Below are 288358 nucleotides of genomic sequence, written 5' to 3' on the forward strand. Positions count from 1 at the left end.
GGCGCATGTGCTGTGTCCATGTGTAGGTTGATGATCTCCCCTTGTTGTATCTGTGTGTGCAGTATATCATAGGAAGCATAGGACAGACTGATTGATTACAGGCCATCAAGTTGTTCTCGAGTCTTCACAACCACACGGGTAGATTTCCTGCATGACGATCTGTCCCTAAACTGGTCTTTCAGGTCTTCTCATGGTATACCCATCGCCAGTGTAACTGAGTCTATCCACCTAGCTGCTGGTCATCCTCTTCTCTTTCCTTCCACCTTTCCCAGCTTTAGAGCCTTCTCCAGAGACCCGAGACTTTGCATGTGTCTGAAGTAGGATAATTTGAGCCTGGTCACTTGTGCCTTGTGTGAGAACTCTGGCTTGAATAGGAGAGACTGCACTCCCTCCATTTTGGGTCACTTGATTAGAGGGAAAAGGAAGGGACTTAAAATAGAGCAGTCGGCTGCACGTGGAGCCTGCCCGACTGCCTCTCGCATAGGAATGCATTGGAGGATTTCATTTTGAGTTGTCTTTCTCTGCAACTCCGAATCTCATCCAGTTCATTTTCGACCTTTCTTGTGCTAGATTTTCTTCCATACCAATTTGGTGCTGTTCTGTTTTCAGAGAAATTATCCTGCTGATAACAGAAACACAAAGTTCCAAGTCCTTTTATGCAGTTCCAATCCAACTTTTCATTGGTTTGAAAATAATAAAAAAGAGGAGAGAGACTACTATTCCAACCGACTCGAGTTTTATTGTTCTCCGACCCGCATCCGCAGACTGGCCATTCAACGATGACGGGGGGGATGGGGGAGGAACCCCCTAACTAAGCCGTCTCTGAATCCGGGTCCTGGCTAGCATTAACAGCAGTTTTACAGAATTCTTTCACAAATTAAAATGTGTTAATACACCGGAAAAAGAAGCAAAACCCACTTCTGAAGTTTTATAGCGCTAGCCTATTTTAATACAGGAACTAACCAAACAACAAATACATTCACTAATATTAAGCTTTTCCCTCAACGCAAAGCCCCCGTATTGCCATTTCCTAGTTAACTAGCATGATGCCTATATTTTATCTCTTTTTCTCCCCCCTTAAAGCGCTGTTAAACTCACTTTGCATTTTGCATCCGCGTTCATGATCCAAGGATCTCGACGAAAAAGCCTTCGGCAGAAAGCATGTAGCTGGTGCCGCGCTAGCTTTTTAGTCAGGCTGTCGTTTGTTGTTCAGGCACTTTCGGAGACAGACCCCAGAAGGTGGGACTTTCTGGGAAAGGAAGGAACCTCAAACAGCATCAGCCGGGAAGGCACGTGGGTTGGAGGTGAGTGTGGCTGGAGGTTCTGGCTCAGCTTGGTATCTTTTCCTGGCTGTTTCTCTCCACCTATCCGGGATGAAAGTAGTGGCTTTAATCAGGTAAAATAATTGCTTGGCGCTGGGAAGCTGTCGTGAGCGGAATAATATTTGCAGTTAACGATTTCTATGAAGTTTTGGACTCCCTTATGATTGGAGCAAATGATGCAACTGGCAGACAGCCCACAATCATTCCTTTATTTCGCGTGCAGTCAGCATTGTGATACATTTTATGAAATACAGGCTTAGATTTGCTTGCCCTTTAATCTAGGATAAGGTACACTTCAGAAGTTACGGATATCCAGTCCCTTCACACTTGGGAAGCATTGCAAAGTACGAGTTCCACTACAACCAAACATTTAAAGGGCACTATTTGTCCTACTCCTGGACTAGGAGATCAGGGTGTATGGGGACTGCCTGCATGGTGACATTTTGGAGGTCTTAAGATTCTTCTTTTTATGAGTATCTGTTCATAACAGTTCTCTGTTTATCCCTCTGTTAATAGCTATCTTGTATACTAGAATAGTACTATTAAGTCTAAACTGAAATAGACTCCAGAATAATATCTGGGATGGCACTCAAGAATCTTATACTCAGGTTACCATGTCAGTGTATGTTTGTTAAACTGGCATATTCTATAGACTTTAGTGGGACAAAAATAATTTATAATTATAATTGTATAGTTTCTTCATTTTACTTTTCAACTTTAGGTATGCGTATTCTTTTTTAAAGGGCAGTCATATTATCCTCTGAGAAGTACTAGCAATTTAAGCATTTTTCAAAATGAGGAAAATTGTGAAGAATCAAACATTTGCGCATCACAAATGCTGAGGAATAGAGTGCCTTTCATTCTGTCTGATATCCTTGGTAGCTGAACTGCTTCTGATGGCTGTCTTGCACCCACACAACATTGATTTGCATTTAAGTTTGAGCCTGTGAAAAGTCACTGACATTGAAGGTTTAACAATAACTCTTTTAAAGCTTGATGCTTTAGTTGTGAATTTTTTTTTCTTGCTGTCTGTCTGTTTTTAATATTTGCATTCCAACAGAATTGTACTGCATTTTTTAATATAGATCAAGTTGATAAAATGAATTTCATTCTTTACCACACCTAATCTTACACACTGTGGTATATCATTTGTTACACTAACAATTGCCAGTCTCATATCACACACTGTACTAGGTAGATGTAAAATCTGTTTTCCAGGCTGAGATACTTATGAAAGCATCCTGATTTGGCCTAGACAGGAGTATTAGAAAATCAGAAGTTTTTTTTTTTAACATTGTCCCATGGTACTCTTGTGTGCAAATAGTACTTTCATTGCCCACTTAAATGCAAAAAATAATGATGTTGATAAGAAAGCTTTGGTGAGATTAAAGAGAATTAAGCTTTTGTTCAAGTGTCAGTTACCTAATTGATTTGAATTTAAGGTATAGGTGACTCAACTAAAAAAATATACGTAAACGTTAGTGACTCAACTGAAAAACCCAACTAAAAAACATACTGACACTTAAGATATTTACTTACTTATTTATTTATTTATTATATTTTTATGACTGCCCATCTCCCCCACATGGGGGACCCTGGGTGGTTCACAATAAAACAATATTTGAAAAACACTGATTTTTTTTTTTAAGTGTAAACAATTTCATTGCCATTTTGAGGTAAATACAAACATTTCAAGAGCATTCTTATTGAAAAGTTTAATTATCAACACAGCTTTTTTTTTCTTCTAGTGGTGGAAAAGACAGCTCTTACAATATGATGCATTGTGTTGCTGCTGGCCATCAGATTGTTGCCTTAGCCAATTTAAGGCCTGCTGAAAACAAAGGTAATGATTCCACATTTCTTATACAGGAGCCGTTGAACTCTCCATCACCGCCAATATTTTATCATTTTATTTATCAGATAAAAGGGGACAATGTATGGACTTGCTAGGATGTTTCATAGGAACATAGAAAGTTACTTTATACTTAGTCAGATTATACAGTACCTCATAATTACCTACTCTGAAGAGTATTTCAAATTCTACATTTGCTTGGGAGTATGTGTACACAGAACTTACTTTGAGGGAAAAGGTGAGGTTTTTGTGGAAAGAGTTGCTCTGGGAAACACTCATATTCCCAACCAAGTTGTTTACAGGAGATAATAAGCTGGGATAATGTATTGCAGTCCTGTGTGTTACATTTGTTTTAAACATTAATCTTCACCAGAAACATTCAGTGTTGCCATTTAGAGCTACGTGATTATTTTAAGGGTTATTGTGCATGAGATGTCATAAACTTTGATTTATTACTACATTGAAAGTTGCAGTAAATTACATAAATACTAAATTAGGAGTTCCCTTAGAGGGTATTTTTGTGATCTTTTGAAATAAAACTTAGCATACATTGCAAATGTTTAAGATTATTTTGTGTTTCCACTTCAGACAACTTGATAAAGTTTGTAAGACCTGAATGTATTGCTTCAAATTGATAATGAATTTATAACAATTCAGAACCAGTTTTGTGTAATGGTTAAGGTGCTGGATTAGAAACTGGGAGACTGTGAATTCTAGTTCTCCCTTGGACAAGAAAGCTGGCTAGGTGGCTTTGGGCCAGCTTCTTGAGATGGACTATAGATCTAGTAATAATATTTAGATCAGAACCAGATATCTATACTTGTTTACTCAGAGAAACCCATTTATCTCTTATCAAGATGTATGCAGATGCTGAGATTTACACATAGAGAACAGATGAAAAATTTGGTTAATCAAATGGAAATATTAATATTTATGTTTAGTGGCTTGGATCCATGGTAATTCTACTATGGATGCAAGGGGTCCTTCCCTCTGTTGAAAACTTGTGATATTGTTACTGGTGTATCATTGAAAGAGGGTTCTTTATTGATTAAACTTTTTCTCCTTAATCTTCTACCCTCTATCACAAAAAGTCTGAAGCGGGCTGAATAAAATTGTTGCACTAGTGGTAGTGCAAAGGAAACTCACTCCAACCCATAGTTTATAAAGTTCCACAAGGTGGTCTTCCCCCAGTTTAGGATGTGCCTCATGATGACTTGTTATAACAGTTTGTTTATTTAGTATTACTTGAATCTTAAAAGCATTTACATCTTTCAGCTGGAACAATTCAGAAAAGGCTTGCAGAATAATAGAAATGATAGCTACTGCCTTTTAGCTTACAACCAAGAAGGCAGGGCAAAGAGCAATAAAACTTCAAGGGCAGTTCTTAATGTTTCATGATTCTTATTATGGCCAGCTGTGGTGCAAGTGATGAATTTGCTGGTCTTTATCACAGGGTTTTGGTTCTGAAGGCCTTTGTGGCAGGGAGTCTTGCTCAGTGGGTGAGGGCAGCAGCTGGTAGAGACTGCTAACCTCTAGGATTTTTATTACAGTATTTTTTTAAATCATATGATTGTTTCTGCACTTACAACATTATGACTTTTTAAAAGGCCAGTGATTTTATAGAAGGAAGGAAGAAATGAATGAATGATGATATCCTGGGCTGTCTCCTTATATGAGACTGAATTTTTCTTTGATGCTTGTTAAAAGAGATAATCTCCATGCACAGGGAAGCAGTGAGTGTAGTTGATAAAGTTTGTTCATTTTTAAGATGCTTGGGATGTTTTCAATGTTATTCTTTATTTTGCATTTGGGAATATTTGAAATGTAATTGGTAGAAGAGATGTTATTCTTTGCTCTCTTTATTTTTATTGTTTTGAAGTGCTTTAAATGTATTGGAGTAATGTTCTTGATTGCATTTGATAATATAGTAATGCTTTGTTTGCCTTTCAGAAGGAATTGATGAACTGGACAGTTACATGTATCAAACAGTGGGCCATCATGCTATAGAATTATATGCTGAAGCAATGGGCTTGCCTCTTTACCGACACACGATTAAGGGTACCAGCGTTAACACAGGCAGCATCTACACAAAATGTGAGGGTGATGAGGTTGAAGATCTTTATCAGCTTCTGAAATTTGTCAAGGTATTTTGTATGGCAACTTCATCTCTTAAATGTAAGGATTAAAGCTGTAGACCTCAAGCCTGTAGTTGCCTATTCTCTTGTACTCATCCATATTATTGCTGTATATCTTGTTTCCCATAGAGAATAAACTTGGAAGAAGTGGCCTTAATTTAGAGTTTATTCTGCACTTTACTGTTGCTTCCTGCTTCAGGTTAAAGATCCTATTATAGCTGTAAAAACTGATTTATGCCAAGAAATACATCAGAATGGGATAGTGATTCAATACCTCCCAAGTTTTACGTTGCTGATTATTTTTTCTTGTTCCGAATTTATGTTTCGTATCTTTTGTTTGTGTATTTAACTGTAGGCAGCACAGTATTTGCCATGTTAAAAGCCTGTGAATTTTAAAGGAAAATCAAAGAGGACAGAATTCATTATTGATATTGTATTATTTACTTGGAGCATCATCACAGATTGGAGTTTTGTTATTGATGATACATTGAATTACCAGGATAGCATTTTTAGAAAGCAGGAAAATATCACTGATTTTGGTTGATATAGTGTAAACTATGGTTTATTGGTATGAGAATGAGCAGTAGTGAGTCACTTGGTATCATGTTCCCCTTTGGTAGTATGGTTGGGAGAATAAGTCAAGAAGCTTTAAATTGCTGTTTAGTATTGCATGCAAAGTGAGCTATTGTAATTGAAAGATCTAGTGTCTTCTAAGAATTCTGAAAAGAATGATATTTCCTGTTACTTAATTAGAAAGAATGTCTTTCTGCACATCCATAGTCTTTTCCATTTGGCTCCTTTTTAAATTGATTTACTGATTCAATATAAGTAGAATACTCTATTTAAGCATCCAAGCTTCCCTCTGTATTGTTGGACTGATGCAGTTGACTGGACATAACTATTTATTCTGTACCAGCTACATAGATTTTTAACAACATGAAAATTTTGATAAAAATGTGACAAAATTTATAATATTATGTCTCTTTACCATCTTAAAGAGGTAGTTCATAATCGTTTGAACTCTGATATTCAGATCAGGAAGCTTGATAACTGTCACTGTAGTCTATATAAAACAGATTGTTTTATATTTATATTACATAGATTTTGAGGTTCTGTATTTATGGCTGATTTATCATAAAAATATACCTCCTGGAATAGTTGAGACAATAGTGACTATTGGCCTGAAGGTTGGCTGATGAATTTCAAATAGGATGCTTACTGTTGTTCTATTAGATAAAATATACTTAAAAGATTTTCAACAATCACTCGGAATATAATAATACTTATGTTGTTTCTAAACTTGGATTTCCTTTTTAGAACAATGGTGTGTTTAACCTGCACCCAACTACAGAGAGATCATTTACGGGTCTCAGCGGAATATTTTTAGCATGCAAACTGATTGAAGGAAATGGACCATAGCTTTGAACAGAAATCTAGGTGGAAAAATAAGGCTGACAAAAGGTTGTTCAAATTTAAATGTTTCTGACCTGGATACCTGTGGCTATAGCTTATGCTCATGGACAATTTTTTCCTTCTGGTTTGGTGCAGAAATGTGAGCTCTATCACCACAAGTAATTACTGTAGGGGAATGACTGAGATAGAGTGCTGGAAGTTGTGAGCATCTTGTGAACTCAGTGCAGGGATTTAACCTTCTGCTGTAATGAACAGGTTGAAGCAGCGGCAGCTAAACATTACACATAAAACAAAAGGGTTATGCTAGGTAGTATCTTATATGTATAGTGGAAGCAAACTCGTTGATGAAACAAGCTTGGGCATCTGTATTTTCCCCCTATTTATTCTGAATGACTTTCAGAATAAATTAAGTGTACAATTTCTCACTGCAGAACAGAAATAGCAACAAAATGCATAATTTCATTATGCAGAACTATAGATGTACTGCTCTTAATGGTATTGGTTCCATGGAAGTTCTGAAAAAGATTTCAGTTAGTATTACATTAAGAACAAGTTTACTCTGCTCTAAGGCAATGGTTTCAAAATTGTTCCAGGTATTAGCTTATCTTGGAATTTACCGGGGGTCCTTAATAAGCAGATAAGTAATGGAGAAACTGCATGGGAAAAAAGTTAATACATTTTCATGCAATATGCAAAAAGTGTGTGTGTTCATATCAGCTCACTTAGAGCAATAGTGAAACATTTGTGGAAGACAGTTTCTGTGCATAAGAGGAAAAAAAAAACCTCTGTTTCTGTCATGAACAGGGAGATGTTGGTGTAGAAAGAATTGTTGCTGTTTATTCGTTTAGTCGCTTCCGACTCTTCGTGACTTCATGGACCAGCCCATGCCAGAGCTTCCTGTTGGTTGTCACCACACTCAGCTCCCCCAGGGACGAGTCCGTCACCTCTAGAATATCATCCATCCATCTTGCCCTTGGTCGGCCCCTCTTCCTTTTGCCTTCCACTCTCCCGAGCATCAGCATCTTCTCCAGGGTGTCCTGTCTTCTCATTATGTGGCCAAAGTATTTCAGTTTTGCCTTTAATGTCATTCCCTCAAGTGAGCAGTCTGGCTTTATTTCCTAGAGGATGGACTGGTTTGATCTTCTTGCAGTCCAAGGCACTCTCAGAATTTTCCTCCAACAATAGGAAAGAATTACCTGAATGTAAAAGCTTTGGAAACTGGCTAGAAGGATGCAAATCTTAATCGTCTTTGAAAACACTGTATTTTAAGTTTCTTAATGGAGAATAGCTCAAACTTTCCATTACCGAAGGGATGAGGAAGTTGCAATAATATGAGCAATGATGACCTGCATGATTTTAGCTTTTAAGAAATATTTTATTTGAAATTGGCCCCAGTGCCATTATACAGTGTCAGCCCTCTCCTGAAAAGTTTTCTTGTTATTGACTGAAGACTTAATGCAGTGATGTTTGTTTATTGCTTAAGGATAGGGTTTGAAAATTTGCAATACCATTGGACTTGGCTATAATACACAATGTGGTTCTTAGTGAATTATTCTAACTTTTTCCATGCCAAAAGATGTTTTTAGGATGAAGTAATAAGGGGAGGAAAGGAAATGTATTATTGATCAATTAAACTAAATGATTAATAGTAGGACAAACTTTCTTTTCATTTTCTTTCAGACAGCAAGGACTGAATATGTTGCTATTATCTGGAGAATAACAGTCAGTTATGACATAAATTAATGCTAATGTTAAATCTTGACAACTTCTGCTTTGGAAGTTTGTGCATGATATTTATAACTATAGTTGAAAGATGTTATCAAGTTGTCTTGGACTAAATAAGTGAGGTGTTTTTTTCTAAGTAGATATTAATTTCACTGGAAAAAAATTCAAAGATATAAATATATGGAATCAATTGCATTTATGAAAGACATTCAATAACCATGCTTTTACAGCTGAATTCATTTAAAGCACTTCTAAAATTGCACTCGAAACCTTGCATGCCTCAGTACATTATTGGGTACTTTATAAGAACAAGAATAAAAGTTTGGGGTTTTTAATTTTTTAGGGGGGAAAAGAAAGAAAGGCCTTGATCCTGTTTTATGTCATGGGCAGCTACTTGCACTTAAGAATTGATGACCTAGATGTGAGTACAGTATATTCAAATGGCCCTCTAGACTGTTCTCTGAGAAATAGCCATCCAACATTTGGTTAGAAACCTTTAACAAAGCTAAGCCATCTAACACAATTGCTGGTTTCACACATTGTGCAAAACTATTTTTTTTTAACCACAGTTTGTTAAACAATACACAGTTGGCTGGGTTCACACATACTAACCCATACATTCACACTACATCATTGCCAAACAAACCAAACCATATTATTGATATACAGTGATGGACAGACTTTTTCGGTTAGTTTCACTGTCAATCATTAGGCTTTTCCACCAAATGTTTAGTCACACAGGTGTCCTCCATGTGTTTTCCCTCTGTTGGAATGAGGCATACGCATCTTTATTAATAGCATTACAACATTAAGCTACTAACAGAGGTTACTTCAGAGGTTTAATTTTAAAAAAAGGTATTGTTTTAAAATAGCAGCACTTTGATAATTTTTATAAAAACCTCTTGCTGAGGGTTTTTTTTTGGCTTGCTAACAAGGTAGAAACGAGCGCTAAACTTGCTCCAATTTTCCTCGGTGCACGGATCTGAGTTAGGTTGGGTTCTGCTGGCTAGGAATTATGAGAACTGACGTTTTACACATCTGGAAGATACCAACAAATTGCAGAAATCAGGCTGAAGCAATAATTTCTTGGTGTATTAAAATCTGGGAAATAATTATTGCAATGTGTCATAATTTTGCAATTATTGTAGCTTGAAATGGCTAATTCTTTCAGACATTTAGCAGGAGCTGAAACAAAATTGTTTCTGTCTTTGAATTCTTATAAAATACCAAGAGTAGTCCTTTTGACTTACACTATTCTTATATCCTGCAGATAATAATCAGATATGAGAAGTTACTAAAGAAAATCTGGCTATAATTCATAAGAATAAGGCATCTTGCGGGTTGACTTTTTTTTCCCCTTTGTTAAAAGAACATGTCAAAGTTTAAAACATTAATTTATTTAAATAAAGTCCAAATCAGTGTTCATTAAAAGTTCCAGAGTGGAGTAGAACTATTCTAGGCACAATAGCATTCATAAAAGCCAGAAACAGCATCTGTAAAGTCAGTAAATTCCCCAGAGCCATAAAATACTAAACTCTGTTGTAAAACATACTGAAATGTCTAGGATTTTTCTTGATGTTGAAAAATACAGTAAAGGTGGTGGTGGATGAGATTCTTTGGGAAAGGTTTCCAGATGTTGAGTAGTGCAACTGCAAAAACACTCACCTACTTTCATTTGCTTGGGGATGGGGCTGGAGGAAGAATGGGAGCTTTAGACAAAGGCTTATGGACATTCTTAGGAGGTATGGGACATCTAGCTAATGGCAAAGAAATAAAATACTAATGTCCTCACACTAGGTTCCTGATTTACAGTAGTTCGTTTCTGTCATGCCTCCTTCCTTCCTTCCGTATTTAAGAACAGAGCCAGTGTGGTGTCATGGTTAGGGCAGTGGACTTCAAATCCCAGAATCCCCCATCCAGCATGCTTAGTAGGTCATTTCAATATGCCCCTGTGTCTGTCTTTGACTAGAACAGCGTTCTGCAACTTTGGCAACATGCTGGCTGGGGAATTCTGGGAGTTGAAGTCCACAGATCTTCAAGCTGCCAAGGTTAAGAAACACTGGGTTAGGGTGTTGGACTGGGAGTAGGGAAACTTTAAGCATAGAAGACAGCTGGGTGACCTTGGGCCAGTCACTCCCTCTCAGCCCTAATCAGTATTAGGCTCTGTGACAATCCAGATGAAAAACTAATCACATCTTGCATTGATAATTTTACTCTGTGAACTGAAGCACAGTGCAAAACAAGGTGACCTGCAACCAAGTAGGACAAATGCTAGGGATAATACTCAAAAGCATTTTGGTTCTCAGTCACATAGCACCGAGGTAGTGTGCTGAGGCAGTGCACATGCTCCCAATTTGCATACATTATAGACCCTGAGCATATAGTTAGAAGAAACTACATGCCTAAGTTTTGTGCATTTTAATCTTCCTCCCCCTTTCCCCAAAACATAGCATATCCTTTACTGTGATCATCAATAACAATTGCCTTGTTATGCATCCCAAAACTCAGTGTGTGTATTATGATTGTTAGTGTTGTTTTAATAGGTGATTTACTCCATTCTATTAGATTAAATAATGCTAGATAGTACAGTAGGTACTATTCTAGTGGCATACACATCCAAGGTAATATGCTGGAACCATGCTTACCTAATGGATAAGCTGTTAATATGATCTCCCGATTTGTTTTAGATATAATGCGTAAGGCAATTTGGTATTGTAATATTAAGAATGACATCTTCAGTTCCGTAGTAGACGAGGAACAACTGTTTTAAATTAGTGATTTTGCCACTGATTCTGCAATTCCTAAAATAGGTCCAAGTTTGTTGATAAGATCTGTAAGTGTGGAAGTCTTATGAAACATGTTGCTCAAGTATATAGTAATTGTTAAGTGATGATATATTTTGAAAAGGAACATAGTTTTGTAACTTACATTTTTAACTATAGTAGAAACCGAAGGGAGATGATACTTGTATTAATGTAAAACAAGGTTTATTCCTTTGGTCATTACAGGGAGCAATAGTGATACATAGAGAATGCTTGTGATATTATCCTACATGGTTACCCATTGTCTACTTGCTTATATATTATTATAAACATATTATCTCTTAAAATATAGATAGAACATAACATTTCAAAAGTGTTTTCTCAACTATAGATCCATTCACAGCGTTTTCTACTTGTCATATTTACATTGCCGGTAGAATTATTTTTCTCCTTAGTCTCTCATTATTATAATGAACTTCTACTGAATGGTAATAATTTATTTGAATCCTTTTATGTCTCTGTTCATTCTTTATGTTCAGAGTGACTAATTTGTGGAGATATTTACAGATTTTTAGCAAGTAGATCGATCCTTTGAATAAAGGCTTTGCTTGCAGTAGCCATTCCCAGCTGGTCCTGACTAGAAGTTATGGGGATTGAAGTCCAACCCATTGGATGGAGTTGGATTGGGGAATTTATTTTAAGCTATCTACTCAACATTGTTTTAGTGGGAAGGTGGACATATGTACTGTAAATGTTGGATCACTGGATGAGTTTGTTATAACTCAGCTGAGACTGATAAAAAATAATCAAGACATTTTGCAGACTAAATAACAGCCCGATCTTTGGATTCAGGAATGGTCTGCATGGTGAGGGTATCCTATAAATTAAATTGCTGTGTATATCAATTACATTGTATAATAACCCTCCCGGGCAACTTAATAAATAAACCACATTGTTTGTTTGTTTGTTTATTTGTTCGATTTCTATTTTTTCTCTTGCAAGCAGAACTTGAAACTCATTCATTCCACCGTTTTCTATCTTATATGAATAAGAGCACCGGAACTAATCTTTGCATATTATTTCAGTGATCTGTAACAACAGCTTTGTAGTACTAGAGCAGGGATGGGGAACCTGGTGGTGCCCTTCAGATGTGAGATTACTGCACCCGTAGGTCTTTGTAGTGTACCATATTTTTTAGGGTTGATGACAGTGTAGACTAGAACCTTGTTGCCTATTCTGTAGTGCATGATATTAACAGTGGTGGTGATGAGGATGATAACGATAATGTGTACAGAGGGGAAGACTGAAACTAGCCACCGCGCTGAATTTAGTTTCAGCTAATACAATCTGGTATATTAGTTGCTTTTTTATCATCTTATATGCCAGTGCAGTGCGATGTAAAATTCATTTAGTGATGGATCTGGGATTTGGGGGGCCGTTCAGAAAAACAATCCTCAGAAATAGGTGCCTTCTTAAGAAGGAAGAAAGCTTGAAAACACCTTTCTCCAGCTGCCTTTGATAAAGTTGCTATGCAAGCACATGAGTTAGAAGACAGCCAGAAACAGTTTTGAAGCAGCTGGGCAAACCTGTAAAGAGATGTTGTTGTTTTAATGATTTGAAGAGAGGTACTTGGCTCTTACATGTTGCAAAGCACCTTGTTTGAATGCTTTGGGCAGACCCAACAGACTCATCTAAAGTTAGTTACATCTGGGACTAAAACCAGAAGGAGTAATAAAAATTGGGGCAGGAGAAAGGGAGAGTGAGTCTGGGAGGGAATTGAAGGAAGCTGAAGAGATGGTTGCTGTATTGTTGGCTAAATGCTGTTTTTAGGTTAAACGGCTTTGCATCATTTTCCAAAAGTGTTATAAGGATGCAGTTAATCTTACTTGAAAATAAATTGAATTTATTTTCAGGGGAAGACTTTTCCAAGTGTTGTGTTTGTCTTTCTAATGTCATTAATAAATATTGCATTATGTACATTATGTACTGCCCCTGCAGTTCACCTGAAAATTGTATGACTGGCTCCCTCCTTCCTCTCTGCACAAAAGGTAACTGCTTACTGTGAGAAATATAAAATTTTATATAAATACTTTCTGTGGATTTGTCCCTGGGTATGTCGGACTGCAACCTGTTGTGTTACTTCTGAATAAGCAGAGAAAGCAAAGCTAGTGGTGAAAGATGGCTAGGAAACCTTGGTTTCTTTTCCTAATCAGTCCTAAGTCTCTGATTGCCGGGTTTTCTTAATTTCCCACTGCCAGGATATTTTAATGTGGCGTTGCTTGATGAATGTGGTGTTCTGGATCTGTAAGATTCTCACATGTATTCGGAAACGGGTAACTAGGCATTGTTTACAGGACGTCAAATGAACTATGCTTTTGCTGCACATTGATAAACACACGTTTCCTCCTTTTATCAGGGATATTGCACAATGTGAACTATGGGTTTCCAACTGTACTCATTCTTTTCAAACTTCTTCCTGTTTAAAAGTTAAGCTTCACTAATTGGAAGCTGATCAGTCCCTGGATTTCTTTTTATTTTGCCTTTAAAGTCTGTTTATTAGTCATTAAATCTAACCTTTACCTAGTTCAGGTTTGGCAAGACTTCAGAAAGAAACAATATATTTATTCTTAAGAAGATCATGTCATCCTTCTAAATGCAAAGTGAACATTAATTAACTGTAATATTTGCTAATCATTTTGCTTTAATATTCCTTTAAGAGTACTACCATTTTAAATGAAATACTTGTATATGGATAAACAGTGGTCCATATTTCTCTAGCAGCAGCTAGATTTCTAATTATCACTTAAAATCTTATATTGCTACATAAATACTAATGGATCATGTTAAAGATCTTTGGGAAAAATGAAATCTGTAATTTGTTTTAATAATCTTTATAGCGTTCACATTTGCAATTAATGGGAACTTATGTTAAAGAGATCAGTGCAATTTAAAGTCACTTATCAAAATGTTTTGCTTGGATTTACTGTGACGCATGGATTTGATTTCAGTAAAATATGTATTTAAGAAGTAATTGTAATTAAGTCATAAGGGCAGCATATATATTAAAAACACCTTTGGAACCCTTTACGTTTGATCAAGAAATATAGTTTGCATTTTGGGACTGAACCGTGTATAGGTCCACTGAACAGACTGATGCTGAATTGTGTGAATTAGTTTTGGAATTAGCAAGTCTTGAAAACAATAGTGTCAACAAAGGAACTGAAAACAGTCATCCTTTTATGGAGAGGGAGTAGCTAAGGGAATTTTCAGATTGTGTGTGTATGTGTGAGAAAAAAAAAAATCCCTTCTCACCCCTGTGGTTGGTATGTGTCTTCCTCAACCTCAGGTCCTCGACCAGAGGCCTGGGTGTTTGAGGGTTCTGCGCAGTATCTTGGCTGTTCCTAGCACTGCACTCTTCTGGACAGAGAGCTCTGATGTTGTTCCTGGGATCTGTTGGAGCCACTCTCTCAGCTTGGGGTCACAGCCCCAAGTGCCCCTACCACCACTGGAAGCACTTTGACCTTCACTTTCCACATCCTCTCTAGTTCCTCCTTCAGGCCCTGGTACTTCTCCAGCTTCTCATACTCCTTCTTCCTGATGTTGCTGTCACTTGGCACTGCTATATCTATGACCACTGCTGTCTTTTGGTCCTTGTCTATTACCACAATGTCCGGATGATTGGCCGGTATCTGTCTGTCTGTCTGGATCTGGAAGTCCCACAGGATCTTAGCCCTGTCATTCTCCACAACCTTCTGTGGAATCTGCCATCTGGACTTGGGAGGATCTAGCCCATACACTGTGCAGATGTTCCTGTACGCAATGCCAGCTACTTGGTTGTGTCATTCAGTGTATACTATTCCTGCCTGCATCTTACACCCTGCCACTATGTGATGGACTGTCTCTGAGACCTTTCTGCACAGTCTGCACCTTGGGTCCTGTCTAGTGTGGTAGACCCCTGCTTCTGTGGATCTGGTGCTTAGTGCCTGTTCTTGTGCTTCTATGATCAGTGCCTCAGTGCTGTCTTTTAGTCCAGCCCTTTCCAGCCACTGGTAGGATTTCCCAATGTCAGCCACCTCAACTATCTGTCAATTGTACATCCCATGCAGGGTCTTGTCTTGCCATGGCACTTCTGCTTGATCTTCCCTCCATAGTTTTGGAATTAGCAAGTCTTGAAAACAATAGTGTCAACAAAGGAACTGAAAACAGTCATCCTTTTATGGAGAAGGAGTGGCTAAGGGGATTTTCAGACTCTGTGTGTGTGTGTAGTGTTCTCATTAAACAACAGAAAAATGTGAATGAAAAAATACTGTTTTTTTTTAATTTAGTCCTGAATCAGCTTGTAGTACTACATGGCCGAGCAGTATTACACATGCTTAAACCCTGTTGAAATAAATGGAACTTAAGCATTAATTTAAGCATGCTACAGATAAAAGGTTCATATGGAGAAAAAGAACAGTCCCTGAATATTGTGGCTATTTTGATAACACATCAAAGAAAAATAAAAGATTTTGCATGGATATCACGTATGTTTAATTTGATGGAGATAATTTCCATTTCCTGTTTTTGAAATAAAAAATATGGTATTTTGTAATCAAAAACATGGTATCTTGGTACTAAATTTACTAGCACATAAAATAAGCCATATATTAACTCTTCATTTTAATGTTCTATGTATGTTTTAATAAAGAAAATCCATAGCATCTGTTTTTTTAACACAGAGATGGACAATGATATTTATGGCACAACTTCTTTTTTGAAAACTTAAGTTTGGCTATATTATATCTATAATTCTAGTAACAATGTCTTATTGTTATATAATACCTACAAAGGTAGAAGGACAGAATTAGCCTTTTAAATAAAAACTATATAATATTAACATCCTGCTCCTAGTAATAGAATTGAATCTGCTCATGCATGTTATTTCTGCTGATCACAATGTGGGATTGTAGTGAAACTGATTTGTGAAGAGTGGGGTGCTCTGATTAAATTATCTTTTTTCAATGGAGCAACTATCAGGGATAATTCTACTTATATATACTACTTATATATACCATAGTGGTATATTCAGTCCAACAGGCTGTTGCAAACTTCGTATTTTTCGCGCAAGTTCAGTTATCTTTAGAAAATCTTAGCTTTTTGGGGGGGGGGGTGCTACAAATCAGGTAGGCTTACTACATTTGCATCCTTCATATACAGTGAATTGGATATTTTTGACAGCTCCTTTTTACAGACCAGTGCAGCCCCCAAAAATGTTCTAAAACTGATACAACAGTGCCCTCTGTAGGTTGTGTGTATGCAGTTTCTTGTGGCAGGAGGATTTAAATATTCTTAGGATGGGAGGTTGAAAGCAGGATGTTAGATCATTCTTAAAATATTTTGAAGCTTTTTTCCTTAAATACATTTTGATTTATATGCATTCCAGAAAGTAACAATACTCTAATACTGTATTAAAATAAAATGTTTGAATTATTTTACATTTGTTGTATGCTTCTTAATATATCAGAGTAAATTACTTATTTTGTGAGATATATTTTCTACCCATTTGAGGCTAATAGAGTCTTTAAACAATGGTATTTTTCTAGGAATTTTCTTTGTACTTTTTAATTTTGGCATTGAACATGTAATTTAAGACATTAATTATGTGTACATTTGTGTAAAGAGTCAGTGTAGTATAGTAATTGAAGATGGTGGACATAGGTCTGGGAAGACACACATTCATGTTCACCCTTTGCCAACAAAAATCACTGCATAGTTTTGAGCCAGTCATAATCTCTTAGCTCAACATATCCCATAGAACTCTTATGGGGAGAAATGGAGAAATTCGTGAAGGAAAGTTGAGATATAAATCCAAAAATAACTTAATAACTTGTTAACTGTGCAACTCATAACTCATGCAATGTTTTTGATAGACTGTGCAGGTTTATTGTGTCCTGTTAGACTTTCAAAGAATTCTCCAGAATTGATACATAGGCTGTCAGAATAGCTTTCCTCAATGAAAGTCTGTGTTACATGGACATTTTGTGTGATTACATTGCACACAAATATATATTTCAGTGCCATTTTATGGTACTTAATAAAAATTATTCTGATTGCTTAATGATTGATATGGCCTTCTGAAGGCATTGTTTGACAACTGTTCCCATTCACAAAAGGCCCAAAATAACCCTAATTAAGTGTGTAAACCATGCTGTGCCAACTGTTTGTCAGAATTGCTAGAAGTGGATGTGCTTCTTTAGGGATTCTGAGTCTTAACTTGTTATTGATATATTTTCCCTTAATTTTTTATTTAAAAATTAAATTAAATTAAAATTAAAATTAAAAAATTATTTTGTAATGGAAAATATAAGTAAATGCTTTAAATTTCTTTTTGTCAATTCAAAATTCTATATCATTGAAGTTTTCAGAGATAAAAAGTGAGCCAGTAGAAATTGCTAGATGGTATTATGGATATAAAAAGTCACAAATCACAATGTAATGTCAATTCCTGATGACTTCGTGGATGTGTCCTTGACCTAGACTTGGCCACAGTGTGAAAGTTCTTTGACTTTGCCTTCTTTGTGCATGTGTATGTGTGTGTTTTCCAACTTCTGAAATCAAGTCCAACTCTGCTTAGCTTTCTATGGTTCTTCACAAGCTATTTGGACTGCATTGTGATTACAGAGATTCCAATTGATAAAAACAATAATTAATAAGCTTTAATTAAAATTTCATATCTATTGTGTTCTTTATGCACAGAATTCAGTATAACATGCACAGTATACATGCACAGAATTCAGTTTAACAGTGTTGGAAAAAAATGGGGGTTGATAAGTTGCATATAATTTCCACATTTAGAAAGTCATTAAGCAGATATTCTGCAAACTGGATGGTTATTTGGCATTAAAAACCCCCTCAAAAGTTTAATTCTAATATTTATTATTTATGGAAGACAACATGGGTCACTTGCAGTAAATAAAAGGATACTAATATTTCTAGAAGAAAACTATACCAGAGGCAAAATATCTGAGAGTAATATTCTCTCCTAAGCACATGGCAAGAGTTTTCCTTGGAAAATAGAGTGGTACACACAAACAAATTCAGATATCAGGTATGGGATACGTATGGTTTTGATTAAATGCTATAGAAGTAATACGAACTTGCCAAAGAGGGAAAAAGAATTACAAAATCAGGATAAGTATCCTGTAAGGCACAACTCTCCCCATCTTCAGGGCAAGGATATTGGTTTTGCAGTAGTGTGGGGTTAGGACAAAAATTAAAATTTCATTTCAATGAAATTTCATTTCATTGAAAATTTAAGTAAAAGTAAATATAGTTGATGTGATCAGTGTAAAGTCATGTATTTAGTTATCAATGTTTTCTGTCATATTAAAAAGTAGAGTTCGCTAACAACTTTTGGAGGTCTCTGGAGCCATACCCAAGGGTTTCAGGATGGGGTGCATTGGCACTAAGACCTCTGAACATGTATCTCTGCATTAAATAATAAGAGACATGCATAATTTAGGTTTTAAGATTGCAAATAATGTAACTTATTAGGAAAGTGTGTGCTATTACAGTTCTTGTTTCCAAGGAAAAGTGTTTAAACAAATTATAGCTGAATTTTTCATAAACAATTCAAGTATTGATGACCTATTTTACAGAAAAAACTCTTTTTTAAAGCTGTGATAGCTAAGATAATATGCTATCATGGTGATAAAAATAACAAGGTATATTGAAATGAAGATAATGAATTAAGATTCAGTTTAATTAAAATAATGATAGATATAGGCTACATTACAGGGAACAGTGAATTATAGCTGTTCTGCCCAGTGAGTGCTTGGGTAATTTAGTAAGATTTTTCAAAGAATGACAGAGCACCCACCGCAGAATGTTACGGGAAGTGCCCTGTTTATCTTCCATACATTTCTTTCTTTTAATTAAAATGTCAATGATAATTTTATAGCACCTCACCCCCCCAAAAAAAACCCTCCACTAAACAACCTTTGATTTTCATCTTAAGTTATGAAAAGAAGTTCTTGTTATTTATAACTGAAAGAAATATGCCATGAAGAAACCAGTTTATTCAATCTACATTTTAATATTGTAGACTGGTATGCACTTCTCTTCAACGAAGTGATCAAATCCTTATCATTAAATTGTGTTTATGTAGTCTTTAAAAAGTCTCAGAATGGTTCATATAAAGAGATTATCTATTTTTATTCTTTATGCTTTAGGACAGTATTTCCCAAATTGTATTTTCATGTGTGTTGGACTACAATTCCCATCATTTTCCAGTAACAGAGATATTTCATAGGAAATCCTATCTATTGGAGTTTTCAAACACTGTGTCCAGCTGTCCCTGACTATTTTATGGGTTGCCAAATTTGAAAGATACAAATAGATTCTCTTTCCTGTGAGTCATTAAAAATGGAAAATAAAAATGCTGGGAAGCTTCCATCTTCTTGATTGTAGGCTTTTTCCACCTTGAACAGTCAGCATGCTTTGTATGTGCCTGCAGAATGGAATTATTGACTATTTAATATAAGTAGCTCAAATTTTCTTTTTGCACAGATTGGCTCTTCTAGACTGTTTTGCAAAAGGAAATATAAGGGGATGTTAAAGATGCAAAGGGGCTTGGACTGCTAGGTCTTTCAGTAGTTCAGAGGCAGGATGGGTCAGTCTGGTCAGAACTGTCCTGCTTTGGCCTTTAGAAGGAAATGCTTGTTTGTTCCTCCCTTCTTTGGAACATACACGGCATTTCCAGCTTTGTGCTGGTTAAGAGGTGAACATTCTGTTTGCCAAATTACTCATCTTCCCCACCCTTAACAGTGGCTGAATAATTTCTGCTTTTGACTGGAGTTTTGATTGGAGCGAGCTTTCCCATAAGCCACTAAATCCAGAGAAATCATGTGAAACGGGCAAAGTAAAATTTGAAGATTCATTATTTTTTTTTAGAAGGCTTCACTTTGGGTTCTGGGAGTTAACTAAAGCTGAATATAGTGCTGTCTTTTGAGAGATACTTATTTGGTTCATATTGTGATGTTTGATGTTGTTTTCAGTGTGTTTTGTGACCTGAGTTGTTATGGCTTGTAACCCCTGGTTTATGGTTCAAAAATAAGTTCAGCATATTATATAGGCAGGCTGTACATATTTACTGATGCAGATTGCTGACATCCCAGATTTGGTTGGTCATGGAGATTCCCAACTCTCCTTGCGTAGTGTCAAGCCCTATTAGGTAGACCAAATAGGAACTCAACTCCACAGGAAGACTAAAACTACTTTTTGAGACTGGCTATAATAGAATTTTGCCATTTTGGTTGTACTGTACCTCCTCCTCCTTATTCTTCAATGAATTGGGGAGGTCTTTGCCTGAGCTGCTTCCGAATATTATCTTGTTTTTTTAAAAAAATGCCCAGGTAATGCTTCTGGCATATCTGTTAAGCTTATCTTCCTTACTCCCTAAGTGTATTCATTGTATCATAAATAATGGAAGTTACTTTGAGATTCAACAAGTCAAGTGCTTGAATCTGGCACTGCCCCCCACTTCCTGAGGTATTGATGCTCTAATCTTTTATTTAATCTTAAACGGATTACCCTGGTCTATTTGTTTGGGTCCCTCTTCTTGTGATGTTTTTCAAGGTCATAGCCCTTTGCCTTGCATTTTTTTGTGGTCAAGGGTATGTGATTAACTCTTCCTTCACACTTATTTCTTCAAGTTTTTCTTTAATGAAGAAGAATTACAGGTAGAGGCAGAATTGGTTAGTCCTGTGTAACTTGAAACTATGTAATGTTTTGGTGTAGCTTAAAATCTGTAACTATTGTTTAATTGATAGATGTACCTTCTTTGATAACTGTTTCTGTGAAAACTGTTTAATTTCCTCTGTGGACAGCTTCTTTAATTTTATATTCTATAGAAAATGGAATTTAACTGTTTTTTAAACAGCAGAAACAAATGAAGTGGAAACAAAAGATGGATTGTCCTAGGTAAGAAAAAAATATTCTTAAGTATTTCATTATCTTCCTAATACACAAGTTCCCAAACTATCAGTGATTGCAGATCACAAGCAGAGGGGAAAAGTTCCAGTTTGTCTTAATGAAATATTCAGTATCCACCCCCCTCTCTTAGTTGCTGTCAACCTTATTTCAACTTGCTCCTAATTTTACTCTGTTAAATATATTCTGATTCTGAGAGTATCTTGTTTGTCAGTTCTTCATGTTACACTGATGGGGATGAGAGAGGTATTGTAGGGAAAATGGGTCAGTTGTTATTTATTACCCAATTGCCAGGGTGACTTATTCATTGCCTGCATCATCATTCCCCAAAGTACTCCTTTACAGAATGGTGAATTATGTTTCAGGGAAAGAATCAGTAAATGCTTTCAGAGCAACATTTGCCATGAGACTCATCTTCTTTTATACATATTTTTGTTGCACTAAAAGGTGGGTGTGGTATAATTAACACCGAGAAAAATATGGTATAGGAAGTTATTTACATAAGGCATTTGTTTAGATCTGCAATGCAAACCCTAAGAAAACTGGTTTCTATCCAAATGTATTTACAGTTGATTAACTACTCTTTGAGGGAAAAATTAAGGGGAGATGTTGCCTAAGTTTGAGCCAAGTGCATTTCCAGTGAATTAACTGCATTGTGAAAAAATATGGCAAGGAGTTCATGCATTTAAAAAAAAATGTATCATGCCATTTTACAGTGGGATGGGCAGCTTGAGGATCCAGGCTTCCATGTGATCCTTGAATTTCGCAACCACAAAGCTCCATAATGATAACTGCCAAAACTCCTTCCCACCAATTTGAGTTTGGTGGGGGGTGAATAGAAAAAAATGCATTGTAAGCCTTAGACTACCCTTAATGCAATTTTTAAAGTAAATTTAAAAAAAAAAAACTCAACGAAAACAAAATTGTAGCTCTTCTCACATGTGGGACATGGAGTACCTACTTTAAATTATTACTCACCCATTCTGGCCCTTGATCTCCCCGAAAAATATAAATATACCTGCTGGCTGCAAGACAGGTTGATTCTGTTTTGCTTGTTTGCACGGTGTCTGTCTGGATGCATGCTTTCCTAGATGTAAGGCTGTAAAATCACTGCTGCTGTTTAGAAAGATGAGTGAGAAAAGATAATGTAGACCAGGGATTGCCAACGTCAGAGAGATCAGGGACTGCAGTGGTCACAACAATGTGTTTTTTTTAAATAATTTGATCGCAGGCAAGATACAGACCAAAGTTAAGTAACTATCTCAAACTGAATTTTCAGGCAAATACTTGTCATCTACTGAATCTTGCTCCTTTGGTGCTGCAGCAAAGCAGAGTGTTAATTTTGAGATCAGTTTGTTGAAAAAGAAAAGTAATTGCGCTTCTGAAAGTAATCATTATATTTCTGAAGGAGTGTGTCTGTTGTGATGCTTTTAAATGATTTAGTACAAGTTCTTGGGGTTATAGCCCATGCGTGTACCTCTGTGCAAATGTGCTTATGCAGTGCATAGCAAAGTTCAGCCATAATGCCAGGCTCTTATGTGACCTTACATTAATGCATTAATGGAATTAACTTCTTTGTGGTGTGCACTGTCCCTTCTGCACTATTTTAAGTGACAAATGAAATGGCAGAAAGCCAAATGAGGAGATGCACAGCCTGGTTTCCTCATTTTTTATTCTATATTTGCCAAACCATGTCTGAGGCTCCATGGAAGTATGGAATACAAATGGAACAAGGAGTTTTGCTATCTCTTCAACCTGTCTTCCATTTTGGAGATTTCTGCTCAACAGCAGTGGTATATTAAGTAGTCTATGACTTTCTAGGTAGGATTCATCACATTGGACTAAGCTGTGATTTTGCTAATACTTCTGTTAGCCGCAGTTGCCTAGGGTTCACATCACATTAAGTCATAAAACATGGGTTATTAACCATAGTGTCTAAGTTTATTGGACTAGGTAAGAATCACACTCATTATTGCTTAGTGCAATAATAGACCAGTTTGGTCTAGTGGTTAAGGCAACGGGCTAGAAACCAGGAGACAGAGTTCTAGTTCCACCTTAGGCATGAAAGCCAGTGGGGTGACCTTGGGCCAGTCACTTTCTCTCAGCCCAACTCACCTCACAGGGTTGTTGTTGTAAGGAAAATAGGAGGAGGAGAGAGTATTAGGTATGTTCCCTGCCTTGAGTTATTTATAAAAATAAGAAAGGTGGGATAGAAAATAAAAGAAAGAAAATAAACTCAGCTAGATATGGTGACCCCTGATATATATGGAGGAAGCAATTTCTGATAATATATGATGAGCCATTAAAAAGAGAGCCTTGTAGCTAATGCTGATGTACATATACATTTAGCAAATTAATTGACACCTATTAGCACATTCTCTTCCCCTCCCCTGTTGTTGTTTGTATTAAGTGGGAAAGAGTACAGAAAATTGTCCTTTTTTGTTGTTTTTTTGTAATAACACAATTTTAGGATTCTGCAAGATAACATTTGCAGAAGCAGCTACTCAATCTGGATTTTGGTTCTTGATCAGAAAGTGTATGTGGAATTTGGATAAAAATGTGCTTCTGGCTACCCATTTGCATATGGGACATGTGTGGACCCCAGTGCTTCAGTATGGTGGAATGAGGACAGAAGGGATGGTTATTTTTGATCTGGCCATTCTCTAAGCCTAATAAAATTTAGTTGCAGTGAGAATGTATGTTCAAAACCATTGTTTCAGTCTGTATTATGTCACCTGATTGTGGTTGTTTTGGTTACAGTCGTTTATTATATTTCTAATCTATACTATGAATTACTAGTAAATAAATTAAAATGTTAATACAATATGGAGTGTGTGTATCTGTATGCCCTCCAAAATATGAAAAGCTGTAAAAGTCACTATCCCTCTAAATGTAAGCACTTAACTAACTATAAAGGATGCATTTTTGTGGGACTGAATTTTTAAAAAAATATGATGGAAAACATAGAAGCACTGAAAATAAACATCATGTTATTCAACATGCACATGGTAGACACCAGATAACATCTTTCTTAGCCTTGAACAATCTGTGTTTGGTTTAAAATAATTCTTTTTCATCATCATCTTAACTTATACTCATGTTTTACAAGATATTTTGGGATTTATGAGGGAGGAAAAAGGAAGAAAGAATTTGAGCACTGCAGTGGGAAAAAAAGTCTTGGTAAGCCAAAGATAGAATTTCAGAAAGTACTGCCGTGTAATGGAAATGGTGACATAGGTTCAATTACATTATTTTATGGCAGTACAGCATGGTGTGTTATTGATGATATACTATATAATATAAGCCATGAACGTTTGGTCCCTGTTCAGTGAATTTTAAGACATCCAAACCTGGGAAGGCTTTTGAAAATTGTCAATAAAAGAAACTATTCATGCACAAATTCGATTGTCACACTGAGTCACCCTGCTTCCAGTGGCTCAGACAGGGACTTCCATGTATTTATAGGGGGTAGCAGCCGGGTGAAGAGATCATGTGAACTAGAGAAAGGCTGAAGGAATTGCTGATGCTGATTACTATAGGACATGTGGATGGGTTAATAACGAATAGAGTGAATGCTTGTGGTTTTGCTTTTTATCTTTTATTAGGAGGTAACAAAATGCATTTTTAACTTTCTCCATTCCATAGGTATGCAGTCTTTATTTTATTTCAACCAATTGAAAATGGTTTTTGTCTGGGTCTTGTCTAAAGTGCAACTGAAACTTTAAAAAGATGTTTGCCATATTGCCTCCGGGATGTTTGTCGCTACTGATATCATTTTGGGTAAAATCTGAATCAGTGAAATAATTTTATGGCCTCCATGATTTTCAAATGGGGAAAATAGGATAACATATCAATTTACAATTTCTTAAATTCCTTATTAATCCCAATCCCCCCAATAATTTTTTCAAGCTCTTCCCAATAAAAATTAATGCAGACAAAAATGAATATTAAAAAAAGCTTTCCCTCTCTAAGGTAATAGTGTCATTGTTGCCAATGATCATTATACAATGAATCAATCCTTTAACACACTCTCTTTGATGTCAGCTCATGGGGTGCCTATCTGCAGTTTGATGTGTTATTGTCAGTATCACACAACAAAGAAACCTGACATACAGTATTCTGATTGAATTCTCTGGGTAATGCTTCATTAAATTTAGTCTGCATTATTCTTTGGTAGATGCAGTCATCAAGCTTGAAATTAAGATTCCCTTCAATATTATCTCCTATCTTTCGCAATATCCTTTTCTTGGTGTTCTAAAGATTTGTGGAATAGAAATAAAATTGCATTTATTATTTAACTAGGTGATGAAACCACGTGTGTTACGTTAGTGTGTTTTGTCTAGCGGAAGCTAGACAGCCATGTGTCTGGAATACTTTCAGTTGGATTCCTTCATTGAGCAAGGGGGCTGGACTCAGTGGCCTACATGGCTCCTTACAACTCCATGATTCTAAATTCACCTGTTAGATTTGTATCCTGGTTGTAACAGCTAAAAGCAGTTGCATGGACCTTGCTTAAAATGAGAATGAAGTCCCTTCTTAACCCTTTGTTATATAAATCTGATGCTTCTTTTCCCCACCTTTCCCATGGCTTAATGGACACCTTGCTTTGCATGTCGCTCTTACATGGGAATTTCTAGGTCCCAACATCATCCCTGTACACAGGAATGAGAAAGAAAGGACAGGAAAGACCCAGAATTTTAATTCTGCTTTGGATCAAGACCTAATTATATATTTATGTTATTCATCAACTATGCTATGATTATATTATTAGCAATAGAATAGCAAATATTTGATTAATAACATTAACATAGCAAAAGGCTTAGATCTGCGGTATGTTGAAAAAGATGAAAAAATATAGATCTAAGCATTTTATTAACTCTGTAAGTATTGCTATCTGTTTGTAACCTGCCTTGAATTCAAATTTTGAATTCAAAGCAGCACTAGCCATGATCTTCAAGTCACTTCTTTTTTTAAATGGAATATATTAAAGTGTATGTCACTATTTGCAAATAAGCTGTTTCACAGTTGTGGCCAATAGCTCACTTTTACCAAAAATTCCCTTTTGTATTTTTGTGAAATCTCCCTGTGCATTTATTTTGTTATGGTAAATAAATGACAAGTCATTGTTAAACTAATTTCTTTTGATTTATCACAGTTAATTTCATTTTTTTATTTCATTTTCTCTTCAGAGATTTTTACTCAAATACTATTAAAATTGCAATTTGCAAAATCCTTTGTTAATGATCATTTGAGTGACTCATTAGTAATTGGTTCCTTTCAGCTGAAAGTAATTGCTTTATAACCCTTAATCATACAAAAACTGAAATACATGTTTTGTAAGATTCTTGTATTATGGAATATGGAACTTGGGATCCAAGGAGCCTCATATACAACCAAGCATTTTTGAGTGTCACCAGAGTGCTTCCTCCCATGGAGGAATGATTGAAGCTCTTCATGTTTGAAATGATGGGAACAGGAAAGACCTGAAATTCATAAGAAGCTTACATGCTTTGTTACTGCAGGGGCCTCAACTTAATTTTGAAATATGAAATGTTCCAGTTCCTAAATGGGTATTTTTCTACTATTGAAGTGTGTCTGAAGCTTCGTAAAGATTTGATAAAGTAAGGTTTTTAATAATGACCTTGATGATGTCATGTTATTTTCTTTAAAGGATCGGGTTTAAATATACAGACAACTATGTTCTGGACATAGCCATTAAAACTCTAGTTCATAACTGCACTCTGAATGCAAAAACTTTTACTATTATGGGATATTTAATGGGCCCCTTTAATGAACTCTATATATTTAAAAGGCCTATTTCCTGTCTGAAGCTAGAAAAACAGTAAAAAAGGCTACGGACTGAAAACTTCTGCTTTTGTTTAGTCTATGGTAGAATTATTGATGTACTTTCATGCTCGGTGAATGATTTAGGACTATTTTTTTTCCCTTTATATTGTATTCATCATTGACTCTTGTAGCTGTGGTACAGTTACTTAAGCACTGACTGAGCTTGTGTTTGCCCTATATAAAATCTACTGTGTAATCACATTTTTAGGCTTATATATTTAATTTAACTTCTCACTAAGATCAGGATCCAAAATCCCATGGGGAGAGTATCCTTTTATAATTCCTCCCTCTTTTTCACCTAGAAACTTGCTGCTTCAAATTGAGGAATGCTATAGAATTTTACAGAAGGAAATTGCAGAAGCTTTGCTATCAATACAGAAGACTTCTGGTCATGGCAGATTCTACCCATAAGGTGGTTGATGGGCAAATGGTTGATTTGGATCTACCCATTGTATCTGACTTAGAGTTGTTTAACAAAAAAGAACATGATTCCCCCATCACTTCATTAATTTGCTGAAATGATAAATGAGTGAAAGTGCTTTGCACAACTGTGAGTTCCACTTATTCCAAACAAATATTTGGGAAGTAAAAAACAAATGCAAACAAAAGTTTGATGTTTATTTTTGCAGTTACCCCAGGAGCATAGCACTTGCTATAAGTTCAGAATCTTTTGATGGGCTTTTTTTTGCTAGGAGCCAAACAAGATAGATGTATGCCAAATAAATAGATATCATACACTCTTTTTATAATAGCCTTCCCAGCTTGGTGCCCACCAGAGCTCAAGGACAATAGATCTTAGAAGGTGACCCTCCCTCTTAGCCCTCTGGGTAGGGGGAAGCTGTTCTATACTCTCCTAAAGGCTAATCATTTACTCCACAGCAGCAAAGTCAGCAAAGAGTCTTTTGGTGCCTTAATTGACTGGGGTCCCAGTTAATGCCACACCAAATTCAAGCAACGGGAGACATTCTTAGATGGCTCCACTATGACTGACACTCTCGCTTTCTCTGTGGGGTTGGTACACTTTAAAATATTGTGATAATATTCTTTTTAATAATCTATCTTTTTATAATGATTGTTTTTATTTATTCACTGCTTTTATCTCATTGTACACTGCCCAGAGTTGTCTTGTGAGAGATGGGCAGCCACATAAATGTGAGAAATAAATAAATAAAATTGTGGATTAGTGCGGTGTTTGAACCCAGCAATGACCTACTTGCAATTTTTGAAGACTTGAGGCACTGAGGAGAGCCATGGGGGTAGACTGCCTTTGGGACATTGTGGTTAAGCTTCTGGCCTGGGACTGTCACTTAGTGTTACTGTTTTTATCCTATTCCCTGCTGCCCCAATTCCACAATTTCCAGTTATTACAAGATACTTTTTGGTTGGGGTTGTGAAAAGCACCATTCCTCCTACAGAGTGGGAGACGTCCTGAAATATCTTCCAAGGCTGTAGTAATATTAGTTGATGAGAAAAATAATGGAGGAGGATAACCTGATTAAATAGCAGTCACTTTTACCTAGGTTGATTGTGAAATTTTACAAGTAAATATCTGAATGAGGGTTGGTTTTATTTATTTATTTTTGTCACAATGATACTTGCTAAATTGAAAACTTGTTTCAAATGTGAACTCATATTATTATTTCATGTTATTTATCTGTAAAATTTAATTTTTGTTGGTCTTTCTTACAGAAGCAAGGATGTTTGCAAGTATAATCATAGGCTCTTCCTAATGCATGTTCAGTTTAATGGTGTATTGGCATAGTAACCCATTTTTCTAATTGCTTTTTTAAAAGTGATAATTTGATTTTTGTACGTAACGGTTCTCCAAAGATAGATATTATTAAGGTGATGAGCAGCTCTGTTTGGCTTTATGCTTATCAGTAACCTTTACTCATAATGTGATATTGTCTGAATATCTTATTTGGTTCAGCTTTCCTTAGCTCTGATGAAGCCTTAGGCTGCTGTTTCTTTGAGTTACTGATAATTTTTTTATCTGATTAACTGACACATTTAGTTGAAATCAACACAGCCCTTAGGCTGGCCATGGATTTAATTTAAAAAGTATCAAAGGTTTGCACTGTGTGCTGTTTAATCATCATGCTTATCAGCAAAGGAAAAAAAAAAAAAACCAGAAGGACTATAGGGAAAGGGGTTATCTTAAGGAGCAGTAGCTTGAAAAATTGACAAAAACTACAAGGTAATTTACTGCTAACTTTCACTTTCATTAATATAACATTTCCTACTAATAATTACAGTGCATGTAATATACTAATTAAATGAAAAGCATTGTCACTAATTTTCTTCTTGCTGAACCCGAAGAATTGTGTAACAAGAGGATTAAAAACCACATGTAGTTACACTGTTTTTAATTCACAAGTCAATTGGGTAGCACATAGTATTTTGATAATACATTGTTACTTTAAAAAAAAAGTTAAAGTGTCTATAGAGTTTTTGTTCTCCTCTTTAGTATATTTTAAGTAAAACTGTTTCTGATTAACAGGACATTTAAACTTCCATTTAAATTGAAGTCATGAGCAGAGTTCATGCAAGTAAATATATATATTATTTTGAACAGATACTAATTTTAGAATACATTTCTGTGGTCCTGGAGATCATATTTTGGCAAAAAGCCAATGTTAAAATGTATTGGGTAGACTTGATTGACAGAAAAGTTGTTTGTTTTCTGTTGGAAGTAAGCACAACATTAGAACTGATTGAGGTAGAGAGATGCAAAAAGGTATAAAGCTGCCCTTATTTTCTTCTCTAAGTAGAATTAATCTAACCACAATTTTAGTGGTGGCAATTCTTTTGCCGCAAATTTACCTGCCTGATAGCATTAATTTGGTGGTGGAATTAGCTCTATTGAAGCATATTTCTCAGTAACATTCTTAACTATAGTTAAAACGAATTAGGTTGCCTCTTAATGAGAGGTTGAACCTAGTTTCAAATTCCTGCTTAAGAACAGGAAGGTGGTCTGTTGTTATCCACTGTCATGCCATAAAAGGCTTTATGGGTCGTGTCCAACCCTTTGATCTCAGAAGCCTACTGGTAAAGATCTGCAAAGATCCACATTAATATATGCAGAAACCTTCATGTGTAAAACTGAAGGATCATGATATAAGGAAATGTCTCCTACAGACATCTGTCCTTGGAAGAAAGTTGATATCTTACCAGCAAAGTTGGGGAGGAGAGGCTTATCAGGGTTGGAGAATAAAAATATAAACTCTTTCAAGCCACATTTGATTCCAGTGACTTCATGGACGTATAAAGATTTCTTGGCAACAAAAGGAAGTAATTTACACTTGCTGCCGCCGCCTTCTTTTTTTTAACTTTCCAGTGCAGTATACCTTGTTGAACTCCCATCCATATTGGACTAACCAATTTGTCCAAATTAGTTTTTTGACATCAGCGAAGATCAAGTGCCATATATTTTTGGAATTTATTTTGGAAGCCACAGCCTGGTGCAAAATGAAGCAGCCAGACTGCCAGTTGGGGAAACCCATTATATGCAGTTATCCCCATCTTGTGGTTGCTGCACTGGCTACCAGGAGGCTTGTAGGCTCAGTTCAATGTGCTGGTTGGTACTTACAAAGCTATATATGATGTGGCACTGTGATATCTCAAGGACTGCTTACCAAGCATAATTCTGCCCATCTGTTTCAAATCTTCAGGGGGCCTGCTAAAGGCCCCACCCTTGTGCGATATCAGGAGGTTTGGACCAAAGGCAAGTCCACATTGCCCCCAAAAGTATAGTATGTTTGACCATTACCCAAAAGTATAGTATGTTTAGCCATTGCAGTCCTGTCATTTAGGAAGGCCCTGAAATCATTTTGTTTTAATGGCCCTTTAGATCCTAGCACAATTGATCAGCAGCCATGTTTATAATTATACTTTCCTCTGTAGTGTTTTTAAACTGTGGAAATGTTCTGTTTTGGTTTGTTCTTTGTCTCCTGCCCAGAGTAGATTTAATTGGGGTAGTATAAAAAAAGTGTTAAAACAAAACAAAACAAAATAAAAATGAAGAACTCTGGATCCTTTTGGAAGAAGCAAAATTCAAGAAATACCACAGATTTTGTCACATATTTTTCAAAACTCAGTTTCAAAGGAGATGGTTGTCCTAGTGCTTAAATATTAATATGATTTGTGATGTCAAATGTGCATTATAATAGTATAGATGTTGCATATTACATCTTTCTATAGAACAGGAAGTATGATTTATTTCTTGTTTATTTCAATGACAGCTAAAGAAAGATGCTTTGGAAGATTCCTATTAGTGAATTCTCCATCAAAACACTGTTTTCTGCACTACACAAATAACATGAGAACTTTGTGGCTCATTATGTTGCATTTGTCAAAGCCCATTTGATTGTGCTGCCGTTCTTAATCTCCATTTCTGCCTCTTCAAAAGCCAAGTCTCCCTATAGCAAAATGCTCTTTTGCTTTCTTGTGGGTCCTTCCTACATTTCTTCTTGCTTTTTCTTCCCCTCTAGGGACAGGCTTCCTGATACCTGAGTCTTCCAGTGACTTGAGGATTGTCCTGCACTCTAAGCATTTTCTTTCTTACTAAGGCTAGAAGGCAAGGGCACTTGTTAAGTAAAGTTCTAGGGCACCTGGAGCAGTCCCTCTCATTGTTGCACACAACGCAGACTTTCTCTGAAGTCGATATCGCTGGAGGCTTTTTGTTCTTGGTTAATGAGAATTTCATCTTTCATTAATGTACATTTGAAGAGACAGAGTTCTCCCTTGCCCTTCCTGTTTATCCTGTCGTAAGAAAGTGGGGTATAAGGAAAGTTCAGAACTTGTGAATTTATTCCTACATGGTACTTACCAAAATAATGTGCAAGATAATAACATCAGATTAAAATAATTTAAGCAGCTTCATTTGATCGCATACTAAAGTGAATACCTCCTTGCTTCCGTTGTGGATAGAAGAGTAAGAATAGGTTTATTACTGAACGTTACTCCTGTGCTTTTGAAATCTACACTAATCAAGAGATTATTGTGCTCAGATCCTGCTTAGCTGTCGTTCCTTTTTTTGGCACTTCTTTTATTCCAAGTGCTGCAGGTTTCAGTGCCTTAACTCACCCTCCAATTTTTAATACAACATCAAATGTACTATTCTGTATTTGTTGGGTTTGATGTGATTAATGACTTTCATCAATAGTTCTTGTCAATCTAAGTACCTGTATGAAGTTCGGCCTCCATACCATGAAATAAAACATTCTTATGTCAGCTATATTAATGGAATGCTTTCTATTTTTTTGAAAATAAAATGAATAGCATATCTCATGGTGGATGTCATAGATTTATATGGACTGTGGCATCCATTACAGTCCATCACAATATAGGACACATCATGTAATACGTACAGTATCTTAACAGCGAGAAAAGCTAGCATTGATTAGAGTGGTGTGAACCATATAGAAGGGTGCTTCATGATGGACCAAAATCCCCCTTCAAATTTCTTGAATTGCTAAGATAGAGTGGCCTCTCAGAGGATTTGCATTACTGCTTCAAGGGCCATCTCGCAGCTGAGCATGTGAGAGCATGTACCAAAGACATTTCTACTGGGATAGCCAGAGGAGCTCATCCCTAATATTTATATTCTCAGAGACGCTCTTCCCTTAAATTTGCTTTTAATTAGAAAACTGTTTGACTGTAGCAAGTGGCTCTGGTTCTCTAAGGAAATCACTCATAATTATGTATGCTCCCTTGTGCTGGCCTTGCACCACATCCCCTAATATTTCAGTTCTTTCATAGCCTAACAAAGGACGGTGTGAATTGCATTTTCATAGCTCCATGACAGCTGCATTTGTTGCTTTTTTCCACAAGATTCCTTATCTGTCTCAGGTGTGAGTCCTATTTTCCTCCAATGTGAGACTTTTTATCTCAGGACCAAGATGTGTCTCTGCTATGGAATGCTGTCCATGTCTTGTAATATAGCAGCTGCAAAGACAAAATAATCATTCTGTTGAAACTGTTGTCTGCAGCAGTACTTGTGCAAGACTAGGTCATCATTCTACACTTAGTTAGTACACATGATTTCACTCTTGCAACAGTGCTTTTTACTATAAGTTGAGGAATACGTGCCGTATCTTTGTCCAGAGGTGTCTATACTGAAAAATCAAAACAGCAACAGTATCAACATTTCTCTTTTAAGGGACTTAATGAAGGGTCACCCATGCATTGAAGTAAATGACTATATGTGAACATAACACAGGTCATTTACATGCAGCGGTGGTTGACAATGGAACATTTTCATTCTCTTCTGCCACAGACTTTTTAGGAGGTGGAGTGATGTGTGAAAAATCAAACACTGATTGATTTTCAAAGTGATCCATGGATTTGATCTTATAGTCTTGCAAGTAGAAAACAGGAAGGCAAACCTTCATTGTGCCCCAGTTCCCCTGCCTGAAATCTGCTCTGGAACTGTGTGAAAAGTAGGACTGGAATTACAGAGGAAACAAGGGATTGGTGAAAATTGCCTGCTTCCTCAGTGGAGAGCACCAGTCTGTTTTGTTGATGGGAGAACAAACCAATTTATTTGTGGAATAGTAAATGCAGGTCCAACCCACCATGTCTGAATAACTTACTCAAAAAAATATGTAGTTACTGCTTACAGAATGTCTTTGATACTTCGTTTTAAAATGAAGGTTTCTAATTACTTAATGAAAAGCATACTCATCTCCAGTAATATCCATTCTAATGAGTTTTTATGCAATTGAAATTTAATAACATGAAATAATTATTCATTAATATGAATAATATGAAAATCCTGCTGAATCAGTTAATATACCCATGCATTCTGCCCTTGCTGTAATAGATACTTATGGGAAGCTCATAGGTAAGATAGAGCAGTTCCCCAGGTGCCAGTATGATTAATAGCCGTTAACAGCGTAATCTGTCTGAATGTGTATAATCTTCTTTTAAACCTGCTGATAATTATCACTATTTTTGTGGTTGCAAGTTCCATAGGTTGACTATATACTGAGTGATTACATCTGTTGGTCCCTCCTAAATCCCCTGTTACTGTTTTATCAATGACTGCGTGTACTGATTGCTCAACACTATGTATACTTATTCATCTCTGTATGGTTTCCATATCTTACTGATGTTATTTTCCAAGCGCTGAGTACCAATGTTGCTACCTTTCTGAATGGGAAGTTAACCTCATACCTTGATGATACTAGTCCTCGTGCTGATAGAAGGTATATGAAGGATTAATTGTAGAAATTTAAAATATATTTTGCATTAAAGATGTAACTCTAGTACATCATTTTTGCACACTTTTGTAAACTCACATGAGTTCACATTTAACAGTAATAATGGGAATGAAGATATTTTTCGAAAACATATGGTCATAGCCATCATACACTTGTTCCTATAGCTCAAGAAAGAAAGAATTAGCTGCAAGTAGCTTTTTTAGAAATAAGCAGTGGAAGATATTATGCATCCATTTGAGATTCACTTCTCATCACGGGTAGTCCTTGATTAACAATGCTAATTGGGACTGGAAACTCTGTCATTAAGTGATACGGTTGTAAGTCGAAAAGTCACAGGACCACACCGCTTATTGATGGCTGTTCCAGCAATCCCAGTTGCTTTTGTTAAGCAAGGACTGTGCGGGTCGTTTAGCACAGAACTCACATGCCCATGACTTCTGACTTCCTGCTGGCTTCCCCATTGACTTTGCTTGCTGGAAGCCCGCAGGGAAGGTTGCAAATCACAATCGTGTGACTGCAGGATGCTCTAACAGCCATAAGTATGAGGACTGGTCGTAACTACCACTTTTTCAGTGCTTTTGAAAGTTTGAACAGTCGCTGAATGAGTGGCCGTTAAAGGAGGACCACCTGTACTAAAAACTTTTGCTTGAGGTTCCTTACGGGAACAAAATAAAGTCTTTAATCAAGATGCAAACTACAATTATACAGTGCCATTTGCTGAACCCCTTTGTAACAGCTATATAAATTTTAAGTAAAATAATATCAATTCAAGTATTTTACATGTCAGGTTATATATAGCAAAAGTTTTAAATTAAATTTACATTAGCTTATTGAAAGATGTTTTTAAAATGATCTCAATTTGCAATATGTTGCTTATATAAAATGGAATTTCCGGTGGGTGTACTGTAATACTCAAATTCCCTATGGTGTGTAACATGATAAAACTGCAACTATAAAATAGTATCCAATTCCTAAGAAATTAAAATATGTTTGTATAAATCTAAACACACTATAAACCACCTGAGTGAAATTAAATTCAGTTCCTGTTAATGGACTACTAATTTATGTAGTGAAGAAATTACTATTACTGCTTTGCAGATTTATTTTGAATTGTCTATACACATACATATTTTGCAGGATAAAGAAGATGTGGAAGCTGTTTCAGTAGGGGCCATTCTTTCGGATTACCAACGAGTCCGTGTGGAAAATGTGTAAGTAAAATGAGACGTTGCTTGCAGTGTAAGGTGAACATGTCATACATGGCAACAGAGCTATTGATTTCAGTGGTGTGGGCTAGATCAGAAATGTAATTGCTTTTAATTGGAAAGCATGCATGTCAACTAAGGGAGCATAGTATAAAGTTTCATTGTATATTCCATTAAATATTTGTATGGTGCTAAATATATAATTGTAGGGGTGGAACTACAAATGTACAATGGATGAAATAAAGACCAAACTCTTAGAAATAGGAATCCTATCAAGAAAGGGAAGATAAGGCGTTATGTTCCCTGACTTATATGGAGTTTTGTCTTCTGACAATACAGATTTCATGAACTGAAGCCCATCCTTTCCTGTTCAGCCTTGCCGTGAATTGTCTAAACATATAAGGGTTGAATGAAATCTAGTGCCCCCACCTACATAACTTTAGTTTAAATAGGGGTATTTTAATAAAAGAAACAGGAAAATAATCCTTGAAATGAGATCTATTGTTACCTGTATTTACTTCACATAATCACCACCATTTGCTACACACTTCTTTGCAATTGCCACTTAGGTGTGAAGCCTAGTATTGTCAAGTTGCAGCAAAATTTCCTTCTTGTTCCAAACTCTGCTTAATCATTGTTTCAAAGTTTTGAGTGTTGTAATGTAACACTCTGAGTTGATAGTGGTACCTGGTTTAAGAGCATCCATGTGAATAATGTACTCTGTACCATGAGTTTTCTTGCCAAGACCCAGATTTTTAATTTTTTGTTTTGCAGTTTTGTGATTATATTACATGGGCTGATACTACATTTCTCTGTCACAATGATGAGCCCATGTTTCATCAGCTATCATGATGCTGTGAAAAAATTCATTCTGGTAGTTTGGCAACAATTGCTGCAAATTTCAACTCTTGAAGCCTTTATTCATCTTGTCAGCTTTTGTGGAACCCATCTTACATAAAACTTCCAATACTGAAGAACAGTTCCAGCAATTTTCCTTTGAGTGGTCTGTTAGTTGTCCTTAACCAGTTCATCAAACTTTCTCATGTGAAACTGGTCTGTTGCTGTCACAGGTTATCGTCATCATATGGTTCACCATTTTCACATTTTTTGGCACAGCAGTGCACAGTACTCACAACAACATAGTCATCACCATAAACAACTTGCATTCAGTGATACATTTCAATTGGAGATGCTCCTTAGGTAGTCAAAACTTCAATCATAGTACGTTGCTTAAAGCACACTGATGGGTATTCACTGCAGGCTTCCATTTCACAAACAACAGCAGTATAACCTTTTCTCACAGCAACTTCCCACCAATAGATATGAAAGAACAAATGCTAAAGAAAACATCAGAGCTTCTACTGCCATTGTTGGCAACTTAAAACATTGGAAGCATTACTTTTAATTCTTTCAACCCTCAGATGTTCAAGTGAAACCTGTGGAAATGTTGTGACAGTGATCCCAAATTATTTCAGTGATACTTTGAATACATATGAACTACTTGGTAAATATTTATTTGGAGAAACTTTTTATTATTTGAAAAGAACATATGAAACTTATCTTCTTACTCCATTATTTTAAAATATAATTAGTAACTTTTTGACATAGTACTGAAATGCTACAATGTTTTTTATCTTTTTTTCTTTTGCTTTAGAAAGTTGGGAACTAACTGCATTACATTCTTTTTTTAACAAAAAAATATTAAGTTTCAAGCAAAGAGAAAAGCTACAGAAAAACAAAACTACAAAAAAAAAGCTAAACACAAGAGAAAAAAAAAATAAATTACAAAAAGAGGTGACTTCTGACTTTTAACAGCAAGGATATACAACAATTTTCCAAAATCAATCCCTTACTCCATTTGAAACCAAAATCACATTACTTCTATAAATCATTCCATTGGCACATTATAAAAATCACTAAATACAGTTGTTCCCTCCCCTTATATTACAAGAAATACACACACACACACAAATACATACATACATACATACACCTCCTAATCAACTTCCCTCCAAAGATAACATTTATTTAATTATTTCCTTCCTACTACTATTCTATACATTCCTGTCTACTATACTATTGTCTGCCATTATACTTGATAATACAACAGTTTTAATAATCTTAATCATATTAAACCCCAAACCAATCATTTATTATTTTTTATCACACCTTAACAATCTTGGTCCAAATTGTTAAAGATAAATGAAGTCAGCCAACCCCTAAAAGCAATCCAGATAAATATTCTTAAACCCATATCCCACTTCAAAGTAAACCAGAACATTTACATATCCCCACAATGCACACAGAGCTTTTTTCTTAAAAAAAAAAATCGAACAGCCCAACTGCCCCCTCAAAAACTCCAACTTCTCTTCAGGAGAACTCCCATACATAATAACCCCTTCGTTTCCATGGCGTTCCATCAGAAGGTCTTCAGCCAGCATTTCAACAGAAATCCTGATCTCACTTTTTTAGAAGAGACATTTCTGTCGCTGTTAAATTCCTCAATTTCATCCATGACATCCCCAACCAGATGGCACATTTTAGACCTCATATTTCCACAATGTCCTGAATGCCTTGCATAAAAACTTGTTAGGAATCAGAAAGAATCTGTTTAAAATCTTGTTGGAAGTCAGAGAAAGTCTGTTTAAAATCCTCCATGCCTCACACAGTAGATTATGGTGCCCCCTAGGAGCTTAACCAGAAAAAGTTGAAGATATGAAAGGATTCTGGAGTGTGTTTACACAAGTGAAAGTGAGATAGCAGACAGTTCCCAAGGGAAAGTAGAAGCAGAAAACTGAAAGTTCAAAACAGCCAATTCAATGTGTAGGAAAATGCTAATATCCTCAAATTTAGTACAAAAATAATAATAACAGGGAGACAATTATTTATTCTTGATCCTCCTTAATATTTGGATGGAAAACAAACCAAAACTTAAAAAGATTTTTTTTAAAAAAAATAATCCCCAAAATAACAATAAGCACCAAGAGAACCTGCTTCTCCTTGCTGTAGAAAGCCTCTCTTAGGGTATGCGTACATAAAAGAAATATAAATTGGGTGATTTAGAAATGGGGTGGCCGGTCTTAGTGTCCCTTTAAGGCTACAGCGTGGCTTGGAAATGGTGACGTCCCAGACTCCCGGCTGCTCTTACCAGTACAGTGTGAATGCTGTTTGCGATCTTCTGGCTGCAAGCAGCTGTCCGGAGACAGATGGGGTGATTCCACGTGTTTTCCTTTTTCCGGAAGAATATTCCTGGGCTTCAAGAAAAACCTGCCTGAGCCTGAAAAGACTGCCACGTTGTCAGTTCTGCCCGCTGACCCCGCAGGCACGGCTGTTCTGTCTGCCATGTCCCCACCGGAAGTCTAATTGCATGACATTCTGATAGTTCTCTGGTATTCTGGTTTGGCCATGTATTATGCTGGCTTTACAAAGAGAGTCTACCAATAGAACCTGTACAGAGGAAATAATATCACTCTTTCATCTGGTGCATTGTGTGGATGTGTGTATGCAAAAAACCCATATCATCTTCAGAGACTTAAAGGTTGTGAAATATGAAGGTGGTAGAGTAGTATAATTGAAGATAAAATGTATCATTCTATTGCTCAAGTGAACTACAGAGGCTGTACTTCATCATGAAAACATACCTGAGCTTGTAGCTAACCAATGTTTTCGAATGGTGCAAACTGATCTTTCTGCTTGCCTTAGAATACTATGTATGCCTGCTTTTTCAGGATAACACACAACATAGCAAATAAAGTTGATTTTAAAAAAAATCAATCAATGGATAGCCATTGACACTCCAAATTCCAGGTGATTACCTTCTTACTTATTACTGAGTGTAACGGTTGCCTCGTTTCCCAATAAGGCACGGACTCACTTAGATGGGGCTAAGGATTTCCGTTTATTGAGTACAGAGTGCACGCACGCAAAAAGACAGGAATGCGGGCGTGGTTGCGGGGTACCCCGTATATACCCACGTGGTGGACCTTGTCCTCCTCCACCCCCTATTGTCCCACAAGCTGGATCCGGATCCTTGATGGGCGATCTGGAAGCGATACGGGTCTGTTGATGGGCGATTAGGGTGATCACCGCTGGTTTCCTCTGTCTCCTTTCCTTGTCCGGTGCAGGTGCGTCCCCCGGGGTAATGTGTGTAAGTTCCGGCGATATGTTGATGGCTCCTCTGGTCCGGGCAAAGGTGTGCCTCCTTTGTCCTTGTGATTGCTTTTAGTGTTTAAGTGTTTAAAGGATTAGGATTATCCCTTCCTCCTTCCTGAAAGGCATGTTCCCCGTTGTGATGCATGGATGCCTTGCAATGGGGAACATGACACTGAGGCAGCATATCTTGAATTAATCAAATGTGTAATGAGCACTCCTAGCCAAGTAAGCCTCTAGAGGTTCATGTCAGTCAGAATTCACATACATCTGCCTAGTATCTTTACCTCTAGAAAAGAAATCCCAGAGGGACATTTGGCTAAATTCCCAAATAAATACATTTCCCCTCACCCCACCAAGGTTAGCTAGCAAGGAAGGAGCTTCTAGAGGCTTTTTTTTTTTTTGTCAGTCTGGTGAAATATGGGGCTACAGGGAAGAGAAAGGATAAAGTCTATCTTTTAAGAAGGAAAGAATTACAACCAGATTTTAGGTGCAGAGGTATCAGATTGAATGTGTCATTTCATTTTAAAGTGCTTGTGTTCAAAGCTTTGCCTGATTCCTTTCACAGTTATTTTCCACTGAAACCCAGTCTTTGTTTTGTCTGAGTTTACCTTTGCTTCTGCTTATTCTTTCAATTAGCGCTCCTACTCTCACAATCCATTTGTGTTGCTGCTGCTGCTTCACCACCACCACCACCACCACCACCACTTCCTCCTCCTCCTCCTCTTCCTCTTCTTATTTTTCTCTCTGTCTCTCTTTTTTTTCTATTTTGCTGTTTTCAGTTTTAATAAGCTAATATTTTAAACAGGTTTTCTTGGTGCCAGTTTACATCTGTTAACATATCTCAGATAGTCTTGGCCTCTCCAAATTGATGACCAGTTGCTGGGTTTTAGCTTGTGTTTTTCACCAGGAAGGGAAGGCATTGTCTTTCTATTAATCTTGTTCTGATGCCCCTGACGAAGAAGGAAAAAAAAAACATGAAAAAAGCCAGTGAAAATTGATTTAGGTGAAGAGCTATAATGACCTTTAAAGGATTGGTGATGTGTGCTGTCACTGGATAGTTACTGTTTAAATGGGATCCCATAATGTCATTCCATTTGTTGATGCAAGAAGAGATTTTTAATATCTGTATGGTTGTCCTCTACATCTGCTATGCAAGTTGGGAGATACTCCAGAACAGACTGTGACTTGAGTAATAGATTGGGTAGGAGGTGTGGAGCGGGACATTTCACTGCAAGTGGAAGTGTGTGTGTCCTAACAGCCAGGAACCACGCTGAGACAAGAATAGGTCTCTAGTGTTTTATTACTGCTACATGACAGAAAATCCTAACAAACTGAAGAAGCGTGGGAAAAACCCAGACATATAAACCCCAAAGGCTAAGGCGGGCCCGATCTGTGTCTCTTTGAATGGCTACCTAGTACTACGCATGTGCTTTACAGCCTGGATGGGAGCCCCCTGCTCGCCATCCTTACTCATGACAGTGTGGATTTAATGTTACATTTAGCCCAGTTTGTCTTTATTCTTACTAATGTACACCTATTGTAATTTTCTAAATTAAACAAAGTTGCTTAGAAAGTTAAATGATCTGTGTTTAGTTGTAATAACACATCCATCTTTTCTTTCTGGAAACAGTTGTAAAAGGCTTGCTCTGCAGCCTTTAGCATACCTGTGGCGTCAGAATCAAGACACATTGCTGAAAGAAATTATATCCTTGAAAGTTCAAGCTATAATAATAAAAGTAGCAGCTTTAGGTAAGAATTCAAACTATCTCTAGTAACTGTGATGTATCTACTTTGTCAATAAGCAGTCAATACTGTAAAATAGCCACAGGAATGTATTAATCTGTTTTGTAATTAAAATGTATTCAAGGGCAGAAAACCGCATCAGGAGAAAGTGAGGTGTGGAATATAAATATGAGGAATGGAATTTCAGTTACCCAATGTTATGTCTAAATTATTAATGGATCTAGTCAATAAATATTTTTAGTACCAGATAGTGAAAAAAGTGAATAATCATTTTGACTTTCTTCATTACATTTGCACAGGGAGTATGTTTTTCAAGAGAAGTTCATTTATAAAGTAACCATTTTCAGTTTGCTCGTAAGAGTTATACACATACTAGAAATTGGAGCATTATTATTATAAATTATAGGCACTTCTCAAGAAAAGAGTTAAGTAAAAACTTTACTAACAGCAATCAATAATAGACTTTGCAGGACAAAAGAGGTAGTTTCCTGTTCTATCTTAAGATAGTCTGTTCCTAAATTAGAAAGAAAAGATACTCATTACTATCTTGGTTTATCCTTTGTGTATTCAGGATACTCTGTTCTATCTAGATTTAGTTGTACATGTTGCTCTGTTACTTAGCTTATGTACGTGGCTCCATTGTAGCATTCAGCAAAATTAGTTTACCACTTGAGAAATTGTTTAAGGACAATTGGATTCTCCTCAAGAAAATTGAGCAAAACTCTTGCAGTGTAAAATGTAATTGGATGTGTGTAGAAGAAGAGAATTTCAGTGGAGTTCAGAATCAACACGTTGACTTTCATTGGGAAAATTGTGATTTTCTCATTGAACTGACCTACTGTAGAAAATACTTTGGCCGCTAAGATCTGTCCAAGCAGAGTATTATAAATTCAGGCTTACTGAATGGTATGTGGTTCTCTAACTACACAAACTGATGAGAAATATATTAATAGGCCAATACATCATTTCAGAATTACAGTCCTCTCTGTAGTATTTCACATAAAAGTGTTAGATGAGAACTTGGGTGTAAAATTTGATAAAAAGATGATTTTCCTTTTGGGGTCAGTAGGGGTTTGTGGCCCATTAGACCAAAGAATGGCCAGTATAATAGGAAAGAAGCTGTTCTACATGAGTGGCTAAAAATAAATTTCTGATAAAGTGCACAGTATAATCTTGGTGTGAATTAAATCATATAGTCAACTATGAGGTGAACTGTTTTGATAAGAATTTGCCTTGTTTAAAATGGGAATTCATTTATTGGGAGTAACACTGGTAGGAGAAATATTAGTTCTTCAGGTGTGATGTTTGACTGGAATCATTTTATTTTATATCATTTCTGATAAGAAGAGAAATAAGACCATCCCAACTTTGTTTAGTGCATTGGTAACATTTATACAAAGGAGGAGAAATAATTTTTAAGATCTTTGATCACGAATTACAAGATAATTCATTTAGTTGGCAGGATTTGGCATCCTGCTGAAAAATGATCTGTGTCAGTTTCTGCAGCAAATTTCCAGCTTTTTATTTAAGAATAAATCTACTATCTTTGAAAAGGACAAGAGAATAACAGTAGCTTGGGGTCCAGAAACAAAGTATTTTATTTTAAAGTATCTTGGAATAGAGTCATTATACAACTAGGTATATGGTTACAAAGCATAACCAGGTTATGGTTGGTTAGTTAACCTGAGTCCCAAGACAGTGGTCACCTAGTGGACAGATGTTTCTTATGTTCCAGAAATGGTTGTGGAAGGGTTGCAGCTTCTGCGGGAGATCAGGTGCATATTTTATGATGCTCCTGAACCTCATATTGAGACTTGCAGCCTGCCTTCATACATTTATAAAGCTTTTGCTGTTTAAACAGCTACAGCTGTTCTATGCTCAGGTGTAATCCGGCCCTTGAGGATGAGCTGAAAGCCTCAAGTAAAAGACATAGCTGGTAGAATGTTAATATGCATGACTAGGTGGGATCCCATTGCATCAAGTACAAGGGAATAACCCTTTTTGCCTCTTGGCTTCCATGCCCAACTTCTACATACTTTTTCTCAAAATTAGGAATATAACCATGTCTATTTTGGTGCTCTTTTTGGAAACATTCTATGAAAGTGCATCTAGTTCTGAATCAGCAGTTGTTTGGTACGAAGAGAAAACATTTCTGTTTACCCGGGCAATTTAACCAAGTTAGATTATGCTGTTGCATTCTTACTACCTTCTAAAACTTGCTTCATTATTTTATCGTTTCTATTGTATTTAGTACTGTATAATATTTCTAATTGTACACACTGGTCCACCCAGGGAAGAGTGTCTTAAAAATACTTTAAAAGACATTATTGTAAAATTAATTAATTTTTCTCCTCCAAATTGTGCGCCATGATGATCAGTTGGGTTTTTAGTGTTGGCTTGGCTATTAATGTCTCTAGAATTATGATTGAGCCCAAATTCTATAAAAGCAAGTTATCTCTCCATATACAATCAAAAACCCTTAAAAAAAGGCGGCGGGGGGGAATGGGTAAATTCTGAGTGACAGAGGAAATGACTGCAGGGGTGATATTGCCAGTGACCTGTGTCATCCCTTAAGTAAGATAAACTTGTCTTTGTATCTCAGCAGCTTGGGACAAGTTAGAATGTGCTTACTGACACACAAAAAACGCTCTGTGGCATTTTTCGTCAGAGCACAAATACCATAAATAGTTGTAGATCGTAATTAGATCGAAAACGGCTGCCTCTTTTTTGGCTACAGGTAGAAAGAAAGATCTTATCAAACTAAATTTCACCTGCCTAGGGCAGGAATAATTAGATGTAAGCAAATTTAATGGAGCTTCTCTGCTCCGGCGGGCATACCACAGTGCTTTAATAACAGTGTGCTTTATTAAAGGAGGTTTAAGGAATGATGGCTGTTTAACGTATCGAATGGCAGAGAAGTTAAGGTATGGGTTACCGTTTTACTTTTAGATGAATAATCAAAGCTGCTTTTAAGCTAAATTGCAGTAAATGTGTTTGGAATAACACATTTAAAAGGCTGAGTAGTAATGCACATTAGATGGTGTGTTGCGCTGATGTGAAAGGAATCAGTGAATATGTAACTTGAGCTTGACATTTATCAACCCTGGCATGCTCCTATAAGCTCTGTTTTCCATTAGTTTAATGACATTGGTAGAATGTGTACGATTATGGGCAACATATAATTATACAAGTAAATACACATTAATTTCAGAACACTCTTTTCAGTCGGCACTTACAAATTAATATCTGCCAATGATGACTTTCTGAGGAGGGCAGTGGTTTTCTCTATACTTTTCCTTAATCAGAAATCCTGCTGCAACCTCTTTTTCCTCTGTATAGTACAGAAGTCTGCTTCGCTGAAGGATTCAGGGAACTGCTGCTTCTATAAGGAGACTGATTTTCAATGAATAGGTTTGGCCTCTCTTATCATTTATTAAAAAAATAAGTAATGAAACAATGATAGTGCTTGGCCTACCAAGGGTTCAACCAGCTTTGCACGTATTGTAATTTTTACAACTGCCCGATAAGTTAAGCCATTATTTGGAGGCCTTATATTTGAGGCTAAGAGAGGGTGGGAGAGACAAAATTCACACCAAGGGGTTTAACCAATATGTTCTGTCAGTAGTTTCCCAAAATTAAGATGAACTGGCAGGATGTTAGCAATATAAGAAAAAAAAATCTATTAGAAGAGGCAGTACTTAATGCTAAGGCAAGAATAGGTTAGAATTCAGAAAATATAACTTCCTGTAAGGCATCTCACAGGTCTCTGTTCTAGGTCCTGTGCTATTCAACGTATTTGTAAGTGAGTTGGATGAGGGGTTAGAAAATAAGATCATTTGCAGATTTGCAGACCATAGAAAAATAAGGAATAGCAAACACTTTACAGGAGAGTATCAAGATCTGGCAGGACCTTGACAAGCTGAGACATTGGGCAAAGACCAGCAAAAGGTATGTCGGCAGAGACAAATGCAGAGTCCTGCATTTGCATAGGATTTTTTTTCCTCCCCATGATAAGAAAGTTGTGTAGGAAAAAATGAAGTCATGAGTATAGCATAAGGAGAACTATACTGGCAGCAATACATGTGAAAATTTTCTTGGATCCCAAATTGAATATTAGCCAAAATTATGATATAAGTTCAAGAACCAACAAAGGAAGAACAACCCAAGTGTAGTCCTAGGCTGTCTCAACAGAAGTACAATATCAACTTTGAATTAATGCATTGTTCCTCTCTATTCTGTATTAGTTGGACTGTACCTAGAATACTGCATCCAGTTCTGGACATCACATTTTAGGAAAGACATTGACAGACTCCACTGGATAATGATATTTGTCTTTATGTATCTGAAGGTCTGTCATGTAGTGTAGAAAACAGGCAGAATTTTTCAGAGTTGTTTCAAAAGATAGGGTTAGAACAGATAGGTTTAAACTATAAGGAAAAAAATCTTTACAGTAAAAGCTATTCAACAATAGGACAGACTGCCTCAGGAGGATAGGTTCTCTTGTGCTGAAGATGTTTAAACAGAGCCTGGATGGCCATCTGTGAGGTATGCTGTCGTAGGGGATTCCTGCACAAAAGGGAGTCCTAAAGAATTTTCCATTTAAGCAGACAGTAAGATCTCAGCTAACCTCTGAGCCTCAAAAAGGAGCAAGAATAAAAACCTATTATTTGTGGTGCCTTGAGAAACAGAAGTGAAGATAAAAGAGCATGACTGTTATTGTTACGTGTAATGCTTGTGTGTTCGTGCCTGAAAACTACCTGACATATATTAGTAGCAAGTCAGTGCTTTGAAGTGATGCATAAAGAAAAAGTACAAGTATTGGAGGAGAGAGTAGAGACACCTTAGCTCATAAAAGAGGAGGGAATGAATTAGTTCAGCTAAAGGATTGACAGAGGAAGCAAATCAGAAAAAGCAGTCAAAGGAAGAGAATTAGCGAAAGAGCTAGACCAGTGGGTGAGAGTGACAAGAAGAATACGAATCGTGATAGGTGTTCTACAGTGCTGGAACTCAGAACGAGCTTGGACATCCTCATGGAAGAAAGAGACTCGGGACCTTCAAGGGAAGAAAAGGTGATACTGCTAATCAGGAGGCAGGAACATAGATCTCTGAGGAACAGAAGGAATGCAGCTGTTCCTTGCAAGAAGAAGAAAAAAGATTTGTGGTAATTAGCAATTCATTGTTATGAGGAACAGAAACAAACATGCTGGCTGGACCCATTGACTCATGAAGTGTGCTGCCTCCCTGAAGTGTGGATTAGGATGTGAAAGAACAACTTCCAAGATATAGCAAGTCCACTGACAATTATCTCTTTGTGCTCATCCATGTGGGGACAAATAATACTGCCAAGAACAATTACAGCCATATCAGCATGGAGACGTAGGAAGGATGCTCCACAACCTGAACGTCTGGTGGTCTCATCCATCTCTTGAGTCCATGGGACACAGTGTTATCTGGATGATGTATTACTGGCATGATATGGATTGCTTTTCACAAGGACTGGTAAAATGTGCTTGGCCAAAATATGGTGAGCCTGATTTGGAGGGTGTTTAAAATGAATCCTGTGAAGCATTGGATATGAAAACACTGAACCAAGAGTTTTGGAGAAAGACTAGTGTCCCATAGAAGGAAAAGGAAATGAGGCCTATGTTTTAATGAAAAATCAGAAAGAACATTAACTCATAAAGTTTATAGCCTTTGCTTATACAGTAATAGTCAAGTGTGGAAAATAAATAAAAATAAAGTGGCTATTAGTACAGGATAGGATAACTCCCATGTTTGGAAAACAGCAATCAAATGATATAATTTTTCAAAAGCAATAGAAAGGGAGGAAGTGTTGTATTATGTTACAACAAGTCATACCTATTCTGAAATCCAAGTGAAGGGACTTAGTGATGTTATAGAAAACTTAGGGATTGAAAAAATAATAATAATATTAATACTGTTGTTGGTGTGTATTATCACTTGCCCAGTCCATAAGATGTGGTTGAAGTTTTCCAAAAGGAACTTGCAGATCTCTCAAAGAAGCATGAAGTTGTACTGATGGGGGGCTTCCGTAACACCAACATTATTGGGGAGACAGACGTCCTTGAAACAAAATTCTGTCTTGATGGTAACTTTCTGCTTCATATAGTAGCACAATTCCAGATAATTTCAATAAGGAAAAAGAAATGGAGAACAGCAGAAGAAGCAAGTGTGTCTTTACAAAAAGTTTGGAAAGATTTGAAAATGGCAACAAAAAGAATATAAGGGATGGAATGAGGGCAAGTCACCAAGGAAGAATACCCAGAAATAAGCTGGAGTTGTAGAAAGGCTAAAGTGCAGAATGTGTTAAGCTTAGTGAAGTATGCTAAGGTAAGAAAAACAAAAAGTCTTGAGAAAATTTTTTTAAGAAGCAAAGAGGGAAAAATCAGTATATTGATTTTTTGATAAAGTTGGTTAAAAGGCAATAAAGAAAAACCTTAGCGACTTCTATATTGGTATAGTCTTTTACAATTAAGTACAGGTAGTCCTCCCTTAACAACCATTTGTTAGTGATGGTTCGGACCTACAACAGTGCTGAAAAACTGACTTGCGACCAGTCCTCACACGTACGACTGTCACAGCTTCCTGTGGACACGTGATCATCATTTTCGACCTTCCCCAGCTGGCTTCTGGCAAGCAAAATCAACAGGGAAGCACGTGATTTGCTTAATGACCACATGGTTTGCTTAATACCCATGGTTATTCGTTTAATGACCACTACAAAACAGGTCATAAAAATGGGTCAGATTCGCTTAATGAGCACTTTGCTTAGCAACTGAAATTGTGGCTGTTAAGTGAGGACTACCCGTATTCTACGAATTTATTTATTTATATATTTACTTACTTCCATTGGTTTAAAGAAAGCCTGACTTTAGAGAATAAAATATTGTGAAGATCATGATAAAGAGACAAAATTGAAGCTTGAGAGTGATAGAAATATACATAGTCTGCAGATAACTGTGCAATGAGTTTAAAAATTCAGAACTTGCTGATGGTCTATCCCAATTTATCAATTGATTGGACAATCAAACACGTCTTATTATTGCCTACCCATATATTCAGCTACTGAAATATAATTACCTCAAAGCTGCCTCCACATATTTTTTTTTCTGAAAAGTAATCAAAAGCAACAGTCTTAATAATATTAGTATTAGTAACATGGTCCATGCAATTTTAGGATCCATCCTACTCAATTTTGATGAAAATACTTGGCCTTGTAAAATCCTGATAATCTACCAAATTGTCTTACTGTTTTAAATGGCAAGTATCTTCAACTTAAGTAATTTTCAAATGTTTCTTTCCTCTTGCATCCTCTAAGGATATTCTCTGCAGCCTGAAATATCACGACTTTTTGATGCCTTCTGTCACAATCCTCCTATCTGTCATACCAGCTTATCATCCACCCACACAATTCTCCATGGTGTTTTCGCAACCTATCATTAGATAATTTTTTAAAAATCTCTTACTTTTTTTGTTGCTCACCACCTACGCAGGACCCAGATCTCCTAATGAAACTGATTTTTGCCCTTTATACTGTAGAAACAATCATGATGGTTCTTTTTCTACTTGCAGTTCCCCTTCAGAGTTACTTTGTGGTTCAACTTAAGGCAATAATTCATTTTTATACCAGTCCTAAATAGAAAAATGAAACCAGACCTACAACGTATGCATTCATTACGAATATCTACCATATAGGGAACTTGGTCAGAGAACAGTATTTGCCACTTAAAAGAAGATTATCAAGTAGCCAGCAGCAATTTCAAGATGCTTCTTGGTGGCTAATGCAAAATTCTGGGAAATTTCTTTTTAATCCTCAGAATTATACATTTTTCTTAATCACAGAAGCTGAAACAAGCATTGTATAGTTTACAAGTACCACAAAAATTGCTTGAGTGTGAAACAATTCAGTCAGTTCTAGAATAGATTTTCCTTTACATTACTCAGGTGAGATGTTGCTTGTCATCCTCAGTTACTGCAGTTGGACTTGGAACTCAGAGAGCAAATTCATATTTGCATAGCTCTTGTTGCCTCCCTCCCTGAACATAAACATATTATCACAAGGCTGGAAAAATGTCCCGTGTCATTGGCTTTTGCTGAGATTATTCAGCCCCAAGAGAACTGTGGGAGAATATCGACACTTCGTTGTCTCTGTGCCTGTCCCTGCACATGAGAATATTTTGCAGCTCCCATTGGAATAAAATAATAATGAAGAGGGAATATCTGATATGAATTATTCCAGAGGAATCATAATTGTGATTTTCTTTCGTAAGCTTTTGGTTCTTCAGATCTCCAAATAATGTATGTAGGATTGGAACCACTGCTATAGCTTTATTTTGCTATAATGAGTCCAATTTACCTTTGATTCTAGCCATGGAATAAAGCACATTTGTCAACTTTTCAAGACTTGCTTTCATGAAGCAGCCAAATTCTTAGGACTGAGATTTCTAAAATACAAAATTCTCTTGATGGTTCCATTACAGAGCTGAAGCTTGTGTTAAATGATTGGTATGGCTCCACTTTGATTTGATCAATTCAATCTAAATTAGGGTTTGGGGGGTTGCCTTTATTTAAAGAGGAAAAAAAAGATAAAAGGAAATCTGTGTGTTTGTTTATATCAAATCTTGAATGAATACACACAGCTTTATACAAAAGTTTTAGTAAAAGATGACCATACCTTATAATCTCATAATTTCATATCTCATAATCATAATATACATGGGCTATACATGAAAGTAGCTTGTTCATAAGTCACAAGTAATACCAGGTCTTCAGTCCATTGAATAACTGGAACTACATCTTTATCTTAAAATATTGATGAACAAATCTATTAGCAATAAGAGACGCACAGAGAAGACATTTCTATTGTTCAGCCATCAATTTCTATGCAGTAGGTAGAATGTGAACATCTGAAAATATTAAAATCTGTCTCAAAGTCAAGCTAGTAAATGCAATGACTTCTTGCAAGAATGCAGCAGTTTTAGGACATCACAAAAAATGTGTAAAGCATACTTCTCATTGTATCTCAAACAAAACTGTTCTGTCATCCCTTTTCTCATTCTATTCATACACAACGTGGACCAATAATTCCAAAATACTACTTTTTGTTGAATTAACTATAGTCTAAGATCTATGTAAATTTTTGATGCAGAATATGAGAGAGTCTCCTGCTGTTAGACAAGCTAGGGGTCTCCAGTTTCTTACTCCACTCACTCCACCTTATTTATGCTGGAATGTTGTTATACATAGTTAGATGTAGGGTATATTGTTCTATCTGGTTCCATATGGACATATGGGTATCTTATTTCTGGTTTTCATCTCAAGATAATGTTTAAAACAATTGGAAAAAAAATCAGTTATTTCTTGGTGCATGCTGTACTAGAGGACGCAAGCTCCTTGAAAAAAGTACAAAAACATAACATGAATGATTTTGTTTACTATAAAATATTTTTAACATGCCTAATCTTATTATTGTGCAATGGTATACTTGTAGATTATTGTGTAATTATTTCTCTATTTCTCATGGGTTTGTACATACATCTAAAATATCTAGACACATATACAATTTCAACAGTATTACTAAAGTATGTATGAACCTACTGATACGTTTTGTCACGGAGAACAGTGAAATATTCTTTAACAGTGATGATGTTAGCAGGTAGCAATACAGTTCCAATTAAAACATTGATCAGAGTCTGGATTCTTTAGACTGTACTATATAAATATAAAAATGATTTTAGACCATTATGCAACTTGTACCTGCACACACTGACTTTGCAGTCAAACTCCAGAGTGTGGAAGTTGTGAAGTTAGTCCAGTTAGTTTTACTTGACATTATTAAATGGTATTTCCAAGCCTCTCAAGATGCTTTTCCTATCATTTGCTACAGTACTCTCCAAGAAATAAAGCGTTGGTTGCTTTCTTGACAGTGGATATTAATTGACTGATATAATTCAGTCAGAGAGTTGAAAAATGCACTAAAAATAATGGGGCATAACATGCTAGGGTTAACATTTATTCATAGATGATGCAATTAAATAAAATAGGCATTAACTTCAAGGTCAGCCACTAAAGTAATAAAACTGAATATTTTAATTGAATCATAATTGCTTCCTCTGGATACATGCAAGTCAAGTAAAATAGATGTCAGCATAGCAAATTATGATTCTTCCTCCTAATTAATTTCTTAATTCTGCATGGAGTTTTCTACAGCCTGGGCTTGTTGTAGGTTTATCCACCCATCCAGGTTGTCTTTTCCCCATCCCCAGTGATTTCACATTTGGAAAATGCAATGTGATCTTGGTTTAGTATTATATTATGACCTTTTGCTCTTTTTTTCTTTTGTGGTATAAATATATGTATTAAGATCCTGATTAAGAGAACAGTCAGCATTTAATCAATAGTCAATAATTGTTCACAGTCCTTTTTGGAAACACTTGTTTCCAAACAGTTGGGCAGAGTGAACAAAATTAAAATTTATGCTTGAATAATTATCATTTAAAGGACACAATCAATATCCAATAGCAGAGTTATGTGTAGACTTTACTCTGCAAATAATATCATCTCCCAACAAACTTGTTTTAGAAGCGGGAGGTAAAAATACATCATGCTTTTTAATCTAAAATTAATCCCACTGAGGGAAAAAAAAATTGAAAGGATATCCTTGAAGTATATCAAAGAACCAGAAAAGATAATAGGAAGGTGGAAAAGACTATCACTAAGTACCAGAAATTGGCAACAAAGCAAAAGGAAGTTTTGATTCCATACTCTACTTACAAGTGCTCAAGAAATATTTGGCTTTTTGCCATTAGAAGAAGAAAATGCTGAATAAGAAAGATGGGCTTTGGAATATTCACTGCAGAAGAGTTGAGCAGATGCTTCAGCTCTGTGTGAAAGTCAAGTGTAGGTTGAGACTACAACCTTATGATTGGGACTGAAGACCTTTGACTTCCCAAAAGATACTAGACTCCATTTCCCATTGGCCCCAGCCAAGTTGATTAAGGGTATTTGAAGTCCAATACATCTGGAACCTCAGAGTTGACCTGGAATTTATTGCAGTATAAATCCTATAGGCACAATGAGCTAAGTTTTGTAACCATAGAAATGGTACATAAAATTTCTTTGCTTTTTATGAGAAACTTGAAGAAGTATCAGTGGAGGCTACCCTTGAAAAGCAAATAGATTTAGAAAGGTAATTTTTAATACTTCTCCCATAGCAGTGAGAAGTCTTTCATAGTCTAGAGTCTGATCAAGATTTTCTGATGCTGCTACAGGATTTATATGACAAAAATATGCGTATGAATTTCATCCACACAAATACCATTATATCTAGCTTGTTCAAGAAATGGCTGGGCTGAGAAGAGAAGTAGCTTTAGTCATAATAGTAAGTGTATATAGACCAATGATCCAACTTACGCTTAGCATAATAGAATATGGAAAGCTGTGTAGGGTGATACCTTTAAGACATGTTATAGAGTTGTCAAGTTCAGTTGAGTGCTTCATTATCATAATATGTACATTATGATTTACTTTATATTTTATAACATTAATTTGAAAGCAAGCACTAATACTTTCCACTTGATGTACAGGGCAAAGGAAATGAGCTTATTTTTGTCCAAGATAAAAATCAGCAGTTCAAAGAGAATAAGAGAATAAGTTCTGGCTAAGGACAACTGTGTTTCCCCCAATGTTATTTTTGATAAACAGGAATTGGTTTTCTTTTCTTTTCTTTTCAAAAATAGTTTCTTTTAAAAGTGATAAAAAGAAGGAGTAATCCAAGCTGTACTTTGTTGTCTAAAATATATTTTAACAACTTTTGACAGGTTTAGATCCAGATAAACATCTAGGAAAAACATTGGATGAAATGGAACCTTATCTTTTGGAAGTAAGTATTATTGAAAGTATACATTAAATGTATGGTGCTTCAAAATAATAAATTTCCTGTGGACAAAACTAATCACATTTAGTTCTTAAAGCATGTAAGTTTAGAAAGAAAACATTAGGCCATAATTTAGTAAACTGAAAATACATATTTTATGTAATCCATATGTATAGTTTTCCTAATCAACAGAACATATGTATCCTATTTCTCTGAGAACAGATTTTTTTCTTTGATTAGAAATACAGTTTGGGTATCATACTAAAAATTGATTGATTGATTATGTGCCATCAAGTCAATGTCACCTCTTAGCAATCACATAGATTTTCTCTAGGAATCATGCTTAAAATAGACCCACTGAAGTTAATGAAGCTTTAATTAGTAAGGCGTAGCATGATGGTTAAAGGCAAAACTGAAATACTTTGGCCACATAATGAGAAGACAAGACACCCTGGAGAAGGTGCTGATGCTAGGGAGAGTGGAAGGCAAAAGGAAGAGGGGCCGACCAAGGGCAAGATGGATGGATGATATTCTAGAGGTGACGGACTCGTCCCTGGGGGAGCTGGGGGTGTTGACGACCGACAGGAAGCTCTGGTGTGGGCTGGTCCATGAAGTCACGAAGAGTCGGAAGCGACTAAACGAATAAACAAGAACAAGAAAGCATGATGGTGGCCCCTTGCTTTCATATTCTTAATGTGACAGTGTTTTGATGCAGCTTACTATTGTTCTTTATGATGAGAAAAAAATTATAAAAGGAATGCATGAATTGGAAAGAATCACCAAGAATCAAGTTGGACTTGAGGGAAATTTTTTACGTAACCTTTTAATGAGAAAATACTAGGGCTCAACATGCTTCTGGGATGATTTGGAAGAAATGCTTCAGACCTCATTGAAGTGCAGCCCACTATATCCATTGAAATATTATTTCTGTACAGCTTTTGCATAAGCCTGGAAAAAGATTCCCGGGCTTTATGGAGTTACACCATTAAATTTAATGTGATTTTAAGGTAGCTGCACCTTTTTTCCCCAGGCTTAACATTGTGGGAAGACAAAGAATGTCATGTATTCTGGATTAGATCTTCCAATATATCAAACAAATACAAAAAGCACTACTTTTCAGGAATAAGAAGGAGCAGCAAGGTTCAGAATACGAACTTTGCTACATGAAATATTATCTAATCAGCCTAATTTTTTAAATCTGATATACGATTTCTATGAGCTGATTCTACTTCTTCTGAGCCCTTATAATATTTTATTGTTATCATAGATTTCAGCAAACTGAAGATTTGCTTGCATTGAGACAAACTTGCTTACCTTTTCATATGTTCATTTATTTTTTGATTTGGTGTGTTTTCCCCACCATTTCTTTCATATTTTAATCACTAAAACATTAGAAAATATTTCCTAAATATTTTGGGTGGAAGAAAGCCCCAAAAATGTAAAATAAAAATTTTAAAAGGGGGGAAGGTATTGTCTCAGAAGTTTTCTTTATTTTTTCTTTTCCTGCATCTTCACATATCTATGACTAAGGAGTGCTTTGATAATATTAGCTTTGGAATTATTAAAAAAAATCTTTTCTTCAGAAATTTGCTTGAAAAGTCTAAGCAGTTGCTAGAGAGAAATACTTCATCATTTCCATTTTAGTTTTTTATGTATTTGGGGGTTTCACCAGAAAACACACCTTTTTCTTCCTGAACAGGTAGTCCTCATTTAGTGACCACAACCGGGATCGGCAACATGGTCGTTAAGCAAAGCAATCACTAAGTGAAACCGTGACTGTGCTTATGATCTTACTTCAGCTTTCCTTTGCTTTACAGAGTTGTGAATGTCATAAATGCGAGGATTGGTTGCAAAGTTACTTTTTATCACTCATAATTGCAAATAGTCGCTAAATGAGGCAGTAGCTAAACAAGGACTGCCTATATTAGCATTTGTGACCTTATATACTATAATTATATTGTACTCTTTTCAGTGATTTGTCACTGAAGCAGTTTTATCACATATGTTACAGAAAGCTGTTGCGCTGTCTTCAGAAACACACAAACATACATACATACATATGCAGAGACATGAAAGCTGAGATCAGATCTATGTGAGCTTTTAAAGTCACCTATTATTGCAACCTTCTAAAGGTAGTAATGTTTTCCCCCCCTCAAATAATGTGTTTTTCATGTATTTTGTCATAGTTGAACCATAACAGTTGTAGCCCCAAACTACAGCAGTATAAAAGAATGTTGCATAATAAATGCTCGTTTTGGTTGGGTTTGTGTTTTCCAGTAAATGTCAGCATACATAAATATTTTACTAGATATTTAGCTAACTTTATAACTTAGTGAAACTGAAGCATAAACACCAGCTGCAGAGAAAGTAGAGGCTATAGTTCTAAAAATATTTCCTTTGAATTCTGTCAGGGGGTGTTTTGTACATATGTGAAAGAGATTGTGAGGGGGAGAGTGGGAGCAGTATCAGAAGGAAATTGGCCAGCTTCAGAAATGTAGCCTGCTGATAGTACTGTAAAGATCAAGAGTTCTAAAGTTCTGCAGCTGAGACATGGTACTTGTATCAACAAACTCTGAAAGTGAATAAATGGGATTGCCACAGTTGCTATAGTTTTCTGCCATCTTGAGACCTCTCACCCATCTTACTTGCCTGATGTCACTCCAAAATAAGCAGCACAGCATCTTGAATCCCTCGTTGCCACTCTTGAACTGAAAACATTCATTATACCTAGATGAGGATTGAATTGAAAATAGAATTAGCAACCTGTCTTAGGAACAACATAAGTTGCCACCCTACACTTTATATGGGAGTTAAGTCTCACTTTAACACAGACTTACTTTTGAATAAGGATGTGTAGAATTGACTGTTCAAATCTTGATATGCTGTTACCACTATAATATAGTTTGGAATACTGAACATTCTTTCATATTTCTCACTTTATTCATCACAACTCCTGCCTCTGGAATGAAGTTCATCCTGAAATCTGGAGGGCTCTCCCCCACCCCCACTAGTGCTCCAGAGGGCCTTAAAGACCTGGCTGTTCTCCCAGGCCTTGGTTTAGGGTGGTTAGAGCCCCTTGCAAGTTTTGTTGATATATCTTTTTTGTGCTGTTGGCTGTATTTGTTTGTGCTATTGGCTGGACTTGCCATCTTGTTCTTTATTCTGTCCCTATCGTATTTATTTATGTTGGTTTTGTGTTTTTGAACTGAATTGTATTATATTTTGTCCTCTTTGTTGTATTGTGAATAAATTGAATTAATTTATTTTCAGTTTATAAGAACTTTCTGTAACATTCCTGATAGCGTTTTGCTCGATTTCCAGCTTTCTCAGAAGTATGGAGTCCATATTTGTGGAGAAGGGGGAGAATATGAAACATTCACATTGGATTGTCCTCTGTTCAAGAAGAAAATAGTTGTGTAAGGACCCGTGTCTTCTCTTTTCTTTACATTTTAGCACTGGGAACATACTAATGTTTAGCTTTAGGCCACTTTTCTTGGCAGCAGCAGAACATGTCCTTTAAGTTCACAAACACCCACTTTATTTAACACTGGCAAAGTCCTCCACTAACCTAAATCAATGCCTGACAAGATGGGGCCTTCATAGAAAGCTATAAACTTTTTAGACATTTGCACTTTCGTTTACTTGCTGATTATGGCCTGCAGTAAAACTGGTACCTACACACTGACACTTTTATCCTTTCATGAAGTGTGAATTGCCAGTAATATTTATCTTTCATTACAGCTACATTTGATAAACTGCCACATCAGTAGCCTGTAGGTTCCATTAACTCTGTTTCCCTTTTCTCTCCCTCAGTCTCCCTCCCTCCCCCTTTTTTTCCATTTTAACATTAGCAACTTAGAATGATGATACTAAACATTTTGTTTGAACCACTAAAGGATGTTTTTGAATGCTAATGTTTTGAACCTGCCCAAGTTGCCCTGAGTAGGTTATTTCTTTGCCATACATTCTTAAAATGTATGCCATTTTAGACATATGGAGAATTTGTTACCTGTGTAGATTTGTCAGTATAATTATAGTAAAGAATTTAGCCTGCATATATTAAGGAAGATATTTTGATGAAACCCCTTTCATCTGAATTTACAGAGTGTCTGCTTTATCCCGTGTTCAGATCAATAACTGCAGTGAAGAAGGATGATTTGTTTATAGACCTCAAATGTCCCACTTGGGAGTAACCCCAGGTAGATCCATTTTGACAAAATTATCTGAGAAGTTAGAGTATTTCAAGATGAAAATTATTTTCCCAATAAATGTAGGAAATGTTCCTGGCTGAATGTATCAACTGCATATTCCCAGAAAGAATATATAAATAAATAATGATATTCTGAAGAACATAGAATGCAATGGGCCAGCAACCTTCTCCAATCTGATGACCTCCAGATGTGGTAGATTATAATTATAATGCCAGCTAGTACAGTCATAAGCTGCATGGTTTGGGGATTATGAAATGTATAGTCCAGCTCATCTGGAAGTCACCAAGTTGGGGAAAGTTGAGCCATAAAATATGTTAGCTCCCCATGTCTTATCCTTAGCTACTTTATGAACATTTTCAAATTTCCTAGTTCTTTCATACAAAGTTATTTTAATACACTGCCCAGAAATCCCTCATTTGATTCAACACTTAAGTACAGACTCTTTGAGCTCAGCTTAATTTATGTTTTATTCTAAATGAATAAAGGATGTGATCCATTTGTTTTTCAAGGATACCATTTAGCACCTAGAACTGAAATTCTTTGATGAGAACCTCTGGTGGGTATGAGCTGCCTTCTCAGGTAAAGCAGATAGCTTCCATAAAGATAGGTTCTTTGTGGTGATTCCCAGTATCTTTCCTTTGGACTTCAAACCTTTCACACCCATTCCCAGCAAAAGTTCCATCTGTCCTCAACTGAATTAAGTGGCACCCATTCACATTACTGGAGGAAAGACTGTAGTTATCCGCAGCTGTTCCTTATAAAAAACAGCCACAGATTCAGACTGATTTAAGTGCCACAAGTGGTGATACCGTTCTCATACTACACATCTACCATACGTAGTTCTTCATACTTTTTTCTTCTTTTCTTGTAGTGTGCTTTCAAAACTGCATATGAAAATAAAATGCTACTTTTTTCAATACACTTTTTAAATTCTTTGTTACAGGGATTCATCGGAAGTGGTTGTACATTCAGCAGATGCGTTTGCCCCTGTGGCTTACCTCCGTCTGTTAAAGTTGCATTTAGAAGATAAGGTAAGTCCAACATTCCAATGGACTTTATTTTTATTTACATTGTCATTTAGAATCTCAGGGAAGATGCCATATTTACTGGTAGGAAAATGAGGGTTTTTTTCCCTCCAAATAATCAGTTATGAATTGGAAGGGAGCAACAAACAAAAATGTATTGGAGGTGCAAGCGATTGCAGAAATTGCTGCTGAAAAGCATGAATGTCTTTGAAGCAGAGCCATCGTTCAAGAAGGCTGACTGACTGTTGGTTTTTAACTCTCTCTCTTTGTGCATGCATATATGTGTACTTGCATGTTTGGGTGAGAGAAACATGGTCAGTACAGACATGGGAATAAATTAATTTTAATCAATATTTGTTAATGTGATTTGGTCATAGCTTTAATGCAAGTCTGAAGTGGCATAATCGTGAAATGACAGGATCAGCTCACCAATCGCTCCTGAACAGAACTGTAGTGAGTACGGAAGATGTCCTTGACACAGATATGCAGGAGCCTTTGCCTAGGCAAAAGAGGCTGAAGTATTTTTTAAGTCCAGAACATCCAGATAACATTCGGAAGCAGCTCAGACAGATGCTTCCCTAATTCACTGAACTATAAAAAGGAGGAGGAGGTATGGCACGATCAGATTTGCAAGATTCTGTTGTTATAGCCAATCTCAATAAAAGTGGTTTTAGCTTTACTGTGGAGTTGATTTCCTGGTCTGGTCCATCCATTATTGCTGACAAGAATAGAGGTGATTATGGAAGTCAGCATTTGCTGTCTATACAAAGAAAAGAAAGGAAAGAAAAATCCTAAATAAAAGCACTGTTTGTAATCAGTGTCCTTTGTTACTGTAATTTGTGTGTTTGCTTTTTAAATTATTCAAACTATGACAAAATGGGATGTAGAAAGGAGGGTCACTGAAAGGAGTAGATACAATGGACAGAGACCTGCAATTAGGCCCACCCCATTTCTGATGCAGTGCTACGATTTTTCACCACCAGCTAGTGAAGCATTGAAGAGGGAAGGCAGCAAAGCCAGAGTAAGCAATCATTCACTTGATTTATTATGGGCTGCATGTGGATAATCAGGACAGCACCACTCAGCATGACTTGGAACAGACTCAGTAGAGGCAGGATAGGAATCAGCAGTAGGGCAGCATACTAAGGTATTACTGTGATGTTCATTTCATAGATGTCTGTGTGTATGTGTATACACACACACACACACACACACATTAAAAGCCTAGAGTTGTTCAAGTGGGCAGCATATAAGTAAATAAATGAATGCTGGTATAGTTTTCTGTTGACTTGGAACTGATTGATAATTTAAGATTGTCTTCATTTTTGGTAAATGGGAGTGTTTGTTCAGGATTTTTTTACATAACTTATTCTACTTAGTAGTGTTTTCTGAGTTAATATATGAACGTGCTACCAGTACTGTTTTTATAGTGTAGCACAGTAATCATTTTGATAAGCAGGAGGAATTCACCAGTCCTCCCTCCTGAGTTTACTTTATCCCATCCCCCAAGTCAAGCAAGACAACCAAATATCACCCAGTCCTAAAGGCCAAAAACCATCATGAGGTCCTCTGAGGCAAGATATTCTCAGGGTCATTTTCTCTTTATTGTTTCCAAGAGGAATAAGGGATGGACACTACCTTGGACCTGAAGTGAGTAAGCTGATACATCTGTTACTGCAGATTCCAGATGAAAACTCTGAAATCCAGTAGAGAATGTCTCCAGAACAAAGATGCTCTGGTTTTTCTTGATTTACAGGAGACCACCCTGCCCAGAGAACCTATGTAGCCTAGAGATCAAAGAAACACCAGATGATCCCATTGAAGGGGAAGGGGAAGGGAAAGGGAAAGGAGAAGGTGGAGAAGGAGAAGCGTTCCCTCGGCTGGTGGCTCTAAGGTGCCTTATGCAGAAGTAAAGACATGTGACCCTCCTCCAAGGCCAGCTCATCACAGATAGTAGCATCTCTGTCCTAACAGCCAGGAATCACGCTGAGGCGAGGAGTAGGTCTCTAGTGTTTATTACTGCTACATAAGACAGAATCCTAACAAACTGAAGAAGTGTGGGAAAAACCCAGACAGATAAACCCCGAAAGCTAAGGCAGGTCTGATCTGTGTCTCTTTGAATGGCTGCTTAATTCCTCAGTACTACGCATGCATTTTCTCCCCTGGATAGGGGCCCCCTCCTGCTCGCCATCAGTACTCATGACAATCTCCTTGGTTGGGAGGACACTATCTAGGCTAAGAACCCTAGCAAGTCTGGACAGAAGCAGATTCTCATAAAAGCCAGCGTGTCCTCCTCTTGACAGAAAGTGTAACCACCAAAGTCCACATCAGAAGAGAAGGAGGCCGCTGAGAAGGCACTCAAACTCCTATGCTGAATCCCATTCAAACTGTGGCTAACTCAACTAGAGGTGCAGCTACCTCAGCTGGCCTTGGTGTAGTGCCCCTTGGGAGACAAGTGCAGGGCTGCCACATATTCCTCTGTGTCCTCCTGTATAAAGTACTTATTATAGGATAGTTGGAGAAACTGGAGAGGAAACCTGAAAAGTCTGCATATGCAATACTGTATCAAGGTATAAGATGTTCCATGCCAAGTTATGAAAGGATAAGAGAATTCTTGTACTTCCCATGGTCATAGAACAGTCACACACACACACACACACACACGATAACTACCAGACTTTAATGAATGATCAAGGCATCATCTGTGATACTGAGGTGGCCCAGCAATCCAGTTAAGGTAATCCAGCATTGGATATATACGAATGCTGGAACTAAGAGAAGTCTAAAGCCCTATGCTCTATTCCATCAAAATTATTTTTTTTTATTTTTTTAAATATAATTTTTGTTAAAAAATTTAATTACAATAGTAAAAACTAATACAAACTGAACTTAGAGAAAGAGAAGAGAATGGAAAGAAAGAAGAAGTAGTGCAGGAAAAAAGAAAGAAGTAGTAGTGCAGGAAAAATGAAAAAAGAAAAGAAAGAATATAATAAAGCAAAAGAAAAGAAATATATAAAGAAGTGACTTCCAACCTTCATCACAGCAAATATAAACCACTTTAATAGCTCTTTACCCCTGTAAGGTTAAACAGGTATCTCTTCATCTCATATCTTATCCCTCATCTATAAACAAGTCCATAAAACATCAACTTTTCAATCCTGGTGTCAGCAAAAAGTCCATAAAGGCTTGCCAGAACATTGGGAAAAAAAGAAGTCTTATTTTAACCTTGATCAGATAAACCAACTTTATATTCCTCCCTTTTACTTCTAACAGTCTTAATCTTTAATTCAAATATTGTCCTAGGATTTGATTTCTCTTCAAGTCTTCTTCAACCCATTGCACAAATTTCTTCAAGGCTTTAACAAGCCTCTTTTGTTGATCCAATAAGAAAACATTTTCCAGGTCATTCTCTTGGTTTATCATTTGTATTTCCCTTTTAGTTTTTAAAACTTCAGCCAGTTTCTTTTGTATATCCAGTAAAGTGTCCTTTTCCAAATCATTATCTTGGCCTGTCATTTGTAGTTCCACATTCTGTGCTTTCTCTATCTTATCAGATAAAATTTTCAAAATTCCTGCAATCAGTTCTAGCTCCCCCCATTGGCACATCAAATGCCCAGTTAAGGCTCAAGGCAGAAATGCCATCAATTCAGCTGAGGGCCTGTAAGGTGATGATAAATTATTAGCTAAAAATGCAATTCTTCTAATTTGACCCCTCTAATTCTAACAGATAACTTCTCTTCACTCTCGAAGCAGCAGGTAGAATATAAGATGGCTTCATGTGGGCTCTCTCTACTATTCTTAATATCATTAGGTTATGACCAAGCTAAGCATCTAATCATTCAAAGAATAAGGGACATGGAGCGCCAAGACGATAGAATTTGGATAAATGGGTGTATGGGAACTAGCAAGTTATTTGCTAAATCTAACTTTCCCTAAGCTGAGAATTGCATTCTTCAAAGGTAGATTCAATATTCTCCCATCTGTACTTCTTCAAGGCAGGTATAGTAAAATCCCTATAGCTGAGTGTATCTGCCCATGTGATGAAGAGGAAGTTGAAACCATCTCACATGTACTGTTACACTGTAAATTTTATAGGGACATTGGGTCAATTTGCATTTAGCCCAAGTAGATAAATTCCCTGGGAATCCAGATAATTTTTACATGAACCATCTTCTTCAGGATTTAAAACCATACATTATGTGTACAGTAGCCAAATTTTGTGTTGCCGCAATGAAAATAAGACAAAACCAGCTAAAGAAGTAATTCCCTTGTTTTAAATGTTACTTTTAAATTGAAATATCTTAATAAATTGTTAGGGGATATATATTTTTATTTTTTATTTTATACTTATTAATATTTTAGGCTCACACTACCTAGGTAACAATGTATTAGTAATAGTGGAGTGAATGTTATATTGTTACGAGATATATTTTATTATTGGTAGTATATTTGTCTTTCTTTTTCTCCTGTTAAATTTTGCTGGTCATTGGCCAAATAAATATTATTGATTGAACATGTTTCAAACAAATAAAATTTGTTCCACATCTTCATTCCTTCATTAACATCTTTTAGACATAGTCTATCCATAGAAGCCGACAGTATTGATATTGTAGTTACTAACTTCTGGCACCATTCTTCAAAGTTCTCCTTTAACATTTCCGATGTAACACTTTCTATCATTTTGTAAGTCCCAGTATTAACTGACATCAGACTTGTGTTTTTTTTTCTTCTGCTTTAAAATATTAGTCCCTTCTAGTGTCCAGTTTCTAAAATCATCACTTATCTTTTGTTATAACTTGCAATTTCCAGGATAGCCAAAATAAGTCTGTTTCCCACGAGAAGTTTATTTTTTATAGTTAATTCCAAAATCTTAATAGTAAAAATCAGTATTTCAAATTTATCTGAAGACTTAATCCATTTATAACTTTCTTAGATCAAAATCTTATTTAGCTTTTTGCTATTTATTCCAAGTTTTTAAGTTCTTAAGCTTGTAATTAATTTTTCTTTTGTTCAGAGTTGAAGATAAACTCACCCAATGAAGACTTTTCAAACTTGTCATTCCAAAGGTCTCTAATAGCTTTAAGATAGTCAATAGGCAACTTCCAAAAGTGATTAGAAAGTGAGGTTTGCAAACTCAGTGTCTTTTAAAAGTCTCTGCCGTGGTTGTGAGCAAGATGGCTGATCCTGTTGTCTCCCGGCACTCAAACCTGCAGAAAATTGCTGTCCTGTGGTCTCCTCGCAAGGACCAGCTGTTTGGGGCACATGTGGGTGATCTCCTGTCCTTTCCTTATCCAGAGAGGTTCCAAGGAACCCCTCTACTCACTGGTTCCTTGGTCTTTGCCGCAGTCATTGGCTCTACTTTCACAGAGCTGTCTTCAGTTTGCCATACCTCCCCTGGAAGTCCTCCATCAAAATTCACCTCAAAAAAGTGTTCTAAGGGATTTTTCACATCTGCATTTTGCCTGGCCAGCACAAGAAAGGTTTTAGATATACAGTATATAATCTGAATGACCAAGAAAGTGAATGTGAGATGTTAAAATAAAGCTGTAAGAAATCTACTGTGGTTTCTGTCTTGTTGGGTGATGTTCAATTTGCTGTGATGCTACATAAAAGACTAGTGATTCTGTAGCAAAGGACAAGCCTCTTTTGTAACACACTCCCAATTTATCTCTTACTCCTTGGCTGAAGCTTTCTTCCTGCAGAAAATAGTTTGCAGCAAGGATCTAGATCCTCTGGATGTAAGATGCCATCCCCAGGGACAGCTCTACCCTGTCCCATTGTAGAATGCCCTGGCTCTGTTGTAAGAAAACAGAAAAGTTAAGACAGGCATCCAGCTCACCCAGCCCTTGACAGGAGAAGAAGTAGTTATAATACCAGGGATGCAAGCGGTATTTGTTGTACCTGGCCAAAATTCTCTCTTTTATTCCTACCTTTCTAAAGTTTTCTCTTCTGAGATCTCTTTTCTTGTTTATCATTACAAATCTCTTCCCACCAAAAAGTTCATCAAAGTTTTTCTAGCACTGTCTCCAGAATGTGTAGGAGGGAGACGATTATTGTAGATTGTTCCCACTCCACTCTAGAAAAGGACCTTCATGGTATACTCTGGGAAATGAACTTGAAGAAGAAAAGCAGTATTACAAAAGCAATAAGAGCTTTAGGAGTTAAGACATAAATGTGGCAAATACAAATTTCATGCAAATGACACCTTAGTCACCTTATAGCCCATTTTACAGAATAAAAGTTGCATCCTTGGAAAGGAGGGTTGTAGTTTGAAGGGGCAGTTGGATAAGGGGCCCTTAAATCTTCCCGTGATACTAACTTTTGTCTTCAAAATTCCTTTGTAGCTGGATTTATCCCATATGTTCCCATTGTCCCATATGATATCCCATATATCCCATATGTTCATGAACATGTCGCTTCAAATCTGCCAGGCTTCAAGCCCTACCTAATTTGAAGCTAGCATTCTGCAATGTGAAGTGCTAGCCCAAAAGCACTTTTTCCCCCCAAGATATTGGGTGGCTGTGATGCCTCTGCGTAGGGAAAAAAGTGAGAAGGTGGTAAAAAGCATCCTGAGCACTTAGAGGGGAGGATGTATAAGGAGCTAACTCACCCAATTGCCTTCTATTGAATTAGGTTTTGCAGTTGGCTATGATGAGCATATCAACCATTCTGTGGTTGTAGCCATTTTCTGAAAACTCTGGAGGTACCCACTGATCCCCAAACTTTCAGCACCTCTGACTTTCCATGAGTATTTCTCAATTAAAAACCCTTCTGTTGTTAACCACAAAACTTTCTGGAGCAGTCTGAACCAGAAAAAACGATTATCACTGGAACTTTTCTTTGTGTTTGCCTCTAGCATCTTCTTTAAAATTCAGTTTCTTCATAGAAATATTTTCTTTGTCCCAAGACCGTGTTCCTCATTTTCAAACATGCCCTTTTATTACATACAGTATCTTGTTTGACAAGGGTATTTTTTTAGCAGTGCAAAGCCTTAAAATATTACTGTGAGACTAAAAATTATGCTAGCGGACTATGTGAAGTGAAACCAAATAAGCTGAATAAGAACACTCCTGGAGAGGAGATAAAAAAAGTAGAAATATGTTAATATTTCTTAGGGGCACTGACTTTATTGCTCATGGCAAACTTGATGCTAAAATGCTCCATACATCACTACAATGTGACAGGCTAGGGAAAATGAAAAACACAAAGCTTTACATAAATCAGGCAAAAATCTTATTAAAATGCATAATATTTTATATAAGAATCAAGATTTTACTTTTATCTATTCAGAAGCTCTTTCCCTCCTCTTAGTAGATATTTAAAATTTTGTTAAAGCCCCACAGTTTCAAGCCGTTTTATAGCAAATCATATTTCAAATTCATTGTAGACAAAGCTGTCACATTCTTAAAGAGCCAGCATTATGGAATCCTGGTGTAGATTTTGGTATATACAGTTAATGTCTTGTAGAATTAAGGAGGAAATTGTTTATTTTGTGCTTTGATGGAATCATGGCAAAAGCTATTACAATTTTCAGATTAATTTATTTTCTGTCATGTTATGAATGAGTTCTATATTATTTATTCTATATAAATTGTAATCTCACAGACACCACTTTTTCAAGAGTAAAATGATCTCCCTCCTATCCCCCCGCCCCATTTAAGAGTTTGATCACTTAAGACTAAGGACTTGTTCATGTTGACAAGACACACATTTACTCTTGACTGTTTTTCTCTCTATTCTTCAAAGACAGGAGTGGGCAATGTAAAAGTTTTTAACTTATTAAAATGCATTAACTCATTTTATGTAAAATATTCCATGCTTTCAAGCTAAGAACGTAGTTAAGCATGCTTAAGACAGTTCACTCATTGGAATTTAAGCAGACTTAATTGTGCACCAATTTAAGACAGATGTTAAGAACTGCTTAACTATTTAATCCTATAATAAAAGGGAAAAAATAGAATCCTAAAGCCAAACAGTATATTTACTGTGCTTAATGGAATTCTTAACATTCCAGAGCATTAGAGAATAAATAGAGGTATTATATTTGTGTGTGTGTGTGTGTGTGTGTCTAAATGCGCACATGCATGCACATATATTCCAAAATTGTGAACGTTACAGTCTGTATAGATTTAAAAGGTAGAAGTCAAGCTCAGCTACTGGTGAATTCATGGACATAATATATGTGGTTTTCGTGGAAGCAGTAATTTGCTGTTCCCCCCACCCCCACAAGAATGCTTTGAGTTCCCAGCCTGACCTTCACACTTGGCATTCTCTGGAAGTTTCCCATCCAAGTACTAATCAGGCCTACCTCTGCTTAGCTTCCAAGCCAAACACAGCAAGATGCTGCTGAGGTTGTATATACTTAGCATTTGTAATTTGTGTTGCCATGATAGAATAATTTATTATTTAATTTACAGAAATAAGCCACGCTAACCTCAGTAGGACTTATATCTAAGTAAGGGTAATATTCTAAGAATCCTAAAATCCTACATCCTCTGAAGTCACTGGATAAACCACTAGGCTTAGTCACAAGTAATCTGCTATACCACGTTCTAACTGAGGGTGCTAGGAATGTATATATATAGTATAAATGCACACACACACATACACATACATGTCTAGCACATAGAATGAGATATGCATACTCAGAATTCTCCAAGACAATAACACATTCATGACTTAAAAGTTAAAATTTATAAATATGCTTATCTGTGTCAAATAACACCCAGAACAAATAAGAGCATGTGAATAACAAATAATAGTCTTACCTAATCATTAGTCTTTTGCCTATGCCTTCTCTCTTTCTCTTTTTCTTCTCCCCACATGTTTGTGTCTTTCCATCCCTAATCTATCATTTCTCCACTGACATTCGTCACTTGTCACTCACCCGGACTCTACTGAAACCATTCCACTCCACTGCTGTCAGTCATTCCTAACTCACTCTTCAGTTACAGTAGGAGTGCAGCCTTAGCCATTTAATTATTCTTGTCAAGTTACCAGCTCACATAAAGTCTGGAATTTGCAAGATATGGTTGATTGCTACCAAGTCTTATGGCTTGAGAACTGTTTTCATAGCTTTTTGTCAAAACTGCACATGGGGAAGCAAGGAGAAAATTAGTAGGTCTTTTTTTTTAATGTCAGCTACATGCCTGACAAACACAGTGATTTTTGATGCTTGTTTTTAAGGCAGATGCACATATAATAGAAATAATAGAAATGCACCTGTTTACACATGTGCCTGCAACATCCCCTGTAACACTGGAATATTATACTTAAAGTTTTTTTTAACTGCATGTACATTGCATATAACCTGAGGGGTAAACTCTGGATTCTTGTGATATGCAATCATAGGCTTACATACCAAGAATGATTGCATGAATGAAAGGCATTTTAGCTGATACTAATTCAAAGGGAAGAGGAGAGGGGGGGGAAAATTCACCTGTTCTGACTGTGCTTTCCCATGTAGTGTCTTACAACTTTTAGAAATGAGAGGTTTAGAGTGAGAGGTTTTTTTGTAAATGCCATATCTGTCCCAGCCCAAATTTGGAACATGTTGCTGCTTTTCCCAGTGACCATTTATCCTGTGGCCGTATATGGCACTTCAAGCTGCCTTGCAGTTATCTCTGCAGCCTGGATAGGTTCTCTTTCTACAGTAGATTAAAATTAGTAATTTGGGCTCAATATTATAATCTAAGCATTGTTTAGATGGTTTAGCTCAGGGTTTCTCAACCTTAGCAACTTTAAGTTGTGTGGAGTTCAACTCCCAGAATTCCCCAGCCAGCATGCTAGCTGGGGAGTTCTGGGAGTTGAACTCCACACATCTTAAATTTGCCAAGGTTGAGAAACATTGATTTAGATTTAGATTTCTTCTTCCGTTTTTCTGGGTGTTGAAGAAGGATAATGTGAGTTCATAGTTTATGCACACAGAATATTTTATTTGTACTGAAAGATGTTTGTCATGGTGATAATAAGTAGATAGGTCCATCTCATATTATACAATTTTAAAAATAATATATCGGAGATCCATCCAGTTTATAGGTAATTATTTTTTAAAATCCTGAAACTCGGTCAAAGTTAGTGTAGAGAGGTATTATAAGTAAGGCTGAGAGTATAAAAAAATAGATCAGGGAGCACAGAAAACAGTTCACTGGAATCCCTTCTCATAATTCATGATAATTGTAATAGAAATCCCGTCTGAGTGGACCAGATTAAACAAGAATGGTACTTGTTGAGTGTACTGCATGTTGAGTTCAGTGTTCCTACATGTCATCTTTCTTAGTTATGTTTCACAGGTGTTAATTTTATATTCTCTCAATTGAATATTTTATAATCATTTGACAATTCTGACTAGCCTGCATTAGTTTAATAATACGCCTGTGCTCTCTTCTGCTGTTCAGTATTGCATTTTCTTTAGATAAATCTCTTCATGTTTAACTACAAAGGCTCATTGGAAATTTGTTTCAGATTGTTTCTGGCAGCACAATGAGCCCTTGTGCCTCAGGGAGAATAACATTTTATTCACTGTTATGGTTTAATACGTTATCTTAGGACTTCAAGATGCATTTCTGCATAACAATTGGAAAGATTCCTCTTGCCTTTTTCATTACAACATAAAAATATTTATTTTTACCTACAGATTTTATATATATAAAAAAACTTCTTAAAAGTGTGGTATTGAATATCATACTTTTTTCTCTATTTCTCACAAATCTTTAATATTATTCATCATTGTGTTGTCCTGGTTGTCTTCCTTCCTCCAGGGATGGTGCCAGTCAGTGCTGATAGGGGGGAAGAGGTCCAGCCCGCAGCCTTTACTTTGTAGGGTACCATAGGGCTCCGTTCTCTCTCCTCTCTTTAAATCTAGATGATGCAGCTGGGGGAGGTCATCTGACGATTTGGGATGAGTTATCACCAGAATGCTGATGATACCTGGCTTTACATCTCCACAGCAGACTGCATGGGTGGTGCTGTCAGTGTGCTGGAGGCTGTGGGGGTTTGGATGGGGTGGAATAGCTTCAGCTCAGCCCAAGCAAGACTCAGTGGCTTTTAGTTTTTGGACCTTCTGATGCCAGGGATCTTCCATCTTTGTTTCTGGATGACGTGGCACTGCCTCAGAGTTGGTGTGCAATTTGGGGGTCCTCCTGGACTCAGCTCTGGCTTGAAGAGCAGGTGGCAGCTGTGGCTGGAAGGACCTTTGCATACCAGTTGTACCCATTCCTGGATTGGGAGGCCTTGCTCATAGTCACTCATTCCTCCCATCTGAACAATGCAATGCTCCCGGCTGCCCTTGAAGAGCATTCAGAAGCTTCAACTGGTGCAGAATGCGGCTGCATAGATAGTAAACGATTCCAACTATTTGGCACGTGTAACACCAATGCAATATTTGTGAGATGCATTGGCTGCCAGTGTGTTCCAGGTGCAGTTCAAGGTGCTGGTTGTCACCTTTAAAGCCCTTCATGGCTTGGGACTAGTTTACTTAAGGGACTGTCTCTCCCCAGTTGTTTCTACCTGTCCTATCCATTCCAACAGGAGGGGCATGCTCTTGGTCCCATTGGCTAAGGAATGTTGGCTGGTGAGGCCCAGAAGGCAAGCCTTTTTTGCTGAAGCCCACCCTCTGGAATGTTCTCCCTCTGGAGATTAGGTTGGCCCTGACCCTGTTGGCCTTTCGTAAGGCCCTAAAGACCCGGCTTTGTGCCCAGGCCTGGGACCCCAGGTATGTGAAGGGACCTGTCTCCTGGCTGTGCTAGTGGCTGCTACATTTTTTTCAGCTGCTATGTAGTTATGGTTGTAATGGTTTTTGTTGTTTTTATTTGATTTTAAATGTTGTTTGCCATCCAAGTCATTTGTTGAGATGGGTGGCTATATAAATTGACTAAGTAAATTAATAAAAATAAATAAAATAATTATGTAGTGAGAGTGGTATAGTCCATTTAGTCCAACCCAGTGCTTGAGGTAAGAAATCCTGATTTAGATCATCCCTAACAGCTATCGAATCTGCAGGAAGACTTCTAGCAGGGACAAATCTATGTCTGATTCCAATTAGTTTTGCTGCTAATCTTGTTTTACCGTTAAGAAGTTTCTCCAAATGTTCTGTCAGATTATACCCTCCTGTAACTTTGTCTACTAAGATTAACCCTGTCTTCAGGAGTAATTGGAAATAAATATATGTTCCTCATATATATGAAAGTTGTTACTGTACCAGCCTTTTATGTTATTGCTTCTCAAGGCTGAGCAGACTCAGTTCTATTTTCACTGAACAACCCACTGGGTTAATATCCAAGCCTTGTTAAATAGTTTGAAGTCCCATCAGTTTAAGTGAAAAACCTGTATGTGTATGTGAGTAATACACAAGCCCTTATGGTTGATTTCTATGCAAAATGGAATTGTGTTGTACCCCACTGAGTTTTTATTTGTGGTTAATAATTCATTGCAACAAGCAGAAATTGGCATGACTGGAGATAAAATGAGCTGCATGATGAACCTAGGATTTTGCCAACACCAAGAAACTGTTTTCTTTTGCCTCATGACATGTTCACTAGGTTAAAAGAAGTCCACTCCATGAAAGCTTTGTTGTTGTTTAGTAAGAGTATACCTTCTGATGGATCTTAAAACTGTTGCTGTATAATCATAGCATGAAACAGAAACCAAGTTGCTGGAACACAAAGGAGGCAAATTTCATTTTGATTAGGGGGAGAAAGGATGGAAAAATGATGTTTTGATGTACAGTAGGGGATAACAAAGAAAAGGACTGAGGAAAAAATAATTTTGCTGCTTATTTATCTGTATGTATGGAGAATATGCTTTTTATACAGGACAGAGGGATTGCATGAATGAGTATGGAAGATCTTTCGATTCACTTTCGTTCATCTTTCTTATAGTATAGACTTGCTTTTCTTTGGTACTGGTATTTTTGTAATGAAAGAGCTAAAGAAAGGGGGGGAAAGTTCATATTTAGAAATGGCATCTAGAAATATGCTTTTGTGTGGGATATCTATTCTGACAGGGGAGCTGTTTTCTTGTATAGGCCTGCAGAACATTTTGAAAGAGACTAAATTGAGCTCTGATAAAACAAAAAGTAGCTCTGATCCATGATAATATTATTACCTTGTTAGAAGCTGCTCTGTAGGATTTCTGTAGGAAAGGAGATTTGCAGCTTTACGTCACTAAAAATAAATTCCACCAATCTGATTATTTTCAATATGCATTTCTGTTTTCTGTCTTATCATTTGGTAATTAAAAATTATATGCAGATCATTTTGATTTAAACAAATTGTATTTTTATCATGTGTTGAACTAAGGTTTGTTTTTTAAAAAAGAAGTTATGTTGTATTAGTTGGGAAAAAGATACCAAAATCCACTGTTTGAAAGTGACATGAACTTTGCATTTAGGAAGCTGTTGACTCAAAATCATCTTGTATTATGTCACTGCTGCTTTTCATACCTTATGATGCTGATATCTCTGTGGGCCTTAATCACAAATGGATTCTCCCTTTCTTTCTTGGGAAGAAGCTGTCATTTCTCAAAGAATATTAATATAATATTTGTACTGAAAATGCTCAACTTTTATAGGAAAGAATAAGGAAAAAACAAGTTTTTTAAAAAAGAAATACTTAAATAGAACAAGAAGAAGCTTGCCTGCTTTTGCCTTAACATTGTATGTTATTTTTAATTTAACTTTTATTTTAATCTGGGGAGAGGGTGGGTGGGTTATGCATTGTCAACCAGTCTGAATCCTGTCTTCAGGCTTTGGGTAGGACGCCCCCCCCAATTCGAAGAATATTCAAAAAATATTGCAATTATTTTTGTTGTTGTTTTCCAGAGAGGTTTGTAGCATTTATTTCCCCCTGGTTTTGACATTAGTTGTACCTAGGAGATCACTTCCCTGAGTGACTACAGAAAATCAGAGAGTTGCTTAATGAACACAGTTGGTAAAGGTAATTCTTTGTATGCTATTTTTAAGCAGTCTATTAGTTTAGACTAATTAATAGAAGAAAAAGTATAGATTCATATAACAATATTAACAATATAATACAACCTCAACATTCGTGATAATATGAAAAAAAAAAAGGGAGGGAAGGCCTGCAAAATTATGTTGTGCCACTCCCCCTTCCCCAAAGACTATATTGCTTTCTTCCTTTCCTCTCCCTGCCCTTCCACCAGACTACAGTATATTGCTTTCTTAGTTATTCACAATCCGTTGCTGCAAATCAGGTGCATAATTCTCCTTCCGGTGATGTATGATAATTCTTTTCACTAACTGCAGTTCCTGAAAAATCCTCTGTTCTTTCTATCTTGATAGATTCCAAAGCCTAGAAATACAGCCAAGAAGAATATTTGCATACTTAAAATACTGTAGGTCCAAACCATGTGAGTTAATGTTTCAACTCCTGAGTTGCACCTCCAGCAGCAAGATGATTGTAACCTTCCCTTATTAAACATTTACTAAGGTGTCTAATATACATGAAGTAAAATGTTTTGATGTATTAGTCTCATTTTAAGATCATAGGAAACTAATTTCACGTTCTCCAAAGTGACCCTCCACTGGATTACTGAAGAAGGCATTTTAACTTATTATGCCATAGGAGGCCTATAAGTAACATTGAGTTCATCAGTTCCTTTAAGAATGGGTTACTGGGTTAGGAGCCACAGTTACTTATTCCCAAATCACCAACCACTGTGGATCTTTAGAAACAGCAAGAGCATCTAGACCAGGTCTGCACAACATACAGCCCGTGGGCCCCATGTGGCCACCAAGCAGCCTTGTGCAGCTCACTGGCATTTTAGAAAAAAAAACTCAATACATCCACTGCTGTCAAATGTCGCTGCCGCCAGGAAGGATCTGCTGCCACCACCCCAAAAGATGGGCTGCCAAGCTCCTCCAGTGCCTCCAGACCTCTGCTAGCTCCTTCCCTGCTGTCATGCTGCTGGGCACCAAACAGCTAGCTATTCTCTGTGGCCTGCAATTATTTTTAATTTATCGATGTGGCCATTACCCTATTACAAGTTGCACAGGCCTGATCCAGACCAAATAGAGTGAATTTTATATGCAGAAGTTTAGGGATGCAAAGTGCAGCACTTTAGATGCAAACTCAGAAAGGTATTTTAGAACAGGTGTGAGTGCCTATGCCGTACCTGTCACTATCTCCTTTAGGAAGACTTGTCTTTTCCTCAGCTTGCTTGGTAGCCACACAAGCTGAGTAAGCTAGGCATTTGAGTTAAAGAGGCACTGATAGCTTGCTCATGCTCATGCTTGCTCCAAAGCACCTTGTTTCATCTTGTTTGCATCTCCTTCACTCCATCACATATTTCCCACAGATCATTCACTTTCTGTGAGAGCCGAGGAAGAGACACAGGAGGGGCCAACATTCTGAAGCACCTTTTTGGCTTCAGATTTGAAGCACTTATACATCCCTCCTTAAGTTGAATAAACAGCCCCAAAACATGCTGAGGTAATAAATCAAATCTTATATGCTAATTTTTGGTCTGTTTGAATAGTTCTCTCCATCCCCCAGCTCACAACTCTTTCTTCTTTAGCTCACTTGGATATGCTGCAAAACATAAAGTCTGTGATGAAGCATGGAGAACTAGAACTCAGAATTCGGGTCATTAGGAAAGTAGTTCTGATGTTTCATTCATATTGTAAGAGAAATGAGCAGATAGGTTATCAGGGCATGTGTGTGAGTGTGTGTGTGTGTGCTTATGTACAGAACTGCCCTGTTTAAATTTCTCAGGTTGGAAGTGAGGAATGTTATTTAGCCATAAAACATTTATTCCTATATAGGGGACAAAGCAAATATTTCATATACATAAAGTCACTGATTAATGTAATGGTAAAATGAGAAAATGTGCCTAGCAAACAAGATCAGATCTTATGTATGAGAGGATCAGAATCTGACAGGTAAGATTTTATTCATTGCTTTTTAAAACAAATAATTCCTACCAGCTTCTTAGAGCATAAAATCTTCTGTTAATCTCCACAGGATCAAAGTAGCTTAAAAACATTTAAACACTATTTTGTAAAACATAAAAGAAAGGAAGAAAGATTCATTTCTATTTTTAGAAGGCAGTTTAAAAGACTGCTTAGTCATAAGCCCTTTCCATTTTGGATTCAGTAATTGTCTTTAGGAGTTGCTGGGCAGTACAGAAAAGTAGCACTATTTAGAAGCTATTTATCATGACTGAAATGTTGGCATGTTGCATGTCACCATTTCCATTTGCATATGAAATCCATTCTTGGTGGAATGTTTGTAGAGGAAGAAGGCATATTTGTGTGCCAGTGGACTCTTTTATCTTTCAATAATGTAATTATTTTTTTCATTCTGTCTTTAAAATATATATCAACAACATCATCGATTTTTGTGGGGCAGGGGTAAAGATATATCCACTATTTCTCTGTGTTAGAAATTCAGCTTCACATATTCAATAGTTCCCCTTCCATTTCTGTTTCTTTCTTTCTGTGAATGACATTATATAGCTGTAGATGTTACCTACTCACTGTTCATAAGGCAAGTGTCTTTCCAACCCTACGTATGGATGCACTCACAACGCAAGCTGCATGTGCTCTCCCACAAAACATTGTTTAAATGAGAAAGATGATCACAGCAGAAAGCAAGAAGAGATTAGAAAAGCCTATTCCTTCTGTCTTTAGAGTTTCATGCTCTGTTCCAATCTGAGAATTGCCGTCGCTTTTAGATGTTTGCAAGAGAAAGTTTTTAATGCTGAGAATTGAAAATCTTCAAACAAACAAACAGACACTGAGGCTGCTAATTATGCTTGCTCTTTTTAAAGCATCCATAAAACTTGAGATATTTAGCAAGTTTATACCGGCTCAATCCTGAACTGTCTTGCAACCATGCCTGATTATGTTGATCAACTTTTTCTGTTTTGATGGAACAGGCCTGAAAATTAGGAGAGCTATCTCAGTTTATCTCTGTGTTTCTGGATTAAAAGGAGAAATAAGTGGCAAATTATAATCATTTTATGGCTTCCCCTCCCCCTGCTTCTCTCAATGCTTTAGTGAGCCAAAGTAGGATTCGTGGAAGAAAAGGAAATCATATGTTATCCTCTCTCACATACATTTTGAATTACTGTATGTGTCAAAGAGTTAGGTCAAGGAGAGTGTGTAGGGCAGTGTATCTCAACCTTGGCAACTTTAGGATGTGTGGACTGGGGAATTCTGGGAGTCGAAGTCCGCACATCTTAAAGTTGCCAAGGTTGAGATACACTTGTGTAGGGATTGGACGGGTAAAATGGGCCTCCCTGTATGTGGTGAGAAGTGTAGAATGTTTGGGAATTGCCTCTGCACAGATGTGTCATCTGTACTCTTAGCAGGTAAATCAGTAGAAGCCCTAAAGTCAAAATGCTTCCTAGATATATTGTAGAAACGTAAGAAGAAAAAATTCAAGGTGCCTGAATATTATCAGGGAGTTATTTTTTCAGTTGGTTCTGTGTGGATAAAACCATAGAGTTTTTATTTGGGAAAAAAAGTTTTTTAGTGAGTGTTCTGTACATTATATGGTGTATATCTCAAAAGGAGAATATAAATTAACTTCATTAGTGAGCTTAAAAATATTGGTATGTACACAGCTGTATGCTTTCTGTAAGGTAAATTCTAAGGCTTATGCTCTTTCAATAGACTTCCAGTATTACTGGGGCAAGTTGGTGTTTAACTCGTTATGAAAGAAACATTGCCATTTTCTCAGTCCTAAGGCCAAAACCCATACAGTTATATTACCTTTTATAATGATATTATAAAACATACAGAGCTCCACTAAAATTCTTACTATGTAGATTTATGTTTTCACAGTCCTAGTCCAGCAGTGTACCCACTACACCATGCTGGCTCTAACAAATGTACCCAAGAATGGTTACACACATTTTAACTGCTTCTTACTAGTAATTTCATCCCAGCCAATTGAGTATCTCATAGTTGGGTAATGTATAAATGAAACAACAAGTTATTCAGTTGAATGTGAACAACTGACCATGTTACAGAGCTAATGGGTAAACATATTGGCTTTCTTCAGATGATAATTGATTTTCTCTTAATCGCAATTTTAAAAAAAAGGGGGGGGATGCCAGTTTCAGGAATATGGATTTATTTTTTTATTTACTGATTTGCCTACTGCTGTAATTATATACTAGGCTCTCAGTGTTTAATAAAATAGAACATAAAACCTGAATAAAACAGAATAAGTAAAATATATAAAAACTCCTAATAAAAATGACAGCCTAGCCAATCAGGCAAAGATGTCCATTCCCTTATTACCCCAAGGTTCTCCAAAACAATTCTGTTTTATCAGTTTCTGGTATATGTCAGGGTTGGCTCCAATTTGGCCTCTGGGGGAGACTATCCCAGAGAATAGGAGCCATTACTCAAAAAGGTTGCTCCCAGGTCACCATTCTCCTCATCATCCTAAAATAAGGGACTACTGAGAACTTCTATGCAGAGCATAAATGACAGGTTGGTTCAACATGGAAGAGGTGAAGCTGAAGAGTTTTTCCAGCCCTCTCCAGTCTAAGATAACTACAATGTAATTGTACTTAATGGATATCTAAACAATGATCTAACTGGGAATCTTAATATAGGAGCGGTTAAGAAACCTGTTTAGATTTATCAGTGATGGAGGTAAACTTATTTCCAGTATCTTTCTTAAGCATGGTTAAGTTGGAATGACTAGGTGATTGGAAGGGATTCAAAGAAAAGGAATTTGTCCAAAGTTCCATAACCCAGTTCCTAGTTAACTGGTCTATTTATCCAATGTAAAAAATACGCAGTAGTATATGTCTTATTTGTTTGTTGACATTTTACTGGATTTAGCAAGAACTTCTTTATTTTTGTTTTGTGTTGTTTCCTTTTTTTTAATGCTTTTAACAAAGAGTCACTGGGAGTTGGGCAGCATATAAATGTAATATATTATTATTAATACCAAAGTATCTTTGTTATCTGAATCAAAGGACCTAGAGTGTTCTATCATCCACCCACCCTCCATGTCAGGATCTAAATTACCACTAGAGACGTAGTTCTCAAGAAACTCAGCCTTTAGGCATAAATCCATAAATTCAGCCATGCTATGCCACCTACCTCCCCTTTCCTTTGCCCCTCCCCAAACTAACAAATGCTGGTTATAACCCAGCAAGTTGTAATCTTATAAACGACATGAGGAACTAGCAACCCCAATTTGTTTAGACATCACACAAATAGAAAGAAGTGTGTAAGAGTGAATGGGATGCATGCGTCTTGTTCTTTGGAATGATGACCTTTCATTCTATGTAGATAGAACAAGTGTACAAGTAAACAACAGATATGTGTTCTAGTACAAGAACTATTTTAGACCTCAAGAAAGCATGAAACTTAATTTAATTCTTTTTGTCTTCCAAAATCCAGTCTGCTCTGAGGGATCAGGATCACACCAAAAGGCTTTCTGTAACCTAGTACAATAATTAAGTTGCTTCAGTAGTCATAGGTTAATCTAAATTCACAGCTTGAGATAATGCCCACTATGCAATACATATTGGTTAAAAGTATTCATTGATGCTTTTCTTAAGAGCCTAGTCTTATGATCAGATAACAATGATTTTGAAAAAAAAATATGGACAAAGATATGGTATTGTGGGCCTTTGAATATGTGTTGAGAAAATTCTAATATCCACTACATTTTTCATACAAAACTTCTGTGAACTACGTATCATTTCAAAGTAAAGTGAATACTCAAGCTGTCTTTATTTCAAAAAAGGTTAACCTGCTACACTAAAAAGAATGTGTTTTTCTGGATCAGACAAGGATTCATCAAGATCAGTATACTTTCCAAAGAAAATGGCCCATGGCAGACTATACATAGCTCACCAAAAGCTTTCCAGTGATCTTCCAGTTATCTGTCTTTTGTCTACTAATGCTATGAATTATGTTAAATGCTTTTTGTGAGTAAAATACTAATACTGTAGTACTAGTAATAAACTGAAAATGCAACAGAGAGAAAGATGGAGAGAGAAATATTGGATCCACACCAGAAGAGGGCAGCAGACAGTGGCAGGACTTCGTTTAATTCACTTTGAAAACACTTGTTGTTTTATTTTTTTTAAGCTAAATAGATATGCATTGTTGAAAGTTTAAGGTTGCATTTAAAGCACTTTCTTGTCTCCATTACCATTAACATGACGAATGTTCCAATGCGTACTATTGATTTGCATTGTTTTATCTATATAATGATTCCCTCTTAATTGTACTAAGTAAATTAAATCATTACATACTGCTGTTCACTTAGGTTGCAATTCAGTTTTATGTGTGTGAGTCGCATTGATCTCCAAGAAATTGTGCTGGTGTCTCTGCTTGGAAACACATTCTCAGTAATAAGTAGTAACTTCTTGCTTTCTTGCTAGAACGACAGAGGCCTGCCCTCTGTGATTAGAGATGATCTTCTTGTCCAAGAATTCGAATTTGCAAGTAACCCATGTTGCAATATTTCTTTTAATTAGGTGCAGTTTGGGGGCAAAATTCTGCCTGGGAAATGTTCTTGTGACACAAAACAAATGGAAGACAGTGCTTGGCCACCATCAGATAAGGAAAAGGAAACCCCTTGCATTACTTGGCAGTTTTTAAGGCCAAATTTTGCACAAGAAAGTGAGTTTTCTGCTTGCCTCAATCACTGTGGACATTTGGTAACAATTTTCTGATTTTTGATTATATGATTTTCTTAAGATAAGCCAGTGGGGAGAAAATTTTTACTATTTTTAACAATACTAACATAACATTCAATATTTAATATTCTCAGTAACTTTGTATTTGAAACATAGCTTGCCCCTTAGATGAGATTTGTAGTAGATCTCTCTTTATATTTATCTTTCCTTCTTCCTTCCTGATTTAAGTAGAGTATGTGGTTCCCCCAGGATCCATGTGTCTCCCAATGTTGCGGTGTTCCAGAAGTCAGGTGGAGCCTAAATCAAATCAATCAATCAATATGTAACTAAATAAATAACTTTGTATTTTGCTTACTTCAAAGATATGTTCACTACTCTCACCACTGACTAAAGATATGGATAGAAAATATATGCATATATTCCCATTAGTGTTAATAAGTTACAGCATTCTATTATTTATCTCCTTCTGATTGATGGAGATCATGCCTCCTTAAATTTGAGCTGTAAGGTAGTGGTACTTTGTATCTGTGTGAATGACATTCCCAAAAAATTCATGCTGTTCATTCTGAAAATTCCCATTCATTTAAATGAAGAACTGCACAGAAGAGAAACCTTCCTTCCATTCATCCATCCATCCATGCCAAAATAGATAACATGTGGTCAGTAAAATTATGCAAAGCTCTTCGTGCCATATCATAATCTATGTTCTATAATTTAAACAATATTTTCACTTCCTTGAACTACTAGTTTATATTAATCATGCAAATTTCCACTCATTAATATGATCAGCATATATCATAGTTTGAAGTGATGTGTAAGCACAATGGAGTTGCACTGTGGATGGGATCAAATCAGCTTCAAGTGAGCCTTTCTTATTATTTCTTTCCTGTTTCGTGTTTTTGTTCCCCACCACAGAATCTGTTAGTCAGAATTAGGTATCCCCAGTCTGAATAGAATAATGCTGCAGATGAAGAAGTCAATCTGGACCTACTTTGCACAAATGCAATCCTTTCCCCTTCAGTCTAGGGCATAACTGAATCCAAATCCATAACTGGAACATTTGTTTTGTTCTATAAAATTACTTCCCGTGTTACGTATCCATCAGTGTTCAAGGCTGCATTTATCCATTACATCAAATTGTTGCATTGGAACATGGAGATATATACCATGTAATTAATATAATGCTATAGTTCAAGAAATGGCAAAGTTATAAAATAATGTTGGGTGGGATCCAGGAAATTCTATCATGAAGAGAAAAAACTCTTCTTGTTAATGGAACATTTCCTTTGGAAGGATATTATCTTTCTGGACTGTTTTCTGGAGGATTTATAGGTCCTCCAGAATAGCAGGGGAGGTGGCACTGAGGGTCCAGAAGGGAGGAGAAAAATAGAAATGGCCTTCACTCTGTGTTTGTTTTTCATGAGAGCATTTAGGGATATACCCACTCATTGAATAAAGTCTTAGATCCAGTATTAATTATTTGTACTATCCTTTTGATTTGGAAAAGAAAAAGAAAATAATGTGTTTATAAATCAGAATCCTTGCAATAAACCTTGTATATTGGGAGGCATTAACTCCTTCTAGTGGACTTTTAAGTACAGCCATAAGTTTGCCAGTTGTTTTATACATTGTTGCATATGTATTGAATGATCTGCTTTTTCTTTTAGGAGATTACTATTCATAGAGCAGACATTTAAGTTTTTTTGGTAGGTAAAACTAAGTAAGGTGAAAAATGACATTGTGTGTGCGTGCCTTTGAGTCAGTATTCACTGGCAACTGCCTGAATAAGTCCCTGCATTTTTCTTGGAAAGATTTTGGAAGTGGTTTGCCATTGCCTACTTCCTAGGGCCAGGAGAGAGTGACTGGCTCAGCTGGCTTTGTGCCTAAGGTGGAACTAGAACTCTTGATCTCCCGGTCTCTAGCCGGGTGCCTTTACCGCTACACTAAATTGGCTTTCTCATTATGCCTCTTATTTTTCAATCTTTATAGGTAAGGCACTTGAATTATCTGGGAAATCTCTGAAGGGTTACCAGTGGATAACAGGCATCAACGCTTACTTTCATCCATCAGACGGAAAAAGCATACAAGAATTGGCAAAAGATGTCCTTTCCTCACTCCAAGGTGGTTTATTGGACATTTTAAAATGTAGTATAAGATGTGGAAGAGATATGTTTTAATTAGGGCTCAATTTATAATCAGTAATTAGTTTCCTTTAAACAATTAAATGTGTTTAGTGCAATTTTAAGAGCACTAATTATTTTTAGTTTGCATGAAGTAAAGAAGACTACAATGCTCTGGAGAATAAATTACGTGATTTGTTGTGTCAAAATATCACCAGGCAATTTCCCTTTCCTCTCATTCCTCCCGAGATAGTAGAAAGCATCTTGTTCCTTCTGAGAATTGAGGCAGCCAACATAGGCAGTTGGCTTCCTGGGCAGTTCTTAGGCATTCCCTTTCCTATTTTGAGCATAAGAGTAGGCAGACTTTCGTTTTCAATGCTCTACTAAGTGCCAAGAACTATTGATGGAAGATGCTTAGATTGTCCATTGTAGGGTTGTCCATTTTTACCTTTGTAATTAGACCAGGGTGTCCTAACAGTCAGGAAACCACGCTGAGACAAGGAATAGGTCTCTAGTGTTTATTACTGCTGCATAAGACAGAAAATCCTAACAAACTGAAGCAGTGTGGGAAAAACCCAGACAGATAAACCCCAAAAGTCAAGGCGGGTCTGATCTGTGTCTCTTTGAATGGCTGCTTAACTCCTCAGTACTACGCATGCGTTTTCCCCCCTGGATAGGGGCCCCTTCCTGCTCACCATCAGTGCTCATGACACAGGGTTTCTCAACCAGGGTTCTTTGGAACCCTACAGTTCTGTGAGAGGTCACTAGGGGCTCCCTGGGAGATCATGATTTATTTAAAAAGTTGTTTCAAATTTGGGCAACTTCATATTAAAGAGGTAAGTTTCATTCTTTATTTTTAGTTTAAGAGCACTGTTAATGCATATATACAGGCCTACACATGAAACAAATACAGTAATTTTGTAACTTCTGGCCTATATTTGAGCCTGAATGTGCAGGGGTTCCCTGAGGCCTGAAGAATATTTTAAGGGTTCCTCCAGGGTCAAAAGGGTGAGAAAGGCTGAATTAGACTGAATTCCTTTTACGTTCTCCCTTGTGCTGATTATACAAGGCCACTGAGTTTGTGTTCTTTCCTTGTTTTGTGTATGCATTCCCCATTGTGTCCGCTTCTGTTAGCTAAACTGCCTTTATCATAATTTTAAATTAAGTTCTCTAGAAAGCTGTTGCTGTGGTTGATTTTGGCATCTAGGATTAGGTCAGTAGCTCTAAATCTCATTTATGTACTTAATGCAAGGAAAGAATTGATGTCTTGGGAATTGTGGTAACTGGATTTCTTACTATCAAACCCTTACACGATATTGACATATAAAACAAAATGCTTCTATTTTCTTCTGAATCCCTCCACATTTTTGCACTTTTAAATAAATAAATGTTTATGCAGGCATCTTTTTCATTCATAAAAATGGAAATAGCTCTCAGAGGCTGCAGTGGGCAGGCTGGTATTCTTGTTCATGCATACTTTTGATGTATTGGCTCATAAAATCTTAACATTTGGCTTGTGCAGCTGAGTTCATGACTGAATACAGAATGATAAGGAAGCATGAGCAATTTTGCAAAGCAAAAAGGCAGCAGGCTTCCTAAAGGGCCCTTAAGCTAGTTCCTAACAGCCTAGAAATCAGCACGGAGGTTGTAATCAGGCTTGTAGGTAAAGGCAGCAATGTTCTGCATAAATCTTTTGGGCATAATATGTAAATTGAAAGACTGGAGCTCTCAAACACTTACTTGATTTTTGTAATATTTTCATGACCCTAGCCAGTCCAAATAACATACATCATTGCCTGATTTTTCTTTTATTAGAATTAAACCAAAATAGTAATTGTATATCTGGCTGGAGGCTAAGAAGCCTGGTGGCTTTGGCAGATGACTTACATTTAAAATATTCTTTCCCATTGCTGGTGAACTGGTGAATTTTTGATCCAAGGGAATACTTGCATTTCCTGTGGGTATTTATTTTGCCTTCTCAAAAAGAGGTGAGTTATAGTCCTAATAATCTTAAAGTATCACCCCAGGTATCTTTGCCAAACTTGGTTGAGACTCTTCAGATATGTGTTAAAACCTTTCCTTACAAAAGTCAGGTTGGCTGGCTGCCTTTTTTGCTGTTTTGCTATATACTATGGCAAGAAGATGGAGGTAACAAAAGCCTTGTTGCAAGGTTAATTGTTTTAATGGCCTTTGAAAAAGCTTTGCAAAATGGAAATCAGTTAATGAATTGCAAAACATACATTGTAGTTTTGACTTTCCATATTAAGGCCACAAGACTTTTAGTTGGTAACTTGTTCCCTGCTAGTCTGCCCTCTAGTTTTTAAAGCACATTTATTCATAAAGTACTTCCAACATTCAAAGAAGTAATCTGTCAAGTAGACAGAAGCAAGCAACTGTCTCTCCAATTCTCTGTCATGAACCAGGTGAAATAGTAATATTTTCTGGGCGGTCTTTACGATGAACATATGGCTCTTGAATATTCAAGTTCCTGACTGAGAAATAATGGGCCTTAATCCTTCATTAATCTTTGAAGAACTGCCTTCAAGATTGAAGAGCCTTCAGTCTGATGAAAATCTACATTAATAGAAGGAGAATGATTTCTGCTGATTCTCTTTTCAGAAGTCCCCAACAAAACTTGCCATATTTTGTTGAGGATTCTTCAATCTTCTGGAAGAGATATACAGTAGGTGAAGAGTAGTCAGTCAGTAAGGCCTCTCACCCAATGGAAGATGGTGGGAATACCTCACCCATGAGTGGAATTCTAAAGTCTATTTAATTAGCAAAATATTCCTCAGGATTTAAAGCCACAAGCAGGACAGAAAGAAATGCTGCCATATGACAAAATAAGCCTCTTGACTTGTAGTTGACCTTCAGCCACAAACAACTTTAAAAGATTTATCTAATGATACAAAATCAAATATTAAAATTATATGGTAACTTGATGACTTCTTAGTAAATGCTTAGTAGTTTGTGTATTACATAAGGAAGCACAATTGAGTAAGACTATGATAGCTTCACCAGCTTTGAATTTAACTGCTGAATTTAGCTGCCCTTGAATTTAACATCTCTTCATTCTTACTAATTTACTGTGTAAGATCAAACAAAATCAAGAAGCTTTAGGAAGTAAACTTAATGTATTTGCCTATATACTACATCAGAAATTAGCACTGATTTCTTACACTGATCAGAATAGTTTCTATTTGTCTAAGTTCCTCAGGTTCAGTTATGCTTTGGGGAGTTCTTTGCAAAAAAATATTCTTGGTATCATTCAGTACAAATCTAATATTTCCTGTCTTTAACAGCTGCATTATTTTTCCACATGCAGCTCATATGAATTTAAAAGGATTGGCATTGACAGATATTATTTTGGTCCATCTGTATATGAAGAGCATGACCGATTTTGCTGTGATAAATTCAGTCTATATGACAGCATTTGATTTGTGTCCTCCAGCGAGGTAGGTTCATACTACTGCTGTGTTATATTTATGGTACACTGGAATATACTTCATTGCTACTAATGCTTTATTTATGACTTTTCTTCAGACTTGGTTTCTCTGTGTTTGGATTGGGCTTCCTTTCACCTCTTTGTATGTCTTGCTTCAAAGGCATGATCTTTTATTCTCTATTGTAGCAGGTGCATCAGGAGTACCTGTGAATGTCTGATTTAAAAAAGAAAACACTTTTTAGGTACTGAACCTAATTTGTATGCTGTTATCCTAGATTCATCATACATGTCTCTTAATGCAATACCTTGCTTCATAATGACTCCATGCTCTTCACCATTGAATTATGTTCCCCAAACCAGTCATCCTACTTCATAGAAGCATAATTCTGAAATAATTATCAGTTAGCTAGTGAACATGTGGGATCTAACAGTAACTTGTGCTAAAAGGTTTGGGCAAAATTGTCTATCATCTTCTCCTTATGAATTTTTCTCTTCCCACTCCTTTTCCTTTCTAACTTGGCCAGAAGCTCCCTTATTTTAGTCCCTTCAAATGTGGTAAGCAGGGCTAAGAGTAAAGCAGTGTAGAAGAGACTGACATGATAAGAATCAGGCACAGAATTTGCTAAATTAATAAAGTAGTCTTATTTAATTACAGGTGAGAAGATAAGGTGTGCAGATTGAAAATTAAGAAAAGAATAGAGAGCTAATGCTCAGTGAAAGATTGCAGTTCTAAATAATGACACTATCACTGGGATAGCTAATTCTGTGTGTGAATGACAGGGCCAACTTGGAAACCATCTTGTTCTCTGCCTATTCTTAGCTATCTCTGAAAGTACTCCCTCTTTGTCCCTCCCTGATTTTATTAAGATTGAAAGGTTTCCCACTTAATAGACTACTCTTATAACCTGCCACTATCAGATAATTCTGTTACAATGGGGACATTTCATTAACAAATTGAACAAACTCATTAATCTGTACCCTTCCTTGATCTACAGTAAACAAACATGGATGCTAAAGAATTGTGCTCTCTTAAAGAATGAATGTGTAGTGAGGCACTTTCTTTTGAACATCAGCTCCTTCAGTGTCACATCACTTTCTGTGATTAGGGAAAAGCAGAATACATTTTAGTAGTACAAGAATGTTCTTCATTGCATGTGGAGTGGAGTGAAAGGCTCCATTCTTCCCCTGCCGTTCTTTATGCAATGCTATTAACAGATAGCTTTTACATACTGCACCTTTTAGCTTTGCTGAACAGCAAAAGCCCTGTACAGTGTTCTGTTCTGTTTAAATTAATTGTTATTTACTTTATACTCTGCATTTCTGTTTTTGCAAATACTCAAGACAGTTTACAACAACTTAAAAAATATAGAGTAGAAAACATATTGAAAATGATGCAATTAAAATAACGAATTAATATCATTACAATAATTTGGGGATCACCCTTAGAGTAAATTCCTTACTACTATTTCTAGAACAGAAGGGACGCGGTGGCGCTGCGGGTTAAACCGCTGAGCTGCCGATCGGAAGGTCGGCGGTTCGAAACCGCGCGGCGGGGTGAGCTCCCGTTGCTCGTCCCAGCTCCTGCTCACCTAGCAGTTCGAAAACATGCCAATGTGAGTAGATCAATAGGTACCGCTTCGGCGGGAAGGTAACGGCGTTCCGAGTCGTCATGCTGGCCACATGACCCGGAAGTGTCTATGACAACGCCGGCTCCAAGGCTTAGAAACGGAGATGAGCACCGCCCCCTAGAGTCGGACACGACTGGACGTCAAGGGAAACCTTTACCTTTACCTATTTCTAGAACAGTTTTAACACAATACCTTTATTAGGCTAACTCAGGGTTTACAAATTGGTGTTCAAACCTCTGAAGATTCAGTATCAGTCAATAATATTTAGCTGGTCAAAGACCAGCAAAATTTAAAAGGACAAAAGCAGAGTGAAGCAAATATATACAATAATATACTAACAACTAGCAAAATAAATCACATAATAATATAACCCTTTGAAGATTCAAGATATTTTCATCAGGTAAGATGCTTAAAAACTAGGGTACAAGGATGTGGGGGGGGAGTTGCTAGTATTTTAAGCTGTGTCTGTAGTAGCTAACAGTCTTAGAATGTGGGAGTGGTTTGTGGCCATTATGAGGTGATTTTAGTTTATATTTTCCTTTCTTTCTAAGACCTTTAATTTAAATACTAGCCTAATTTTATTTTTTCTCCCTACTTTTTTCCCCTTCTTTTTCTTCTTCTTCCTCTTCTTTTTTTTATCTTGTAAGTTAAACTTAAACTCAGTGTTGCACCTTATTTTGTAAACCTTTAGCTAAAAAATGCTATCTCCCTAACATGCATTGGGGATTTTTTTCTCCTCATAGCCAATATATTTTTATATGGTTTGGAAAATACTTGTAGGCATGCCGTTATACTGAACTTGCCATCTTGAACTTTAACTGGGAATTCAGCACAGCAGTGTTCTTATTCGTCTTAATTTAAAACCATCTTCAAATATATTTCATTTCTGCCTTCTTAATAAGCATTTTAATATATAAAGCTAATGAAATAAGGACTATACAATTAAAATATTTTTAATGCTACATAAAATCTTTTTTAAGAAGGAAACTCTTTGGGATTTTTTTCCAGATGAGGGCTTTATTACTTATTCCATTTAGTAAGATATATTTCCCTTTACTTAGTAATAGCTTTTCTAGTAATTGGATCTTTGTGAAACTCATTGCATTGTAGATTTCTTTGAGATAAATATCCAGTGTTTCTTATTAATATCATGCCCCATAATTTACACAAAATCCATGTGTTATCCTAATATATAATTGGCTGAAAAGAAGCCAGAAAAATAAGAAGTTAAGTTTTAAATCTCCATTTATAGAGCTTGAACCTGTAGAAAGCATACATTTCAATATGACTTGCTCTTGTGAAAGAACAGTTGAGAAGGATTTTGTATGGATCCTTATTCTGGCCTTCCTAAAATATTGTTTCTCAACTAGAGATATATTATAAAGGACATAAGAGAAAGGGAAAAGTGTTTGGTTGGTGGAGTTTAGCAAGGCCTTATCTAACTATGAAATTTAAAAGGTCTTATTAAAAACACCGCACACTGAAAAGGACTCTGGGAATAATAATGGCAAACTCCAGCTTCATAATCAGTAAATAAGGTCTAGAGTTACATGGACCAACATTCCATGTTGGATATTCTATAGGCAGCTTTTGCCAAATTCCCTATTCTTTTTGTGGCTCTCTGTGCCGCATGAAAAGCTGCACTAGACAATTGGGGGATTCTGAGGAATATCAGGGAAGGCAGAACTGAGGGCTGCAGAGGAAGAAGAAATTAGCAGATATTGTGACCCTCACCCAGTAAGGAATTTTGGTTGAATCCCATCTGTCTCTGCAAATGGAAGGAATAAATCTAGATCCAACCCATTGTGAGTTTTGCTACTCAAAGCTACTTGGATGTGGAATAAACTTAATGGCTGAACCAGTCAGGGTCAGGGCTTGGCAATATTTGATACCTACCAAGGCCACCACCCCTATTTGTGATCTGCTACTACCTCCTAGCTCTGCTGTTTCTTATTGTCTCTGCCTTTTAATTTGTTTTCTCTGAAACTAATAATAGTACCAAAGCAAGGCAAAGGTACAACATTCCCATTTGCCTGTTCTTTTTCTCAACAATAGCAGAGATTAGACTGAAGAGAAACGGGGGAAGCAGCAAGGGCCAAGTGAGACTCTTAGCTGGGGCCTCAGAATTCCTGCTCGTTCTCGGTCCCCCACCCCGGCCCTGTTTTTATCAATCCTAGGAATATTAAAAGCATAAGCAACCAGAACTCAGTGATAGTTTAAGGTCACTAAAATGCTGCCAGTACATTTGTATTTTATTATTTCAGGGTTTGTGTAGAGTCTCCCTTGACGGAAGATGTGCTATTTCAGATGGACTGCCTTCTACAAAAGTATAATAAGATGATCTCTGATGTACCTTGTTCCCAGAAGCAGGTGATGAATGTACAGAGCATTTCTCACTGGGCTCCTGCCAATATTGGTCCTTATAGTCAGTGCATACAGGTAAGATGTCTTCAATTCCTAAATTCTATGCAATATTTCCCCATTCAGGAAGTTCCTTGAATCTGCATATTGTAATATTAGGCCATCCGTTTTAAACACTGGTTCTTTATGTTACTTTCCTTTGAAGACAACATAAACTTTATAGCTTAAGACAGAGCAAGATGGAAGAAAGTATTTGGTAATGTAATATTCAGCATATGAAACCATATAAATGCTTACATTTCTAAAGCACTTGGGAAAGCAAGAGAGAGGTACCCTAATTTGGAGTAGTTTATGACATGAAATGTCTGTTTTGTGCACATAACAATCTCTATGGAAAGAATTATTCTAAATTATTTTAAATTTGCACTCTTAGAAATTGCTCCCACAGTAGGGGGATTGGGATTCACATCTACTTAGGCTCAGTACAGTAAGGGTATGTATATGGACTAATATGTAAAAATCATTCTAATCATGTCTTCCGAAGAGAAATTTTTAAAATGTATATGATCTGCCTGGAAGATACTGGAGTACATGAATGAATGAATGCCTTTATGTACAGTTTTGGGGTAACTTGGCTCAGTAATGAAAGTAATAGTTGGCTAAGTGAATCCAGTTGGGGTGGAATGAGCTATTAAAAAATTGAAAAACCTATATGGATAACCACATTTATTAGTTTAAACACCATTATAATATTTATTTCAGGGTGCCTGGAATTTCTTGTAGCTTGTTTTTCTAAAAAAAAATAATTTAAATTGTTTTAATATATAAAGAAGGTAGGGAAGCTATGCAAAGCATGGCTATTAGAATTCTTTCCAGTCCCTGAATAATAGCTTTACTTTGTATTATCTGACTGGGAAGGAAATGGGAGGGGGGCTTTGACTGGACCAGTCAGCAACATTCTGAGCAGCTAGCCAATGGCTTTTTTCATAGGGATGCTTTGGGGATTATTTTCTCAATTTTTTTTTCCAGAATCCTAAGTTGTATAAATCTTTCTTTAGCATGTTTCCGACCTCACACCAGATTAATCTCAGATTTGTTAAGATAGGATCAGAGTACTTTTTTTGTATCTTTCCGCTATTCCGTGGGATTAGAAAGTTAAAAAGAAAATTAAAAAACCACAGAAAGCACAAAAACAAGCAGAAAAAAATTAAAAGGGGAACAATAGAAAGGATATTACATATTTTTTAAAAAGTGAGCCCAACTTTTAAAACTATCATTACGTTTTATTGGGCTTTTAGTTTGTGAAGCTGCCCAGAGCCATTTGGGAGCTAGGTGACCAGGAAATATGACAAATAAACAAACAAACCTTGACAACAAGGAATAATATTGATTGTACCTTCCATTATATTGATAATCAATTCATAAACAGAAGGTAAGCATACATCAGCAGTCCAAGATTGTAAAACGAGTTGTGTTGTCTTTCCAACAATGAAGAGTAATATCCTCCCAGAGTCCCCTTTCTGGGGAGAGAGATGGGCGGTGATAGAAATTTGAATAATAAATGTATAAATAAATAATATTTTTGTGACACACAAACACAAATTCCATAAATCTGTAATTCTTGATATAGTGCTAAGTTCTTGCTATATAATTCAAGAGTGCATTCACATCCTCAAAGCATACAGATCTTCATAGCACATGAATTTTAAACCCAAAAAGGGCAATAGTGTGACACTGCCATATCATGTGAGTAACTCATCCATTTTAGATTTTTATCATAGAGAGATTAACAGCCAATCCATTTTAAACATTCTCTGTGGTGTCGAGTAAGCATGAAGAACATGATATAGTCTAACCTAAATGATCTTAAGATCATAAGAAACTTATTTAATATTCTTAATTCAGCCCTTGATTTCTTAATGTGGGATATTTATATTTATTCCAGAGTAATTGTAAATAATTAATATCCACTTGATATTCTTTGCTTATAAAATATTATAATTATCCAAAATACATAGAGAAATTGAAATTAAAGTGATATTCCCAGCAATAAAATTGAAAGATGGGAAAATTAAAAATCCTGTCATCATATAATAGCAATAATTTTAATAAAGAAAATCTTCAGCTTCCTCCTTCCATAGAAAATACAGCTAATAATATAGGTATACTTCTGATGCATATATAAATCTTGAAGTAATATTTTACCAAATTTATCTTTCCCCATAAATTCAATTGGGTTTTGAGCCCTAAATTTTTAAAGACATCTGCAGAAGTTTTCATTGAGGCACTGATCAACATCCACAGTACTGATGATGTTACCCAGTCTAGTAATGAAACGTCTTTAAGAAGAAAACCATGCTCAGAAAAACACCAAGAATCCAACAGTTCAACCCTGAACTACATGTATTCCCTACTAAGTAAGAAAATTTTCTTGGAATAATTATTTCCAAATATTTACAAGAATTTAACAAGAAATAGAAACCCAGTTTTTACCAATTTCCATAGAAACATTAAAGCCTATAGGAAGTATATGAGATTTATTCCAGTTAACTGAATGATTTGGTAAATTATCAATTGTACAACATCAATACATTTTGTACAAAAAATTAACAATAAAACATACTATCAATAAGATATTATCAGTAGGGCAATATCAATAAGTTGTTTACCATACATTGATGAAATTCATCAATTAATACAATTAATCTAGAAAAGAGGAAATCTACATTTAAACAAAACATGTTTCAAAAATTTCCACTGAACCATATCAAAGGCCTTTTCCACATTTAGTGAGGCTACCACTGCAGATGTCATTTTATTCTGAATGCACATCTTGAATGTCAATTATTTATTTTTTTATTTATTTGGCAAATTTATACAGCCACCTACAGGAGATTAAAGAACAAGGCGGAGTTCTAGAGAAAACAGAGTAGAATGGCTTTTAATGGTCATGCATTCTGAATAAGCACAAAAAACATGAATAGAAGGCTGAGTAACAAATGCTTTTTTAACTGCAAAAACACTCAATATTTTATTTAACATCTTCTAAAGCTTTTTCTTATTTATATATGCTAATTATAATATATGCTAATTTATATATGCTTATATGATTTTTTAAAAATATTTGATTTTATGTTACCATGTTTTATTGTAAAATGTTATACCTAATTCTGTTCATAAGCCATCTAGAGCAGTTGACTGCTTTCAGTAGTTGAAAGATACATTGTTCCTCTCAAAAGCTGCTTTCAAAATATTAAAATTATTGCAAATACCAGCATAACTTTACAGCACTGATGGGCATTAATTTTAGTGTTCCATCCTCAGAATAATAGTTATCCCTGAATGGTTCTGAACATAGAATTATAACACTGAAAACTTTATGGCACTTTATTTACTTTTATAATTTGTGTCTTTGGTTATATTCTGGTCTAATTCTGTAATAAAGTACTTTACTTTCTTATCATTATCAGATACATTCATTATATTAAGTGGAACAGTTAAGTAGTCCTGTATTAAGTGTGTGTATGTGTGTCTGTCTGTCTCTGTGTGTTAACTGTTGCCAGAAAAAGCTATTTGGTATACTGGTATACGTTCATAATATGAATATTCGCCAGCTTAAAATTAAGCACCTGTTATAAATACTGTGAATATTGTCAGTGAAGTTTCATGGATCTTGAACTGTCAATATGTTCATTTCTAATTTTAGTATCTTGGTTTTTCCATTTTCTTTTTTTTTATAAAAATAGATATATTTTTTTAAAAATGTGGATGTTTTTGGCTGGAGGCTGACTTCAAAATATATATGGAACATGGGCAGGTTTTAAAGGCAACCAAGCAGAAAATACCTTTCTTTAGCAGGCAGTGTACTTGAATATTATTCTTAGGCCAAAATTGAATTCTGACACTAAAATAGCAGAGAGAATTTGTAAATGCTACAATTTACAGTGTACGAAAAATTGCTTTCTGACTCCCAAAGGGAAGCAGTATGTGACTCTAATTCATATAAAATGAAAGACGAGATGCCATCTTTTCAAACCACCTTTGCAGTTGTCCCAGAGTTTTAGACTATAATATTGAATATGATACAACACATTGTGTAAGACAAAAGAAATTTGGTTTGTTAGAGTGCATACTCCATGTATTTACAGTACTTGTTGAGACTCTTTGCTAGCACACACATTTGTGTCTAACAGACAGTGTGTATATCTGTATCTCAGTATAAATCAAACATGTCTGTAAAATATTGTCAGAATATAGACAGGGTTAAAATTATAATCTAGGTCAACATCTAAAATTGTTATTGGGTAATATTTAATTAGGACATCCAATTCACCTTTTCTATGTAATTCAAGAAAAACATTTCTGAAAAAAATCTTTACTATTACACATTTCATAGAAATTTCTGTTCAATTGCAATTTAGCCTCTTAGTAAAAATTAAATATGTGTTTTGATGTGGTGGATTTTGGAGCTGCCCCTCATTCCCAAGTAGGAGGGGGCACATTCCAGGCAGATACGAGATTTCACAGTCCGGATTCTGTTTGTGGGAAAGCTAAGAGGTTCAGGGTAACTCTGCCCTAGAGCCTCACTGATTATTTACACTTAGGTTAGTTAGAGCACATTCAGTCTGGCAAGATTTTGTCTGTATGGTAAGAACAATAAAGAACTAGAGTTGAAGACATCGACTCTTGGCCTGTTTCCCTTGACATTTTCCTCCTCTGCAGTTTGAGGCAGTGAACATGCACAAATTAATCTCTTTTCATACATAGTTTTTTCTCTTGTTAATATGTTGAAGTTATTAGTTCAGAATAAAGAGTTGTTTTAAAAAATGGTCCCCAGTATGATGAAAATCAAGTTTTGGCTTGGCATTTGTGCTTCTCCTTTATACAAGTGTGTGGAGGAGAGAGGAGAATATGGACCCCTGTCACTTGAACAGGTTGCTAAAATTCTGTCATATAAAGATGAAATCTTGACAGTAAACTCCCCTCACATGTAGTCCTCGACTTATGACCATTAGGTCAGTGACCGTTCAAAGTTACACTTATGACTGGTTGCCAAGCATCCTGGGATCACGTGATTGCCATTTGCAACGTTCCCTGCTGGCTTCCCCAGAGTCAATGAGGAAGCCAGCAGGGAAAGTTGCAGGTTGCTAGGGTAAGTCTCCCCCACTTGTGCACCCTCCCCAGCCCCCCTTCACTCACACCACATCAGCCATTCACAAACCCTCCCTGACCTACATAGTGCCTCTTGCGCACACCCACGCCCCCTTCCCAACTGGTGAGGCACCTCTCATGCACCCTCCTGCACCCCCTCCCCAACCTGCGCAGTGCCTCTTGTATACCCCACACACACCCTCTCCAACCAGCATTGATTTAGTTAACGGCAACTGGGATGGCAGGGATTGCTGTCATTAAGCGATGAGGTCGCACTTTATGACCTCATCACTTAGCGATGGCAATTCCGGTCCCAATTGTCATTGTAAGTTGAGGACCACCTGTAGTACTTTGCTAGAACCAAACTGTGGTGGATTCTGGTGCTGCCGCTAGTTCTCAGGAAGAGGGGGGCGCATTCCAGAGAGATAAGAGGATTCACAGTCCGGAAAGTGTGTGTGAGAAAGCTAAGAGGTTCAGGGTTGCCCCACCCTAGAGTCTCCTGGGGTATTTGTGCATAGGTTAGTTAAAGTAGCTTTAGTCTGGCAAGATTCTGTCTATAGGGCAAGAACAAGAAAGAACTAGATTTTGGAGGTATTGGCTCAGCATGGTTCTTGGCCTGGTTCCTGACACAAACATACAGTTCTTACCAACAACATTATATATCATGTTTCTGTCTCAGCTGCTAAAAATGGATTCTGTGGTTCATCCTTCATAATTTACCAGACTGTAGCTTAACCTGAGTTGGTGTTTTAGCAGTCTGAGTGTGGTCTTTCAAATGCTGGCAATAGGTATAGGGGTTTTGGTGCATAGTGGTAAAATATAGCCTAATTATGGGGTTTTCATTTAATTCCTCTATATTGCTGGCCACTTAATGGGCCATTTAAGAACCCATTCACATTAATTTGAGAAGCAGAACATGTAACTGCACTTAGCAAACTTTCACTGCTTACATACTAGCGTGAATGTATTTAAAGTGTAATTTGGATGAGATTTTTAGTTAACTCCATGCAGAATGCTTCCTTTTAGTACTATGTTATATCCATTTGCAGTAATTCTGCATAAGGTATTGAAGCCAAAAATCTAACGAGAGGCCACAAGGTTTAATTTGGTGAATGTGCTACTTACAGGTTAATTAGGACATTTAGCTCCTTTCTTAATACCACAAAATTAATCCCATAAAAATTAGCGATCTCGAAGGAGTCAGTTGTCAACTTGTGACAAGATCTCTTTGCCATAATCTATTAAAATGCTGCTTTTATCTTGTCTTGCCTATGTCATATTTTATGGATTTTTTCATAAACACTGCCTATACTTCATAAATGTCTCAATTTTCTAGTCTATTAACATTACTTCAAAAGCAATTGATAAAAGAGTAGGGCATGCATGAAATAATACACCAATAATGTAAAGTGCTGGAGGCAAGAACAGTGGGTAGTATCTGCACAGCTTGTGATCTGAAACAATGAAAGGATGTTTTATCTACTACAATAAAGAAACAAATGATATTCTTGATAGTGGGAGAAAAAAATTGCAAGTAATTGGGCTTATGAAAAATTGGCTACTTGGGAAACAGCATATTTTAGAATAACAGAAAGCAAACATCACTGAATATATATATATATATATATATATATATATATATATATATAAATATATAATGTTTTTAACCTGTTTCTTTTGGTTTGGATGGATTGCAGTAATTTTCATATTATATACTGTATACTCAGATCTTCATGCAGGTACATACGACAGAATATCACTTGTAAACATCTAGAGATGAGCAAGAAAGCTATTTCTATCCACGTATAAATTTATAGCTAACCATAATAATACATTGTTTTGGTCCTGGCTATTCATCAGTTACAATTCTTGCCTGAGCTTTATTTGGTGGAGAAAAGTGAGATGCCATGAGACATAAGAAGCTTTGAAATCTGTACATGTAATTTTACATTATTTCATGCCTATCAAATGCTTGTGCTGCTTCTCTTTCATAAATTGTGGGAGTGAAAATGTTTTTTTTTCCTTTTTTTATATATAATTTTATTAAAATTGTAAAAAGGAAGATAAAAACTAATGCAAACTAATATAAAGTAAGAAAAAAAGAAGAAAGAAAGTAATCAAAGAAAAAGCTAGAAGTGCAAGAAAGGAAAAAAACAGTAAAGGAAAAATTAAAAAGAAAGAAAAAAGATACAAAGAAGTGGCTCCCAATCTTCTTTACAGCAGTTATAATTATAAATTTACTTCTTACTCTATGGTTACATGACTCTCTATAATCTATCCTGTCTAATCATCAAAACCATAAATCATAAGTTCATTTTTTTTCTGTTTTATGCAAAAAGTCCATAAGGGGGTTCCAGTCAGCAATAAATGTAGATACTGTCTTTTCTCTGATCAAAGAATCAATTTAGCCATCTCAGCAAGTTCCATCATCTTCACCAACCATTCCTCCATTGTGGGTAATGCCAAAACTTTCTATCTTTGTGCATACAATAATGTTGCTGCAATTACCATATACCAAAACAAAGTTCCATGACTTTTTCCCAACTGTTTGTCCATCAATCCCAGAAGAAAAACCTCTGGTCTCAATTGTACATTAATCTTTAAAGTCCTCTGAATCAGTATATGTATTTGAATCCAGAATTTTCTAGCTTTTTTACACATCCACCAAACATGATAAAATGTCCTTTCTTGTTCTTCACATTTCCAACATAAATTTGAAGTGCAAATTTATACATTCTAGACAATTTCTGTGGTGACATATACCAACAGTACATCATTTTATAAAAATTCTCTTTAAAATTATAACATAGTGTAAATTTCAATCCTTTCAACCACGTATTTCCCATTGCTCCATTCAGAACTTTTAGCCCACTTTGTCATATGTTCTTTCACTTGTTCGTTTTCTGTTTCAAATTTCAATAAAAGTTTATACATGTTAGCAATTACATGTTCATCATTTGTACACAATTCTGTTTCAAGCTCAGTCTTACCGTGTTCAAAACCATAAATTCTTTTGTCTTAAACATCTTAATAACTGTAAATAAGAAAACCGTGAACAACTATATCCCTCTGCCACTAGTTCTTCTCTTGATTTGAAATGTTTTTTTTTTTCCCAACTGATCTGATAGTGAATACGAATGACAGTGCAGTGGAATGCAATATACCCAGTCAGGCTTTGCTATGTGATGACATTATTGAGAGTAAACCAAATGCTCTTCTTGCTCTGTGTTCTGAATTGTATGTGGAGAATACATGCACAGATAGATATAACCTGGATGCAAATTATACTTATCTGTATTGCAGTGCTTTCACTGAGATGTTATGCCTCTTTCCATGTTCTGCCCTAATTGTGTCCTATTGCATCGGTGAAGAACTTATGGTCCTAGGTGATGCTAAACCATACAACTGCCAGAAGCACCAGTCAGCAGGTTGCTTCTCTTTAAGCCCAATTTGAAATCCTAAATTTCTTACCTGATCCTGTTGAAATGCTTGCAAGTATTAACAGCTATTTACATTTGAGTATAAATTTAACATATTGCCATTAAGATACATATGGAAAACTGCATGTTCAACCCATGAAAAGTGTAACTGGGATAACTGTAGTTTAAAAAAAGCTGGGAAACCTATTTTGGGGACCAAACTAGACCTCTCTTAATATCATTACTTTGGATCAACTATATTTTGAAGAAGCTGATTTTCTGTAATTTAAATCTGGGTTCAGTTTACAAAATAATGTTTCTTGGAAGTTTATTTACCTTATGCAATTTTTTTTAAAGATTATTTGGTCCTGATTTTATTAGTGCTTCAGAAATTCTATAGTTAGAAGTTTGGAGGAATCATTTACAATTCCTAAGCCAAACTAGTGAAAGGGTAAAAACTGGATTCTTCTATTCTTAAAATTAATATATTAGAGCTTTTTTAGTTAAGCTAACTGAACATCTCAGAGACTAATAAGGGTAGATGGCAAATTTGTCTTATTACTGGAAATGCAAGTCAGAAGTTGGAACATTAAACCCCATGAGCTAGGCTTGTGTTATCATCACTGCAGTTTGGGTTGAGATCTCTAGGGTTGTTAATGTGATTTTAGATTGCAACTTCAGGAGTTAGACACCAGCAACTAAAACCATGCTTAAATTTGAAATTAAGCTAATAAGGACAAAGGGAGAATTTCAAAAATTTACAACATTCTATTAGAAGCAAAGACCCATTTCTGAATGGGTTAAAGCAATGTGAAATCAGATATAACCCCCCTGTTACTTTTGATTTTATGGTATCTGAGTGGCGCAGAGAACCATTGAAACTAATTTCAGTACAAATCCCTACAGTAGAGGATTGGATGATTAAACTGATGGAATTGGCCCAAATGGCCAAGTTAACAGCATAGATAAGAGGAAATACCGTGTCTGGATTTGTTTCTACTTGGCAACCACTTTTAGACTATTTGCTTGTGTCAGAAAAAAATGAAGCTTTAATCTTGGGTTTTAATGATTAAAAGGTCTGATTTCATAGAAATAATGATACTATTTGTATTTGTAATTGCATTATATCTATATTGGAAAAAGTCAGAAGTCGCTTTCCTTTTCTATCTCTTTCTAACTTTGCACTTTTATAGTTTTTCTTTTTTCTTTAAGTCTATACTCTGCCTTTTCTATACTCTATTTTGTATTTTAACTATGCTTTGAAAAATAATAAAGTTCTTTTAAAATTAAAAAAAAACTGATTTCAGTAGAAATTAGGGAAAATTCAGTGAAAGTATTTAATAGATGGTACTTAACACCAAGGAAACAAAATTTTATTATAATCCCCATGTGTTGGAGAAAATGTAAAGGAATAGATTCACATTATCATATGCCGTGCCTCAGGTCACATTCTAAGTTGGTCTTACTGATTTATTTTTTGATAATCCAAATGACATTTTGAAACTGGTTGCAGCCAGACAGGTAGTAGCAAGATCCTAGAAAAGAGGAAGGGCTTTGAGTATTTCCATGTGGTTGTGAAAATGCTGGAAAATCACTCCAATGGAAAAATTGACCAAAAACAAATTTAATTAGTGTTTATACCTTTATTAGGGCTTTGATTTCTGTGTACTGCAGTGGATAAATCTTGTGTAGATACATGATTTCTTTCTTGTCTACAATAACAAGGCTGTTTTTGCCAACTTGTGCCTGTGAGCTGTCTGCCAAGTAAACCAACTCTTGAATAGGAGTTAAGTATCTGAAGAGCTGAGATTTACAGGAGCGTATTTTGTGAAGTCCGACTGGAGGGATGGCCAAAAGTATTATTATATAACATATAATAATATAACAAATAATAATATAAATCTACACTTAATATACAGCACTGGAGTTTTCTTTTCTTTTCTCTTCTTGGGAGGTCAATCTTTGAATTAGAATTTTTTGAAATGAAATGGTAGAGAAATGGTGTTTTGAATAATTTTATTATTTTTTATTAGGGGGGCATGGGTTTGGTGCTGGGGAGTGTGGGTGGTCTGGCAGGGGCTGCAAGAGGGTACGGAGTATGCAATGCAGATAGGTGAGGGGGTGTTGCAGGCAGGTGCATGGAATGGAGTGCAGGTGGGGGGTTGCTATGGAGTACGAGATCCCTGGGATCTCATACGCCATAGTGGGGCTCGGGAGAAAAAGTGGGAGTGACTTACAGGAGTGACTATCAGCTTCCCCACTGATTTTTCATGTGGGAAGCTGGCAGGGAAGGTCACAAATGATGATCCCATGACCTTGGAGATGCTGCAACAGCTGCAACTTTGTGGGCCAGTCGTACTTCCCCCTCGTTCTCGTTCAGCACCATCGTAACACTGAATTGTCGCTGAATGAATGGTCATAACTCAAGGACTATTTGTACTCTCCCAGCTTGCTGGGAATTCAGAGATTTGAAATCTAGGTACAGTTAAAAGGTGCCAAGCCTTTTTGGTTGCCATGATTTATTCTAACTTCAACAGCTAATGGAGGCTGTACATTTTATATGATGCTGAGGTTTTTTAAAAAGGGTTTAGTTGACATGATGGGCTATGTGTCTGTTATAAACTGATATTTGATTATTATTTGATTATGTGCTGTCAATTCAGTGTCACCTCTTAGCAACCAGATATATAGACCTTTTCCAAGATGATCTGTCCCCAACCTCGCCTTTCCATCTTCCAACAGCGTATCCATCGCCATTGTGACAGAGTCCATCCATCTTGTCAAATCAGGGAGGTGTCTGCCTGAGTGGCATGCAAATATTATCTTGTTTCTCAGAGTGTAAAAAATGTTTCAGTCCCTTTTGCCTAGATAACGCTTCTTGTATATTTCCTTAAAGTTCATCTTCCTTAGTCTTTACAGCTGGGTCTTGCATCATGTGTTCAAAATACAATAATTTCAGCCTGGTCATTAGTGCCTCGATTTTTTTTCGAGGATCTATTTGTTTGTTTTGTTGGCTATTAATGGAATTCTCAGGAGTCTTCTTCAACATCAAAGTTCAAAAACGTCAATACTTTTTCTATCCTGCTTCTTCAAAGTCCAGCTAATGAATATAATTCTTCTTAATTTCTTTTCATTCTCAAATGCTAGAGAGGATGCTACTTCTAAAAAAAAATTAAACAGTAAGTTATGTACTACCATTGAAAAAGGTACTCATTTGGTATTAAAGAAAGCTCATTTTTGTGGGAAAAGATAATTACAAGGAAAGATGTCTCATTAGGAACAACTGTTTCTAAAGTAAGATGCACATTTAGTCAAATATGAGGCTTTCTATGAATTGTAGCTGCCATCTAGATATTCAGGGGTATTTGAGCCCGAGACTTTTAATTATATTTATTGCCATATCTGCATGGCAGTGTATCATTAAAGCATGAATTAATATATGAGGAAGCTCTATTTTAAGCCTGACTTTCCTGAGGCAGAATATAATTTTAGGAACTATGTAGTTACAAGAATAAATAATTGTACCTATGTCATTATTATAATGAATAATATTGCTTATGTTTTCTGGGAATATTTTATATCAAATAGAAATAGCACAGGACATGAGATAGCTATATACAATATAATTTGGCACGTTCTGTGCAAATACAGCAAGGAGGGATTTCTTACATTGCATGTATGAGATTTGGATAATGAAGCTGCATGTAAGCTTGCAGAATATCCAACTGAGAAGTGTCTTGACCCATATTAAAAGGAACAAATTCCCCAAATATGAGAATAAGTAAAATTTGCCACAAAATATCATCTTCCATGATCTTTTTGCTGGGAGTCAGGCAGCATATAGATTTATTATTATTATTATTATTACTATTATTATTATTATTATTATTATTATTATTTTTGTAGGAGTTCTCCTAAGCAGGGAACCAGATGGATGATCATGGCCTACTCCTGCAAAAGTTGCTAAATGCTTCATTCTACTTTCCTTTTCTACTTTTTATTCTGTTAGTTCTGGAGACAGCTTAAAATTATTGGCCTGTATTGAGTTGCCTACATCGCCATCTTCTTGTTTCATTTATAGATCTTACGGAATATCCACAAGTTGAAGGAGGGGACTTACTTTCCCCAAACGAAGTAGAAATTTCCCCAAAGTAGAAATCAGACTTTGTTTCTGGGTTATTAGTTTGCTTGATCTGTCTGTTAGTCATCTGTCTAGGATGTCCTACTTGTACCGTATGAGCGTTCTAGATAATGGGTACTTGTTCCTCAGTAAAGTGAATATGAAAATTCTAGGAGGTAATGCTTAACTTTTTTGATGACTGTTATGAATTGGATTGACCTTTTTAGGTAAGACAGGTCTTTTTAAGATGTCGGCATTCATTTCATTACATACAGTGGCCTATCCAAGAGATGCATTTTGAGCTTTAAGTAAATTAACATCACTTACCTCCAACTTCAAACAGTTTCATATGACAGTTTGATTTGGTCTATAAGCTGATCATCGAAAAACTTCCCTGAGTGCACATTTTTGTTTTAAAAGGAAGGGGAAAAAAATATGGGTGGCTGGGGGGTGGAATTGAAGAAGGCAGGGCATTGTGACAATAATCCAGAGGGGAACATATCCATCCCAGCAGAAACAGCCTTTCCTGTCAGTCATAATGAAATATTGCCTCTAGAATGGTCACTCCAGGTGTTGCTAAGTAATAAAAATGATAGGCATGGATCCACATCATCTGACCCAGTGTATGAAAAAAGAAAGGAGAGTAAGAACAGAATAAAATATCAAGCAGTATTCTTGTTTTCTCTCTCCCTCTCTGTCTACTTTGAAAAAATTCTGAGTGCATTCTGCTATTGAATGGCTATTTCAATAAATAGAGTTCATATGTCACATACATTTCTTCATCACCTACTTCCTGCCTTAAGTGTATTGTAAGTAATTAAGATTTGGGATAAGCTAAGAAAGAAGGCATAAGTGAGACATATTTGGGCACTGAATAGTCACTCCTATTTGTAACTGTATAACCTTAAATTGTATAGAGCGTTGAGGCTGTTAGTAGGATTTTAACTAGAAATGTTTCAGTTGCATTTAATTATCCAGGTAATATACTTTTCATAGTACATATTTTAAAAACTGGAGGTCCTTATGGTATTGTCATACACTTTATCAAATATTTTTCACAAATGCACATCTCTTTACAAAAGCTTTTATTTCACTGTTGATTATGTTAAGTAAGAATCTAAAACACCACTGAGGTAGGAATCAAGCATTCTCCTTTAAAATATTTTTTTTTCTCCTTCTTCCTTTAATCCCCTGGAAACAGTGAATACTTGGCCAATGACCAGCAATGTTTCCCAATGTTTTGTTCTGCGTCCCATGGAATTTACACACAGGAACAGTGTTTCTTGCATTGATTTCCTATATTTGGCTTTGTATTTAGCCACTGGTGCTGGGCTCTTAATTTTATTTTACTCAGAAGTTAGTGGTAGGGAGGTATTTATTATTTTAGCTATTTATAAATGGAATGAACACTACATAAACAAATAGAAAACTGCAGGGTAAGTGTTGTGACCTTCTAGAGACAAACTGTATGGCATGCATAAAAGCCCTCTGCATTAGACAAGAAAAGGGGGATGGGGGACAGTGAAGGAAGTGGGTAATTATTTGAAGCAGTGCATTTACTGTTGTTGGAATGAGACAGACTAACAGTGGCAGCAGTCATTTTGCTGAATCAAAGTCCATGTTAGTCACATTATACACTGCCACAAAAAGGTTGTTAAGGCTGGTATTAGCATGTACCACTGAGGACATTGGAAGGACTCGATCTGTCACACTAAATCGCCTTCTTGCCCTCAACCATTGAAGTCTCCAGCTCCTCTGACATGTTCTTTCATTAATGGCCTGGCCTTGACAACTGATCCTAATTGCCTCTGAACCACACTTCATGTATTATTGGTGTCTGCCTGCCCTGGTTCATGTCAACAAGCTGCAGCATGTGCAGAGGGTACCCGATTCTTTTCTAAGAAGGTGCTTACATAGTCGTTTACCTTTGAGGCTTTGAGCCTCACCGGGAATGAATACAAAGCTAAACATCCTTCTGTCCCTTCTTACTAATACTCTAGTGTGAATGGCTGCTCTGTATTTATTAGGCCTGTGTAAAGACACAGTAACTCATCAAACCAACTTTGTGAGATCTCCTTTCAAGCCCACCAATGCAAATGCTAAAGAAAAAGTTGCCCATGTTTGATCTGGTATTTTCTGGGGAGAAAGGAAAAAATGCTCACCTAGAAAAAAAAAGGAGCATGTTTCATCTTTCAAAAACATCTGTTGTGTTCTGATTTGAAATAGCAGTTGCAGAGAAAATAAAACTAGCAGTAAGAGCAGAGTTACTGCATCAGTTGCACTGTCTAGTAGATGAAAATAATTGTTTCCTCAGGACAAAAATCCTGAGAGCTTCTATATTTTTGCATTAATATGTATCTGATATCCATATATTCCTAGAAAATAGAATTGCTTTGAAATAAGATTAATTGTTAATTAAAAAGATGAAATAATGTTGTGAAATCTACCTTTTATGACTGTCATGGTGGTGCTATGTCAGCCACCAAGAATTTTTTTCTTAAAAAAGAGGTTTTTCTCACAAAGTAACATTTCTAATCATCAAAGCTGCTTGGATAGCTTCTTTTACAGTACAGCTAAATGACATATATACAAGTTTTTAAAATCTTCTCACAAATAATGCATTATTTCAGTCTTCCAGCCCCAAAGTTTTCCTCTTTCTTATCTCAGATAGTTTGAAAGAATACAAGTCAAGCCATTCATGCTGATTAATACAATTTCAAAAGATACACCCATGTTCTTTTGTGCAAAATCCCTTTAATGTAAACTGGACGAGGACAGTCCAACGACTAGCCTTCCAACCAGTAACACCATAATCATGCTTACTGCTGAAAAAGGTTTCATGTTTAAGTTTTAATGTTATAAGTAAATAATGCCACAGAATAAAATATGCTCATCTCTAAAATGTTTGTTTCTGAACATAAAATTAGAATATCAAACCTGACACGTTTCTTTTGTGCAGTAACACTGCCACCTCCTGATTCAATGAGGTATTGAGAGTTATCGTTTCTGGAAACTTTCAAGAAAGCTTTACAGGTTGACTGTTTCTTTTGACTCTGTGGCAAAACATCCAGAAGTCAAAAGTGCTGGAGGCTAGAAATTGCCAGAATGCTATCATTGAAATGATTTCTTCAAAAGGTGCAGTAAGTGATGTTTTAACTGCATAGAGGTCTGCATACACATGTTACAAGCTTAGGAAAAGTTAGCAGGAAGATGCAGTGAACAGCATTTGTATAAGATTACTGTTTATTCTGAACTCTCATTTTTCATTTTTTAATAATTGTTAGTTATATTTTTAAAAAGTAGATCCACACAGATTTCCAATTAATGTTGAACAGGAAAGTCTACAGCAGAAAAGATAGCATAGTAGTTGTAAGCAGAGGTAGCCACAGCTGTGATAGGATTCAGGATGGGGGGATTGTGAACATTCTTTCAACATCATTCAATCAGACAACATGCCCTTCAGCAGAACAGCAAACCCTCCCTATTCTCTTGCATTAGGAAGATTAGCATGAAGCGCATAATGCAGGATGATGGAATTTGTCATAATTTGCATTGTCCTGGAAAGATTCCGTTTGATAGAGCAATGCATCTCAGAACACGTCATGTCCCACGGGCAGGTCATGGAGCAAGCTTGGCAGAAATAATTTTGTGATATGTGCATCAGTTGTAAATGCCTCATAACCACTTTTTCCCTCCCCCCCTCTCTCTCTCACACACAAGTGGAGGTCAGAGGAGTTGAAAGAGGTGGCCATTTGCCCAACATATAGTAAGGCTTGGCTTCAAGATGGTAAATCAGAACAGAGGTGTTAGAAAGCAATTTTAGTTAGAGTGTTCATAATTAATATAGGCTCATAAAATCCTTGGACTTCAGTGGAGACCTTAAATGGCCCTTCCTTGTGCATTGTGCCATTTTTGTGAGAATCGTGGATTTAACCTGTATGAAAGAAGTCTTTCATTTATTTTGCAATGTTATTTGTTTCTACTTGCTGCAGAAATTACTAACTACATGTGTGTCACAAGGGGTTTTCTAAGTGATTGCTCCTGACCTTGATAGTGTTTCCAAACTGCAGATCAGAAAGGATCATCAGCATGTAGTTGACATGACAAGACAGACATGACAGTGTTATTTATCTGCTGCGGCATTTCTGAAAATAGGCATGTAGAATTCACACAGCAAAGGAAACAAAATTACTTACAACTGTTTGGGAAGAAGAAAAGATCCAATGTCATCAACTGACTACCATTCATTGTAGGCCACCTAAAAATGATGATATTGTATTAGAAGTTTCTACTTTCCAACAGTGTTGTGACTAATGATCAGAGTTACATGATTTATCATTTCAATACTAGTGGATTTTTCAGGAAGTTTCCTTTATTTGTCTGTCTTCATACTGTTCAGACAGAACATTACTTTTGGTGGTTCACTAACACTGATAATTTCTGACAGGTGAGCCTTTATCATTTGAGGGGCTAATATAGACATAAAAAAGGCTAATAGGGAGACTGGTTTTTAAAAGATGAATTTCTTAACTATTGGATTTCTGCATTCAACTTCCTTCCAGTCTTCCTGAAAAGACTGTCCTGTCTTTTTTATGGTTATAATTGTAAGAATCCAGACTAGATAAAAACTAGATTAATTTAGAACATAACTCAGGATGAATAAATCTTTCTACACTCTTGATCTAAAAACGTGATACATGTGGAACTAATAATGCTGTACCATTAAGAGTAAATCAAGAATTTTATAAAGTTTGTTAAGACTATTTTTATAACAGAGACATAGTTTAATTATGCTGACCCCTACAGTGTAAGAAACTAGTTTTTAGTTTTGCAGAATAGCAGCCTCAGTACATTTTATAAATTTTTAATTGATTGTATCTTTACCAACAGTACATTTTTTCAGTTACGTTGGGAGAAAAATCCCTGTAGGTTTGGGGATGAAATTTATGGAATTATGTTTAAGAATATTTATTTTTAGTAACACTCTAGAGCACATGTTTTAACATCTGTGTGAAACTTTTAATTAAATAACAATCCATCTTCTATTTTTAATCATTCATATATATACACACATACACACAAACTAAACAGTATATATACAGACACACAAACACACTAATAGCATGCTATGTGCTTCAAAATAGTTTACTTTAAGTATGACAGATTTTTTTTTTTCTCTTAGAATAATATGGACGATTTTTTCACATGGAATTTAGCTTTTAAGATCTGTTGGATTTTTAGATTTTTTTTTTTAAATAATGGTGGCAAAAGATGCAAGAGATCCAGTTTGGTTTAGTGGTTAGGGCTCCAGGCTAGAAACCAGGAGACTGAGAGTTCTAGTCCCGCCTTAGGCATGAAAGCTGGCTGGGTGACCTTGGGCCAGTCTCTCTCTCTCAGCCCAACTCACCTCACAGGGCTGTTGTTGTGGGGAAAATAGGAGGAAGGAGTATTATGTATGTTCCCTGCCTTGAGTTATTTGTAAAATAATAAAGGCGAGATGAAAAAATAAAAATTAAAAATTAAATTCCATCTCTGCTTTCTCACACTGAAGTTGTAGCAGGCAGCTTACGTATTTTAAGTTGAGGAATGCTGTGTTACCAGGCAGGAGTTCAGTAATGAAGAACTGAGGTACATTTATGTAACTGTGGATTTCATCATTGTTTTGCCATTTTCTTCTAAAATATGATTTTCCCTACAGAGTGGGACATTGGACTTTCAGCAGAGAAAAATAACAAGAGTTATGGATTTTCCCATCATTCTGCTCCAAAATTTTTTTAAAAAAATCTGTTCAATCGTGTCCGATTCTCGGAGGCTGCCTGGACAAGTCCCTGCAGTTTTTCTGACAGATTTTTCAGAAGTGGTTTGCCATTGCCTTCTTCCTAGGGCTGAGAGAAAGTGACTGGCCCAAGGTCATCCAGCTGGCTTCGTGCCTAAGGTGGGACTAGAACTCATGGTCTCCCGGTTTCTAGCCTGATGCCTTAACCACTACACCAAACTGGCTCCTATAAAATTAGTATAATATAAATATGCATTGCAGAGATATTGAGGAATTAAATGATTATGCAACTGTTGCATAATAAAAATGCTATTTATGTCACAAATATTTATTTATTTCAGTGAAAACTCAAGAATATTCTGGGAAAATAATCAAAAGAGTCAGAGGTTAAATCCAATAGCTATCAGTTTCTTCTATAAGGAAACAAAAATTATATCAGGATTCTCTATAAACTGAATTTGCTCATCATAGCCAAAATTACAGATGGACTTCTGATTCGATGACTTGGTCTATAAATCTCCTCAGAATGAAAATCAGGGTATTTTGATTGCCTCAGTCTGACACCAAAAGAAATTTGCATCCATGTTCTAATCACATTAGTGTATTTTGGATAACTGAATTGTTAATGGTTCCATGAAGGATTTGTTTCATTTTGTATTTTAACTCAGGATAATTAACTTTCTTTACTTGATTAGTTCTGCATTAACTAAGACTAAAAACACTTGTATCTTGGAATAAAATATACTACATCTGCTTGTGCTTTTGCTAAAACTTTACATCTGTGTGTTTGACAGTTTCTGAATACTTCTGAAAGTTCCTCCCCCCGCCCCGATTTATATTTCACAATTGAATTCTTCAAGCTGTGATTTCTTATGGCCAGATGCTTAACTGGAGTTCTTCTACTGTGTTCTCTGTCTTCCCATCACACCTCCGTGCCTACTGTGACAAGGTGTGTGTGTGTATTTGTGTGTGCGTGCATTTGTATTTTAAAGATTATTTTTTTGAGGGAAGCTTCATTTGGCACAAAGTGGGATGTTCCTTTCTTGGGACTAACAGCAGCTTCAGAAAGAGAGTTATTGGAGGTGGGGAGAATGAAACTTTGACAAAGGTTTACGTTTTCCATATCTGAGCACTCTGTGTTTATCCTGTGACTGCTATTTTAACATTAAAAACTTAATATTATTAATATAACAAGTAACATTATTAACACATTCACCATAGTGCATAAATTAGATCTAGGCCAAAATAGAAAGGACAAAACTCATGACAGCCTGACAGGTTAGAGCTCCACTTCACTTCACTTCCTTCATTTACAGGGAAGGTCTGCATGCTCCAAATGGAAACTAACCAATCAGGTGGACACATACTATATGTGTCTTGCTGTGGAAACAGTACAGTGTATTTGTAGTAACACTGCATGACCTTACATTTCTTTGTGCAGGCTGGGTGAGTGTCTTATTAGATCTGTTTTCAAGAAAGATGCCCTGTTTTAGTTTGAACATGAGGGAAATGTCTCTTTGCCAAGATAGTTTTGTTGAAAAAGTGCCTAGTCTACTTGTTCTTCATACCAGACTTTTTGATGAGATTTTCCTAGGTACTGCAGAAGAGATAGCAGAAAAGCGGCCACTTGTGTTCTTACAGATGGATCTGTCCAGGCAATAATGGGACCAAGTGTTCTACACAGTAGGTTCCATGGGCCTCCTGCCAGAAGAGGCAAGTCAAAATGGCATGATAGACTGATTTGCTTTTCTGAATCCTAGTCTCTGTTGTCAGAGATTTTGTTTGTTTTATAAGGAAGTGGAAGAATAGTATCTTGCATATCGGAACTATGTGCATTTCAACTTTCCCCGCAAGCATACCTTACATGTTCTAAATGCTGGAGTTTGAAATCTCATGAATTTGATCAATATAACAAGAGTTCTATGTTTATCAAGTAAAAGTTTTCCAGGAACAAAATCTCAGTGGCAATGACTGCTAGTTGTGGTGGGGGAATAATCAAATACCGTGTCTTCAATTATCTTAAATATTATCTTATATTTATCTTATATATTATAATCTAATATATAAGATAAATATAATGGTGAAAGCAGTGCGGGAGATGACATGTAGCTGCGTCCAGGCGATGGTAAACACATCCTTGAGAGGGCTGTTCCCAGCAGCCTTTAAGGAAGCACTGGTGCACCCCCTCCTCAAGAAACCATCGCTGGACCCTACTATACTGGACAATTTTTGCCCAGTCTCCCACCTCCCCTTTTTGGGGAAGGTGGTTGAGAAAGTGGTGGCTTTGCAGCTCCAGAGGATTCTGGATGAAACAGATTGTCTAGACCCCTTTCAGTCAGGTTTCAGTCCCGGTTATGGGACGGAAACGGCATTGGTCGCACTTATGGATGACCTCTGGCAGGAGTGAAATGGAGGCAGCGCATCCATCCTTGCTCTTCTTGACCTCTCAGCGGCTTTCGATACCTTCAACCATGGTATCCTTCTGGACCGACTTAGGGAGTTGGGGGTGGGCGGCGTGGTTCTGCGCTGGTTCACCTCCTTCCTCCAGGGTCGGTCCCGGTCGGTGTTGTTAGGGAGCGAGAGATCCAGCCCGCGGCTCCTTCCTTTGTGGGGTGCCGCAGGGTTCGGTACTCTCTCCGCTCTTTTTTAACATCTACATGAAACCACTGGGCGAGATCATCTGTCACTACGGGGTGAGGTATCATCAATATGCAGATGATACCCAGTTATACATCTCCATCCTGGGTGAAGTAAGTGATGCTGTGGCCACCCTTTCTGAGTGCCTGGGGCTGTGGGGGCCTGGGATGGGGGACAACAGGTTGCGGCTGAACCAGGGGAAGTCGGAGTGGCTGTGGATTAATGGCTCCTCAATTTCTGGGAAATTGACATCTTTAGTTCTGGATGGGGTTGCACTGCCCCAGACAGACCCGGTGTGTAACTTGGGGGTCCTCCTGGACTCATGGCTCCTGCTTGAAGAGCAGATGGCAGCTGTGGCTAGGAGGGCCTTTGTGCAACTTCATGTTGTGCTCCAGTTACGCCCCTTCCTGGAGCAAGAGGCCCTTCGAACGGTCACTCATGCCCTGGTTATCTCCCATATAGACTACTGCAATGTGCTCTACATGGGGCTACCCTTGAAGAGTATCCGGAAGCTACAGCTGGTGCAAAATGAAGCTGCACGGGTGATCTTGGGTTTCCTAAGATCAGCACACATCACTCCTTTGCTCCACGAGCTGTATTGGTTGCCAGTATGCTTCCGGGTGCAATTCAAGGTGTTGGTTTTCACCTTTAAAGCCCTACATGGCACGGGTCCAGGTTACCTAAGGGACTGTCTCCTCCCCATCACATCAACCCGTCCCACCCAGTCGTGCAGAGAGGGCATGCTACGGACCCCATCTGCAAGAGAATTCCATCTGGCGGGGTCCAGGAGGCGGGCCTTCTCTGCAATAGCACCTGCCCTTTGGAATATCCTTCCCCAGGAAGTGAGATTGGCTCCTTCCCTCCTGGACTTTAGGAAACAGCTAAAGACCTGGTTCTCTAATTATGCCTGGGGCTGGAAAGGGAGTAGCCATTCTTGGGGATGGTTAGTTTCTTAGCAGGACCCAGCTCTGCCTGCAAATCATAAAGAACTTTCAGCCATTGTGGTTTTTATTATATTTATTGTATTATGTATTATAGTGCTTTACAGTTTTATATTTTTATTTATGTTTTATTGTAAACCGCCCAGAGTCCCTTTTGGGAGATGGGTGGCGATCAATTTGGTTGGTTGATTGATTGATTGATTGAAAAATAAATAAATAAATATCTTTTTATTATTGCTTTTTATCTCAACCTCTTTTTTGCCTGGTAAAAGGCTCTATAAGCCTGTTTTTTTCTCTTTTTATATTATGTGTGCTCAAATGATAATCCTTATTACCATGTCGTTTTAGATAGTGATGATTTTGATTTATAGATGAAATAGAAATGAAATTGCTGCTGTTGCAGCTATTTCCACATTTAACCTGAATTTGTAAGATTTATGTTTGCTTTCTTTTTCAATACTTGAATTTGCCTTGAATGGCATGCCTGTTAATATAGCAATAAAGTAGGAGTTTTGATTCTGATTAAATGTTAAATAAAATCAATTTTTTAAAAAATTGTAGTCTAATTTCAATACAGCATGACCTTTCTTTGTAAACTTCATTCTGCTTTTAAACAGCTTAGTTGCATGTATATATACACCAGTCAGATCAAAAGAGCAGAAGAGGTTTGTGGTGAAATAACTAGTTATCCACAATTTATTGCCAGTGAGATTTCAGGAATAGTAACATAAATATTAAAGTTAAGATGATGTAGAAGGTCTCTCTTCCTACTTTTCATGTAGCTGAATGTCTAATTGTTCAGTATGCAAAGATGCACGTATTCCATCGCCTAACATACTAAGGCTTTTCTTGAAAGCATGCTTTGTCCAAACTATTGCATAATCTAATGTTAGGCAACTAGTTTGCAAGGAAGAAAAAGCTGATGTTTTGTAATCTTCTAAAAATAAAGTATAAAGTAAAAGAAAAGAAAACAATGTTTCATTTTTCGTAACTCTGGCAGCCTTATTCAGGAGTGTACTTCACTGCAGTTTTGGCCTATCATTAGTTTTAATGTTACCAGGTGAAATGTCACTTGTTTGCTCCCCACTATTATTTTGTAATATTTCTCATGGTACTCTCACCTAATTTCACTGAAGGTTATGAGATGTTCCTAGGTGCAGAAGAGATGGCAGAAAACAAACAAGGCATATAAATAATTTTCATTTTGTCTAGAGAAACCTGGATTTTAAGTGTTAAATACTGCAGTTGGGAAATCTCTTATCGCATGCAAGTTTTCTTTTTTCTTTTTCTCCCATTTGTGTTCCTGTATGCCCATGCTAACCTCATTAGTTTGACCTATACTGCTTCTTGCTTCTCCTGAGCCTTCTTGATAGTCTTTTACAGCATTTGGCACTGAAAAGTGTGCTTGTAGTTAAGATTATAATTAATTAAACAAACAAAGAAATGTAACAAAGAAATTAAAAGAAGTCTAAACATCTCTAGCATTCTGAAATAACTGTCAACCACATCTCTATTCAGCTATAATACTGGATTTAGCTAAAAGGAAAATAGAGATTTGTTCTCCCTACGAATAAGTTATCTTTAAAATTAGATAGTTACTTTAGATTATCTAAGGATATGGTAATGGAGGCACCTATATCCTGAAAGTTCTCATAATGAAAAAAACTTATCCTTGTAGAACATGATCCTTTAGATGGGATGGTCCAACATTTGAGAAAGAAAGTAATCTGACATGATGACAGATATTGGATATTCTGAGGTGGGCATTTTCTCAAAACCTATTTGGGAAGGGGACTTAAGTATGAATGGAAATTTCATAATTACTGAGTTCAGAATAAATTGTTACAGGATTCATAAAGTGTGACTACATTATGAACCAAGTTCCACAACACATCCAAGTAATTATTCTCCACCACTCTTAGCAGCTTACAAGAAAAATGCAATTCTTGTCTTCCATTAGAGCATGAAAGTGAGGGATGAATGGAGTAGTGTCCATACTCCTGCAAATGAGGTATATGGTAGGACCTTTTTCAGGTCTTTTAAATTGATAAATTAATGGTACCAATTCCATATTACTAAGGCCTGGAAAAATCCAATTTCCCCACTGTTTTGTGTTGCAAATTTAGTTTTACATGTCACTGAACTGACTTACGAAATCTCACTAGTTCTTCTGTCAGTTGATGACTCTCAAAATGCTTTATGATGAATATTTCACAAAATAGAAGCATTTTTTAAAAGCACATGCATGTTAAGGTCTTCAGTTACATCTAAAGTAGAATTATGGGAAAAACAGCTAAATCTTCAATTATCTGATCTAAGACCAGCCAAGGTTTCTCATAATAGTTATTGATTTCAAGGGCTCAAACATATTGAAGATAGACAAATCCAAATGATTAAAAAAGACGGTGAGGGAACTTAACCAAATCCAGATATAGTGTGAGGCTCATCAGCATAGACAGATCATCTGATAGTCCTTTGCAGCCTTCCTCAACCTGGCCTATTATTATTTAGTGATTTATTTGCTGATCAAGATTATGTTTTGTATGTAATAGTGATTATGGAATCTGTGTAGTTACTGAATCTATACCATATTTCAGAACCAAAGTCTTCTGAAAATATGAACTGACCTTCCTGCTTCATGTCTTTTTCTTTGAGAATGACATGTTAAACTCCATATTAAGGATGTCTGAGTATTTTTCAGTAGTGTAGGAACAAACATGGTTAATTTTTTTACTATGTTTTCAGCTTCACTGACTGCCATGTATATTGGATTTGCTAAGAAGCAAATTTACTTCTGCTCCTGCTCCTCCACCTTCTTCAACAGAAAGTTCTCCTTTGAGGATTTCTACTTGGTTCACTCAGGTCAAATTACAAAGTCAAAAATGTTTTTAAACTTCCTTGGAATTCTTTTAGGTTTTTAAGCAAGATAATTCTAATTATACACTTGGAAACTGATATGTAATTGAGGGTTTGTAAAGTAATTATCAAGAGATCCCTGTTTATTTTGCCCCAAACTATCAGAGATATCTTGGAGATATGAATGTTTTAAAATACATTAAAACTACTACAGAGAACACTTCTTGTTGTATCAAAGACTGATGTTGTGAATCTTTAATTTTGCATGTTTCATTTCAGCCTTTGGTGATAATTGTGCTTTTACCTGTAGAGCTTTTATCCTTCAGAAAAGATGACCAGGGTTATGATTTTTCCTTATAGTAAAACTGTTCTCTCCTATGTGACACTACTCTAATAGCTGAAAATGCAAAGGATCTTCAAGGTCTACTAATAAAATCAAAGGAGTATAGTGAAAAAATGGGACTAAATTAAATATAAAGAAGACCAAAGCAATGAAAACAAGCACAACAAGCCTCAGAATTGATAATGAAGATTCTGAACTGGTAGATAGCTTCTGCCTTTTAGGATCAACCATCAAAAGTAAAGGAATAAGCAGCCAAGAAATACACAGCAGACTAGCACTTGGTGGAGCAGATATTATGATCTTGGAAGATACTCAAATGCCTTGATGTATCTATAACCACAAAGATCAAAATTTTGCAAAGCCATGGTATTCCTGGTGACACTTTATGGAAATGAAAGTTGGACTTTGAAGAAATAGGATAGGAAGAGTATTGACACTTTTGAACTTTGGTGTTGGAGAAGACTCCTGAGAATACCAAGGATAGCCAAGAAAGCAAACCAGTGGATCACTGAACAAATCAATCCAGAATTCTCACTCAAGGCCCAATGGCCAGGCTCAAATTATCCTACTTAGGACCCAGCTCTCTGGAAAAGTTTCTAATGTTGGGAAAGGTGGGAGGAAAGAGGAGAAGAGGACAACCAGCAGCAAAGTAGATACTCAGTTACGATGGCTATGAGTGCACAATTGGAAGACCTGAAAGACCAGTTTAGGGACAGATCATCATGTAGAAAATCTATGTGATCACGAAGAGTCAACACTGACTTGATGGCACATAATCACTCCTATGAGATATGTAGTGGTAATCACTAATAATAATAGTGGTAATCACTAATAATATATTATTTTGCAAATAGGGCCTATTATTAGAATTGTGGAACATAATGATAAAACTAGAAATCAAATTATAGAGAAACAATTCAGCATTCAACCAGGCAGAATAAACCTTTTACTTTTAAGTTATTAGATGTCAAATTTGTTCCTTACTATTGAATGTACATTGGATTATGTTTTTAGATTTCTAGTACCCTCTAAGTGTCCTAATTATTTTCAAATACCTTATCCACCCATTTCGCAAGATGAAGTAGCATATATTTTTCTTTCACATTTTTGTATTACAATATCCCAGCTTACCTGAGTTCAAATTTCAGCTTTGAATTAATATAGTTCTCTATCCCTGTCCCAAGTCCTCCTTTGTTGCACATAATCAATAATCAGTAGTTCTCTGGGAAAATTTGAAAAAGAAAATTCCTTACCAAATACCAAATTTCTAGGTTCAGTGTTAGTGGGGAATCACCCTAAACTATATTACAAACCTTTTGATTATTTCTTCAAAATATGGGTCAACTGGCAAACTATTACTAAAGCCATGCTGTTATGTTACCCAGGAGGCAAGTGCTGTGGAGCCACATTAATTTTCATGACACTCCTTTTGGTTTAACCAACTCTGACCTCTCCATAGAAAAAGAGACCTTGAATACGAGAAGCCTTTGTTCTATCCCTACTTTGCCTCAGAAATACTGTATTTCATGGCTTTCTATCCCACTACATCAGTAGCTTTACAGCCATGAATCCTCCTTCAGAGGAACCTGCAATTTCCAGAACAGATAATGCCCTTTACTAAATGAAAGTCCCACTGTACCCTACCTCATTTCAGATTGCCACTGGACAGTTTAGAATTGTTCTACCAAGTCTTCTTTTTCATTTTTGTTCATTTAAAATAGTCATCTTTCAGCTGAAATAAGGCAATTGGTATAATGTTTTAAACTTCTTGGCTTGCCAGACGTGTACTGGAAAAGAAAAAAAAATGTATTTATGTTACTTATGGTGGATCAATAAGTGAAATTAACATTGCAGTCCTGTACATAATTACCTAGGAGTACCATCAAAGACCTATCTAAAGTTTTCAGAAGTAAAGACGTCAGTTTAAAAACAAAGGTGCGTCTGACTCACGCCATGGTCCTCTCAGTTGCCACATACGCCTGTGAAAGGTGGACATTAAAAAAGGAAGATAGAAGAAGAATGATGTATTCAAATTGTGGTATCAGCAAAAATTATTGAAAATACCATGGACTGCCAGAAGAACAAACAAATCAGTTTTAGAAGAAATACAACCAGAGTGTTCCCTAGAGGCGAAGATAACTAGGCTTAGACTCTCATATTTTGGGCACATTGTCAGGAAAGACTGATCGCTTGAAAAGGACATCATGTTTGGTAAAGTCGAGGACCAGTGGAAAAGAGGAAGACCTTCAATGCGATGGATTGAAATAATTACCGCAGCAGTGGATGCAAACATTGGAACCGTCGGGCATATGGCACAAGACCGTACAGCATTTCGTTCTGTTATACATAGGGTCGCCATGAGTCGTAAATGACTCAACAGCAACTAACAACAACAAGTTCTTTTGAATTCAATAGAGTTTGTTTTTAAGTGAACATACTGTATATTGCATGCATACTATACATTTATGAACTTTTTTCCTAATATGAAAAGAAAATTAAAGTATCACTTTTTTAATATCCACAGATCAGCTGTATAAATATAGATATAGGCTAACATTAGCAACCCTGCAAAAAGTATTGATTAGCAAATATATTAATGACTTAGTTCTCCTCACTGACATTTTAAAAGCAGGTTGGTAGTTTTTACAAGATCAAAAACCATTAACTGATTTTAAGTCAATTATAAACTGATTTTGGTTAAGCTATCCTGTTAAATATCACAGGATATTGTGAGCGTTTTGAAAACTAGCTTATTTATCCTAATCTAATTGATAATTAAATGAAGGAGTATTTGAGAATCAGCAATAGAAATTTCAGCGTTAAAGTATAGTAGTTCAAATTATATTTATTTGATTTCTTCCCCCACTCAAAAGATTCTCAGTTTGCATTCTTATCAAATTATGCTATAACATCCATAGTACAAACAATAGTCAAAATAATTATTAAAACTCCAAGTAGCATAAATAATCTTAAACAGTAGTTTAAAAATCACAAAACCAGACTAATACAACTAATAAATAGTTCACAATAGTTTACTTGGGGGCAAACCCATGGTCACCCTATAAGCCATAGATTTGCAAGCTCTCCTTGAACTTGCCCAAAAGCATGGAGGTTGAAATCACCTAACACCAGAAGATAAAGTGACTCTAACACCAATCTTAAAACCAGATCAAGGAGTCTTGCAGGATCTTCCCAGACAGCAGGGCAGCTGGTATATCAGCAGCATGCCCAGATGTCCAATTTAACATACAGGCACTTACACCCTACTATCTCAGGAGCAGAAATGCCTTTAAAGATTAGTATCACCTTCCCCATCTGGTCCTGGCATTAAAGATGATGAGGGATTTAAATCCTAGGGGAGATCTCTGAGATGGCAACATCTCTGCCCTCACCCAACTAAGTTTTGGTAATAAATACCTGCCCTGCATGCTCATTCACTATCAGACTGCAGATGAATAGGGTCATATTATTAGTAGACCTGGTGTTCACCATCAGAAGCTGAGGTCAAGGTTGCTAGCAATTCTTCTACCACAACCCAAGAATAAGATTGTTGGACCAGAAGCAAAGATAGCCACCAAATTGGCAGTCTCTCTTCCCCTGGAATGACAAGCCTAGTATCTCCCATCACATCTCCTTTAAATAATCCACCACAACCATTAGTATCTGCCTCACTTACCGTGACCACACATTAATCATACAACAGGGACTCTACAATATGGCATGGGTACTCATGCTGGCTCTCCATACAGTCCATGAAAATCCAGTAACTCCCCAATCAGTTTTCCGCAACCTAGCAGAACCCATCTAGACTAACATAGTGGCTACCCAAAGCATGCTAAGACCTCCTAGACTCCCAAATGCACTGACCCTAGTGTGCTTTGGGTAGCCACCATGTCAGTCTGTGGGTGCAAAAACAACATGACAGCACAAGCTTTTGTATACTGCAGTTTTCTGGGGTCCCCCAATGTTTATGGTAATAAATGTGTAAATCTTTAAGATGCTTCAAGAGTCTTTATTGCCTTATAAATGTGTTTGTTCAAGTTTTAGTTTAAAATGAAGGAAATCTTCAAAATGATTTTAGTACATTAAGGTTTAAGAACAGTTTGCAAATATGTAATAAGATCATACAGCAGAATTTGCTCTACAAATAAAGAATAGATCTGACAATATTGTTGTTTTTTATAGTGGGCTCAGAAGACATTTAAAAAGGATGAGAATTCAGAGAGTTCCAAGTGATTTGGTGAGTGCAATCCAGCTTGGCAGGAAATAAGCTGGTTAGAAAAACAATGAAGTGGGTAGTGACATCATCAAAGTAGACTCTGAGGAATTATCCCTGCACTATGGCAGATGGGGACAACCTTCTACGGTTAATTTCTTAAACTCTTCTAATACCCTGCCAGCCCTTTTGAATGCAGGGAATACTGCATTCCCTGCATTTTGAAATGCGTGATCCTGTGAGTTAAGAAGCATATTAATATATTTTAAAACTGAATATTACTTTATGCATCTGAACAGTTGTAGTTCCTCCCCCCACCCCATGTCATTATATAGCTAGCATGTAATTATTTAGAATGAAAGGCATACCTTGATGTTCAAATGGCTCCTTTTCTCTTACTCATCTCTGTATTCTGCCCTTCTTTATCTTTTGACTAACCATTGCATAAGGGAAGAAAATCCCATAATGACCACATCTGAGAAGACTATACTCCTTTCTAAGATTCTAGAATTGTCTGATATTGTTATCAGGGATCCTGACCATAGGAAAATCTAGAATGTTTCTCTCAACCATTTTGTTGGATACATGAAAATCAGAAGTACTTAGCCCACAATATATTTTATGCCATGATGTCTTTAGTTGGAATATTTAGATAAGGTTATCAGATATCTAGATATTACTGTACTCCCAGCCAGCACAACTAGTCAAGGGGAACGGGCCACACTGATAAATTGAAAATCTTGTGGGTTACAGAGAAATACCTGGAGTGCTGATCAGCTGTTCTGCAGAGCAGAGGAAGCACTGGAGCTGGTGGTGGCAGCAAGACTTGGAAGTACACAGTAGCATGTATTTTGGGGTGGCGGCTACAAATTTACTATTTTTTAAAAAATGTTGGTGGGCCACAAAAGGTTGCTATGATCTGTCCTTGTGGAATGTATTAGGACTAAAGCTTGCAGAATTCCCACCAAGCATATAAACTGGGAACTTGTGAGAATTGCTGCACCCCAAATTTGCATGGCGCTAGACCAGGAACGATTAATCTAGAAGTCATATACAAGTAGTCCTCTGTTAACAACGGTAATTGGGACTGGAATTTCCATCGCTAAGCAATGCAGTCATAAAGTGCAACATCATGTGACCTTGTCGCTTAGCGATGGCAATCTTGGCAGTCCCTGTTGCTGTTGTCAGAGATAGGCAGGTGGGTTGTTGAAGCACACTCCACAATCACAAATGTGGGCGGGCTGCCAAGTGCCCACATTTTGATCATGTGACCACAAGGGCACTCCAACAGCTGTAACTTTGAGGACCAGCATAAGTATCATTCATTCAGTGCTTTTATAACTGAATGGTTGCTGAATGAATGGTCATTAAACAAGGACTACCTGTATGTCAAAATATACTGATACATTTTCTGGAAATCAGCATAGGCATATTACACTTCCTGGGCAAAATTTGCTATCCTCATAATGTTCATGCATGTCACATATTGCTGACAGAATACCTCAAATTCACTCGGTTCCATATTATACTGGATGCAGATGAATGCATACAGCTCCTTGAGACTTCTCTACAGTAATTCAATCTGTCCATAATAAAAACTTCTCCCACATCCAGGATGTTAATACATTGCTATTACAATGTATGGCAGCAGTGTAGATGTCCAGAATGTAGGACTGGAATCTGTTTCTGAAGTTATTTAAGGGATCTGTAATTTAATATGGTTTATCAGTATCAATTATTTTCTGACATTCAGAAGAAAGCTTTATTTCTTGCCAGTTGGGTTTTTCTATTTGCTTCATATATTCTCAGTAAAGAAACAAATTTTAGTTGTGCCAAATTGAACTCTGACAACTGCATGTGCTGTGAGATGATACATTGAACTTGGTCGCTGGGTGAAAAATGTACATGGATAGAAACAGAAAAGTATATAATGTGTTTTATTTGGTGTAAACTTTTTTTTTCTTTTTCTGATTTGGCAGTCATGTCTTCCTTTTCAAAAAGAAGGGGAGGTGGGAGTGCTTTATGTTGTCTGGTGTGAACATTTCACAGTTCTTCTCCATGCCCGTTTTCAGACCATGTTCTGACTTGCCACTTCTCTGATAACAACAGTTTCTGTCAGAACATCTCTATGTTTTAATAACTGATGAAAGACAACCATTTATGTTTGACGGAAGTGCAGCAGCTTCAGTTTTCCTCCTACTCCCTCCCTCCCTCCAGAAAAAGTACTTCCCCATTATTATTTTTTTAATGAAAGAATTGGTTGAAATTTCCAGATCTAAAGAACTGCTAGAATTAGAATTAAATGCCTGTACATTTCTTACTGAAAAAGGAAGTCATGCAGAATTAAAACAAGACGATCCTGTGGAAGTTCTAATATTTGTATTAGCTTTAGCTCAACCACAATGATATTGCTGGTTTTATCATACATTTTTCTATTTAAAACAAACTCTTATATCAGAAGATGTTCACATATAGCATTCTTTTCTTTAGAACCAACTTATTGAATGTCAGGTTTGGGGGCATTAACTCCTTGTATTATAAAGACAAAATATTCATTAATGATTCTCATGGAAGCCATAGTCTTCATGAAACCATTTACAACTGGATGTTTATTTATCCCAATATTGATTTTTGAATCAGCCAACATTTGATCAAGAAAATTAGTAGCAACAAAATTTCTCATGCTTGATCATAGTTGGTGCCTAAACTATGTTATTTCAAGTATCTATCAAGTTATAACTTTTAATGAAGTTCTATCGATTTCTCCTGTTGATTTTCTTATTCAAACATTTTTGCTTTGTTATCCTTTGCTGTACTTGTTAAAATATGTACAGTAGTTACACTAACTACCAAGTAATGGTTGTGGATCATTAAAAAGCTGGTATTCTGTCTCGAATTTTCTGGGCACTTAAATTATCTAAATAACTAACGTTTTTTTTTTTGTTTTTAAATGTTTCTTTTAAGATTCTATGGATAATTATTTTAAATCAATTTACCTTCATTCTCTAATAAACATATTAGCATACAATCAAATGTTTTGCAATATACGCAAATGATATGTATATTAACTACAGCTTCATAAAAATATTTAAAATGAAAGAAATTTAACAGTGGAAAATATGTGTTCATGTGGCTGCAATCTAATGAAGCTGTGTTTTTTTTAAATTGATACTACACAGTACTATATAATTTTTTTATGCTCTAACATTCAGCAGCACTTTTTTTTAAACCAAGGATAAAGGAATAAAGGAGGCCTGTATTTCAGTATCACTATAATTCAATATTGGTATAATTCAGCACAGAAACCAATCAGTTGATGCACATGTTGTTGTTGTTAAATATATATATGTATACTACTACTTGCATAAATTCAAGGTGTAATATAAGACACACATGAATATACAAAAACGTATCAAGTAAAAATGAGGTAGGAAAGGAAAAAGAAAACTAAATCAAACATTCATCCAACATTTATACAAAGGTGGTCAGGTTGAAAAGGATCTTAAAAGATGTAACAAAAGATACCTCATGAACTTCAGGAAGGGACTATTCCAGAAAGTAGATAGCACTAAAAAGAAAACCCATTGTGCGTCACTATGAAATGGTCACATCCATCAATACCTCTGATAACAAATACTTCTATAATAATTTTCTAAAAAAAAAAAAAAAATAACCAATTTTTTAAAAATATTTTGAAATAAATTAGGGTATCTGTAATATGAAAGTGACATGTGAAGCAAAGTTAAACAAGTGGTGGTACTTTGTTATGTAAGATGACATGATAATCATTGAATCAAAACTGAGCAATTAAATGGAAAGTGCTTAAGTGTCTCTTGTTAAAGTGGTGGGTTTTTTTTTTAAGTTCCAGTATACTCTTGATATTTATGCAGTGCTTTTTCATGCTGTGATGCCCAATAGCATTTCTTTGGGAGCTACTATTGTTGCTTGTAAGATTAGCATGAGTCTTCAGATAACAGAATGACCCTTACCAGTTCTTTTGCTAAGATGACAAGTTGTAATGGTATGTGGAAAAGATCTTGGGAGACAGGGCAAAGAGATGCTGCCTAGGGAATGGTCAAATAAGAGAGGGCATAGCCCACAGCTGGATAGTGGTCAGAGCAAGAGGCTCAGAAGGGACCCTCCCTAGCTTCTCAGGCTAAAGAAGACAGTGGGAGATTTGTACTTTCAGACTTGCAAGATTCTGTTAATGTAGCCTTACAATAAAGTAGAATTAGCTCATCTGGTTGTGTTTCCTGTCTGGTCTACCTGGGAAGGCTGATAGAAAAAGAGAAAGGAAACCTCACACCAAAGTTTTTTTGCAGCAGGCAGAGTTTTCAACCTACAGGTAATCCTCAATTTATGACCATTCATTTAGCAACTGTTCAAAGTTACAACAGCACTGAAAAAAAAGACTTACAACCAGTCCTCATGTTTATGACTGCCACAGCGTCCCCACAGTCACATGATCAAAATTTGGGCACTTGGCAGCCAGCAAGTATTTACAACGGTTGCAGTGTCCCAGGGACATGTTGTCATCATTTGCAACTTTCCCAGCGAGCTTCTGACAAGCAAAATCAATAGCAGCCAGATTCGTTTAACAACTATGGCCAAAAAGGTTGTGAAATCAGGAGAGGGCACATAATGCCTCACCTAACAACCACATCATTTAGTGACTGAAGTTCTGGTCCCAATTGTCGAAGTCAAGGACTACCTGCATTCAAATGCATGGAGGAGTTTCTTCTTTCATTTGAATATCAGGAAAAGGTGCCATGCTAAAAGCTAGCTAGAGGGGAAAAAAGAAGTGGACACCGCTGCTGAGTCCTATGGAGCAACAAGAATGATCTCCTTTTTCCAGTAGTCATTTTCTTTCCAAAAGGCTTCAAATAGATTGAAGGGCCCTCTCCTTCACTAGTCAGTGCTCTTTTCTAACAGCCAATTGCCATGATATGTTGGATTACTTGAGTTAATTGAGATTTCAATTATCTACAGCAAAATTGAAAGGTATACAAAGCATTGGTATTCCAACATGGTCTACAGATTTGCTTTATGTAAATAAAATAGGATAATTTTTTTATTCACATCTGAATTGGGCTTTTCAATACATATACTGTACATACAACAGCTAGAATCTGAATGTTTCTCTGAGAGACGGCTGGTGGCCTTCATGTGACATGCCATCTTTTAAGAAAGCTATCAGGATGAATATCTCTCATGCTCCCTGATCAAATGTTCCCAGAACATCTGATTGGACTCTCATGCATGAATGGACTTGACACATGTTGGGACTTGTGAGTCAGTAGTGTTGGGAGGGGGAACATGCCAGGAGTGTGAAAACATCTTATTTGGACTATCTCTGGTATCCAAAGTCAAGCTACCGAGCCATTGGAGACATCTGCGGGGAGTTGAGCTGACTGGCACGAAGAGGGGGTCTGCATGCCTGAGAGAGGGAGGGGCTCGTACTCATTGGGTCATTTAACTTGGGGAAAACGCAGGAACTTTCATTTGCAATTTTTTCACTGTTCTGTGTGCTACTTTCCATTAAAGAAATTTCTACTAAAATCATGTATGAATCAAACTTAATGGTAAATTGAGTAACAGTCATTACATAGTTGCAAATCCCCAGTTTGACTTTGCCTGGAGACAGTTGTACTCAGAAGAGAGTCCAAAATCTGACAGGATGTTGAAAGCGGCATCGGGAGATTCACCCCAACCATTTGGGGAAAAAGGAGCAACGACTCAACCAATCGAACCAGAGGTGGCATCTGAGTTGATGGTTGATTCTGATGGAGATTCAGAAACAGAAGGAGCTGTGGGGATCTCCATCCCTCCACAAAGCTGCACTGTGGAGGTGGACACGGAACTCATCACTCCAGATGACACTCGGGAGTCCAAGGTGGCAGCTTCTTGGTCCCAACCAACCAACCATCCAGATCTTAAGGGAGTGGAATGGACACCACCTGGTGACCAACAGCGAAGCATCCAGAGTTGGGACGATGGGGCAGAAGGCGAAGTTATGCCGGCTATCTGTCACTCGACAGACGTGCGACATCTCACCATCACTGGAGTGGGTGTTGAACCAGTCGGAATTGGAATCCAACACCTTGTCCAAGAGATCAACTCCTGAACCCATCCCAGGTTCGAGACAACCATCACCGACACCAGAGAGCAAGAAAAGCAGCCGACCTTCCATAACCTGGGGTGAGCTGCTAACAGATCATGTGAACTTCCCACACACACACCAAAGGAGAACCCCGGGAGTTGCGTCTTAAGTTTAATGGGGACCCACAGAAATTGTCATTTTTCAATGACGGAAAACGCATGCATTGTTTAGAGACTTTGAGCTGTCATTCAAAGAAACCCAGAACAGACCCGCCTTGAGTTTTGTGGTTTATCTGTCTGGGTTTTCCCACACATCTTCAGTTTGGTAGGATTTTCTGTCTACAATAGCAGTAAATAAAACACTAGAGACTTTCTCCTCGTCTTGGCGTGGTCTTTGCTTAGTCAGGACATCAGCCCTATCAAGCACGGCTTCTTTTAATTGCTGGATGTTCATCTTGGTATCTGTTTTGATGGTATCGAGGCAGTGTATTCTTGGCCTGCCCCTTCTTCTTGTTCCGCTAACAATTCCTAGCATCACAGACTTCTCTAGTCAGCTTGCACGTATGATATGGCCAAAGTAAGTCAGCTGTAGTCTTACAATTTTGACTTCTAATGATGTATCTGGTTTTATACGGTCCAACACTTCCGTTGGTTACTCTAGCTGTCCATGGTAAACGTAACAATCTACGCCAGCACCACAATTCAAATGTGTCAATTCTTCTTCAGTCGTCCATTTGTATTGTCCAACTCTCACACCCATACATCATTTTGGGAAAGACTATTGCTCTAACTAGTCTGCCTTTTGTATTTAGGGTGATATCTTTGCTCTTCCAGATCTTATTCATGCTAACCATTGCAGCGTGGCCTAAAGTTATCCTGCGTTTGATTTCAGGTGTGGATTTGCCATTGTGGACAATTTTTGATCCAAGAAAGATGAAATCCTGGACTGTTTCAGTTTCCTCATTATTAATGTTAAACTTCACTTGTCCATCTGCTGCTGTTGTCATTATCTTTGTTTTCCTGATGTTGAGGTTCAATCCCATTTTTTCACTTTCTTCCTTGATTTTCAGAATCATTTTTTCCAGGTCTTCTTTATTTTCAGCCAATAATGTTGTGTTATCTGCATACCTCAAATTGTTTATGGTTCTTCCCCCAATCTCCACTCCAATATCAAGCAACTCTAGGTCTAATTTCCGCATGATCACTTCAGCATAGAGGTTGAAAAGGGGTGGGGATAAGTACATCCTGACACCCTTACTGATCCTGAACCAATCTGTGTCACCATAGAGTGTTCTCACAGTTGCTTCCTGGTCAGTGTACAGTGATCTGAAAAGTCTGGTCAGGTGGGGTAGGACACATCATGCAGAGCCACCCATAGCTTATTCTGTTCTACACAGTCAAAAGCTTTGCAGTAATCAATAAAATATATAGATCCTTTTGATATTCATGGGCCTTTTCCATAATCCATCTGATGTTGGCAATGTGATCTCAAGTGCCACGTCCTTTTCTAAAGCTTGAACATCAGGTAGCTCCTGATTGGTGACATTCTGAGCCAGTATTGTATAATCTTTAGTAGAATCTTACTTGCATGAGAAATCAGTGCAATTGTGCGATAATTGGAGCAATCTCTGGGATCGCCTTTCTTTGCTAATGGGATAAAAACTTATCTTTTCCAGTCCTGAGGCCATTTGCAAGTAGACCATATCTCTTGACACAAGGTAGTGATGATGTCAGCTGGCACCAGTCTTAGTAGTTCTGCAGGTATCTTATCAAAACCTGACACTTTTTTGTTTGGTGATTTCTCCGTGGCCCATTCTAGTTCTTCTTCCAAAATGTCTGGTTCTTTGTCCATTGGGCCATCATCATTATTATCTTGGTGGTAAGTCGAGCTGACATATAGCTCTTCTGTGTATTCTTTCCACCTGTGCTTGATCTTCTGCTGGTGGGTTAGTACATTTCCATTGAAATCCTTGACTGTTCCTTTTTGGGCAGAGAAGCTAGATCGCATCATTTTCACTTTTCATATACTAAAGCAAACATGACTTTAGTATACCCTTTATGTTAGCTTCTTCTAGATGTTGACACTGCTCCTCAAGTTGCCTATTTTTGTCCTTCCTAGCTTCACGTTGAAAAGCTGCATTCATCTTTTTGACTTCCAACTTGTCTATACTCCATGGCTAAAGGTTGCTTTTAATTAATTAATGTTAGCTTTTTGTAATGTCTGGATATTGTTGAACTATAGTCCCAGCATTCATCACCACTTTATTAGTCTGCTGAGAGTCATAGTTGGAGGACCATAAGTCTCTCATTCATGATCCATACTGAATGGTTATTCTGAATGGTAGACACACCATTGTCTTTAAGGAAGAGCTAGGTTTGGATGTCTCTACTTGCATGCATCATATCAACAGTTATTTCTTGTGCTGATTATATTAACCTTCTGTAGATGTTTCAAGATGATTGCTACAAATATCTCAAATATTTTGAGGGGTAAGCAATAGCATGCATTTTAAAACATCTTCTGTGTAAATGTATCCCATCTTATCTCTTTATTTGTTTGTCAAAACTGTGTGTTTGATTATTAAAGCATGAGAAACATGATCTAGCCCGTGTTCCATTTGGGCTTATTTTTAATTATGTTTACAGGAACTAAGGCCAGAAAACTGTATTCTACCTTATTTGATTCTTTGTAGTTTGGTTAGGCAAGAATGGAAGCCTTGGCTGCAAATTAGATAGCAAACAAATTTTGCATAAGGCCAAAAACAAAAGTAATAATGATTTCTAAGATACCCAACTTTTCCCACTGCTCTTTTTAGAATAACAAAGGAACTAGGTCAGAAAAATTTAGGATATTTTAAAGTACGTACAGTATTATATTATTTCTCAGTATCTAATTTACAATTACAGAGCTCCATGAATATTGAAATGATTCAGCTTCCCATTATAAATGTATGTGGCAGTTTGGTTGTTGATCAGTTTATGAAGTTAATGCAAATGAAACTGTCTTCCTGTCAGCATTTGAAATATATAATGCAGTCATGTTGTATATTCAGGGACAGGCCATTGACAGTCAATTAACAAGTTTGATTGGTATGTCAACTCATTCTTTTGAATTGTTAATAGTATGTTAATAGCATTCATTTCTTTGTGCAGTCCCATTTGCAGCTTCACAGTTACAGCTATTTTTTAATAATTCTGAGTAACCTAAAATAGTGCCTTAATAATAGATTATTAAACACCTGTCTGGTGTAGCTTAGGAATTTTTTTCCTAGACTGGGATTTTGCAATGTATTCCTTTGATATTCAAATCAACAAATGATAGCTTTTTTATTCAAAACGTAAGTTCTTTTGATGGTTAGCTTGTTAAGAAATATTCAGCTCCAGTCTGACCTGATCTGGTTTCCCATGGAAAAGATCTGATGCTGTTTGAAGGTTCATAAATGTAATGCCAATGACAATTTGTTGTTGACGTTTTGCTGCCTCAGCCTTCAGATGCTCCCATTTGATGATCTGCGTTAGCTTTGCCAAATAATGCTTGCAGGTAAATGATCCTCTGGATTATCAGACAGTTTCAAAGCAGAGTTCTCTTCTGTGGTGGGTAACCATGGTTTTTCAGGCTTGGAGGGCTAGTTTTAAAAGGCACATCAAAGTTGACAGTTGAATCTCAAGGCAAGGAATGATGGGAGATGGGAGAATTGTGGGAATATTTTTTAGTGAATAACATATTACCAGGTGTTTTGAAGACCTTCAAAGAAGTATCAAACCAGTTCCCCAGAGCAGATTTATGTCCACCTTTTAAAAAATATATGAAATACACAGGTTAACTCACTATTTCCCAGGAAGTTGCTGAATTATTGACATAAATATGTTACATGCCAGTGTTTTATACAGTACAGTTCATGTCAGAAGGCATTTACTCACTCAGCAGCTAATAAATTGCCTATAAAGAAACTTCATACTATAGTTAAATGAAGAGGCCATTCACGCCACTTCCCTGGAATACATTTAGCAATTGAGTTATAGAATCAGAATGAATAGGTCATAATATAAATCACAATGTTTTGCTACTGAATAACATTTGTAATTCTGTGAAAACTTAGATTTCTGGGTTTTTTACACTTAAATCATTAGATTTAATTTGTACTTAGCATGTCCTTACGGCCATCTAGACTCTCCCTTAACTCTTCCTCCTTCCCTTTTCTTTCCAACCCACTGGGTTAAGGCATTTCTCCCTTAACCCTTCCTCCTTCCCTTTTCTTTCCAACCCACTGGAATGCTGGAAAAAAGGTTACCTAAATGGGCTCTCCATTAGCAGCACAACACTCCAAAAACTGAACACAGTGGGACCATATTTGGTATGGTAGGCAAAGCCAGCAAAAGATGCATTAAATACAAAAATGGGCTGGATCTGTGGTGGGGATGCAAAGAAAAATGTTTCAGCAAACATTTCTCCAGTGCAGCCCTATGGAAGAGGAGGTTAGAATGCTGTTGACTGCGTCATTCTAAGTCCCTTTCCCTTTTCTGGGCCATTTGATCCAGAGCAGAACACCTGCTACCAGTGCTCACAGATACACACACAGACACAATGCACTGTTTTGTTAAAGAAAAGAAAATTCCAAAATCCATGCTCTGCGTGCTTTCCCTAATTTGTATGGCTGTACAGGGAAAATCAGGCCAATACTATTATTGACTGTAGTCTGTGATGTGTGTTTAATGCTATAGAATCATGTACCATAGGAAATGTTCCTTCACACATTTAATAAAAGGTAGTACAATGTAAAAACCTACAGACCTAACAAGTGTCAGAATTTTTGTAAACCTCTTCATGTATCTTTGTACTTAGCCATTTTTAACAAAAGCATCAGCACAGTCAGTGCATGTTTAACAACAAAGAAGTTCCACTCAGTTCAAATGGACTTTCTCCCTAATCTATATATGATGCCACATAAGGATCCTCATTCTCCCATTAAGAGAAAAAAGACTCCATAACTACTGTGGGAAATTGCTTCTATTTTTAGGATCTAAAACATTTCAGGGTTTTTTTTATGGCAATATCCATAGAGATAAAATTTATGACAAAAAAGATTACCTGCTCTCTTGAAAAGTACAAAAATGAAGTATTCTTTAAGAAAGAAAGAAAAGAAAGAAAGAAAAGACTTTATCTAGTTTTTAAAATATAATAAAACTAACTTCTGAGAGCACTTTGCAGAAAGCCAGATTTGCAGAGTTCTCAGAACAGATAGATTGAATAAATGTTTCTTAAAGCATTTTTTCCCTCAGATTCAAGAAGGATAATGATATTACTCTGTTGAGGGAAAAAGAACCAAGTAAGTTGTGACATTTTAAAAACAGGTATACAGTATATTTGTTAAAGTTATAATGTATTGATATATATTGATGTGCTGTGTAATAAGGGTGTTAAGTGTTTAAGATGTCACAAGCTAATCCATTATTTTGCCAGTATGTTGTCTGACACTTTGGTATTGAGATCTCTGCAGCCTGTTCTAAGATCATTCTCAACCACTTACTCTTGCAGAGGACAGAAGAGATAATGCTGTATTTTAATAGATTGTAGCAAAATGTATCTCCTTGCCATTTGCTGTGAAGAAATTGGCCCTGAAAGCCTTATATAAGTCTCAGGTACCTCCCTCTCACCTGAGAAATACAATATATTTTGAGAAGAGAAATATAAATTCCTCTCCTCAGAATAAGTAAATGAAGGTCCTGAAGTACTTTATTACAATAATTGATAGTTGTCACTGTATTGTCCAACACAAAAAAGTTTTCAGAAACTTTTTCCTAAAATAACTGATATTTGCTTCCTTCAGTGTAACAACATAATAGGGGAAAGAAGGAAAGGATATTTGTTTTTCATCTAAAACTATTTTTGGGGATTCTTAAAATATACATAAAATCTAGGCATACAAGCATAGTAAGCATGCAGACATGCCAAGTAGCAATCCTACTATATGATAATGGGAACATTACTGCATGAAAATTGTTATATTAATGAATTTTAAGTACACAGATGAAGAAGAATTGGAGTTCATGGAAAAGCTGGATCAGGAGAGAATGCCACTAGTAAACCTGCCAACTTCCCCATTGACTTTGATTGTAGGAAGCCGGTAAAGAAGGTTGCAAATGGTAACCATGTGACCACAGGACACTGCAACTTAATTACAAACTGGGTGCCAAGCACCTGGATTGCAGTCACCTGACTGTGGAGACGCTGCAGTGGCCAGAACTTTGAGGACTGGTCATAAGTACCACTCGTTCAGCTGCCGTGTCAAATTCCAATAGTTGCTGAACAAGTGGTCGTTAAGCAAGGACCACTTGTATTGGTTTCTTTTCCAATGAAATTGCCTACCCAGATTAAAAGCATCTGTCCATAATTGAGATTGCTGGAAACTTTAAAAAATGAAACTTTTCAAATTGCAGAGGGAGTTAAGAGAAGTCTCCTTTTTATGTTATTTACAGGAAGAAGGAAATGTAGTAAGAGGTCGCAGGTCCGTTCCCAAATTCCTATCCCAGATGATGCAGAGTTCTTCCAGTTCCAAGCCTGCCTTCCACTTGGAATAGATATCTGAATTAGATAAGCCTACCTTTGTAGACTACTACATGGGAAGACTTCCCTAAATCCTGGGAACCTAAAAATCCACTGCACGTTCATCTGTGGATGACTGTTACCCAGCCTCATATCCATGTGAATGTGGATTTAGGACAGCGTCTATTATCCTTTCTACGTAGTTTACACTTGCTTGTATGAAATGAATGAAGAGGACTGTAATCTTCACCAGATGTCAGATGCAACTTTCCTTTGGACAATAATTTATGTATTTTATTTATTTGAATTTATTAGCTGCCCAACTCCAATGGACTTCAATAACACTGGCACTATTTTTATTATTAAAAGATCTAGTGGTTGGTTTTTGTTTTTGTTTTTTGTTTTTGGATGTGCTGCAATGACTCAGAAGTAGGACTATAAAACAGGAAACATCAAAAATTAAATGCTTTGTTAATGTAATGTCCACACTTAATAATATAATGTTACACAAAAAGGTCTAGTGATATACAAAAATGTTTAAATTCATTGGGAGAAAAATAGGTTTTCTAAATCTTTTCCTATTAATCTTCAGATAAATATGCTTTTATTTTTCCCTACGCAAAATCTGGGCACTTTGTATATTCTTGTACCAATACAAATTGGTCCAATAAAGGATGCAGGCTTCCCAATTTTATGTTTTCTAATACTTTGGGATTTGCAAGAAATCATTTATCTGTCTTAAAATGAACTATCACTCATCCTGACAGAAGTCACACAAGGTCTGCTGCATATACACTCTGTATGATATATGTTTCCTTAGGGCAAGGACTCAAGTCATCTGTATTCTTCTGTTAGAAAACAAGTGTTCAGTAAATAATAATGACTTGTTCTAAAGACTTTGCTACTTCTCTTTGTCTCAGATATTTTTTTATCCGTAAAAAGCACATCTTCGAAATATCACACTCTTTGCCGTTAGTTTTCTGTCCCTCTCAGTCACTTCCTTCAAATGCTGCCTTTTCCCTCTGCAATTAATCTTCTCCAAAATTATTCTGTTTTTGAGGTCTCCAGGACTGTAGTCAATAATTCAGTACATCTTACCTGTTTATTTTGCTGCCATAAGTTATAAAACAAATAGACCACTGTAGTAAGTACTTGTGCCATCCTATAGTTTTCTTCTCCTTCAATATATTTTGGACATTTTATGGAATATATGCTCCAGGATTTCTTTCCATTCACCTATCAAATCTCATTTCTGTTTCCACCTGGTAGTTCTAACCTGTGTAGAGCCTTTGGTATTATTTATCTATTCTCATTTATATTAATAAGACCCTACAACCCTACAAGTGTGTGCTGTGGATTTCATTAGTATGCTGCTAATCCTGTCTTGCATGGCATTAATGAAAATGTTAAGTAAAATAAGACTTATCATTGATCCCTACAGCACCTTCTAAACTCCTCTCCCAAGTTAATGTAGTGGGATTTTTCATTTAAACTTCTTTCATTTTCCTGGTTAGTTTGAAAAAAAAATATATTAATACTGATTTAAATTATTTTCTTCAATGAGCATGTCTGAACAGAGAAGCTTCTACATTTTTCCCCAACTCTGTAACATTTCTGTGATTTGACAGTGAAATAGGAGTTTCAGTATACTATAGCCAAACAACCATGATATTATGCAAGCAAATGTATGTAATAGAACCTTGATAGCTTTTCAAAAATTAAGAACAATTTTATATAAAGTAGTTTTGAATAGAGAAGCAGAAATGGGTGGAGAATATTTAACCTCATCCTGGCTGGATGTTCCTCCCATTAAAATATTTCTTCAAGGAAGTTCCCAGTGGTGGTAAAAAAGAAAATTATGGGGGAGAGCAATTCATAATGGTGAAAGAGTTGACAGAGAACTAAATGCCCCATATGTTGTACACTTCTCCACTCCATATTGTTTCTTCCAGAAAAACAAACAAAATACACCAGAGTTCTGTTTCTTGTGTATTTCTTCATAGTTAAGCTTTCAGAATGGATTAAGAAGATCCCTGTGTGCACATAGGAACCAAGTAAAAAATCATTATCTGTTCATTTATACAGGGTTTTTTTTGCTGTAACTGTCTGTGCAAAAATATTGTTAATTAAGTTAACACAATATTATGCTTTAATATAAGAAATTCAAAAAGTGATTAAAAACCAGAAAAAAGAAAACGGGCAAAACATACTTTAATGTAGTTACCCAGTTTGATGCAGTGGTTAGAGAAGACTTTGAAGTCTAGTTCCACCTTAGGCACAAGGCTAGCTGGGTGACTTTGGGCTGGTCACTTTCTCTCAGCCCTAGGAAGAAGGCAATAAAACACTCGTGAAAATGATGCCAGGAAAACTGCAGGGACTTGTCCACATACTCACCAGGGTTCTAGACAGACTAGGCACCAAGAAATACATACACTATTTTGCTATTGTCTTTACTATGAAGTTGACAATAATACTAGTGTAGGTAAAGTTAACAAAAGTTTCTAGATGTAATGTCACCTTTACATTAACCTGTTTATAACTTCAGATGCTTCTCAGGTTTTTTTTCCAAGAATGACATTAGGCAGGTAGTGAGTAATCAGACAGCCTTATTGAAGTTACTCCTCTGCCATGGAAGACTTTTAAAAGATTTCTCAGGCTTTTGATAAGAGATACGTAGAATTGACTGATATATTTTCTTAAATGCTCTTTATTGCTATATTGTTCTTTTAACTAAAATTCTTTGAGCCACTGTGAGAAACTTGATTTATTTAGCAGGATTGGAATAAGAGATGTGATGACAAAGTATGCTTTTAGAGGTCAAGGAAAAAACAGAAGACGTGACTTAGAGAGATTTACATATCCTTCCTTACTGTTTGGTCTGTGATTGGCGGAAGGGTCCAGTGATTCAATTGTGCAAGATTCATAATCACTCTGAAATATTAGGAGTAAGAAAGATGGTACTCAGGAAGTATCCTACAGAAGATAGTCATACATTTGCATTTGCAGGAAAAAAACAGCAAATTGGGGTAATTATAGACTTGGACAGCTATTCCCAACGTGAATGTCTTCCAAATGTCTAGACTTCTGGGCATGCACACACTGAATTAGTGACTGGTTGTTTCACAACTTTACACTGTGGATGCAAAGGGGCTTATGTGGATTTTACAGCCCTATAATCATGCCCCTTACTTAGTAGCACTTGATTAGGTTGGGTAGGAAGAAAATTAGAATTTTTGATTTTAGGATTACTGGATATTGCTGACCTGCTATAAATTATGAATAAAAAATATTTAACAGAAAATTTCCTTATTTTTTAAGTTGACTTTACAAAAGAAAGCTAGATGTATTCTTCTTTTCCCAATATGGGATTAATGTAATCATTTTACAGCATGAAGAAAAGTGCTACCACTTGATTGATTCATGCTATCAAGTCAATGTCACGTGTTAGCGACCACATAGATCTTCTCCATGACAATCTGTCCCTAACTTGATCCTTCAGGTCTTCCAGTGCCCTTGTAACTGAATCCATCTGCCTTGCTGTTGGTTGTCATCTCCTTTTTCTTTCCACCTTTGCCAGCATTAGAGCCTTTTCTAGAGAGCTGGGTCTTTGCATAATGTGTCCAAAGTAGGATCATTTGAACCTGGCCCTTTGTGCCTCAGATGAAAACTCTGGGTTGATTTGTTTGATGATCCATTTGTTTGGGGTTCTTTGGCTGTCCATGATATTGCCAGGGGTCTTGTCCAAAACCAAAGTTCAAAAGCATCAATACTCTTGCTATCCTGCTTCTTCAAAGTCCAACTTTTGTTTCCATTGAATATCACAGGGAATACCATTATTCACACTATTCTGATCTTTGTAGGTATAAACACAGCTTCTGAATATCTTTGCCAAAGGCTTCATGGCTACTCTACCAAAAGCTAGTCTGCAGCATATTTTTTGACTGCTGATCTTTTTACTGTTGATGGTTGATCTTAAAAGGCAGAAGCTATCTACCACTTCAATATCTTCATTGTCAATTCTAAGACTGGTTATTGTACCTATTGTCATTAGTTTGGTCTTCTAAAGTGCCACTATTCATTTCCAATATTTTAAGGAAAAAACTGCATGTTTCAAGAGTTTCTAAATCTGCCTGAACAAAGTAGAGCAGTAAGGTAAAATGTGTTTGTATAACTTATAAATTATTTTGCATACATTAATTGTTTCAGGAAAAAGTTTCTGAAAACTTGGTTTACTCTAGAAAAAAAGTTCTTGCTACCAAATGCAATTTTACTATCATTAGCTAAATACAAGGGACATAGGAAGAAAGAATTACCATATATTAAATTAAAGATTCACCACATTAAAACTGTAATCCCTTTAGAAAAGATAATTTCTCTCTAACTTAATCAGCAAAAGTCTTTATTGCCTGAAGTTTAAATTGATTTAAACCTTCAATAAGGTCAGAGGTGCACATAGCTGACCAGAGGCAGCCAATTAACACATTGTCAGATGTGCTTATTTACCTTGATTGAACAAATGGTGGTTTATTTGACTTGGGGAAGAAAGATGGGTGGTACTGAATCTTGGTGAACTCTAACCTCTTAGAGGGCAGCAATCATTTGGATATCAATCCATTTAAAACAAAGACTCTAAGTTTATTACGTATTGGCTCTTTTTCTAGAAGCAGGTAAATTACTACTTCTGAGCAAATAATATGCATTATCATTTTAAAATGTTTCTAAAGAGAATCCCATCGTTTTATAGGCTGATAATGGTGAGCCCCTGGTGATTCTCAAAGTATCATTCATACCCTTATTGCAATCATATGAATACCATATAAAAAAAATATTCTTACTGGCACGTGGGTAGTCTTGGATCCTTTCAGATATGTAAAATATTGATAATATTTCAATATTTGTAAAATAATGATATTGCTAACCATTCTATAGAAAAAGTTTACTTTTACTGACACATTATAAATAATAAGCTAAAAATAATGCTTGTGTGATCAGACATGCAATAAACAACAGCTATGTAAATTGTTGGATTGTGGTATAGAGGAGGAAGTGTATATATTAACAAAGAAGCTCACAGGCCACCAGTTATAAATATTGATCCCAGTTAATGGATTCACTGTGTGTCTATGTATGCATGTATGTATGTATGTATTGGAGATTATTTATTGGAGATTATACACACACACACACACACACCCCAATAAGTAAATTAATAAAATAATTTACTCAATCCATTTGCTACCATCTTCAATCTCTGATGCAAGATGGTAGCAAATGGTCCTTTTTCCCTCCTCTTGAGTTCTGGGTTAAGTACATTAAGGTATGGGTTAAGCATATTCAACATTGGGTTGAGATTTGCGGGTTAGGGATGGTACAGAAGGCTGATGTTACTAATGCAATATTAGTAATGTTCAACATTCCTCCCAGGAATTAGCTGCAATTTAAGGAATGTCACCATACTGGGAGGTCAAGATGCTTGTTTTTAGCTCTTTGGTAGCTGAATGGGTCAAAGAAAGCTTGCCTGGAAGAGCTCCATTGGAACGGGGAAAAATGCAGAAAAACACTACTTCCAACTATAGGCTGAAAATAAAAAGCCAAATATTGGCAGCTATATTAATGTGTAATAAGGATATGGCCTTATCCTAATAAACTTAGCATATGAAAGTTTGAAAGTGTGCTGAATAGGAATCAAATGGAAATTTAAAGCGACATTTCACTTCTCCTTACTCTCTGCTATAGTTAGTAGGCAATATATATATTTGCCATCCTTCTAATTTCCCTATGCTTCTGATTGCTTTATCATATTGTTATTAAACATCAGGAGCATACTCCTGTGATGGAAATTGAGTCTTAGCTTTACTCCTATCATGAAAGTAGTGAACTGTCAATGAGATCTATGTGCATGGCTAAAATGTAATACTGATACAGGGAAACTGGGCATCATCCATCTGATCTCCCTGCAAAAGGAAAGAATCCAGCAACTAATTGTGTCCATGCTTCTGAACAGACACCTGGACCTTATGATCCTCACCTGCCTCCAGGACTGGACAATCCTTTGCATAAATTCAGTACCATAGGTGAAATTCTCCTTTTCCCTTCACTAGATGTTTTCCTTTGCCAGAACTTAATAATCCAGATCCCAGAAACCAGTTCATCCCAATGCAGGTGAGAAGCTCCCTTAAATGGTGGCTCTTGGAAGCCCTATCTGGGGCCAGGGACATGTGGCCATCGTAACAGGTGCAGTTCACCATAGATGTCAGCCTGAATACACCAGGGAAACACTACTTAGACAAAGCAGCACAAGGATTCTGGACGAAAGGGAAATCCCAAGACAATGTAAACCACCTGGAAATATGCACAGTACAACTAATTCTAAGCAAGTCTCCATCACTATTACATCTTCCTTCTAACAGACAACACCACCAAAGTTTACAGCAGGAGAGAGGGAGACAGCAATTAAGGCAGCTGGGCTAAGGAAAATGTTCTGTATGTATGGCAGAATGTCCATGAAATCCAGAACACACTGGCAGACTTGCTAAGCCACTAAGACCTGGACCCCAGCCACTTCAACCCAGTGTGTTTTCCAAGCTTCAACATAAAACTGGATGCTACCTGAGGCAAATCAGATGGATCTGTATTTCCAAGAGTACTTCAGCTCAGACAGGGCTCTTGTTGACTAGTACGGTAGCGAGTGCACTACCAGAATTCCTGTCTGTCATTTTCATCACTAGAAATTATATTAGTTCCAGCACGGAAAAATGGGAGAAAGAATTCTTGAAGGCCTTGGCAGTGTCCCCTTATGGTCCCTAAGTTTGTTCTCATATTGAAATGAGCATTTGAAGGAACGTGTTTGGAAAGGATAAACTTCCCTTAACTATTCCAGGCAGATTTCAGTTGCATATACCATAGCTGTATAGTAGTGAGAAGCTATGAATAGAACTGTAGAAAAATATATTCGATTCTTGCTCAAGGACTAATCTGATCAGATGAAGTTAATGCAGCCATCTGCTTAATCAAACTAATCTAATGTAGGAGTTATGAAGATAAAAAGGGTGGGCTTACATCATGTGGATCAGTCAGAACCTGTTGGAGGAAAGATGAATATTATGTAGATTTCAGAAACACCATTCCTAGAGCCTTTGTTTATCTCAAGATGATAATTGATTTGTGATTAGTATACAATTAAAAGAAGACAAATACATCTATTCTCTAAATGGCTGCTGTGTAAAATGGGTGCTGTTACCAAACATTATTTTTTTCATTCAGTATTATAAACGATTAGAACAGTGCTCCAAAGTATTATATGTGATTGTCATTAACTCTTCTATATACAGTATAAACAAGCAACTAACTCAGTTACATGTTTTCTGTTATCTATTCCGGTGCCTTTTTATAACTTGAAGATACAGACTGTTATTTCAAAAATGAGAACAGTTAGCACAGAATTGGAGGTTAAAGCTTGAGTAGTTTTCTTCAAAGTGATCTAAGATCTGTTTTGAACTTTTAAAATACAATGACTACATGGGTTAATTTTTCCAGAAGTATCCAGTAGTCTTTCAGTGCAATGTTATGTGGTACATATTTCAAAATACTGTCAGTTATTTTATCAGTAATTAGTATTCATATTATGTCTCAAACAATCTGTTCAAGAATAAGGGAAATGAACTGGTTGAACAGCTCTTCCTATCTGATAATTAATGTATGGGGTGGGGGTCCACGTGCATGCAGAATTGAGGTCAAACAGGAAGTTAATTTTAGTGAAATAAGGGAAATGAATTACACTAGGGCTTTGCCTTGACCACAGGTTTACCTTTGGAATAAACCTATAAAAAATAAAATATCACCCTTCTGAATAATTTCTTTTTGAATTTGTTGCTCATCTTGTCAATATGGCACTTGATAGCTGGCTGGACTCCCTTGTTCAATGGCACATATTTTTAAATAGCACACATCTTTTTTTCCCTTACAAAAACCATTTGTTCTTTTAAACAAAAATATTAATTGCATTCTTTTTCTTCCAACTTTTTGGTTATATATAGCATGGCAAAACAATATTTTAGACATCTTAAACAATTTAAAAATATGGTTGATGAATGTCTGTTGATCTATTATATTTTCTCCATCTCTTCCTCCCCCTCTTCAGCTGCTAATCATAAATTTTGATTGCCAAATAGTTTAACATACTCTTCCAATAGTTACATGAGTGAGTGTTCTGTGAAGTGCAGGCAGTTTTATAAGGACAGATTTGGAGTTGCATATGGGTGTTCACATGGTTTGATTGTCATATCTTTGAGGACATCAGGGTTGGGGGTTTTTTAAATAAACACAATGTTCTGCAAATAATTTCCCAGAAGAGACTTTGTGCTAAACTAATCTATATTAGGATACAATTCAGAGTGTTGATTCTAACCATTAAAGTCCTGCTACCAAATAGTGAAGGCTATTTTTTCAGAAGCCCTTTATCTTTTGACTTTCAGTTTTGATTCTTTTTAATGTAATAGTTTTACACCATGACTGTTGCTGTTTTTTTTTTCAAAAAAGCCTAATGTTTGAAGAATAATATTTTATGTAGTTTTTGTATTTTTATTATAACTGTCTTTTTATAAGGAAGAGCAGAACATACAGTTGTAGGACATGTAACGGAGTGGGGGGCTCCAATAAGGTTGGAGAAATGAGTGAAGCTAGTGAAAACAGTAGGGGTTTGCATGAGAAGCAAGGCAATGACTTCAGTACTAGGAATTTGGGTGCCCAGAGTTTGCAGTTAGCATGATGTAGGAAGAAGGGAAGAGAGTGTAAAGGTAAACAGGGAAATAAGGCATTCGGATTATAGGATGAGATAAGGGAATGCTTAGCAGACAAATTGGAGCCTGGAAGGAAAGAAGATGGTTCTTTTGGAGGGAAGGAGGAAATTCACCCTGTAAAGGGGTGAGAAGGAGAGAGGAAACTTAGAATTTGGAAGAGATATAAAAAGAATGGAGTGGTGGGTGCCAGGACACACAGACCTCAGAGCAAGAACAAAGACCTAGGGACACTGGTTGAGGCAGACAGCTTAACCCAGAAAAACAAACCTGGTAGAGATGGCTAGGAAGAAGAAAAAAAAGTGATTAGCTTAGGAAAGCAACATGGGGGAATAAAAAGAAGACAAAGAAAGTGAGGCAGAAATATTACACAGGCGTAACCTTAATACTTTAATTCTTCTTGATACCCAGACAGGCACTTCCAGAGTCTGTAAGACAGTACTCTCCATAGTCAGTCATTAGATGACCGCCCTCCAAGTGGCTGCCAGTATCTCCTTCTGAGATTCCAAAGTTAATTATCCAACAAAAGAGTAATAAAGCTCGAGACAAATATTTAATTCCAATGGAATTTTTAAAACTAAATCCAAAAAAAAGCTGCTCTTTTCACCACCATAAATAATTCTGTTTGTAATCAAAGAATGGCTTAATTCCATTACTCTCCCAATTTATAAAAAAGGAGAGAGGTGCACTAATTATTGCCCAACCAGTCTTTTTTCACTAACTAGCTAACTATATTCTAGGTTTTTATGTCATAAACGTTTGGACTGGTTGCACTCTGAGAGTATCATAATGCCTGAGCAGGCCAGTTTCAAGTTTGGGCACTACAATGTACCAGTATATAATTCTGTACCATTTCGCAGAGAAGTACTATAATCTCCTAGACAGAGCCCTCTGTGTTGCCTTCATAAATCTAAAGGCAGACTTTGATTCTATGTCTCAAGAGAAACTCTGGCAAAAATTATAAAAAATATAAAAAATCAGAAATTGTTCATTTTCTCATCACATTAATTAAGCCGTTACATCAATGCAGTCACACAGGTCAAGGTGTGACTTCTGAAGATGCCATCCTTACATTCAGGGGTTTTGGACTGCTATCATCTCTCCAACATCCATTTTTGGAAGAAAGTTGTTGAGTCAGACCAACTTCGCAGCATCCTAAATAAAGCAGATTATTTGGACCATTTCAGGCTGGGTTCAGGCCCAAGTATGGGTCAGTGATGGCATGGTTGCTCCCTTGGGGGAGTTGCGTTAGGACCTGGATGGGGGAAATGCACCCTGGTCCTACTGAATCTCATAGCAGGTTTTGATACCATCAACCATGGTATCTTACTGGCCTGCTTATGGAGGCTGGGCTAAGAAGGCATTTGCTTGCAGTGGTTCTGCTCCTTCCACAATAGGGGATTTCAAGGGGAGAGAGAGGCTTGGTAACCCCTGATACATCACGGTGCTCCAGGCGTCACTCCTCTCTCCCCTGCTCTTCAACATCTATATGAAACTGTGTTTGTTTTTGCTCTGTTCTCCGCTCCACTCACTGAGTGTGAGGGCTTAGAGACTGTACCTCATTATCTGACTGCTCCAGCTGTCCTGTTGGTGTCTGCGTTTGATCAGCCTCAGGTGATTCCTGGCTTGGTGTCTCCTGAGGCTGACATTCTACTGGTTCAGCTGGAGCAGCTTTTTCAGAGTCAGAATCAGAGTCCGAGTCCTGGGCCATGATAATTTGTACTTTGGAGTCCTCTGTCATTTCTGGAGGACCAAGCACTATGAATGAAAGAGCAGGTTCATGATTTGGACTTGTGGCTTCTGCTTGAAGAGCTGGTGAGGCTGTGGCTAGATAGCTATTGCCCAGCTTTGACTGATGCATCAAGCATAACCTTACTTAGTGCAGGCGGACTTGCTACAGTAACTTGTACCCTCCCAGATAGATTACTGTAATGTGTTTTACATGAGGCTGCCTTTAAACATTACTTGGAAACTACAGCTGGTCCAGAATGCAGCTGTCAGGCCCAGCCCAAGAACGACCAAGAACCAGTCCAGCCAAACTTCAGTTCTTTATTTGCTAACACTGTATAGACAGAATCTTGCCAGACTAAAGCAACTCTACCCAACCTAAGGGAAATAACCTGGGAAAGTTCTAGGGGGGGGGGGGACATTCTGAATCTCTTGGTTTTCCCACAACTGCCCTCTGGGCTGTTTCCACTTCTTCTCCTTCTTGGAATGTGCTCCCTCTTTCCTGAGAAACAGCGGCACTGCCGACATCTACCACATCAGCAGCCTATGTACTTAACTGGTTCCCAGCACTGGCAGTATATAACACCAATTTTGCATGCCATATACCAGTTGCCTGTTGGTTTCCAGGTTTTATTTAAGGCGCTGGTGTAGACCTATAAAGCTCTTTAAAGCTTTGCACTTGCAGGACTGCCGCCTCCAACTGGAATCAACCCAGCCCATTAAATCCTGTAGGAAAGAAGCTGCTTATAGTCCCACACTTCTGAGAGGTGAGAGGATCTGAAGCTAGAAGACACTGCTTCTCTCTGGCAGTGCCAGTGGACCAAGATCTGGAGGAGCCACATGATCAGAAGCTGATCTGATTTGGAGGAGCTAGCAAAAGGGATGTGCAAAAAAGTACCAATCACCAGAATTGAGATTTTTCTGCAAGGGAGCTGTGGTTGAGCATCCTTGCCAAAGTGATGGCTGTGAGAGTATGTACTATGGGGGTGGGGGTGTATTTACAGTTGAAAATGCATTCTCCTATAAGGAAACGATTGGGATAGATAAGGGAGATGCTGAGCAAGCTTCTTGCTCAGATGCTGAGCAAGCCTCCCAGAGTCACTGGTTTGAGATGGGCAGTTATGTTATAATTAATTGATTGATTGATTGATTGATTGATTGATTAATATTTCACACATCGAGATACCAGCCCACTGAGTTCAATAGTTAATGTTATGTAAAGTTTTCTGAGTAGAATCTGTAGTTCTACATGGTTACTGTTTTAATGTAAGGATCAAAGTAGAGCTATTCACAGTGTTATGGTTCTGAGTGCTAGCAGTGCATCTTGAGCCTTATTGGATTAGTGGAGGAGGAGAGTTGTCCCTTTGAGTCCCCTTATACTTGGGAGGTTTAGTAGCAGGCTTGATGAGAATAAAATCCATAGGAATTGGAACAGATTCTACTTGGCAAATCTTTGCAAGGCATTCAGCTGTCAAACCCAGGGCCAGCTTTTGCATTACAGGAGAGGCTGCTGAGCTAGAGATGTGATGAGCAATATGAGACTGCTACTTGAAACAGCAGTCCCACATCTTTCTCTTTACAGTGGGAACAAAAGACTTTGACAGACACCCCACTTCCTTTGTGATATTAGTTTGTTTTTGTGATGTACTTGTCAATGATCCTCAATCATTAAGGAAGATGTATTTCATACCAAAATGCATAAGATTTTAAGCCATGGACTGGATACTGGTGTCAGGAAAGAAAAATAAATACTTATTTTCATTAGTTTTAAACACTTTTATTCTGCTTTCAAATGATTAACGTGACTTAAAAACAGAAAATTATATACTAAAACAATTACAAACCTTAATAATAACTGAATTTTTGTTAAATAGTCTAAGAAACTATTTAAGTTTCTTAATAGTCTAAGAAAGTCCTATTTAAATAAGAGATGAAACAAGATTAAGCATTAGTGAGGGCAGCTTGAGGTTTTGCAAACAATGGCCACCCTATGGGTATTCATATCATGTAAATGGATTCTTAAAGTATTCTGGTCTCAAATTGATTGATCAATGATGTGCCATGTCACTGTTGACTCTTAGCGACCACAATAGACCTCAACCTGTCCCTTCAGGTCTCCCAACTGTGCACCCATCACAACTGCAATCAAGTCCATCCACCTTCCTTCTGATCGTCATCTTCTTATCTTTCCTGCCATCTTTCACAGCATTATAGAATTCTCTGGATCTGGGTCTTGCATGATGTATCCAAAATATAATAATTTGAGCATGCTCAATTCTGATCTGAATATTTTTTCCAAGGGCTTCATTGCTACCCTATCAGGTGCTGGCCTGAGGCATATTTCTTGATTGCTGGTCCCTTTACTGTTGAAAATCAATATTAAAAAGCAGAAGCTATCCACCACTTCAGTGTTTTCATTGTCAGTTTCTAACGCTGGTTGCTGTACCTGTTGTCATTAGTTTGGTTGTCTTTATATTTAATCATAGTCCCTTTTTTTTTCATTGTGCTTCCTGACTTTCATCACTAGAGCTTGCAGATCATCTGGATTTTCAGATATCAGAATAGTGTCATTAGCATAGCACGGGTTACTGATGTTTCTTCCTCCAGAGTAAAAACCATGTTCATTTTCTTTCAATCCAGCCTCCCTCAATATACGGTATATTCAGCATATCAGTTGAATAAAGATGGAGAAAGTATACAACCATATTGCACTTCTTAGCCAACCTGGAGCTAATCTGTTGCACCATGTTCCATCAAGACTGTCACTTTGTGTTCTGTGTATAGGTTTTGCATGAGGACAATGAGGTGTTTTTGGATTCCCGTTTTCCCAAGGATATTCCACAGCTTGACATGGTCAATATAATCTAAGGCTTTCTACAATCAATGAAGCACATCTTGACTTATTTTTGGTATTCTTTGGCTTTCTCGATTATCCAGCATGCATCAGTCATAATGTCTCTTAATCCTCAGCCTTTTCTAAAACCACTTTGAACATCTGGCATCCCCCCTTTCTATGAACAGTTCTAATCTGCCTCGAATGATCCTGAGCATTATTTTGCTAGCGTGTAAAATTAAATTCCTTCCTGAGATCTTTGCCTTCTTGACTTTGGCTTTTCTTCTTGGCAGTTTTCACTGTCTGTTCTGACATCCAGTTTGACTTCTGTTTCTCGGTCTTTGGCAATCTCTTTTTATATTCATCCGTAACAACTTATTTGATTTCATTCTGCAGTTCCTCGGGGTCTGTATCAATGAGGGTTAGGACTTCAAAGTGATCCCTTATGTGGGTATATGCTCATGATCATGTTGTAGAAACTGGTTGGCTTTGTTCTTCTGCTTTAGCTTGACTTGAAACTTGCACATAAGCAGTCTCCTGCTTCATTTCTATTTCCTAAGCCATACAATCCAAGTATGTTTTCTCATTACTATTTCCAACTTTAACGTTCAGTCTCCAACATACTTGCACGTTATTTTGATTTCAGATTGAACTTGACCATAAAACCTGTCAAATTCCTCTTCTTCTGAGTCCGTAGTTGGAGCATAAACTTAGATAACAAGCCTAAGTAATATTATTTGGTCATTGACTGCATTTTACCAAGTACTGTCTTTATTATATCCTATCTAACAATGAAAGCAACAACATTCTTTCTTTGTTTTTCATGTCCTAATTAGTAAACAGTATGATCCTTTGACTGAAAGTGTCCAATTCCCATCTATTTTAATTTGTTGATGCCTGAGGTATCAGTGTGCAGTTGATTCACTTCTTTTCTCACTGTGTTGAGCTTGATGCTTCTTACATTCCATGTTCCCACTGTACTGATTTCTTGCAGCTTTGGATTTTCCTTTACTGCATGGCCATCTTTGGCAACTAGATGTTTCAAAGGCATTAATCTAACCACATCATAAACAATATCAGTACTCCAAAAGATCTTCAGCTCTTTCTCATTAGGATGTTGAGTGCTATCTTATCTGATGGGTTCATCAACTGGCACTAAAGTATCATTCCCTTTATCTTGTCTGTCTATGTAGTTTTCTTGGTAAACTTCAGGAAAGTGATATAAGTATTGCCTTCTCCAATGCAGGATGAAATGATGCCTTTGCTGTTGTCACTAAAGTGAGCGTGACCATCATGCCTTAGGTGACTCTGCTGGGAGTATATACTCTTGAGATATGCTTTGGCAATCTTGGCTCAAGGCTCCTAGGATCACCTCCTCCCCACTCTCCCATGATGAGACAGCATAGCAGGACTTGAGGCTGGTGTGGAGGGAGTTCCAGATTATCTGGTTTTAACAACCAAACAAGAAATATGGATTCATCTGAAAAGAATTTCAGTAAAGCAAGTAATCAATGGTGTAATATATTTTTTACATTTTTGTGTCTGTGGTCAAAATCCTGACAGTCAGCCGTATTCTGAAACAAAAGCTTCCACACAGTCTCTAAGGACAAACCAACATAAAGTGCATTAAAAGAATGAAGCCTTGATGTAACCATTGCATAAATGATTGAGAACAAATCTGTTTATTCTTGAAATTGCTGAATTAACATGTATGATAAGCTGACAGAAAACATTCTTGGCCTCTACTATTACCTTAGGCATTCAAGAACAAAAACAGATATACTGTAACTCCCTTAAACCTTTTATATAACATAACAAAGTAAGAAAAACATAATGGACCGTTACATGACATATTATGCAAATTAGTTTATTTAAAGCTAATACTTAATTTTATGTCATACATTTTCTTTGTATATCAGTTTAGATAAATATCTTACCAACTACTGCAGAATTTTTATTGGCTCTTTAGAATATTTTTACGGTTATCTTATTCATAGAGGGAAACATGCTATTGGGGGCTCATGAAACATTGGGAATTATCTCTGTCTTAAATTAAACTTTTGTAAATTAGAACATTTAAAACTTCCCTTCCCCTCTTTTTGTTCTTTCCTAGTTGACAGGTTGTAAACAAATTTACTTGAAACATGACACAAGTGTTCATACTCATACCTTGGAAACATTATGACACTATGTTAGTCTACATATTTCTCGATTGATCTATTCATTGGTGATTTGTCTGAGGATGATTATGAATACGTGAATATCTACATATTAACTTACAAGTCCAAATGTAATACAAAATTATCTTCCTTACAATGCAACTAAATCCCTGCCAGAAATTATCTTTGAAGTGGTATATTTGCTCCTTTTTACTAAAGCTAAAGATGGTCACTAAATACTAAAGCAAATAGGGAACAATTCCACCCTTCTAAAAATGGTTTTCTTCATTATTTTCTTCTAGGTTGAAGATATTTTGTATTGTGCTGGGCAGATTGCATTAGTGCCCTGCACTATGCAACTTACAAGTGGTGGCATAGAAACAGAAGCCCTGATGTCTTTAAACCATGTCGAAAGAGTCCTGAAAGCCATGAACATGAAGGCTGAACTCCATCATGTACTTATGGCAAATTGTTACGTAACTGACAGCAAGTACATTTCTGTCGCTGAAGCTGCATGGCAGAGGAAGTTAAAAGAACTGAGAAAGGTATATATAATATCACTGTTCTTTTTCCTGCTTTCAAAACAACAGTTTATAAAATGCGTTTTTCCATGACTCAAAATACAGTCCGAATTTTCTCAGTACACTTTGCTGAGATTCAAAAAGATCGATAGAATAAGGTTTGATTGAGCTATTAGGTTCGGGTTCCTACGTGACTATGCACAACTACTGAAACAGATGACGGCCTAACAGAATGTTACATTCATCAGCAAGTTTCCCTTAATTCCGTAAAGCAAAAGCTAAAGAAGTCTGAAAGAGCAACCAATTCCATGTGGACGTTTTTAAAGAGTATTTGGTGTCTGAATTAAATGCGCATATATGCTTTATCTTTTTAAATTTCAGGAGGGCAGGTTAACTTTTCTTTTCATTACATCAATTCTGCACTTTACAGAAATAAGCTGTGGGGTTCATCTTTTGTGGAGTGACATTCATTTGATTCTGAATCAATTACAAAGTAGCAAAGCTTACAACTATAATATTAAGAAAGGGCGAAGGAGCACTCTGTATGCCATCTTGAGCATCTGTACAAGAAAGGTGGGATATAGATCTAATAAATAAAATTAAGATGATAATTAGTGAGATTAAATATATTCATAACTTGTCGGGAGGAGCTATTCAATCAAAAAATTTTCATGAATCACTTGAGTAACTAGAGCTGTCCAAAATGTTTTGAAATTGAACCATTTTGAATTTGGAACACCTTTTCTCTCAGTCAGAAGTGCTCTTTCAAGTTCAAAATTCGCTGCTTGAGACACTTTCGAAATGATTAATGTGGCCTCCTTTAAATGCGGAAGAGCTGTTTCAAATAAAAAACAACAGAAATCAATAGTTTGGAGTGTATCGTTTTACCTAGCCCCATCATAATCAATCTTCCTCCTTCCCTTTTATAGTACCCTGTGCCCTTTCTAAAAATTTCTGTGGGGACTTGGGACACTGTGGAAAGTAAAACTCGCTAATTTGATAGTTACCCTGTGCCACTCATTTTTGAGTTAATAGACAAATTGGGCAATGTCAGGTATCTTTCAACACTTGTCAACCCCAAGATGTATATCAGACCAAGAACTCAACTCCACTTTAAGACTAAGGCTACTTTATTAAGATTCCCTATAGTAATTGAATCTTGGAAGTCTGATTATGCTCTACCTCCTCCCTTTCTTATACTCATGTGAATTAGGGGGGTGTCTGTCTAAGATGTTTTTGCATACCTTCTTTATTATTTAGGTTTAAGCAATGTTTCCATCCTCGTTGCTTTGGTAATGGATCTCCCCTCTCTCTGTCAAGGTCATCCTCTTTACTCTCTACAACATGTGATTTGACCAAAGGTTATTGACACATCCCATTAGAAAATGAATCCAAAGAATAAAACACATTTGCTACCCCTCAGAGTCTTTATCAGTCTACAAAAACGCATGGGGCATCAGCAACCTTCCAAAGGCTTATGAATAGAACACTTCCAGGGTGGGGTAGTTGGCGCAAAGTGTATTTAGATGACATAGTCATATCATGCAAAAGCTGGGAGGAACATTTACAACATTTAGAGAAAGTCATAACATGATTAAAAGAAGCAGGCCTGGCTACAATCCAGAAGAATACCAATTAGACTTTACAGAGGTTAGGTATTTAGGATACACAGTAGGAAATGGGAAGGTAAAGCCAAACACAGAAAATTTAGCAGCCCTAGAGAAAATTGATTGACCTGAAACCAAAAAGCAAGTCACATCATTTTTAGGTTTGGTGTGCTGTTATGGGTGGTTTATCCCCCGTTTCACCATCCAAGCTAAAGCTCTTACAGACCTTACATGGAAGACAGAACCCAATAAGGTGCATTGAACTCCTCTATGTGAACAGACATTTGAGGATCTGAAGAAAGCATTGTGCAGCAAGCCTGTCCTACACAGAGTTGACTTTGACTGACCATTCATGTTATACATACAATAGATGCATCCAATACAGACCTATGATAATCCTGTCCTGTACTTGGCCAAGAAACTGGCACTGCCACAGCAAACATACAGTGCTTTTGAAAAAGAGACCTTGGCACTATAATGAGCTATTGAAGAGTTAAAGTTTATCTATGGGAATGAAACTTCCAGGTCATTACTGACATCAGCCACTCACTTGGATCCACCAAATGAAGCATAATAACCCAATACGGTACCTTGTGTTACAACCATACAGGTTTATCATTCAACATCAAGCTGGAAAAAAATATCCTGGTGGATTCTTATCACTTTGGAGTGAGTACAGAATCTCAGGGCCCTTGTCAAACAACTAACAAGGACAAGAGGCTGGAGGGTACAGGGAGCCTCAATAAAAGGGGGATAGAGTGTGGTGTGGAAAGGAAAAACTTGAAACTGCTGATGTGACTTTTCCTTCCTTGTGGTTTTGTGTCTCCTGGGACTTTAAGAGAGTAGAGGACCACACCTATACTGCAGAGAGATAAAAGAGAAATGCTGGAGGCACAAGGTATCAGTGGAAGAAGGAAAAGGAGTTGAGTTGATGAAGGAGAAGCCAATATTGTAATGCTCAGAGCAAACAAAACTGAACCTAAACATTTTGGTGGAGTGAACAATGAGGCATTGAAGCTGCCATAGCTGGAGTGGGAAGTAACAACCTCAAGCCTTCCAAAGATGATCACATTTTTATCCAATTAATAAAAATAGTAGGGAAACTATAGTCAGAATATCTCTTAAACGGCCTTCTCTGCATCTAGCTAAACCAGTCTTTCTCAACCTTTTGATCCTGGAGGAACCCTTGAAATATTTTTCAGCCCTCGGGGAACCCCTGCACATTCAGGCTTGAATATAGGCCACAAGATACAAAATTATTATATTTGTTTCATGTGTAGGTTTGTATATATGCACTAACAGTGTTCTTAAAATAAAGAATGAAACCTCTTTAATATGAACTTGCCCGAATCTGAAATATTTTTTCAAATAAATCATGATCTCCCAGGGAACCCCTAGTGACCTTTCAGAGAACCCTAGGGTACCACGAAACCTGGTTGTGAAACCCTGAGCTAAAACATCCCTGCTAAATCCTGTTCATCTAATTGTATATATCAATATATCAAATAATCTAATATTGCATGATGATTGGAGCTGCTTGATAAACTCAAATTGCACAGGATGAACTTTTGAAGGTGACATATTTTGAAGTGTTTGTGCTGAAGTCAGTATCAAAAGTTTAATATTATTTAACAGTGAGATCAGAGAGGCTTCTGGGGGAGGTATGGCTAACTGAAGATGGCTCTGCAAAAGCGAAGCTGACGACCATGGCAAAGACCAAGGAACTGGGGAATAGACTGGTTCCTTGGAACCTCTCCAGATAAGGAGAGGATGGGAAATTACCCACATGTGCTCTGGATGGCTGCTTCTTGCGAGGAGACTGCAGGACAGTGGTTTTCCCTGCATTTGAGCACCAGGAGATGACAGGATCAGCCATCTTGTTCACAACTGTGGCAGAAACTTTTAAAGGACACTAAGTTTGCAAACCTCATTTCTAATCACTTTCAGAAATTGCTTATTAACTATTCTAAAGCTATTAGAGACTTTAATGGATGAGTTTATCTTCAACTCTGAGAACAAGAAAAAATAATTAGAAGCTTGAGAACTTAAAGAATTTGAAATAAGCAAAGAGCTAAATAATTTTGGTCTAAGAAAGTTATAAGAGTAAGGTTCCAGATAAATTTGGAATATTGACTTTTACTATAAGATTTTGGAATTAACTATAAAAAATAACTTCTCCTGGGAAACAGACTTATTTTGGTTATCCTGGCAATTGCTAGTCATAACAATAAGTAATGATTTTAGAAACTGGACACTGGAGGGAACTAAAGATTTTAAGAAGGAAAAACAATACAAGCCTGATGTCAGTTAATACTGGGATTTACAGAACAATACAAAACATTATAGAATTGGTAATATTAAAGGAGATCTTTGAAGAATGGAGCCAGAAGTTAGCAACTACAATATCAACACTGTCAATAATGATATCTGTTTCTGTGGATAGACTATGTCTAAAAGATGTTAATGAAGGAGTGACAGATATGGAACAGATTTTTATCTGATAATATAAAGTACAGAATGTGGAACTACAAATGACAGGCCAAGATAATGATTTGGAAAAGGATGCTTTACTGAATATACAAAAGAATCTGGCTGAAGTTTTAAAAACTAAAAGAGAAATACAAATGATAAATCAAGAGAATGATCTGGAAAGGGTTTTCTAATTGGATCTACAAAAGAAGCTTGTTAAAGCCTTGAAGAAATTTGTGCGATGGGTTAAAGAAGAACTGAAGAGAAATCAAATCCTAGGACAATATTTGAATGAAAGGTTGAGACTGTTAGAAGTAAGAGGAAGGAATATAAAGTTGGTTTATTCGATCAAGGTTAAAACAAGTTATGTTGCTATTTCTGGCAACCCTTTTTGGACTTTTTGCTGACACCATGATTGAAAAGTTGATGTTTTATGGATCTGCTTATAGATAAGGGACGGGATATGGGATGAAGAGATACCTGTAACCTTATAAGGGGTGGAGAGTTGCTAAATTTGTGATGAAGGTTGGGAATCACGTCTTTATGTATTTTTTCTTTTTCTTTATTATATTCTCTCTTTTTCTTCTCTCTTTTTCTTTTTCCTGCACTTTTTATTCTTTCTTTCCATTCTCTTTCTCTAAGTTTAGTTTGTATTAGTTTTTACTGTTGTAATTAAAATTCTTATAAAATTATATTTAAAAAAACAAAAAAAAAACAATGAGCTCAGACAATACCTTTGACATTCCATAGGAGCAAAAATTATTTATGTATTTAATTTATTTTATGAATTTATTCACCGCCCATGTCTCCCCTACGGAGGGACTCTGGGCGGCTTACAATAAAACAGGAAATTACAGGAAAATAAGTACAACTTAATGAAGGAAAAGCTTTACTGAAAAAGCCATCGTTATACACCTTTAACAGCATAGAAGCAAGAAAAAAATGCAGTCACGTAATGGGATTATATAAATTTTCCACTTTGTAGATATTTTTTAAATTTCCCTTCCAGTGAATGGAGATGAAATCCATCATTGTCACATCTATATTGCAGTGAAAGGAATGGTGACTGAGACCAATTATGGTATGCTTTTTTTTGCTAGGCACAGAGTAGAATGCAACAACTCTGTGATGCATTTCAAAGTTAGCTAGTCTTCTGGCACATTAGATCAGGTGTGGGCCAATAATAGTACAGCAATGCAGTTAAGGATGAGAGGGATGGAAAGAAGCAGAAAAATAGGATTTCACCTTCAGGAGAAATGACCTTTTCCGGTTATCATGTCCACCTTTGCAGAAACAACGAAAGCCCTATTTTGATGGTTAAAGCATTAGACTACATTGTTTTCTATAGCAGCCCATCACTGTGACTCAGGTTAAAATAGAGAGGTTAGAGCTATGTTATTGCCCCTGCTAAACAGCAGCTGACAGTAAAATCCCACGTGGAATGTCAGGAGAAAAACATCTGAGAGTGCAGAGACAGAGAAAAGCACCAGAGCCGAAGCCAGCCAATTCTGAGAAAACCGGGAATAGCTGACAGAGGGAGAGTCTACTTCAGTGTGTGAAGAAAGTTGGATCTGTGGATCTTTAAAGACACAATTGGATCTGTGTCTTTAAAGAAAAATCCAGATTAAGAGAGGTCCCAGTTCAATTTAAGTAGTGTAGATTGGTGCTGAAGATTGAATATAAAACACTGGTGGTTTGGCTTAACAAAAATGTTTAACAGAGAGTGAGAATAAGGAATGGCTGATATTATTTTAAAAACCACATACATGCTTTACTGAATAAACAAAAGTAGGATTCTCACAAGACTCCACAGCTTTTACGCAGTGGCAACTGCAGCAAACTCACTCAACGTCTGTCATAAGGGCATAAATTGCAGCATTTGCATGATGATATCACCCCGCGTATTTTGTCATTTGCCCCTCTTTGCCATCTCCCCTGGACCGCCATGCCTTTGCTGGTAATGGGATCTGTTTTGTTACAGTTTTGTGCTCAGAAATTCTTACTGCTCTGGCGTAGTATCCAAACATCTCTCAAAGAGATGGTTTCCACACCAAACCCCTGCCTCTTCATTTCTGTCAGTATTTCCTATATTATAATTACTCTTTCTCGATAGGTTGAGGGAAGGAACTGATGTAGTCCATCACAGGAACATCTATACAGAAGTAAATTATTTGTTCCATGTTACTTGAAATTTCCCACTCTTTTATCCTGTAATTGTATTCTCTCTTACTACTGTAAATCAGTAATTGGGAAAAAAAAACTAGGAAGATTCAATACATGTGTATGTTCAATACTTTCGTAAAGGAGTATGGTTGCTGTTGCTTGATAAGAAACTGCACAAAAAGAACAAAAAGTGAGATGCTTTTCAGTAATATTGTGTGTAATACTCCAATTTTCCTATGTAATAGCTGTATCTATTAAAAAGAGAGTTTAAGCATATGTGTGGAATTTAGAAAACTCATTTTTTAAAAAAAAGTTTTAATAAGGAATTAAAACTTTGAGGTTTTAGATGAATGGTACCATACATTCACAAAAATAAACTCCAATTTGCTGATTTGTATGTAATGTATTTCACACATAGTCTTAGTATATATAGCCCCAATGAAAATTGAGATAGCTAACATTTAATTAAAAAACATGGGTGAATATGTATAGACTCATGTTCAGAAGAAAGATGATAGAAGGAAGAACAGGTTTTTAGCCTCACTAAGTATGCCTAAACTACTTCATTATACCCTTGTGGCTATAGTTTATAGCATAACAGACCAATCCCGCTGCCTAGGAACAGGACATCAAACTCTTATAAGCTTTTCACCTATGGAGTGATAAAAATGGAAGGGACCTCAGAAGGTTATTTAATGCAGCCTCTGACAAAATTCGAAGTCTACTCTACCAACTTCTGTCTGCTGTTCACTAATTTTTAGTCAAGGAAAGTCCATCACTCTCCAAGACTGTCTGTTTCACCCCTTGTACACTTACCAAATTCTTCCTAGTGTTTAACTAAAATTCCCTTTTTTCCTGTAATTCCTGCTTTCTGGAGCAACAGAAAGTCAATTAGCTCCATTTATGTGACAACCTTTGAAATACTTGAGAATGGCTATCATCCTGTATATCACCAAACTGCCCAGTACTGTATCTTTGTATATATTGTGTTCTTTCTATGGTTGTCAGCAATTTTTTGACAGATGCCCTGTGCCATGAACAACTATACAAATTGAGCAGATAAAAAATTCAGTGATAACGTTATTTCTTGAAACCTTGCCTTTTTCCCAGCTTGTTAGAGCCTTTGTTGCAAATGAAATCATGATGACACTATCCTTTTTAGCATAAGTGGTATGCTGTAAGACCGTCTACATTTCATAGTCTGATTACAGTTGTAGAACTACTGCAATATGGGTTGAAATAATCAAATTCTTTAATTTTTATAGACAGTTCATCTTACCTTGCTGTGGGTCAGTTTTGCTTTGCTTTTTAATTCTTTCATGCTTTTAGTGCCAATATAATCTAGCCGGATTTATGAATAATTTTTGCTAATTTATTCACTGAAATAATCAATAGGAAGAAAATAAACTGTGTGGACTATAATTCATATCTTTTGTATGGAACAGATGGCATTATTGATGGCTAGAAGTATTTCAAATATTTCTAGTACAATGAAGTAATAATAAGTGGTTGCAAGAGTTCCTTTTAAATTCATTAACAAGTCTTCAGTGGCTCTACACAGCTATATTGTGCAAAGGACAGCTCTTTGAAAATCTCCCTGCAGGATTTCCAGCATCACAACAGATTTGTGTCCAGCACCACTTAGCTCAAACTAATTGTCTACTCATCTGCCAATGAGTAGAAAGTGCCAGTGAAGTGAAATAGAGGTAAATTCACAATGTGATGTTGTCACATCATTGATACAAACAAAATAAAGGTGATAAAGACAATGAAAAACAGGAGTGTTTATTTAGTATCACACAGTTTAAGGCTAAGCATTCTTTATACATGCTGTACTATGTCAAGAATGCTTTTTTTTAGTAAGAATTTTATTAAGTTTCAAGCAAAGATAAAAGCTACAAAAAAGTACCAAAAAAAAGAGAAAACTAAAAAAGTGTAGAAACACAAGAGAAAATTTTTCAAAATTACAAAAGGAGGACTTCAGACTTTTAACAGCAAGGATATACAAAAATTTTCCATAATCAATCCCTTACTCTATATTAAACCAAAATCACATTATTTCTATAAATCATTCCATTGGCACATTATAAAAATCACTAAATACAGCTACTCCCTCCCCTTATATTAAAAGAGAAAAAAATTATGTAAACCTCCTAATCAATTCCCCCCCCCAAGATAACATTTATTTATTTCCTTCCTAGTACTATTTTATACATTTCTGTCTACTATAATAAAGATCAAACTAAAAAACATAAATTGTGTGCCATTGTACTTGATAATACAACAATTTTAATAATCTTAATCATATTAAACCCCAAACCACCCAGATAGGCATTTATTATTTGTTTTTATTATACTTTAATCTTAATCCAAATAGTTAAAAATAAACAAAGTCAGCCAAACCCTAAAAGCAATCCAGATAACAGCTCTTTTCTTAAAAAAATCAAACAGCCCAACTGCCCCCCTCAAAAACTCCGACTTCTCTTCAGGAGACCTCCCATACATAATAACCCCTTCTTTTCCATGGCGTTCCACCAGAAGATCAATTTCACTTATGGCTTGCAACTTGATCTCTCCCTTAAATTTCTCCAACTTGATTATCCAGTCTTCATCCAGCATTTCAACAGAAGTCCTGATCTCACTCTTAGCAGAAACATTTCTGTCGCTGTTAAATTCCTCAGTTTCATCCACGACATCCCCAACCAGATGACACATTTTAGAGCTCATATTTTCCGCAATGTCCTGAATGCTTTGCATAAAAACTTGGTAGGAATCAGAAAGAATTTGTTTAAAATCTCAGTGGAAGTCAGAGAAAGTCTGTTTAAAATCCTCCATGTCTCAAACAGTAGATTATGGCACCCCCTAGGAGCTTAACTAGCAAAAGTTGAAGCTATGAAAGGATTCCACAGTGTGTTTATACAAGTGAAAGTGAGATAGCAGACAGTTCCCCAGGGAAAGAAGAAGCAGAAAACCGAAAGTTCAAAACAGCTGATTCAACATGTAGGAAAATGCTAATATCTTCAAATTTAGTACAAAAACAATAACTTCCAGTGGGGACATGGGGAACTGAACAGCTGTGCCCGCAGGCTCAGCAGGCAGAACTGACAACGCGGCAGTCTTTTCAGGCTCAGGGAGGTTTTTCCTGAAGCCCAGGAGTGTTTTTCCAGAAAAAGGAAAGCACCTGGAATCACCCCATCTGTCCTCCAGATGGCTACTTGCAGCCAGAATATTGCAAACAGTGTTGCATTCGACTGGTAAGAGCAGCCGGGAGGCTGGGACATCACCATTTCCAAGCTGTGCTGTAGCCTTAAAGGGACACTAAGACCGGCCACCCCATTTCTAAATCACCCAATTTATATTTATTTTATGTACACGTACCCTAAGAGAGGCTTTCTACAGCAAGGAGAAGCAGGTTCTCTTGGTGCATATCATTATTTTTGGGATCATTTTTTTTTTTAAATTAAGTTTTGGACTTTGTTTTCCCTCCACATATTAAGGAGGATTGAGAGTAACAATTGTCTCACTATGTCAGGAATGCTTGAAGGACCACAGGTTCCCCCTCTGTGTTCCAACACTAAGTTTGTGGTAGGTATCAGTTGGGAGTATGGGTGTGAAGAACAATGTATTCTACTTTACCAATCACCTTTCTATTAAACAGCCAGTTTCCAGTGTTCTTGTTCTGTCATATTGAATATGACCAGACACAAGAATATAGGGACTTGGATAAATTTTAGAGATGAAATCTATTTCCTTCACAACTGAAAACAATTTGGGTGAGAGGAATGAATAAAAGTGACTTGTCTTTCCCCAACAACTGTGTGTGTGAACCCAGTTTTCCTATCCTCCCTAACTCTAAAACAGTCTACAGGGGGAAAGAAAATAACATGTTTTATTTGCTATACATTGTTTCTCTGGATCCATTTCTGATGGCAGTTCCAGTGCTGGGGAGTTATTTTTTGTCAACATTTCAACACTCCCAAACAAGAATTGGGAGGGCGGGGGCAAAATGATAGAAGCGTCAAACAGCTATTTAGACCTCTTGCACCTTTTCATGGTAGGTAATGGTGGGGAAAGGATAAGAGAGAAAGAGGCCAGAAAAAGAAAGGCCAGGGAGGGAGGGGGGTGATGGGTGGAATGGTTAGGGAGAAGGCAAGAAGCATGACAAAACGGAAATAGGTTGGAACTATCTCTTTGTGTTATTGAGGAGCTCTGCCACAATAGCTTTCCCACTGTGTTTTGTGGATATGATACTTGTAGCTTTCTGCAAAAATGTACTTCTTCAGGAAAAAAAAGGTACATAGAAACAAAAAGACATTGATGCTGACTACGTTTGTTGTAAGTAAAGTTCATGATCCATACATCCTCGACTATACGCTTTTTGACCCCTTGTTAAGCATCCTGTGAGATAATCTACAAAGTTGGGAAAAATGTCCAAAACCTTTAAGTACCCTCAAAGTAGATTGGCAGATTGGGTGCCATCTGCAGTCTGTTTTTTTTTTTTTTAATGTCTATCCTTGTGTCCTTGAGGAGTCTGATACTTGTATTGCCTTAATTGACCAGCCCAAACTCCATCTGTAAGCCTTTATAGTGGCCTGCCTGATAATACTGGCAGCTCTAGTAGCAGTCTAGTTTATCTCAGAGTTCATGACAATATGTATATAAACACAATAGTGGATGTCATCTCACTAACAAGAAATTCTACATCTTCCAGTGGTAGTAACCAGTGTGATTGTTAATTTCTTTTGGCTTTAAGTTCAGTGGTTTATAACCTGGCCATCTGCCAGTTAACCAAGTCCTGTGCCCAACTAAACCTGGACATCTGCCAAGCCCCTGAACTCCACACCCAGATTTTCTTTAATAAGTTTTAATGTCAAGAATTAGGGGTTGGAGTACAGAATTTCAAGAACTGAGAGAGGAACCCTCCAGGTCTCCTTTATTAGTGACTTCATTAAGGCAGAGTCTTCTTGGGGTTTTGGACTCTTTTCCCAGATTATTTGCATGACAGACTAAGCGTTGTTTGCCTGTAACAGGATCTCCCATCTGCTGATCTTTGTATTTAGAGTTATTCCTCATTCTATCTCAGTCTCATGACAATCTTTTACAGCACATTTCAGATATGTGGCCCTCGGCCCCAGAATTTTGCAGTGAGAATTACCATTGCTGAGAATCCTGAGAGCTGAAGTCCATACATCTGGTTGGATGCCCAAACTGGAGAAGTCTGAAATAGCACATTGCTAAGTTTTGTAGGGACTCATGCCAAGCACATCCAAGACATAACAAACTTCCCATTCATACCTTCTTTCTTCTTGTTCCTTTGACTCTTCATGTTTAATATAGTCCTCAAGCTAGTCAGGGTCAAAGCAACAGTTCTAATTCAATGTCCTTTGTACCAAATTCAACTGAACTGTGTTCTATGCTGTGGATAGTACAGAGATTCTTAAATACTGTTTAGCCTATTACCGTTCCTCCAGCATCACCAATGTCAGCCTTGGTTTTCATGGAAATTATCACTGTACATGTGTGTGTGTGTGTATCTGTTGATTGGGGTTATTATCCCATTTTAAATTTTCTGACCTGAAGCACTAAGGGACAGGATAGCTATCTACAGGGTAGATTTCAAACTAGTAGAACTAACCAATAACAAGATCAAATCGATTACTAATAGAAAATCCATTTTGGAATTCTATAAAATTACAGCTAAAAGCAATATTTTTCTCAGATATGTCATATCAGCTGCATGGCATATTGAAAAGTCATGAAAGTGGATTGATTGTACCTTTTAAAGCAAGATTGCTTTTGAAAGAGAATATTCTGCATGTCCAAAACAGCATAGTAATTTGCCTTGCAAATTTCATTTCCCTAGGGTTAAGATTAAATAAGCATTATGCATTCTTGTGAGGTAATTATAATGTAAATATTTAACACAGGTCATGCCTAGATGGTTGAGCTCTATATGTTTTTATTATTTTTATTTTATTTTATTTCTTTTCTATCCCACCTTTATTATTTTTATAAATACCTCAAGGCGGCGAACATAACTTCCTCCTCCTATTTTCCCCACAACAACAACCCTGTGAGGTGAGTTGGGCTGAGAGAGAATGACTGGCCCAAGGTCACCCAGCCGGCTTTCGTGCCTAAGATGGGACTAGAACTCACAGCCCACAACGAAATATGAAATTCTGTTGTGCTTTTTTAAAACAAAAATTGTCTGGGAATAAACTATGCTATATGGCTTTAAGAAAACTGCACAGATGGGAACTCTGATTATTGGACATAGCATATGAGAGAAGAGTAAAATAATACAAAATATTATGCATGACTTTAACTGTAACTTTAATACAAAAATTTACAAATATGTGCATCAGTTTTGCCCAGCCTTATATCATCTGATATTTTGGACTACATCTCTTGGGGAAAAAAATGTTCTGGTTAGGGATGGTGAAACTTGTTGCCTCAGCCCATTGGATGGCATCAGCTGGGGAAGACTAATACATGTGAATATAAAAATAACATTAACAAGAAAGAGAGTGGCTGAAGGGAATATTTATCTTCCCCTTTTCCTGGGATTTTAAAGATATTTCAGCTTATGTATTACCACCCACTCCTATCTAGCTATGAATTGTTTTAATTCAAAATGGGCTCTATTTCCAGCTGTCACTCTTGAAGTTTTTCAGTTATTTTAAAATTTCATTGTCATTTTTTTTAAGTCTTATTTTCAGAATCTGACAGTTATAAAAAATGGCTTAAAATAAATGAGGATGATAAAAACTCATGAAAAACACACTGCTCTTAAGTGTTTGGCTTTTCTATTGCACAGATTTATCTAAAAATCTTATCACAGGAATGTACAGCCTGTAGCCCCAGGGTTGGACATAGCAGCTCCAGAATCCCTCCAAAATTATAATGGTGCATTGGTTATGGTGCTAGGCCAGAACCTGGAAGACCATGGCCTTTAGTCATCCTTTAGGAACAAAAGCCAGCTGGGTGACTCTGGGCCAGTCCCTCTCTCGGCCCAATCCATCTCACACAGTGCTTGTTGTGAGGAAAATAGGAGGAGGGATAATTAACTATGTCACCTCAAGGTGGTATATACTGTAAATCAAATAAATAATGATACAGAAGAGGTAATTATTGCATATAGTTCCATTTTTGCCCTGGCCATTTTCACTTCTTTGTCCTTCAGAATGACTCCTGATGTACTACTGAGAGCCCCTTTTGCTGAAGCAGGTTGTGCACTTACACAGTAAAATGTCTTGCGTATAAGGGATTTTAGTATCATGATTTTTCTAACCATTATAGGCCTGATTGTTATTTACCTCCAAGTCTGCATATAAACAAAGTATCACTGACTTTCCTGAAAGTACCAATTCAATCTTTTCCCTTAGAAAGGAGCAGGCATACAAACAGTACTCTTATTTTGAGTAGATCCATTTAAATTCATCCCATTTTAAGTTGGAAAGGCTTCTTAGAACATACAACATCATTGGGATCAAACCATGTTTATAGGCCACACTGCACCCTTAGCAGTCCTCATAATTCCCTATACTTGTCTCTTTTGATTAGGAAACCACCATCTTGTCTTCCCTTGCAAACTGCTATTAAAAAGCCTCAAGCCCAAGATCTGCCATTTTATAAGAATAGTTTTGGGAGCTTTGCTTTGCTTTAATTTAATTTTATATTTCAACCTTTAGAGCTCCATGAGCATCCTGATGCATCCTTCTTTTTTCCATAGCTCTGTTTTGGCTCTACTTCTACAAAAGTGAATGCACTTTTAAACTATTGCACAGCCTTCAAAGAATTCAAAGAAGGAAATAGTTGCACTGCAGCTACTAAATCAATAAGTAGAAACAATGCATTTGCTTAGTATTTGCCATGGGGAGATAGGATATTCCTGTGCAGCACATCTGAAATTCCCATCCATTTATGCTGTGCATTTTTCCCAAGAAAAATTCCCCAACTGATCCCAACTATTATGTAGAGAAACTATGTGGAGAAGCAAAAGGGAAAAGTTCCCTCAAAAATATATGTTCAAATACATTTGAGGAAAGGGAAAATTTATGCCTACAATACAGTTTTATTAATTAAACATATTTTTATGTATAATAGTGGCCATTACTTCTAGATGACATGCATTCTGATCCTAAAGCATTTCTACTTAAAATTTTGGCACACTGACTTTTGTAGAATTTACTTCTAAGTAATTGAACTTAAATCAGAGAAGCCAAGTAGTACTTTATTTAATCCTTTATATGTTTTCTTTTTTCTTTTTGGTTTGAATGCATTTCTTATACTTTTATTTTGCCTTCATTCAGATGTGGATGCAAAAAGTGACTTGAATATGAACTAGTCCTATTTTAATGCTGCTTTCAACTTTCACACAGCACAGTATGTGCCAGCTACTGACCCAGCAACATGCCTACCAGCTCAGCAGTGAATAATCACTTTACTTTGTGTTTTTCTTCTTCATCTATGAAGCAGAATAAATGCTTTTGGCTAGTATAAGGCATCTTTATAGCATTCTGTTGGATCTCTGTGATTTTTTAAAAATCTCATGTGCATGGATTTATCCGTAAACCTGGCTTATAGTATATCTCCTTAAAAGTAGGTCTGCTTTAGTTCATTGCGGCTAACTCACTGATAAATAGATTTAGGATTATCTATTTATGGATTTTATAGACTCCAATATACCATGATGTTCAGACAGCTTAATTATGGTATAAGTGAGCCTTTGTTGTCTATTTAATAAGAATTTATACTGAAGTGTACAGAGCTTAGCATTGTAGTAGTTAGTCATCAGGTCATGGAAATTTCTATTTATACTAAGACTGAACAATTAAAATGTTGGCTTGCAATAGAAGCCAACATTTAACTGTTGGAGATTGACATGGGAAACTGTTGACCCTATTAGCTCTTCCAGCAGCCTTTGACACTGTGTGGTGTTGATCACAGCCACTGGACCAGCCAGGCATTCTTGGCTATCCTGGTAAGTCTCCCATTCTTTCCAGCTAGGAAACTGGTGACGATGAGAAGCTGATGTAATCTCCCAAGGCTCTTCCCTCTATGGGGTTCAAGAAACTGCTTTATGCCAGAATAAACTGTTTTTCCATTGAACCTCATATTGTCTACTCTTAATTATTCATGCTCTTTCAGGCAGAGGGTTTTTCCTATCATCATCATCTACTGAAATTGTAGAAGGAGAAGCAAATCACTGTTTCTGTTGCCTGTAGACTTCAAATTTATTCAAACTTAATTGTCTTTCTGTCTTTATTTTGTTAAAAGCATGAGCACTTGTATTTTTGTGTATATGTGATTTTGTCTAACATACACATTTTCCCCCAAATACCTATTTTTGCAAATACATGTTGAGATGAGAGAACATTTGGATAAGTGATCAATCTTAACAAACACCTCTAATACTCTGATAACATATTAATACACAAATCACAAATGAGGATGGTTCAGTTAAACATGTGGAGTAAACAAATTTCCCCACTCCTTAAAGATGACAGGATTGAGTCTAAAGCATGTAACTCTATGGGACCTACCACTATAGTCTCTCTTCTAACTGTAGATTTTATATTACTTCCTCTTCTTCCAAGTGAGTCAATTCATGCTCAGTACAATAGACAAGTTTGTGATAGTTATCACATCTGGTAATCTGAGGAAGGGCAACAGTAATTGGCAATGTGATTCAACATCTGGGAAAATTGGGATTTGAAACTGTTAACGTATCGTTGCGTTCTTAACTTGAATTTTAGCATGCCTTCCCTTAATTTAATGTATTGGATTTTGAGGCTGCCCAACTCCAAAAAGACTCTGGGCAGCTTGCAATATTTAAAAATACAGAAGAAGCATGACCACCCTGACAAAACCACCCCTAATAACATTTTTTTAATGTTGTGGACAGGGGTTCCACAAACACTATCCCCAGGCCTGCAAGTGAGAGCCCTGTGTATCTCTGGAGAGATGTTGTTCCAGAGGGCAGGGGCCATGACAGAGAAGGCATGCTTCCTCAGTCCCACAAGATGATGACATTTAATGGAAGAGACCTGGAGTGCATCCTCTCTCTCTGAGCATATCAGATTGGCAAAAACAACTGGAAACATGGCCCCTCAAATAACCAAGCCCTATGCCATGAAGGCTTTATGGATAACAACCAGTACCTGGAAGCCAACTGTTAACCAGTGCTACTCATGCAGCAGCAGTGGGACATGGACATAACAAGAAGCACCTGTTAACTGCCCTCACTGCTGCTTTTTGGAGCAGCTGTATTTTTCAGGTAGTCTTCAAGGGCAGCCTCATATAGAGTGCATTGCAATAGTCCAATCATGAGATGACTAGGACAAAAGTTGTCTGGAGGCCTTCTGGTCAAGGAAAGGGTGCAATTGGAGAACCTGTGCAAAGGCCTTCCTGGCCACACCTGCCACTTGCTACCTGCTCTAATCATTGTTAACTACATGATCTCTTGTAAGTTTCTCTTAGGTTTTAATTATACTAGTTCTTAAACATAGTTTTACTTTCTCCTTTGGATACATGTGGTTGTTGTTAGGTGCCATCGAGTTGTTTATGACTCATGGTGACCCTACGTATAACAGAACGAAATGCTGCTCAGTCTTGCACCATATGCCTGACTGTTCCAAAGTTTGCATCCATTGTTGCTGTAATTGTATCAATCCATCACACTGAAGGTCTTCCTCTTTTCTGCTGGCCCTCGACTTTACCAAACATGATGTCCTTTTCAAGTGATCGGTCTTTCCTGACAATGTGCCTGAAGTATGAGAGTCTAAGCCTAGTTATCTTCACCTCTAGGGAACACTCTGATTGTATTTCTTCTAAAACTGATTTGTTTGTTCCTCTGGCAGTCCATTATATTTTCAATAATCTTCGCCAACACCACAACTCAAATGCATCAATTCTTCTATCTTCCTTTTTTAATGTCCAACTTTCACAGGCATATGTGGCAATTGAGAAGACCATGGCGTGAGTCAGATGAACCTTTGTTTTTAAACTAACATCTTTACTTCTGAAAACTTTAGATAGGTCTTTGATGGCAGATTTTCCCAGTGCAATACATCGTTTGATTTCTTGATTGCTACTTCCCTTGGCATTGATTGTTGATCTGAGTAGAATGAAATCATTGACAACTTCAATTTCTTCTCCATTTATTGTGACAGAGTTTATTGGTCCATCTGTGAGAATCGTCTTCTTCACATTCAGGTGTAGTCCATACTGCTGACTACAATCTTTGATCTTCATCAGCAGGTACTTCAGGTCTTCTTCATTTCCAGCAAGCAAAGTTTTATCATTTGCATATCGCAGGTTGTTAATGAGTCTTCCACCAATTCTGATACTCCGTTCTTCGTACATTCCTGCTTCTTGAATTAATTTGTTCAGTGTACATATTGAATAAGTAGGGTGAAAGTATACAACCTTGCTGCACACCTTTTCCCATTTTGAACCACTTGGTGTCACCATTTTCTGTTCTAACAACTGCCTCTTGATCCGTGTACAGGTTCCACATGAATACAATTAAGTGCTCTGGAATTCCCATTCTTTGTAATATTAGCCATAACTTGTTATGGTCCACACAGTCAAACGCCTTTGTGTAATCAATGAAACAGAGGTAAACATCTTTCTGGTATTCTTTACATTCAGCCAAGATCCATCTGACATCAGCAATGATATCTCTCGTATCGTGTCCTCTTCTAAATCTAGCCTGGACTTCTAGTAGTTCTCTATCGATGTAAGGCTGCAAACGTTGTTGAATTATTTTCAGCAAAATTTTGCCGGCATGTGAAATTAGTGAAATTGTTCAATAATTTCCACATTCTGTTTGATCTCCTTTCTTGGGAATGGGTATGAATACAGATCTCTTCCAGTCAGTTGGTCAGGTCGTTGTCTTCCAAACTTCTTGACATAGAAGAGTAAGTGCTTCTACTGCTGCATCTGATTGTTGAAATATCTCAACTGGTAATCCATCAATTCCTGGAACCTTTTTCGCCAATGCCTTCAGTGCAGCTTGAATTCTTCCTTCAGTACCAATGGTTCTTGATCATATTCTACCTCCTGAAATTGCTGAACATCGAGTAATTCTTTTTTATGCAGTGATTCTGTATATTCTTTCCATCTTCTCTTAATACTACCTGCGTAATTTAATATATTGCCCATAGAATCTTTAAGGATAGCAACTTGGAGCCTGAATTTTCTCTTTAGCTCTTTCAGCTTGAGAAATACTGATTGTGTTCTTCCTCTTTGATTTTCTAGTTCTAGGTCTTTGCCGATACCCTTTAATACATTGTTGTTGTTTATTCATTTAGTCGCTTCAGACTCTTCGTGACTTCATGGACCAGCCCACGCCAGAGCTTCCTGTCGGTCGTCAATACCCCCAGCTCCCCCAGGGACGAGTCCGTTTAATACATACTGGCTTTGAAAAACTATTGAAGATTGGGAAGTGTGATCCCCCCACATACACACACAAATATCTTTAGATTAATGTGTTCCACGTGTTCAAGAGATAGTTTATAATATAATACGAAGTATTATAATACATTATAATACGAAGTATACATTAATGCCACTTTGAGGATTGTTTTGTCACAACATAAACATATCTTAAAGGGAGGGGGACTTAAATTTTGTGGTCTATTTTATTCTGGAGTAGCATTCTAATTAGCACATGTTAATTACATTTTTGGTTTCCATTAGAAGCCTAAAATTGCAGTATAAAAATTATTAAAGGAATCCAGCTCTCGGCTTTTTAGGTGAACTCAAAGGTGAAGGAAGCTTTCAAAGATACTCTTAACAAATTTCTGCTCAGAATCTCAGTATAAATCACAAAATTTACTTACAAAATATTAGATTCTACAACTTCTTTATTATTTGGGGATGCCTTCACAGCTGCATTTTATCATTTAGATTTTTTTTTCTACTCTTAAATCCTCTTAACTCTGCTTAGCTACCTTTCCTTCCAAAGGGGCTTATTTTTGGCATCACATAGAATAAAAATTTTAGAGATCATATTCTGTGTGACAGATTTGATTTGCATCTATTTTATATTACTATCAGTTTAAGACTTTGTTCTTTAAACAGTTATCTTTACTTTCACATTGTAACAGATATATTGAATTATGTATGTCTGAAAGGTACTTTAAGGAATCTTAACTTTAATCATTATTCTTCCCTTGTCAGAGGAACCTATTGTTTGGCAAGAAAAATAACCTTTCAATATTGAATTATTTTCTAATCAATTTCATATTTTCGTATCTTGTTTTTAGCTGGCATATAATGCTTGCCTTTACATTTACCTCTGCTGGATATATTTTAAACAGTATTATTACAAAGAAAGAAGTAAGAACTCCAAGAGAATTCTCAGTATAATAATGCAGTGCAGAAGGTACAATTGCTGTAACAGCAGCTTGCCTTATATTCAAAATCTAACTCACAGTTTGACAGAAAGTTCCTGCTGGGAAGAAATGTGGGGGAGCTGGCAAGAGTTTTACCACATCTGCTCCCTGCTGCTAATAAACTATAACCTGCTTTATTTTTATTATGCTTACTCTTCAGGTTGTTTGGCTTTCAAAATGATTTCTCTAGCTTTTAGTATATGTAAAATGTATTATGACATGGTTGTTTAAATATGAAGGACTTTCAGCAACTGAGATTGTAGCCCTTGATCGGTAAGATGGCATCTTATGCTTGTGTTCATGCACTAGAGGTTCAAAGAGGTTGGGAATAATCAGGGGTGTTGGGGGAGAGGGGGAAAAGAAAATCAATCTGACAGCCACAGTATTAAATCTCTGTCCCTTTTTACATATGTTGTGCATGCAACACATGTAAAAAAGTGGCTGGGATTTGATTGTACCACCATGTTGACTTTTTCAAACTCCCTCCCCTAATACATTACAATGCAGTTATTCCTCTACATGTTAGTGCTTTGAAGGTAGAAACATGTCCTACTTCAATTAGTGAAGGTTTAGTGACTATATAATATAGATACGTTCATTGGCTGAAACCCAGATAGGACATATTTTATGAAGCCAATCCACAGGGGGGAAGATCTATATTCTGTTCTAGTTTTGACTATTAAACCGGATTGTCCAAAGTCACTGTGCGTTCTTTAAAGTATCCCTTGAAATATGAAATACCTCTTGAATATCATGTACCAGATTGTTGCATATGAATAAACTAAAGTAAACTGAAATTCAGTTGCTGCTCTGTTCATTCATTCATTCATAGCATTTCTATGGCTATTCAATTCATAGTGACTCTGGGTGGCAATGAAAGTCAACAACAAATACATTAAAAACCAACTAAAACAATAAAATGATAGCCAGACTAAAATATAATGCAACTCAACCAATTGAGACCAACCAGCCATCTGAACCCAAAGGTCTGGGAAAAGAGCCAGGTCTTAACTTCTTTTATAAAGGCCTACAGGGTTGGGGCCAGCTGTACTGAGGAGAGATTATTCCAAAAGTCAAGGGCCACCACTGAGAAGGGATGCCTTCAAGGTCTCATAAGTGGCACTATCTTAATTAAGGCCCTGGAGTGAGCTCTCCCTATTGGAGCATATGGGATAGGCAGATGCCCTAGGGAGCAAGCAGTCTCACAAATAATGCAATTCTATGCTGTGTAGGGCTTTATAGATGATAATCAGCACCTTGTATTGCACCCAGAAGCTTATTTGAAGCCAGTGCAGCTCACAGAGTAGTGGTGTCACATAGGCATAGTAAGGAATGCCCATAACTACTAACACTGCTGCATTCTGGATCAATTGATGCTTCTGGATGATCTTCAGGGATCTCCCTAGTACAGTGCATTGCAATAATCCAATTGGGATGAGTAATGTGTGAGTGACCATGAGCAGGTCCCCCCAGTCCAGGAACAAATGTAATTGGCACCAAGACAAAGCCCACCCTGGCCACAGCTGCTGCCTGTAGGAGCTATGAGTCCAAGAAGACTCCTAAATTGTGCAGAGTGCAAATGGGGCAGTGCAACTCTGCTCAGAGACAAGATTGAAAGCTGGTTCCTGGATCCATGGGGCAAAAAGCCACACTTGGTCTTTGAAGGGTTGAGTCAAAGCCTGTTCTTCCACATCCAGACCCTTGCAGCCCCCAGACATTGGGACAGAACTTTGCAAGCTTCACTTGAACATACAGTGGCAGAGAAATACAATTGGATATCATCAGAATACTGAAAATACCACAGCCTGTGCTGATGGATGACCTCTCCAAGCATCTTCACGAATATATTAAAGAGATAATCATAGAACCCTGTGGTACTGTGCAAAGCAGAGGTCTAAGGGTAGACCTCTCCCCTCCTCAGCCAACACCAACAGGAACTGGTCCTGAAGGAAGGAGGAGGACCACTGTAAAACAGTTATCCCTACTCCCAAATCCAGAAGCTGGTCCAGAAGAGGTCAAGGATGGCCCACATCAGGTCATCCACAAGTGGAACCAAAGTTCTCTCAGTACAGTATCCTAGCCTGAAGCCTGACTGGAAGGAGTACAAATAATCTGCTTCTTCCAAGACCCGTTGGAACTATAGGCCAACTGCCTTTTCAACAACCTTTCCCAGAAAGACAGGGTTGGAGACTGGATGAAAATTATCCAGATCTATAGGATCTGGTAATAGTTTATTGAAGAATAGGTGGACTACCATCTCTTTCAGAATCAGCAGAATCACCCCAGTTCTCAAGGAGGCATTCACCACCTCATGGATACACCCACAGCACCAAGGACCCTGTCCACTTCCTCAGAACTAACAGGATCAAACTCATCCCAGGTAACATCATAGGACCAAGCCCCAGTCGACTTCATAGGACTTACCCAGCTGGAGTCCAAATAGGATCAAATCTGAGCAATTTTATTCAACAGGTGCCAAGAATAAATTTCACAGTGACACTGCACCTGCTCCTCCAGCCCCTCCTGATCCTGCAGAGATTGGGTTGCACTGAACAGGGCTACCAGATAACACGTGGATGCAATAAGAGTGGAGAAACAAGTTCTTATTGCCACAAGGCAGGCCTTAATAAAGGCCCTAACCTGGGACTGGTCGGTTTTGATAGAGATAAGTTTGAAGATACTTAGATCTTCTTGGACACACATTCCTATTTTTTCTAAGATCTCCATTATTGTGCAGTCCTTGCAGTGCAGCTTTAGCAACATATTAGAAGCTCCAGGCCTGAGGTTCTGTCTGTGTTATTGCACCAAGTTTCAAGTACGCCGTAATAACCTGATGTTAGTGATGGGGAGAAGTCTGTACTGTGAGGTGCTGTTTATAATGGCAGTATGGGGAATATTTAAAGTTTCCCAGACTTTTTGTTAAAAATGGTCCTGAGATTTTTCTGGCAGCCATAAAGGCATAATTACATTTCACTTACAGCTTGCGGCTATTTAATTTTGAGAGTATTATTCCCATTACCACAACATTTTTGTATAGTCTTCCTGTCTCTTTTGCAATCCCAAAAAATTGGGGATCCCTAATCCTTTCATTTCTTCCAAATTAAAGAAAATGATTACTGAATTGCTGTATATATGGCTTATGAAAGAAAAAGAAGACTCCCAAAACAGTTGTAGTTTTGAGCATCTTTACTGGCAGGTTTTATTATGAAAGTGTCAGGATTAATGATATTATAAATTATACATTTGAAGGCTTCCTCCTGCTGTGTGCATGAACGAGTGCATCAGTTTAAGCTTCAGAACAAAGTAGCCTACCAGGAAAAACTTTGTTACTTTTTATGTGGATATTCCATTAGGAAAACTGCAGAGAAAAGGTCATTCTCTCACAAAAGAGAACTGAGAGACTTCATAGTTATATCAGTGGGCCATATAGGTCTCTTGAGTATCTCCAGTGGATGAATCTGTCTGATAGTAGTATCTGCCAAACTTGTATTGTGAGTAGCATAAAATATTATCCTATGATTGTTACACACTATCTGCAATATTCATTCAAATATTCAACTTTCATTCACTCATTCAAAAGTATTCTGGAAGTTCGTAGCCTTTAAAATCAGATGTCGTCTTGTTATCAACATGAACAACAGACTAAGTTCAGAAGTAATATTTTTATATCAAATTCCAATTGCAAATTTAAAAAGCAATAGTCCCAGCATTTTTAAACTGATTTCACTGATACCTTCTGGATTTGGCAGCTGATCAGAATAGTGCAAGACAAATAAAATGGAAGAGATGGAGATAGTATTTTTGTTATTTGTTTTATACATTTGACAGATTTTCTATAAATTACTTTATGCTATCTTTGTGCAGATGTTTTCAGTAATAAAAAAAATCACCAGTTATTGCACATATTGCAGTGGATCCTAAAGAGCAAGTATTCCATGAAACTTCCTTTAGTTCATAGCCTTTACAATCAGATGTCATGTTGCTGACATGGAAGTTTGTAAAGTTCAATTGCTAAATGTCCAGCTTGTTTCCTTAGTTTAGTTTAGTTTCCATGTCTAACTATTATATTCTGAGGTGGTTTGTTGAAATAAGAGTCTTAGTTGGTGCTGCAATTTGGGCTTTTTCTGTTAAACAATTGAACATTTTACTCTAACTTTTGCTGTGGAATTTCAAACAATAGATGAGACTGCCATTATGTACAAAAGAAAAACGGTTGAACAGCTGTATCGCTGGAAAAGAAGAGGAAGGAAGCAGGAGATAATGGTTGGCTAAAAGCAGGGTTTGTCATGGGAACAGCCATCCTGTATCAACTGAAGCAAAGAAACAAATAAGGAAAAGAAATAATGCTAGCATTTCTTGGCACTTTAGACCACTATGACTTAGACTCACATCTGTAGAAAGGCTAAGTAATTGAAAAAAAAATCAGATTAGAAATTCAGGGGAACCTGTAAAAAATGAGATTTCACTGTAGATTCAAAAGATAATGGAGCTCAGAGTGGTATGAGAAACTTGTAACAGGAGATACACATTCAAATTAAATACTAGAACTCTAACACTTTCCTGCCTTTTAAGTATCCTGTATTAAAATTGTGGCTGCATTTACTGAGCTTGTAGTTCAACACATGTGAAGGATACCAGCCAAAGAAAAGTGAATCTATGCAGTAACATCATGTATACTTTGAAGAGGAAACAAGGAAATTATTCTAATTCTAACATACCCACCAGGGAGATCTTAGATCTCCTGAGAGATGTCCCTAGTCGTTCAGTAGTATCCTCAGGTACAACAAATAGGTCTGGTACTTACAACAGTAACATTAGTGACATTGACTTAACAATTTCTGAGTGATATCCTTCTATGGAATGGCTTGAATTCTTTATATGTTGAAGCAAAGGTATTCCGCTTTAAAGAAAAGTGAATTAACAATCTTTTCAAAATTGTCAAGCATTTCTGTCTCCTGCAAAGCAGACTTCTTGGTCTCTATTATTATTATTATTATTATTTTAACTAAGTTTCAAGTGGGGGCGGGGGTGGAATCCTGGAAGCTCCCTCATAAAAACACATCTTTTAAAGGTTGAAGCATCTAAAATGTGAGGTTAAGTGAATATGTGGATGCATGGTGCATAGTCTTTCACTTGGAATGATGATCATTTGTTAACTTTGAAATTGTAATTTTGTCTTGGCCTTTTATTCTTTCCCTTATTCTAAATGGGAGTTGAAGGCAGACAGAAATACAGAGTAATTGATTTAACAGCCTAAGACAAGTACAAGAAAATAGGAAAGTTTGGTCTCAATGCTTGACTTGATCTGAGGCAGCTCTTTTCCAACCTTACCTCAGCACCTTGGGCCAACCAAGTGGCCTTTAAGCCTGAATGAGCATGACTTTTTTCTACCATAAAGCTTCAGTATTCTGCTTTTCAAACTGTTTTGTAGCATTGGAAACAGAATTATATTGACAAGGTTAGAATTCATCTCCTGGAGGGGGACTACTATGCTATACTTTAAGTGCTAATATAACAGTTATGTGGTGGTACCTTAATAATAACCCCAGCTTGCCTAATGAAAATACTGAAAGCAAACAGTACTCAGTAAGATTTTATTATGACTGAAGTGACTGCAATTTGAGGCAAATTATCCCTACTTTTGTTCTGATATCAAGCACAGGCATGCTAAAGAAATTGCTGTAAGTTTTGATGTAGAATTAAACTTCACTATTGTTAATATAGATGTAAGTGCATTTTTCTTGTAAACAGCTCACAAGGGTCAAGCAGCAGAGACTCTTTTTGTGTGAGGCTAAAAATGATTGTCAATAACTTTGTGAGTGAATTTTGAAATAAAGTGCCTATAACCTGTCATTATTCCTTCCTCTCGAAGTGAAGACAGAGTGGATGAAAATTTAGCATGTGAATTGAAGGCAGAGAGAATGTTATGGCCTTATCGACCTCAGATAAAATTACTATTTTAACTTGTAATTATTTTTCCATTCAAAGGTCAGCCGGCATATAGTATTTACTATTCTGAACTGCAGTGTAAGCAAATTGCTATATAAGAAGTTGTTACCAGTAGAGGCATAGGCGAAGAAAGCTTCAGTCACTAATATTAGCATTGCTTATTATCAAGCAATGGTTTATCAAGAAGCAGGAGGAGGAAATATTTTGAAATAAAATACTTAAATGAAAGATATTGTACTATAAATTTAAGCGAAGGTCCATTGTTAGTAGAGATGTTAAAGCATATTTTCTTAAATCCTGAAGATGAACCCGTGGGTGATCACAAGTCTTTTTTAAAAAAAATTGAAACAGTACTTGTTTGACTTACTGACACGCTCTTTCTTTCAGGTAACCATCATATTTGAACCTAGTATATCTCTCATCTTGAGAAAAGCACTGAAAAGAATGCCATCATAAATCTAATTCTAGGATAAAAAAAAACATGCATCATTCGTCAGTGGTTCTAGGTCAGGACAGTCTAGGTTTTGAAATATCTCCTCTGGGCTATCTAATATAATAATTTGATGATGTCTACTTCATTAAATTTATGGAATATTGTGAATTGTAAATATACAATGAACTGGGAATTAACTATTAAGTTGACAGAAATGAAGTACAGCAAGTATAGATGCTGATAATAAAACAATCCATAAAACAATGACAAAGACACCCCTAAATTACTCATTTGATTAATACATTAATACATATTATTGTTTTAATGTCCCTGCTTTAGTCAAAGAAGACATTGTTGAAAATCATGATGACATGTAATTCAGCTGTTTTCCACTGAAATTTTGTCTGAGATTCCTTTAAAATCTTTTGCTGTTTGGGTTTTTTTTAATGCATCTCTGATAGTATCTAATACAGGACTTCTTTATATATATATTTTTCTCTTTCTTTACTATATTCTTTTCTTTCTTTTCTCTACATTTTTCTTTTCCTTTGTACTTGTTACTCTTTCTTTCTACTCTTCTCTCTCTCTTTTTTAGTTTGTATTATATTAGTTTTTACTATTTTTTTCAAGTAAGTTTATTAAATATTATGATTACAATAGTAAAAACTGATACAAACTAAAAGAAAAATAGAAAAGTAGAAATGAGGAGTAAAAGGCGCAAAGGGGAAAAATAGGAAAGACAAAAAGAATATAAAGAAAAAAAAGAAAGAAAAAAGAATATAGTAAAAAGAAAAAAATATATAAAGAAGTAACTCCCAACTTTCATCACAATAAGTATAAACAATTTTAGTAACTTTTCACCTCCTTTTAAACTACAGCAAACTTCTTCCCATATCCCATGTCTTAACTATAAACAAATCCATAAAGCATTGTCATTTCAGTCTTGGTGTCAGCAAAAATCCATTAAGGGTTACCAGAAATAACAACATATCTATTTTAACCTTGATCAAATAAACCAACTTTATATTCCTTCCTTTTACTTCTAACAATCTTAATCTTTAATCCATTCCAATAATGTTGTAGAACTTGATTTTTTTTTCATTTCTTCTTTCTCCCTTCTCACGAGATTCTTCAGAACTTTAACAAGTCTCTTTTGTAAGTCCAATATAGAAAAACTATCCAGGTCACTCTCTTGGTTTATTGTTTGCATGTCCCTTTAATTATTAAAACATCGGCCAATTTCTTTTGTATGTCCAGTGTAACATCTTTTTCCATTTCATTTTTATAGCCTGTCATTTATAAGTCCAGCCTCTGTCTTGTCAGGTAAAACTTGTTCCTCTTCCATAACATCTTTTAGACACAATCTATCCATAGAGGCAGATATCACTGCTGACATTGTTATATTAATTTCTGACTAATTTTTTTCAAAAGTATCCTTCAATATTTCCAGTGTTAGAATATTTTGCCCCATTAGGTAACTTTTAGTCAAGTTTATGTGTTCTTTTCCTTTAACTGAAATCTTTAGTTCCCTCTAGTGTCCAATTTTTAAAATCTTACCTATTTTTTTTTTAAAAAATTCAAAACAAAAGCACTTTCCCACTGGAAAGATTCTTTATAATAAATTCCAAAATCTTATTTCAAATTTATCTGGAACCTTCATCCCTTTGTAGCTTTCTAAAATCAAAGTTTTAATCAACTTTTGCTGTTTATTTTTTAAAAATGTTTTAAGTTCTTAAGCTTGTAGTCAAATTTTTATTTTATTAGAGATGGAAGGCAGACTCACGTGGTGTTTTCAGACTTGTCAATCCAAAGGTTTCTAATAGCTAAAAAGTAGTTAATAAGCAATTTCTGAATGTGATTAGAAAAGGAAGTATGTGAACTTAGTGTCCTTTCAAAGGTGCTGACTGCAGTTTGAGCAAGATGACTATTCCCTAGTCTCCCAGTGCTCAAAGCCCACTGGAGTCTGCTGTCTTGTGGTCTCCTCACAAGGAGCAACTGTCTGGAGCACTTTTGGGCAATCTCTGGTCCTCTCCTTTATCTGGAGAGGTTTGAAGAGCCAATCTATGCTCTGGCTCTTCATTCTTCACCACGGTCATCGGCTCTGCTTTTCACAGAGCATCTTCAGTCTGCCATTTCTTTCTCCAGAAGTCCTGTATTAGTACAACATCTATCTATCTATCTATCTATCTATCTATCTATCTATCTATCTATCTATCTATCTATCTATCTATGAAATGTATATGGCCATCCAATTTAAGTGAATAACAACAATACAAAAATCAATATAAAAACAGAACAAAAATACAATTCTATACATTCTATAGAATTTTGATATTCAAAATGCCCATCTTCTTTGAACTAGCTATGTAAACATGCTGGCTTTAGTTTCTTTGATATTGCAGTTCTATAATTCCCTTGTTCATAAACATTTTGTACCATTTCTAACATTAGTTTTTCTTTAGCTGTATGCCTTATTTTTCCTGTGTATATTTGAGCATCACTAGCCTCCCTTTCTGCTTGAAATAAGATTGTGTGAAACACAGAACCTGAGAATTGCAATTGTTCTACTTGGAAAACTTCTACCTGAAAAACAAGGTTTTATGTGACATTGTGTGTTATTTGATATGTAGGATGAAATGTGTGGCTTGCCAGTCCTTATGTGTTAAACCTTTATAACATTTTTCCTCTTTATATATGTATGTACATATATACTCCTACATACACATATGTACATTCACATGTATATATACCTTTTAAAAAATAATGTTTTCTAATGTTCAAAGTTGTCTGCTTAATTTCCAGGGAGAAGATGAAGACATGAATAATGATGTGCCTGCAGTACATGGAGAACTAGTTGTGGCTGTGGTACCTTTTCTTCCAAAAGCTGCTTCCATTGAGTGGCACGTCATTGCGGTAGTAGACAAACAACAGCAAAGGCAAAAACTTACACAGACAAGGTCACTGGAGAACTGCCAAATTAGATGTGAAGCTGTGCAGTCCTATCCAACACATACTACAGCTGTTGCCACATCTTTAACTCTGACTTCATCTTCAGCTTCTACAATCAATTTAGATGGAGTCCTGCATGATATGGTGGAAATGTTTAAGCAAGTTGTAGAGAAGATTTCAAAATACGGTGATATAACTCCATTAAGTTTTAGAACATTCTTCCGAACAAATATTGTTGAAAGGGAAGCACTGAAAACAGGTAAGTCTGTCATATATATCTTTAAGTACCCTGGAAAAATGTCAAGGTTCACCAAATAATGAAGTGGTTTTGCCTTTGTTTTGTGGTGTGTCTCTACCTGAGACCTCCCAATAATCTCAGTCGTTTCTCATAGAACATTAAACTCTAAACAATCAAAACCCAATATTGAACTAGACTTTTTCATGGTTTTCATGGTTTAGTTACAGAGCTGTATTCCATTTCAGGGAATGAGAAAGCATCCCTCTTAAACTGAACTTTAAAAGCCTAACATTTAATTTTCCAAGTTCTTCAAATAACACATTTAACAAGTTCTTTTGGATGTTGCTAAAACATAGTGTGTCAAAGGATTATAGCCCTATTCAGGTTAGCATTTACCATATGACCCCTCTCAATAATCTCCACCTTCCCATCAGTGTTACTCAAAGAATGTTAGGATCCTGACATGTTCTGTGTGCTCTGGATTGGTATGTCTCGGAGGAAAGACTTTGCATGTACAATAATATTGTACTGACTTCCATATGAGCCAGTATCCTTATGCAACAAAATTCATGCTCAGTGGAATCCAACACATGTATACATCTATGAAGGCTATCCTTTGCTAATATCTGCACTGAATGTGGTTCAGATGATTTGATGGGGACAGAGCTTAATGGGAGTAATGTGTTACTACTTTTGATTTTATAGTATCTACTGTAAATAGGGTTATGTAACTCCAAATTCTGGTTAATAATATAGTTCTGTAAGATCTTTAGGTGCTATAATTCATTTTACCTGTATAATAATTAGACATGATCCAAAAAAAAAGCGTAATGTCCAGAAAACTGCAGTCCTTCCTCCCATGTACTTGTCTTCAGCAAAGAACGGGGTTCTGCTTAGTTCCCAGAAGTTAGTACAAGTAAACAATGTCAGTGTGTCATTCGACATGTGCACATGCAACATCTCATTGGATCATAATAATTGATTTTCATTGGTTTGTGTGGCAAATGAAAAAAAAATAGAAAGAATAGGAATTAGTATTATGTGTATTATAATATTAAGTAAATAGAGCTTCTGGTGGGCCAGAGAACCTACTTCTGTGTGTAGAATTTGTGTAGATTTACCAGTCTTTCCCAGCTTCGGCATCCTCCAAATATATGGACTTCAGTTCCAAGATTTCCCAGCCAGTCTAGCCACTGCTGATCATTTTGGAACTTGAAGTCTATATAACTGGAAGGCGCCCAGGCCAATGTAGGCAGAATCCTTTAAAATTGTCTGTACCTCAGGATATAATGCATATACAGTGCCATAGATTGCACAGACATGTACTTTTGTATGGAAAGCATATTTCTGAATGAACCTATGACTTCAGGCTTGGGAGATTAGGAATATAATATAACACAGACTTACTATATGCTTGAATATATGGTTCAAACCAGCATGGCACTGGGAATCCCCTTGTATCCAAGTTCTCTGCAGAAAAAGAATTGCAGCTTTTGCTCTCTTGTCTTACAAATGTCTATAGAGTGTTGACTATGTGGGTATAGTTCAGGCACTGATAATTCCCAAATGTGCAAACATGAAAAAGAGATAGATGTAAAGCTCAACTATCCATATTAATTAACTGACATAAATGTTACCCCTCAAAGATTGTACTGTCCTATTTTTATATCTAACCTGCAGCATTATTCAGGGAAGATTCAAGTTGACATTGCTTAATAGATTTAAAATATAAAACAGGATGGAGTAAACTTGTGACATGGAATGAACACAGCTAGTGCATGGCAGAAGAATTAAGATATAACCTGACAGGTCATTATTTATTGCACAATACTTTGTTATAAAAATAAATAGAATATGCTTTCAGATTGAATTGTTTATTCTCTTCTTCTAAGTCTTTGAAGAGGTGTACAAGAGTTCTTATGATTTGATTTATGTTTAAATTTACGGGCTTTGGTCCACTAATTTTATATATCTCAGTCTTAGAAGCAGGAAAATTTGGGGGAATTTCTATATCCGGCATTGTCAATTAAAGCCCACATAATTCTGTGTCAGCCACTGAGATCCATTTTTATTGCAGAGGGGTAGAAATATGTTAAACAAACAAACAAACAAATAACACAGAGGGCCTTCTGCCAGTTTTGCTTGGTTAACCATTCTATGATTGTTCCAGCACAGGGATTATTCTGTCACAGTGATGCATGCCTTGGTAATCTTCTCTTCTCTTCTACTAATAATCTTTCAATATTGTAGAGTGCTGAATATGGGGCTGGCCTTGAAGATAACTAGCAATTTCAATGGATGCAAATGCAGTTGCCACAATTCTAATTGGCACTGACAACTGGATTTGTTGGCTACTTTTTTTTTTCCAACTCAAACAACTGAAGGAATACCTCTCCATATACTAACCTGTACATGCTTTAACCTTTTCAAAGGAGAAATTGAGCGCTTTGTTGGAAAGGAACATAAGAGAAGGTCTTTGCAGCAATTGTGCCTTCATTTATGTGACTATGGTGCTGGCGCCATTAAAACTTGTTTATTTACCCAGGCATTTAATAGTTTTACAGCAGATTTATACATAATCTGTTCTGCTGTCTCTCTCATTTATTTATATGAGTATATTTTACAATTCTGTTGTGTTTATGTTATATTTTAGTCTTTTGTGATTAACGGGGGGTGATTTAGAAGAATCAGAAATGTGTTTAACAGTTAGCAGGTCAAATGTTATGACAGCCAAACCCATTCATAGCAAAACAGGAAAATCCACATCAATTATCCAATATCTCATCATTTAGTCGTCTTAGAAAATATTAAGAACATATCTAGTAGATCTTTAGATGTTTGATGTAGATCACAAAGGGTTCCTGCTTCATAATAATTTAACAATAGTGACAGCAAAATCTTGTAAATCTTCCTGAGCCACTATTTTGCACCCAGCTTCAGGTGGCTGATAAACAAGAACAAACATTTGAGTAACTCACCATATTTGATCAGAATTATAGCAAATGATTTGGTTCCACAGACAGAGAAATAAACATGGGATGAGTGAGACAAATGTTATAAACAAAACTTTTTTTCTTAAATAGAGAGATGGTGTTTAAAATCACGTTTACAATATATTCAATTTATCCATTGAAAGCTTCCTTACACCAAAATATCTGATGATCATTTATTGAAAGGTCTCTGGTTTATATTAGATTTATTTTAATAATAGGAATGAAAATATACAAATATATCTTTATTTAGCTTAGAACCAAATTCATCCTTGCAGGTGTTTGTTAGCAGATTTCTAGGAAAGCCAGGAGAGATCAGAAAAGTCACACACCAGGCATTTCTATAAAAATAATTTTATTTACAGAAAACAAACATATTTAAAGGCTGTTTGCTGAGAGGAGAGATTTCTCTCAGCTGCATATTCTCTGCAAGCCTACACAGAAGGGAAACTGAAACTAAAACAAGTCCAGGCAAGTTTTCCCCCCCAGGTGCAAAAATTAACTGAAAAGGGGACAATTAAATTCAACCTCTTCACCCGGCCAAAATGATTAGTTACCATAGTAACCTTAATCTGTAGTAGAAAACATATTTACACTCCCCTTTTTATACTACAGAATAAGATGCAAACCCATTTGCTTTGTTAACTCTTTGTGTCTTGGTCCAGCAAGAGGTTTGGTTAAAATATCAGCAATCATGTCTTTTGATTCACAATATTTCAACATTATTTCTCCTTTGCTTATCATATCTTTGATATATTGATATCTAATATCGATATGTTTTGTCCTACTTTTGCAGGCTTCAGATTTTGCCATAGCAATGCAAGCTTGATTATCCTCATAAACAGTTATAGGCTGGTTCACTTCCATGCCTGTGTCGTTTAACAAATGTTTAAACCATATAACCTCATTACAGGTTTGTGTTAGAGAATAAAACGCTGCTTCTGCAGTGGAAAGAGCAACAAGTGTTTGCTTTCTAGAATGCCAGCCTAAGCTAGACCCAGCAAATTTAATTAAAATCCCAGAAGTGGATTTCCTCTCACTGACATCTGCTCCCCAGTCAGAATCGGCAAAAGCCTGCAATTTCTCGGTTCCAGAGACATTTAGCTTCAGGCAATAATTCTTTGTTCCTTGCAAATACCTCATTAACCTCTTCAATGCTGCTTTTCCAGTAGATGTAGGCTTCTCTGCCTTTCTACTTAAAATGGCCACAGAATTTGAGATAACTGGGCAAGAGTGATTTGTGACTTATAGTAAACTTCCAATTGCAGATCTATATTTCGCTGTCTCAGTTAATTGAGTTTCTCCTATATCTTTCTGAAAATCTGTTATCGGAGTAGAGACTGGTTTACAGTCTTGCTTATTAAAATCCTCTAGGAGCTTTTGAATTTTACTACGTTGGTTCAACAGAAAGCTACCATCCTTCTCCCTGTGTATTTCCAAACCTGGGTAATTTGTTACAGTTCCAAGGCTTTTTAATGTGAAATGGCTTTTCATGCAGGCTTCAAAATCAAGCCTTTGTTTTTCTGTTGATGTGAACAGCAGCAAATCATCAACATAAATGCACAGATACATACAGCCTTGTTTGTCTTTCTTCATATATACACATGGATCTGCTTTTCCTTTTTCAAAACCAAAATTCTGCAGTTTTTCATCTACTTTTTGGTTCCAGGATCTAGCAGCTTGTTTTAACCCGTAGATTGACTTCTGCAGTTCACAGACTAGATTCTCCCCTTTATCATAGCCAGGGGGTTGCTACATGTATAATTTGTGGTCTAAATCACCATAGAGAAATGCAGTTTGAATGTCATAGTGGTGAACTGACATTCCTTTGAATGCAGCAATTTTTAACAGGAATCTAATTGATTCACCTTTAATAACTGGTGCAAAAGTCTTGTCAAAGTCTAAATCTTTCCTTTGAGCGAACCCTTTTGCAACTAACCTTGCTTTGACTCCTAACACTTTCCTGAGAAGCATCTGTCTCATCAGATAGATCTTCAGTTTGCTTTTCTGGTTGAATGTCCTCATCAGGCAAAAGATCACCATCAGCAAGTCCTTGCTGTTCTCTTGTGGTGGTCAGATCAACTGGTGAGCTAGAATTTAATCTCCCCCAGTTTTGTTCAGCAAAAGAAGCACTTTTGCTAATTATCAATTTCTCTCCCATTATGAACCTGTAGCTCCTTTGGCTTTGTTCATAGCCAACAAAGGTAGCTTTCTTTGTTATGGGGCCTCCTTTCCTTCTCTGTTGTTTTGGAATATGAACCCATGCAGTGCTACCAAACACTCTAAGATGGTTTACCTTTGGTTGCATACCATAAAACAAATGAAATGGAGTGTCCTGAATCACAGTTATACAATCTGTTTTGTACATTACAGGCAGTAGATATTGCCTCTCCCCAATACTTAAAAGATAAATGTGAATCTGTAAGCATGCATTCCATTGCATTTTGCAAGGTTCTGCCCTTTCTTTCAGCAACACCATTTTGCTGAGGGGTGTAAGGGTTAGAAAGAATTTGTTCTATTCCCTTTTCCACTAGGAACCTTTTGAATTTTGAAAAAAAGGTACTCTCCTCCTCTATCACATTGGAGTGCAGATACAGGCCTAGGGAATTTTCTATTTGCCCATGTCACAAAACCTTTAAATTTCTCAAATGCCTCATCTTTATGTTTTAAGATGTAGATAAATGTGTATCTTGAGAATTCATCAGTGATGGCCATTGCGTACCTTGCTTGTCCAAGACTTGGAGCAAAAGGACCAATAATGTCAGAGTGTACAATTTCCAAAGGTCTAGTTGTAACTCTGTCACTGTGCTTATTCACAGGAGCTTTTAGTGTTTTGCATTCTTTGCAAACTATACAGTCTAAGTATTTACCACAGGGTTTTATCTTTAGGTCAGCACACAGCTGTGGCATTTGTGCTATATACTTGAAATTAGCATGACCAAATCTCCTGTGCATCAGGTGTACACATTGGTCATGATATGGCGTGTTGCCAACTGCGGCCTTGCAGCTTGGCTTCCTTGCATTTTGCACCATGTACAAGGAGTCTTTTAACATACCAGTAGCACACAATTTCCCATTTTTACTTATCTCACAACCATTTTTCTTAAATGTTATGACATAGCCTGTTGCAGCCAATTGTGCCACAGATAAAAGGTTTGATTGTAAATTTGGCACATACAACACACTTTTACAGTTTCTCCCAAGCAGGATAAATACAAGTTACCTTGTCCCATAATTTTGGTCACAGACCCATCAGCCAAAGATACACTTTGTCTTTCAGTTTTAGACAGTGACACAAAAGAGCTTTTACAATTACATAAATGACAATTGGCCCCAGAATCTAACACCCATACATCAGAATTACCCTTCTCAGCAACCTGTGCAATTTGGGTTGTCTGAAGAGCCTTCTTCTGTGTTGCCCTTGTGTTCTTCTTCTCTGTCTTTCTACTCTTGGGTCTCAAGGCACAGTCTTTCTGCAAATGTCCAGCTGAACCACAAGTGAAGCATCCCTGGCTGGCTAGTGCTGTGGCCTCAGCTTCCTTTCCCTTCCTTTCTGGTACTGCAGCTTTCCAGAAGAGATGGGGGGGGATCTTTCCTCTCTCTTCTCCCATTCAGCGAGTAAGTGCTGTGTAACATACGATGGAGTGAGGTCTCCTTCAGGCATAGTCTCCAGGGTACAAATCAGCGTGTCCCACGTTTCATTCAGTGAGGACAGGAGGATATATGATTTTGTGAGAGGTGTAAATTCCATTCCTCTCTCCTGCAACTCAACAAACAGCTGCTGAATATGATGCAGGTGCTCAGGAAGGCTATCTCCTTCTGCAAGGTAGGCTTTGTACAGCTTTTTTGTCATGGTAACTTTACTCCCTGCTGTTGCCTTTACATACAAGTCTCTCAAAGCATCCCAAAGTTGTTTTGCTGACTGCATGCCTCGCACGTGGACTAGCTGATTGTCCTCAACTCCCAGGATAATGGTGGCTCTAGACCTCTCATCCTGTCTAAGCCATTCAGCACTGGGATTTTGGGGGGTTTGCTCACCAATTGGCAGCCAAAGATTCTCTCTGCGAAGATACATCTCCATCTTCACAGTCCAATTCAAATAGTTGGTCTCTGATAGGCTCTCCAGAGGCATCGCTGAGGGTTGGGAGGTAGCCATGGCTTCTTCCTTCTTTTGCAAGTCACCTCAGCTGGCTTCTTTGTCCTGTAGACCAGCAGTTTCTGGAAAATCTCCAGGCAGCTCCAAAAACATCTTCACAGGTCTTTGCTACCTGCCTTTAAATTGTGCATGAGGTGTGGAGCTGATCTCTCTATTCTCTCTGGGTTTTACTGGGCTTACTGGGTTTACTGGGCTGCTTACTGGGCCCATAACCTGTTAGCAGATTGCTAGGAAAGCCTTTGGCCCAGGAGAGATCAGAAAAGTCATACACCAGGCATTTTTATAAAGATTATTTTATTTACAGAAAACAAACATATTTAAAGGCTGTTTGCTGAGAGGAGAGATTTCTCTCAGCTGCATATTCTCTGCAAGCCTACACAGAAGGGAAACTGAAACTAAAACAAGTCCAGGCAAGTTCTTCCCCCCAGGTGCAAAAATTAACAACTGAAAAGGGGACAATTAAATTCAACCTCTTCACCCCGCCAAAATGATTAGTTACCATAGTAACCTTAATCTGTAGTAGAAAACATATTAACAGTGTTAAATGAATTCCAGTGGTCCATTCTTTTCACCGCATACATGAGCTGGAATTAACAGTTTGCTAAGTAGAACTGGAAGTTATTGAGGATGAAAGAAAAAAGAAATTCTGTTGCAAATCCCAAATGAGTTGCTAATTAAAAGCATGTATTTTCCCTCTTTTGCCAAAAAGTATTTCAGCTTTCATTTAGCCAAGAATGAGTAAATCAGAACAGCCCATTGCAACTGACAAAGATGAAAACTGAAAATATGGATTCGCTGTGTATTGCAACAGATTACATTTTAGCTAATGTTGTTGATGTTAGAAAAGGTAAAGATTAATGCTGCAAACATGAGAAAGATAGCTCGCTGTCAGCCAAGATGAAATGTAAAGTTTTATTGAAGCAAGTGTCCTGATAGTGAACTTCTCTGTAACAATCCCACCTACCAAATGAGGGCATTACAGGCTTTGTGTTGAAAGCACAGGGTATGTTAAATGCTGGGGGATTAGATTAAGCTGACATATATACTTAGTACAATACTCTAATGCCTCTAGAAGGCTTTAGCATAAATTATGACTATTTATTTCCATATTCATTTACAAGTTCATTAATATAAATCAAAATTATTTCCGTATGTCATCCAGGCAAATTAGGTTATTTCTCAGCATGTGAACCTTCTCACTACTAGGGCTTTAGCAAGCCTTGTTTATACACATTATACAGAATTATAGAAAAATATAAATTACTAATCCTATTCTTTGTAGAGAAATCAATACAATAGGAGGCAACTTGATAAAATACTTGCTTAATCTCTGATGTGGTTTGTATCTCTGAACTGCTGTGAAATCTTCTGCAGGACAAACTGTTACAAGGAACATAACAAACAATTCCATAAAGTGGTATAAAGCAAATGAAAACTGAAGCAAGAAAACTTTAATCCTATCCATAGAGAGAATGTCACATAATAAAAAGATTACTGGATTCACAGATTGGAGTGGATCCAGAAACCTGCCATAAATTAAAGGGCAGTCACTAGCAAAGTTTCTGCATTTGCTATCTCAACTGAATGAATAGATAGAAAAGTTCATAAAGCATTCCAGTGCCATGCTCATGATCTTGCTTAGTCATGGAAGATACCTGGACTGTGATCCAATTTAGATCTCACTCCAATCCTCAATTGTGCTTAAAAACAGTATCTGAACTGAGTAGTCAGAGGTGGACCAGGTGACCTCTGGGGTACCTTTCAACTCTAGGATTCTATGATTGTTTGAAATAATTTTTCCAGTAATTTTTAGTGCCAGTTGTGTTTGACACATTATTCTGGAAAATTAAGTAATGGCTTGACAATTAAAAAAACCCACCTTGATATGTATTAAGAAGTCTGTTTACTTAATTTCCAAATTGAAATAATACTGTAACACGTTTTTTTAAATCCCCAAATGGTCTGGACATTTCAATCTCTGAATGGATTTAGCCTACATGAGTGAGTAGTAAGGATTTTGATTGTTGATCAAAATTCTTACTCAAGACCTTCTGAATCCTACTTTTCATTCTCTTGCTGTTCATCAGTGTTCCTGTTTTATCCCTTTCACACCAATTTATGACATGAGATTTTAGTTTCACTAGAATGTTATTTGCATAAGGATTTCCATCAAAAACCCCTTCATAGAGAGCCTTGCCACAGTTTCTGTCAGTAGAAGAGACTGAAGTATTGGAGATCTCTCCAATTCATGTATGTAAATAATGTGTTGATAATTTTGGACACATTATTATTATGATTATGATAGGCCTTGTTCAAGGACTACCTCTTAGTAGTTCATATATCCCTTATAATCTTGAGAGTTAAAGATAGGGGATCTTTCAGAAGAATTAGAGAATTCTGATTACAAGAGATCCACACTTACGTCAGAAACTACTCTCCTCTCATTTTTGATGGCTCTCCTCTCCCAAAATGGGGATTTGAGATGGCTCAGCAGATCTTTGACCAAACGATACTTTAAAAAAAAGAGGGGCAGGGTGCTGAAGTTGACATGTATCAGCAAGCAAGGCTACCATATCTTCATGTTCTAATATGGGAAAGGCACAAAAAATTTCCTAAGGTTCTGCTATGAAAATCATAGCATGGAATCTTTGGTGTGGGATGCCTTTGGCCTCTTAGGTGTTCACAAAAATATTAGTAATGACTAATGACTCACTTGCAAATCAGGGATTTCTTTTTCTCTCATTTAATATGAATGTGTTAACAATGCTTAATCAGAATCCAGATTAGCCAGGGCTAATAGAAGAGAACCTGGTGAACTGCAAAATCAGTGCCTTGAGGTCACCTCAGTACTGAGAGCCAGTTTGGTCTAGTGGTTAAGGTTCTGGGCTAGAAACCAGGAGTCTGTGAGTTCTAGTCCTGCCTTAGGCATGAAATCCAGCTGGGTGACCTTGGGCCAGTCACTTTGTTTCGGCCCAACTCGGTGCAATGTAGACTAGCCTCCTCGTGGTGCACCTCGGGCAACGTGACTTGTCATGGCTAAATAGTCTACACATCTGGCTGCTGGACCTCACAAGGATTTCCCAGCAAAAAAAGCAGCATGAACACCAAACTGCTATGCCATACGAGAGAAAAAAAAAAAAAAACCTCAATACTTGGAATATTTCGGAGTCATTCTAGTCCATGCAGAGTTTTACTGACCCAGGAACGTATTGAGAAGAAAGTATAGGACTTGGTCATCTACTATCAGCCCCAATAAGTAGACCTGTACCAGAAAACCAGGAATTCAAAATCAGGAAAATCAATTTGCCTGAGTTGCTTCCAGATATTATTTCTCAGGACTTAAAGAACTTTCAGCCCACTTTGCCTAAATAATGGTTCTTACATATTTCTATCATGGTGGAACTTGCCATGCTAGGTATGCTAATTTTCAGTTAGAATTTGGTCCCTGGTCATTATTCTGTTCTGAGGGGCTCTAGAGGCTGTTCTTGCCTTTTTAGGACCTCACTGACCTCCAGACATATGGAGGGGTTCTAGTGTCAGAACCAGTCTTAATAGAATTAAGTGTCAGAAGCTAATGCCAGGCAGGCTGTTGGAAGGGGTCAACATGGAATATTAGATGGGATTTCCATAGTCACAGGAGACAGTTTGTGGACAGCCCATCTTAAGACCATGATGGCTGAGGGAGAATGATGCTGGAAAGAAAACGAACAGTACTCCAAGCAGTCTTTCTGGCACTGAAAATCCCCCAGACACCTTCACAGGAGAAATATGTTCTGATAAGGATAGTGTTTTTGTCAACGCTTATCTGAACAAGCAAAGATTAATACATCTAAGTGTCTCTCAATAGGAGAGTAAGCAGTTACTTCTGTGGGGAAAGGCAGCCTTGCAATGAATAAAGGCAGAGCACCTGGTGGGACTCTACAACAGAGTAGTCAGTTGGCTCAGCAAGAGATAACATCTCTTGGACCTTTGAGGCTTTCATTCACTGGAAATCTAATAAATAGTGCTACAAAAGAATGACTCTATTTTATTGATACCTTAGTTGCTATTGTGTGCACACATGAATATGTCATATTTCAGTGTACTTTGCTTCTTAATGGAATCATTGTCTATCAGCATGTCCTTTTTAAATGAATGCTTGTGTTATAATTATTGGAATCAGAACGTTAACAGTCCTGTGCCATTTAAAATGGGCTATTTAAAAAAAAATCAGACTCCAGAGCCAGCAATCGTGAGAATGAACTGAAAATTCTTAAAAATAAAGATATTGATAAAATATTTTTATCTATACTATATATCTGAACTATAAATAATTTAATAACTGTTAACATTTGGACTTGATCATAAAGTTATCTTAAATTTATCTTATCTCTATTCTTGCTTTATTAATTTGGTAATGTTTAAAGTGGCTTAGAACTTTTTGTTTGTCTGTGAATCTCCATACAATACTTTTAATAATTAGTGCTAGTTTTGTATCTAGACTTAATTCTTTAAAAATCCTGGAATAATGTAATTTACTAAGCACGATCCAAAGAACAACTCTTTTTTGTTGTTGTTTTCTACCTTTTTTTTCATGGAAAACATATCTCAGATGAAGTTTTGAAAAGTGATTTTTTAAAGCATTGACTTTCTGTTTGAGAGCTAGGCAAAAGCTCCCACTGTGTCATGAGTGCCGTTGAGCTAAAGTCATCAGCGCAATGGCACACATGACAATGACAAGGAAATAGGTGAAGGGGTACAAGATAAGTAGCCATCAACCCACAACGACTAACGGCCAACAAACAATAGCTAAACGGATCACGGAGCCACCCAAGCCATCAGCGGCAATACCACGGGGATCGCCCAGCTGAAAGCAATCAGCAGAGGAATGGGAAACCTGATGATGGGTGATCCCGGAAACCCTCACCCACCGGCAGGGCAACGTATTGGACAAAGGGGGGTGACGTGACCGTGAGCGAGGGGGCGCTGACCGGCGCGGGGTATTTAAACCCCGCACCGGCGCGCTCCTGTCACTCTCAGCTTTTTTCTACCAACGCTGTACCTGCCCTGCAAATAAACCAGAGCCTGATCTGCGAACCAGTGTCTGAGTGTTATTCAGAGGTAGGCAGCGCATGACATAAAGCTGAGAGTCATAAACTCAGCCTCGCCGAGCCCCACCGGACGACAACGAGCCGCGGGAGGAGTAGACGGCGAGAAGACCAGCAAGATGAGGCCGGAGCGGCGCGGGCAAGGAGGGCGAGCCGCGCGGCAAGAGACAGAGGAGGACCGACCAAGGCCAGAGGCACCGCGGACTCCCGGAGCCATGGACGCCCACCCCACCCGACCCGAGCCTCAGCTCCAACCCCAAGGGGAGATGGCGACGGAGGCAACCCGACCGCGGGAGGGAGCAGCACGACTTCCGAAACCAGCGGAGGACCCCGCGCCCCACATCGCACCCCAGCAACGGGCGTGGAGCGACAGCCCCACGGCGGTCAACACGGAGGAGGACGACGGAGACACCCATCAGACGGCGGAGGAAGCGGACCCGCGGCAGAGGGACGATGAACCCCGCCGGCAACCCACCCCCGAGGACGCGCCAACGGAACCGGCCCCAGCGGCGGCGCGGGCTGTGGACGAGGAGGCACGAGCCGAACTCGCGGCCATGCGGGCTCAACTGACGGAACTCCGGACCATGCTCCAGGCGCTTATGCCCCCCGCGCCACCCAACGACGTCCCCGCACAAGCCCACACCCCGAGCGAAGCACCGAACCCACACGGGCCAGCGGAGGGTCAGCAGATGGCACAGGCGGCCGACACCACACCCCGGGAAGCGAGAGGCGGGGCCGCACAAAACGCCCGGGCCCCAAAGGACTTCCCCATCTTCGATGGGACCCCCACAAAACTCTCGTTTTTCGTGACCAACGCTAGGGAGTTCATGGGGAGGCACGGACACTCCTATGACTCCGAGGCCGACAAGATCGCCGCCGTGGCGATCAAACTCCAAGACAGGGCGGCGGACTGGTACGTCCAACTGTACGAGTCCAGCTCCCCCGCCCTCGCCACCTTCCCTGCTTTCATCAATGAGATGAAAAACTACTTCGAAGACCCCCTAGCCAAAGTAAGGGCGAAAAGCGCACTCCAAAGACTTAAACAGGGCACACGCACGGTCCCTGACTACGCCCTGGAGTTCAAAGCCCTCGCGGGGAAGGTCAGCGACTGGTCCGAGACCACCCTGCTGGAAATGTTCAAAAGGGGGCTCAACCGCGACGTTCTCCAATGGGCCCTCTACCGCGACGACCCAGAAACGTTACACGGGTGGATCCACCTCGCGGGGAAAGCCGAACATGCGCACCGCACCTTCCTCATGACAACCACGGAAGACACAAACTATGCCGGGAAAAAGGTACCCGCACCACACGGGGGGATGGCCGGCCCCATATACCCAAAAAAGAAGTTCAACCGGGAGCCCTGCGGGAGGTGTGGCAAATTAGGGCACAAGACGGCGGATTGCTTCGCCAACCGACCGCCGACCAGCGCGCCCAAACCCACTCCGAAAATTAGCCCCAAACCACCCAACCCGGGGCCGCCCCCTCACCGCCGAATGACCGTGGCCACAGCGACACCAGAAGAGGGCTGGGACGCTTACTGGGGGGAAGAGGACAATACAGACCCCGACCAGCCGGCGGGAAATGCTCCCCGCTTGCCCTGAGACGCGTGGCGAGGCAGGCGGTGGGACAGCAACGCGGACCACCTCAACGAAACGACGAAAGCCCCGTAATATTGGCAGCAATTCAACTCTCTGCCGGCAACGGAGCCACCACGGCCGCGGCACTAGTGGACTCGGGGTGCTCAAAAAACCTCATCCACCCCGACCTAGTCGCCAAACTCGACCTCCGCTGCTTCCCCCTCCCCACGCCGCTGGCATTCCACCAGCTGGACGGCTCTACAGCGGGAGGGAAACCAGCCACGCTACAAACCGAGCCGGTCACCCTGCAAATGGGCACTCACACCGAGCGCACATCGTTCATAGTCACGCACATCGGACGGCCCATTGCAGTCCTGGGGATGCCATGGCTCGCGACAAACAACCCGCGGATCAACTGGGAGACCCGCACCTTCACATTCGGCGACGGCGAGTATCGAGCACCAGTTCCAGCGGGCAGAAGCAACCCCACGGTAGGACGAGCGGAGGCGACCACACAAGACAACGCCGCTACCACAGCAGACCTACCAGAACAATACGCCGACTTCTCCGAGGTCTTCGGAGAGGCAGAAGCTGACCAACTACCCCCCCACCGCAAGACGGATTGCCGGATCGACCTACTGCCCGACGTCCCCTTACCTAGACCAAAGATCTATTCGATGACCCCGAAGGAGATGGCAACCCTCCGGGAGTTCATCGATAAAAACCTAGACAGGGGATTCATAGAGCCAGCATGCTCACCGGTCGGAGCCCCCGTCTTATTCCGGGAGAAGAAAGACAGGACCCTACGGCTCTGCACCGACTACCGGGGCCTAAACGCGGCTTCCCTGTCCAACAAATACCCCTTACCCCTGGTGAAGGACATGCTCGCCCACCTGTCCACGGGCAAAGTCTTTTCCAAATTGGACCTTCGCGAGGCGTACTATCGCATCCGAATCAGGGAGGGGGACGAATGGAAGACGGCGTTTAACTGCCCCCTAGGCGCTTTCCAGTACAAGGTACTGCCCTTCGGACTCGCGGGGGCCCCTGGGGTGTTCATGCAGCTCATCAATGAGGTACTGCATGAACATCTGTTCAAAGGGGTCCTGGTCTACATCGACGACGTCCTTATTTACACAAAAACGCACGAGGAACATGTAACCCTAGTCAGGCAAGTCCTCGACAAGCTCAGAAGGGCGCAGCTCTATGCAAAGCCTACAAAGTGCGAGTTTCACAAAGAGCGCCTAGACTATCTGGGGTACCGAATCTCCGGGGACGGCATCGAAATGGACCCCGCAAAAGTCGAAGCGGTGCTAAACTGGGAGCGGCCCCGCAACAGACGGCAACTACAGAGCTTCCTCGGATTCGCGAATTTCTATAGGTCATTCGCCCGGGGGTTCGCTGAGATAGCCCTCCCCTTAACGGACCTCCTCAAAACCAAAGGGGTGGGGGACACCCGACGCGCCAAGAACCCAGGCACAGTGCTGAATTGGACTCCCGCGTGCCAGACCGCATTCAACAAGCTGAAAGCGCTGTTCACTACGGAGCCAATCCTCGCGCACCCGGACCCAGAACGGCCATTCGTGGTCCAAGCCGACGCCTCAGACTTCTCCCTGGGAGCCATCCTGCTACAGAAAGACCCCACGGGACTCCTGAAACCATGCGCCTACCTGTCAAGGAAGTTCTCCGAGACAGAGAGGCGATGGCACGTCTGGGAGAAAGAAGCCTTCGCGGTGAAATCGGCACTAGAGACATGGCGACACCTACTCGAGGGAGCCACCCAACCATTCGAGGTCTGGACTGACCACCGGAACCTCGAGGCCCTACGAACGCCTAGACGCCTTAGCCCAAAACAGGTCCGATGGGCCCAATTCTTCAGCCGCTTTGATTTCCAGCTGAAGTTCATGCCGGGCAAGAAGAACTTCCTGGCCGACGCCCTCTCCCGACTGCCCCAAGACGAAGAGCCCGCCCCAGACACCATTGGGACGGTCCTATCCGCCTCGCAACTGGGGATGGCCGTGACCACCCGAAGCGGCGCACGGAGGCAGCTCGACTCTACGGCGCAGCCGACGGCGGGACAACCGGCGACGGAAAGAAGCCAACCGCAACTACCAGGGGGAATGCGCACGGACCTCGCCGCCGCCCTCAAAACCGACCCCTGGTTCCTGGCAAACCCCGACAAGGTAACGATGGCACAAGACCTGGCATGGGGGGAAGGCAGAATCTACGTCCCGGACTCGCAACGCCAGGCGATCTTGCATAGGTCACACGACGCCAAGCAAGCGGGACACTTTGGGTTCCTCAAGACCCTACACCTAACACGGCGTCAATTCTGGTGGCCCGCGCTCAGGCGAGACGTAAAAACCTACGTGGCGTCCTGCCCAACGTGCGCTAGGGCCAAACGGGCACCAGGCAAACCCGCGGGGCTATTGCAACGGGTGGCAGAACCCTCCCGCCCATGGGAGGAAATCTCTATGGATTTTATAGTGGACCTCCCACCCAGCCAGAAGAAAACGGCCATTTGGGTGGTGAAGGACTACTTCTCAAAGCAGGCCCACTTCATCCCCTGCACGTCGGTCCCATCCTCACAACAGCTAGCCAAACTCTTCCTCATCCACGTGTACAGGCTACACGGATGTCCCGCACGTGTGGTGACCGACAGGGGCACACAGTTCACCTCCAAATTCTGGCGGGCCTTCCTGAAGCTGACGGGGACCCAACAGGCCCTATCTACGGCTTGGCACCCTCAGACGGACGGAGCCACTGAGGTTCTTAATGCCACCTTAGAGCAATTTATACGATCATATACTAACTACCACCAAGACGACTGGGCTGAACTGCTCCCGTTCGCCGAAGTCGCATACAACAACGCCGTCCACACGAGCACGGGGAAAACTCCGTTCGAAGTAGTCTCGGGGCGCGACTTCGTCCCCATACCGGAGCTACCTCAACCCCCGGAACCCCAGGTGGACGCTAGCGACTGGGGACGGAAGATCGCGGAAGCATGGCCAGTAATCACGGCGGCGCTGAAGGATGCACAGGCTGCCTACAAAGAGCAGGCCGACAAGCACCGGCGCCAACAACCGACGTTCCAGGCGGGGGATATGGCCTATCTATCCACCAAGTTCCTAAAGTCAACCCAACCCTCGAAAAAACTGGGGCCTAAGTACATCGGGCCGTTCCGAGTCACGCAAATAGTGAACCCGGTAGCAATACGCTTGGACCTGCCACACAACCTCCGGAGACTCCACCCGGTGTTCCACACCAGCCTCCTGAAACCGGCAACCACCTCCAGATGGCACCCAAGCACGCCACAGCCCGCACCGGTAATGATCGACGGGCAACACCACTTCGAGATAAGGGACATTCTCGACTCCCGCAAGCAACGAGGAACTCTACACTATCTGGTCAGGTGGAAACACTTCCCCCACCCGGAATGGGTGGCGGCGCACAACGTTAACGCGCCTGACCTGACCAGAGCATTTCACCGGGCATACCCCGACAAACCGCAACCAAGGTCAGCAAAACCAAACCCACCCCCCCGCAGCCCCCCCGTCTCCCGTGCCCCAAGGGAAAGGGCCCCCCCCAAGCCCGCGACTTGGGTGGACCTTCCCCCCCCCGGGACTCACTCCCCCCGCCCCGGGCCCACGGGGTGGTGACAAACGTTCGCCAGCACCCTCCCCCCGCCCCCCGGCCGCGGGGGAGTGGCAAGCAAGTCAACAGGGCAACCTGGGGGCAACGCCCAGGAGACACAACAAAGGCGACGCACTTTAAATAAGAAAAAGAAGGGCCCTACCTGGAGCTGAGAAGCACCCGACCAGCCACGCCTCTCTCCTCGCCGAACTGAGCCAAACAAACAGGGTGTGGCTGGAGCATGCGCACGCCAGGTCAGGACCCGAGCATGCGTACCATGGACACACCCTGGGAAGGCACGTGGTAGAGGGAGGAGCAAAGGGAGGGGCGACAACTACTCCGGCGGGAACTTTGAAAAAAAAAAAAAAAATGTGGCGTTTTGACAGCTCCACGGGGAAAACCCAGAAAACCGGGGGAGAACACTATTCGAAAAGGGGGCAGTATGTCATGAGTGCCGTTGAGCTAAAGTCATCAGCGCAATGGCACACATGACAATGACAAGGAAATAGGTGAAGGGGTACAAGATAAGTAGCCATCAACCCACAACGACTAACGGCCAACAAACAATAGCTAAACGGATCACGGAGCCACCCAAGCCATCAGCGGCAATACCACGGGGATCGCCCAGCTGAAAGCAATCAGCAGAGGAATGGGAAACCTGATGATGGGCGATCCCGGAAACCCTCACCCACCGGCAGGGCAACGTATTGGACAAAGGGGGGTGACGTGACCGTGAGCGAGGGGGCGCTGACCGGCGCGGGGTAACTAAACCCCGCACCGGCGCGCTCCTGTCACTCTCAGCTTTTTTCTACCAACGCTGTACCTGCCCTGCAAATAAACCAGAGCCTGATCCGCGAACCAGTGTCTGAGTGTTATTCAGAGGTAGGCAGCGCATGACACACTGTCTGCTTCTAAAATACTCTAAATTTGTGGTCTTTGTGGAATACACCATATTAATGTATCTGATTGCAAGTGTAATGCTGAATTATTAACATAATTGGGAGGGGGTTTTTTTTCATTATTGTTGATGGAATGTGAATTTCCCTAATTATAGTCTGCTGGGAATCTGTTTTGATATGATGCCTATTATTCCAGATGACTAACTTCCAAAGCAAACATTTAGAAAATATATTTTTCTTTTCCAGAATCGTTCACAAATAACAACTTCTACTACTACTTCTTGTTGTTGTTGTTATAGTAATTAGCATAGAAAGCATGAATGACTTTACCAAATGCTGAAGAGATATGTAAGATGTCCTATGTTAGGTGTGTGTAAGCAGTTGAGCATCCATGCTAGTAACAGTATATCAATATCTCAAGCAACCAGATCTAAAAAAGTCAAAACAGGGTCCAGAGCCAATTTAAGAGTTAAAAATTAACATTTCAGGGAAGAACAGGAGCACGTAATGGCCAGAAGCTGGTAAACACATTGACTGGGGTCATATCAATATATATTTAATATGTAGTTCTCTACCCCGAGTCCTTTGGGATTAGAGCATATTATAAATTTAAATAAATAAATAAATGCCACTAAACCATAATGTAGTTGATTTGGGTTTCACTTATGTCAAGCCCCTAATAGCCACTTACAACCGAGAAGGCTGGATTTTCAGTCTCATAAGTCAGATTTATTTAACGGATAGGTTAGTCGTACAATCTTGAAAACTGGATATGTGTACTTTAGCATCTGATTTATCTGTAAGTACTGAACATTACGGCAAAGTCTCTTTGGTCCCTCTGATCTTCTTTCTAGCTGCCTCTTGGTGCAGGGGAAATGTTGCTACCTCTTTGCCTGATACAGAAGGAATGTACGGATGTGCCAGCCCTGCAGTATTTTGCAAACCACCATTCCCATTCCCCATATTGTGAGAAAGTCCCTTTTCCTTCATCATTCTCCCAATCATACATTTTCATTCTTTCCATTAGTGTAACTCCACACACAGGTAACACTCTGTGATATAAATATTTTCACTCTGTTTCAAGCAACTTCCACATCCTCTTCCTTAACACACATCACATTCATTCTGTTGGGAGATACTTTTAAAATTGAGTGACTTTGGGTTTTTTGCCTCCCTGAGTCTGTTAATGCATTATCTTTGACTCCCAAAGGGGTAGCTTTCCCAGATAGGGCTGATACACAATTTGGAGGTCCTCCTGGACTCATGGCTCCTGCTCAAGGAGCAGGTGGCAGCCATGGCTAGGGGGCCTTTGCACAAATACGTATTGTGTGCCAGTTACACCCATTCCTGGATCAGGAGGCCTTGCTCACAGTCACACCCTGGTCACTTCCCAGTTGGGCTATAGCAGTGAGACCTATATGGGGCTGCCTTTGAAGACCACTTGGAACTTACAACTGGTCCAGAATGTGACAATTCACACAGTGCTGGGTACACCTCAGTGTGCTCATGTTACCTTGCTCCTGCATGAGTTTCACTGGCTCCTTTTTTCTTTCTAGGTGTCACCTTTTAAACCCTACAAGGAAAGGGCAGGTTTGTTTGTTTGTTTATTAAATTTATATAGCCACCCATCTCATGCTTGTGACCCTGGGTGGCACACACAATTAAAACAACAAAAACCAAACAATCACTTACCAATCACACAAACTAAAACTATAATAACACACAGACGGGAGAGTGCATTCTGAGCTTACACACAATATAACCATTTAACAGGCTCCACGCTTCCATGGGATCCTCAGGCCCGATGGCAGAACCAGGTTTTAAGGGCCTTCTGGAAGGCCAATAAGGTTGGGGCCAATCTCACTTCGGGGGAATGATGTTCCAGAGGACAGGTGCCACAGCAGAAAAGGCTCTCCTCCTGGGTCCTGCCAAACACAGCTCTTTGCCCGACAGGACCCACGACATGCCCCTTCTGCTGGATCTAATGGGATATGTTGATGTAACCAGGGAGGGACAGTCCCTCAGATGACCCGGCCCCTTGCCATGTAGGGCTTTAAAGGTCATAACCAGCACCTTGAATTGCACCCAGAAGCCAGCTGGCAACCAATGCAGTTCAGAGAGCAGAGATGCAATATTGCAGTCCTAGGAGCACACATAACTGCCCACACCACTGCATTTTGCACCAGCTGAAGCTTCCAGATACCCTTCAAGAACAGCCTTAGTTGAAAGGCTGCCTCTCCCTAGGGATAGTCCTGTGGTTAAGGTGCTGGGCTAGAAACCAGGAGACTGTGACTTCTAGTCCCACCTTAGGCATGAAAGCCAGCTGAGTGACCTTGGAGCAGTCATTCTCTCTCAGCCCAACCCACCTCACAGGGTTGCTGTTGTGGGGAAAATAGGAGGAGGAAGGAGTATTAGGTATGTTCACTGCCTTGAGTTATTTATAAAAAAAATAATAAAGGCGGGATAAAAAATAAATAAATAGTTACCCACTCCACTAGGCTAGATAGGGTGTGTACGCTCCAGGTCCTGTCTCTTAGGTGTTGTCATCTAGTGGGATCTAGGAAGCTTGCTTTTTCCTTAGAGGCCATGCCCTGTGGAACACCCTTCCCTGGGATCCAGCAGGGCCCCACCATTTTAGCCTTCTGGAAAGCTTTAAAGGGCTGAGTTTTCCCCCAGGCACTGAGATAGGGTAAAATTTGAGCCAAGGATTGTGTAGATTGGAGATGGTGGGTCAGATGCCTGGTTTTCTTGTTGTTGTTTTTTCTTGTTTTTTGTTTTATTATTGTTGTGATGGGTGGCCATATACGTCTTAAACAAATATATAAATAAAATACAGTAATCTAAATCCTTTTTTTCTTTTGTGACATTAATTTGATAAATGAGACTCTAGGTGAACACCTTCATTGCATGCTGCTCTTTGGGGCTTGACACCCTGGTATCCTTTACTAATTTTCTTTCATCATAAACAATGAGATCAGTCATGTTTTCAGATTTATATTCACTCCTCTGCCATGTGTACATATGTATAGGCTTCGCTTAAACCATGTATTTGAAACAAACAGATTGTTTTCTAGCACTTATTCATCAAACAGACACCATTCATATTCAATCTAGGGTCTCCAGTGGGTCAATCAGTTTTTCAGTACTTTCTTGTCCCATTTCCTTCCCTCTGTTCACATCAGCCAGAACAGTGTTTTTTCAACTCTGTCAGCATGCTGGCTGGGGAATTATGGGAGTTGAAGTCCACACATCTTAAAGTTGCCAAGGTTGAAAAACACTGACCTAGAAAAATAACTTTTTCCCCTAGGTTGCATTCATTCAGAATGTTGCAAAGGTTCTGGTTCTTCCATTCTCACCATTCACTGGCATGTAACATGCAACTCTTAGCAATGAAAGGATTCCTACTTTCATCTGCATCTACAATACACATTCTCTCTCTCTCTCTCTCTCCTTATCTGTCTTAAACTCACAAACCTGAACTTCAGACTATACATATACAGACATATGTATTGCTTGCTGTGCTCACTCTCCAGAAGTTGCTCATTCTCCTTATCCTTGTCAAAGCAATGGGCTAAGTTAAGTTAAGTCAGTGGGCTAGAAACCAGGAGACTGGGAGTTCTAGTCCCACCTGAGGCATGAAAGCCGGCTGGGTGACCTTGGGCCAGTCACTCTCTCTCAGCCCAACTCACCTCACAGGGTTGTTGTTGTGGGGAAAATAGGAGGAGGAAGGAATATTTGGTATGTTCGCCGCCAAATATCCCAAATAAAGGCGAGATACAAAATAAATGAAAATGAATAAACCAATTTGCAAAATTATTATTCAAGAAATTATATTACTATCAAGATCTTTCTCTTTTCCTTTTCTAACAGCATGCATTCATTTTTCTGCTTATTAATATGTCTATGTACATATTACAGGGTCACATGAAACACAAAATCAATGCAGACTCTACAGTTGTTCACCTTTTGATACTGCTAATGATTTTCTCTGTTTAGTACAATCTTTAGTTATTTATTCCTTTTTATTTTTTTCTTACCTTTATAATCAAGCTTTTCTTGTCTCTATCAATTTTATTTTCCTTCAGTAATTTTTTTATTCCACCTTTTGATGTTAGTCACCACTTCTGCACAGATTATATTCTGTAAAATTTGACTTATACTGAGACTTCATTGTTTGGACTGCACAAGGGCCTCCTTTATTCAAAAGATCGTGCTATCTTATCAGTCAGCCATCACAATTTTGTAATATGTAATCGTTGAAGTAGGGGAGCTGATCCTGGAGACCAATCTGCCCTTAGATGTAAATAGGATTTAAAGGCTTTTCTCAGATCATGCAGGTTAAATATTAACATCATCTGGTTCATGTGTGATGTGTAGTATCTACAGGAAATCAGAATATATTATAAAACGATCCTTCACTTGCATGCTTCATACACATCTCTGCAATGTGTACATATGTGCCTGCCAATCTAATATTGGAATTATGTCACATTGGGCTTTACATTTATCCATTGTAATGACAGGGAAAGAGAAGGATCATGAGATCAATGCATACAATGATCACAGTAGAAATGATCTTGTTGGACTGGGCTTTTTGAAACAATATATAAGCAGATTTCATAACCTTTAATCTAAATAAATAACATGATTTTATTCATGATAAGAAGAGCAATCTAAGAGAAGAGGTAAGCCATTTTTAAAAAGCAATTTTAAGAGATAAAATATTTTCAGAAGAGTGAGCCTCTTTAAGAAACACAACATCACAGTAGAGTTGAACAGTTATACCTATCTAAGGGCTACATGTTCTGCTTGTTTGATATTAATTGCATCTACTTCATTAATTTTTCATAAGGCCTGCAGGGCAACTAGATTATTGTTGCTTAACCCAATTTTAAAGGTTCATTATTAGTTAAATCTCCAGGTCCATCTCATGGTTATAAACCAGAAATTTGAACAACTTTAAAGCTGCTTGCTTGTTTACTTTATAGACAATATGTTGAAAAATCAAATAATGGCAGGTCTCTATAACAAATGAAATCTTCACACCTTAATTTAAAAAACAAAACAAACAAGTTTTGGATTCTTCTCTCAATGCCCTTTGGTTATGTAAAACATGCATAATCGGCCTCATAATGGTGAAATGTGGCAAATTCCCCACAGCAAGGTTTGCAATAGGGCCTGAAACCATTTAACTTTCCTTTTGTATGATTTTACCTGTTTCATTACCTTTGCGCTTAAACTGAGCTTTCCCTTCCACTGCTTAATAGCCTGTAGAAACGGGAGATGAGAATGCAGTGAAACGTAGAACACAAAAAGGAAATGTGGGTGGTGAAATGAGACAATCTGTATCAAATGGCAACCAATTATTCAATTTAAAATTACATGTTAATAGTTAAAAATGGTCTACTGGTATGTTTTAATTGCTTGAATTAGCTGAGGACAAAGTTAAGAAAATTCCACAGAGCAAATTTGCCAGGCAGCTTCACAAATGTCATCCTCCCTTTACTATATATTGGTAATATATTGCATAACGAAGCTCACAAGGGCAATTGCTTTCCTAAATTAATCATTTTCCAAAGCCATCTGCTTGCCAAGCATTTCAGTCACTCGGCTTCACAGAAGTCTTGGTGCTGCTTTTAGCAGGAGTGGTTCCATCCGGCTGCTACAAGGAATACATGAGAGAATCTGGACTGGCAGGGGCCTGAATTAGCCATGGGAAATAAGAAATACTTATGGAGAAGCGCAAATGATTTTCAGCATGTGGGAAAAAAAATAAAATGAAAGAAGAGTAATAGTTTGGAATGAACCTAATGTATACTGTCCAGTTCCTTGCACCATTGTGTGTGAACAGTTGGAAGAAGAAGAATTTTCACATAAATTCAAGGGGGTTATTTTGTCTTAATACCTACAAAAGAGTATGGAAAAAAGAGGTGGATGGACTGGAAAGGTAAAAATGCTGGGAATCAAAGAGGGAAGAGATGCATGCAGAATATTGATTTGAAATAAACAGTACAAATTTTTGCTATATTAGTTTTTTTCTAATCTTTTAGAAAGATCTTTTTGTGTATTAGTTGAACTACATCTATATATTTAAGAATGTGATCCTTCTGGTTACTTCATCTGTGTTTGCAATTACAGTTCAATCTTTGTAGCCCCTTCCAAATGATGAGCCTAGTGGAAGTGAGAGACAGTCCAGCAAAGCTGGAGATGTTGGAGCTGACTATGTCAAATATTAAAAGGGTGTGTGTGTGTGTGTGTGTTTTTGGCTTAATATATTTGGGCATTTATAACATGTCTCATTTTGCTTTTCATTTCCAGTGTGTTAGGATGAAGAATTAATGAGAATATTTATCATAACAGAAAAATCCATCTATGTTAGGAAAATCATAAACTGCTCTAGACCAGAATTGCTGTCCCTGATTGACAGAAGAACTCCAGGGTTTCAGGCAGAAAAACTTCAGGGTTTCTTTTCCCAGCTCTACCTGGAGATGGCTTGGATTGAAACTAGATATCCTACATGCAAAGCTCCACTACTGAGCTAAGGTTGCCCTATAAATGCTGAAGATCCTATTAATACAGTTGCCCAAACTTGGATTAGTTTGAGGCAGGAAACACATGAAAACTGTAGGGTCAGCTACTACAAAACTGCATTTCTGAAGAACCACGGGAGAAAAGCATATCTCCAGTGATCATTGTTCCACTCATTGTGGGCTGTGATCTTCCAAAAAAACATTAAATGCATTCATTGGTCACAAAAAGATTGCCAATCACTGGTTTAGGAACTCTCGCATAATAAGATAGAGTGAGGGCAGATTATTTTGGTCAGAACAAACAACCTAGCAATTTATCTGTATTTTGAACAAAACTGCACTGAATTTTCTTAGTATAGCTAGGTTTAATTGTGTTTATTTCCCCATGTCTTTGACACAGGAAGATCCACCTACTGTTTTAAGATCTCAATTAATATCTCTTGTCAAAGGATAATATGTGAAAATATGCAGTCTCCTTAAGATTGTACATCTCTTGAATACTTTAAATGAGAATTGTTGTTCTTCATCTAAATTAGAATTAACTTTGGCGTTTAATGAATATGATAGATAGAAATTGTCCATTAAGTTGTTGGGAAATCTTTAAGATTAAATAAATAAAGCAAGAATTTAGACTATAAAGATATTTTTTATTTTATTATCCTTGGTATGCTGAATATAACATGTATTTCCAAGTACAGAACATACTGTGTTGCAAAATAAGTATTAGTTACTTATGGACTAAAAGCTGCAGTCTCTGCTCAGAAAATATTTAGTATATGTAAGGTAATTAAAATAATTCACAGCAATAATTCCACTCTGTTCCAGCAAAGCACCCTGGGAAGCTGTGGTCTTGCAATAGGGAGATGTTTATGTATTGTTTAATTTATTACCCTCTTGCAGTTCAAGGGAAGCTGGGGCCAGAAGTAGGCCTTTTCCATAGCTGCCCCTGGAGACCTATAAAGCCTCGATACTCCTCTAATTTCAGAGAGAAACTGAGGCCTGGTTCTTGAAAGGTCTGTGGGGTTTAAAAGCAATGCACAAGGTTGGTTTAAAATCCTTATTTTTGTAATGTCATATTTGAGCTGATATTATTATTATACACAACAACATGAAATCACAGCTGCTAGTTCTTTAGCTGGCGTTGGCCATCATTCGCACTGAGCTCTTCCCAAGAACTAGGATGCCGTAATGTATCAGCACAGTATATGTGCTGATCCAAGCAGTGTAGCATTTGTAATTGGCAGATGGAAATTTTGTCAGTGCGCAAATTTTCTAAGTGCTATCCAAGGCTTTTTGGTATGGTACCCAGTGGGTACCCAGTGTGCTGATAACTACTGGGACCACCACTGTCGATTTATGCCATAATCTTATCTTTCTATTATTATTATTACTACTACTACTACTACTATTATTATTATTATTATTATTTTATTCAACAGTTTTTATGTTTTTATATCTGATGTTAGAGAGCCAGATTGGTGTAGTGGTTTAAAGCATCAAGCTAGAAACCAGGAGTCCATGAATTCTAGTCCCGCCTTAGGCACAAAGCCAGCTGAGTAACTTTGGGCCAGTCACTCTCTCTCAGCCCTAGGAAAAAGGCAATGGCAAACCACTTCTGAAGAACCTTGCCAAGAAAACTGCAGGGACTAGTCCAGGCAGTCTCTGAAAATTGGACATGATTGAACAGATTTAAAAAAAAAATCTGATGTTAGCCACTTGGAATCTTTGGAGCAGAGTGGAATATCAAGGTTAATATATATAAAAATCAAATACAATTATGAAATGTATTGATCACCATATGACAACCATTTCAAAAGAAGCAATCATGTTAAAGCAGCTGAAACTTTAAAAATAGATTTAAAAGATTAGTTAAAACAACATATTGCAGTAGAAGTGCAGAAAATTAAAACTGATTTAAAAGCCTAGGAGAATGAAAAGGTGGCATTCTCAAAAATGCTACCTGTTCACATGCAGAGATAGTCAGATAGGCAGCATTCAGGGGTTTCAGTGTATGAATGAAACAGTGATGCTAGGAGGAATGGTTCAGATTTATTAGGATAAATTCTGAGACCAGTCAGGCCTGTACAGAAGGAACTTGAACAGCAATGGAACCCAGGCTGCTGGCACTTGACATTAAAAAAAAAATCACAGGGAAGCTTTTAAACTGGCCCCAAGGGGAAAGCCAACAAGACATGGACATCCTCTGGTGCAGGAACATTCATCCCTTTGTGATCAAGGGAGGTTTTTCAGTGCGTGCTCTATGAGACAGAACAATCCACTATCAAGAGAACAACAGGTGTGTTGGCAGATGCTGGGAAAGCCTTTAGCCCAGGAGAGGTCAAAAAAGTCACACACCAAGCATTTCTATAAAAATAATTTATTTACAGAAAGCAAAAACAAAAACAAAACATTTAAAGGACTTAGCTCCCTTTGGAGCAAGCCTTGCTGAGCTACATTTCCAGCAGAGAGAAAAAAAAGTGAGAACAAGTCCGGGCAGGATTCCTCCCACCCCCCAGGCTATTTGCATGAAGCACGTGAGAGGAGACAATCACTTGTAACCTTTTCACCAGGCCAAAATGACTAGGCACATATAGCAGTCTTAATCTGTTAGTAGGAAAACCTCAACACTCCCCTTTTTACACTACAGATTAAGATGCAAACCAATCTTCTCTGACTTTATATGTCTTTCCATTCACATTACCATTATCTCCCCTTTGGTTTAACAGAAAGTTACCATTTTTCTTCCTGTGTTTTTCCAAACCTAGGTAATTGGTCACAACTCCAAGGCTTTTTAATATGAAATGGCTTTTCATGCAGGCTTCAAAATCAAGCCTTTGTTTTTCTGTTGATGTGAATAGCAGCAAATCATCAACATAAATGCACAGATACATACAGCCTTGTTTGTCCTTCTTCATATATACACAGGGATCTGCTTTTCCTTTTTCAAAACCAAAATTCTGCAGTTTTTCATCTACTTTTTGGTTCCAGGATCTAGCAGCTTGTTTTAACCCATAGATTGACTTCTGCAGTTCACAGACTAGATTCTCCCCTTTTTCATAGCCAGGGGGTTGCTGCATGTATAATCTGTGGTCTAAATCACCATAGAGAAATGCAGTTTGAATGTCATAGTGGTTAACTGACATTCCCTTGAGTGCAGCAACTTTTAACAGTAATCTAATTGATTCACCTTTAGTAACTGGTGCAAAAGTCTTGTCAAAGTCTAAATCTTTCCTTTGAGTGAACCCTTTTGCAACCAACCTTGCTTTATATTTTTGAATTTTGCCATCAGCATCCCTTTTCAGTTTGAAAACCCACCTACAACTCAGACAGCGTTCATTGGGAGGTAGATTTACCAGTTTCCATGTTTTATTTTCTTTCAAGGATGCTAATTCCTGTTGCATGGCAGAATGCCAATTTTGTGCAATCTCAGGTGGTAAAGCATTCACTTGTTCTAAAGACTCAGGTTCTGTAAATATGTGAAAAGCCTTTACTGTTTCAGCCTGAAAACGTGATGGAGGAACGCCTTTATTACTCCTCTGAGATCTGCGAGGTAATACAGGGCTTAAATTTTGACTCCTATCACTTTCCTGAGAAGCATCTGTCTCATCAGACAGATCTTCAGTTTGCTTTTCTGGTTTAATGTCCTCATCAGGCAAAAGATCATCAGCAAGTCCTTGCTGTTCTCTTGTGGTGGTCAGATCAACTGGAGAGCTAGAATTTAATCTCCCCCAGTTTTGTTCAGCAAAAGAAGCGCTTTTGCTAATTATTAATTTCTCTTCCATTATGAACCTGTAGCTCCTCTGGCTTTGTTCATAGCCAACAAAGATGGCTTTCTTTGTTGTGGGGCCTCCTTTCCTTCTCTGCTGTTTTGGAATGTGAACCCATGCAGTGCTACCAAACACTCTAAGATGGCTTACCTTTGGTTTCACACCATAAAACAAATGGAATGGAGTGTCCTGAATCATAGAGTTATACAACCTGTTCTGAACATAAGTGGCAGTCGATATTGCCTCTCCCCAGAACTTAAAACATAATCGTGAATCTTTTAACATGCATTCCATCGCATTTTGCAAGGTTCTGCCCTTTCTTTCAGCAACACCATTTTGCTGAGGGGTGTACGGGTTAGAAAGAATTTGTTCTATCCCCTTTTCCACTAGGAACCTTCTGAATTTGTGAGAAAGGTATTCTCCTCCTCTATCACATTGGAGTGCAGATACAGGCCTAGGGAATTGTCCATTTGCCCATGTCACAAAACTTTTAAATTTCTCAAATGCCTCATCTTTATGTTTTAAGATGTAGATAAAAGTGTATCTTGAGAAATCATCAATGATGGTCATTGCATACCTTGCTTGTCCAAGACTTGGAGCAAAAGGACCAATAATGTCAGAGTGTACAATTTCCAAAGGTCTAGTTGTAACTCTGTCACTGTGCTTACTCACAGGAGCTTTTAGTGTTTTGCATTCTTTGCAAACTACACAGTCTAAGTACTTATTACAGGGTTTTATCTTTAGGTCAGCACACAGCTGTGGCATTTGTGCTATATACTTGAAATTAGCATGACCAAATCTCCTGTGCATCAGGTGTACACATTGGTCATGATATGGTGTGTTGCCAACTGCAGCCTTGCAGCTTGGCTTCCTTGCATTTTGCACAATGTACAAGGAGTCTTTTAACATACCAGTAGCACACAGTTTCCCATTTTTACGTATCTCACAACCATTTTTCTTAAATGTTATGATATACCCTGTTGCAGCCAATTGTGCCACAGATAAAAGGTTTGATTGTAAATTTGGCACATACAACACACCTTTTACAGTTTCTCCCAAGCAGGATAAATACAAGTCACCTTGTCCCATAATTTTGGTGACAGACCCATAAGCCAAAGATACACTTTGTCTTTCAGTTTTAGACAGTGACACAAAAGAGCTTTTACAATTACATAAATGACAACTGGCCCCAGAATCTAACACCCATACATCAGAATTACCCTTCTCAGCAACCTGTGCAATTTGGGTTGTCTGAAGAGCCTTCTTCTGTGTTGCCCTTGTGTTCTTCTGCTCTGTCTTTCTACCCTTGGGTCTCATGGCACAGTCTCTTTGCAAATGTCCAGCTGAACCACAAGTGAAGCATCGCTGGCTTGCTAGCGCTGTGGCCTCAGGTTCCTTTCCCTTCTTTTCCCTCATTTTCTGGTCTTGCAGCTTTCCAGAAGAGATGGGGGGGATCTTTCTTCTCTCTTCTCCCATTCAGCGAGTAAGCGCTGTGTAACATACGATGGGGTGAGGTCTGCTTCAGGCATAGCCTCCAGGGTACAAATCAGCGTGTCCCATGTTTCATTTAGTGAGGACAGGAGGATATAGGATTTTGTGAGAGGTGTAAATTCCATTCCTCTCTCCTGCAACTCAACAAACAGCTGCTGAATATAATGCAGGTGCTCAGGAAGGCTTTCTCCTTCTGCAAGGTAGGCTCTGTACAGCTTTTTCGTCAGAGTAACTTTACTCCCTGCTGTTGCCTTTACATATAAGTCTCTCAAAGCGTCCCAAAGTTGCTTTGCAGACTGCATGCCTCGCACGTGGACTAGCTGATTGTCCTCAACTCCCAAGATAATGGTGGCTCTAGCCCGCTCATCCTGTCTCAGCCATTCAGCACTGGGATTTTGGGGGGTTTGCTCACCAATTGGCAGCCAAAGGTCCTCTCTGCAAAGATACATTTCCATCTTCAGGGCCCAATTCAAATAGTTGGTCTCTGATAGGCGCTCCAGAGGCATCGCTGAGGGCTGGGAGGTAGCCATGGCTTCTTCCTTCTTTTGCAAGTCACCTCAGCTAGCTTCTAAGTCCTGCAGACCGGCAGTTGCTGGAAAATCTCCAGGTGGCTCCAAAGAAAATCTTCACAAGTCTTTGCTACCTTCCTTTAAATTGTGCACGAGGTGTGGAGCTGACCTCTCTTTTCTCTCTGGGTTTTACTGCGTTGTTTACTGGGCACATAACCTGTTGGCAGATGCTGGGAAAGCCTTTAGCCCAGGAGAGGTCAAAAAAGTCACACACCAAGCATTTCTATAAAAATAATTTATTTACAGAAAGCAAAAACAAAAACAAAACATTTAAAGGACTTAGCTCCCTTTGGAGCAAGCCTTGCTGAGCTACATTTCCAGCAGAGAGAAAAAAAAGTGAGAACAAGTCCGGGCAGGATTCCTCCCACCCCCCAGGCTATTTGCATGAAGCACGTGAGAGGAGACAATCACTTGCAACCTTTTCACCAGGCCAAAATGACTAGGCACATATAGCAGTCTTAATCTGTTAGTAGGAAAACCTCAACAAGGTGGACCTAGCAAAAGTAACTTGGGGAAAGGCACAATGTGAGTAATGCCCAGGACCTCATAAGCATTGTGAGTGTGTGGGAGGCTGACAGTGTGGTAGACTTCATGGGAAAAATTAGCCATGGTTCAGTGATATGCAATGTATATGCAAGTGGAACATTTTTAATGAAGTCCTGTACTGAAATTCTAGACTTCAGGAAGTGAAACCTCCCAAAACCAAGGAGGACAAAAGTTAACAAGATCTAATGGTTTCAAAGTGCATGGAAGTTTTTGAAAATAGCAACACGGGAAGCCCAGGCAGAATGTATACCTCAGCACAGAAGAGATAAAACGTCCTGGATGATACTCCTGTAGCTGACAAGAAGGCTGTTAAGACAGAAGAAGAATTTCTTCAGGAAATAAAAGCCTTGGCAAACTGAGGAGGCCAAAAGAAAACATAAGCACTGCATTGCTCCCCCTCCAAAAGTAAGAGAGTAATGAAGAAGAAAAAAAGGGTTTGAAAAGCATGTAGCTAGAAACGTATAACCCGGTGTTTCTCAACCTTAGCAACTTTAAGGCGTGTGGACTTCAACTCCCAGAATTGGTGGCTGGGGAATTCAGGGAGTTGAAGTTCACACATCTTAAAGTTGCTAAGGTTGAGAAGTGCTGATATAAGCCAATAAAAGAGGTCTTCAGCTACAGAAGGAAGGAAACTGACCAGAGAAACTATTGGCCTGCTAGATGATGAGGCAGTGAAAGGGACACTCAAAGAGCTGTATGATAAACTGTCAGGGCAGCCTCGCCTCGAATAAAACACGGACTCACTTAGGGGGTCTAAGGATTTCCGGCTTTATTGAAACGGAATGCATGCAGAGAAAAAGACAGGAATGCGTGAAGGGTGGCAGGGCATCCTGTTTATACCCCGGCGGCGGACCTTGTCCCCCTCCACCCCCTATTGTCCCCCCAAGACAGGTCCGGATGGGGGATTAGCGTGGTAATGGGTTCGGTGATGGGTGATTCGGGCGATCTCCGACGATCCTCTTTGTCTTCTTGCCTTCGTCCGGTGCAGGTGCGTCCCCCCGGGGTAATGGGTGGGAGTTCCTCCAATCTGCTGATGGTCTCCAGGTCCGGTCTGAGGTGCCCTTCTATCGTCCTGGTGATTTACTTGTGGGTTTGTGTGCTTAAGGGATGATGTGTGTGTTTAAGGGATTATGGTTCTCCCTTCCTCTTTCCTGATGTGCATGTTCCCCGTTGTGATACACTTATGCCTTGCAACGGGGAACATGACATAAACTGTATGAGTTCTTTGCACGTGCTTTAGGAGGACACAAGACAAGTATGAATGCCTGAGTGAATGTTTTCAAGGAGGGAGTCTGGGCAGTTGAGGCTAAAAGATGTAAAAGAGAAAATGTTCCAAAACATATTGAAAAATGGTGGGGTGGGGTGGGGTGGGGTGGGGTGGGGAACAATCACCTGGGCCAGACGGCATCTGTTTAAAGATCTCCAAGGAACTCAAGAATGTGATTGTTGATTTCCTGGCAAAAATACATAACTTGTCCTTAAAGTCTGGCCTTCTGCTTCAGGATTGGAAGGTAGCCAATGTAACTCTAATTTATAAAAAGAGATTCAGGCGGATCCTGTTTAGTTTAAAGTTTGTTCCAGGTAAACTGGCAGCTTAATCAAAGATAAAATTGTGAACCATGTAAATGAGCAAGTGTTGTCGAGAAAGGGCATGCCCTACTGATCTGTTTCAGTTCTTTGAAGGTATCCAAAACACCTGGATGGAGGTGATCCTACTGATATTGGCTGCTAGTTTTGATGGCTTTAAAAGGGGCCCACTAGAAATTCCTAGAGGAAAGGTATATCAGTACTACCTGCAGGCATGGGGGTAGTCCACCTCTACATATTAAGTGCACAGGAGCAACAAGGGGAAAGGAAGACTGTCTTAATCTCCTATTTCTGAGCTTCTTAAATGCATTGGTGGACCACTATAAGAGATGGAATGCTGACAAGAATATTCTCTTGTTACTATGTTTTCATGCTTTATGCTGAAAAGACAATAGAATAGATAATCAGGTGTGCTTTCCTGGGGAAGCTTGGTTTAGTTACTTATTTACCTTCTTCAAGAAGCTCTAAGATTATATTTCAGACCCCCAAACAATATTCCATCAGTCTGAAATATGTTTAGAATTACCAATGCAATAGTTTCCTATACCCTTAGGTCATTAAAGTGTTATATTCCTTTGTGTATGACTGCATTATATGAACTGAACCTTAATCACTGTCAAGTAATAAACTCACTTTATCTGATCTTGAAAAGGCTAAACATGGTAATTAGGACTGGGTTGTACTTGGATGGGAGACTATAAAGAGATCTCAACACTGTAGGGTAGACTGGGAAGGAAAACTAAAATCCTGGAAGAAGGCACTAACAAATTACTTCCAAGTTGTTGTCAAGAAAACAATCTGGATGTGTCCATGTAGCCATCTTGAGTCAAGCTTGACTCAAGGGAAATGTTACTTTTAATGTGCAGCAGGGATTGGGTGAGCAGCTATCATATTGGACACTCCACCTGAGAATTACAACTGTATTTTATCCAGAACAATAATTGTAATATATTAGTTATCAAGTTGGACATTAATGTTCATTATTTTGGTTAAATTAACCTAGGCAGAGTCTTATTTATGTCTAAAACATTCTAAGTTTTCCATATCATATTACAGATAGCCTTTTGCATTTTATACACAGAATCTATATACTACTAAAACTCTCATTGTGTTTACCTGTTTGTCTGTTTGTAGCCTCAAGTTAGCCCAAATGGTGCATTATACCACAACAATTTTTGAATCAAGGTACCTAAAATCCGCTAACTTAAAGAATGTGTAAAAAATCCGGGACCCATTACTCCTATGGAATTGAAATTTCCACGATGTTCAAACTAGTTTTATTCACAAAGTTGTGGCAGTTGCAGTGTCCCCACAATCACGTGATCGTGATTTCTGACGCTCCCTGCCAGCTTCCCACAAGCAAAGTTAATGGGGAAGCTGGCAGGACGTCAGAAGTCACTCCCGCTCCCACTGCTTTTTTGCCTGCCCATGGTCATTCTGATTATCTGTTTAGGTAAGTAAATATTGACTTATTATTGAAGTTCATTTGCCACTATGATTAGTTTACTATTTATGATATATACTCTTCTTAGATGATCATGGGACTGTCCAGCATTGGGGTAAAAAAAATATGGTCAGCCTAAAATTTAATGTTCATTCTGGTCGCCTCAGACTGCACTACCTTTCTCTCAAAGAATGACCCAATGGGTCACAGGGTTGTCTAGTAAATATTTAAACTTGGACTGGGTGTAAGAAAACCAACTCTATGACAAATGTTTCATTACTTTCATAAAGTCATTTTTTTTCCAGACTTAAAGAGATCAGCCATGCAGCTTTTTCCCCCATAGGCCAATTAACTATTTTGACTGTTTTACGTTCTACTTACAAAATTCCATGAAGAATAAAATTGTATTAGGGACTAATTGGCTGCCAGATGGTATTATTATAACTGAAGCAGTGTCTGTTATAATGAAACAGTGTTCTGCACTGTGATTTTAACTATTTCAGGCAACAGGTGATGAGTAATAATATTGCTTTAATGTATTTTTTTTTCCTTTTTAACATATAAAATACTCTAAAGGCAAGACAATCCCATTCAAAAGACTTCAAGTTTTAATCCCTTGATTGGTAAACTAAACCGTTAATCAAAATTTGCCTTAACCAAGCACTATATAGTACTACTGTACTCCATTTAGGATTTCTTTGGAGTAGTCCTACTGATCCTGCAACCTGAATTTTCAGTTTCATATGATTATATGTAAATATTATCATTCAACCCATAACTAGGTCAACTGTAACTGCTATAAGTATTCTTTATGTGTTTCAATTGTTTGCTCTTTTATCTAAAAAATTTGTGATAGGAAAAACAATTCCAAAGGTATTTCCTTATAAAAATTATCTATTCCAGATCAATTTTGACTTGTAAGATACGGTGGAAAGCTTCTTCCCCCCACCTACATTTCCTTTGGAGCCATCTATTCAGAGTTTCCAGAGTTTCCAGACCAAAAGTGTGCAAGGCATTCTGTCCCCATCTGGAGTGGGCTCATAGGGGACCAATTGTTCTGGTTTGATGTCAGAACGGAACACTTGCCGACATAGATGTCCACAGATAACCAGAATGCTCCTTAGTTTCTGAACTAGCAGATATATCAGTTTATTAAACTTGTGAGAAAGATTGTGTGTCTAGCTGGCCCTGACAGGTCACAGCTGATATTTTTGTGACCAAAGTGGTATTACCGATGGACAGGAGGAAAATTATTAATAGGCTTAGGAAAACCCCAAAACTACAAGGAAGTGGTATACTGTATAACTGCAAGAGCTATAAGGCTCCAAAATACTACTAGGGGCCAAGCCATTAGATATTTCTTCCCACAAAAGAGCCTTCTAACTTAACTAGGAAGTTTCTTTTTCCAATTAAGATAAAAGTTCTAAAATCTTTCACTATTCACCTTTCTGTGGTTTCATCTAGTTAGCTTTTTGCCTGCCTGCCTGCCTGCCTGACATGCTGGTCTATTTACATTGTAATTCTGTGAGTAGAACCTTTCACATCACAATGTTCCATTGTGCAGAGATGCATACTATGACAAAGTGAAGAAATCTCACACAAATGGTATCTATTCTGAATAATTTTGTTAGGATTGGATCCTAGTAAGTCTGCAGTTTTATCTGTGTATGTTTCATACTTACAATGAAAAACATTAAAATTAATGGAAGTACTTAATAGAATCTTGGGATTGAAAGGAGCCATTAAAGCCATCAAATCCAATCTACTGCTCAGTGCAAGGATCCAGGTTAAAACGTCTCTGACAGATGGCTGTCCAGCCTCTGCGTGAAGGCATCACTCCCCATTTCTTTTGGTTTGCTAATTCAGACCATTGTTGAATGGCTGTTACCATCAAAAGGTTCCTCAATCATTGTTTCTCAGGGCTGAACATACCCAGTTTCCTGATCGTTCTCATTACCTTCCTTTGCACCTGTTTCAGTTTCTCTGCATCTTTTTTAAAAGTACAGGACAAAGTACTTAAAGTAATCATTTGACCAATGTAAAATATAGTGAAACTATTACACCTCAAGATTTGGAAACTTATATTAATACAAACTAAAGTTGCATTTGCTATTTGGCAGTGACATCACACTTCCAATTTGCACTCAGCAATTCCAAGTTCCTTTTCAAATATTAGGTATCCCTCAATTTGATCTGCATTTTGTTTTTTTCTGAGTAAAGAATTTTCATTTCTTTTGATTAAATGTCCTCCTATCTATTAAATTTCCTCTCAACCCAATTTTGTGACCTATCAAGTTTTTTTTAATCTTGCTTCTGTCCTCATCTCACTTATATTTTAATCTGTAGATTTGTGAAATATTCACTCCCATCTCTTTTCAAAACCATTAATTAACATTTTGAAGAGTGCCAGTCTCAGGACTGAACCCTTTGCCCCCTCCCCAACTGATATGTCACTCTAATTTGATGAGGAACTATTAAAATTAACCATCACTCTCTGAATACAGTTTACAGTCCAGCTGTGATCCCACCCATATTTAACTAGCTTGCTAATCAAAATATCATGCAGTATTTTATCAAATGCTTGGCTAAATCAAGATACATTTCTGTCCAGAGCATTTCCACACTCAATCTATTAAAGATGTTACTCAATCAAAACGTGACATAAGATCTGTTCTTTGTTCTTAATAAATCCCTACTGATTCCTTTCTAATCACTGCATGGTTTCAAGATCCTTACAAATGGTCACTTAGTCATCTGCTATGGAATCTTCCCAGATATTGATGTCAAATTAACTGGTCAATAGTGGATAAAGGGTAAAAAAAAAATCACTGTCTTCTTTTGATTAAATGTCCTCCTATCTATTAAATTTCCTTTCAACCCAATTTTGTGACCTATCAAGTTTTTTTTTAATCTTGCTTCTGTCCTCATCTCACTTGTAAACCCTAAGGATTTACCTGATAGAATAATCTGCATTTCTAAGGAAAATGTAAGAAGCAAAACTAGAACACTTCTTTTTATTTTTTAAAAAACAGTATCCTCAATTTCCCTATCCATTGGCTTTCTCAGTTGGATATATTATTGTGCAGTCTTAATCTAATAATGGCTAATTATGCAGTTGTTTATCATCTGGTATTTCACCCATTCTCAAAACAGGAGAAACGGGATTTCTCAAAAGTTAGATGCTCCCTCAAGCCATTGGCAAGTTTCACTTCATTTGTGTAATGGTTGCCTATTCTAAAACACTATCAGACTCATGAGCAGGAATTCAAAGATATCTGATTTATTAAAGAATAGTATGCAGGATCACAGAGAAAGCTGAGAATGATGAAAGTGCGCCAAATTCAAACTAAAAACCCTCGGTGCAAGTGAAATCCCTCCCCCTGTAGAATCTTCTCAAGTTCACAATCCCAGGTGCTCCTAACGGTTTCTGATGGTCTGTGAGAAAAGGCCTTGAACAGATAACATAATCCAAACACATTCCATTGTAATGAATGCAGATACAGAGCTTGGTACAAGGTTTCGCAGCAGTTGCCTCCCAAACAGAAACCTGCGTCAGCGCCATGGCATGTGAAACGTTACGATGTATAAACTACATGGAAACAGTGAACGTGGCAATTTGGCTGTGGACTTTTGAACACATTCAAGATCAGGAGGTACCATCTTTTTGTGGTACTTGCTACAAGTAGAGAGGAAAAAATGTCTGTGTTTGAAAGAGGGACATTATTCTTCAACTGCAGTTTCATATACCAAATCAATTCTATTATATACCATGCCTAAAAGGCCCCAAGCTTTTTTTTATAACAGAATTTAGGATTTCATGTTTAACAATTGTTTGCTTTCTTTCACTCTTCTCAGAATTACAAGAAAATATGTAACAAATTATTTCAGAAATAGGACTTAAAATTAAGAGATGATAAGCAAATATAGGCCAAAAGGTAGAAAGTCTGTTGGCTGTAATGAGAATCTCTGTTTGCACATATGCCTGTGCAGTGAATCTATATTGCAATTGAAAGAGATAGATGATGGGCAAGGGTTGCAATCTAATAACTTTAGTGTATAGGCTCTATTCAGCCCATAAACTCCTCATTATTCATACAGGAAGCATGTGTTTAATGATTAAGACCCTAAGGGTTTACCTGATAGAATAATCTGCATTTCTAAGGAAAATGTAAGAAGCAAAACTAGAACACTTTTTATTTTTTTTAAAAAAGTATCCTCAATTTCCCTATCCATTGGCTTTCTCAGTTGGATATATTATTGTGCAGTCTTAATCTAATAATGGCTAATTATGCAGTTGTTTATCAGCTTGTTTGAAACATTCGGAAATTCAGTCTAGCTCAGCAAATTGCTTGTGCTTAAGGCATTTCCACATTCAGAAATTATAATATCCCCAGAAGGTAAAGAATTAATAATAAAAATCCTCTCTTGTAAAAGATTATCATCTCAGACCAAATGGAGCACATCCCTTTGCTGGTGCATTTAATACCTTTTTTTTTTTTCCTCCATGAAATTCCACAGAAAGACTGAATAAAGATAGCAGTTTTTATTCACCTGTTAGGAAGTACTTTTAATAAACCAGGACAATCTCTTGCCATTCCTGTTATTTCTATTGCAAACTTTCAATATTGGAAGTGGACAAAAAAGGCATATAACCCAAACATTAATTATACACAATTATGGAAAGAACACAGTAGGTGCCATTGACAGGTCATTATTAGCTCCACTTCCATCAGATGCTGATCTGAAGGCCAAGTAGGTGGCCAAAAATGTCTGCATTTTTCTTGCCAGATCTTACAATTAAAGATAAATGGTTTTAGTGAAGTTTGAGTAGCCAAGGTATGAGTGGGTGAATATCCTTTTTTTAATAGTACAATTATCTCTCCAGCAGCCTGCAGTTTCCCTTGACTTCCCATTAAATCCAACGGCTGGTATCATGAAGTACCATGCCTCCCATTATTTTTTTTTCCCTAGATTGGGATGTCTGCACAGCCAGGGAAACTGCAGAGTAATGGAAACACCAGCAATAGAATGCTTCACATCTGCAATAATAAAATAAGCTAAAAAATGCCATTAAGAAAACTTCAAAGGAGCTTTTCAAACACTATGAGTATAAGGTAGAAAATTTATGTTTGTTTGGGAGTTGGGGCAGAACAAATAGCTTTTGAAAAAGCGTAAAGCAAATTTCAGCACAAATCTACCACCAGTAGTATCTACCACCAAAAATGTGACTTAATACACATTCTTGCCATAGTTGTCCCCAACCAGGTGTCTTCCAGATGGAGTGGTATACAGATATATTTGATTACCAGGTGTCCTCTATCATTCAAAGTCAGCATCGCTAAGATAGAAGGCATGTTAGACATTTGGAGGGCCAGAAGAAGCAGCTGTATGAGGCCCTTGTTTCCCAAATATAAGTGGAATGGTGTACCATTTTTATTGGTACATCTTTGCACTCCTTAAATTTAGTTCCAAAGGAATCTATTCCTTTATTGTTATTTAGCCCCTTTCTTCTTTACTGTGTGAATCTGATTCTCAACAGATAACTAATAGGGCTACGTAGCCCTTCCAAAATGATGGTGCAGATCATGTGGGGACATGAACCTAGCACCTGTCTGCATCTCTTTAAGGAAACTGCATCTTTTCTTGAGATCCCACTGCAACTGCAAGGCAGTTCAAAAGATCTTATTTCCAGATAAAGATACATAGAACTACAATCTTGGTGTCTTGAAAAGGGCTAGTCAATTGCAGGTGGATTGCATTCTGCATTTACAACATTGGAGCTACAATTCTAATCTTAAGGAACATTTTCTTTGGTTGGGTACATGGTCCTCCTGCAGGTGGCTGTGGGACCTCAGTGCTTGACTATAGGTATGATTTGTATTGGGTATGGATATAAGTTGTATAGGGTTTGTCTAAGAAGCAATTCCCATATGTTTTAATAAGGCTTGCTCAAGAAAGGTTCCTGCTGGATTATACGCAAGTTCCCTGGTACCAACCTTTTTATTCTTGTTGACTAGAGTAGCCTACTATGCTACATTATGAGCTGTCTGAAATATGAATACCTTTTTGTTTATAATATATACTTAGAGAAGTAATGGATGTGAACTGAACACCAAGGAGCAGGCAGTTCATTTGGAAGACCCATCTAGAGTGTGCAAGTGAAGCAAAAGCCATTTATAATGTCTTCAGAACTTCTAGCCTGAATTATAGTTTTAGTAATCAGTAGCTACTCAGCTCCTCTGTCATTTTTTGGTTAATATACTGCTTGGAAGAGACTTATAGCACAAGTTTTATAAGCCTGCAATAAAAATATAACAACTGTTGTATTAAATTATTTAAGTTGTAAACCATTGTAAAAAGGAGAGAAAGTTTTATTGACTTGGCGGCAGAAAAAAATATTATGATAAAGTGTAAAATGTATTGTTGCTGATTACTAGAGCATTTTTTCCTGGTTTAGCATATTATAAATCTTTAGCTTACCTTCAGAATACAACATTTGATGAGAAGGGGCTCCTTTAAATAAAATACTGGTCCTTGTTAAGGATGAACCTACAATACAATTTATAATTTGCAAACAAATCTTCAGTATTTGACTGGCAAAAAAACTATCTTGGAGGCCAAGAAGGCAGATACTGAAAGTGTGAAGGATCAATGGATTTAAAACTTGAAGATTTCCCCAGAGAGAAATGGAGTGTAGGAAAATAAATGAGTGCTGTATTTTCAATAAAAAGTTTACTGCTTTAATATTTGCTTTATAGTTCATAGCACAAGGAAGCAATAATTTGAAATCAAGACACAGAGCTCAGTACTATTTGGAAATACAGCTTTTACTTAAATTAGTTGCTAAACTTTAAACAAGACATTAAAACGAAGGTTTATTCTTCACAAAGTCAGTTTAGACTAGGGTTTCTCAACCTTGGCCAGTTTAAGATGTGTGGACTTCAACTCCCAGAATTCCCCAGCCAGCCACACTGGCTGGGGAATTCTGGGAGTTGAAGGCCACACATCTTAAACTGGCCAAGGTTGAGAAACACTGGTTTAGACATTACGTATTATAGCCATATGGTTTTCTTTTTCTCTCTCTCCAGTTCTTGAACAATAACATACCTAAATGAGCATATTTTCATTAAGGACATGTTTGAACTGATTTAGTTTGGTGATTGTTTTAAAAAATCCTTTGAATTTATATAACATATTTATAGGTTTAACCTATATTGTGTTTGGGATCTCAGGTACCTATGGCCCTGTAGGATGAATCAGGAGGATTATCTCTCAATTATATTTGCAAGGGTTTTCAAAAGTTGAGTTCCAAGGTGTTTATTTATTTATTTATCAAATTTGTCACCGCCCATCTCCTCTGAATGGAGGGACTCTGGGCAGTTTACAACATAAAACAATAACTATATAATAAAATTCCAATATAAAATATAGAATAAAACAATTTTAAAAACTACCAAATATAATAAAATCCTGATGGCTATGGTCTCATTCAGTCATTGCGTAGGAGGGGCACTTCAAGGCACTAGCCAACCCCAAGTATGACTATTCTCCTCCCTGCCCCAAGCCTGATGGCAGAGCCAGGTCTTCAATTCCCTCCAGAAGGCTAGGAGTGATGGGGCTAATTTCACCTTTGGGGGCAAGACATTCTAAAGGCCGGGCGCCACTGCAGAGAAGGCCTGTCTCCTGGACCCCACCAGATGGAATTCTCTTGAAGACAGGGTCTGCGGCATGCCCTCTCTGCATGACCAGGTGGGACAGGCTGATGCAGCGGGGAAGAGGTGGTCCCTCAGGTAACCTGGTCCCATGCCATGTAGGGCTTTAAAGGTGATAACCAACACCTTGAATTGGACCAGGAAGCAAACTGGTATCCAGTGCAGCTCGTGAAGCAAAGGTGTTATATGTGCCCTTCTAGGGGCACCAAAAATAGCCCACACGGCCGCATTCTGGACCAGCTGAAGCTTCTGGATACTCTTCAAGGGTAGCCCCATGTAGAGCGCATTGCAATAGTCTATATGGCAGATAACAAGGGCATGAGTGACTGTCCGAAGGGCCTCCCAATCCAGGAAAGGGCGTAACTGGCACATAACACGAAGCTGTGCAAAGGCCCTTCCAGCCACGGCTGCCACCTGCTCTTCGAGCAGGAGCTGTGAGTCCACGAGGACCCGCAAGTTACGCACCAGGTCTGTCTGGGGCAGTGCAACCCCATCCAGAACCAAAGATGACAAAGTCCCGGATACAGCAGAGCCCTTAACCCACAGCCACTCCGTCTTACCATGGTTCAGCCAAAGCCTGTTGTTCCCCACCCAAACCCCTAGAGCCCCCAGGCACCTGGAAAGGGCAGCTACGGCATCACTTACTTCACCAGGGATGGAGATATACAACTGAGTATCATCAGCATACTGATGATACCTCATCCCATGATGACGGATGATCTTGGCCAGCGGTTTCATGTAGATGTTAAAAAGGAGAGGGGAGAGTACTGATCCCTGCGGCACCCCACAGAGAAGGGGCTGTGGGGCCAACCTCTCCTCCCCTAATACCACCGACTGGGACCGGCCCTGGAGGAAGGAGGTGAAACTGCGCAGAACTACGCCACCCACCTCCAGCTCCCTGAACCTACCCAAAAGGATACCATGGTCGATGGTATCGAAAGCCGCTGAGAGATCAAGAAGAGCAAGGATGGATGCACTACCCCCATCCCGCTCCTGCCAAAGATCATCCATAAGTGCGACCAATGCCGTTTCTGTCCCAAATCCAGGCCTGAAACCTGACTGAAAGGGTTCTAGATAATCCGTTTCCTCCAGAACCCTCTGGAGCTGTAATGCCACCACTTTCTCAACCACCTTCCCCAAAAAGGAGAGGTGGAAGACTGGACGAAAATTATCCAGTACAGTAGGGTCCAGCAATGGTTACTTGAGGAGGGGTTGTATCAGCGCTTCCTTAAAGGCAGTTGGGAACAACCCCTCCCTCAAGGATGTATTGACCATTGCCTGGACCCAGCCACATGTCACCTCCCGAGCTGCCTTCACCATCCAGGAGGGACATGGATCTAGATGACAAGTGGTGGCATTTACTGTTCAGAGGATCCTGTCCACTTCCTCAGGTCCAACAGGATCAAACTGTTCCTAGATAACTTTACTCATTGTTTACTCATTGTAAAAGTATATAGGACTGCAGACCACAATTTTAAGTAAAATAGAATTAAAGATTGAAGAAATAAATGTGAAGCAATTTCCTTGTTTTATTTATTGCCAGAAAATCATTATTTTTCTCTTTCCATGTGTACATTTCTGAAAGCCGGTACCACTAAGGTTGGTTAAGAATCCTAGCAGCATTGATGCACCCTAAAAGAGGCTTTAATCAAATTACAAATTACTCTGTGTTTGTTTGTTTTTCATCCAGGGACATTCATGATCTTCCCAGAAAAGATTTTGGAACCTCCAATAGACTCTTGCCATCCTTATTGATTTATTCTTGAAAGAAGAATCATTTGTCATGATATTTATTGACAAATTAGTGCCTGTGGCTTAAAATATCAGTGATTACCATAGATAGGAGTGGGAAATGGGCATTTTGCTTCATTTTGAAACTGACATCTCTTATTGGATGCTTTATTTCTCTCCAGTAGAGCTGCCACATTATTAAAACTAGACTCTCTGGTCATGGGTCATGGTTGTTGTTTTTCCTCCTGAAACAGGTACAAGAATAAATCAAACTAGTGTTCCAGTGTGCCTTGCATTTTGGCCTTCTATTTATGGTGAAAGCTTCCTTGCCAAGATAAAGGTCAGCTCTTCATCACTAGCCTGCATGCTTCCCAACAGTGATTAGAATGTCATATTAGTTTCTATTCTCAGCATCTTTTGTTTCATAAATCCAGTATTGACTAGAACCAACATTCACTTCTAGCCTTTGCCAGAAATGTGGTTGAAAGCTTTGGGAATCTGAGCTGCTATTTCCCATGGTGAACAAAAAAGCTGATAGTATTGTGCTAAATAGTTATTGATTCTTATGAAAGTTGTGTCACAGATGCCAAACCATGAAATGTAAGCAGAAATAACCTGAGGGCTGAGAGGGGAGACAACCTCTGGCATCTCCAGATAGGGCAAGAGAAATGCCTAGCAAAACTCTGGAGAACTGGTTCCAGTCAATATCAGCTATAATGGTTAGATGGGTCAGTAATTTGACTCAACATTAAGCATATCTGTTTCTTTGCTTAATCATTTGCCCTAATCTGTCTCACAAGTATTACTGCATTCTGTGCCTGACTGCCACTTACTCTCCTACTCTGCTAAAGAAACATTTAAAAAGTGTTCCCAGGAGATTTAGATGTTTATCACTGATGGAGTCCTATATTCCACAGACTTTAAATATGATGTTCTACCCACATTGTATCTTCATGCAAGCCCAACCATAAACATACAAAGTTGTGGCTTAAGAAATCAACGCTAGTTCCCCGGACTCCTTGTAGGGCATATAACTAACTCTTGACTAGCTTGTGAGGCTTTTTTTTTTCATTCCAGGTATGTTCTGTCAAAAAAACCATGATGGTTTAACTATGGGGTATCTGATTTCTTCCACAGTCTTTGCCAGATGTTGATGCAGCTGTATTAGAAGATGTCTGTTCTACCTAGTAATCTTCTGTTTGGCCCCCAAGCATATTTAATGAGCATATTTGGATGCCGTAGTTTATCATGCCTTTAGTACTGATTATTTCTCCACTGTTTAGGGAATGTATATGAACAGTACAGTCATGTATACCATTTCTCACAGGTGACTGGGATGAAATTTCTCTCATTTTGTTTTTCACATAAGTCACCAGATACAGCAATAACAACTTCTAATAATTACTGAACTGGTTGTGGGATTAAACCAGTGACTTAAGAATGGGTTGCTGTGTATTCCAGAGGCAAACCCCAGAGCTATCTCTTACCCTCTTCCAGGCAGCCGTGATTAAAATGTTCTGAGAAGTCAACACTGGATCAATAGAAATGATCTACAATGAACAAATCATATACTTAGTGTGCTCAGTGTGGTGATGGCTGCCTTTGTCACTGAATGTGGCTTATAGTCTTGGTGAAGACTCAATTTAATCTCTAAATCTAGAGTTTTAATCTTACTATAATGCATTGGCAAAATCATGAATATGAAATGCAGAATATGAAAGGCTCATAGCCTGCTTCTAATACTGTTGTTGACAAGTTGTCATTTAGGTTCATGACAGCTTTTTTTTTTTGGCAAGTCAGATATTCACTTTATTTATTATGCTTTTTATTTATATCCTACCTTTTCGATTAGAGAGCAATAAAACACATAATGAAATGGTTCTTCTCTTTTTGGAAACCCACAGAGTTTAACAAGAAGAATAAAACCATTCCATAATGTGTTCAACAAAACAGAAATCAAAATGGGCTCTATAATGCTTATTTTCAGGGGCACCACTAAAGAGACTTCAATGCCTATCAGTAATTATCGGGCATGTCTGAGAAGCATAACCAATGTCATCTTCAAAAGAATTTGGCATCCATTCTGAGATCTTGTGTATTCCTCTCTAAACTGCTATCCTTACATATCTTTAAAGGAGGCATATGATGCCATTCCCAATGTATGATCGATCAGTCTACCAATGTATGATCCTTCCTCCATTCAAAACATTTCCTTTCCTTTTTTCTTTTTCAAATCTTTGCAACACTATTTAGTCAGTTTTCCACATTCCAATAGCTTTCCCACCATGTTTCTTTATCATTCACAGTGAAATTCTAGAGGCTAGAGTAAGATCAAATGTATATTGTAGCACTGCCTTCAAATGGGCTTTGATATGTAACTTTCTAAAAATATCATTTGCTGGAAGAATTAGGAGACTGGGATTACAGAAGCTGCAAAAGGAAATTTATTTATTTCTTCCCCTACTGATATCCTAAGGAAAACTTTAGCTAAATGGGGCATTATGTCCCAGAGAAAATTCTTACTTTGGAGGACAGAACTTTCTTCATAACCATAAAAATGGTAAGAAATTGTCCTCCATGTATCTTGGAATCTTTTTAACGAACACTTATCCCAGCTGATACTCTTTAAAAACCAGAAACCTGCAACAAATGTCATGTGCAGTTGCCTCAACGGCTCTGAGCCAGAAATTCTGTTTTTCTTCTGAAAATGGGTCACATATAAGAAGAATGAGACAATAATCTGAGAATTTATATTGTGTTTTCTTGAGTGTTCAAAGTACTTTGCATACATTATCTTGAATGCTCAAAGTACTTTGCATATATTATCTTAGTAATCATCCAAACCACTCTGGAAAATATACCAGTATTATTATGCTGTATTGCACTTGAGACAACGAAGTAGACAGAATAGCTTGTTTAAGACCAGTTGGTTAGTTTATTACTGAACTGAATATGAACCTGGGATTTCAGTGCAGACTTTAGACATACACTATAATAATTTCCATGTATTAGATAAGGATTTTTTTTCTATATTTAATTAAAAACATGATGCCGTCAGTCAAATAACATGAAGGTAGCCATACATAATTAAAAATAACCCAATACATAAAATGGTGAAATGAACAAGACAATTAAAACAACCAAAAAGGCATTCCACTCAACTGGACCCAAACATTTGGGGGTAATCCAGGTTGCCACCATTTTCTAATGGCAAGCAGAATTGCGGCCTGTCATATATGTGGTGGGGGGATGTTCTTGGCATCCTGTGCTAGCCTTAAGTTAGTCTTGTTAACAGCATCTCTGTAAATGTGGGCTACCTGTATATAGCTACCTGTATGCCAGGAATTTTCAGCTTTGAAACTACTTGGCCAAGAGTATAATGAAACCTAGCAAATGTTAAATTTATTACTTTTTTTAAAACCATCCTGGGATATTATATCACATAATAGGCACTGTTAGAGCAGAGTCCATGTGTAGCCACTAAAGGACATATTTGCTTCAGTGTGTCTCATGGCAGCTACGTCTGGGGGAAAAAAGGAAAGAAAGTGAATTCAACACTTAGGAGGGGTACCAGATTGATGGCCCTACCTTAGAGTAAAAACAGTGATTTATAGGGGGCACAAAAGAAGCTTTCTAAACATTGCTCTAGCAAAGTTCCCAGCTCTCATCTAAAAGCTTTACTTCCCACCTTTCAGATTTTGCAAATTGTCTTAGGTGATCTCAGTACTAGCCAAGGTTGGGACTGTGTACAATTATCAATAGTTACACATCTGTCAACAGCAATGGTTTGTGGCTCCTCTACCTGTGTGGCTCAAGATGATACAACTATACTGCAGCATGGGCATGCACACGTTCATTGGAGAAAAAAAAAATCTGCATTGCAGCACTGCATAATTAATTCCAGGCATAAACCAACACAATGAGGCATCTGTGACAATGTATACATAGCAGGATATGATAGAACATATAGCATTTGAGAAAATTGGAGTAAAATCTATGTTCAGTGGAATTCAAGATAAATGCAGTACAGTATGTCTAAGGTGAATTAAACAGATAATGAGGATGCCTCACTAAGTATATTGTGGTTGACATGTAAAGGAGAATGCATTGCAAACTATTGGTTCATGTCTGTGCTACACCATTTATACGACATCATTTGGGGGGCAGCATGTGGATCATTCTTTTGTCACAACAGAAATGTGTGAAAGCTCATTAATTGAGGGACAGATACAATGCACCTATGATCTATTTCATTTGGATAAGTTTGGTGACTTTTAGATCCGATTTATTGCACAAGGATACCTATTAAAGAGATACATTTTTCACAAGAATCATGGGGAGACAGCCGTTTTCTGCACCAACTCTATCCCAGACGATCCCACCTTTTTAAAAAAAAAAACTTTCAAATTATAGAACTCTCTGAAAACACATCCTCTACAATGATGGCTGCTGTTCCTAAGTGGTATGATACAAATTTTGGATATCCAAAAAGAGAAGGAGTTGTTCCTGAGTTGTTTCTGATTTAGTCAGAACCGAGTCATTGTGGAAAGAAGGGCTGGTGTGTTCCCACTCCTTTTGCTTTGAATTACAGGGTTTAGTGTGCACAAATCCTGTAGAGTCCACAAAGCTCTAATTAACACCCACAGTGAAATATCTTTTGTTAAACTGGTCATTAAGCACACTTTTAACTTTGCTGTAGAAAAAAAACATGCTAGCCTCTGATGAAGGGATATACTGCCAATGCTGACAGGCCCATAATTGAACTAACTCTAAATATAACGTATGTGCCTTTACCTTTTTTTTTTCCTCCAGGCCTTGAAAAATATATTAATAATTAACTATATACTTTGCTTTAAGAGAAATTCAAGAGAGTTTCACTCCCTGAATAAATGACTTGACTCTCAGAAAGCTTCATACTATATGTATTGGCTTCATCTTTGCTTGTTATAGTGCCCTTTGCCTCTTGCTCACCTCTCATAGAAACTTGCCTGCCAGGTAAGATTAGCTTCGCAGAGATGCCCTCTGGGGGCATCTCTCCATTAGAATTAGGTGAGTGGCAACTAGAGGAAAAACAATACCTCCCCACAAGAGATTTCCATTCACCGTTGTTGTAGCTTAGATGCCAACAGCGTCTTGATGTCAAGCTTGTAATGTTTATAATATGGTGATAAAATGATTGAATGTCTTTGTTGCCCCCAGAATGGAGCAGGCAAAGAGCATTTCTCAGTGGCCTGGCCTGGCCTGGCCTGGCCTCCCTGGTTTCAGCAGTACAGCTCTGGTTTTTGAAACTATGCCAGTGCGAACGGGGTGGGTGGGAATCATCTTATAGCCCTTCACACTGAATACAAAAATGAAAGACATTTTTCTTCTCTAACTTAGCACCATTCTACATCACCGCATGAGTTATTAGGATTGGCTGCAGTTTGGTCAGTTCTCTGTGTATCTTGTTCATGTTGGCCAGGTTATATGAACAGTTTTGACTGGATAAAGTTCAGCTAGCCTATATATATATTATTGGCCAGAGCTTGCCAGCTGATTGTAAGGAATTCATGCACATTATGCATAGCCTTTAATAAGCTTAATTTTTGTCCGATAAAAATAGTTTTATTAAGTGTGACCCACGAAGATTCCAAGAAATTTTCAAGTGATCTGCATTTTTTTAAAGAAAATTATTACTGTTGTTATAGAAGACAGGCAAAGCTGTGAACAGAATGCAGATTCTGCAGAAAAAGCAAGAATGTGAAGTTTCTCTTCCTACCCAAGAGTAGGAAGATGCTGTCTTTATTTCTAAAAAAAGTTAATGATTGGTGTAGAAAATGCAAAGAGAAGGTTGAAAGAATGTCTCTTACGTGTCATGACTCATTTTATTTATTTATTTATTTATTGGATTTCTACCCACTGCAATCTTAGATTCTTGGCGGTTTACAAATAAGATAAAACAATACATTGAAAACTAAAGCAAGAAAATATAACCAAAGAACATAAAACATATAAACCCAAATATAAACCCAAATAATCTGTCATTGCAACCCAAATGCCCTCTGGAAGAGCTTTGTCTTCAGCTTCTTCTGGAAGATAGCCAAGGGAGCAGCTAATCTCATCTCAAGTGGAATGCCACTTCAGAGGACCAGGGTTGCCACTGAAAAACAGTACCCTTGAATGTCAGCTTCCTTAGTATCCAGAAATGGAGAAAATCAGCTGTTTATTCCAATACAACAGCAACAGTCATCCCAGTTTTATTTATTTATATATCAAATTTAGTCACTGCCCATCTCACTCACAGAGCGATTCTGGGCGGTTCCAGTGGAAAGATGCAGTCCTGTGGGTAACCTTGTGCCAAGCCATAAAGGACTTTATAGGTGAACACCAGAACTTTAAATTGCACCCAGAAGCCAACAGGCAACCAGTGCAGGACCTGCAATATGGGTGTCACATGCTCCCAATAGCCTGTGACAACCTGGGTTGCTGCAATTTGAACCAGCTGAAACTTCTGGATGGTTTGTAAAAATAGTCTCCAGTAGAGCATGTTGCAGTTGTCTCCACTTGCACTATCATTTTCCAAATTGCTTCTTGTTGTCTCTATGAACCTTAAGTATTATTTTTTCCAAATTCCTGGCATAATTGTGAACACATATCTCTATTCCCTCTGCCCAGCACATCTGTTCATTCATTTATTCATTCTTTCTTTATCCTGCCTTTCTGCACAAATGTCCAAGACTACAGCTGAAATATAGAATATCAGAAGGTTAAAAACCTATCTTAAATTTAATACTAAAATTAAACTAAAAATAAACTAATCAAGTATCTGTATTGATTTTCTAAAAGCAAGGAGAGAGTTGGGGCAGATGCAGCTCCTGAAGACAGCATTCTGTAGTCTAGGGAAATGACAGGAGAAGTCTCTGTTTGCCAACCTAGACACATAGACCCAGAAGAGGGAAGCACCTTGAGAAGGGTCTCTCCTGAAGTTCTTAATGGTAGAAGAGCTGCCTCAGTCAGATCCTAATCCTTTTCTCATAGCCTTCTCTTAACCTAATTCCTTCTTTCTTCAAATTCTCAGTCTCCTATTTGTCTTCTGTTATGCTTTCCGAGTTCTCTAATAAGACCCCTCATTTCTGGGCCAAACAATATAATTTATTTAAAATTGGGATGGCAGCAGTTAAAAGTGAGCTGAGTCTAGGCAATCGTAGAGTTTATGTCTTTCTCCAGTTTTACAATAGAATCCACACATGCAGGAGGATACAGTACAGATGCCCAGTTGATCTTCCTCCCCTGTGTTGCTGACCCCTCCATTCTAAGCCCCCTCCTTCCTCCTGGAGAGTATACAGCTCACCTTCTGCTTCCCAATGCACCCACACACCCAAACCCATAGATATAACACAAGGGGAGAGCAGAAGCATGAACACTTGTGTAGCACAGATGCACCCACTCTGGTTATACCCCTTCACACATAGAGGCAGCTGTCAAACTCTTGACCTCTGCCTCAGACTGAAAGTAACCTTTGCCAAGCACAATTCTCATAGTCTCTTTAGCAAGGTCTATTAACAAGAAAGAGGTAGCCTATAACAGTTCCAGGCACTGAACTATTTTCCTGACATGCTGCCAATATATCCCTAGCATACATTAGGATGGAGTCTTCATTTTTTTTCTTTTTCTACCTTTCTGCGAACCAGTAAACCAGCAGGTTTCTTCACTGTTGAAGGAGCTTGCAGGTGGCTTTATATAAAAGTCTCCTGAAACTTTATTAGTCTGGAACCTGAGCATCACAGCAATGCATAATCACTCACCCACACTGCCTGATTAATCCCTGGGAAAAAGCTACACACACAGATGTGTCCTGTGGTCAGTGCTGGTAAACAGATTGGAAAGAATTCCAGAAGGCCTGCTCTCTCTTTTTCCATTTACAGTGCCTTCGGTATGCAGTGGCTGTATGGCTCAAAGCTGGTCAGTTCCACTCCTTTGAGGCACCATTTCTATGACTGCTTGAGCATCATAGTATAATGATACGTTGGTATCTGAAAGAATCACCTCTAAAACATTTTACTTAGTATCAGCCTATTTTATTACTAACAATCATTATTTCTTCATTTATATCCCATTTTTTAAAATGCAAATCCTCTTAAGGTATATTCAGGTAAAATGAAAATACAGTAATGAAATCAGAAGGCAATATATAATATGCTAGTATTCTTATTACAGTTCAGGTGGAGCAGCTATGAAGTCAATTTCATCTGCTTCTCTTATACTCTAATGTGTAGTCATGAAGTGCAGACTTAGATGTAGATCCCAGCTTCCCTGATGTGAATGAAATGGTTCATGTTCACAGAGCAGAATTTTCCTGTGTCCTGCTTCTCTCAGCAGCCTTCTGAAAATCTCTTAACAGTTAAGGGACCCCTTAAAAATAGTGTGGAATATGGTGTGAGTGATTGAAATAAAGGAAAGGAGTGCGAAATAAACTTGCTTCCACAAATATAGGCAGAGTCTTGGTCCGTGCCATGGAGCTGAGCTGCTTTTGCACTGCAAACTCCCTCAGATCTGAAAGTAAGTTTGAATACAAATGGACATTTAGAGGATTGCACTGTTAAAACCTTTTTACTCTGAAACAGTTAATGTAGAGACAAATCTTTTGGCTTCCTTAAACAATTCAACTTCCAGAGAGAGAGATCTGGTTTCATTGTCCTGATATACTGCAAAAGAATAGTTAATTTTCCAGAATATACTCTCCTTCCTGCTATTGTTATTAACCACTAAGTCAATTAGGTGCTTTGTTTTGTTTTTTTCTTTAAAGGGCCCCAAGCCTTCCTCAGGTTTCACGTTTTCACTGCATAGCTGATCATTTAGGGAACAGGCTTGTTCCAGACAGCTTTAATTAAACTGTACTGCAAAACCAGATATAGATCAATGGAAATGATCCATAACAAGGGGCTAATCGTGTATTTAGCAGTGTTCAGTCCAGTTCAATCACCTTCTCTTGTTTCTGTGGCTTTACTTTCTTGTGGCAAAGGCTGAATGTGTGCGTGGTTGTGGGTTTTTTTCCCCTTTAATCCATCCCATTAGAGGCCATGTGCTTGGGCTTCAAGGGAGACAAGACCTGTCTGCAATCTGCCAGGGATTTAGAAACATCAATAATATGTGAACAGTCGTGTTGGTACTGGTCGAAGGGTTAAGTGCTCAGCGCACCAGGGGCACCTCTTTTGGGACTGGGACTCTTAGTTGACTGTTAGGAACTTGATCCACTGTGAAGCTTCCCTTTAAAGCACATGCAGCAATGAAGCTTTATTAGCTTTGGGATTTAAAGACACGTGCTAAATGATACTACAGTATATTTGATTTAAGTGCAGAGGATGTATCAGAGAAAGGAGCATAGTGATACCATGTGGGGAAAAAAGCCACATATTCTATCAACAGTCGTGCTTTCTCACTGCAACAATTAAATATCTTCTTCCTCAGCTAAGGGTATAGTTGCAACTAGTCCTCAGGCAGGAGCATTAGGTATGTTTGCCACCTGAGCTGACCAAATATATATTTTAAAAGGCGGAATAAAAATGTTATTATTGCTGTTATTGTTGTTATTGCTCTGCTCTGTCTGGGAAATAAGAGTCTTATTCCTAAAGTATGTATAGGTTTTATATAAATTTGTGCACACTCTGGCTAACAATCTGATCAAGTCAAATACGTTCATTGATTTTCCTTTCAAGTATGGAACACTCAGTGCAGCTCCTTTTGTGATTTAATAGACAATTGCAAAGTTTAAAATTTAAAAGCTACATTGCCTACCACAAAATGTCACGTTGAATGGTTCATTCTCTTTGATAGCTGTTCTCTTTGAAAATAAGATGTGTTATCATTTTTATCCTGTGATTTTGTTATTTGCTTCATTATATGTTTAAGAAACCTTCTTAAATAATTTGAGGAAAATAGCAGTCCTTTAGAAAATTTGATGTGTATAACACATGTTAGTGAATAGCTCCCATCCAGTAACAGTTATGGCCAAGATCCAGTGAAAATATATAGTGAAAGTACAAGGGATTTCACTGAAGTGAAGGCAATTTTTGCTAAATGTGGCCTTTCTGCCTCATAATCATTTGACAAATATATAAGAATTGTAAGTGCAGGTACATTTCCAGTTACCTCATTGTTGCAATACCGCTTAGTTAATGAGAATATTGATGGAATACATAAAATGAGTAGTTGCTTTGAACATGGAACATGAAGTCCTTTTGACCTCTGTGGTGAATATTGATCTTGGGTCTAGCTTTGTCAATATTCACCTCTGCCATCAACCATTTCCATCTGTTAACAGCTTTCTAGCATTGTGACATCTGCATGGGAAGACATTGGGCAATGATCTGACTGCCCTATTTTTTACAAAGACAAAATCAGTGTGAGGATTCTGCACAAATTGTTCACAACCTATAATAATGGGAGAAAATAATCTTTTTGCCTTTTGAATCCAGTGGTACTTACTTCAAAGTAGACCTTTCTTGATAGCATTGTGGAAAACAGGAGAGGAAAATGTTTGAATGTTGTCTCTTCTTTTTAACTTAAGGCTGCTTAAATTTACAGTCTTATAAGACACTGGTCTTATAAGCACTCTGAGAGTGACATGTAGCCCGAAGTAGTCAATCTCTGCCCCCCAAGTCCCATTTTTGCCACTTCAGGTTCTGTTACTGTGTCCCTGGAAGCCCCTCTGCCTTTGAGATGGGGGAAACACATAGAAAACTAGTGTGCTGTAGTGATTATGCTGTTGACTGGCCCTGGGAAGACCAAATCCATCATCAGCCAAAGACATTCAGTAGGTGACTTTGGACTATTCTTTTTCTCAGCCTAACCTTCCTCACAGGATAGTTGTGATGGAGAAATATGTGAGGAGGGAGCACTCTGTATACTGCCTTGAGCTCCTGAATGAAAAGCAAGATATAAACCTAAGAAAATAAAATAAATACCATAGTGTAAATAATAAATATATATTAACCTAGTTCAAACAAGCTAACAAAGAAAATTCCCAAATGTAGGACATGAATGATATAGCCCTATCCACACTGAGTCACTGCTCCACCTGCTGCATCCTCTTGACTACAAAAGTCATCCACTCCTGCATATACAATAGTTCTTATTTGAGAAAAAGCCTTATTGAACTCAGTGAGGCTTCTGACTAGGTGATGATAGGATTTGCTCTAAAAATACAAAACTAATGCACCATGGATATACAGGTAGTCCTCATTTAGGAACTGCCTTGTACAGTGATCATTAGCAGTTATGACAGTGATGAAAAGTAACTCTGTGACCAGTCCTTGCGTTTATGACCTTCAAAGGTCTGTAAAGCAAAGGAAAGCTGAAGTAAGATTGTAAGCACAGTCACGGTTTCACTTGGTGACCACTTCACTTAACAACTGAGTTGCTGGTCCCAATGTTGGTCGCTAAATGAGGACTACCTAAACAATACAGTATCTCAGCAGAATGCAAACATAATAAATAGTTACATAGTTTAAAGCTACTTTGCTATTCATTGGGATGTTTGAGGAAGACGAAGAAGGTTCTCGGCCTTTTTTTTCTTCTTCTTCAAATGATTCCAAGTTTTGCAAATCACAAGGTTCTCCAGAATTCTCTAATAACTTCCTCTTGATTATGGATATTGCTGTATTGGCTTCATCAATTAGGCACCCTCCCTATATCATTAACTTAATATAAATATATCTAAATATATCTAAATACATCTATCTATCTATCTATCTATCTATCTATCTATCTATCTATATGTATATATGTATGTATGTGTGTGTATGTATGTATGTGTATATATATATATATATATATATTTAGTGCCCATATTATCAGAGAGAAGCTTTTGTTGCTGCTTCATATGAATTAATATTAAGCTAATAAATAGAAACAACAAAATAATGCCTCCCCCCCAAAAAAAACCTACAGTGTCCACAAGATTCCACTTTGTCTCTGTAACAGAATGGACAAGGGAAACACTGTCTTCCATCCTGTCATATGACCTTGAAAACATGCAAAACTCACTTCTAGGTGATCAAATTAGATCAGAAGAGAATCAGATGAGAGACAGTCACATAGAGGGGGAAAGTTGAAGTAGACTAAGAAGCTGGCAGGAGGGAGTTGTAGAAAAGATTTGGAGAGAAAGAGAAAGAAGGATAACAGCTAGTAAGAAAAAAAAAAGTTGGAATTAGGGAGTCTCAGGCTGCTGTAGAGAGGCATGGTCCAATATGACTCAGAACCACTGAAGAGGAATTGGCAAAGGGTCTCTGTGTAAGGACAATGTCACTTGCGGGACCTATTATAGAGAGTCAGGGAAATGACCTTGACAGAAATATGCAAGAACCTTTACCTAGGCAAAAGGGGCTGAAACATTATTTAAGTCCTGAGAAGCATAACAGTATTCATAAGCAACTTAGCCAGGGTATAAGGAGAGTAGGTAAAGGCTTGCAAGATTGATATCTACATACGTAGACCAGACCAGAAAAGCAACTCAACACTCAAAGGCTACTGGAGTTGGGCAGCTAATACATTTAAATAAATAGATAAATAAAGAATAATATCTCCACAGGAAGAGAAGAACTATACTTTATTGAGATAGGCTATAATAACAGAATCTTGCAAGCCTGATTGTAATTATAGAAGAGGTTTGGAAGTAAAGAGAAGAAGAGGATAATGAAGTGCAGCAAGGTGGATGGACTCAGTTTCAGTGGCGATGGGTGCTCTCTTGGAAGACTTGAAAGACTAGTTAGGGACACATCATCAATAGAGAAAATCTATGTGGTCGCTAGGAGTCAACACTGACTTGATGGTACATAATCGTTTATTTATGCATTAATGACAACTGAACTGAGTTCTAGCTGCAGTTTATTTTATTTTACTGAAATTATTGAAAAGTATATCCCATTCTCTAAACACTGATCAGGGCATTTCCATAGAAATCAACTTAATAATCAAGTTCTAAGGCGAACAAATCATATATGACATTACAAACTTCCATGTCTTCAGATTACAATCTGAAACATCTGCAGAAAAACAAAAATTTTGATTATCATTTTCTTTCTTTGCATTCTGCCTGTCAGAGGGCAGAAGCAAGAGCAGAGGACAATAGCCTACCTCAGTGTTTCTCAGCCTCAGCAACTTTAAGATGTGTGGACTTCAGCTGGCTGGGGAATTCTGGGAGCTAAAATCCACACATCTTAAAGTTGCTGAGGCTGAGAAACACTGGCCTACCTGACTATTGTTCCCCAACCATTTACATTCAGAGGCAGCAAATAACCCCACAATTGGGAATATCTAGGAACAGCTCAAGACCCAGAGGTAGACCCAACAGCATGAGCCAGCCTCCTAGATCCTGAACTACTAAGCTTATTTTCATAAACAACTATCTTGTCACCATTTATTACATGAGTTTACTTACATGCTTTCTGGACTTATGCCGGTCTAATCAGAACCAGGTCTCACTGAATTGGATGGGTTGTATTCATGGATAAAGCTGCAGTCTTAGTTAATTGAAATTCTGTTGTGGGGGTTAATGTATTGAGTAGGAAACACAACTTAAAATCAAGCATCCCAGCTTCTGTATTTTAACAGTATATTCTTGTTCCACAGTTACGGCATAACCATTGGCTGAATTTTAATCAGGTTATTTTTCATTTCTGTCAGGAAATTTTGTTCCTTTATAATATGTTAATTTTTTATAATAGTGATATGTTGAAAGCTTGAATGAATAGCGAAGTATCATCACATCTCTTTCTTTATATTACAGGACTCCAAGGATGCCTTGAAGAACAAATGGGCAAAAAAGCACCAGTTTTAATTATGGTACCTGTAGTGGATTTGCCAGGAAACAAAATTATTCACATAGCATCTTGGCTCAGCCAGTAGCGAAGGATCTATTATTTCAGCGTATATTCCATCATGAACAAGAAAATATCAATAACAGAGTTATTGATGAAGTTATTACTAAGCACGCTATGTATTATCCAATATTAATAAGCACATTTAAACCTGGAATATTTGTCAACTATTAATTCTTTTTCCTACCTGTCTTCTGACAGAGAATTCAGAAATAATGTCCATAATTCCAAAATCCTCTAGAATTCTTGTATTTTTCATATTAAAATCAGAATTGTGCTTCATTGCTTTAATGTGGTTTTCACTCATCAGATGAAGTTTTTGGAAGTGTCTTATTTCCTTATATATTGCAGTAATTTAGGGGCAAAAGCTCAACATGTTTCCAATACGTAGCTGAAAATTATATTCGTTTAGTAATTCCATGAAATATATGCAAAGTGTTTTCTTAAAATGAAGTTCACCTTCCATTTAATGAATCAAATATAAGTGAATTGTGGCTTAAGCCATCATTATCTTTTGGCACTTACAGTGAATTATCCTGGGCAGGATTCTATGTATTTGTTTCAAAGAGACCGTCTCTCTTGTTTTTTAATTAACTTCTGCAAATGTTTGCCAAATTAAAGACTTATTTTGTAATTTTTGGAACTGGGCTTCAAAGTATGCTTTATTAAACTTTCTGTTCTATAGGTACCCTTTCCTCATGCATACTTGGGTTACACTTCTGTCTGGAAGAGCTTTGCAAATAAATACAGCTTGGCTCCTACCAAAACCTGTTTTAATATGATGTGGCTTAGACATGTATAAAGAGTTTGGCCTTTCCTACCACATGTCTCTTTGTAAAAAGAAAATATGTCCCTTTTCAAAGCAGATTAAACCATTAGTTAGAATCATTTGTTGAAGGAGAAGTTTGGAGGCTGCTTAAAATAGGGACAAGATAGCCTTAGTTATTAATGAATTAATAAAAAGAAGATCAGACAAATGACAACAGCAGGTACAGCAACCAGCCTTAGAATTGGGAATGATGATACTGAAGTGGTAGATAGTTTCTGTTTTTTAGGATTGACTATCAACAGTAAATGGACCAGCAGTAAATAAATACACTACAGAGTAGTATTTAGTAAGGCAACAATGAAGACTTTTGGAAAGTTATTCAGATGCCATGATATAGCTATACCTACAAAGACTGGAATCATGCAAACAGTGGTTTTCTCTGTCACACTCTATGGAAGCAAAAGTTGGACTTTGAAAAAGCAGGATAGAAAGCATATTGATGCTTTTGAATTTTTTGATTTTTTTTTTTTAATCTGGAGAGCCAGTTTGGTCTAGTGTTTAAGGCACCAGGCTAGAAACCAGGAGACTATGAGTTCTAGTCCCGCCTTAGCCATGGAAGCCGGCTGGGTGTCCTGTTCAGACTATGAGGCGGCCAGACAAACTCTTTATTTAAAACAACTATTTACAACAGTTGAGTCCTCGTGAATAAATAAAGCAAAGCAATTCCAATCAAGACCACCAATGATGAACAGACAAGGCTGTAAGATCTGACTGTGGCAGAACAGCAAGGCAGAATTCAGGTAACTCTCTGATCGAAGCTGTCAGACCTGGTGAAGCTAGAGTGCATGGCAAGGCAGAAGCTGGAGGCAAGGTTCCCTGAACTGGCACACAGATAGGACTGGGCTGACACATGGAGGCTAGGCGAGACTGGACTGGAACCTCTAGGCAAGGATTGGCTCTGGAGGCTAAGCTGGGCTAGACTGGAGAGTCTAGGCAAAGCTGAGATCTGGAAGCAAGGCTGAACTGGACTGGAGAGTCCAGGCAAGGCTTGAATCTGGGAGCACACCTGGATCGAGCTTTACAGGAAGGACTTGAAGAATCAAGACTGAGAAGTGACTCAGCAGAGCGGGAGAAATTGCAGTCGCTGATTGGACAAACTCCAGAGGGAGATTTGAAACCTCCAATCAGTGCTTGAGAGAGGAGAGCAGAGAAGCGCACAAAAGAGAAAGAAGCCCGATTGGCTGCTAAAGGAAAATGGTGCGAGAAGGAGAATAAAAAGGCAGGCACACCAGGAGCAAGCTGCCAGAGACAACTGATCCTTCGAGCTCAGAGCACCTGTGGAAGAGTCCTTACCAGCATCAGAAGCCTTGCCTGTAGCCAGCATGGAACCAGAGCCAGCGCCTTCTGCCATCATGGACTTGCTTCCTGTACCAGTTGCTCCAGTCAAGCCTCTCCTTGCCTTCCCTGCTCAGCACAGCCTTGCATCCAGCTCCAAGCCTCACCGCATCATTTCAGCATTATCCAGGTGTTCCTCCAGATCTCAGCCTTGCCTAGACGCTTCAGTCCAGCCCAGCCCAGCCTTGTCTCCAGATTCAAGCCTTGCTTAGACGCTCCAGTCCAGTCCAGCTTTGTCTTCAGATCCGAGCCTTGCCTAGATGCTCCAGTCCAGTCCAGTCTTGCCTCCAGAGCTGAGCCTTGCTGGTATGCTCCAGTCTAGTCTGACCTTGTCTCCAGATCTGAGCCTTGCCTAGACCCTCCAGCCCAGTCCAGTCTTGTCTCCAGAACCAAGCCTTGCCTAGATACCTCAGCCCAGTCTTGTCTAGCCTCCATTTACCAGCCTGATCCAGCCTGTGTGCCAGGGCGCAAATCTGAGTGTCCAGACTCTCCTCTGCCATGCACTCTAGCTCCTTCCAGTCTTGCAGCTTCAATCAGAGGATTGGCCAAGTTCTGCCTTGCTGTCTTGCCACGGTCTGACCCTGCAGTGTTGTCTGAGTGTCCCTTGCCATCTGGGTGGCCTTGATTGTTTATACAGTCTAATCTATTGCAAGAACTTTTGCTATTGTAAATAGTTAATTCAGTAAAGAATTTGATTAGTCATTCTGCCTGGCCATCTCATAGTCTGAACAGGACTACTATAGCCAGTCTAAATAAAAGTAGTAGTCAGTGTTCCAGGGAGTGTATTTCTTCATCTGGTCTTCCTTGTAGGGGTAACAGTGGGCTCCAATCAACATGAAGTTTGCCCACATCCTCAGGCTACACAAACAAGTACGGGCATGTGAGAGAAACATTTTAATCCAGTAAAGGCCTAGAGGAGACTAAGGTTTGCATACGGTGTCATCTTTCTGGAGCCCTCAAGCCAATAAGGCCAGTTAGTTAGGGCAATCCTCCTTCCAGAGCTAGAATCAGTTTTTCTGATAGACAGCTAAGCAGAAGAGATTTCTCAGGGATGGTGGAAATGGAGATGTAGGTAGAATCCCCTCTTCATTTAAGACTACTGGAACATACCACTAAAGTAGAATGTGACATTTATCAAGCTGCTTCCAACTTTCTCAAGCCATGACATCCAAATAATTAATATGAGTGATTTTACATGTAAGGGTGTCAGTCAGTGTTACAATATTGGGCTGCTATTATATGTATGGATGTACCATATGTATGTATGCAGTACGTAGATAAATTTGGATATGGCAAAAATGGGGTTCTTTGCAAACCTGTAGGTGTTGTCTACTATTTAAGTTTCAGTCTCTTCTAAGAATTTTTATTGTACACTAGTATGTTCTACTGGTTCAGAAGTAATAAACAGTCAATGCAATAGTCCAAGAAGATAACAGACGTGTTAGACTACAAGCCTATTGTAATGAATGCCTATTCTAAAACACTATCAGACTCATGAGCAGGAGTTCAGAGATATCTGATTTATTAAAGAATAGTATGCAGGATCACAAGGAAAGCTGAGAATGATAAAAGCGCGCCAAATGCAAACTAAAAACCCTTGGTGCAAATGAGATCCCTCCCCCCGTAGAATCTTCTCAAGTTCACAATCCCAGGTGCTCCTAACAGCTTCTGATGGTCTGTGGGAGAAGTCCTTGAACAGAGAACATAACCCAAAGACATTCCATTGTAATGAACACAGATACAGAGCTTGGTACAAGGTTTCACAGCAGCTCCCTCCCAAACAGAAACGTGTGTCACCGCCATGGCATGTGAAACGTTACGATGTACAGTGTACATTGAAACAGTGAACATGACATACTGCCCCCCAAAAGAAAGAAAACACTAAGCAGCAGGCTTCAAAGGGTAAGCCAAGTGGAAATGGCAAACTAAATCAGGAGCATTAACGTGGCGAGCAGAAACCCATTCAGGATGAGGAAAGTGTTTCCATCAGACCAAATACTGGAGGGTGCCTCGAAGCTTGCAAGAATCAACAACCTCCTTGACCTCAAAGTGCTGTTGGCCGTCAATCATGATCGGAGCAGGAGCAGGAGGTTGGGGATGCCAGCGGGAGGAGTGGTGGACAGGCTTGAGCAAGCTGCAATGGAAAACAGGGTGCAAGCGTTTCAAATTGTGAGGCAGGTCCAATTTAACAGTAACTGGATTGATAAGACCAACAATAGGGGAAGGACCAATGAACTTGGGAGCAAGTTTTTTAGAGGGTTGTGGTGACTTGATAAATTTGGTAGATAGATACACCTGATCCCCAATCTTGAAGTTGTGTTGCAAGGAACGATGCTTATCGGCTTGAAACTTGTAAGCAGCCTGGGCGTCAGCCAAAGCCTGTTGAATCACTGGCCAGGAATCAGCCAGCTTAACAGCCCAGTCAGAGGCAGAACATGTTTGGGAAGGGGGTTGTGGCAGTTCAGGGATGGGAGCAAAGTCGTGACCAGAAACCACACAAAAGGGGGTTTGCCCGGTACTTTGATGGACAGCATTGTTGTAAGCCACTTCAGCAAAAGGCAGTAACTCCACCCAATTGTCCTGATGGTAGTTAATGTATGCTCTAAGAAATTGTTCAAGAGTGGAGTTTAAAATCTCAATAGATCCATCAGTCTCAGGATGGGAAGAAGTGGACAGCACTTGTTTGGTGCCAATCAATTTTAAAAATGATTTCCAAAACTGGGAAGTAAACTGTGTCCCACGGTCGCTGACCAAACGGGAGGGGCTACCGTGGAGACGGTAGATGTGGATGAGAAATAGGCGCACCAATTGCGAGGCTGACGGGATGGATGCACATGGAATGAAATGTGCCTGTTTGGAGAAAAAATCTTTTACAACCCAAATGACAGTTTTCTTCTGACTGGGAGGAAGATCCACAATAAAATCCATAGAAATCTCATCCCAGGGACGGGAGGGGCTGGCCACAGGCTGTAGAAGCCCCTGTGGTTTCCCCACCCCCCCCTTACGTTTTGACATTGCAGGACAGGAAGCCACATAGTCTTTTACATTGCGTCTCAAGGTAGGCCACCAGAATTGATGACAAACCAAATGTAACGTTTTAACAAAACCAAAATGCCCAGCAAGTTTATCATCATGGGAACGCTGTAAAATGTCAGGTCTTAAAGTTTCGGGTACATAAAGGCGGTGTTGCACCCATGCCAGACCGTTTTCAAAAGAAACAGTGTCTTTATTAGCTAGCAACCAAGTGTCAGATTTCAGCGCCTGGAGAAAGTCTTTCTGTAACTGGCAAGGAGGTAAACGTGCCAAAGCATTGGCCAGAAAGTTTTTCTTTCCCAGAATAAATTTTAACTGGAAGTTAAAGTGACTGAAAAATTGAGCCCAGCATATTTGTTTAGGACTGAGATGCTGGGGGGTGTGGAGGGCTTCCAAATTCCTGTGATCGGTCCAAACCTCGAAAGGGCATATGGCACCTTCCAGGAGGTGACGCCAGGCTTCCAAAGCGGCTTTTACAGCAAACGCCTCCTTTTCCCAAACATGCCACTGGCGTTCAGTTTCAGAAAATTTTCTGGACAGATATATGCAGGGTTTTAAGTGATTTGCTGAATCTCTCTGTAACAATATAGCCCCACCTGAGGAGTCAGAAGCATCAACTTGGACCACAAAGGGGCGTTCAGGATCAGGGTGCTGTAGAATAGGCTCAGCAGTGAAGAGGGTTTTTAACTTCTCAAATGCTGCCTGGCATTCAGGCATCCAATTCAGCACTGCCCCAGGGTTTTTTACTTTGCGTGTCTCCCCCAAACCCTTGGTACGGAGTAAATCAGTGAGGGGCAAAGCAATCTCAGCGAACCCCTGGATAAATCGGTGATAGTAATTACTGAACCCGAGGAAACTTTGCAATTGCCTCCAGGTGCGGGGACGTTCCCAACTTAAAATCGCCTGAATTTTTGCAGGGTCCATTTCAATGCCCTTGTCAGACACCCTATAGCCCAGATAGTCAAGTTGGATTTTGTGAAACTCACATTTGGAAAGTTTGGCATAGAGTTTGGCATCTCTAAGCTTGCTTAACACCTGTTTGAGGAGGCGTTCGTGTTCTTCCTCAGTTTCAGTGTAAATGAGAACATCATCTAAATAAACCAGGACCCCTTTAAACAAATGATCATGTAATACTTCATTAATCAATTGCATGAAGATTCCAGGCACCCCTGCCAACCCAAAAGGGAGGACTTTGTACTGAAATGAACCCAGTGGGCAATTAAAAGCGGTTTTCCACTCATATCCAGCTCATATGCGGATGCGGAAATAGGCTTCACAAAGATCGAGCTTGGAGAAAATCTTGCCCTTAGACAAGTGAGCTAACATGTCCATCATGAGCGGAAGAGGGTACTTGTTGCAAATTGAGATGGAATTTAACCCTCAATAGTCCGTACAGAGTCGAAGCGTGCCATCTTTCTTTTCCCAGAATAGTACAGGGGCCCCAACTGGGGAATTTGCAGGTTCAATAAACCCCCTTGACAGATTATTGTCAATAAAGTCCCATAATGCCTCAAGCTCCTTCTGAGTCATTGGATAAATTTTTGGCTTGGGCAATTGAGCATTGGGAACCAACTCTATTGCACAGTCGGTTTTCCGATGGGGGGGGGGGTAGCTGATCTGCTTCCATTTCCCAAAAAACATCTGCAAAGTCTTGGTATCGATTGTGCAAGACTTCTAAATGTGCCAAGTTAGGGCGCGGTATGGCGATCGCAGCCCTTCGAACCCCTGCACATGCAGCTCTCTCCGCTGTAGGAGCTTGGTAAAACCCATGTTTAAAAGTCACAGTTCTGTGTTCCCAGTTTATATAGGGGCTTCGATAGGTCAACCAGCGGATCCCCAGAATTACCAAGGGATTACCAACAGGTGCTACTACGAATTTTAAAGCCTCATGGTGGCTGCCCATTTGCATTGTGACAGTTCCAGTGAAATGGGTTGCCGCCCCCCCCCCACCGTTGAACCATCCAACTGTGTGAAGATCAAAGGCTGCTGGAGGAGGAAGCTAGGCAGGTCCAAAGCAGCAACCAGATCAGGGTGAATTAGACACCTGGAACACCCAGAGTCAAATAAAGCCCAGACCTCTATAGTTTTTGTGCGGGAGCCCAATTTCACTTTTACTGCTAAAGTGGGACAGTTAGCACTCACCATAGGATCCTTGCGCCCATCCTCCTCCACCTGCCTGCAGGCGCTCTTCATGGCAGGTGGCTGGCATTTCCCGCTGGCTCCTTAGAGTCATCTTCAGCCTCTCCCAAGAAGTAGAATACTTCCTCAGCATTGGTTGCACCCTTGGCTGCTGTCATCCACCACGAGGGGGGGGCAAACAGCTGCTCGATGCCCTTTCTTTCCTCATCGGAGACACTGACCCCTCGCATAGTGCTGATCTCTCTCCTCTTCCCAGGCTCTATAGCCTGGCTGGGCAGCAGTTGCAGCACTTCGGGGTCCCCTCATGGTGGCAGGTGGTTTTTCAGGTCATCTGGTTTGCATGAAGGTATACTGGGCATGCTCAGCCTTGCCAGCCAGACAGATCCATTCATACAATGACTCTGGGTCATCCCTACACAACGCCCACCGTAGGACGTCCTGGTTGAGTCCCTCTTTAAACCATTCTATTAAGGTTGACTGAGACCAGTTGGGGATTTTCTCAGCTAAAGCCTTAAACTCCAGGGCATAATCAGCTACAGACAGTTGGCCCTGTGTAAGATCCTTCAGCACCTTCTTAGCTCTTGCCTTGGCCAGAGGATCCTCAAAATGCAGCTTTAACGCCCACATGAAGTCCTCAAAATACTCAAGTTCAGGGGGCTCAGCCTCACTTAATTGAACATACCAGTCAGCCGCTCGACCCTTCAACTTGGTGGCAATGGCAGTTATCTTAGCCTCTTCAGAAGGGAAGTATGCTCCAAACTGCCTCATGTAACTTTTAGCATTGGTTAGAAAGAAAGATAACTTGGTTGGATCCCCATCAAACTTGACAGAAAAGTCTCTCATCCCCACTCCGGTTGGAGCAGAATCGGCGACTGCTTGAGTGGTTGGGCCCCAAGTTATAGTAGCTCTCCCTCTTCAGGGTGGGGACACTGGTGGTCGAGCTCTGCGGGGTGGAGATTCATCCCGGAGCCGTCTCCGGCCCCGCTCTGCCAGTGGTCTGGTTGGGAGGATGGGGGATGGTTGCGTGAAGCTGGGATCTCCTTTGCGCCTCTCCTGCCCCCCCAATGACAGAGACGGGTTTCTTAATATGTACTCCATCGATTCTATTTTGGCCTCCAGCACTCTTAGCTTTTCAGGGGGTTGAGATTCCTCCCTCCCTCCTCATTAGGCTGTCTCTCTGTTGATACCGTGGTAGATTCTATGTCTGGAGTCAGTGGGAACCGATACTTCCAGGACGCCTGGGATGTCCCTGGCTGGGGTTCTCCCATTTCATCCCAGGTGATCAACTCTGCAGGTGATTCTCTGGGTGCCAGTTGCTCTGGTTCTCCCCCATCGTCAGATTCCTCCACCTCAGGTCTGGAACTCGATTTCTGCCAGAAATCTGAAGGTTCTGGGGTGAGGCTCAGTTCTCCGCTCTTGACCATCGACTCGGGCATCAAGCTAGCCGGCTCCTCAAGTCCCCCGGTTGTGAGCTTGGACTCGGCCATCGGTAACTATTTTCCCTCACAAGAAACTAATCTTGGTAGGAGCTAACGGTACAACTTTGGTGATTCTCAGCTTTATGTAATGGTTGCATATTCTAAAACACTATCAGATTCATGAGCAGGAATTCAAAGATATCTGATTTATTAAAGAATAGTATGCAGGATCACAAAGAAAGCTGAGAATGATAAAAGTGCACCAAATGCAAACTAAAAACCCTCGGTGCAAATGAGATCCCTCCCCCCATAGAATCTTCTCACGTTCACAATCCCAGGTGCTCCTAACGGCTTCTGATGGTCTGCGGGAAAAGTCCTTGAACAGAGAACATAACCCAAACACATTCCATTGTAAGGAACACAGATACAGAGCTTGGCACAAGATTTCAAAGCAGCTGCCTCCCAAACAGAAACCCGCGTCAGCGCCATGGCATGTGAAATGTTACGATGTACAGTATACATTGAAACAGTGAACATGACACCTATACACACTTCCCTGCAAGTGAGTCTGATTGATTTCAGTTCTGAATAAGTATACATTGATTTGCACAGCTTCACTGCTTTTACCTACCACTCCCTTTAGTAAGTTGAAAGAATATATCTTTTGATATATCAAAAGTCATGTTCTTTTTGAAAAGTTTATAGCACTATGTTTCGCTTTGAAACTCTTCACAGATGTTCCCTGTAATATATCAGCCAGGCTTACTGAGTTTTTAAATAGAAACAAGCAATTTGTTCAATAGTGCTATGAAAGTAGGTGCAGCTTCACATAGAAATCCAAGTCTTACATAATAGAAGGGAATAATTTAACATTTCTTTTGAGGAAACTTTCATTACAGTTATCCCAGTTGCCTGTGGTAGAAAGGTTTATCCAGTCACTTTTTCAATCTCTTTGTAATCAGCTGCGTGTATAGTGATGTAAAAAAAAAAGTAATAAAAGTTCAGTATTTGAAATGTTTTGAATATTTTGCCCCCCCCCCCAAAAAGACAGTAAAATAGAATTTATCTATAGAGAGGTTTTGATCTGAGGAGTGTAAATACCTATGCCACAATATAACATGAATTGTGAATACAGTACTTCTTAAAATAGATAATGCAAACAATGTTTTGTTCCAGTTTCTTTGATTTTATACACCCTCAGGAAAATTTGCAGTAATTCATATCAGGAGCTACAGATAAAGATTTCCAGGTTGTACTGCAAGCATTGAGGAAAGAATAGTTTGTAACTTGATTTGTTTTTTTAGTCTGTGTTCTTCTCTCCTTTCATTTTGCAATATCTCAAGAGAGGGAAATTAAGTAAAGATCATCTTAATGTTATGTGGGGATGAATTAATGTAATAATGAACAGGCCCAAATAAACTCCCTCTAACTTTGAAGTGTTCTCTCACGGTATTTAAACCTACATTCCTGTGCATGCTTAGCTGGAAGTAAATCCCATGGAACTCCTTGAAGATGACTTCTAATTAGGCACGCATAAGTCTGCAGAATAAATCTGTAATTGCAACAAAGGAGGTTAAATAAAACGAGGAAAGTTAAGAGGATTTAACTTCATGTTTTGCTCATTCGGCCACAGTGATAGCTTCTGCGCTACCAAACCCTATAACGTCCACATACCTATGATGCCATGAAGCCGTCAGAGCCAGTATTCCTATACAGGATAAAAGAAAGCACCATAGTATTTGAAGCAAGGATTTGTTTATCTCCTGCCTTCCCTCCAGATTTTTAGAGAAGCACATCAAAATCTGATTTGATGTACCAGATATCACTGAGGCAGCTTTCTTTCCAAGCTTTGGATGGCTTGCAGGTACCAGCAGCAGACTATCTCCTGGGTGGGAGAAGTGAACTGAAGCAAGCTCAAGGATGCTTCCCTCAACCCACTATTTCACTGGTGTGCCAGAATCTATCAAAATGTCATGACTGAATTATCTCAAATAAATGAATGCACTGATTTAATAAAGGCTTCTACTTTGCAATTTATAGTTCCCTGGATGAATACTGGCACTTTGAGAGGTGGAAGATGTACTAGTGTCCAATGGCCTGCTCTCTCAGACTGAGGTTACTTCCCTAAACCTAGTTAAATGGAAATCGTTCTGCACTTTCTGATAAGAATTTGGCATTTATTTTTAGGTAACCTATTCTTACTATTGTAACTATGTCTGGCACTTGGAATTCAGATTAAGAAGAGTTGACAATTTACTAATTTATGTTGTCTTTCCTTATATTTTAGTGGTTTTTGGCAGGCTAGCCAGTGTTGATGTATTGCTTAAGCATTCAAACTACAGACTGAGCTCGTGAAAGCTTTTATAGAAAACTTTTTTTTTCATCTGAACACTGAATATTTTTGACATATTTTAAAATTTAATTTATAAAAACAAACCAAATACCTGAGAAATGAGCCCTTCTGTTAGTTGCAAATGCCCCATTTTTAATGACACACTCCTCTGAATGATTGCTCCCTCCCCTGCCTGTGTGTGTGGATGGATGTTTATTGTTTGTTTCATGCCATTCTTTCTTCTTTTTAGTTAGCTTTTTGAGAGCTATTTCTTCTATACATAAATACTTAATGGGCAGTTCCACAGTATTTTCATTTAAAGATCTTTTTCAGTAATGACCATGGTACCAAGTACTTTATCACACACACACTGTCTCTGTATAATATTAGATATCTGTACTGTATATCCTACATACACACACACACACATACACGTACACACTTGTATCTTTTATTTGACCAATGGATTTGAGACCTTGTTTTTGTCATTCCTTTGCCAGTATTGCTTTTTATTTGTTTCCCTTCCTGTTCCTTATAATCCATCATTTAAACATTGCTTAAATTCAGGATTTCATAGGTTTAAGATATTTAAGACAGCCAGTTTGGTGTAGTGGTGAAAGTGCTGGGCTCCCTTAGGCATGAAAGCTGGCTAGGTGACTTTGGACCAGTCGCTCTCTCTCAACTCAACCCACCTCACAGGGTTGTTGCTGTGGGGAAAATAGGAGGCAGGAGTATTAGGTATGTTCACCGCCTTGAGTTATATATATAAAAAGGTGGGATAAAATGGGACAACATCAACGTTTTAAATGAATGTGACAGTCATCTTCCTGTTTTTGGACATAAAATAGGCCACCATTGTACAGATGGAACAATCCCTTAGACTAGATATTGTCAGTGGTGAAACTAGGTAATTTCAGATCCTGGATTTTAATCATCCTAAGGGGCTCCCCTTGAGATAACCTTGTGAATTTCTCATTTGTGGAGAACACAACTAACATTTATTCCTCTGCCTGTCCCCCTGCCGTTGCCCACAACTATCATTGAATGTTTTACTGGGTGTGGGGCTGGGGGATTTGCTGACTGAGAAAGAAAGAGGGGTCTTGAGCAGGGACATTTTTGTATTTTAACTTAAACTGTAACATCATGATGACTACTGAACTAAAATGGGAATGCAAGCTGTTTTGTAACCGAAGAGGAGTTTTAAGTAGTAAAACAACATCTGTAACCTACACCAATCCAGCCAGCCACATTTCTATAAGCTTTTATTAATTTATAATAACGTTACCCCATTTTCCTTTAAAAATAAAAAAGTCTGTAGTAATGAATAGCATCAACTTCGGTGTCCATGCTAGGTGCTGCAAGTTTACTCTCTGAATGGACATTTAACCTCCCATGCTGTAGAGCACTAGAGCAGGATCCATCTGTAACAGCTTTGGGTGTTGCCACCCTATTCCCAAATGTATGGGAAGCTTCATATTTAAGAATGAGTTTATTTCACTAGATTTCCACATGTTGTTTGAATGTAATTCAGTTTTATATCTTTGCTATATGTAAAAAGTAAACATACCTAATACTCCTTCCTCCTCCTATTTTCCCCACCAGAACAACCCTGTGAGGTGGGTTGGGCTGAGAGAGAGTGACTGGCCCAAGGTCACCCAGCTGGCTTTCATGCCTAAGGAGGGACTAGAACTCTCAGTCTCCTGGTTTCTAGCCCAGCACCTTAACCACTAGACCAAACTGGCTAAACAAACAAACAAACAAACAAACTGGCTAAACAGAAGTAATGAGAGACATCTCAAACAAGTCACTGGAGGATTTCCTACTTTTCAATAACTGTTTCAATAATGTTGATTGGTTTACTAGATAAAAGACCGGATTAAATGAGATCATTAATAGCAGCATGGCAATCTCTAAAGAAAATCTATGACAGAATCCCTTTCTTTGATATAGGAATAAAGCATAGTGCCTTTGAAACCCAAGAATGTAGTCTCAAGATGTACGTATATGTGTATGTATATGTAGACACATATCTCAATAGCAAAAGTAGCTACCCATCGCTGGTGTTTAGTTTCCACAGTGCAAGATGTGACTCTTTCACAGCAATCCCCAGTGTAGACAAAAAGCTTTCCTGGGGTTGAGATCCTGCCATTCATATAATTATTTAGAAACAGACAGCTCCATTACTTCAGTGTCTGTTCTTCAGATGAGGAATGAAAACATTAAGTTTTTTTTTAATGTAGTATACACAATCATTTTTTATTATTAAAATCAGAGCTAATGTTAAATAAGTAAAACTTTGCCTCCAGGCTTCTGCAAACTAATGTTTTATTTTGACAGTGTTGCGGCTTTTCCCTTCTTATTTCTGAAAGCATTGTGAGAGGTAACTTAGATTTTTGCTCTGTGCTTCCTTTCTTTTCATCATCAGGTTTTTTTTTTTTTTTTGCTTTGCTTTGCTTTGCTTTGCTGCTTCTCCCAAGTTCTTGCACAGACTTTCAGCACTCTTTATTTATCAGCTGTTGAACAGAATTAAATAAGAGCTACATGTGCATAACTTCTCAGGGATATGAATATCTATGCCACTGGGAAAAGATCAGAAGCAGCAGCTACAGTTACTCTTCCTTGGAAGTAGTGGAACAAGAAAATCTGTAAGATTTTTTCCACTGCCCAGACAACCCAAGCCTGCCTTCCAATATTCAATCAGATTAGTTCTGCTTTAGCGCCAACAAAGTTCACAAACCAAATTTCACTACTTGCAGGGATTAAGTTATGCAGATTTTTTTATTAAAAAGGAATGATACATATTTTACAAAGAAGACAATATCTAAGAGTCATTTATGATTTGGAACAATTGTATGCACAGCTGGCATTTGCCTAAAGAACTCCAACATACAAGTCAATATATCTAAAGCCTAGTACATAATAACTGCTAATTTGAAAAAAACTGAAATTCTAATGTCTATACTCCTTCAACCTTCCTCAAAATTTGCATAGATTATATTCTCAAACTTAAGGTGAAGACTTAACTTAAGGTGTCTTAGCCATTGAACTAGGTCTCTAAATCCTTGCTATCTGGCAAACTCAAATGAAGTGGTAAGGTAGTAACGGGTTATTGTAGAAAAATACCATCTTTGCAAGACAATGAGGTTAGTGGCAATTATGAATGTGTTTACAAACTATTGACTATATTTTAGTTTGGCATGTTGGACAAGCTCACCTTAGTGATTAATTCAATGTGCTGTACAAAGTCAGAAAATTGATTTGAGTAAGCCCGTTACTCATGAGTATGTGTGCTGTGCAAACACAGTTGTCTGTGAGTAAGGAAGTGGTGAGTGCCTGAAAAGCAAAAACTGAAAACATGTTCTCATGTCAAGCCCAATCCAGCCAAGTCAGGATAAAGCTTCCCTTCACAAGCAGAGAACAGTATGATGTGATTTCAGAATGATGCTCAACTCCTGAGACAACCAGTTGACTGAGGAAGCTCAGATAAGGGTGCCCAGAAACATCTGTTAGCCAAGGCAAGCAAGACAGTCTATCAATTATACTGTAAATACCGTAATATTCAAACTCCTTGTGTTGCTACAGAATGTAGCTTGGGAACAACAGCATGGGGATCGTGCTTGTTCCTTTTTCTTCTTTTAGGAAAGAAATCATGATCCTTCCAATTTAGGGTCTTCTGGATTCAACTAGTCAGTAGCTGATTTTTCACTATTTGCATCATATTTTAACTGCTTACATTTTAATATTTATGGTTAACCACCTTGAATGTTCTCAGAAATACAAATCAAATAAATGATACCTGTATTTTACAAATGTTATGGGTTTTTTTTATTATTATTATTGAAAGGGCAGTTTGGTGGAGAAGGGGTGGGGCCTAAACCATGTAGACCTTACACACATTCCTTTAAATGTGCTGAGACAACCCCTTGCAATTTTGTGATTGAATTTTTAGAAAGCTTTTTTTTAATTATTATTATTACAAAACCGCAACACGTTAAGCAACATATGCATCAGAAAACAGATTTCACTTGTCATGAAAAGGCAGCAAATGCTTTGTTGTTTAATCTGTGATTGTTTCACATTTACATTCAGAAATGGAGAAAGGTGCTTGTGTGATACACGAAAATAATTCATTCACCTTGACTTGAATGGGCAGACTAGAGGCCTATTGACTGCTCTGCCTCAGCAGCAGCATAGCATACCTTGGGCCAGCTCTGAATCTGTCTGTGGAGCGCTACACAGTTTGCCACACCTGTTTAAACAATTCCCAGAACTGCTTGCATCCTAGAATGCTATTGGCACTTTTTCTGTGACTTCCTAAAATTGCAAGCTTGAAGGCATGTTAAGGATGGAAGAGATAAGCCATGGAAAGTGATCTTCACTACAGTTATATCCCTTTTGGCCAATTCCTATATTTACATAGGTTTCCAACTGGCTTTCATTCTCTTCTGTATCTCATCCTCTTAGCTTTATTCAGAAGCACCATTGTTGATCTTTTGCTGAAGCATTTGCTGGGCAATCCTGCCTCCCAGCGTTTGAGGGAAAGAAAGACTACATTTAATACTTGCTTAGAAAATGTCAACTTGGAAGGATTTTAAAATAATTGCTTCTAAGGGCCATGTGCTTTGGTTTCTGCTTCTGTTTTCCTTTTTAGATCCTTAGCTTTTGTTCTGGTAACAAAATGCATTACACACTCCCATCATCAGAAGAGATCCAGTAGTACTTTTTCAGACTAACACATTTTATTAAAAGTCATAAGCTCACGTCAGCAAATCATGGAGTGGCAAAACTGATGTGGGGTTTAAACTGGAATGTGGGGGGATGGAAAGGAGGGGAAGGCAGAAGACAGGTTAGTTATGCAGGTGCAGGCTGCATAGCAATTACAGTGTGCTAAAAACCTATTGTGTTTGTTGAGAGCTTCTGAGATAATCAGAAACCTTTTGACGTTAGTGAGTTCGGCAATGTCTCACTAAGTTGTGCTGCTATTTATTTTACAAAATGGCTACTTTCATTCTGATTATTGGCTACCATAGAATAACATAGCTCTCCCACAACATTCCCACAATGCCCCCTTATTATGTAAAAAACCTTAGCCATAAATCACTGAGACCTGCAATCTTAGGTACAAACCTGCAGAGAAGGCCCACTAAACTCAACAAATCTACATCTACATAGAATGGTACTACCAAAACATATGAAATGTAACATCTCTCTCTATCTCTCACTGGGATTTTATTTATATTTTAATGTATTTGAAAAAGACTGAACTGCCATAGGCAGAGCAGGAAAGAGCAGTATATGCAACATTTTATTTGAAGCATTAGATACAGGGGCAATTTATATTATCTTATACCTATTTTGTTACTTTTCCTTACTACATAGCTTTCTTCTGGATGCATATGTAGCTGGTTCAGTTTTTTCTATAGGAAAACAATTACATGTTACTGCATAACATACTAAATGCATCGGTAGCTTGGTGCATGGGACTATTAAAAATATGGAATTATTGGGATTTTGTGGGGGGTGTAGGGGAATCACAGCAGGATTGGGAATTAACATCCATTCACAGCCTTGGTTCCAATGAACATTGTATCAGTTATAGGATTTCCCCATTCCACCCGCTGTGATCTCAAAAGCCTCCCCCACCAACTCTTGTTGTTCATTTATTTTCTACTTAAATTTATATTAGACTTTTCCACTAAATGTGTTGTTAGGTGGATTGCTATTAATTAGAAAATGAACAGCAGATGGGCTTTCTAATGATGTGTGGATTTTGGCTCTGTATCCTATGCTCTCATTGCTTTTACAAGCCCAACCATTTCTCTGTTGATAGTTATCAGAAATTAAATCAGAACTTTGAATCTCTTTTCCTGCCCCTTTGCTTCTCTCAGGTTTTGTATAGGTCAAAAAGTAGGAGTAGCTTGAAATTAAAATTAAAAGAAACAAGTATATGTTGTATTAAATGAGAATTTGTAGCATATTTCTGGGGGCTGGGTGAGGAAAGGACTTTGCCATGAAATGAATTAGATTGGCAGCAGTTTTTCAGCTTCTATACTCTGCTGATATTTATGTGGGGAAAACATGCAAAACTTAGAGTTATATGAAATAAAAAGGGTGGAATGAAAGATTAATCCTTAGGAGTGAATCTGTGTTGTGTGCAGTTCTAATAATTAAAGGTACAAGGCTGTTACTGGGAGTGGATTTGAAATTACTTGAGTAACTTATCCAAATGAGTATGCACCCCCTAAAGGGGGAAAATAGGCTACTTAAGAGAATTGTTTCAAACATATAATCCATATCTGAAAGCCACTAGTAGAATGGTTAGGAGAACCTGTAGTGCATCTAAACCCCTTATGGACTTGCATAAACTTGCAATGTTATATTCTTGAAAATGAAATATGCTTTCATGTAGCTTTTAGAATGCTGGAGCACAAAGCAGAGATACTTCATGTAATGTGGTGAGTTGTTGACAAACATTATCACTACTTCACAGAGCACGGCCAAGTAGAAGTGTGTTTGATGGCACTCACAGAGGGGATCTTAAAAATTGACTAGTTGTAAATTAGATTAATTTCTAAAAGATTCAGATATTCAGAAATAGCCATAAATATGGACTTGTCAGGAAAACAGAATGGCAAAGAAAACCAACACTTTTGCAACAGACAGAAAGAAGAGGTACAGATCAGCAAAGAAACACATTTTTGTATGTTCTGTTCAGAAGCCACTGGAGAACACAGTTTGCGATCCAGGTTACTGAACAGTAGCATATAAATAAGAGCAGCAAAAAAGGACAGCCAAAAGTAAAACAAGACAGAGTATCTACCAGTTTTCTAAAACAAGGAGAGGCAGTTAAACAGCCCTGAAGGCCCAGTGCTGAGGTAAAATGCATTCCCTCCAAATAATTTAGTGAGCTAAAAAATGACATTTCCTGCTAAGGAGTCTTCGTCGTTCTTGCTAGGCCAAAACAAACAAACAAGAGTAAAAAATATTCATTTTAAAACTTCTTCCAAACCACGCAAAAAATTAATCAGATGGCTTTCCAGAAACTGCCCTGAACCAAGTGGGCTGCTAAAAAATGGAAGTCATTTTCACATAAACAAGTTGATGTTTTCTTGGTTTTTATGCTTTTTGAAATTTCAGCAGCCATTCTGTTTTTCCAGAAGGCAACATGCATTCTGTTCCATGCCCAGAGAAAGGAGTGTGTTGGAACCATACTCCCTAAAGCCTTAGATTGCTACAAGCCAGAAAGGGTGCATGCTGCTGATTTTAGCATTTTTTTTTAATGCAACCCTCTGTAGCCCTCTGAACTGGTTTCAAACTTTGCTGCATAAATTCTGTGGAGGATAAGCAAGAACATTGCTTTCCTTTTTTATGTGCATGTGTGTGCTTGAGGATGCATGATTAATAGGTTATGAAGCTGTGCCCCCTTTTCTTCAGCCACTTTCATTCCCTGCTGGATTCCCATAGCTTTTGGAGTGCAGTTAATCGCTTGCACAGGAAAAGGGGCTTCATAAATCACAAAGGCAAACAGTCAAGGATTTTTCATGCATTCCTTTCCTATGTAAATGATCTGTAACTTTTTTTGTGTATCAGACCCATCAATTCTCTCACTTTGCCCTCACCCTCTCCTTCCCTGACTCCCTCCCCGCCCCTGGATTCTTGGAATGGCAATTTAAATGACCCTGAAAGATTTGAAGACAATTCAAGTTTAGCTTTGCGTATCAGTGACCTACCAGCAATTCCCACTAAGGCTCTGATGTATATACTACATTTGATCTGTGGCTACATGACTCAGAAAGAAGTGATTCCAGAAGTGCTTTCTTCCGCCATATAGTGCTAGAAAAATACCCTCTAGAGACACAACATAATAGCAGCTATTTCCGATGAGCATCCTAGAAGCCTCTGACATTCCAGCAAGCGACCAGCTAGTGACTTTTGGCTTCCTTCCTGCTTCATGCAATGCATAAATCATCAGCACTGATTTCTTCTTTCTTGTTAGCAAGATGGAAGAAGCTGAATAAAATTCATTTGGCAGGTTACAATATTGCTTCTCTTATAGCAAGCTGCAATACTTTTTGAACAGAAAAAGTGTAACCTCTAGTTCTCCTGCAAGACAGCAGAGATTTATAACAAGATCTTCTTTGCATTGTTTCCTTAGCTTGTATTAATTGGGAAATTTTACCAAATCCAAAAGATACATGGCTCTTTAAAAAAAATCATGGTTTCTCTCAGGGAGCTTATGCCAAGTGAGAGTCACAAATTTCTTGAAGGCATTCTATGCTGAGACACAGTAAATTATATTACAGAATTTTTTATGGTTGGAATAATGCAGGTATGTTGAATCCTGCATATGAAATGTGGTTGCTCTAAAATAAACACATATTTGTATACCGCTTCCCATAAAATATTTCAAAGCAGTTTACAATCAAATTTAAGATAGTAATAAAGCAGAGAAGTTAAAATAGTCACTTTTAAAAATGCATTAAAATGGATGGAAGAGGGAGAAATTAATAAATAGTCTGCCTCACTAGAGTGAAGGACTCAGTTAAACAAAATAGTCTGCCTCAGTATGGTGAAGGCCTCCGTTGGCTTCTAAACAAAATAATAGAAGAAGCCACGTGAATATAAAGGGGGAAAGTATTCCAAATATAGGTACAAATACAGAGTCACTGGTTTGAGATGGGCGGCTATATAAATTGAATAAAATAAATACTATCACTGAGTAGGTGCAAGAAGGCAGTCCACTATTTATAGCTAGCACCTACAATAGGATCTCCTTCAATGATCTTAATGATTGAGCAGATATAACAGAGATGGTGATACAGTAAATTTTCTAGTCCCAGACATTGGGGGGCAGGAACTATATGCTAATAATAAAACCTTGAACTTGGCCTAGGAGCATGTAATATGCTTGTGAATGCCAAGCTGCCCCACTCAAGAACCAAACCACCTCATTCTTACCAGCTACAATTTCCAGACTAGATCAAAGGGTAGCTGCCTACAGCCCTATTACAGCAACCCAATTGTGAGGCTACTAGCAAATGGGGATTGCTAATACTCTGGCAAAAGCTGGCAATAGGCATTTCTAGCCAGAGAGGTCACTTCTTCTTCTAGAGACAAGAATAAATGTTAGAGCACCATCAAAGTGCATACCTGTTCTTTTTGAGCATACCTGTTCTGAGGCATACCTATTCTGAGGACCTACTCAGAACAGGCAAGGTCCTATTCCCCTAGCTGGGAATTTATAATATAAATTCCCAGCTATCTTCCCATATATCTACCTTGTCAGAATTCAGCCTGAATGTATTAGCCTTCATCAACTCATTACTGCCATCTAGGTACTTTCAAGGACACACATAACTTCCCCGGCTTTATATGTTTTGGAGAAGTGGAACCTACTGTCAGTATATTAATAGCATTCAGCCCAAATGCATGCCACCCACACATACCCTATCATAATGGTGTTGATGCTGAGGATCTTGGATACAAGTATAATTGGTAGGGTGGCAAGACATAATCTGTAGAAGCGTACGCAGAGGCTGGGAAAGGAATGAAATGGAGAGGAGACATAGACAAGAAACAAAAAGTGAGTCAGTTGGCAGCTTAGCTCATAACTGGAATTTAGCCCAGGTGGCTGGAAACCTGGGAAGAAGCATTTTAAAATATTCAGAGAGACTCTGTCTTAATTAGCTTATTATAAATGAGAGTAGGAAATTCCTCTTGCAGTTTCCAAGATTCTGTATTTTCCCCAGTTTAGCATTAAAGATACCTTACTAAAATAAGTGTAGTTCTTGCATCTTTGATCTTGTTTAGCTGCATGGGGCTTGACCTAATCCTCTCTGAAACTATCCATGTAAGTATAAGTGGAATCACGCTGCAATAGTGTCTCCAACCCCCATCTCATGGAGATAATACATAATGCCAACATGGTCAACAGTATCAAAAGCTACTGAGAAATCCAGCAGGATTCACAGAGTCATACTGTTTCTTTCCTGCAACTGGTCATCCATCAAGGCAACCAAGGCTAATTAGCATCAGAATGGCCTGAACCCAAACTGAAATGGTTCAAGGAAATTGGTTTCTTCCAAAAATGTCTGCAGCTGTACAGATACTGTAATCTCCAACAACTCAGCCTGAAAAGGGGCATTCATAAAACACGCCGCTTAGTCTGGTTCTTTCAACTGTTCATTGACTAGTGACACCCTCTGTCAGGGGGAGATGGACGGTGGCAAAATTTGATAAATAAATAAATGTTTATTTGTATTCACCCCCTCCTGATTTCACTCAGTCATCGAGTCAAATGGAGATGGATATGCCGACAAGCGGACCCTGCCATAGCGCAGGAATAACATTAGGAAAAAGAATCTCCCTTTAGCTAGCTCAAACAAACACATTCTAAACTAAGCAGCTTCGAGTGTCTTCTCCACCTTTTTGGCCTTTAATATTTACTATTCCCACATAACTGAATCAGACAATGCATTGGATATTTCACAAGAAGCCATGTCGAAAGAGTGTGCAAGGCATTCAGGACATTGTGGAAAATATGAGGTCTGAAATGTGTTATCTGGTTGGGGATGTCGTGGATGAAACTGAGGAATTTAACAGAGACAGAAATGTCTCTTCTAAGAGTGAGATCGGGATTTCTATTGAAATGCTGGATGAAGATCGGATAGTCGAGTTGGAGAAATTTAAGGGAGAGATTGAGTTGCAAGCCATAAGTGAAATTGATCTTCTGATGGAACACCATGGAAAAGAAGGGGTTATTGTGTATGGGAGCTCTCCTGAAGAGAAGTCGGAGTTTTTGAGGGGGGCAGTTGGGCTGTTTGATTTTTTCAAGACAAAAGCTCTGCGTGCATTGTGGGGATATGTAAATGTTCTGGTTTATTTTGAAGTGGAATAAGGGTTTAAGAGTATTTATCTGGATTGTTTTTAGGGTTTGGCTGATTTCATTTATCTTTAATGATTTGGATTAAGGTTATTAAGGTATAATAAAATAATAACAATAAATGCCTGTTTGGATGATTTGAGGTTTAAAATTATTAAGATTATTAAAATTGTTGTATTATCAAGTACAATGGCAGTCAATTTATATGTTTTTTAGTTTGATCTTTATTATAGTAGACAGGAATGTATAGAATAGTAGTAGGAAGGGAATAATTAAATATGTGTTATCTTTTCAGGGGGAAGTTGATTAGGAGGTCTGTACATTTTTTTTTCTTTTAATATAAGGGGAGGGAGTAATGACTTTTATAATGTGCCAATGGAATGATTTATAGAAATAATGTGATTTTGGTTTAATATAGAGTAAGGGATTGATTATGGAAAAATTTTGTATATCCTTGCTGTTAAAAGTCAGAAGTCCTCTTTTGGTAATTTTGAAAAAAATTCTCTTGTGTTTCTACACTTTTTTAGTTTTCTCTTTTTTTCTTTGTACTCTTTTGCTTTTCTGTAGTTTTTATCTTTGCTTGAAACTTAATAAAGTTCCTATTTAAAAAAATGTGTCCAGTTGGTTTGACAATATGTGTTGCACTACTTTCACTCTAGCTTTATCCTGGCCTGTTTTGTCATCAAAAGCTCCCCAGCAGCAAAGGAAAAGCTTAGTGCAACAATACTTTAGAGGGCACATGGAAGCGATTATGTCAATGGTGTCTTACTGTTCCATAGTTCAGTCAATAGGATCATCAGTTCTGGTCAAAGGAAACTCTCCTTGAGTATTCAAGAATCCATCAGTTTCCGCAGGTTTCTGGTACTGCACCATCTTAGTGTGTCTCCCTCCTTTTCAATGAGGGTATACTACAGCTAAATCAAACTTCATCAGATGGTAGTCTGATTATGACAAAAGGTAACCTTTACTCACAGATTATCTAGGGCACCTTTTTCATTATCCTAGGTGAAAGCTAAGTTGAATGTTTGGCTTGTCCTATATATTGACAATGGTTGTTTGGAAGACCATGAAATCTCAAGCCAGACCTATGGCATCTTCAATATTCAGCTGAGTATCAAGAAATCAGAGTTCTGTGGTTCTCCAATCCCCCGTTAGAGACCATCTCAGTACAGTCAGAGATGCTTTTGAGCAGCAGTATGGGTAGTATATGAACTGCAATCCTCTATGTCTCATTGCTCATCAGAAAATCCCTCTGAATAGCAAAGTGATATTTATATAAACCATAATGACATCCCCAACCCCCTGCCCAAATTAGTGCTGCACTGAAAAACTGGATGGGCAAAGCTGAATCAAATCTACTCCTCCCAGTTCACCAACCATTCCCAGAATGTATGATGGGTCAGCTCTCACTCTACAGTCAAATTATGGAGAACTGTGGTATCATTATGAACTGATCTGGGAATTAGAAAATCTGGAAATCTGGAAATTAGCAGCAAAATTACTAAGTCTCCCTGGTGTTGTCTAGGGTACTATAAGTTTGGGGTGGGGTGGGAGGAAGAGACCAGGGAATTTGATGGTCATAACTACCTAGGTCCTCCAGTATCCTTGACTTGTGAATGTCATCATTCTACAGCCCCTCATCTTTCCAATCCAGACACAGTCCTGTATACGCTCTTCCCATTCATATCCACAGATTTTTTTTAAAAAAAGAGTTAAAGTAAAATTTCATATTTTGGGAGCAACAATACACTCAAGAAAAAGTTCACACCCACCAAACTCATGAGGTATATATTCAAAGATGGGGCTTGCTGTTATCTGGGACAGTGTCCATTAGCTGAACATGCACCAAGCAAGGGGTAGAGAATAACACTTCTCCACCATTTGAAAAACTCTCAGCTCTTATCTTGGAGTATCTGACCCAATCAGTGTACACTCCTTCAATTAAAGCCAAAGGACAATGCCTTTGCAGCCTTGCAGCTTCCCCATAGGGGTGATCTCTTTTGAAATCACCCCCTTAGACTCAACATCTCTTAAATGCAATTCCTCAAAGGGGAAACAGCCAATCGCTGGATGGTAAGGAAACTTCAAGCAGAACACGAGCCTATCCTTTATTAAACTTAAAGCACACTTTTGCCAATATTTGAATGGGATTTATGACCTGTTATTGAAAAGGAGAAGTTTTTCCCCAGCGAACAAACTCCAAGTTGTTTTTTTTTAAAACAAACAAATGTGTTGCCAGAGAAATGTAGGCAGGAAAACACCTGCAACTGAATGAAAACAGAATGAAAACACAAGAGTCCTGGAAAAAGCTCCGTATAAATAGCTTGCATTGATTTTTCTGAGAAGCTACGTGCACCTAGAGCTGAGCCAACAAAAGGCCCTTTTGTGTTGACTGACCCATGCATGTATTCTTTAGCTTCCAAGGCTGGGGCCATGAACAATGCAATCATAAGAAAGCAATTGTTAAAACCTTTTACAGAAGCGTTGATCATGCAAAATGGCAGCAAGGATCTGTACTATGAAATGACTGCAAATGAAGCAGAGGCTGAATTCGCAAAACACACTGAGCCACAAACTAACAGCCACATTTCAGTCAGGCATACAGTATGTGCTCAGTGTATGGCTCAATGTATTGTGCAGATCCATAAACGTATTAATTCAGTAAACCATGATTCAGTTAACCATGCATTAATGTAATGTACAAACATAGCCAGAGCTTGTCAGGAAAAAGATCACGCAGAGTCATGCTTATTCATCGCTCTCCAAAAACCCCAACATTCTTTGGGGTGTATGGAGGAAGATATCCATAATCTCATTCTCATACAATAGTTAAGTCAAATATTATACCAATTGGCAAGAAGGTTCTAAAGCTTGTAAGGAAATAAAGTTTTGCATATTGTCCAGAATATACAATATACCAATACGTGGGGATTACTATCCCTAGGAAAATACCTAGTTTAGTGGATATGATCATTTAAAAAGTTATCACCCAAATGAAAGCAGATGTTAAGAAGTGGATGAAAACAGCTTTTCATCCATCTCATAATATCTTAGTGGGGAAGAATTAATGTTCTGAAAGGAAATCTTGCACCAAGACAGAGAGAAAGACCATAAATACAAAGACAATGACTATGTTTGTTCCCTTAAAACATTTTCAACAGACTGATAAGTTACTATTGAACTTATATGTTAACCTTAATAACAAGCAGAGGTTGGAACTGAAACAATACTGACTACTTATATTATGGGCTTAGCTTGATAATTATTAATTAGCACCCATGCAGTCTTAACAAGTTCTTGGTTCTAATCCCAGTAGGAATTTAGTTACTTTTCCAGCTATTGGGCAGAAAAATTAAATTAGATTTTTCCTTTCATGAGAAATGAACAGTTTGGAACATTTTTTATTTAGAAATGGTTGGAAATGGGTTTTGGAGGTTTGGGGGAAAACATGGACTCATAATGGGATCATTACTCTTAGCTAATTATTGATTAATGAGACTTCTAAAACTTTTGAGACTTTACTGAAGGAATACAATTTACCCCAAAAGACTGAAATACATACAGTTAAAATATTTGTTTTATACATGGTTTGGGCCCAGGGTAATTGTAGTTTCTGAAACTGCAGAGGTACTGGGTATTTTGTAGGTCTTTACTGAAATGAAATTGACCACCACCACCCCTGAAAAACCCAGTAATAAATGTGGACAATGTCATATCCCCCGTTGCAAGGCATATGTGCATCACAACGGGGAACATGCCTATCAGGAAGGAGGAAGGGATAACCATTATCCTTTAAGCACACAAATGCCTAAAACAATCACCAGCACAATAGAGGCACATCTCTGCCCGGACCTAAGAACCATTAACAGACCGGGGGAACTTCCACACATTACCCCGGGGGACGCACCTGCACCTGCACCGGACAAGGATGAGAAGACAAAGGAGACCAGCGGAGATCACCCAAATCACCCATCGACAGACTCATACCGCTGCAGATCGCCCATCCGGATCCAGCTTGTGGGACAATGGGGGGTGGAGGAGGACAAGGTCCACCACGCGGGTATAAACGGGGTACCCCGCTACCACGCCCGCATTCCCATCTTTTTTCTACGTATGCAATCTGCTTTCAATAAACCGGAAATCCTTAGACCCTCTAAGTGAGTCTGTGTCTTATTGGGAGTAAGGCTACCCTGACATAAAGATGGGAATCGAAAATTTTTTTTTCCACTAGCACCATTCCAGATCCAATCTGTGAGGGAACCAAGCTAGTAATGGCAGAACTCATCCCACGATGAGGCGGCTACCCAGCGACCAGCAACGGAACACCCAACCCCACGAACGGCAGATACCCGATGTCCCGATGGCGCGAGGTCCAGGAGAGCTCGGGATCGAGCTCGGAGGGAGAAGTGACGGCAAACGCCACCCATGAATCCCAAGGCACGTGGGTCACCATCGACCGGACAGAGGAATCCTCACCCAGATCACCTGGAGCCTCGGAGGAACCGCGAGACGTCCCATCACCCACGGCGTCGGGAAGCGAAGGGGAGCGGTGAGGCAACCGCACCAAGAAGGGTTTGCGAATGGCGGCAAGGCTGAGCGCAGTCGAGGACAAGCTGGAGGCAATGCAGCAGCTGCTCCTGAGGTTAGCAGAGGCGTATGAATCCCACAGTTGGGGTGCGGAGGAGCCAGGCACCAGAAGCCCAACACCCCTTACCCCCCCCTCAGAGACGCGCCAGCCAGAGAGAGGGAGGAGACATCCGGAAGACGACACAGCGCCAGGCAGAGTCCACTTCCAAGAACCCGCCAGATGAGCTACTCCCCCCCTCCCACCCCGATGGCGAGACAGCTGGAACGATGCTGGAGCCGGCATGAGATGGGACCAACACCACCCGAAGCCCGGCGGAGGGAATCCCCACGTCGAGACCAAAGAGCCCCGACTGTCCGAAGCACACCTAGACACCCAGATGCGGCTTGGAGCCCACTGAGACCGGCGATAAAGGACTTCGGGGTCAAGTTCGACGGGGACCCCACAAATCTCTCCTTTTTCCTCACAAACGCGAAGAACTATATGGAGGAATGGGGTCCCTGCTTCTGAATGGAAAAGGGCAAAATAAATGCCATCGCAATCAAATTAAAAGGACGGGCGGCTGACTGGTATGTCCAGTTATGCCAGGCAGGTGCCCCAGAACCCGAGAACTGCGACGAGTTCCTCTGGGCAATAGACCTGCACTTCAGGGACCCCCTGGAAAGGGAGAGGGCAAAAAGAGCCCTGAAAAGCCTCAAACAAGGACAGCGCTCCGTGGCAGATTATGCCATAGAGTTCCAAGCCCTGGCCGGGAAGGTCGAAGTCTGGTCGCAATCCACCCTCATTGAACGGTTCAAGGAGGGTCTAAACCTGAACGTCCTAAGGTGGGCATTGTGCAGGAGCAACCCCAACACTCTGGTGGAGTGGATCCTGCTGGCCGGAGAGGCAGAAGACGCCCAGGACACCTTCCTCCAGGCAAAGAGGGAGGCGCAGCATGCAGAGTTGATGAGAGGACCCCGAACAGCAGCAGGACCGGCAAGGTCGAGACCCCAGCCCTGGAAAGAAGAAAGGGAGCGACGGTTCGCCAAGGGTCAGTGCCTTCGGTGTGGGAAGGAGGACCACAAGGTGGCGGCTTGCCCGACAGCGAAGGCGAGGGACAGCTCGTGGAAGGCGCCAACCAAGCCAACCCCAGCACCCAGGAAAATGCCAGTCACAATGGGTGAAACCGCAGCAAAGGACTTCCCTTACTCCATCGAAGAAGAGGAAAGCGACCAAGAAGAACCGGCGGGAAATGCCAGCCACCTGCCCTGAGGAGCGCCAGAGGACAGGTGGAAGAAAACAAGGGGTGCGACAACTTAGGGGTGAGTGCTAATTGTCCCACCCTGTACATGAAAGTCACCCTAACCCACGGTGGAGAATCGGCAGAAGTTTGGGCTCTAATTGACTCCGGCTGCTCCAAGTGCCTGATGCACCCGGATCTGGCGGCCACTTTAAACCTCCGCTGCTATCCACTTCAGCACCACATTGTGTTTACACAATTGGATGGATCAGCAGCGGGAGGGGGCCCGGTCACCCAATACACTGACAAAGTTGCGCTGCAGCTCAGCAGCCACAGAGAAAGACTGCCGTTCGTTGTGGCACTGGTGGGCCAACCCCTAATCATCCTGAGGATCCCATGGCTAGTACAACACAACCCACAAATAAACTGGAAAACCAGGGAAATTACGTTTTCGGATGGGCGCTATCGAGCACCCACAGGGGATCGGGTTCCCTGTGCTGCAATGGGGAGGGCGGCGACTACATCGATGCATCTGGAGGCAGCAACCCTGGATGGCTTGCCAGCCAGATATGCAGAGTTTGCCGATGTGTTTGGTGAAACAGAGGCAGACAAACTCCCACCCCACAGAAAAATGGACTGCGCTATAGAACTGGTCCCCAACACACCCCTACCAAAGCCCAAAATTTATGCGATGACCCAGAAGGAGCTGGCAGCATTATGGGAGTTCATAGACAAAAATTTAGCATGGGGCTTTTATCGAGCCCGCAAACTCACCAGTCGGAGCCCCAGTCCTCTTTAGGGAAAAAAAGGACAGGTCACTGAGGCTCTGTACAGACTACCATGGTTTGAATGCCACTTCCCTCTCAAATAAATGCCCCTTACCCTTAATCAAGGACATACTCGCACACCTGGCGAAGGGCAAGATATTTTCAAAGCTGGACCTGAGGGAAGCCTATTTCTGAATACGAATACGGGAGGGGGATGAGTGGAAGACGGCTTTCAATTGCCCGCTGGGGTCATTTCAATATAAAGTTTTACCATTTGGGTTGGCGGGTGCACCAGGAGTGTTTATGCAGTTAATTAATGAGGTCTTGCACGACCACTTATTCAAGGGGGTACTTGTCTACCTAGATGATGTTTTAATATATTCAGAGATGGAAGAAGAGCATGAACACTTAGTGAAGCAAGTGCTCAGGAAACTCCGCAAGGCAGAGCTATTCGCCAAGCTCTCCAAGTGCGAGTTTCATAAATCACAAATTGACTACCTGGGTTACAGAATCTCAGCGAGGGGCATTGGGATGGACCCAAGTAAGGTCCAAGCCATCCTGGCATGGGAGCGCCCATGCACGAGGAGGCAACTACAAAGTTTCCTCAGTTTTACGAATTTTTACAGGGGTTTTATCCAGGGGCTGGCGGAAATTGTGTTGCCTCTAACTAACCTCTTCAGCAAAGGATCGTTACCTTGTCGTGGTGCTGGAGCTTGAGCACCTCAATGATGCCATGAGCTAAACCGTGAAGGGCCACCCAAGACGGGAAGGTCATGACAGAGAGGTCAGACAAAATGCGATCCCTGGGGAAGGTAATGGCAACCCACCCCAGTATTCTTGCCGTGAAAACTAAATGGATCAGTACAACCAGAGATATGTCGGTATACCATCGGAAGATGAGACCCCCAGGTCGGAAGATGGTCAAAATGCTACTGGGGAGGAACAGAGGATGAGCTCAACTAGCCCCAGAAGTGATGACGCAGCTAGCTCAAAGCCGAAAGGACGGCTAGCAGCCGACGGTGCTGGTGGTGAACGGCGAATCCGATGTTCTAAGGATCAACACACCATTGGAACCTGGAATGTAAGATCTATGAGCCAGGGCAAACTGGATGTGGTTATTGGTGAGATGACAAGATTAAAGATAGACATTCTGGGCGTCAGCGAACTGAAATGGACTGGAATGGGCCACTTCACATCAAATGACCACCAGATCTACTACTGTGGACAAGAGGACCACAGAAGAAATGGAGTAGCCTTCATAATTAATAGTAAAGTGGCTAAAGCAGTGCTTGGATACAACCCAAAAAACGATAGAATGATCTCAATTCGAATTCAGGGCAAGCCATGTAACATCACAGTGATCCAAATATACGCCCCAACCACAAATGCTGAAGAAGCTGAAGTAGAGCAGTTCTATGAGGATCTGCAGCACCTACTGGACAACACGCCTAAAAGAGATGTTATTTTCATCACAGGAGACTGGAATGCTAAGGTGGGCAGTCAAATGACACCTCGAATTACAGGTAAGTATGGCCTGGGAGAACAAAATGAAGCAGGACATAGGCTGATAGAATTTTGCCAAGACAATTCACTCTGCATAACAAACACTCTCTTCCAACAACCTAAGAGACGGCTTTATACATGGACTTCACCAGATGGACAACACCGAAATCAGATTGACTACATCCTTTGCAGCCAAAGGTGGCGGACATCTGTACAGTCGGTAAAAACAAGGCCTGGAGCTGACTGTAGTTCCGATCACGAACTTCTTCTTGCACAATTTAGGATCAGACTAAAGAGATTAGGGAAGACCCACAGATCAGCTAGATATGAGCTCACTAATATTCCTAAGGAATATGCAGTGGAGGTGAAGAATAGATTTAAGGGACTGGACTTAGTAGATAGGGTCCCGGAAGAACTCTGGACAGAAGTTGGCAGCATTGTTCAGGAGGCGGCAACAAAATACATCCCAAAGACAGGGAAAACCAAGAAGGCAAAATGGCTGTCTGCTGAGACACTAGAAGTAGCCCAAGAAAGAAGGAAAGCAAAAGGCAACAGTGATAGGGGGAGATATGCCCAATTAAATGCAAAATTCCAGAGGTTAGCCAGAAGAGATAAGGAATTATTTTTAAACAAGCAATGCGCGGAAGTGGAAGAAGACAATAGAATAGGAAGGACAAGAGACCTCTTCCAGAAAATTAGAAACATCGGAGGTAAATTCCAGGCCAAAATGGGTATGATCAAAAACAAAGATGGCAAGGACCTAACAGAAGAAGAAGAGATCAAGAAAAGGTGGCAAGAATATACAGAAGACCTGTATAGGAAGGATAACAATATCGGGGCTAGCTTTGACGGTGTGGTCAGTGAGCTATAGCCAGACATCCTAAAGAGTGAGGTTGAGTGGGCCTTAAGAAGCATTGCTAATAACAAGGCAGCAGGAGACGACGGCATCCCAGCTGAACTGTTCAAAATCTTGCAAGATGATGCTGTCAAGGTAATGCATGCTATATGCCAGCAAATTTGGAAAACACAAGAATGGCCATCAGATTGGAAAAAATCAACTTATATCCCCATACCAAAAAAGGGAAACACTAAAGAATGTTCAAACTATCGAACAGTGGCACTCATTTCACATGCCAGTAAGGTAATGCTCAAGATCCTGCAAGGTAGACTTCAGCAATTCATGGAGCGAGAATTGCCAGATGTACAAGCTGGGTTTAGAAAAGGCAGAGGAACTAGGGACCAAATTGCCAATATCCGCTGGATAATGGAAAAAGCCAGGGAGTTTCAGAAAAACATCTATTTCTGTTTTATTGACTATTCTAAAGCCTTTGACTGTGTGGACCATAACAAACTGTGGCAAGTTCTTAGCGGTATGGGGATACCAAGTCATCTTGTATGCCTCCTGAAGAATCTGTATAACGACCAAGTAGCAACAGTAAGAACAGACCACGGAACAACGGACTGGTTTAAGATTGGGAAAGGAGTACGGCAGGGCTGTATACTCTCACCCTACCTATTCAACTTGTATGCAGAACACATCATGCGACAAGCTGGCCTTGAGGAATCCAAGGCTGGAGTTAAAATCTCTGGAAGAAACATTAACAATCTCAGATATGCAGATGATACCACTTTGATGGCTGAAAGTGAAGAGGAACTGAGGAGCCTTATGATGAAGGTGAAAGAAGAAAGTGCAAAAGCTGGCTTGCAGCTAAACCTCAAAAAAACCAAGATTATGGCAACCAGCTTGATTGATAACTGGCAAATAGAGGGAGAAAATGTAGAAGCAGTGAAAGACTTTGTATTCCTAGGTGCAAAGATTACTGCAGATGCTGACTGCAGTCAGGAAATCAGAAGATGCTTAATCCTTGGGAGAAGAGCAATGACCAATCTCGATAAAATAGTTAAGAGCAGAGACATCACACTGACAACAAAGGCCCGCATAGTTAAAGCAATGGTGTTCCCTGTAGTAACATATGGCTGCGAGAGCTGGACCATAAGGAAGGCTGAGCGAAGGAAGATCGATGCTTTTTAACTGTGGTGTTGGAGGAAAATTCTGAGAGTGCCTTGGACTGCAAGAAGATCAAACCAGTCCATCCTCCAGGAAATAAAGCCAGACTGCTCACTTGAGGGAATGATATTAAAGGCAAAACTGAAATACTTTGGCCACATAATGAGAAGACAGGACACCCTGGAGAAGATGCTGATGCTAGGGAGAGTGGAAGGCAAAAGGAAGAGGGGCCGACCAAGGGCAAGATGGATGGATGATATTCTAGAGGTGACGGACTCGTCCCTGGGGGAGCTGGGGGTGTTGACGACCGACAGGAAGCTCTGGCGTGGGCTGGTCCATGAAGTCACGAAGAGTCGGAAGCGACTAAACGAATAAACAACAACTAACTAACCTACTCCATACAAAGGGCTTGGGAGACACACGAAGGTCACGGAACCCGGGAGCGCTCCTGAACTGGACTACTGACTGTCAAAGGGCTTTTGATCACCTCAAAAGCCTCTTTACAGCAGAGCCAGTGCTGCAACACCCCGACCCCACCAAGCCTTCCGTCGTACAAGTCGACGCATCCAACTTCTCCATTGGGGCACTCCTGCTTCAGCGGGATTCTGACAATCAGCTGAAGCCCTGCGTGTACCTTTCCCGCAAGTTCTCTGAAACGGAACAGAGATGGCACATGTGGGAAAAGGAGGCGTTCGCAGTCAAAGCCGCCCTAGACACATGGAGGCACCTCCTGGAAGGGGCCACCCGCCCCTTTGAGGTCTGGACAGACCACAAAAACCTAGAGGCTCTCAGCACTCCAAAACACCTCAGCCCCAAGCAAGTACGCTGGGCGCAGTTCTTCAGCCGATTTAACTTTAAATTAAAGTTCATACTGGGGAGGAAGAACTTCCTAGCAGATGCTCTTTCCAGGCGGCCTCAGGATGCCAGTCAGGCATCGGACATTGTGGGTACTGTGTGGACCAACACACAGCTGGACTGCCCTGCCGCCACGCACAGCCAAACAAGAACCCAATGTACCCCAGCACAAACACCCGCGGATGGAGGGAGACTCATGTCAATTTCACCAAACTTGCAACAACAGTTCGTTCAAGCCATCAAAACAGACACATGGTTACAAAATAACCTACACAATGTATCTTTTACAAACAGCCTAGCTTGGAAACAGAATAACTTGTATATGCCAGAACAGTTGCGAGCGGAAGTTCTGAGCAGGTCACACGATGACAAGACGGCTGGGCACTTTGGGTTTGTCAAAACGCTGCATTTAATCAGGCGACAATTCTGGTGGTCTACTCTTAGGAAGGACATTAAAGAATATGTTGCTGCTTGCCCCACATGTGCCATGTCAAAACGAAAAGTGGGGAAGCCCCAAGGACTGTTGCAGCCAGTAGCAAACCCCTCCCGCCCCTGGGAGGAAATCTCAATGGACTTTATTGTAGATCTACCACCCAGCCAAAGAAAAACAGTCATCTGGGTGGTAAAAGACTATTTCTCCAAGCAGGCACACTTTATACCCTGCGTTTCCATCCCCTCCGTGCAACAGCTGGCACGCCTCTTTTTAAATCACATCTATAAACTCCACGGCGCCCCCTCCCGTTTGGTGACGGATAGGGGCACACAATTTACCTCCAGATTCTGGAAGGCATTTTTAAAACTAATTGGTACCCACAGCTTGGCACCCCCACACAGATGGCTCTACGGAGATTCTTAACTCCACCCTAGAGCAATTCCTACAATCATTTATAAACTATCAACAGGACAACTGGGTAGACCTGCTACCCTTTGCCGAGGTGGCCTACAACAATGCAGTGCACCAGAGCACAGGTCACATCCCATTCAAAGTGGTTTACGGTAGAGACTTTGTTCCGATCCTGGAACTGCCCCAGCCGGACACCCCGCCCTATTCCCCAGATGACTGGGTGGCGCAACTGGCTACGGTTTGGCCCGTCATCCAGCTGGGTCTCTCAGACGCTCAAGCAACATACAAAAAGTTCGCAGACAACCACAGGGCGGCGCAGCCAAACTTCAAAGTGGGAGATAGGGTCTACCTCTCCACTAAGTTCATCAAGTCCCCACAGCCCTCGAAGAAACTGGCACCCAAATTCATTGGTCCGTTCCCAATCATGGAAATCATCAACCCAGTGACTTTCAAGTTGGAGCTACCACACAACTTGAGGCGCATACACCCAGTGTTCCATTGTGCCCTACTAAAACCAGTCACCCCTTCAAAATGGCACAATGAACCCCCCCCGCCCCCACCCATCATGATAGATGGACAACAACAATTTGAAATTAAGGAGGTACTAGACTCCAGGAGGCTAAGGGGCACCTTACAGTACCTCATCAGATGGAAACATTTTCCCCACCCTGAGTGGGTACAAGTGCAAGAGGTGTTAGCAAAGCGGCTTGTCAAACGCTTCCATGAAGCATACCCAGACAAACCGGCACCTTAGAGTTTTCTTGGGGGGGCAGTATGTCATGTCCCCCATTGCAAGGCATATGTGCATCACAACGGGGAACATGCCTATCAGGAAGGAGGAAGGGATAACCATTATCCTTTAAGCACACAAATGCCTAAAACAATCACCAGCACAATAGAGGCACATCTCTGCCCAGACCTAAGAACCATTAACAGACCGGGGGAACTTCCACACATTACCCCGGGGGACGCACCTGCACCGGACAAGGATGAGAAGACAAAGGAGACCAGCGGAGATCACCCAAATCGCCCATCGACAGACTCATACCGCTGCAGATCGCCCATCCAGATCCAGCTTGTGGGACAATGGGGGGTGGAGGAGGACAAGGTCCACCACGCGGGTATAAATGGGGTACCCCGCTACCACGCCCGCATTCCCGTCTTTTTTCTACGTATGCAATCTGCTTTCAATAAACTGGAAATCCTTAGACCCTCTAAGTGAGTCCGTGTCTTATTGGGAGTAAGGCTACCCTGACAGACAATAAGCAAGACATTGGAGCAGAGAATTGGAATTCCATATAATCCAATCGATGGCTTCAGGTTTTAAGCAATATTAGATCTTTCTTATAACCTAAATGTTCATTTAGTTCAGCAACAAATTATCTTAATATCTATCAAACCCCTCAAATAATATTTTAAACATGCTGGCTCTCATCTTTTCTATACTGAAGATGTACAGTAATACATTTGAAGAAACTTTGTTACATATTTTATGACTCTTATAACACATTTATTTAATGTTACTTGTTAATTTTGACAATTAAAAAATCCCTAAATGATATAGCACTGAGGACAGATTGGTAAATGACATCCCTTCAGAACTCAGCTAGATCTCAAAGAAATTGGCACAGCTTTTTGGCCTTAATGTTTTTAGTAGAATTGGGCAATATATGGCTCTCCTGATGCTGAATTACTATTGTCACCATACCTCATCATTTGTCATGCTGGTGAGGCTACTGGCAATTATGGTTCAGTAGCATCTGGAGAGACTTAGGCTGCCTACCCCTTTTACAAAATTCAAGGGTACACAACAGATCTTAACAATCTTCTGCCACTGCTATGCTGAGCAGCTCCCTAGGTAGCTACAACAAAGCTACAGATTCAGAAGAACCAATGTATGCTGATTAGCCTTGGGTCAAGACTTACCAAGATTACTCCTAGGGCTCAAGGATGAGTTGGAAGTGCATCCAAGCATAGATATCTGCATGGGGAAGAGAAGAAGGTGACAAAACATGTGTTGTAATATGATGACACAAACCACATAACTTACATACTTACATCTGACATCAGAGTTACAAGTGCTAGTCAGGCAGCCATATAACTTGATAAAATAAATAAATCAGGATGCAAGTACAAAAGTATTGCATTGTGACACAAGCAAAGCCATTTTCTCTCAACCTGGTTTGCAGTGGACACCTATGCATCCAAGCAGATATTCAGGACCATCTGTGTGATAGCACAAGGTCTGCCACGATTAATTCCTTTGTGAGTACAAAGAGAGGAAGATTGGCTGCATACTCTAGTTCAGGGCTTTGATGACATAAAGGGATGGGCAGCTGAACTCACCAATGCCCTAATTTTAAATAATCCTGCTGGATAGCTCCTTAAACATCTTGACTGGACATCTCTCGTAAGGTTGTCTTTGAATCACAGAGCAATAGTAAGAGAAATGATGTACCATCTTCAAAGTTCGGAGGAAGGAAGGAAGGAAAGACAGAAAGAAGGAAAGAAGGGTGGAGAGTTTCCATATCATAGCTTGTATTTGTTATGATCCAGACCCCAAAATGTGCACTTTCCCTTTACTCTCCTCTGTCAGAGATTTCAATATACTTTCTACTTGTCCTTTGGAATGTTATTGCTTTGGACATTTCCCAACAGTGCTGGTTGCTGAAGCATTCATGTCATTCATGATTAACCATCCTTTTTGCATTCTTGGTGCTAGTAGGTGTAAACAAACCTATGTCTGTCAAGATACTACTGTGTAGGTTAGATGAAGAGCTACAGCAGTCTGACAAATAGAATTATCCCTAAGTCATCTTCCTCTCCTGAAGACTGAAGCCCTCGTTTCCTAAGGAGACAGGGATACTTCATGCACTTAGGAGTGTTTGTGAGATCAGAATGACAAAACCTGGCATGAGCAAGCGGCTTTCTTCTTTTGCTCTTAAGAAACTGCTTGATACATGCTTTAGAGATTCTATAATAGGAAGCTTAGCTTTCCCTATTTTTGAAGGACGCATGCAGAACAAAACTTTGTTCAACACCAGCAATGCAGAGAAATCATAAGCATCTGCTGGGGGGAAGGGGGCAAGTAATGAAAGGATGGAGCTTGCGTTGTGATAATGTGACTCACAATTCATCATTTGGCATCATCATGTTAGTAACTGACATCTCTGACAGAAATGACTTTGTTTTGTCTGTTTGAGGCCAGGAGGTTTTTTCACCTGCAATTTGCAAGGAACATGGAATAAACTTCCAATGCTCTGTCAGTTATGAAGATGTCAGAGGAAGAAATCCAAGAGTTTGTTTTTTTCAGAAGCCAACTTATTTTGAAATATCACTGTTTGAGTTGGAACCAAACTGGGCATGAATGGAAGTCTACAGCTGCAATGTGACCTCTCTCATTCCTCTTCCCCACATGCAGCCTTGAAATCTTCTATAAAAATTAGGAATTTCTTGAGAGCAGATTCTGGCATGAAGTTGTCAAGGGGGGCAGGAATTGCCTTACTGTAGATGCAGCTCCCCAAATATATTATCAGACTTTTCCCTAGGCAAAAATTGATTCAGTGTACAGGCGCTACCTAATGAAACTTCACTGGTATATACATGCCAGAAAACAATGGCAAAACACATGGGAGTACCAGCAAATGTTATTCTTTTAAAGTGCTCTAATTCTAGAGATATCATTACTTGACTGCTAAAACTAAAGATATAACTTGATATCTCTTCCTGGACTAAGAACTAATCAATCTCAGGGACAGAACTCAAGAGAACAGACTTATGAGGAACACCTTCCATGCCATTCACCTCTCCATGCAGGAGAAGAAGGGAAGCTATAAATGAATTCTGGACTAACCAGGCCTTTGTTTCAATTTATTCACCATAGTTCTAAAAAAATAGTCAGTTAATCCTTTTAACTGCTTCATATTATTCTCTTCCCCTCCAACAAACATTATATGTTTTCTGTGAAAAACACACCTTATAGAATTACGTAAGCTACAGAAACAATTCCTGTCTCAAAAAGCTTATAAGCAAAAAAAAAAAAAATGATCCTAGGGAAAATAACAAAGGAGAGGAAGGTAGGAGAAAAAGTGTCCTGGACAAGTGTCTCCCTGCCTTATACCATCCCATCTGAATCAGATCTGATTCATTACTGTTGCTATCACATCACTGCAGAGCAGAAGCAAATGTAAGCAGGAAACACATGATTAACAGGGGTACAGGTTCTATTCCAAGCCAGTGTTGCTCCTCCATATGAAGTCCCTGGCATTGTCATGAGAAGTAACCATGTGATCCAGACCATCCACAGGTTCCCCTTGCCCTTTGCTAGAGCTACTGTAGAGATTGCAATGCTGTCTTATGGAGAGCATTTCAAGGAGCAGGCTTTCTTCTGATATGAATCAGGTCAAAAGAGGTTGTGAGAATCTGTGACAGAGAAATGATTTCAACAAAACAACCCCCTCGTTGCATGACCAGTTTGGACTTGTTACGTCATCCAAAAATACCTCTCTGTTACTAGCAGCTCTGTATTTTGCTCCTCCAGGCCAGTTCTTGTAGCTGTTTCAACTTAGAAAAGGCACTTAAACTAGTGATACTGATTGTGACTAACTCAGGATGTTCAAGACTACTGAAAGAGATTCCTTCAGCATGTACCATTTATCAAAAATGTCTATTTGGGGGAAGCCACCTATTAAAAGTATTTTACTAAAACTTGCTTTCTGCTTGTGGTCTCTCTCTGCTGGTTAATATCATCAAGGGAGTCATTCCCTGGCAGAATGTAATTTAGGCTCTATTAAAATGATTACTTGGCCTTGAAAATGATAGATACTGACCAGAATTATCATATCGCTTTACAGAAGAAAGGTTCCTTGCACAGTCTTTTCTTATGGGCATAAAATAAAGCCCAGAAAAATTCCCAATGGAATTGGGTCACTTATGGGTTACATTTACAAATAAAAGAATTGATTTTCATATTTTAAAGTTGTTTACTACATTGAGAAGGGTGATGTGGTAAGTATGTAGACAGATCTATCATGCCTGGAAATTGATTGGCATATCTGCAATGTTTCACTTGGCCCTGGAGTAAAGGGCATTTAATTTTAGGGTGAACACATCCTAAAGTTTCTTTCATTTCTCTGTCTCTCTCTCTGTATATCCATATCCTGCTGAAGCTGATTATACCTCTAGAGATCATTTGTCTGATTCCCACACGTGCTGACCATTGCCTTATTTTTCCATTAAATTCTTTTTTCTCACAATATATGTGTGTTTATTCTGTGAAACTGTAATATAGTGCCTTGATTTTTTTTTCTTGGACTATTTTTAATGTTGATGTTGATTCCTTTTTAATATTGGGGCAGAGTCATTTGTATGTTTGGTGGGTTTTTTAAAATTTTATTTTGATTGTTTGCCACCCAGAATTATGTATTTAATATGGGAGGCCATCTGAATTTTCTGAAAAAATAAATAAGAACTCAGAACAATTATTGAAGAAAAAGCATTGTTGGGGACGTTTTAAAAAGTCAAGATGGCAGGCCCAACTGTGTGATCAAAGCCCTGCCATCTTTAACTTGTGTTGCTTAAATGTAAAAAAGGGACAAAGCTTATAAGTCATGTGATTTTTTTAAAAGATCCCAAGGATGTCCCTGAATTGAAGTACAGGAAGTTTTAAGACTGATAAAAAATATATGTTGTTGTTAAAAACACTACATTATTAAACCACAGAATTCACTGCCCCCAGTGATGGTAGTGGCCATCAATTTTCAGAGTTTACCAAAAATTTGGTAAACTCTGAATTTAGGGCTATCCATAGCTATTTACCTTAAAAACTGTGTTAAACAACAGTAGATAAGGGCTGCCTCATCTAGACCTATTTGCTGCCTTTCTGGCTGGTCAATGTGTGACTAGTGAAGCCTTTCATTTAATCTAGCAGGATAACTCTTATATTCCTGTCATTGGATGGACTATCTGATGCTGTTGCAGATATCTGGTCCATAACAAGTTCAGTATCCTCCAGTAATTCTGTTTCCACTCTGACAGCTGTATTCCACTTTTATAATATAGTGGCATCTTCTGTTATCTCAATTCTCTATGTTGAGGGATCTTGCCCAAGCTTTCCTTAGATTCTTCCAATCTCTTTCTTTCCCAGGCTGACCACAATTTTCTGCCCAACGCTGTAAACTCCTGGTGAGGTTAGCAAAGGATTCAGCTGCTGAGGGCCTTACATGAACATTTGGGTGAATAACAGTATCCCATAGCTAAGTAAAGACTTTAGAGGCACTTTTGTACAAAATACTCTCAAGCAGCTTTCAGATTTTAATGTATATCCTATTTGCTTCATAATAAACCACCCATGAATTTAAGAAAGTGTATTTTTATTGAGCCATTGGTTTGCATTAACAATGTGCTTCTTAAATTGGAATAACATCAGTAATCATAATAATGTACTATGCAGTGATTCAGGACTGCATAACTTGAAGATTCCAGATTCCCACTTTTATGGAACCCCATTCAGAAGTAAGTTACATATAGTCAGTGTTATCACCATGCCATGCCTATTGAGGCATTATAATATCAGTTTAGCTAAATGCGTGAACCAGTCAATTATATAGTTCTGATCTTAACATTACCAGGCATATAATATAGGCAACATTTCCCCAAGCAACTGTAAATAGCCACATATGCTGCGTGTATACATGTAAAGAACACTTTCACCTACAAAACTGTCTGCTTTGTATATGGAGGGAGGCTATAGAATGTGCATAACACCAGAGGTGGAGCTATCAGATGCATCTGCAATCAGTGGGGCATGGAACCAAAATGGTGAGCACAATCCCAGGTTGAAGCCCCACACCTTGGTACATGCATATGATGTTGACCCATGTAGGGTGTCAATCCTTAATGCACCAGCCATTTTGGCCTCCTTGGTCTGCCTGATGCAGATACCTCCGTGTCTTACCCTTCACTGATATATTCAGTGATACAGATAACACTCTTGAATAGTGCTATTGTTGTTTGGCCACTGAATAGTTTAAACATAGAAATGAGATATGGTGTAATATGTATGTAGGAAACATAGCCTAAAAGTATCTCAAAAACAATTGTTTGGATGGGATGGAGTACATCTGCATTGAAATGTCAGCTGGAAAAGTTGCACGTTTTTCACTGGAATGCCAGCTTTCAGAAAGTATGCAGGGTATGTTTGCTCTTTGTTACTTCTTCTCAAAGTCAAGGGGTAATTAGAACTAAAAGCAATTCAGGGCCACATTTTCCTTCCTTAAGGAGGTTCTCAGTTGAAAAAGGTGAGTTGCTCTCTATCTTTATACCGGCTATAGGAAAAAACAATAGAAATGAACTTCGTAAGGAATGTAATAATACTCCTTGTGGGCTTCTATCAGTTCAATCTGCAGAAATCCAATTATTCAGAAGAGTGCTCTCTCTTATTCCATTTACCTGCTTTTGATTGTGACAAACCTGCTTTTGATTGTAACAAAGCTCATTCTGGTTCAGAAATAGATTTTTCACAAACGCAACATCCAATTACAAAGATCATCACGCCATCAATGAACTCCTCTTTTGAATTCACCTGGCTTTGGAAAAACTGCCCCAAATTAATTTGCAGAGGTGTTACAGTAAAAGAGGTGGCAGCACTTAAATGACATTGACTGTTCTTGGAAGCTAAGCAGGATGAGTCATGGCTAGGACATGGAAAGGGAAACTACCTGAGAATTCCAGGGCTATTGGCTAGCCTGGGAGGTAAACAAGCAAACACAAAAGACTGGCTAATCAGTTTTGTAAAGTTGCGAAGAAAGTGAGCAGTCTTGACTAGCACTTGCAACAGTTGTCTAAGTAAAGGAAAGCAATGGCACATGCATAAAAACCTCTTCCAGGGCAGACAAATGCATATGGAGTTGAACTGTGGCTGCTGTATTTCACTCTGCCGTGTTGCTTCACTAAGCAGTTTTGATGGGAAGCTTGGCTGAAACCTTCATCAAAAACAAAGCTTTCCCTTAAAGATCTGCACAGCTTATCCAATATGGGCAAACCACATAATCTAAACCAGCAACAGTATGAACTATCCATTTATAACACAATTAGAACTTTCATTGTAATATCATATACACCTAGCTATGTGGGCAGCTTTGCAGCATTTTCTACAAAGCCCAACTCAGGGGTGTCTGCAGAAGGCAGGATAGTGGCTGAGACTTCATGGTCATACCATCTTGATGTACTTCATTTACCAGGGATCAACTCAGCATTGTCTCATAAGCATAAGGGGGTCGCTCCAGAAAATCGCATCTCTATTGTGCTTGTGGGATGTCATGTGGGTCACCTGACTTCCTCTTCCTCTTCCTTCTTGGGCTTGGGGAATTAACAGTCTCCTTACCTCATGGGCAGACATGCAAGCAGGGGGATGCAGAATGCTGCTCCTTGCCCTTTCTATTCCACATAGAAAGTGTTTTACAAAGAACCAGTGATGATTAAGTGCTATCTACTATGAATCTAAGTGGGACGCGGTGGCGCTGCGGGTTAAACCACTGAGCTGCTGAGCTTGCTGATCGGAAGGTCGGCAGTTCAAATCCATGTGACGGGGTGAGCTCCCGTTGCTAGTCTCAGCTCCTGCCAACCTAGCAGTTTGAAAACATGCAAATGTGAGTATATTAATAGGTATCACTTCGGCGGGCAGGTAACAGCGTTCCGTGTAGTCATGCTGGCCACATGACCATGGAAGTGTCTACGGACAAACGCCGGCTCTTCGGCCTTGAAACGGGGATGAGCACCGCCCCCTAGAGTCGGACATGACTGGACTTAATGTCAAGGGAAACCTTTACCTTTACATATGAATCTACTTGTATCCAGATCTACTGAATAAAAGTAAGCTACCTCCATTTTTCTTCATCTAACTACAGTGTGAAGACTGAATTTATTTCTGAACATAATTAAGTATAATGTGCAAGTTCTCTTTTGGTTCATGCTTCTACACTGCAAGATTGCTTTTGGCTGCTTGGAGTTCTTTTATTAACCTTTCAAAACTCCATCACTTCACCCCCTCCCCTGGCCAGTTGGTTTGTCATTTTTTTTAAAACAATGTTCCAATTTGTTTATTTCTTTAATGGACTCCAACTAATAAATAACCACAATGATATGCCATAAATTAGCTTTCCTCAACTGGCTGCTCTTCATATGTATTGGACTAGAGAAAGCTACCATAAATGCATGACTTAAAAAAAAAGTTCACTTTGTAATATAATACATATTAGAGCATAAGTAGAATAAAACTTATAAACACTAAGGAACTGAGACAAAAGCACATCAACCAGCATGAAAGTCCTGACAAACAAACTAGTCAGAAGTGAGTGATGAGGCAGAAAACCTCATGAAACTGGGAGTCTGGCAGCATATAAATTTCATTATTAAGAAATTAATCTGAGGAATTCTTCAAATCAAGTAAGTAAAACAATCTTCCATTCCAAAGCATTAGCTATTCTGATCAGGGAGGCATCTTTGTGTAACCTGCACTAGTAGCCATCATATGAACATTAGCAACTAAAGCAAGGAAGGAGAACTTGCAGCTCTCCAAAGTTTGCTGATCAGGAACTCTGAGCATCCTTTGTATTGGCCATGCTCATTCAGAGAAAACCAGAAGTCAGAATTAAGCAGCTTGGTGAGCTACATGTTCCCAGTCATTAAACTAATGGCTTGAGAACCATAACTATACCCACCTGTTAGCCTCAACATACCCAAAGATGTATGCACAGACCAGACAGAAAGAGGTTTTTTAGGCCTGTGCCTGATTAAGATACTGGAAACTAAAATACAACAGTCAGTGATAATTTTCCACTGAAATATTGATTTCATGGCCAGACAGAGCATTTTTACATGGTCTATCCCCAGTGACTGTACCAAAGGACAGACAACTTCAGGTTCTCTACAACAGTTGCCAGCACTGTCCAAGGGGGAAAAAAAAAACCTTTCTCCTTACATTTCTCAGAGTTTTGATTAGACTCAATGGCTTGGTATATAAATATATAAAGTATCATAGTAAGCCATGGTTTATTTAACCGTGACTTACTGAAAAACCCCTAGTGGACTGATTCACATTATGCTAAGCTATAAAGTATGTTTTGCAAACTACAATAGTTGGCTTTACAAATCACACAGTCACACTGTGGCTTAATGTAATGTGTGAAGCCAGCCAAGAAAAGCACAAGCTCAGAAGTAAAAGACACATTGCTATCCAACCAAGGAGGGTGCAACGTTCCATCACATTGATTTATCTGCATATATGGCATTTGCAGAATAAATTCTTAAAAATAAAAAAGTCAGTGTTAGTCTGAATGTTTGATAGGTTTTTTTTTAATACACTTATACCAAAGAGAAGTAACTGTATATAAATGAAGATGATATGGTATTGTAATTTAAATAAAACATATAGATTTATATGTAGTTAGAAGTATCATAGATATCTGTATATCCAGATTTATGTGTGCTACATTTTCCTTAGACTAGATCTTGACTACTGAGATTGAGTTTTATATTAGTAACATGAATCTCAAATAGCAACTTGGGAGACAACCTTGTTATTTCAGATATGAAGATAGTAACTGAATTTAGAAACAGTCTCTATTAACTCACTAAGCGGATTGTGTTACTCTGCTACAATAAAAAATATTTGATTGGTTAAGAATATATGTACATGGCTAACGGTGTATACATATATTCTTAACTAAACTGGTAGTATGTTTTATATTGTATTGCTAAAGCGAAGTATAATGGAAATACCTTTAAAGCTGAATCATTTTTTATGTTTTTCTATATGATCTTAGAAAGTGAGGTAGTCATCTTCTAAATTTAAACTGAAATATTTTAAATCACAGTTGTGTTTCTGAAAAAGGAACATGTCTTCCCATATCTATTTGATATGTTTACCTTATGTCTTTTTCAAAAGTCCTCTTCCAAATGACATGGTGGTGAATCCAAGAGAAAGTCTTTTCGGTGATGGCACCCATCTGTGGAATTATCTTTCTAGAGAGGCTCATCTGTCACCAATTTGTCCATCTGGTGCCAGATAAAGAGCCTTTGCTGCTCTCCGTTTTTAAACTGTGCTGCTAAAATTAACTCTCTTTCGTTGCTTGAAATTAATCTGTTGAGATTAATCTGAGTCACACACATATGTGTTGTGGAAACCTAGTCATATGGTTTGTAAACCACTATGGTTAAGCAAATCATGGCTTGGTGCAATGTGTGAACCCGATGAAGTGATGGAAGAGAGTCAGGATAAGGAGCAGACCATTTGAGAAATCTACAGCAAGGAACCGGATCGAATTAGTTGACAGAAGTACTAGTAATAGTGCTGATAGGTACTGTTGAAATGTAATTCTCTTTTAGGTTACTTCAGGAACATGGGAAACAAGTAAAATGCTGAAGCAAATCAAACTGTAGTATGATGGAAATGTCATGTAATGATTCGCATTAATAATAATAAAACGAAAATGCATGTTTACAGAGAAGTTCACATAAATTTGAGTCTGGTAGGATAACCATTATTTCACTGGCTTTTATGTTATTGCTATCATGCCTAATTGTTTGTCTTCTATTATGGTAGCCACCTTAAGAGAGATTTAACCATTATGGCTTGCCTAACATTATTTTAAAGTAGAAAATAAACTGTGGTTATTGATGTAGGTCATAAATAAAGGCCCACATATTTTTCATTGACGAATTCGTCTCATTAGTATGTAAGAGTGGAAATGATTACATGCATGGCAAAAACAAACAAATTTCTCCAGCCTGAGTTTGGACAGCAATTCCCAGAATTCTCAGCTAGCATGGTTTTGGGGGATTCTGGGCCTGGCACTCCCAACAGATCCAGAAGACACCACATTGGGGACGTTTCTTTTCAAAAATGGAAGGAATATGATTATTAGAGCAGCTTAATTTTTGTAACAGTTCACCTTACATCTACTCCACTGATTAGTTTGTTGCCTGAGACTTTAATATTCCTTCTCCAGTTGATTGATATTGGTTTGGTCAACAGAAAGACTGGTATCAGATATATTATTTGTGCTTTCAAGACACCCTTGACTCCTGGAGACTGCCTAGACTAGTCCCTGCAATATTCTGAAATGGTTTGCCATTGCCTTCTTCCTAGGGCTGAGAGTGAGTGACTGGCCCAAGGTCACCCAGCTGGCTTTGTGTCTAAGCTAGGATGAGAACTCACGGTCTCCCAGTTTCTAGCCTGGTGGCTTTAACCACTATGCCAAACTGGAGCTTATATCAGGTATTAGGATTTCTTAATTCATAGAAAGCAATTCTTCATAGAAAATGCATAACCTAATTCATTTTGTTCTTGCAATTCCCCATCATAAATTTGCAGGCTCATGGTATTTTCATAAGCAACTATATTAAAACAGGGAAGATTTAGCTCCAGAGTGGCTTAGCAGGGAGCGCCTTCAACCACCTTGGCCTAGCAGATTAGCCATTTTCTGATATACACAGTTATTGTCATACTTTCTGCCTAAGTGAATATTTATTATTTAGTCCCTATTACACCAGACACTTTTGCTGAAATTGTGCATAGGTGCTGAGTGACATAACACCTACGCTTTGTCAAGCAAAATATAAGAATAGAATTCTTCAACAAGCAAAACTCATTCAGGCATTGCTTACATTATAGGATGGTTTCTCTTAGAGAAAGGGATTATCAATGGATCCCTTCCAACTCAGTTTGGGGACCACCATAATATCCTGATTTGTTTTAAGTGAAAACAATGAGCCTAGGAGGAAAGTGAGACTTCGTTCATTTACTGATAGTGGGAGATTAATTAATATACTCATTACATTTAAAAGCCTGGATGTACCTGTCTTCCCACTGAGATACACACAGAGCAATCAGTGGTAATTTAAAAATCAATTTCTCTTCCATAGTAATTAAATGTGTCCATTTAAGCAGATATAATTGATAGTGCCTGCAACTAATTTCAGACAAGGGCTGCTCAGGGATTCTATAGAAGATTACCAGATATGGGCTCTGCTTTTGCTTTCAAGAACCAAAAGGCATGAATGGCAACTAAATTGCTGGTTCTGTGCTACTGTTTGAACTGTATGTGATCGACGCCACACATCCAAGAGCATCAGATACACTGAAGGTTGAAGCATTCTATCTCTGTGTGAGAGCATTCCCAAGAGTGGGAATCCAACCCAGGCAAGGGTTAGGGAAGCATTCACTGCTTCAGTGATCCTTGTATGTACATACTGTAGCTCTGTTTATAGCTGTACAAGAAATTAGACCACTGGACAGCCTGGCTTATTGTGCATCCTAGAACTGCAGCTGTATGAGGATTCAGAGGTCCACTTCAACTTGAGTGACTTTTCCAGGAGCCAGTGGTGAACTTATCCTACTTACAATAGCCATGGTTGCATCATAGCAATGAAAAGGATACTTCTCTAGCACCAGACTGAGTTGAGCAGCCCCTAGTCTAAGGTTGAATGCCACCAAAAGCCACTTTTTCTGTCCCTTTGAGCCCCCTCTAATTGCTATTGCTCTAATAGCTATATTGCTATTGTTGAAAATCATGAATCATGAAAACTGGGGTGTAAGACCTAAAGAACTAATATAGTTCTTTAAAAGACAAAAATTTCCGATTGCAACCCCACCCCCCACCCCCAAACCAAGGAATACTCCAGGGGCATCCACATGAGGGGCTCAAAAAAGTCAAGATGGTAGCCACGGATGCACTATCAAAACCCGGTCTCTTTTTACATGTGTCACACATGTGACACATGATAAAAGGGGCAGCACTTCAGTCATGAGGGCACGGCCACCATCTTGAGCTTTTGTCCCCCCAGTTGATATGTCTGAACATTTATTTATTTATTTGTTTAACTTGATTTATAGGCTGCCCAACTTCTGGGCAGCTTACAAATGAAGAAAGATAAACCCAACATATAAAGAATGCAATCAGCTGGAAGAGCAAAAATGCCAGAGCAAACCCAAAGCAAACCCAAAGGGGGCTCCACAGTCACCCTGTCCCAAGGCCTGGGGAAGCAGCCAGTCTTCAGTGATTTCCTGAACAACATGAGGATGGGAATATGACTTCAGTCCACTCACTTTGCCTCATGATTCTGCCCACTGCAGCCATTAATTTTCACAGAAATGTCATGCACCCCCAGCAATGAAAAGCTTGCCCACCCTGCAAGACAAAAAATAGGTAAGGGTCCTTATGCATCAGCCTTTGGTTTGTTCCTGTGTCCCCAAACACAGTTCTGTCTGTGTTGCAACAGTAACTGCATTAAAGTCTCTTAACAAAATATACCAGGATTAAGTTATATGAGAATTTATTATGCTTTTCGACATGACAGCTTGAAGTTAATTTTTTTAAAAAAACATCACATTATAATATGAGCATTTTTTTGTGGCAACCCTACAAGAGTCTTTGTAGAGCTGGCAGTAAATAAATCAATCTTACCCCAACTCTGATACTAGTGGTACTTCTATATCTCCTCTGTTGAGGCATTAATTGGAAAAAATGCTACATAAGTATGTTTAAGATCTGAATCATGCAGTTTATTTATGCAAAATGCCTGTGTGCCCTAGGATTCATTAAACAGCCATATTTCCCCTTGGCAAATAATTATCATGCAGCAGAAATTTCCAATTAAAAAGGGGATGGAAACATTGCAAAGATACACAACACCTCAAACGATGTAAAATTTGCAAGCCTTCGATGGATCAGGAATCTACACAAAATAAAGAAAAACAATACTAACAGGATAATGCAGTCATTCAGGACAGATGACATATCTCTGTTTGCACAAGACTAAGCCATGGTTTGATTTACTTAACAAGCCACAAATGTCTGATTCATACTATACATTAAGCCCTGGTTTCCAAGAAATGTTGGCTGAGTTCATGTAACATGCTAAGTCCAAACGAGGCTAGGCACATTTGGACTTAGGGCATTGTGTCAACATAATCATTGTATATGAAAACATTGTTGAATCTCTTTAGAGACAATTGACACAATTCTTGTTAAGAATTTGTATGCCATTAATTCTCAAGGCCACAGAGAATAATTTACCAATCATTAATGTTGTATAATATCCTTTCAAGGAGCAGGCAAGTGATTCTTGTGATTTTGTGGAGTGGGGGGAAAAAAAAAAGGAAAGAAGCAATAATATGTACGGTAGTAGTAATTCTAGCCATCATCAAGAATTCTGGGAGTTGATATCCAACATACTGGGAAGGTGTCCTGATTGGGGAGGATTGCTGTAGAGGTGCCACATGATTCCTCTTACTCTTGTGTTTTAGAAACCTAAATCTAAATTCATTACATTATGAATTCACTAGATCAAATTGCCAAACGAAATCCTAGGTGGGGTGTCTATTCCTCTGCAGCAATTGTTTGCATATATGGATACTGAGCCACAAACACATTAACTACATTTCAGCCTAGCCTGCTCTTCAGTGATAACTCTGAGTATCGTGTAAATCCAACATAAAAGTTTTGAAGCAGGGAGATGTTTGCTGATCCAATTCATCTGTGGTAAGGTGCAGTACAAGTTACATCAGTGGTTAGACAATGCAGTGTTAACCATGGACAACATTCTATCTAAGATTCAGAGGTGATAAGCTGGCATTGCAATCAAGGGAACAGTATAAAGCTAAGAATATGAGTGCTAACATGTTCGTGAGCTGTAGTTATATTTACTCAGCACGTTGAATCAGAAGCTTGCCAACTACTTTTTAGCCTAGCATATTGTACAAACCCAGGCTTCATGGTGTCATGTTCACTGTTTCAGTGTGCAATGTACATCGTAACGTTTCACATGCCATGGCGCTGACGTGCGTTTCTGTTTGGGAGGGAGCTGCTGTGAAACCTTGTGCCAAGCTCTGTATCTGTGTTCATTACAATGGAATGTGTTTGGGTTATGTGCTCTGCTCAAGGACTTTTCCCGCAGACCATCAGAAGCCGTTAGGAGCACCTGGGATTGTGAGCTTGGGAAGGTTCTACAGGGGGAGGGATCTCATTTGCACCAAGGGTTTTTAGTTTGCATTTGGCGCGCTTTTTCCATTCTCAGCTTTCTTTGTGATCCTGCATACTATTCTTTAATAAATCAGATATCTTTGCATTCCTGCTCATGAGTCTGAGAGTGTTTTAGAATAGGCAATCATTACACATGGGTTTATGGTTCAGTTTATCATGCAAACTCCGAGTCACTTTTATAAATCATGATTCAGTTAACCAAAGGTAAACAAGTCATACAAACACAAGCATATGATCACTCAATACACATTTCCCCTCCTCACATGCTGTTACTGAAGTAAATTTTCTCAAACAACTTTAACTCCTCATGCCCAATCTTCTTAAAAGGGATGGTCTGGATTAGAATGATCCACATTATTACAGCAGTGACCAAACTCCTTACAGGACAATCCCCAGATGTATCACATAGTTATCCCCATCAACCTTTTACCAGAGGTTTATGTAAGTCTCCTGAATGACTTTTTCTAGTCAAGTTGCAGAGGAACCTATTCTTTCACTGTTTTGACAGGTCTTCTAGTTCTCCTGTTTTTGTTTTTTCTTTTAATCCCAATGCCCTTTGCCCACCAAAATAAGTAAAGAAATGCTCCCGGTATTTAAAGTGCCCATAAATATTTTTAGCTGTTTTTCCCTTGCTAATTTAAATTCCTCTACAAATAAACTCGGGATGGCAATGGTACCTTGTGATATATGTTCAGCTACCTTGAACAAGCCATTATTCAGAATCTCTGCAAACAAGGAGTTTTGACTTGATTTCCAGCATTGTCAAGTGAAGAATAGTGAGTTTGCACAGGCAGTAAATTCTGTGCCTTGCAAACACGTGCTAAGGACGGTCCTCAGGAGATGGGATTTCTGAATTTTTTCAATATGATTATCATATGCTTAGGCTTGTAAATCACACCTATAGATTTTTTTGCTATCTTTGCTATTATGAATTCTCACATCCAAGCTGTAATGCTAACAGCACATTTGTGATCTCTCAAGAATAAGGCAGGCATAACCGGGTTGCTTTTTATATATTTTGTATCTATCTACTCTATCTTTGTTACAAGAGCCCTTGCAATCTCTGGATGCCGTTTTCTTATTGATGGTTAGCATAGGTTAATGGACATCATCCCCTGCATTGCTTTTCATTGTTTAATCATCTGCTGCTGGATAAAGTATTAGTTATCTAATACTTATTTCAGATGGCTGGTGCTCTCAAGAAGAGAAGCACTGTTTCACTTCTTCTACTGAGAGAGAGGCTAGATTCACATAGCATATAATGCCACAATGTGGCTTGTTTTGTCTTGGCTTAGCATGTGAAGTGAATCCAGACACTTTGATTAACAAAACATAGTTTGGCTTAGTATATTATGTGACTCCAGCCAATTATAGTTTACTCAACAAACTACAGTTAAGCAAACCACAGCTAAGAGCCATACATTCTGCTTCTCTGTTCTTCTGTAAGGAAATTCCAACTGAAAGCAAGGTTTCTGAAAGTAATCTCAGCTCAGGTCTCCAATAAATTGAATAATATCAGGTTAAAAAAATCTATCAGATTAAAACAAAAAAGCAAACGTAAGCATTTTAGTCATTAGGGGGAAAAATCCCCAATGCGTATTAGAGTACTACCAGCCAGGCCAATTCAAGTTCATAAAACTCTGTGCAAGTTTTTAAACCTTCCAAAACTCTCACCCTGCTAAATGCTAAAGAAACAAAGGATGGTAGGAGGAGAATGGCATCTAGTCTGATTCTTGTATAATCTTAAATGGAATGTAGGAGTTCACTGCAGACAGACATTCAAATTATGCTCTATCAGATGCTGAAATGGTTTCTGGTTGCTTCTAAGGGAGAAGAGAGGAATAAACAATTATTTATCTGACATTTGTGAAAATATAATATCTATCTGCCATTCAGAATCATCCTCAACCTGAGATGAAAGACATCAATTCCTCAATAAGTAGAAAACCATGTTTTTTTATTAATAAAACTTAAGAGAAAATGAGATGAAGTACACTTTAAAAAAAAATCAACAAAAATGACTTTGAGTGAACTTGTCTTGTAGTCTGATAGGCTGTATCCTCAGGATATAACATCCCAGCTTCAGGTAGTAGGTCTTTTTCCTCCACTATAAGATCCCATTGCTGAAGGTCTAATTTCAGTATCCTGAAAAAGAAATATTTTAGGGGGGAAAAGGGGTACATCTAAGACAGAACTTTTCAGGCGGTGAGATTTGCCTGTTCATCCCATCCCTCAGCCCTCAAGCTTCTCACAATGGAGGAGAGCCTGTACCTACATCTCTCCCAGCTATGATCCCAGAGCATGAACTAATGATGTACCAAACCATTGGCTGCTTTTTAAGAAAGAAAGCATTAGGGCCAGGTAAAGATTTTTCCCCACAAGCTAATAATGGCTGTTCTGAAGAATGAATTGTAATATAAAAGTAATTAAAATTCTTGGACACCCAAATGTATCCTTTATAAAAGTAAACAATCATAATTTTAAGTATAATTCAAGAAATGCTTATTAATTGTTTATAGAGGGAGATATAAATATAGATACTGAATTATCTCCTCAGTACTGTTTTAGGTATAATGTGATTCTAGTATCAGGTAGTCCCCGGGTTAAGAACACCTGGTTTACAGATGACCCATAGTTAAGAACAGAGCCTATTGTAGCAAAATTCAGGTTACATACATAAAGGTTCAAGTTAAATACACAATGGTTTGAGTTAATTACACAATACTACTTATACAGTATTATACAATAATACTTTCTGGCTTACGTACAAATTTGACGTAAGGACAGACCTTGGGAATGGAACTCGTTCTTCAGCTGGGGACTACGTATAGTAAGCAAACATATTTGAGAATGAGGTCTGCTGAGCATAGTGGATGAATTTGTACATTGTGTTAAACCATGGTTTGTTTTATCATGATTTATTATATACTAGTCATCCCCAGATTACACAAACTACAACTTGCACAATCTTAACTTTAAGCAAGGGATCCAGCCACCATGTTGTGCATGTGCAAAAATGGTGAGCAACATTTTGTACAAGCGCAAAATGGCAGTTGTTGTTTTACACATGGGTGGTCCATGATCAAATGTGTGCAAAAATCAGCTTATGCATGGGCTCTTGGATAGGAACCCTTGCATAAACTGGAGCTGCTTGTAAGCATGATTGGCTTAGTTAGATTGGCTTAGTTCACATAGCATGTGGCATATTACAAAGTATGGCCTACTGTAATGGCCTGTGAGAATAACCCTGGGAGAGAGGAGGAGGAGGAGCCACAGCCTAGACCATGGTCAGACAAGAGATATCTCAGCCCACAAAAGGAATGGGGACATGGGAACCTTCCCTAGTTCTCTAGAAAGAAAAAAAATGGAGGGAAGAAGTGCCTTCAGACTTGCAAGGGTCTGTGACTGTAACCTTACAATACAGGGAATGCTAGTACTCATGGTTTTGGTTTCTCATCTGGACTACCTCAACGGGCTGACACATACAAACCTCAAAGACTGATTCATACAATAGGCTAAATCAAAACCAAACAAGCTTTATTATGGCTGAGTGCTATGTGCAAAGCCTAAATAAAGCTCTCTGCACCACTAAATCTGTTGACCATTAGAGATAATAGAAGCAGGACTGATCTGCACGACCAGCTTGCCCCAGCATGAGTATGGCCACTGTCCAATTCTCAAGGGCAGGAATGCGTGACATTCCTGTTCTCTGACTGCCCTGAACCCTAGCCCACCAGCCCCCTGACCACCAAAAAGTCAACCGCCTCCTATTTTGCTGCTAAGCATCCAAAGTAGTATTTCCTACTGAAGTGGTGCTGCCCATTTTATTGGATACATCATCTCCCTTCAGTGTCTAAAAGACTTACATCGCATGTCTCCACATAACATGCCCCTATTCAAAGCCTTTGTTGTTGTTGTTGTTAGTTGCCATCAAGTCATTTACGACTCATGGCGACCCTATGTATAACAGAACGAAATGCTGTTTGGTCTTGTGCCATATGCCTGACTGTTCCAATGTTTGCATCCATTGTTGCTGTAACTGTATCAATCCATCACATTGAAAGTCTTCCTCTTTTCCACTGGTCCTCGACTGTACCAAACATGATGTCCTTTTCAAGCGATCGGTCTTTCCTGATGATGTGCCCAAAGTATGAGAGTCTAAGCCTAGTTATTTTCACCTCTAGGGAACATTCTGGTTGTATTTCTTCTCAAACTGATTTGTTTGTTCTTCTGGCAGTCCATGGTACTTTCAATAATCTTTGTCAACACCACAATTCAAATGCATCAATTCTTCTTCTGTCTTCCTTTTTTAATGTCCAACTTTCACAGGCATATGTGGCAATTGAGAAGACCATGGCATGAGTCAGATGCACCTTTGTTTTTAAACTGACATCTTTACTTCTGAAAACTTTAGAAAATCTGCCATCTGTCTTTGATGGCAGATTTTCCCACTGCGATACGTCGTTTGATTTATTGATTACTACTTCCCTTGTAATTGATCATTGATCCAAGTAGAGTGAAATCATTGATGACTTCAATTTCTTCTCCATTTATTGTGATATTTTTTATTGGTCCATGTGTGAGAATGTTTGGCTTCTTCACATTCAGGTGTAGCCGTATTGCTGACTACAATCTTTGATCTTCATCAGCAGGTACTTCAAGTCTTCTTCATTTCCAGCAAGCAAAGTTGTATCATCTGCATATCGCAGGTTGTTAATGAGTCTTCCACCAATTCTGATACCCTGTTCTTCGTACATTCCTGCTTCTTAAATTATTTGTTCAGCGTACACATTGAATAAGTAGGGTGAAAGTATACAACCTTGCCACACACCTTTTCCAATTTTGAACCACTTGGTGTCACCATTTTCTGTTCTAACGACTGCCTCTTGATCCGTGTACAGGTTCCACGTGAGTACAATTAAGTGCTCTGGAATTCCCATTCTTCGTAATATTAGCCATAACTTGTTATGGTCC

The 288358-nt window shown here is 38.5% G+C and overlaps 1 protein-coding gene across 2 annotated transcripts; it reads left to right on the top strand.

Moving 5' to 3' along the window:
* The first annotated feature begins 1302 nt into the window (after nucleotides 1-1302).
* Nucleotides 1303-234274, top strand: DPH6 (diphthamine biosynthesis 6). 2 transcript variants are annotated; one of them, XM_063290002.1, is made up of 15 exons: nucleotides 1303-1396; nucleotides 3071-3165; nucleotides 5125-5318; nucleotides 35386-35459; nucleotides 41236-41354; nucleotides 53189-53250; nucleotides 56566-56660; nucleotides 58399-58486; nucleotides 78956-79098; nucleotides 81096-81238; nucleotides 84563-84692; nucleotides 88575-88749; nucleotides 146591-146833; nucleotides 175636-176041; nucleotides 233502-234274. In XM_063290002.1, the coding sequence occupies exons 1-15, from the start codon at nucleotides 1374-1376 to the stop codon at nucleotides 233618-233620; spliced, it is 2109 nt and encodes a 702-aa protein (XP_063146072.1). In that variant the 5' UTR covers nucleotides 1303-1373; the 3' UTR covers nucleotides 233621-234274. The 2 variants fall into 2 exon arrangements, with proteins under 2 accessions (XP_063146072.1, XP_063146074.1); XM_063290004.1 differs by lacking the exons at nucleotides 88575-88749; nucleotides 146591-146833; nucleotides 175636-176041; nucleotides 233502-234274 and adding an exon at nucleotides 83857-83924 and having other exon boundaries at nucleotides 84563-84606.
* The last annotated feature ends 54084 nt before the right edge of the window (nucleotides 234275-288358 follow it).

Source organism: Candoia aspera, chromosome 1 (assembly GCF_035149785.1).
Source record: "Candoia aspera isolate rCanAsp1 chromosome 1, rCanAsp1.hap2, whole genome shotgun sequence".
NCBI lineage: Eukaryota > Metazoa > Chordata > Lepidosauria > Squamata > Boidae > Candoia > Candoia aspera.

What these genes read in the sequence shown, in the direction of transcription:
- DPH6 (XM_063290002.1), top strand. Translation starts at nt 1,374, where the DNA reads ATGAAAGTAGTGGCTTTAATCAG. An exon ending in TTCAAGAAGAAAATAGTTGT is followed by an intron (nt 56,661 to 58,398) that starts GTAAGGACCCGT and finishes TCTTTGTTACAG; the next exon opens with GGATTCATCGGAAGTGGTTG. An exon ending in CTTATAGTCAGTGCATACAG is followed by an intron (nt 88,750 to 146,590) that starts GTAAGATGTCTT and finishes ATTTTCTTCTAG; the next exon opens with GTTGAAGATATTTTGTATTG.